At 31.9% G+C, this 251,840-nt stretch overlaps 3 protein-coding genes across 5 annotated transcripts; 2 read left to right on the top strand and 1 right to left on the bottom strand.

Annotated features, from left to right (window-relative positions):
* The first annotated feature begins 9,340 nt into the window (after nt 1-9,340).
* On the top strand, nt 9,341-13,409 carry LOC130897946 (uncharacterized). Its single transcript, XM_057806935.1, has 4 exons — nt 9,341-9,623; nt 11,974-12,060; nt 12,364-12,452; nt 13,156-13,409. The coding sequence occupies exons 1-4, from the start codon at nt 9,452-9,454 to the stop codon at nt 13,318-13,320; spliced, it is 513 nt and encodes a 170-aa protein (XP_057662918.1). The 5' UTR covers nt 9,341-9,451; the 3' UTR covers nt 13,321-13,409.
* Nucleotides 13,410-25,804: 12,395 nt separating this feature from the next.
* Nucleotides 25,805-249,866, top strand: LOC130897966 (cyclic nucleotide-gated cation channel subunit A). Of its 3 annotated transcripts, XM_057806963.1 has the most exons (11): nt 25,805-26,005; nt 153,573-153,782; nt 161,270-161,419; nt 173,762-174,007; nt 177,836-178,004; nt 198,247-198,783; nt 209,417-209,730; nt 228,908-228,988; nt 236,687-236,881; nt 240,330-240,556; nt 244,599-249,866. In XM_057806963.1, the coding sequence occupies exons 2-11, from the start codon at nt 153,606-153,608 to the stop codon at nt 244,732-244,734; spliced, it is 2,232 nt and encodes a 743-aa protein (XP_057662946.1). In that variant the 5' UTR covers nt 25,805-26,005; nt 153,573-153,605; the 3' UTR covers nt 244,735-249,866. The 3 variants fall into 3 exon arrangements, with proteins under 3 accessions (XP_057662946.1, XP_057662945.1, XP_057662947.1); XM_057806962.1 differs by lacking the exons at nt 25,805-26,005; nt 153,573-153,782 and adding an exon at nt 156,012-156,380; XM_057806964.1 differs by lacking the exons at nt 25,805-26,005; nt 153,573-153,782; nt 161,270-161,419 and adding an exon at nt 168,731-168,965.
* LOC130898146 (uncharacterized) lies at nt 70,954-103,430 on the bottom strand. Its single transcript, XM_057807215.1, has 3 exons — nt 102,840-103,430; nt 101,739-102,554; nt 70,954-71,148 (listed from the first exon to the last, which is right to left on the bottom strand). The coding sequence occupies exons 1-3, from the start codon at nt 103,428-103,430 to the stop codon at nt 70,954-70,956; spliced, it is 1,602 nt and encodes a 533-aa protein (XP_057663198.1).
* Nucleotides 249,867-251,840: the final 1,974 nt, after the last annotated feature.

Genomic DNA, 251,840 nt, shown 5'->3' with positions numbered 1-251,840 from the left:
GTAAATGCTGGGTCCGTCCAAATTTGAAGAAAAGGGAAGAATATGGTGGACAGGAATTATTATTGGATTTAAAGAAAGATGACGTTTTATTAGAACTTCGAACCGATGGGTGCTTTAAAAATTTTTTACGCATGAGTAGTTCAGATATGGAATTTTTGCTGCAAAAAATTGCACCAGTGATTAGAAAAGCAGATACAAACTGTAGAAAGGTTATACCTCCACAAGAACGATTAGCTGTAATATTGCTCTTTATGGCAACTGGAGATTCCTATAGCAGCTTGATGTATTTATTTAAGATTTCGAAACAAGCTATCTCAAAGATAGTACCAGAAGTATGTGCTGCGCTAGTAAACGCAATTAAAGACCAAATTAAGATAAGTAAACTTTATTGTACTTTTTTTATTGATAAATCTAGAACTTTTACATGTTACTGAATTTAAATGCCTCTGCGATAATGTTTGAAGAACCAAAAGTAGTAGAATGGGAAACAATTACTAATGGTTTCAGTGTTCTTTGGAATTTTCCAAAATGTGTTGGCGTCTTGGATGGCAAGCATATTGCAATACAAGCACCAAAAAACAGTGGAAGTGATTTCTTCAATTACAAATCGTTTTTTAGTATCGTTTTGTTCGGCGTAATGGATGCTAATTACCGATTTTTGTAGTTTCATGTAGACTCCCAAGGGAGAATATCTGATGGAGGAGTTTTCGAAATACATTATTCAAAAAACTATTAACTCGCTTTAAACTTAACCTTCCAGAATATAGCGCTTTAGCAGGACGTGAGAAATTAGTCCCTCACGACTTCCCATTATCACCAAATTTACTGAAACATTACCCTGGGGCTCAGTACAAAGGGTCTTCCAAAAGGATATCTAATTACCGCCTCAGTACAGCGAGAAGAATATCAGAAAATGTTCTTGGAATGCTATCTTCGATTTTTAGAATATTTAGAAAACCATTACTTTTAGAACCAAAAACTGCAGAAATTGTTGTGATGGCCTGCATTTCCTTACATAATTTTTTACGGAATAGTTCAGGATCTAAACATTCCTACAATCCCCCAGGTACATATTACGGTGAAGATAAAGATACAGGACGTGTTTTAGAAGGATCGTGGAGAAGAGAAACTCGGAGTAATACGTTTACTCCATACAAAAAAGTTGCACGCATTGCAGCAACTGAAGCAAAAATATTCGGCAAGAGTTTGCTGATTTTTTCGTTACACCTTTGGGGATGGTGCCGTGGCAGAATAATTTTTGAATTATAATTCATGTATAACTTGAAATTGCCTATTTATTTGTTTGAATAATTAATAATAGAAAAGTTAATATATAAATACATTGTGTGTTTACCTACCACGTTCTCTGCTTCACTTTCCTTGCATGGGCGGACTTTGTTTTTGTCTCGAAGAAATACTAATGCATCGTAGGCAAACCACTTGGAATGAAAGTGAGCGCCTGCTCCAGAATTTTCCATGCTACGATATTTTTTTCGCTCTCTATAAAACTGAGCCACCAAGTTACGGATTTATCTTTTTGCCTCTTCCTGAGATAAGCACCCTACAGCTGAACAAACTGCATTCCATGCATTATTTTTTGATTCTCTGCATTTATATTTAATATTTTTAGGATTCAAAATACATGGATATTGTCTATAATTCTCAATTAAATTTAAACAATTCTCCGAGGTCCACCTAAACGCCATCACGCGGTAGTCTGTCTACTGTCTACTTACTCAAATTGCAACAGGTCTCAAATCGCAACAATCCGTCCACATCGAAGTAATGTTGAAAATGTTTTACTTTGTTTCATATTATCCTTTGATCTTTACCGCTAAAAATGGATTTATGCAACATACTACAACTTACGTTGAATCGCAACATCAACTTTATGCAACGTAACACAACATATTGCAACAAATATAAACATTTTATGTTATAACAAGTTTTTGTTGTATTATGTTGGAAAATGTTGCTCCAGTGTGGGCGCGCCTTTAGGTGGAAGAGTATTCGAAGAATCGAGAGTTCACTGTATGCTTCAAATGGTTTAAAGCATGCCGTGTCGCGTATTTTGATATGCACAAGTTTTTCGGTTCAAATTTTGCAAAAATAATTCTAGTTGAAATATATTTAAAGTAAATATTGAAAATGAGAACACGGGATAAAAAACCTGATTCCGGGATAAATATTGCTTCTAGAAAAATTTGAGACGAATGGTGGAAATTCTCTATTTCTATTTTTCTTGTGTCAAATCTTCTGCAATTGAGTTTTATGAGATATTCAAGGCGCTTTATTTAGACTTTCTGAACTTTAATATACTGAATTTCTTACATTTTGATTTAATATAATCTAAAATATAACAAAAACTTTATTCATTGTATCCAGAATTAAAGGTGATATTATTTTGTTTGTTTATTTTTTTGGGGAATTGATACTTTCCAAATAGCCACTTTTTTCCTAATTTCCAAATTTTTCATTGCATAATTTATTATGTTCTGTTATTGTATTAGAAAAGGCAAATAAATTATCAAGTTCTCTAAGTTATTCATCAAGATGTCTAGTTTAATTCTTAAATACCTGGTTTAAAATTATAAACTATTAATTTGTTGAAATTACAATAATAAACATCTCACTGTGATAAGGATTAACCTCAAAGCATCAATAATCTTGACTTTATTGTACTTTTTACAATTTTGATTTAATCCCATTAATATAATATGGACAGTTATAATATTTTCACAAAATTCTCTAATGTTTGGATCAAATTTTTGACATTTTTGTTATGGATGTAAAATATTTTTGAAATGATATTTGCTATATAATAGATATAATCAATAAAAATGTGATCATTATTTTCTTATGGTTAGGATTTTATAATTATGGGTGATACATTTTAGATGAGTTTGAATCTTATTTTAATACTCATCCCATTATTGTTCTTATTATGGTATTAGTTTAAATGTATTGGTTTCTTAATTTTATACAGTACAGGGTAAATATATCACTGTTATAAGATTGGAGTTTTATTGACGTACTTAGCAGAACTTACCTAAAATTTAATATTTAATTTTCCTTGGATGGAAGGAAAATAGAAATCAATTTGGCAATAATTACAGGCAACTAAATATGTTCAGCTTAGTTAAGCATTAAGACAGCTTGACATAGTGTAAGGCAACGAGCAAGAAAGTGCATGTAATTTTTTCCAAAGTCAAACTATTTCAATATTGTACGTCTTTTGACATTAAGGCCGCTTGACATGATGCGAGACAACATGCAAGAAATTGCATGAAAAAAAGTCAGATTTTCCCGGCGAAGTAAGCAAAGATCCCGAAAATAGTGAAAGGATTTTTGGAAGATCTCGAACGTCTAGCATACAGGAGAAATTTCATGTAAGACTAAATTTAACTTTTTTTGAGAGAAATTAAAAAATTCGTGACACAGATGGGGCATCATAGCACACACGAATTTATAACTTTCTGCCTCGAAATGCAAAAGTTGTGTACTTTCGACAGAGGTATAAAGAAAAGTATTTTCTTGCATTTTTGTTGTTGTGCAGATTTTGTCTCTTCTCATACTTTCAACTGTATTCATTTTAGTCCAGATACAGTTATCCGTCTATTCAATTAACCTGATTTAGTACTGTTTAGTGTACGAGTCCCGTCTCATTTCAGTTGGCCCACTTAGAAAAATTCGCAATTATTAAACTTTATTTTAAAATGCCAAAAAGTAGCTGTTAGTAAAATGTTTTAAACTTTTAGTTTTACGTCTAAAATAGGTTTCGGATGAATATTGTCAAATATTTTGAATGATATTTAATACGGTGGAAATAGATAGGTCTTGTTGATAATAATTTTTTATTTATATACAAGGGTTCATTGTTTCCAAAATTGTGTTCAAAGTTTCATTAGGTCTAAAATACGCAAATAATAAAGTAGGCTGTGTAAGTCATATTTTCACAAAATGTTTTTTTTAAGTGAGTATAATTTTTAAAATGGGTAGAGGAAAAGTTATTGATGAAGAAATTCGATTAATCATAATAAACTTATTCAAAAATGGGGAAAAAGAACTCAGAAATCGGGAAAGTTGTAAACATGTCAAAATACGCTGTTCGAAATATAGTTCGCTTGTATAAAGTAAAGCAAATGGTTCGATTGACCCTAAACGCCGGTACGTAAGAAAATCGTAATTGTCAGTCAAAGATAAACGGGTGTTAAAAAGAATAATTCAACAAAACCGACGTGCTAACTATGGTCAACTAAGTGTACTTTGAAGTAATGCAGTGGGTATAGGCGGGTTTCAAGATCCACATGTCTCAGAGAGGCTCAAAAATTAGGATTTCGGACATACAAGGTGAATTTTGTAACACCTTAGTTTAATGCTTATTTTTCTAAATTTAAATTTTCTTTACATAGGCCAAGGAAAATCCATTATTGACTCAAATCCAAAAGAAAAATAGACTTAAATGGGCCAAAGAGCATAAAAATTGGAATTTTGAACAGTGGAGCTGTATACATTGGAGTGATGAGTCTTGTTTTGAAGTTTGCGTGGGTGACGATCGAAGTAGAGTCATTCGACCAAAAAATGAAGCTTTCATCCAGATTGTTTGAAGCGGAAAGTAAAATTTCCGGCATCTGGGATGGTGTGGGGCTCGATATCTGCAAGAGGAGTGGGAAAACTGCTTTTCATAAACGGAATTGTCAATACTGAAAAGTACCTGGAAATTTGGAGATGAAGCAGAATGCTATAAGTCAAAAATGGCCTTAAAATGGTTCTCAGACAAGAATATTCCACTTTTAGAGTGGGTTTCAAGTAGTCCAGATTTATCACCAAACACTTTGGCATGAAATGAAAAAGCAGTTGCGTGTAAATCCAGCTAGAAATGTCATGGAATTAAAAGAAAGACTACAAGAAATTTGGGATGATTTTACTCCCGAATACTGCCAGAATTTAATAAACACCATGCCTCAAAGAATTACGGCTGTTATTAAAAATAAATGTACGGGATGTTACGCAATGGTAACTGGTAGCTTTTCTGATTACATTTGGTTTTTGTTTCTTTTTTGATAATTATAACATATGTTAACACTTGTAACTCCTGTAAAAGTATCTAAAATGTTTATAGAAAATATAAAGTGATCAAAACGAAACAATTTGCCGGTTTTTAGTAGCTGAAAAAGCAATAATTAGTAATTTTTTTCAATTGGGCCAACTGAAATAGGACAGGAGTTGTAGTTAAACTAGCTAGTTGCGAAACTCTTAATATTGTATAAATGGGGGAATTACCACCAACCTAGAAATTATGACAGGTGACAAAGTGGAAAGGTTAACAATGGAACAGAGCTTAGCCAGAAAACGAGTGACCTCTTTACGAGGTTACTAGGATCCTTCTCGTAGAGCCAAAAATGTCGTTTGTAATTTGTAAATTTTAAAAAGCCATAAAAAACATGTGTCAAGTAAATTTATTGTTAGAAAATAGCAATCTGTATAAAAATAAAATAAATAGTGAAGACATAATTGTGAAACCTAATAGTAGATAGCGGTATAGACTTTAAACTCAAAACTAATGTTTTTGTAATGTTAAAAAAGATGTAGGTTTTTATCTCAAGATATACTGAGAGCAAGTTTTTAAAAGATATGTTTGAAGTTAAAGGTGAAATACCAATTTTCAATTATTGTTATTGGATTTATTCAATAAAAGTAAAGTAGTTTCTGTATACAAGTGCTGGTGATTTTATTTGGATGCTGACCTACATAAAATAAAATCTTAACATTTATTATTTATTGTTTACTGATTAAGCATATAGGTCGGCCATTACTGCTAGCACTACAGCACGGTTCAATAAGTCGCTAATACGAAACGGGTCAAACTCCTTTACTTTATTCATAGAAATATCCCTTTCGGTCTATTCTAAGAAAATAATATTTTTCTCTGTATTCCTAGAGATGCAAATAGATCTTTTCTAGTGGTACAAATGAAAATAAAGTCATATTGTTTTCTTATTATAATCTAATTTTTTTCAGTAAGGATTATAATCTTTTAGAATGTACTTTACTTTTGTTTTTTTCGCTTTACCTGACGGTGCAAATTAGTGCAAATGAAAACAAAGCGAATCGCTTGTAATTTTTTTTAAATTCAATTAATTTTCTGCTAGAATCAGGATTTCCTACCGTACATGCACAGAAGGTACGACCATTTGAGCAGCTGCTCGGCCTTTAAAAATACAGGGGTGCAAATATAAAATTTGACATATTTGCATGGTACAAATAGCACGGTATTTTCTTATTTTCTCCGCTTTGTTTGGGGTTACAAATTACTTAGTAGTAGCTAACCATGTGCGATTTTTCTGTGAAATAAATCATTAATCTGCCAGGGTCTTTCTGATGTCTATTAGTGTTGGAAGAATCTTATCATATGACTACAACCCTATTAACTCGATCAGTTTCCGAACACAAAGAACGTGATTCGAGATAGTTTACGAAAATTCAGTTCATAATCGGAATAACCCGATCATAGTTTCCGAAAAGTCCTTATGTGTCTAAATGTCCATTTGACAGTAGTCCTCGGCATCCAAATAAGATATAACGCTTTTGATTTACAATAATCGTTTTGGTTTAGTTTGAAAGACCGATTTTAGTTGAAGAAATTGAAATATTATTGATAAGTTTTTGCTATTATCTGTCCTGTTGACAAGTAAAGTTACTATCCAATACATTTATGTTTCTACTTAACTCTGCTTCGTTGAATAGAAATTTCCCCTCTGCTGTCTTGAGGAGAACAAAAGTCTTCACGGAAAGCAGCATATTCATTAGACAATTCCATTGTATTTAGTACCAATTTTTATACATGATGTGAACAATGAATTTTCATTAATAACGAGATTAATTGTACTGAATATAGTATGATATCTATTTTCCCTACTCCCATCGCATAAAGCAATCGAATAAGATCTTGAGACGTTTATAAGTTGCTAAATAGATTAACTTGACGTTACGGACGTAACCTTCATTATGGACTTGAGGCATGTCTCAACGTCCATCTCAGCATCTCAGAAAGTTTTCAGACTTGTAAACATACCTTGCTACAAGCTTAGTGAATGATTTGGATATTCAACCTTTACCGGCGTTCGTTTATATAAGATATATCAAAAACAAGGGATTGCATTGCTCTGCAGCCTTGATGTCTTCTGTATCTTCCTATTAGATCAGGGCTACCTTCAAGGAGATTACATCCTCATATCTAGTATGTATCATATTTTGGATATGTTTGTAATGACGAGGAATACTAGAACTAGGTGAACCGTAGTTTTATCCTCCTCCCCACGAAATCCATAGTCGTCAGTTTCTGCTGAATTTATTTTTAGCAGGTTCTTCTTGTAAGAACCCTAGTGGGGAAGTTTAACTTGTTTGTACCGAGAACTTATTCTCATCTTATTTTTGTACAGAAATCCAAGTATTTTTTGGATTTCATACTATTAAATTTCGGACGGTTTTCAAAGAAGGAAAGCATCAGCAGAGGACTTCTGTCGGTTTCTTTTGTAGCCTATATTACGGAAAAGCTAGAAAAAGCATTCATGTTTCTTTGGATTCCTCAAGTTGTCATGTTTGTTTTAAATATCCGGTTCAATTGTTTTGACTAAAGCATTCTTTTTATTTCTTTTCTGATAAAAACAGATATTTGCCATTGAAGAATTGATATCGTAATAATTACATATAGAGGTTTGTTTTCTTATCATAGATAATATCGTGTTTTACCAACCTCTACAGAAGACTCAAATTACTTTTGCGTTTTAAAACGTGATACAACGAACTTTTTCTTATATTATAAATATCATGCGTATCAATCTCAACTGACAATTTATCTTCAGTAGCAAAGCTTCAAAAATTTTCACAGTAATCGTATTATGTCCATCACTTCTCCGAATTAGTCACTCGAAAATAAATTATTTTATCTCAAATGCCGTTCCGGTTTATTAGACAATTTTATAACATAACATTTTTCATATGCCTTCACGCCTCTTTTGTTATGTTTAGTAACTTCGCGAATTGATTAATCAGTACATATAACACTCATATAGAACTGTCCTGTTGCAGTCGCGTTTTGCGAAGAATTATTCGAAGTTGGAATATGAAAAAATAGCGTCTACCTCAAGATCAGCCACGCCTACACTTAGACGTTTACCTACACCATGTTAAAGGGTATGGAAGACTTGGGGTTATACGTGATATAGGTTTTGGATGGCGCAAAATAGAAATTAACTATAAGCTACTGATAAAAAAAATTAAATAAGAAAACTGGGGATAATAGGAGGGGATAATGCGAGGAAGATCGATTCATAATTTGGGTGGTCGGAACATACTCCCCTCCCCTCGCCACACACCTTTCCATATGTTTTTTCCATTGATTGGAGCAGTGCTGGAAGTCTTCTTTGGTCAGTGCCTTTAGGAGCTCTGCCGTTTTTTGCTTTACAGGCTCCATCGACTTCGCACAGACTTTTGTCACGTGTAATTCCTTGTGTATAATTTTTCTATCTTTCGTTTCTTTATCGGTGTTTACAGCCTCGGCAATTATCCGGATATCTCATTCGACGATCTGCACGCAGAATTTGGTTGATTTTGGTCACTGTTTCTGGAGTTAAAACAATCACAGGGCGACCTGGGCATTGGTCATCTTCAGTGTTCTCTCGGTCTAAAAACTAAAACGCTTACACCATTCAAAAACACACACACGAGATAGATAATTGCCCCCATAGGCCTCTTGCAATAATTTATAACACTCAGTCGGAGTTTTTTTCAATTTAACTAGAAATTTGAGATTGATACGCTGCTCCTGTTTTTGGTCACACATGGTTTTCGACACGAGAAATGTGTTTCGGGACGTGTATAGACAAGATATCTAGATACCAAACGCACTACTCGTTTTTTACTCCATCCGTCTAGGGCGCCCTCTAGGCGCGCAGTCAATTTTCGAAATTGACAATTCGTGAGGTAGTAGCTCAATCCGTACATCGAAAGTGTTTCAAATTATGTTAAGTTTTGAAGGCGAAGCTTTAAAAAAATATTGATTTTTATAATCAGAAATATCGATTCTCCAGAATTAACATATCAACGTTATATATCGATTATTTTCCGATCTTTTGATATATCGTAATTTCAACCAATCCTAACCCAGGCAATAAATAGAGAATATACATTCCATTTGGAGTTCTGTGACAGCAAGATAAGGAATTAAAAAAATTAATTAGATAAAATTTGTTTTGGTGTGCAAAGTTTGCTTTCTGTTGAATGTTTTATTTAGTATTAGCGATAGTGAGAGTTTTGATTTGACAGCATAAACGACAAAATGATTTTAAAATTTGTCAAGTGTATCTGTTCATTATCTCTTCACCAGAAAATATATCAAGAAAATGTCTCGATTAGGTAAATCTTTTCGAGACTTTTGTATGAAATTTTAATGGATCGTAATTTAAAATGTCAACTTTGTGGTAAAAAACTTCGGGTTAGTCCCAATTGTCCATGTACACTGGGTGAACATCTTTTAGCCCAACATCCCGATGTCGACCTTACGTTTTATTCTAGTTTGGAAGACCTATCCTATTGGAAATCTTATCCACAGAAAAAAAGAGGTAAATAAATTTTATTATTTATTGCAATGGAATAGAACATATTTTTAAGATACAGCACAGTTTCCAATTTCCACTTTCCTACAAAATTAGATTAGTTGAAGGGTGGTTCAAACATAATACACTTTGTTAATTGTAGATGAAGCAAAAAATTTCTCTCTCTCAGAAATCTTAATCTTCATTTACGATAGAAAGATATGATTTAGTTATGTAGGAAACAAAATGTCGACCACATGTCCAGCTCCATAATATTAATGTCTAGCTACAAAACGTCCATTATCACCACCTCACGTTAAGAGTTTGACCGACTTATTATCAAAAATATATTAAGAAAGTCTAAACGTCAATACGTTAATAATTTTAAAACAGAAGAGACCTAAAATCAAGAACATTTAGATGCATTAACAAAGTCATTAACAACACCAAACAGTTACCCTTTGGATGCATCGGCTTTTCAACAATCACTCGTAGATTCTGATTTGGCCAAATGCTTTAAATCGCCGTCAATTCTGTCTATTCAACCAACCATTCGGCTTATTGACGACGACACTTGAATTGATCAGTAGCCTTCATTGATGTCCGTGAGTTGTTGTTGAGCACCACACTATAGTGAACAGCAGCCATGTTTTCCTCAGAATGAACTAGACCAGCATCCAAATCTATAGACTTTTATAAACTAACACTTTGCTTAATTGGATACATTTCCGTCGATGAATTTGTCAATGACTGAAACAAAAAACGTCAAATAATGTTGGGAAAAAAATGTTATTCTTAATTCCTCAAATAAGAATGATAACTGCCCATTATTTGTTAGTTGATTTGATAATGGATATCTTGGATTAAGTTCTAAGATGAAATCTTCTACGAGGATGGTCCCAAAAGTACCTGTGCTGACTTGGAGATGGCGGAAGTTGCTCGAAAAATACCACTGTATTAGAAAGTACACGATCTGTACAGCATATGTTTCAAGTTTGAAGACGCCACGTTGCAACGTGGCTGCCGAATAAATACTAAACAACTCGATGTTCGGCAGCCATCAATAGTGAACGTTATCACTGAATTTGTAAACATGAGAAAAATTGATTATGTATTACAATACTTTTATTTGAAAGGCATTAGCCCAACCAATATAAAAGCTGAACTAGATTCTATTCTGAGCGAGACTGCTCCTCCGTTATAAACGGTAAAATATTGGGGAGCAGGGTTTAAACGAGGTGAATTTCATAAAAAAGTGGATTTTTGCGATGATTATAAATCCATAAAATTCTTTTATGCCGCATCGCATTTCTCCTTTGATATGCCTATCGATATCGGACATTTGTTTGGGAGTGACTTTAGATACGAAGATTTCTTTCTGGTCCGACATACGGAAGGCAGCTCAAAAGGCGGCCGATAGGACAGCATCTTTGAGCCGCTTAATGGCAAATATTAATGGACCACGGCCGGAGAAACGAAGGCTGTTGATGGTGACGACTCACTCAATTCTTCTGTATGGGATAAAGATCTAGTTAGACACCCTGAGAATAAATAAATATTTCAAAGTGATGACGATACAAGGTGCACGTAGAATCGCCAGCTTCTACCGGACTGTTTGGTGTATAATACGCGTGGACCTTCTGGATTTCGAGCATAAGAAAATATACAGAAGCAGCTCAGCAATTGCACGACAGGATGCGGCAACCATCGAACACAATAGAATAATACAGATGTGGCAACAACGGTGAATAAAAGACAAATCAGGTAAATGAACGCGACGACTAATAAAAGACCCTGATTGTGGACCGAATAGAAATTGGGGGATGTGAACTTCTAAATTACACAGCTTCTGATGGAACACGGTTACTTGCGACGTTACGTTCATAAAAAGAAAGTATAAGCATACTACGTATTGTGAACACGATTCAGATGATATCGAACACATATTTTTCGTGTGTAACCACGAGAGAGGAAGTAGAGAAGACTGTCGGCAGCATAAACACTGATAATATCGTCCAGGTGATGCTGCACAAGGTAGAAGGGCGGCAGCTACCTACATAGAAAGAATTCTTATGCACAAGAATGTAGATGGCGGTCTGGTATGATGATATCATAGAAACGTAACATATGGAACAACATACACGGACAGACACACACCTAACCAGAAGTAATATCACAATAGTTCCTGGTTGGACGGAGATGACAGAAGATGGCGGTTTAGTGGGTATGCTACGGAAGTGTCACATATACATCAGCTCTCCTGGTAGAATCCGTGACTCCGTGTCTTCTATTTTTCTGTTTTCCCTGTATATTTGGAATATTTTTATTTCATCGTTATATATTTCCATAATTCGAATACTAAAATTAATTTTTTTAGATAGGGGAAGCAAAGTTTTAAGCTGCCGTAAAAAATCCTCGTTAAAGGTAACCAAGAATGCGAGTAATGGAATTTACAAAACAACAGGTACTAAAGTCTGTTTCCTAGATGAAATTCTCAAAATAAAATGAAATAATGAAATAATTTCTCTACAATTTATTGAATGGCACACTTGTCCAGTCAAACATAACAAAAACGTCTGATAAAGAACTGGAGCATATTATGTAGTATTTATTTTTTCCACTCAACTTTAATTTAAGTTTAACAATAAATTTATTTTTCATAATTTCAATTGTCTATTTTATTGCACATCGGTAGATCTAGCGGAACAGACTTTAAGATACATGTGTTATTTGTAACTGCAAGTATCACACTTTCTCTCTTTTCAAGTTGAAACATGGAATCCATCCCAAATGAAAATGGAGTGTCCAAGATGCCAAAAACAGGATAAACCATGTATAAGAAGCAACAAAAATAGGGTAAAACAATTTCTTCCTTATAAAACAACAATAAATTATCATTTTCAAATAATATTGATTAAAATTTGTCTGGACTTCAACTCAGAAATACCAAATTTGGTATATTGTATGATTTTGGGTATATTGAAGCTTTTAATGTAAAATGCGAAGTTTTTCATCTGTTAGTTGATTTAAGAAATTTGATTTTTAAACAATGAGTAATAAAACTTTTTTTACTCTTGGTAATTTTTCATAAAACTTTGTCATTTTCAAGGGAAATTTGAATAACCAAAGACATGTTTTTATAATACTATTTATAAAGTTACAAAAAGGTCAAGAGTTGGTTATGAATGTATATATCAATTTTGAAAATTTGCGATGCAGCTTTTGTGGTAATTATTAATTTTTTTCTCTTAGACATAAACTTATTCTTCGTCGAAAATTAAGTTCTACTTTAGTCAGTAGCTGATGGTCATTTATACAATTCTAAAATTCTTCTGAGCAATCAACTGGAGTAGAATAGACAGACTTTAATGCCATCTAAAGAAATGAATCACATATAATGAGGTCCGATGAGCGATGAAGCCTTTCTTGTTATATTGAACGCTTCCTGTTGTGGGGAATCTTTGAACCTTTATGGCTTCCTCTATTTATTTAATTTTTTGCTTGTTTATTGCAAAATTAATGGTTGAATATAAAACTTTTGAATTATGATTGATTCCAGGCATCAAGAAACTATTTGAAAGCATTATGTATGTTAAGTTGCTGGCCAGTATGTTTTCTTCCGTTTGCAGCGAAAAGAAACAATGTCGTTGAACTATATTGTAAATATTGTCGATGTGTTATTGCCGAATACAACAGAGCTACAGGTGCACTATTGTTTAAATGAAAACATTAAAATACTTATGACTAACATTTGTGACTTTGATGTGCTTTAGCCCTGTATGTAATTAATCTGTAATTAAAATGTATGATTCATTCTGTTGTTTGAAATACTACCAATATGAAAAAAATGGTTAATGTAAATACTTGTCTTGAATGCTTTTTTCGACGTTCAAGCGACTGAAAACGGTTCCCTTAATGTATATAATTGTGGCTTATTTAGCATTATTTTTAGTTCAGTTTAACCGCGAGGGGTTAACTCTAGCAATAAAAAGTTTTAATCACAATAACAAAGAAGAAATTTACTCAATTTAATCCATTGGCTGAAAACTGTTGCCTTATATGCATTTACTCTTGAGTTATTGACCAGACTAATTACTACTAATTAAAAGTAATTAGTTCTCTCCACAACCTTTCTCGGTGTACTCAATACAATTCCAAATGGATATTATATAAGTATTTTAACCCAGCATTTGCAATTGAAATCATACTTCAACTTCAAACCAATAATCAAATAAGAGAACCGTTTTTTTTTCAACCTCTGATCGCTCCGTGCAGAAGCTACGCGAGCATGCGCTGTAGGTGACTGCTAAGTTCTTGCACTACACACTCCGCCAATGTTGACATTCAGGCGTCAGTCGGCGTTGTGCTACAACTACATAAACATGTCAGCTATTATTGATGCTCCCGCCAAGTGTGAATTGCGAAGTATGATTCGTATTCTCATGCTGAAGGCAATACTGCAGCAGAAATCCATCGAAGAATAAGTCGTGTGTATGGGACAAGCTTCATGAGTGATGCTGTTGTGCGTGAATGGTGTCGAAAGTTTAAAGATGGCCGTAATGATGAAGAGAGCCAAGGACGCAAATCTGTTGTTTCAGACGATCTGGTTCAAAGAGTTCACAGAATCGTTAAAGAAAACCGCAGATTCATCATTACTGCTTTGTCTACGAAATTTCTAGAAGTTTCGAAATCTGTTTTGTATTCTACTTGAATGCATTGGCGGCAACTTTGTTTGAAGAGGGTATTGAGAAGCTTATCTCAATCTCTTTGATGATTATGTTAAAAAGTAACCAATCTTATGATAATAAAATAATTGTTTTATATGAACTTGTCTTTTATTCATAGCATATCGGAGGTTGAAAAAAAAAACGGCCCTCGTATTTACACTAATGCAAAAAATTAGAATACTAATTTAAATTATTCGAAACTAAATATTTCTAACTGTAATTCAAAGGCGCAAGTATCCAGTTCAAAATTTTCTACGAGTCGGTGAATTTTTCCATCAGAAAGCTGTGTCTAACTACAATATTTTGCTCTGCGAACGCCTGACTATCAGCAGTTAGGAATATTCTTTCTGTGAACGCCAAAAGACGAGTGCTCATGCGTTGAATAGTTTGTGATAGTTTCTGACTGCTCTGCGAACTAATCTAATAATAAATTTTATCTTAATGTGTCAAAAAATGCTAAACATTTTATTCTGATAGTGAAAAGTTAATATGTTAACTCCAATAAAAGTGAAAAATAATAGAAATGTTTGAACTACAGCTCATAAATATTAATACATGCCATCAATGATGATATCGTTATCAACTTTGTTACTGATGGTGCACTTTCAATACTATAACCAATCCTTCGTTTTATATAATTTCGAATATTTAAGCTTTGTTATATTTTATTTTACTTTGTTTATAGTTGAAAAAAGCCTCAAGTACGAGGATTCTTCATTTCTAGTATTTTCTTCAATAAAGTCAACATTACATTCATTCATTCATTATGCCGTACAATCTTTTGGATAATTGCTAGCGCTTTGTGCACCTTCAAATCCCTTATTAGGGTGGATTTCTCCCCTTGTTTATTTTGTTATAGTTTTTTGTTGGTTTTGGCTACGTTTATCAGCTTTCACCATTCTTTTCTGTTTTGTCCATTTTGCTTTCCAACCTACTATTTCTAGGATTAAAGTATCTTCTTCAATTTGGTGTCACCAGGTATTTCTGGGTCTACCTCTAGGGCATAGAGTTATCCATTGTGTTATCCTCCTCATCACTTCTGTAGGCTTCCTTCTCATGATGTATTCTGTCCAATTTAGTCTTTACGATTCATATATCTTATTATATGTTCAACCCCCAATGCATCGTCTATTTCTTTATTTGCCTTCAATATTCTCTCTCCATCTCATTCTAATATTTCTACAGTTCTCGGTGTTTTTCTCTCGATTATCAAATCGCCTTGTTTTACTCCTTTCCTTAGTTTAATTTTTTCTGTTAGTGTTCGCAGCTATCTTATTTTAGCTTTCGTATTTTGTAACATATCTTCTATTAATATCTTCACCTTTGTGGGTTCTAAATCTTCTTTCTACTTTTTCTTAATTATTTCTAAATTAATATCTTCTTTCTTTTTTACTTGTTGAGTCAAACGCGCTTTTAAAATTTATAAAGATTATGTGTAGGTCTCTATTGTATTTTTTGGTCTATTGTGTGGATTGCGTTGACTGTAGATCATTCTGGTTTGTACCCATTTTGGTAGTCTCCCAGTATGCTTTTTGGCGAATATTTTATATGTTATATTAAGAAGTAATATGGCTCTATAGGTTTTTCAGTCTTCTTTATCGCTTTTTTTGTGTATTGGCATATTCGTAATTTCATAAGTGTTCCACTCCTCTGGGATCTTGTTTTGTCTCAAAGAGTTGATGAATTTGTTTTTTCATATGTCCTCCTCCGAATATAACAGCTTAGCCTCTATTCCATCTTCTCCAGTGGCATTCCCATCACGCAGTCTTCTATTTCTCCTTCTATTTCAGTTTTCGTTGGGCAGTTTGCTTCTTTCTCTTCTCTATTTGTCATTTCTGAAATTTCCTCTGTTATGTTTTTGTCATCATTGTATAATTTATCTTCATAGTACTCTTTCCATTCGTTCTTTTTTCTTTCATATGTTATATTTGCTATATTTGTTGGCAGCTCATTATTGGTATGTTTTTTTGTTTTTTGGCTTTTTCACACTCTTCCTCATTCCAGTATTTGTTTGTATTCATGCATCACCACATAAATAAACTTTTAATGGTGGCTTAAAACTGTAATGTCGGAAAAGTGAGAATGTACTTATAAGAAGAGTTGCCGAAATTATGAAGCTGAATATGTCTAGTATTTACCGGGTTATCAAAGAAGTTGTAGATCATTATACGAAGAGAAAAGTTCAGTAAAAATAACAGAGAATTTGTGAGACAAATATTATCAATAGATAACCATATTATCAGCAAGGAATCGCCATTGAGGGATTAAGGAATTTCTTTTATCAAAATGATTTAGTTTGGAGCGATTAGTTTCAAAATTTATAGCTTCCGAACCCCATAAACAGACAATTTATTGAAATTATTAAATAATTCTGTATAGGATACTATAACTAAAAGTATAAACTAGCAAAAAACTTAAGTTATAACAAATACAAAATAAGACATCACTCTCAATATAGGAAAAAGAAAAGGAAAAGGAAAAGGAAAAGGAAAAGGAAAAGAAAAAGAAAAAGGAAAAGGAAAAGGAAAAGGAAAAGGAAAAGGAAAAGGAAAAGGAAAAGGAAAAGGAAAAGGAAAAGGAAAAGGAAAAGGAAAAGGAAAAGGAAAAGGAAGGAAAAGGAAAAGGAAAAAGGAAAAGGAAAAGGAAAAGGAAAAGGAAAAGGAAAAGGAAAAGGAAAAGGAAAAGGAAAAGGAAAAGGAAAAGGAAAAGGAAAAGGAAAAGGAAAAGGAAAAGGAAAAGGAAAAGGAAAAGGAAAAGGAAAAGGAAAAGGAAAAGGAAAAGGAAAAGGAAAAGGGAAAAGGAAAAGGAAAAGGAAAAGGAAAAAGGAAAAGGAAAAGGAAAAGGAAAAGGAAAAGGAAAAAGGAAAAGGAAAAGGAAAAGGAAAAAGGAAAAGGAAAAGGAAAAGGAAAAGGAAAAGGAAAAGGAAAAGGAAAAGGAAAAGGAAAACAAAATAGAACAAGCTGTATATCAAAATATATAATTTGTACTAGCCGTCTTTAAAATTATTTCTAGTTTTGAATAATTTGAAAACATGGTCTGTTACCCCTCAAAGGAGAAACACAACAATTTCTATTTACATCTACTCCGAAGAACGTCACGTCGATCGACCTTTCTGTCGATATCCCAAATGTCTCGCAACTGCAAGAAGAGAGACGTAACCGCTGATCGATTTCGATGTTATTGTGTCTCATTAGAGCACTGCAACAATTTCAGGTTCGGAGTCTATAATCAGAATTGAATGGAATGAATAAAAAAATAGTCATATCGGCTATTTGGTTCGTGAAGTTACATACTGTCCATCTGTTGTCATTTATTCCCAATTGCGAATCATCAGTTGAAATCTAGCCATAGTCACCGATAATATGGAATAAATTTGATGATGATATACGAGGTGCATACAATCATAATTCGAAATAGCTTCAGAGGTGACTAGTGGAAAATATATATTCTTATATATTGGACGTACCTCGGATCTTAAAGGTGATACTCACAAATTAATGGAGGAACAGAGATTAGATAAATTCTAGATATAAAATTGATAAGTAGAAAAAGGAATAAGTGGATGGGAAACAGAACAATAGTAAGATACGTTAAAGAAGACATAACAAAATTGAAATAGAAATTTGTTGGTCATAGTATCATCATAAAAGATGGAACAAAATAATTATAAATTGTGGCTCCTACGAATACAAAAGAGAGAGCCGAAAAACATTGAATTTAAAAAGCTGAGTGAGGCCTGTGTTCCATTTAACAAATTAAAAGGTAGGGATTATAATATGTATGATATATTTTTGAATAATAATAATAGTGAATAAAGGTAATTTATAAACCACATAATTTTCGTATGAAACTTATTGTTTCTATTTATTTTTTTATATCATGAATTTGTTACGGTATAGAGAATTTTCCCTGTGAAAAAGCAAAACATTGACCTGTTCGATCTGGTGGCTGAATTTAATGAGAAAGTTACAAAGTTCAAACCAACTGATAATGAGATGAAAATAGGAAAAGTGAAGTACTGTTGGTTCATCGCATAAATGCTTAGATAGTGAGTTAATAAAAGACGATTACTTTCAAAGTTTCGTTAGAGTTTGTAAAGTTCAATTTCAATTAATTCTCTTTGTTTGTTTGGTTATTATAGATAAGGACGTTGAACCCGATTTTACGCAACAATGAGATTCATTCTAACTATGAAAAATCACAAATTTAGCTATGGAAACTTCAAAGTTATCTTTTAATTTTTTGAATTGATAATGTAATGATAATGTAGACTGCGTAGATTTGTACCTTTTCGCAAGGGATGAAACATGTGAATTGGGGTACCGATCGACAGAAAAGAGGAACTAATATCAATAACGCTAGAACAAGTCACGAACAAAGCTACATTGAAAGTTCGCAATTTTATTACCGCCAGTTTACTTTTCAATGTCATTGTCGAAATCCTCTATCACTGTAATGATTGAACTAATATAAACATCTTTTGAAACTAATTATAAACATTTACTTTTATCTATTTTGAATTATTTGAATTATATCAATAATCTGTAACCGTTAAAACAAAATACAATTCTTCTTTGAAAATTATTAGTTTTCGATAAGTTAAAATTATATTATTTATATTCTAAACTCTGTGCTAGCACCTCTTATGAATACAGATCAATGAATGAATTTTGAAATTTACGTTGAACACAATTTCGTCTAAATTTTTTCAACCAGGTTGATTGAATAAGGAAATTTTCTCGTGGTATCACAAGTTCCAATAATTTTAATCGTAGTGTACCAACCAAACATAATTTGACAATTGACAGCTTCCGGATGGTAGAAATGGAACGACATGGTTTTGCATTACTTCTCCATCTACGAAAGCCATTTTGTGACTCCTCTAACTGGTTTACTGTTATTTGTTTCAGCTTTCTGAGATTCTATCGTATAATTTAGCATTATATTCAGTAATGTCACGATTCTTTAGATTTTACATTCTGTTTTGTATTTTTTTTAAATCTTTCTTAAAAGCTTTTGATTTCTTTTGACATCCTCATCAATATTTTTGCTAAATTCCTACCATGTTTCTTTTTTTGTTGGTGTGATTACTGTATATTAAAAATTCCCCTTCTTTTTTTGTGTAGATATTTTCTTAAATTTAGTTTATCCTTATATCTCTTTCGAAAACTTATTACCTTTAGCTGCCACAGGACCTGCGAACGCCTCATAGTCCTCTTACTCTTTCTTATATTATATGAAAACTTGATTTTATTTGATGAAACATAATAGTCATGATGAATAAATACATAAGTATCAAAACCAAAGTAAACACAAATTCATTCACTATAGTATTTATCATGTCCAAAATTGACATGAACTATATGATGAACGCGTTCGTATGAAATATTCAGTGCTTCAGATATCCGTTTTAGCCCAATTCGATGGTCTGATAAAAACATGTCATGCACTGCATCGATATTTTCGGGGACTGACACAGAAACTGACCTTCCCGATCGGTCATCATCTTCAATGGAAAATTTACCTCTTTTGAAGCTTGCAGTCCAATTTTTCACGGTCTCATACGAAGGTCATTCATCACCAAGTTTATTGCGTAGCTCTGGTTCACATTTTTGACGTGAAACTTCATACTAACACTTCTAATAAGTTATTGTTCGTTGCTATGGTTATGCAATATTTTGCTTATGCATGGAACTGATCTAAGCTAACTAGATATCAATACATCCTAGTAAGTCTATTTGTAGTTTATTCTAATTTCTTGCTAAAACTGTAATTGATGGTTTGATATCGATTTTTGTGCACAGGTGGTTTTAATCTCCGCTCAACAATAAACAACTCGCACCACTGTATAAATATTGATATATATATATATATATATATATATATATATATATATATATATATATATATATATATATATATATATATATATATATATATATATATATAATTTATATCCAAAATCAGTCGCACAATTTTCATGAATAATACATTAAATTCCGTATGTATGAGAATATATCACACAGAAGTGTCAAATGTCAATGCAGATAAATCTAGAAAAATATTTGTTTTCGTGAGGATTTTTTTTTGGCAAAGAGTAGACAGTTAATCACCAATATCTTGGGGTAAAATGTATTCGACTACAATACTGGTTCTTGGATCGATATTGGGTCTAAACAAAAAATACACATAGTTTAGTAATTCGCTGAAAATCAAATAAGATACGAGGTCTGGCTATTAAACAACGAGACGGCGAGCCTTGAGGGTGCCCTAGACGAGTTTCGAATGACTATTTTTTAAATGGGAAGGTAGTATAGGTTTGTTATATGTCGTTTCAAAGGTCTTATTCCTTCAGTCTTTGAAACGCGCGTCACAATGTGATTGTGGGTGTGTTCCGTTTGAATATCACCGACGGTTCCTGAAATTCCAACTTAATCCTAAATTAGAGTTGAAAATAGCAATCCCCATGCCAAAAAGAAAACTTAATATTGCCAATTTTCAAATAAAAATTGTGAAATAAAAAGTTTCCTGATTAAAAATACATATTAAAATTTTCCAACATTCGGTATTTCACAAACTTGTCTAAGGCAAATTTGGTGGAATTTACAGTATAGAAAATGGATATTCTTAATGGAAAATTTCATAAAAAAGAATTCTACCTTCTTCCTATTCCGAGTTGACAGAATGTTTAGTACAGGCTTGATGGTAATATCAGTTTACGGCTGAGATGTTACAAAAAATGCGTTTTAAGCTTAATGCTCTTAGAACGATATATTGACTCTTTATCTCTAAAATAAAATAAGATTAAGAACTAAAGTTTTCCATTTCCACGTTTATGGTTATACAGAAATCGTAAACATTTTTTGAATTAAATGAAAAGTAAGAAAGCAAGTTTTCTCTTATTGATCATTTCTGTTAAGAAATTCGAACTAAAATTTGCTGATTTCATTAATTATTGCTTTCCAATATTTGAGAAAATTCATAAACACTGCAAATTTGAAGAAATAGACAATTTTATTGCTGAAAATGTAGTATTAGAAATGAAAATAATTAACGAGCGTTTATAAAGGCGGTTTAGTTCAGTTGAGTAGTGTCAAATTAAACAATGTCAAGATAAATTAATTGAACCAACATTAGTTCAGCTCAAATAAGCTAAATGAGAAATATTTCACTTGATTTCACGAATCCCAGCTTATATTAGAAATATACAAATTATCCTGTGGAAATGCGTCATTTATTTTTATTTTCTAATCATATTCTAACTATTTATATAAAAAAAATTTCAATACATTCTAGATTTTTCCAGAAATACATACAAATACGTTATTTTCATTTATTAATATAATCTTAGGTATAGATCTTTCTTAAATATTGACATGCGTGATGTGCGTCCAAAAATATTTGACAGACTTCCACTTACTGTTGAAATATCGGTTATCTGGTGATAGGTGTGATAATAATTTCATTCACAAGAAGATATGAACGATAAGTACATGAGTACTTATTTCTATCTATAATAGGAATGTTCATTAAATACATGTAATCATAAATATGAATGTTAAAATAAAATAAAGCGTAAACAGATATACAAATATAAATATGAACATAAATGAAATATACCGATACTGATAAATGATCTACAATTCCAAAAAAAATGTACAATAATTTCCCGTGAAATGTGAACAGCAAGCTCGTTGATAAAACTTTGAAAATACTCTATATAGTGTGCTTCAAAGAATTTTTGGCTATTACAAAGAGCAGCATGAATATATTATTTTAAAATTTTTTGATCAAATTAGAATCGAATATTCCATGTTATGTAATTACACTTGTAGATAAAGGTAATTTCTTTTGTTTCTTTACAGGTTTTTATTACGTTGTGGATCGATTATAAATGTTTAATTGACGTAACAAAGATTTTTTTATTATTGCAATTTGTAGACAAAAGCTTGTAAAAACTAAAAAACAAACATAAAACTAAATAAAGATAAAGAAAATAAAATTTCAAAATACAGAAGAAAACTCCAATAAGTAACAAAATTATAGGTAATAGTAATACGTAATAATTAGTACATAGCAAAAATTAAACAAGTATGCAGCATGCTCGGAATGAAAATTATTGGTATAGAAGTCGTTTACAGAGTAGAAGGCAGTTTCCAGTAAATATGCCCTCAATTGCGGAATGCGGGAATAGATGATATCGATTTGATTTCAATTGGTAAGTGATTGTGCATTTTTTTGCATTGTAAAATATTGAACCGTCAACTAATTCTGAACGTGGAGTAGGTAGGTAAAGGTCATGCCCTAAGTGGATAGCAGTGTCCTTTCTGAAATTAGAGAAGCGTGCTTACGAATTATGCAAACAGATTCATCGAAAAAACCATCAGTTATCTGCCATGGCTGGAATATCTTGGCCCTCGGTACCGAATTTCCATTATTCTGATATCTTGAAAAAACATTTAACACTGCTCGTATCTGATAACTCCAAAATTTTCAGGAAAAACTCCTCTACATGTTCTTAGTTTGTATCAATATTGTTGACCAAAAATCCCTTCACTACACTTACGAATCAGTTCCAAGACGTAAATTCTTATATGGTACGCTTTTTTATAAAATTAGAATTTATTCATAGCATTTATAAAGTTTTTTATTAGACCAAGTTTAATGTAAAGTGGAATTAAAAGAAAATTTTTTTGGGAAGAGACACCTACTAAAAATTTTGAGATCCCGGTTGAAATACGGATCTTTCTAACCAAATTTGCTTCATATCGTGTTCATTCGCTGCACGATTGTCCTACAAATAAAAGTGAGACGTGAATCAAGAAGTTCTAATTGTTCCTTCGACAATCCCAAGTCACGCACTAAATTATTAAGCTTCTTTTGAACAATTAAATGTGGTTCGCCGGTATTGGTAAATCTGCATTGTGAGGAACAAATCTCATGGCAGATTGTAAATTTGAATAATTGATCAAACGTTTCTGTTTTTTTGGAATAATCTTGAGTCTTTGCAATCATCAAAATGATTGGTGTGCTCTCGCTCTACCATCGACACTGCAATTGAACTACTTACTGAACATACTGTTTACACTACCAAGGTAAAGAGTTGTTTACTTTCAGTCTTTAATCTTTAAAGACGATGATTTGGTTATGCAAACAAACCTATAGTTGTGAGTGTTGGTGTTGTGGTAGTGTAAACAGTTAGCGGCTATAAAATTCCAACTTAGGTATCCTACATCTCTTCTTTTTTATCCACTGAATCAATGACCCTACAGCTGACACAGCACACGTGGGGATCTCATTATTTGTCTTGATTTCCAATTATGAAACCAAAATACATAAGCCTTATTCAAATTTTTACAAAATGGTATTTGGTGACTTTACCATTAATTTTGCAGCTGTGGCGCGGCGCGCACGACTCTTTTTAACCATTTTTGTGATTTTTCTTAAGCACACTCACTTTAGAACTCAAATGTAAACTTAATAAAAAACTAAATAACCCACTCTACAAAATATCTCTACTAATAAATAGATGCAAATTTAATAACCCTTCATAGTAACAGCGAACAAAAGAAGGATCTTTTTTATATTATTATTTGGAAGGTGTTAGCATTATAAAAAAAGTGTTCGAACTGTGTTGTATAAGGTTGGCCACTAAGTACTTTGGTCTTTTACTGATAGAGAGCGTTGCTTTATTTTTTTAATAACTTATGTTAGTGCAGTACTTTGCCGTTTGTCACGTGATACTGGTCACATTGATGTAACTTTAGAATCAAGTAGTGATTGATTTTTATTAAAGCTATTAGTTGTGGATTGATTTTTAATAGAGTGCAAAAACCAACATTTTCAGCATATTTGACTTTTTTTTTCCCTCAAAGATGAGCAACGTTCTGGTCGATCTAATGAAGTTGATGATGACCAAATTAAAGTCATAATTGAAGAGGATGGATCCTGTACAGTAACATAGTTCGAAAACGATCGTGGATCAAACACGATGAACCAGCAAAAACCACATCGAAAGCTGAAAAGTTTTTGAGCTGCTTCCAAAGAACCAAACGATCAATTCTCATATTTACTGTCAACGATTAATGATGAACTGGATGAAGCAATGAAAGAAAAACGGCCAGAAATGTCAAATTGGAAAGGTTTAGTGTTCCAATAGTGCAAGACATCTTTGACAACTCGTGGGAAACTATTGGAGCTTGGCTGAGAAGAGATGCCACATCCCTCATACAGCCTGATCTGGCACTATCTGATTACCATTTATTTCAAAGTTTGTAGAATTCTTTGAATGATCAAACTTATACAATAAATAACGATGACCTTCAATTACACCTGTTTCACTTTTTTGCTGACGAGGATCAGAAATTTTATGCTTTATTTTATACCACAAAACTGAAACTAGTTTGTGGCCAACCATAATAATTTTTTCTCTTTTAATAACAACTACAGTGTTTTTTGATTCTTTTTATATTTTCTTCCTACATGTTTTTTACGTGGTTGGTTTATTTGGTTCATTTATGTAGTTCAATGTTAGTCGCTTTGTATACAAAATTGTATATTCTCTCTATTTAAAAAAAAAATAAAAAAATTTAACTGTCCTTGCAGGATGTATTAAAGATCAGGTCGAAGTTGGATCTATTATTCATACAAAAGGATCTTATAAGTGAACTTCCTAATTATTTTCATGATACACTTAACGTAATATGGAATTTGTGGTGTGTGATGCTATCAGAGGACGAAATCGCAATGAAATTGTGAAATTGAGCAAAAAAATATTTTCAGCAAAATAATTTTCTCATAGATAAATTTTCCAATTATCTTTGTCTATATTTTTAATAATAATAGAATCCTATGATCGAACTATTAAATGCGAATACCGAATTTGTATCTAATTCATTTATCTAATACAGGTAAGTGTTGAAGTTTGTTTCATATTTATGTTGTTCGGAGAAATTAATGAAAGAAGGTTATTTTTTCTAAATTGAGATATTCTAGCATTTACAATATTGTACTAAGCAATCTAAATGCAAAAAGTTGTCTAAAATCCAAAGCAGAAGCCTGTTTTCACGAAACTCTTTTCAGTTATACTGAAGTTTGGAAAATCATCAACGCATTCCCGAAAAGTTTGTTTGTCATTTCATATTTAAGGAAGGGAGAAAATGGGAAAATGCAACTGTCAAATATAGAATTTTACAAGGGGAAGTTGAATAGAAAGGGCTAGTGGCTGTCTACTTCATGAGAAAATTAAAGATTAATTAAATTTTTCTGTCACTTTTTCTTATATTTCTAATAGAATCATTCATGGTATTTTCTTTGACACCTAGTATATATTCACTTTTTAGAATGCTATAGAATCTGAATCTATTTTTTTAATATTAAATTTCACTTACATCATTAGTGACCCTTTCAAAATCATCCAAGTACGTTCTTTTGAGAAGTAGTGGGAACAGACGCTGGATTCGGACGCTGTACGAAGATATCAGTTGCGTCGTGTCGCTTTTAGAGTGCGTCGCATGTTTTTCGCTAATTAAACTCCGGTTTAGTACGCGGACAACAGGTTATTTGTAACGGCGATAGTTGAGGTTTGGTTAAACGAAAACATATGGTGATTAAAAGTTGTTTTTCCAAAAGTTTTGTATCACCAACAAGCAAAATTAGTTGGAAAAGGATTAAATCGATTCGGTAAGTTATTTAATCGGAATTTCTAAATGGGGATTTATAAATAAAACTGAATAAAAACTAACAATTTATCTCATAATGACGTAAGCCAATTGAGAAAAATATTCAACAGAAATTTTTTTATGAATAAAAATCGTGAAAAATATGTATATGAAAAAATTATTGGAAATAACTTTAATCTTTGTTTAATAAATATGGATGTGGATTGGTATAGCCTGTTCATTTGCCTTATACAGAAGAGTTTTCATATTTGTTCAAGCTTTTCATTGGGAAAAACGGTAAATGATCAAGTTATTATGAATAATATTAATGAAATTACCAAATTTGAATGCGATGATTATTTTTAGTAATTTCATATAATTTGCTCTGGATCTGAATATATTCTTCCAATTTAGTGTAATAAATGAATTTCTCACATAGCTACAATAGAAGAAATAGATTATGGAAAAGTTTTGCTTCTAAAATCGTTTGACATTAACAGAAGCACAAGTAGAAAATGCTTGGATAACTACTTTAATTTTTTGCTTTGTTTGATTGTTCTGATTCTGAAATACAAACTCTTTAACGAATGAAATACTAATTTCAGATTTTTACATACAGACAGAAGAAATTTAATTTTCTCATTACCCAAATTGAGGAAAGAACTGAAATTAAACAAAACCAATGTAGCTTATGAACGCTCTTCATTATTGTAGCCCTAACTAATCAATTGAATGTTCTTATTTAAATAAATGAGTAATATAGAATTAAATATTTGAGTCCAGAGTTACTTCAAAACAGGTGTGTGAAGTAATTATGATACAATTTAAATAAATTATAATTCAATATTGAACCCATTTGAGGTATTTTCACAAATTGTACATTTTCGTGAGCTCATAAATTATGTTTGTAACATTTTATCTAATCTTTATTATTTGGATCGACATTATGTAAATCACAAATAAGACGATTTCAAGTACAAAAATCCTTTCCTGTTTTGCTAATGCAATTCAAAGCTTTCTTGAAAAGTTCAACCACATCATACTATAAAACTGCTCGGCCTATGCTACGTTTTAATCACAACACTCTATTGTATAAAGTCCAAAATTCGTTAAGATGTGTGTAGTGTAACAGTTAACCATATTATTTCATTCCAGTGACAAATTATATAGTAAGCACTTTACGGATCATCAAGAATAAGTTGGTTTGGATTTGGTGTAGTTGCCTTAGCAAGAGGTATGCAGTGATGTTACCAATCTACGAATACGCTCTCGTTGATATAACTAGAATCGCTAAGACTACTATCTCATCAGCTTGCTTCGGACTTTGAAGTTAATACTGCATCTTTTTAAGATACAGTTAGTGCAAGAATTCAAAGAAAATCTTCGAGCGTTTTAACAACTTTAATGACATTTTGTTCTACAACGATGTCCACTTCCATTCCATTAAAAATCCAACAAACAAAAGTGCAGAAAACCCAACCAACGACTTTTATATTTTTCGAAGGGTATAATTGGCCTATACTTTTTTGAAAATGCACGTGGTAATTTAGAAACTGTTACCTCTGCAGAACAGATCTTGCATAGGGGAGATTTTTCCATTGCCTCTCTGAAACCAAATTATTTCTTTTAAGCGAGTTTTTTTAAAAGTTGAGTCTGCGTGAACCAAGACCAATTCTAATAAAATTAGAACATTTGTCAAGAAATGGGTAACATATCGGGCTCTATATGTTTTCGAAAATTTAAGTTTCACGTATAAAGCGGCGAAATTTTTAAAGAAATCATAAAAAATAAATTTTTTATATGTCAATTTCAAAAGTGCAAAGCTTTATGGCCCCTATATGATGAAGTGAATTTGTCGAAATCAATACAACTGGGATTCCTTTTTGTTAGCTATTAGAAGGGTGTTTGATTTCTTTCAGATCCTTTATTTTTCCGTATATAAAGGTAGGAATGAAGATAATACGATTCCATCGTCAATATACGTCTGAACACCATAAAGCTGTGAATGTGCCGTATAAAATGGCATTCAATTGAATTCTAAAAATTTATGTAGGATTTGTCATACAGTTCTTATGTATACGTTTGTTAGTGGTAAGAACAAGAGGCACTGAATTTCATCGCACTAAACAATTACCCTGGGTGGTTTGAAATAAGATGAAACTGTCTAAGACCCAGTGACAGATTTACATGACAAAATATTTGGACTGAGTATAGCTGACTATATATATATATATATGGTATTATAGGTACGATAGATTGTTTCTCAAATATGGAAAAAAAACAAGTTTTCTAGACACATTTGTTTAAGCTTTACAATAAGACCTCAAATAGCAATGAGAATATTTACTCCATAACTGCTGCGGAAGAGATCATAAATCAAAGAGTATTGAGACAGAAAATGAATCTGATGAAACCAATATACCAATATCATGAACTTGTAAAATATTTCAACAACCAAGCATAAAAGTAAAGAACGAGGAACGCAGACACGCATGATAAATTTCATAATATAATTGCTAGTAGTGAAGGATAAAGTGGAAGAGGGAAGATCCAGTTGAATTCTGGTATTAACCATCAACAGCCTCATTCAATTAAAGAATTACTACAAAACTACTACAGAACACCTAGAAAATGAGATAGTGTGAAATATAATGTAATTTCCGGACCATAAGAGGCTCTTTGTAACCAATGGTTTGACTATGCGTGAGAAAATTTCAAAAATTGACAATGGATTGTTCGTTTCTATGAGAACACACATTTTGAGCTTTCACCGAGGAACTTTTAATCACATTCAATGACGTATTAAATACGTCTACAGTTATTCGCTTGTTCCTTCAACTTCGTAGTTATCATAACTATCTTTATATTATACATTTTCAGATAAAATTGCTTAGCGTGTACTGTTGCACCCAATGTGTTTACTTTTCGTACACAAATTTAGTCCATTGCTTTTCATTTAGAATCTTGTAGTTGCTTCAATCCACGTACTACTTCCCATCCCTACAATATCTCCAACTGTATTATTTTACTTGTCCTATTTGCTTGACCAGGTGGAATCGCGAAGTATGTAGAATGTTAGACCTAGATTTGAAAGGTCACATTGCCAATATAAACAGCGTAACGTTGTGAGAATTGATACTTTGGAACACTTCACTTCAGTTATTAGTTGTTAATATTAATTAGCTTAAGTGAGAATAAATACACAACTGTTTAAATAGAATTATAACATTATAATTCGATCCTTGAAAAAACGATGAGCGCACGACCAAGGAAGACTTAGCAATTCCGTGTCTTTATGAATTTCTCTCCTTTTAACTGAGAGCAACACAACTCTTATCAAAAGCTATAAGACTCTTGTCAACATTGGAATTATTGTGTTTGGCAGATATTGTTAGCAGGTTATCTCGTGAATTGGAGAAAAAATTTTGAACAAAAAAAATCATATATAAAAATAGGTTTAAGCTTGATAAAATTCTATTATCATTTTCAATCGAGTAGAAATTGTTTACTGAGTAAATTGCAGAATGTTCTGAACGCCGACATGTAAACTTAAAACATTTCAAATTATTACATGGTGTTTGAGGATCAAAGATTTATAGTGTAGGAGATTATGGAAGACATAGGCATCGCATATGTCTTAGAAGTTTCAGTTCGGAATGGGAAATTATTCGACACTTGTGTAATATATCTTCGGAGTTATCAATGATAGTTGACCATATTCGTTGTATTAAAACATCAAAACTACTTTTATAAAACAATAAGTAGTTGACCATATTCGAACGAACGCCAGAATATTAAGACATCTATCTGTTTAAAGACCTCTCTTAAATACTGAAAAATCCATTGTATAAAAGGTTATAATTATTTATAAGTATAGTCGTTAAGGCACATATATACAAAATAATGTATGTAATTTGATACCATGGAACTCAAGTGTTCAAGGGACACCCGGGAATCAATCATCTATGATAAAGGTCCCTATGAAGATCGTGTACCATGAATCTTAATGAATACAATAAACCTTGAGTTCAAGTAGCTAAATATATGATTCTTCACAGTCCTCATAGAAATTTGGTAATCCGAAAAGATACGTTAAAGGAGAGTAAAAATAAGGAACGTTATTGTATCCTTCAACTAAATGGGTAATAGATTTACACACAAGAGATTATATCTCTGTCTGGGTTACATTTCTGCAATGGATTTCAATTTAAATAATTTTAAATGGGAAATTATTATATCAAAACAGCTTGCTCACAATCGACCACGAGCACAATCATTGACAGGAGTTTTTGGTTTTGTTTAACTCAAGGAGGTCAAGTTTCTGCGTCATTTCGTAAGTAAAACGTGAATCCAATAGAGTACAACATAAACTAAACAACAACCAAAACAGTGGGAATCGGTGATAAAGGAATATGAAGTAGGTTTATTAGCCAATAAATTGATGGCGATAGTATAATTCACATTGGTACCTTAAAAAAGATGAAACAACTATTTTCAAAAATCATATCAACTCATTAGGTCGATTTTATGAGAATTTGAAAAAAAAGTATGCTCTTTTCTCCGGATTTAGCCCCGAGTAACTATTTTTTGTTTCCAAATTAATAATGAAACTTTGATGACGTCAATAAACTTTATTGTTTGGAAGTTATGAAAAGACTGTAATGATCACACGATGTTGGATATATACAGCTCGAAACACAATAATTTGATAAATAATATAATTATTTTTGTTTTAAAAAAGCATATTTAAAAAGTGACGGATTTATTGAATCGCCCCCTCGGGTTTATCAAGTTTTTTACATCGAAAGAGAAAAAGTTCCAATTTATTCCAAAACAAAATGCTCTTTTTGACGCTGAAGTATTCAAGTATTTGCATATACTAACCTGGTTTTCTGTAGGAATCATTTCAATATTTATTCTTTAGAAAAAATTCGTTTCGACTTTCGTTTAAGTTCAAAGTTCTGAAAGTGATAATTCTGATATCGTTATCCCCATTTCTCTCTAGATAATAAAAGGGAAGTAAAAATTCAAAGAATGTGAAATTTCAATTCAACAGTAACGTTAATTTCCTTTTTCTTTCGAGAAGTGAATATATTCAGTTGTATCAATTATATCTTTTTTTTTTCTTTGGTTCTTCTGAGAAATGTTTTACTAATAGTGTGAAAATTTAATAAATGCTATATTTACTTTGATATTAAAAATTGCACAAGGTTTTCCTTTGATTGAACTTCGATATAAAAAAATACAAAAAAAGCGGGAAAACAAATGATCGCATCATATCAATATAAGAAAACGAAAGAATTACAAAGTACCTGGATGGAATACGAGGACCACAATATATATTTTGAGATGCTCGAAACGAAACTAGAAGAGTTAGACCTGGGAGCACATTTTTTAAATACCACCAACCTTAAGTAGTAATTTCTAACTGCAGTTGAGTTGCTGTTAGTACAGAGTAAATAGTGGTACATACGATTTGCCATCTACTATGATTTCAAAGTCGGTTCAAGTGAACATATTCGGTACTGATAGTTCCTGTCCTTCAGCTGCTGTTTGCTAACATCGAGAAAGAAGATGCACCTATCAAACGATTTAGACAACTCGTGGTGTTGGATTTGTAACAGCAGAATCAGTTTCACCATCTTCAGGGGAAAAATTGTATTACTTATTGAGTGCCTCATACGCTAAATGATAGTCAAAAAGCAGCGAGAATAAGAATTTATCGATGTTCATTTGTATTTCTAAGAAGCAAAAACTGGTACCAATAATGAAAATTAGTGAATCTTAATAACTTTTTATTCTTCTTGTTAATTTTTTCATTTTTGATTGATTTGAAATAATAAAACGAAAACCGCTTATCATAAAAATCCAAACAAATTCACTTTTCAATATTATAATATTCGATAGATTCACATCAACAATCACGACCCCGCGCCGTGCCTGTTTACTCATTCCTAGAGTTGCGTACGTAGACAAACAGTAGTGAACAGATTAATAGTGCAGCAACGTATATAATTAAGGATAACGAACTGGAAATCCTCTTTTTAGAGCAATATATTTAAGAAATTGTATCTATAGTTCAAAGATGAAAATAAGATGTCTGAAAGCAGATTAGCATGCAGCTGAATAAGGAAATAAATGAACTAAAGAGTCAGGATTTGTTTAGAAAAAGCTCGATTCATTGGTATTTTTTATGTAATTATTAAATGTTGTCACAGCAAACAAACTTTTAATCTGAATGTTTGAAAACAATCTTTACAATTTTCAACGTTCAACAGGAAAAAATATTTTAAAAAATTTAACGCTTTTATTATCTTAGTGGTGATATGTTATTTTATTTACTCATCGTTGGCTTTTTGTCATATTATTTAACTCAAATGCGGGGTGTGGAAGTTGTGCCTAGTACCGGCGTAGTGGAGCTCCTTAAATTGAAATTGATCTTATTATTTGCTTGTAAAATATCATAGTTTTTTGTCTTTCCTTGCTTATTGTTGATTATACATATGTGCTACCAAATGAAAAGTATCTGTCACACTTTCCGAAAAGTGTTTGTTTCCCCATCCCAACGAAACTTTAAACTTTCTATCGCGTTAGCGTTTGTATCTTATGCACTATGTCCCTCAGGTATCTTCTTTGAGTTATGCTAAGGGTAATCGTTGATACAAAGCTGCGAAATATGGAAAAATAGTGTTGTTTATATACTTTTGTAAGGTGTCGGGATTCTTTGTCGATGCTACAGAACAACTGTCTTTAGCGTTACCTCGTTACCACAGCTGTTTTTTGGGGACGTAGATGTAACTTGTGTGGGAGAAGAGGGTATAACAAAGTTTAAAATATGTATTAATTCTTGTTATACTTTGAATGGGAAAGGAGCTCGTGTTCGCTTCATTGATTTTGATTGGGAAAATTCCTCTTTGTTTGTTCATATTAAACCCCTGAGCCGTAGCTTCTTGCATATTGATTGCGATTATAACTGATTTATTTTTGTCTCTGAAGCCTTCTCTTACTTAGCGGACTCTTTAATACTACCACCATTTCGACACACCAGCAATTATACTATCTTACACAAGCTATCAGCTTCAGAGTCATCTTTAATGACTTTAAATAATGTTTGTTATTTTATTCACTCATCGTTGGCTCCTCGTAGAAGTTATGCTTAGTACCGGCGTACTGGGGCTCTTTAAATTAAAATCGATCTTATTATTTGCTTGTATATCACTTTGTTTTTCGCTATGAAGTTTGCTATTTCCTTGTATGAGAGAATATAATCTGCACATTGTAATCTTAGCTTCCTGCACGTTTTGTAATTTGTGTTTTGATTTTGTAAAAATGTATAAACTGTTCGATTTGTGTACTATATTTAACTGCGTTTATTTTTGTCTCTGAAGCCTTCTTTTCCTGAACACAATCTTTACTCGTACCACTATTCCGACACACCAGCAATTATACTATCTGACACAAGTTGTCAGTTTCACAGTCAGAATTCCACTACGAAAATGCTCATGATCTACCTGGTAAAGACTTCGTTCCAAATCACTTATATGCAAGGTGTTTTTACATTCATGCAGCAAAATTTTGGAGATGATTGTTCGTATGAAATGAAGATGGGTTTTTCCTATGACAAAATTTCCTCAGCCCACCTCTTTCCGAGATGTCACCCTTAAAAGATGGTGAGTTATTTTTTTTTTAATTTCAGTAAAGTTAGAAACTTGAAATTCTGTAATTTTTTGTAAACTCATGAAGGACTAACCACGGGTCATTTCCAGCATTTTACATCTTTATTGCTTTCCACTCAATTCATTACAAGAATTATAAATTATGGTTTTTGTTTTGTTCCCTGCAGATATTAGTTTTGGGAAAAAATTCAAGAGTACAAAATATTTTTTAATAAAACAAATAATTTTATTTCATGAAGTTTGAAAAAACGTTTTGATATAAAATAGAGTAGGGGTATGGCCGTATAATGGAATAAGAATATTGGAAAAATACCCCTAGTTAGTCTTTTGCGAGTGCACGAAAATTACAGAATTCCATATTTTTTTAATTTCTTATTTCTTAGACCTTTTGATATGTTTATGCTTCTAAATGTTTTTGATTTCAGGTCTCTTTTGATTTCAAATCAGTTTCTTCTGTAATTGACATTTTGACTTTTAGTCTTTATCAAAATACGATATTGACACTGACAATATGCGTATTTATTTTAATCAATAATATATATCAAAATAAGAATAAAATCAAATTAGAAATTGGTTTTAACAAGAAAGATTAATTTCCCCTTAGGGTTTACATATCAAATACGTAGCAGTCGCCAATGAAATTATTTGTAGTGGTATTAGAATTTACAAAATAGTGATATAAATTTTTTTATCATTTATAGCTTTTTCGTTTTTTAAATATTCGTGTATTAGATTCCGTTTCCAGAATTTTTGAATCTTGAATTTATGTTTTTAGATATTTCGTGATTCGTTAATGCAGTTATGTTTTTTCTCGTATTGATTAAATATCAAAAAAAATATTCAAAATTCTTGGAACGTAGGTGATATAGGTGATATATTTAAGTAATATTGGAAAATATGAATTTTACACGAAAGATTGTTCCTTTATTAACAGGCTTTTATTATCTTCACTTTTCTTGTCGACTTTTAACGTCCGATTAATTTGAAATTTTTTTATGTTCATTTTTGAACCGATGACAAAACAATAATTTTTTAAACTTGCATCACAATCCTTGCCAAGATCACCAGAATAGCATAGCATGCTACAAACTCAAGTCAGGAATCAATAACGTTACACTAATCAAGCAAATTTGTCTTCCGTTAGTTTTATCAGATTAACGTCTTCTTTCTCAAAATTTCGCATGAAAAACCGACGTTACTATACCAGCAGAATGAAAAATCAGATCTTTTCCGTATACTACTATCAAAATTCAACTTATAATCCAGAGAGGCTCCTCCATGTATCCATTATTGTAACAAAAGAAAACTTTCACAAATCTCTACTGGTGTGTGTGTGGCTTTCCAATTTGAATAAGGTTGCGTTGTAGATTGTCCGCACATATTTCTTGCATATAGTTAGACCGATCGACAGTAGTGTTGTGATTGATTTCCACTTCATGTTCGCAAACTCTACTGTTGTTAGTTTCGTCAATTAACTTTAACGAAATTGAGAACCATATCGTGACCACGGATACATTTTTGAACATTATGTAAAATATTGTGACAGAACAGTCAACTGACGGCCGGCGCCGGTTATAAGTAAATATATCTAACTATTCTCTGTAGGAATAAAACAAATAAATAAGATAAACACTCTTCCAAAATTTCTCGTAATCAGTCCTCATCTGGTATGGTACTGAGTAAGTATTTTTGTATAAATACCGTATGCTTAAGAACGCTAATTTTGTAACAGACACGTACGAGACTTTTTCTAAATTGTGGCCTGAGAAATATTCTTTTTGTGTTTAATTGATTATAATAAATGAAACGTACAACAATTAGTAGAGCGTTTAATTTTTTAACACAAACACAGTATAGAGAAGAGGTGATTCACTAAGATACATGACGAGCGATAGAAGACAATCTGGGCAGTATAAAGTATAATAACAATTACGAAATTATTAATAGTGTTGTAATTAACGTGGTGATTGTAGTTTAATAAAGTGTTAATAAATTAACTTGTTCAATTTTATCGACAAACCTTAAGTCGAGAAAAATATTCGGACAGTTACTGTACTGAAAATTAGACTAAGATCTATTGGTTACAAAACAAAATAAAAAGTAACGACACACCAAGAAACCTGATGTATTGATGGTTAAATCTCGATTTTCGAAAACTGTTTTGTGTTCGGGTTGGTAGCGTCTGAAAAGTCAGTTATAAACATACCTACAAACTTACAAATGTACGGGTGATAGTGATAAAAACGCGTTAAAAATGTACGAAGCACCCTAAGCTGTATGATTGAGATTTCATCTTTTTAGTTTGTTAACTATAAAAGCGTGATATTAATTTTTTGTTAAACTGAATAACTCAAATCACCAAAAACGCCCTTTTAAAGCACACCAAACTAAAAAGTGGAAAATAACAACTATTTATTTTTCACTTCTTAGTTTCAAAGTTTATGAAAGCATATTTTTTTACACTATATTTATTTAATTGATATCAGCCTTGTATAATCGCTTCGCTGCTAGTATATTTACATTTGTTTGAAGCTTGTACCAAGCCGTAACGGTGTTGTTGGTAAGGTTGTCGAAGTGCTCAATTTTAAGCACGTATATCGGAGGCTCGAATCCTCTATCGAACGAAATGTTTATTATATAAACCATTTACTCTTCTTCCAAAAGAAAGTTTCAAACAAACACACCCACGTATAGGTGAAGGTAATATAAGCGTGTTAATACAAGCGATTCATATTTTCCCACAAACTTGCTATTTGTTGGTTGTATTTCAAGTTTCTGTCTGCCTGTGGGCAAATAAAGTATTCTTATACATCAAGTTTCAGTAATTTGAGAGTATACGACGAAAATATTTAATATTCATTGAAGCAAATTATAGACATGGTTTCAAATCATATGGAGTATAGAATCCTCCAGTAGTAAGTTCTGTCCCACATTGAAAATGATGGAATAGGTGCTTACTAGTCACTAAATTAAAAAGAAGAATGACTGACGTAAAGTACTACATCATCGTTTATATTACAACATTCTGAAAATTAATCTCGTATAAGTATATAAAAATTAGAATTTTTATGTTTTGAAAGTTTTCGCACCGAAAGAAATTATCGTTCGCAATCGAAACGGTAATATGAAAAATATTCTCCACGAATTCAGGCTGAAAGAATTGAATCCATATTTCATATTCAAATCGTCAGAGACCTTTTTTTTATTTGACTTTAAGTTCATTCTTTCATTCTACGCACCGTTAGAAATATATGTATTTATCGAAAAGTATAAATTTTACTACTATTGCATTTTCGCATGAACAAAAGGTCTGCTAATGTTATTACTTTTGCCAAATGGCTATTGACCCATATGAAGATATAACAAAATTTCACATTTGAATCTCTAAAATTTTTTCTCTCAGTTTTTATAGCATTTATTTTATTCTACCTGTTTTAACGCCAAAGCAACTACCTCCATGGCTATTTTTAAAAAAATTTATTAACAAAAAAACATTTTACAATTTTACAAATGTTGAATGAACTGAATCAATTTCACCGATTGAATTAACAAAATTCATTAAAATGGTACTTACAACATCCTATTTATATTGAAATAAATGCTGATTAAGTATTTATAAAATATCTTTTCACGTTTTCATTCAATTTATTTAATAATAAATTATTAACATATCGTGAATTGAGTCGTACTTTTGCAAACAGAAATATTTCAGCCTTTTGTAGAAAGATTTCATAAAAGAGGCTCCTTCGTAAAAATATCCGAATTTTTTACATGGTATCTTGTTAACTGTCTCATCAGCCAGTCTAAAAGCATAATGTACTTGATATTGACATTTTTGCGCACGCAGATCTTAACATTGAATATGTAGTCCACAATGTCTACGCCTTTATAGTTATTTACGTTATAAGTCCGGGAAGTGAATTAGTACGGTACGAGATAGATGTTTATGGACGAGGCGACGAAGGAGCCGAGTCAAGAATATCTAATCGAGTACCGTAATAATAATTTCACGGACGTATATCGTAATATGTTTTTTCTTCATACTGTTTTCGGTTTTAAATAAAAAACAAAATTATATTGAAATATGAAATGTCAGATTTGATAATTTTACTGAAATAAAGCTCCTTTGATTATTCTCTTATTATTTGAAAAAATAAAAATTAACATTGTCACTAAGTTACTAAGTCACTAAGGTAACATTGTAAAAAAAAGCAGACATATTGAATTGGGGTTGGAAGAATTTAAGAGTACTGATAAGTTTTTACTTGATTTTTCAGGTATTAAACTACCAACTGCAGCATTTGCAGACTTCTAATGGAATGTCTGATTTGCTATGTAAAGACATTTTAAGTAATTACTTCCGACTTGTTTTGACTTATTTTGAATAATCGTTCTAATTCTAATTCTAATTCTAACACCATTTGATTCCACATTAATATTTTCATTACAATTGAAGATTCTATTAAATATTATAAATGCGCGGAATTAGATAAAACGTTGTACGTAACCACGTTATGAAAAGTTATAAAGTTCAACACGCTGGAGCTCGTTTTGGAAAATATTATGCTTGCTGAACAATACCGCTCTTTTCATTAGAAATAACATATTTAACACGCTTCCACGTAAACAATAATTTTTAACACAGTTAACTGTCATTAAAAGTGGCAAAGTGGCCACCTCTAACTTTTATGCAACGGTATAGCCTGTTTTCAAATGCTTTTCTAATTTTTAGCAATCTCGTGATCTCCTGACACATTATTTATTTGAATTTTGAGGTACCGAAACAGCTCAAATCATATTGAAAAATAAAACAATTACTTGAAATGGATACAGGTTTTATTCCTATTATTTTATTTTTATTAAAAAGCGCACTTCAACCACAATAAATGGTTAGAATAATATAATTTCGATGTAAAAATGAATATTTTCTCACACTTTCCCATACTTTTGACGAATGAAATGAAGCCTTTCAAATTTGATGTACGCCAAATTAATTTCACTTACTTACAATCAATAAATATTTCGCAATAAACAATAATGGCAGACAATTGAGCTTTTTATATCTGACTGACAAAAAGGCTGTCAGCTTTTGCTGCTAATTCAAATAATCTCGGATAGCTATAAAACTTAAATCAGAAAAATTGGCCGATAGCTCAATAATATTTTGAAGCAAGCTGATTAAAAGTCTTCATGGGTTTGAAAGCCCCCAACTCCGTCAAAACTATCCCTAAAGTATCCGAAGTTACAATGGAAAGAAGGGAATTGGTTTTGATCAATTGTTTTGAAACTTGGCACAATCATAGATCAAGATGCAATTCCAGATTTTCCTAAAAAAGAGGAAATAATAATAGATGGGACCGAAATGTTCCAAAGAAGAGGAGAGCATTTCAAAGAAACATCAAACGCAGAAAACGAAGGGAGACAATGGAAGGAACTTACAATACAAAATTGGAATAATATATTGCTACCAACAAAGGAGGAAATACTAGAATGGTACCAATACACAAGAAATAAAAAAAATGAATGCAGAAACTACAGAGATATAGCGCTACTGTATACAGCCTACAACATTTTGAGTAAAGCCATAGATAAAAGTTTGATAGTATATGGAAAAAACTTGATCGGAGACTACCAATGCGGGTTTAGATCTGGAAGATCAGTCACAAACCACGTTTGCACTTTGAGGCAAACGCAAAGAATGGTGTATGAATACGATCTGCCAATTTAATCAGTCTTCTTAAAGTTACAAAAAACTTACGATACTATGGACAGAAACTATTTATACTTACAACATTATGTTATGAACAATCTTAGTACTCCAAAAAACTTATAAGTCTTACGAAAATGACACTCGAACATACAATAACGAAGATAAAGGCAAATCAAAGAATATCCAATTGTTTCCAGACCAACACAGGACTAAAACATCCAATACGCTGTTCAATATAGTATTAGAATGGATAGTACGTGGAATCGGTTTTAACAGAACAGGGACAATAAAAACAAGAACAGCGCAACTACTGGCATACGCAGACTCAACATCGGAAAACAAGCTTAAGAAAACTTGCAGAGCCTTCATAGAAATGGCAGAGACTGTGAATCTACGACTCAACGAAAATAACTAAAAGTTCATGATAATGACAACACCACAAATGAAAAGTTTGTCGATACAGCTGAACGAAAAGAACCCAATGAACTTAGAACAAGTTTAAAGTTGTATATCTTAGGGTGGTTATCAAGGACGAAGGTAACGAGGGAGAAAATCTGAAAGCGAGGATGACGAGGGGAAGTAAACAGTTGGGAGCACTGAACGCGATAATAAAATCCCAGAAAGGCGGAGCTACATCTATACAAAACAATAATGAGACCAACAGTTTATTTCTGTGAAATACTGCCAAACACTGAGAGGCGGAGCTACGGAGTGAAATACTGCCAAACACTGGACGGAAACATCATCACGACGATGATTTGTTCAATTGTAAGCAATCGCGGCACCCATCATCGCGCAAAGCTGTCTCATGTCTGAATTTTCAGCTAATATGTGATGCTCCGCACTCTTTGAAATGCCTGCTATGTCTGCTAGCTCGCGCATTTTCAGTCGATGATCATCCATTACCGCTTTATGGATTTTATTCAACATTTCTGGAGTCGTAACCTTATTTGGTCGATTCAGCTACTCACATTAGAAATCTTAGAGAACCTCACAGTTAAGGTGTATTAGTTAGGATTAGCCCATCATATGTTGAAGACAAGATTGCAAGAGATGAAGAAGACAGTTTTCAATTTAACCAAAGACTAATTGAACCAGATTCATACGAATGATCAGACGCTATTTGAGATTTTCAAGGAGTACTAAACATCAGCTATGTATAACTTATGCAGCAAAAGCTGAAGATGAAGAAATAGGTGTCAAAGATAAAAGGATATTAAGTTATTTCTATACGTGATTCATTCATCAACAACCCATCTTAGTTACATAAAAAAACGGGACTATTTAATTGCTTTAATTGACAGGACTCATGAATATTTATGAAGTTATTTTCGTAACTTATCTACTACATTGACAACCCAGTGAAATTTTTAATCAGCTTGCCTCAAAGTATTATTGTGCCAAGTTTCCGAAAAATTAGGCGAAAACCAGTTTCCCTAAGGATTGAACGGGGTCTTCTAGTTTCTGGTAAACAACAATCAAAACATTCCGGATGTAGTTCGAGCAAGCGTGATTATTACCCGATGTTTTAGTTTGCATAGAAGATTAATTCCTTTAGCAATAGTTCTGTTTAAACTACGATTAAAAGTATTCTGTTTAATAATACAGTATCATTAATAAACTTTCTAATAATGTAAAAGACGAATAGAATATTTATCTAACTGACGTATTGAAACAAATTTTTGAAAGTTAGTATTTACTAACTTCACAGATTGTAAATAACACCCGGAAACATAAAAAATGAAATAACGTTATATGTGTTTCAATAGGTAGAAGGTAGAAGAAAATTGATTTGTTGTGTGTTTCCCAACAAGTTCCTAACAATATCACGCTTCGCTGTGACTTATTACCCAAGTTTTAATTAAATTCTTGGCGACGATATACTAGAATTTTCTAATATCTTGTTCAAATATTGATGCAGTAAATAGGACATTATACAATAATTTGTATTTGATGAATGAATGATATGATGGGCGTACGTCGAATAAAATTTTAAAGTAGAGAGCACACATGCTATTTCCAACTATTCAATTGATTCAATTACTTTATATACTAAATACTGCGCCATAAGATTTCGAAATATTCCTATTAATCCACAAATATATTTATATAAATGCTAAAATATCTGAATTTCGTATTATTTTGAGAAAGTAATATAAATTAACTTTATATTATTCCATTAAGTAAGTTATAACTCTGTGTATAATTTCACGAAAACATAAAATTAATATGATCATAATATTTTATGCTTGAGCTATTGACATGTACGAGGTTGATATAATAATGGTATTTGTTAGGGTTGTTTTGGATAAGCAGCGTGAAAAGGATTCAAACACAATTTTCTTCAACATTCCAACAATTTTTGGTCTCTAATAATAGATATGCCCTAGAAAATATCCAAAAAGAAATGAGATTACACTGAAGACGACAAGATTTGTCTGCAATACAATACAAAGACTAAGAAATTGGTCCTTTAATGCGATTTCTGGGTGTAAGCTCCTGAATTTTTAGTATAAGTTACTTTGTTTTTCGCTATTCATGATATTTACAGGATGACTGAAGCTTGTGGGATGATATTTACGGCTTTAAAAAATCATTGCGGTTTTACCATAAAAAAATAAAAAATGTTCAAAAAAATATTGTTTTGAATTTAAGATAATTTTTTTTAATGTTTATTACAAATTTGTGTATAACTAAAATTTCGAAAATTCATTATCAACCCCACATTTCTCAATGCGGAAAAAATATTTTCACTATTTTCCGAATTATATTCTAGGGCATTTAATTTTTTGTTTCATTGAGCAATTGTTTGAAAATAGGTTTTTAAAACTCCAAATTGTCATAACTTGTAAAAATAATTAAAAAAAATTATTTAAATCAATAATGATTTTTCAACGAGTTCCAATTTTTGTCGTTCTTCCAAAATTCAGAAAAACAGTTTTTATCAATTTTTTTCAACCCTTTCCGGGAAATTACTCCAAAAATTTTTAGTGGGTCAATTTCGGTTACTTCAAAGTAACTTTTTAAAAGACAGGCTCCTATTTCTATGGACCAGCAAAAAAAGGGCCGCGATTTTTATTCAAAATAGACTACTTTATTATTTTAGTACTAAAGTCAAAAATTATTACTTAAGCAATAATAAAGAAAAACCTTGTGATCATAATAAAATCTATAAATAGCAAGCTAATCCTCGAACGAAATTTAAAAGTGTTTATTTTGTAAAAACCAAGAAAAGTCGTGACTGACATGATAAACTAATATAAAATATTATAAAATAATATCAGTATTCCTAGTTGATTTTATTTGATTGTATTTTCGAGGATGTATTGATTTCTAGTTAGCCTAGACCAGTTCCATGCATAAACAAAATATTTCGTTACCATAGCAACGAACAATAACTTATTAGAAGTGTCAGTGTAAAGTTTGACGTCAAAAAAGTGAACCAGAGTTACGCGATAAATTAAAAGAAAAAAGATGTCCACCGAAATTGTGAAAATCGAAAAATTGGAGTATCGAGCCATCATCAAGTACCTGTATTTAAAAGGGTTAAGAAGTAAGCAGATTTACGAAGATATGCTTAATACCCTTGGTGATCGATATCATTCGTATGCGACCTTGAAAAATTGGACTGCAAGCTTCAAAAGAGGTAAAGTTTCCATTGAAGATGATGACCGATCGGTAAGGTCAGTTTCTGTGTCAAATGTTGATCAAAAGCGTGCAAGGGTAAAAGCATCGCGTTCAATCTGTGCTCGATTTGAAGCCTATGTAGACTTCTTAAACCGAATTGTTACTATGGATGAGACTTGGGTACATTTCTACGATCCAGAAACAAAGCAACAATCGATGGAATGGCGACACTCTGGTTCTTCAAGATCTAAGAAGTTTCGTGTCCAAAAATCTGCTAGAAAAGTTCTTCAACCAGTTCTTTGGGCTTGCCATGGAGTAATCATGATTGATTTTTTGGATAAGGGTAGAACAATAACTGGAGATTACAATTCGACATTTTTGATCACTCTACGGGAAAAATTAAAGAGACAAGACGCGGAAAGCTATCCAAAGGTGTTTTGTTTTTGCAGGACAACGCCCCTGCACGCAAATATCATGTTGCCATACAAAAAATTTGTGATTTAGGGTTTGAGTTACTAGAACACCCCCCTTATTCACCAGATTTGGTTCCGTCCGACTATCATCTCTTTTCTCAATTGAAAAAAAGTTCAAAAGGTCGTAAATTTTCTTCCAACGAGGAGATAATAAAAGCTGTGTAGGTCTGGTTTGCAGAACAAGAAGAAACATTTTTTTTGAAAGGTTTAGAGACGTTGCAGGTTTTCTGTAATAAATGTATCCAATTAAGAGGAGAATATGTTGAGTAATAAAATATTTTGACATTTAAATTTTGTTTGCTTCTATAGTAGGCTAAGAATTTTTCAATATATCCTCGTATTTTTATATTTATATTATGTTTAAATTTTTATTTATATATGTATTTATGTTCAGATTTCTATCTACATATATACCAATATTTATGTTCTGTACTTATAGTGTGTACTTATTATTCTTTGCTTTATTATTCGCTTATTTCATTTCATAATAAATGTATCCATTATACTTACTCTTCTTTTTTGGCTGTAAATGATGATGCCGACTATTACTTTGAAAAAGTGATTTAATTATGATCGTTTATAATCAGTTATTCTTTTGGCAATTGCATTACCCTAATGTAATTGAATTATTCTATAATGTAACTAAATAACTACTATGAATTTGAATACGAATAAATACTCCTAGTCCAATTATATTTGGAATCTGAAAAACTAGAAATATCTGAGTAACTACCATACCAAGAGTATATATCAGTAATGACAATACAAAGAAAAAAGCATTCAAATTGAAGCAATTAGTTTTTAATATCACATCAATCACCACCTAAGCTGCTCAAAATGTTTGTCGACTGTAAATGCTTATTATTTCACTAAAAGTAAACAGGATTGTAGACATGTGTTTATAAAAAAGTCTCTCCAAAGAACATCTACGTAGCGATATCGTCTCCAAAGATAGATAGTTCGTCTAGTTTAGAATTTACAACCCGATTTTTTGTTTGTTTGTGTATTTTTATTTGTGCGCTTGGTATTTCGTTTATCATCTCCGGTGTTCAAAAAGTACCAGAAAATACCATAAAGAACAATTTCGGTGAACATGCAGTGCTATGTAACATTATACAAAACAAGTAGCTATGTGATTGTACTGCCGTAAATTCAAGTGATCAATTCGTTAATAGTATGGAGGGTAGAAGTGCTAAAACCCATCTCATAAATATTAGGATTGGTTCAATTGTGAACGACAAATTATAGTTGAAAGTTCTATCAAGATGACACTTAAGCTAGGGGCTTGGGGCCCGGGCCCCAGGTCCAAGAAGGTCCCATCATTTGGAAATCATTCTGTATTTTTTTCATATAATTTCACAACTCAAAGTGCAGAAAAAAATTCTAATGACTTTTTCATGTAGTACTCAAAAGAGCATAGAAATTTAAACTCGAATGTATACATTGTTACTGAGTTTCGAAAATATAGTTATAATATATACTTTTCATATAATATATGTAATAAATATTTGTACAAGAAATATGTGGTATAATTAATATATTGGAAATGCTTATAACTTTTATTAGTCTTGTTTTTTTGAGTTTCCGAATTCCTTAAGGGAGCCCCGTCATTACTTTAGCCCCGGGTCTTATAAATCTTAATCCGGCCCTGGCAGTGAGATATGAACTTAGCAATTATACACAATGTGGAGTATGCTGTGTTCGATTATTGGATATTTTCAAGGACTTGATTTGTTTGTGATACAGATACAGATTAAAAATGTAACTTCTACCACGTAATTTATGCTGGATGCTTTGTGAAGAACGTTTCTAGATCCACACGGAAGCCGATTATTTGGGACACGTGGTTGATCGACGGATTTGAACGCTACTCTGGACAGTGTATGGAGAGAGTCTCACACTTCGATGCACTAGGAAGAAATTTCGAATGAACTCGCATAATCGAATATAGAGCAAACATTTACTGTACCCTAATCTTCAAGTTCTGCCTCTACAAGTGTACCTTTATGTCAATATAGATATCATTTATACAATTTCGAGTCGTCTGATTGACCCATAAGCTAGATACGTTATTTGCATCATCAAATTAAGTTAATTAACTCACTCTCTGGAATACTATTTGGTACTTTTTCTCAAAATCTAAGAGGAAACCTCCATATCCCTCTTTTGGCCAACTGGTAACGGTCTATCAAAAACTTGCACAGCTGTACTCGCTCTTAGGAACCTCCACCTAGTCAATACACCTTGACACCTAACCTAACCCTGATAGTTCTTTGGTTCGTCAAGCTATTTTGTTTTGTAGTATTTTATTCTCTTTCCAAATTTAAGTGTGCGATAGATAGCGAACACTTAAACTAAGTACCACACCCAAAAAAATATCCCAACACCATGAAATAACTCCAGCCCTAGCCCCCTATCTTAGGTTCATTGCTAAAAAAAACCTTAACCTTACTAATGCTTTATGATAAATGTTAATAATTACAGTGAAAGTGATATGGGTGATTCCGTTCTAACTGTGATTTTTTGTATTCAAAATTTCAAGATTTTAAAATTTAACTTTTCTAACTTTTTTATGCATATTATTCATCTATTTTACTGTAAAAATAAAAGAGGAATTTACTACAACTTCAAAGTATCACGAGCAAGACACAAATGTCGGATTTTGAGTTCCACGGTACTGACTCATTTATCCACGGTACTGACATGGTAACTTAAGATATTAAACAACAAGTGCATCAATTTTCCTCAGTTTGATCATAAACATTAGAATTTATAAGGTAATTAGTTTAAATCATTTGTTACGACAAAAAAAATTAATAATTTATCGGTAAATTCTAGGAATGGACATGACACGGTACTGACATTCAAGTGATGTAGTATAAGTTTTCTTTAAGTGGCAAGTTATATTGTATAAAAATAATGTTTAAATATCTTAAGAATTATTCAATTAACACAAAATTTTTATTAATTGATTATTAATTAATGACTAGTACAAAAAAACAATACAGGACATTGAATATCACAGTTATAATGGAATCACCCATATGCCGTTAATTCCACCAGATATTACAGAGAAAGTTAATGAGCCTATGAGTATTTGAAATTTGTTAATATACAGTTTATGGAGAAAGATAAAATTTCCGAAAATGTTTCATTATTTATTTTAGCTTATAAAAGAAATACTGTAGGTAACTTGTATATAATGCCCCTCGTTACTCGTGCCTTAAAACCATCATTATGTTGCATAATGTATTATTATAATAGACCAATAACATTTGCACTTGAAAAATAACCTTGAGTATTTCTGATGATACCATTTTCATTTAATATCGTAATCAAAACATTTTATTGAGAGCATATTACAGATATTGCCGTTTGGAGCTTTTATTTCCGACAAGGAAGATCTTAAATTATTATGTAACCGTAACAGCTACAATAAACTTATATAGGTCAGTTGAAATCGTTTAATTTGTTGAAATTGACTAAATTAAATTGTAAGTGGATATTAGATTGATAAATTCAGAGTTATATTAAATATGATAGGATAAAATAGATGACATCCAATTATATAACTAAGTGAACAGCGAGAAAAAGGAACATATGCAGCCCTTTAGAATAATAATCTACTGAGTTACTCCGAGTCGAGTCTATTCCAGATGATATTGAGCAGTCAAGAAGAGAAACTTAACAAACATCCCAACTTAGAAGTGCCCTAGCTAGGCGATTAACACTAAATACGGAGGCTCAAACGAACTGAACCATTCAATCTTGTGTGGATGCTGGTGTTAATAAAAGTCAGTGTTGTTTTCTGTAGCTATGTAATCAAAGTTCGATATAGAAAGGTAATAAAATTAAAATAGGGAGGTCCAAAAAAGACTAAATCATTTAAATTGCGTGAGTAGTGTAAAGATTTATATGATTTCTTTCTTAAGTCAAATCCCAATATAAACTTCATTCCAATCTTTAACCAGGTTATTTTTAGAGAAATTTAGAAGTTCTCAACTTTTCAATCGAACATTTAAGTAGATTGTACGGTATTTCGATCAATATTGAAAAGGTAATTGAAAGTTCTCAGGCTCAGGCTAATGATATAAAATAATTAATTAAAACAAAAATTTTCAATTTACACTCTTAATTGGAAAAACTGTAACGATACCTATCCCCAGCTTAGATAGGGCCAAAGAAGAATCTTGAAATGTTTGGATATAGAGCTAGATAATACAAATAATAGTTTATACAAAGTAGGGATGAAATACGAGATAATAAACACAGTTGGAAATAAAATGGTAGAATACAAAGAAAATTTACTAAATTTCAAAGATATGCTCATACTTTAGTAATAAGATATATTATAATAAATAGAATTAAATGGAGCGTGGCATTTACTTGTTCTCTTGTTGCTTTCTTCTATCTATCTCTCCCTTCTGCATCACCCAATAAACGAAACACGCTTGCGCATCAAACCATAGCAGCATCCAATATATCATAAAGCTCTAAAAATAATGATCTAACGTAATATGTCTAATTGTCATAATGCCTCACCATGTGACAATAAAGACTAATTTTTTATTTTAATTATGATAATTCCAAAACAATAGACATTTAAATTATAAAAATGTAGTCTTATTATAATTAATCTTACAATTCTAATACCTAATTGAAGTTTGATGAAAAGTTTTTAGTCAAAGCCCGAACAACGTAATTGTGTTAGTGCCTTTTACTGAAACTAATAAAGTAATGTCAAAAACTAGAGGATGGACTAGAGGTTGTCAGTTGCAAAAATTGAGTTCGCCTTCTACATTATTGGGAAATTGTATTGCTAAACAGAATCATTCTGGTCTTAGTACAAACAGAATTACTACACGAAGGTAATCTCTTATGCAAACTAAAATGACAGGTAATATGTATGTAACTACATACAACTTAATTGCATATTCTATATGAAAATTATCAGTCTGCTTCGTTATTGACGTTTGCCGAAGCATCTAGAGAAAGTGCTTCGAATGGATCAGTACCTAGTTGGTTGGAGAATACGAAACTAAATATAAAAAAACAACCAAAATATTTGAATTGAAATCAAACACTGTCCAATATATTAGAGTTAGTACACTTAGGTGTTTTATTTTGACACAATCCCACCACGGAAATCTTATATATTTTGAAATGTAAAAAAATTATTATCGTATGTATTTGTGCAAAAAATATTCATTTTAACGTGTAAATTATAGTGCTTATTTCAATTAATATTTGTGTTTAAAGTGAGGTTTTTTAGTCAAATAGAATTTAGAAACAAAAAACATCCGTTTAAGCTGTTGTTTCAAAATTATTTGAGGTGATTAATTTCTCAGAATTGAAATCAAAATTGTGTTACGAGATTCCGGATTCATTTAGAAACAAAGAAATAGCGAAACCAGTGAAAATTATGGTGATAAATTTCTCTTTATTATATTTTCGAATAATTCGTTTTCTATTCTGCGCTTTCTAATTAACTAGAGCTTTTAGATCATCTATACCGAAGATGCTATATTGAGCTGATCAAAACAACTGTCTAAGTATGTTTGGAGTCATGAGCTATCTATTATAGGGACAATGGCAAGCGATCAGAGACTACAGATCTCTCATCTGTTCCAGAATAGACTATGGTAGCAGTCTTTACCTGGCCCATTGGATAAAGGAATTTACAAAAGCAATAGCAAAGCAAGAACTATTAACAGATGCCATAACTGAGATTTCGATGATCTACTTCAATAGATTATCGATAATGTTATTCTGAGCAAGAGAAGATAGTTGACGGAGTACATAAAAACACACAAGATATTGAGCAGAGAAAATTTTGTTACCTTTCAATGTTCAGAATTTTATTTAATCGTCTTATTAGACCAATACCAATACAGTTATCATTAAGAAACATAGAAAATATGGGCTTTAAAAAAATTCCACGAATTATTTCATGATTGACTTGTGTAACGAAAATTAATTTTGGATAATTAACATCGAGTAAATTCTGTAGTTGGCAGTTAACGTGCTAGCAATTGATACGAAAATATCCTGCAATTTATAATATCTGAAAATCCGTATAAAATTTCCCTTTTCACATGGTGTTCTCGTGAAAAGCTTTCCTTTCTCTTCTTTCACTTTTTTATATAACAAAAAACGGATAATCCAGAACGGCATTTAAATCAAGAGAGAAAAATCAACCTACAATTAAAAAAATTACCAAACTCGACCAAATGGTTTAGGAAAATATGAATTGCAAACGTACACATAACAAATGGCAAACTATATTTTTACTCCAAGGATTAATAAGCACGGATAAATACAATGTTAAAATAACAAACAATACCCTGTACGAAATTTAATTGAGTTACTTATAATATAAATCATTTCTGGGAGAGAACTATTAATCATCAATTATAAAGCATTGCTCCCAACTGCTTATTTGTCTGATTATTTGTGCTATATGCAGCAATTTCTCAAACATAACGCAGCCTTTAGAAATGGTCGATCGTGAATGAACAGAGTATTACTCATGAATAAAGTTTCATATGCATCCGACGTTTCTCTTTAATTAAACCTGTGTTCTTTTGGTTAAAGTATCTTTGGTATAATTGCAATCAGAATGGAAGTGCTATTGAATGTATATTTGAGCAGAAACGTTCAACTACTCGTGATAAAAGTTCTTATCGCTTTTTTTCTAGATAAACAAGGAAAATTGGTTGAAACTACTCCAGTGCTGATGTTGCAGTGAATTGCATCTATTTAACGAGAACGAGTTATGAATACAGATTAATGTAAATATTTAGTTCCAACGAGGAGTTCATTTTATTGTGTCTATGCGGAAATCTATTTGATATTTATTGGAAATTTAATGGCATCCCAGCATATTATTCAGTGTATAAGCGACTTTGACTTTTCGAATGTAATGTATTTTGTATTGATACTTGATTTGTGCCAAATCTTAAACTTGTGACTTCGGGTGAATATACTTTTCATAAAATACTTAATATTACTTAAGTTCGCAATATGTGAGAAACTTTTTTCATTATTAGAGAATTATTTCAGAGTATTTCAAACAGGTTAATAAAAAAAGATGGATGACGAATGAAATTTAATAAGAGACTTGAGTATGAAACTAAGAAACAAGATCATAAATATCCCTTGTGCATAGGCGTAAACTGTTTTCTAAATTAACATCTATAAACAGAGTATGATAATTATTAATTTTTACTACGGAACAGATGTTCACTTGTGCATGTGCTTCCAAATGTTGTAATTGTTTTTCGTGTGGAAGCTCTCAACTTTGGATAGTTTTCTTTGAAAAGGTATGTCCTGGAAAATTCACTTAATTACTTCACATTCACACTTGCTGAAGATCTATCCACTGCTTTTGTAGGTGAAACGAAGCATCTTCTACATTATACTCATGTGAATTTGCAAAAATATAGAAAGTGCTAGTAGTTCCATTTCTTCAGTACGAAAATATTTAATGTTTTCTCTTCTTTGGATAACTCTAAAAAATATAATGAAAACAGTTTTCACTTCTCATTTATGTTACCTACAAGTGAATTTTGTTTTGAAAAACTGATTCATCGAATGTTCTTGCTTTTGAAGCAATAAGTTCAGTTCAGCTCAAGTTCAGGCCGTTAAATTGTCCTGTGATGCTTACTAGGGATGTCAAGCCACAAAGCCACGCTAAATCACAAGGACATAAAATCTATTTAGCAACTTTATCTTTGCTTAGTCAACTTACTTCGTAATAATATATCACATCGTCGTGGTCTTAACAGAATTCAATCAAAAATACTTCAAATTGGCAATTGTTAAGACCGCGGAGTCTAATGGAATTGATGGTACTTATTATTGAGTACATAACATTTTTTAATCGAATAGATTTAGAGCATAAATTTTGTAGGTTAATGATTTTATGCAAGGTTATTAAATCTCATTTCTGCACATTCATAATAGTTGTTCTTTCTTTAAACATTCTGATAAAGCCTTTTCTTAAGTAGACCATTGGAGGCGCACCATCTCAGCAAACTTTTAGTAATTTAAATTACTGCAAACCATATTGCTCAAACGTACTTTGCTTCTCTGTAAAATATCTTCTTTGTCAGTAGTGGCCCCTTGTAGCGGCCGTAATGTCAATAACTCCTCTGTCACTTCAAATTCTGTATCAACATCGCATATAAAAGCGAATCTATCGGACAGACATCATATCTTGCTCAGATTATTACTTCTTTCTGGACACACAAATTATGCAACATCTTTTAGGTAATTTTTAATAAAATCGCCATTTTCAAACTAATTTAAGAACTAGTATTAACAATACTTTTTGCTGTTTCCCCAACAGGGTACTGAGTTTTAAATTTTATCCTTTTTTCAACTGGACCCACATGAAATTATGTTAAACTAAATAGTTGCTGGAATGCCATGTCATATTGGATTTTTATAAAACAGAATTTGTGTAAGAAAAAAAGTATTTATCAGTCCTAGAATTCACGACTTTCAATGCCCTCTTTCCACTTTTTAAACATATTTTTGCTTGAATATTTCCCGCGTCGTAGTCTTCGGTGATATGTGAATATGCGATGCCAACTTCATCGGTTGTTAAGAAGTAAAAAGGTGACGCAAGACAGGGACTGGTTGACTTGTTTTTAAGAGGGATAGGGACATATTTATGTAGGATAAAATAAATTTTATGAATTGTCCTGATATAGAACAACTTTTCCTCTGCAGGGACTGTGGTGTGGTGATTTTAATAAGTGGCTGCGTTAAGGGTGGTTTTTTTGTGTTTAGATTAATGAGGTGCAGGGGGGAACCTTCAAAAGGTACTCGCTTGGATGAACCTTCTACCTGTCAGGCGAGTTATGTGGGATTCTTACCGCACTAAACCTTCCCTAACACCTCTGACTCTTTGTAAATACTACTTCGCCGGGGCGTTCTTATATGATGTTACTGTTACTCTTCGTACGTGGTGCGGAGGTCCTTGATGATGGTCTCCGCCTACTCCGCTACCTTGTTCCATGCTGCTTGACTCTTCAGCATGTGCTCCACTATATTTTCTGGACTGATAGTGTGGTCCAGGTACCTCTCTAGTTCCTCCCGTGTCTCTTCATAGGAGGGGCACTGAAAGAACACGCATCGCCGCAATGATGACAGTTTGGGGAGTCACTTCTCTTGAATCTGTGTAGGTATGCCCGGAAGCATCCATGTCCAGTCAAGAGCTGGGTGATGTAGTACCCGACTTCCCCGTGCTGGCGATTGACCCATTTGATGATATCTGGGATAAGTCGATGTGTCCACCGACCTTTCGTTGAGCAGTCCCATCTCTCTTGCCAGGGACGAAGACTCTCAGTCCTCTCCTCGTCGCGTCGTGTGATACCGTTCGGTATGCTGACGCCACTCTGATCGCTGAGAGCCGCTGCGTTAAGGGTGGTATAAACTCGTGTGTGTATTCACCCACTTCTGTTGAGGGATAAAATTCAAATATTTTTTGACCAGGTAGTTCGCCAGATTTAACGCCTGCTAGATTATATATTTTGAAGTCGCTTGAGAAAGAATATATACAAACGAAATTTCACATTTGAAAGGAATTAACACGGTAACAGAATACAACTTCCAGTATTAATAGAGTTGCGCTGTGAAAACAGAGACTTGTATTGAAAGAGGAAGTACTTTGAGGCGGTAGTAATTAAATTGAATAGCGATTATGTGCTAGATATCGTTAAAAACAAATTCCATAATCTTTAAATAAGCTTTATTCATGTGAAATTGTGAATATTGTGTTTATTAATTATTCTAAAACATAAAAGTAAAATTTCTGAAACAACTTTCAATGACCGAGTTTTCGAGACCAAAGATAAACTAAAAATTACTTTTCCTCCAATGAATCTCTTCACGCGAGAAAAAATTCCAACGGAAAACCTTATTCAGTGGGAAATTTTCACCTTAAATTCCTTTCCAATAAACACAAAGATGGACTGTAAGGAATAAGTCCCTTTCATTTTTAAATTATTCTCACATCTAGCAATCCGAATATTTTCATATCGAAATATTTATCCAAAAATCCGTAATTAATAACAATACACAGAACGCTTTATGCTCGCAAATTTGGAAAATTAACCGGAAATTAAATAAATTGGTTGGCTGTCATATAATTTCCTTTTCCAATTCTAATATTTTTGGTAAAGGCGTTAACTCATGGTTTGAACAAATTATTATTAAAACTGGGTAGGAGCCTTGAAAAATAATTAAAAGTGGGAAAGAATTATAGTAGGATGACACCTGTTGAACAAGGAAGAGAATATAATAAAAAAGAAAGGAAAAATAATTTATGGGTGATCTGAGGTCAGGAGGGGGGTGAATTTATAAGGGTAAAAAACGATTTATCTCTATTGCCGGTAAAAGTACAAGCTTCATGGAAAAAGTCAAATAGCAAAGTTAAAGGTAACAAAAAGATCTACAACTTTTGTATTTTAATTTTTATCACACAACCTGAAAGTTTATGTGGAAAATAAAAAAAACCAAGCTGTTGGTTTTCATTTACACTATCTACAATTTACACTAAAATATTTATTTTTTCATGTGACATAATATCGAAAAAGCACCTTAATTTTCAATTGAAAATTCTCTCGTCAAAAATCAGCTCTTTTTAAAAAGTCATTGATACTTTAGTTTATTGAAATCTCTACTTCTTGATGGTGTAAAAAATATTATCATGGTTATGGCAAACTTCTTCAGAAAAGGCAAAAAAACGAGAAAAAACCTATCCAAAAATTTTGTTTAGTGATTATGTACAAGTTTTAGATATTCACTGAAATTTTATCAATGTAACATAGAATCTTATGTTTTTCGTATAATTAGAGTGAAAAATTTTAATACATTAATAAAAAATGAAAATAATGATTGAAAAAAACATTTCTGGATGCGATTTTTTCGTTAGTTTTTTTGCCTTATCTGAGAAAATGAGGGTGGTGGTTATATTTGTCACACACACAAATAGTAGAGATTTCAACGAAGAAAAATCTAACTGATTTTTTAAGAAAAGCTGTTATTTTGACGGAAGAATTATCGTTTGAAAATTAAGGTGCTTTTTCGATATCATGAACTTTTAGTATTGCTAAACTGTTTCTTACCCTTAAATACTCACCTTCTTTCTCTTCCCAACCTCAGATCTCCCGTAAATGAATTATCCTATTATTTTGGTTTCAAATATGATCGACCCTCTTCTTAATATCCTGTATAGTCTTTCCTGTGAGACAAATTTACATCTTACCAAAGTTTGAGTACCTTTATCAGCAAAATCTTAAGTGAAAAAGCAAATTTATGCATCTGTTTTAGTCGAAAGTAAATCATCGATTGATAGAATCTGATGGAGTACTGGAACGGTAGAGAAAACCATAATTTAGTTTTTTCTGTATACCAATCATTTTATGTAGTTACTTTCCTCTATGTCAGCACCATAACAATAAAAAGTTTCGAATAAATATTAATCATATCGAAAAGAAAAAAATATTAGAAATATTATCTGAAGCTTTTTTTAATTAGAAAGTGTAACTTAGATCTTGTTATTTCTCCAATTCAATTTAACAGTTGTTGACCTCAGATAACAGCGCAAATCGTAAAATGCTTCATATTCTTTAGACTGAGGTCAAAATGTTGCATTAATGCAAAGAACAATTTTGTCAAGAGATTAGAGAGAAAGCTTTATCAAATTATTCCTCGCCAAAATTAATTAGATAATACTATTATCCGACAATGATCTGCTTGTCGGGTAGAACTGCAACCGCATTTGTGGAATTTTAGAATTCTCAATCTTCTTTGAATATTGGTTTGGTTTTCTAATGGATATTTATTATCCTTTATTATCTATTACCCTGTTTTCCGCAATTACCGTTGCTGTTGCTAATACTGACTAGAGTGATAGATATTAGTTGAAATGAAATAACCTGAAATAATGCAAAAGATTCGTGGATAAAATCGAAAATTTATTCGCCGTTACCATGGGAATTTCCAATTTGTTCAAATTATAGAAAAAATAAGTTTCGTAAAATACTAGTATATCTCAAATCAATATCAACAAATTGTAATGCAATTTGACTGATGTTTCGGCATTAATAGCAGGCGAATGGAAAGAGGCATTGTCATGATGATGCTTTTTTCAAAAAAATGCAGTAGTTTCGTCTCAAATTCCATTTTTGGAATCCTAACTGTAGCCATAACATTAATGGCAAAAGCCCCCTGAGCTAAAGTCTGCGGCTGTGAAATAAAAAACTTACATGAAATGAGATTCAAATATCCCTATCACATTTTCTGTATTCTTCACTCTGCTAATAGTTTCCAAACAATTCTTGACTGAGAAACTATCTAGTTTAATGTTCAATACCCTTTGACAACCATTTTTGAATGTAATAACTAGGTGAACAGTAAGTCTCACTGCCATGCTTGGGTTGCGAATTTCTAGAAGATACTAGAGCTTCTACATTGTTAGATTACTAACATTTAACTCAAGTTAAACAGTGACAGGATTGTTCCAATTTCAAAATGTTTCTTCTACATTTGTGATCTAGATATCTTGGTTAATTATAACAATCTTATTTCATTTTATCTGCTATTTACATGCCATTCGGCTTGTTACGTTTTATTTAAAAAAATTTGGATATTCCTTCCTATTGTGGTACTGTAGTTACTTCTGATTTATTTATTCTATCATTCGAGTTTCTGAAGAAATTAATTTATCTATTCGATAAATTGCATAAATCCTCGGAATGTATTTGAAATCGTCCTCCAATCAAGTGTTTAAATCAAAGTAAATTTTAGTAAATTTGTGGTGATATTATTCTTTATATTCGCTGTTCTATATCTGCCAGGATGGAAGTTCAATAAGGGATTGAACCGGTGCACCATCACAAGAAACAATTACTCCAACGTCTGGGAATCCAGTTAAGGGCTGCAACCATCCCGGATTTCCATAGATAAGTTCCAATCTTATCCTAAATATATATAAATAATGTTTGTTTTTGATCTATAACTGTTTTTTATTCGTTGTGCTCTTGGATGCAGGATATTGGAATTTATGATATTTTAGAAAAATTTATTTGTTGCTGAAACTTTTTTTATTGTTCACTACAATTAATAATAATTTGGAAACTTGTGTACGGTGATAGTTTTGTTTAATTTTTATTATTGATTTAATTCATTCAAGGTTTTTCCAGCTTTTCCACCTTCACTTTTAATATCGTTAGTTGAAAAGCTAGTGGCGTTCAAATTAATATTAATTGTTCACCCCAACTAATTACCAGTTACTTCAACCAAGACCGAATACCACTTCCTGAGGAAGAGTCTTTTGCCGGGAAAGTGGGGTTATAGCTTTTAAACATAAACCATTTTTCTTCTTCAAACCTTTAACAATATTCTAATTATTTTTTTTCAGTGATATATTTTCATGCCCACATCTTTTGAGACCTGCCTACAGTATGCCTTACAAACAAACCATTATTTCCAATATGCCCAATCAATTCCACAAGTTCGCCAATAATTTTTACAATTCTTTATAGAATGAAATTCGTTCTTACTTAAAACAGACCTCTTCTTCATGAATTTAATATCATTAACCGTGAATATATTATTTCCAAACTCAACAGTTCCTAGATTTGAAATTGGTTAATTCATGTGTTTCTTGTGAAATCCATAGGCTTCTACTTCGTTTACTGATTTCTTGCTCTAACCTTTTTTAATTTTTTCGCGAAAGAAAATTTTTATCAAAAATCGAGGTAACTATGAAAGATATGAGAAAATTAAGACTTTGTGGTTAGATTATATTGCGGCCTGTAAATATATTATACACTGCAGTTATTGTAATTGAAATTCATATTCTGAAATATAATAAAATTTCAAAAGAAAACAATTACCCGTTATAAAAAGAAAACTAATAAAAAATAGATTGAAATGGGAAATAGACCATAGGAGATGAGACTTGAACAATGGAACAAAGTATATCGGGGTGATGACTCTCGTTTTGAAGTCTGTATAGGTGACAGCCAGAGTAGATTTCTATGTAAAAGAAACGAGACATTTCATCCAGATTATCTGGAACGAAAAGTTAAATTTCCGGCATCCGTTGAATGTTGGGGATCGAAGTTTACCAAAGGTGGCGGGCGATTAAAGATGTCAATATCGATAAACATTTAATCTATCTTGAGGAATATTACTTGCGGTGGAGGAGCATTTTATATTTCAGTATGACGGAATTGTGCGACATACGTTAACAACTGTATTACAATGGTTAATTGACAATAATATTTCATTATTAAAATGATTCTCAAGCAGCTTTGAGCTTTTGGAACATATAAACTAAATGACATAAAATGAATAAGAATGTAGGCGCATTTCCTTCGAAATCAGTGGACTAGTTGAGAGCAAAGCTTCGAGAAATATGGCATGGATTTACTGCACAAGATTATAAAGAACTTGTAAATCCATGCCGATATCAAAGGTGATGATACAACGTAATGTTAAAATTTCATTAAAGTTTTTGACAGGTTTTTTGTCGTGAGTTTATTTATAATAAATAATCTTTGTTTTTGAAAAAACTTGTAAACTAGTATGATTGTAACATTTAACATATTTACGAACATAAATTGTTCCTGTAAAATTCCACTCTTTAAAAATTTTAGAGGGGTGGCCACATTCTACAAGATACTTTGGTACAAAGATTCACATCTTGAATTTCAGCTACATATAGAAAATTTATTTTTTTTTTCATATAACTTGTTATTCTCTTAATTCATCATTATTTTCGCACATCTATAGGTGAATATTGACTGTAGCAAAAAAGCTACAACTCTGTGTATGAAATGAAACGAAGCATATTGCATGGGAAACTAAATTTATAATATTACTACATTCCAAAATCGACATGTTATTTATTACGATTTATTTTATCGTTTGTTAGGAAAACCTGAACTTTTTTGTAGAAAACTACAGACAAATAAACGTCACCATTTCGCAGTGAGATAAAACAAATAGTTTTTTAAAAAAATTCAGGCTACTCTACGGTTTCCACTTTTAACCTATAAATCCTCTATAATAACCGACCAAAGACTGTATGTTCAATACATTGTCTCGATAAAGGAGCCTTGGGACAGATAAATTATTTGGGATTAAATACCTGTCTATGGTAGAATTTTTATGCGGATCGCGCAAAAAACTAAGGAAATATTTTATTACTGAAGCATAAGGTTGCTTTGGTTACTTAATGATCTTTACCTGAATATACAGGATGAGAAGTAAGGTTCCATATTTGTTACATAGCGTATATAATGAAGAACATGACGGAAATTGATTAATCGAATCAGATTTCAGAGAATTCACGAAATCTACAGCAAGCAGAATAATGGTTATGACTGAGAAATATAATAGCTTATAAATTTTTTTATTGAACTCGTTTCATCAAAAATTTACTCAAGTTAGTTCCGTTGGAGATAAGATTCCATTTTAGATATAGTTTTATGAGAGTGCAGCATAAATCAGAAATAAGTTTGTAATTTCAGAAAGGCGCTTTTAAACTGCTTTGGAATAAAAAAAAGTTGATCAATAGTTGAACGTTGAATAGTTGACAAATCACTAAAAGCATAACTTAGATAATATAATGCATTATGTACCAGAAATAATCAGAGATGTGAGAAACCTATTAGATTATATGGAAATTGGTAACTTCGTGGCGACCGAAGTACGGATAAAAGGTTACATATATCTGACTTATCAAAAACTTTTTCCGGTCTCCATATTATGTTGAAGATATAATTGGTCTGTGCATTAAAGAATTAAGAGTGGGAGTGGAAAAAATATAAAAGTTGCACATTTTCCATAGATAAAGAACAAATTTAAATTATGCACAGAGGTATGAAATTTTACTAACAAAAAGTTTATTAACAAGTATAAGTGGCTGGATTTTGTCAATTGTCAACTGGATGTAACTTCCTAAATTGAAATTGTGAGGTAGTCTAGTCTTATATTTTTCTAAAATTATATATTATCCTAATTTTTGATCTCCGTGCCGACTTGGAGCTAGCTCTCAAGTGTACCTACTATGGGATTAAGACTTGAATTGAAAGTAGCCGTCACATCGAAATGACCCATGTCCGATTACACTTAGTAACAGTGACAATCATTATCATTTCTGACATCATATATTTGGCCAAGTCAGTCTATTCAAAGAATAAAGAATTATAAGATTTATAGGTTAGTTAATTATATAATAACTTAAGACATAAGGACCCTTAAGTAGAGACTAAATAAATTGACTGACATGGATTTCAAAACATTCTACGATAGAACTGAGTTGTCAGACTTATTTTTCAAAAGTTTTTGATAGCTGCATCTATTTTCTTATTGGAATTAGATTGCCAAAAATTTCACTAACCAGATAGAAATTTCGAATTATGTATACAAATTAACATGTAATGTGAATATGTATCTTTATTCAGTTATTTTTATGTTTGTTTTTCAGTTTTTACAAGATTTTGTCTACAAATTGTAACAATTTTCTGACAATAAAGCATTTCTCTCTCCCTCTCTCTTCTGTAATCATTGTGTAAAAAGGTGAATTGTTGAATTTTTTTTAATATGCACATAAGAGGAGGTGAAGAAGTGTTGATTTATTTGTCAAAATAGTTTCATTCTAGCTCTATACATTTAACCCAACGATACTCCAGCTTCTTTAACCCTCCTTGAAAATACTTTTTCTCGAGGTCTGCGAAGTAAGCATCCATGGCAGCGATACCTTCCCATTCGCATCAATTTTCTTCCGGCGAGTGAGTTTGGAACCAAAAAAGTCACCTGTGTCAAATCTGGAGAATATGGTGAATAGGAAAGCAGTTAGTAGCGTAGTTTGGCTGTAAAAGTGTGAGTCGATGAGTTAACGTAGTAGAAGATATTTTTCTTCGACAAATAGGGCTGCTTTTTCTTCGCTTCGTTTCAGAATTGGCCCAATAATTCACCATTGTACAGCATTGCGACTGTTCTTCCCCAAGTAGTCCATGAAGATAAAATGATTCCCAGAAAATGGTGACTATCACCTTTCTGGTAGATAGTGACTATTTTCTTGGAATCACAAGGTAAATCGCCTTCTTTGGAGCAAGTTTTCACTTTCACTTTTTTATCTAATCATTGGTCCCTGGTGAGTATTAGTGCTCTCGTTCAGATTGTGCTTAAACAGCAACAGCTTTCTAATACCTAAAATTTTATGTATGATAAGACCCACGCGATCTTTTGAAATAACTACCGTCTCAGCTATTTCTTGTGCCTTCAATCGGCAGTCTGCTAATACGAGATCGTCGATATTTGTCACGTTGTTGTTCGTGGTATCCGTTTTTCTTGCTTTTTAATGTGACTCATCAAAAAAATACATGCAACTATTTTGTAACTCATTATACCAATTTATGGAGGTCACCATAGAAATGAAAAGCGACACAATACATAACATTCAAACTCCCTTTGATTTTGACTTACAATTTTCCTTCCAGCAATATCACTGATCAAAATAGCTCCTTTTCCACTTTTCCAAAATCTACGCAACACGTCCGCTTCCACACGTGGTCAAACAAAAGAATCAGATCTGACTGACATTTTAGCAGTAGCTTTTTACGAGTATGTACTACACTATAGTAAATTGTTCTTGAGACACTGACGCCATCGGGATGTGAGATTGCCCTCAGTACTAAGTGGAGTAATTCGAGGCACGGTACTTTTCAGGATAGCTTTGTTTTACGTTGTCATATTAATAAATAGTTATTTATGCAACAAGTTAGTGAAGTAATACTTTTTTTCACGAGTAGGACGGTTGTGGCAATTCCTACGAGTGAAAAAAGTTACTTTACTCACGAGTTTCATACAAATTTCTTTCTATGTGCCTAGACTTAAAAAAATTCGACAAAACTTTTAGGAATTTTTATTTTGTAATAGTAATAATGAAAGTACAACTGTGAGCATTATTAATTTGAAGTGAGGAAGAAGTTACATTACTATTTGTACTTGAATTGGCAACACTTAACGAGTTCAAAGAAATAATATCGTGTATTAGTACTTATAGGATTGTTGGTAGGATGGTGAATATTTACAATGTCGTTTGAAGTATTTTATGAAAGAATATCAAGAAATAAAAGTGTGACAGTTTATCGGAGAAAAGAATTAATATGAGAAAGAAAGGTTTCACAGCCCACTATTTTGATAAAATAATTTTCTAATTGCGTTAAAAATGACACGTTACGGCACTTTTTTTAACGCAAAAGCGTGAAAAAATGAACCGCTACGGTACTTTTTTTCACGCTTTTTGACCGATTCAGAAATTACATTCTTTATGAATGCAAATGAATGAAAAAAACGTGAATATTATTATAATGGACGTAGGTAGCAAAAATTTATTCATTCGATTTCTTTCCATTCAAACCATTACATATAACCTTCCTATTATATTGAAGGTATCTATCTATATTCAGCTGAATACGAGTACGAATACCAGTATATGATTTGTGTATAATTGTGTTTTCGACGCTTCGACAACAAATTATGACTAATTAATTTTATTTGAATATCAGGGCAATTTCATTAAATTATTATGGTCTATTATATTTTGGATACAATGGAGTTCGTTTTATCGATAAAGTGAATAAAACCAATTCAAGAACGATGAAGTGTGATTTACTATGTTAGTTCAAGTGTGAATTTTCCAATGAATTATCGTTTTAGAGTCGAATAAATATCAAATTTATAAAAATTTAATGTGATTTTCTCTGTTTAGTTTAGTATCTTGCACTATTTGTGTAAAAGGTGAAATTTTTTATCTCCATTTTTATTTTATTACGTATCTGTTCGTACATTGTTTTAATGTACTGGATGTTCATGTTTCAAATATGCTGTATGTATATAGGTATGTACATGAAATAATATTTTAGTTCTATATTTAAATGCTCATAATGAAATTAGAAATGTTGGAGAGTATTTTGAAGGTATGAGAAACAAGTTTTAGGTTCGAATGGCGGTTGCTTCAAATATAATTGTAATTTGTTTTTATCGACAAGCTTTCTACCAATTGTTAAGAGTTCTTTCTAAGTTGTTCTTTCCTAAAAGAATAATAACTCTTTATTTGGATATTGCAGGAGAAATGCAGCAAAATTTCTCCAAAAACTAGGAGCTTATATGATAATCAAAACGCAATATGAATTTCTTAGTAACCTAGAAGATAACATTGAGGAACATTTCTACTAAAATATCAGAATAATGGAGTCAAAAATATCAACATCAATGAGCTGTATTTTCTGCGAAAAATATAATAAATAATCAATTTGGAATATAAAGTAAACCACCATGTATTATTGTGAAATTATTTGAAAATAGTTACAATCATTGAAGTTGGATTATAGGGTCCTTCCTATCGACCTCTAATCCGTGGGAACGTAATAAAACCATATTTTCAAAATCACTGGTGTATTCTTAACTTACACATTTTATAACAACTAATAGTATCTAACACGAGTACTGATTTCATCAAAATGTCGGTGACCGTAGTACACGTATTCTTTGCAATGATAACAACTGACTGTATACTGTATACTGAATCGGATACACATACAAAATATGATGTACTTTGACATTATTTAATCAAATTTCACAAGGTTTGTTATTTATTATCGTCGCGTTTTTAACGGAAAGTGGCTTTTAATTGTCTCTAATTACACATTTTTGATTAATCGTGAATTACAATTAACCTTGTTAGTTTTTAACAGCCTTCTGGTTTAGCAACCGTCATAAGAGAAAGGAGGAAAAGATGGACAAATCTGGGCCTTGTGATATTTTCTCTTCCTACTTCATAGTCAAGTATGTATCATTCAAGCGGTTGCAAGTATCTATTGCTTATTAAAAACCAAGAAGAAGCAAATGTTCCTTGAATAACGTCAGTACGCATTAAAAACAATTTTGAGAAATTGTGGTTGTAGCGTTTTGAAACTCACAGTTATATTTTCATAAACTCATTCAGTATTTATTGTAGACCTATGTACAGGGTCCTTCACGACGAGCTGAATCGATATGTATATGGGAAGGTACTGCGACTAGTATTCTGAAAATTTGCTTGCATGGGTTTTCCGAAATGCTCGTTTCACCTAAAATAATTTCAGTTTCTGAAAATTCCGGTTATACCGAAAGTAGACCCAAACTTCGTTATTTTAAGCGGAATGCTATGGTTTTTATTAAATTTTTGGAATCTACGCAAAATTTCAATATAACTTTATCAAAGGCATAGTATACCTAACACCACTATTTTTTAATTATTTCACATTTTCGAAATTTTTGGACACATACAGCCCACTACTAAAAAATTATATTTCTAAGTTTAAGTGAGTCAAGTCTAATATTTTTGAGATTTTGACAAATAACACTTACAGCTTTCAAAATCTGTGAAAACCTTGACAAAAATTTATATAGGGTGTCCAGAAAATCCTAAATGGGACATGATGAACACTTTTGCAACGCTTAAACGTCAAGCTGCTTGCATTGTTTGTTGATATGTCACTCCAGATTACCGACAATTCAAAACCATGAAAATTTTAGTTTTTTCAAGTTTCTACGAAAACCGTTAATTTGAGATATATGAATTTACTAACTAAGCCCCCTTAATTTATAGCGTAGAATCCAATGGTATAAAGAAATGGAGGTTGCCATTTGAAAAAATTAAGTTTTTGAAGCACCATTTTCTGACACCCTATATAAATTTTTGTCAAGGTTTTCACAAATTTTGAAAGCTGTGAGTGTTATTTGTCTAAATCCCAAAAATGTTAGACCTAACTCATTTAAACCTAGAAATATGATTTTTTTAGTGGATGGCGGCATGTGTCCAAAAATTTCGAAAATGTGGAATAATTTGAAAATGGTGGACTTTAGACATACTATGCCTAGCATAAAGTTATATTGAAATTTTGCGTAGATTCCAAAAATTTCATAAAAACCATAGCAATCCGGTTAAAATAACGAAGTTTGGGTCCACTTCCTGTATAATCGGAAATTTTCAGAACACTAGTAGCAGTACTTTCCCATATACATATCGATTCAGCTCATCGTGAAGGACCCTGTACACATAAACCAATGTTTATGTCATTATCTCTGAAGATTATAAAAAATTGCAAAAAATTGCAAAAAATTTCAAAAAATTGGCCTTCATCTAGTTGTGAATAAAATCTGAACTTTTGAATGTAGTTATAATGTATACTATTTGTGATGTATAGAAGTATGAATTTAAAAATTTCATTCATTTTGTTAATATTTTACTAATTCAATAGAAGAACTAGTTCTTGAGTAAATTATGTTGAGTAACTTCTTTTTGCTATTATATAATGGTGAATATTGAAGCCGAGGCAATTAAGAAAGTAATTTATAGGTATAGAATTTCAGTATCTATTGAAAGTATCTATGAATCCTTAGACCACAAACAAGGAAGTTTATTTGTTTGGCATGTGTAATATATTCACAAAAGTACCTGATTCCCGACAAAAATCACAATTATTTTCATTTCTCTCTTTCTTGTGAAGCAGATATCTACATTGAAATAACATTGAGATGACAATATTTCTAGTAGTCCCAGTATACTTGTATCATAATCAATAAGCTATTTGAATTATCAGGATTACCATGCTAATAAAAGTATGAAGCTCTTTACGATGCCTTTCTGATCTGGGTATCATTTTTGTTTGGTGGAATTGTCAAAAGTTATTTATTGGCGAATGAAGGAAAACTGTTGGTGTATTTTTAACCTTTCAACGAATACGCCTGATTAAGTCGAATGGTGTTCTTGAATCTTCAAATTAAGTTTGTTAATATAGGACAGAACATGGAAATTTTTATCTTATAACATTCTTATCGATTGTTTACTTCAGGGATTCTTAAACTGTGGGTCGCGACCCCCAGGGGGATCGCGAGACTACTGAAAAAGGGTCGCAAAGATCTGATACTTTTCAATCATTATAAATAAAATTTTAAAATTAGTATACACACTACGTACAAATATAAATACAAATAAAAATCATACAAAATACTATTTTAGTTTTATTATAACTATTTTTTGAAAAAAGTGGCAATGCAAAACTGTTATGTAGGGCCTATAAATGAAAATATGGAAGTAGCATTTAAAATAATAAATACAACGCGCTCCTCGATTTTCAACTGAACGTTTATATGGAGGAGGGGGTCGTTTAAAATTTCCTAAGCTTGAAGGGGGTCGCTATATAAAAAAGTTTAAGAAGCCCTGGTTTACTTTATTTCATTTCATTCTATCCGGTTTGATATTCTTTGACTGTGATTTTTGGAATTAATCAAAAATTTTTCTTCTTGATTTTTTATAGTAGACGTCCAATTTCCTTATAAAGTGGAGAAAATGATAAAGGCAAAGAGGTAATCGTCAGAATTAATGACATGAGGACCCGATTTATCTCATTGTCCATCATTTCCGGAAATAATTGCTCGCTTTCCTTATATAATTATATATCATTCAATGCGAACATCTTTCATTAGGTATTGAACGACTTGAACATCTATTTTATGTATTTTTCTAAAAATTCTACGCCGTAATATTTCTTCGTTTCCGGCTTTCCATCCTCTATTATACACTTTGCGAAAAATAAGTGTCCAAAAATATTCTATTGGGACGGTCATGAGGTAAATTAGAATGTTTATCTTGTTTTGGGACAAAAGTTGTGTTATTTTGATGTAGCCAATTTTGAGTTGCCTTTCCATTAGTGCAGGAATCAACTAATTTATTGAGGCAATTTTTAATACACATTTCAGAATATACATTTTTCCTCCTTACTCGGCGAAAATGAAGTCTGGAAATCCCTCTTGTCGAAATCGCACACTAGACCAAAACTTCACCAGCGAAATTTGCTTTTTATTTATATTTTAAATTATTAGGACCCTTTTCTATATTGTTCGTATAAAACTAACGTTTCCCTTGGTTTCCGAATTGGCAAATGTGAGCTATTTTTCATCGTCCATAACAATTATTCTCTCATTCGCAAAAGTATCCGCCTTAATTGACAACGTCTTGATATCCGTGCCAACTAATTCAGGGTATATGAAGATGAAGAAAATTTCGTCTTCTTTTATATTTTGACAATTTCTTGCTAGTACCCACGATTCGGTACTTTTTTGTAGTTTGGTAATCACGCGTTAAATTTCTCACGGAAACCTGCTCTTTTTCTTGTGAAAATTTTTGTATTTTTCTATTTTTATGAGGTTCAAACAAGGTTTTATTTCTTCGCAACCGGCCATAGCACGGTAAATGCTTGTTTGTGAAATATTTTGGTTTTGTAAAATGCGAACTATATCAGGCTTAGGGATATGTCCTACCAAATCATAAATGCTTCCTTTTATTGCCAACTCATAAGATATTCTAGTACAACTGTATTGTTACAACCTATTTTTAAACACCTAAATTTTGTGCCAAAACTATTGCGACATACGTTACGAGTATATGCCTCTGCTTCACCCAATGGGATCCATGGGTTCTCCGGTTTAAATTACTCCATTTGAGAGGGAAAAACTCGTCGTCTATAGCTTTATCCACCCACAGAAATCGTTTGGCCTGCGGTATTTATGAAAAGATAAGACTAGACAACGTCACCAGCATAAAAAATACACTACATCGTACATTTGGACGAGTGTAATGGCTATACGAAGATTTGCGTTGGGTAAAGTTGGTAATTCTACTTAATCAAGTTTCTACAGAGATGAAATTGGCCGTTGTCGCTCATTATCCAGGATGATTTGAACGTATATGCAGGGCCTGTCTTTCGTAATGAAAAATCTTCAAAACTCGCATGAAAAATTATTCTTCAAGATCACCGATTGATGCTCATTTGAAAATTATTCATATAGTTCTTTCTTAGGCCAACAGCTAAACCCTCCTTTTTGTTTTCCTAGTTGAAGTCAAAAAGTACCAGAATATTTACGCTTATTATTGACATAAATTTCTTATGTCAAAGCAGAACTAACATATACCATCATTGACACTAATTATTGCATAAGGATAAGGTGATAACTTTTGCCCCATTCAGTTTTCGTTAAATAGACATAATACGAGACACAATAAAGTGATTACTATCTATAAACTGTTTTGATATTATCCTTAATTTTATGTTTCTGGTGTTGAGGTTATTATTTTCACAAGCTAACTTGCAAGATATATTAAATTACAACCTCTTAAGAGGGTAATGAAGCCGTAAAATGGAATATAAGATTAGATTAATGAAACTGTTAGCCAGCTGAATACTTTCGACCATCAATTTATTTTTTCCTTTGCGTTCTCAAAAGGCTGTTATGTCATAAATATTAGGGCGCGAAAGAGTTTTTACAGTGAAAATATATTTGTAGAATAGAAAGGAAGGGTGAAATCTAGGGCAATTACTCTTCTATACAACGAACATCGAAAATAATATGTTTACAGAACACTGTTCAACACTTTCGAAAAATGTGAAAGAATTGCTTGTCAGAGCGTTTTTATGTTTATATTATATACTAGTGAATTTGGGGAAACAAACAGAATCTAATCGCAGTAGTATCATTTTTGGGGAATACGCCTATAACAGATGAATTTTTTTGTTTGTATTTTCATGTACTCATTTTTTTAATTATGTTTTAGCAATGTATGAGCATATTAGAGTTCAAGAAACAAAAGACTGTATGTATTGAGAATCATGCATTTTTAATCAGATTATGGTTACAGAAAAATAATGGTTTTCTTCTGAATGAAAACAAATATTATTTCGAATCAATCGACTAAAAGATGCTTTTTTGCTTATTTTCATCTGAAATACATCTATTAATTTCGGATGCTCGTTTATCATTTATAGAACAACAATCAATAATGTGAAAAGAATCGTCAATATTTACTTTGTTTAGAGGTCGATCTTCGCGAACAAAGCATACCCTTTTTCATTTAATTTCCAAAAAGAAAAAGCAAAGTTACGAGGTCGCGTTATGTTAACAGATGTTATAATCTTTCTATAAAACGTAGAAATATCTCTAATCGAATAATTATCACGTAAAATATATTTTTATATGTAGTTATTGGACAGCTTTGGTATCAGCTACAGAACAATGGAAAAAGTACTGGAAAAGAAGGTAGACAGGAGCAAAACCAATTAATTGAGACAACCCTAAGAAACTGAGACAGGCGAAGAGTATAACCAGAGTAGATCTGCTGAATTTATCATCCTAACAAGAACAATCCACGTATACTAACAGGAGTTCTATCGAGGCACTTTCGCCTCAACAAACACTTGAAGACGCTAGACCTAGCAGATAATTCGGCGTGCAGATTTTGTTGCACAGAGGATGAAATCTCTATCCACTTGGGTGCGTATGAAATAGAAGACGAAGACTGGGCTCTCCAGTATTGCAGCAAGAAGGGGGAACACAATAGATCCTTGGATCGCAGTATATACGAAACCCCAATTCCATACATACATATACATTGGACATTATTTATACATACATTATTTATTATAATAAAAATATTTTTTAAAAATAAATTATAGATTTCAACTTTATAATTATTCCCTTCAGGAAAATTTTCAATTATAGTAGATAATTAATCACTGAATAATTAGTTTTTATAAGGAGCAATTGAAAATCAACTTTGTTAACATGAGCCTATATTCGAATGAACGGAACGAAAAATGTGGACGTTTGTGAAAATACAAATCTATGTGTGTTCAAACAATCAAAACAATAAATCGTAAGTTTCACCGAATTTCATCGACCCTTCATTCTGTCAGGCCTAAATCGTATTTTTATGCTTGATTACTTTTAACGCCACAAAGAGTGGCGTTGAAATTTTAGAATCAAATTACAAAAGCCCTTGTGACAGAAGCAGTTGTCCTTCTAAATTAGGGGCAATAAGTTCGAAATTGAGTATTTGACTCGCCCATATATTACAATTGCAGAAATTGTTTTAATAAGAAGCGTATAGAGATATGAGATTGTTCATATAGACTTGTATGTCAAAATGAACTATTGTGTTGAAACGGTGAATCGTAAGGTTAAACTCAGTATATTGATCGAGCGGCATATCAAGTATTATAAACAAATTTTTATCGTTGCAAACTTCCAGGACAACAGTAGCGTATATTCCGAACACACTGTGCACATATGCTGAATACACTTTTTTTCACTACCAATATATCAACACTCATTACGTAAATATTCTTGCGGAAGGTCGACGATTCGACATGATTCCGAAATAACGTGTTGTCAAGGCTTTTTATGTTTAAAATCACACGGAATGTCTCCGGGACCTACTCAGTTTGTCCTGAATCATGTCGAATATTAGCAATGAACTGACTTTATAAAAGTTATACATTATTCCCGGAATCGGTTTTGGTTGAATATTGAACTTTTATCAGTTTTCGGTTTACTGTATGGATAGTGTAGTTTAGTGTCGAATTTGAAATAAAAGTTAATCACCAATTCGCGTAATACTTGCATATTCTGACTTGTCTTCATGCTCTTCTAATTTAACCTTTTTACATTGTTGAAGTGATTATTTATCTGAACTGTCGACTTATATCCTTATCAACACTTTTATCACTATTCGACTCTATATCAGCTTGATTAGATCGTAAAATTGTTCTCTTGATGAATTTAAATAGTTAATAATAATAAAAAAACACTAAAATAATTATAGCATGTATTAAATACTACAAACCGTCAATATTAACTATCTAAACCAAGCGAAATAATTCATTTAATACAATGAATGGGATGGCTTCTTTAAAATTATTAGCGCGCTTTTTGATATACACATGCGCGCACGCCTTAAGAAAACTCGTCCTTTAAGGCAAACAGCCCCGATGAAAGTCCACGGTCAAATGCTAAACAGGATATTTTCTACCCCCCTCAGTTTTTCCACCGAGTTCTATGATAGATTCTGGAAGGCTTCTCGTCTTGTTAAGAGTTAGCTCCGATGGCTATGCAATCTTCTCGTGGCAGTTGTTCAGTCGTTATAATTTGTGTGTGTTTTTTTGCTGCCACTGGAAAAATCTTTCCAATCTACTTTGGCAAGAAAAGATCTAGTCCGAGTGGCATTTCGCTTTCTCTATAGCTGACCTCAATGTATAACTCGGCTCTTGCTTATGAAATACGGAGTTATCGGGGGTATCCTCGAGGCCTAGGATCTCTTTTTCAGTTTTTCCTATTTCTTTTGCTCTGTTTTTTATATTTTAAGTGTTTTTTATTTTGCTTGGTGTGTGGTTTTTTGTTTGTTTTTGTATTTTTAAAGAAAATTTTCACGAACATAACTTCACCTATTAATCAATTTGTCTCCTTGATCCCTCGTATTTACAGTAAGTAGTCTTCCTGGTTCCTAGTTTAGATGTGTTTCCAGCGCCTCGAATAGCTTTTTTGCCCTAGCGTCCATTATGTCCAATAATTTTTCCGGTCATGTTTCTGCAGATAGTTTCTTGCTTCTTGTTGTCAGGGGACATTTAACCCTTGTTTCAACCTTATGTTCTTTGGGATCTGCAGTTTCTTCTTTTTCATTTGCTACTTTGCTACCAAGACGTACGTAATAATCGGTATTATTATACTTCTTATAAACCGATGAATGTTTGTGACCGTCTGCAGCTTGCTTTTTCTACAGATTAATCAGCATAGTCTTGTTCTAGCTTGTGTCACTTTGTCGAACGTGTTCGTTGAAAGTAAACGCTCAGGAATTTGGTCTTGTTTATCCACTGGATTTCTTCGTCGTTGATTTTTTTGTTCTGCTTGGGTAGGTGTACCGTTCATAAACGACGGCTTGGTTTTTCTCGCCGTTAAATTATATTTTATATTATCCATGTCTTACACCATTCCAGTATCTCGTTTGCGAGTATTTTCGTGATATTTTTCACTTTTACACACCTCGTTGCATTTCGCATAATCATCATATTCTCCGTTTTGAGGATGTTTACTGTGTATATATAATACAACATCGGAGATAAAACCGGTTCATGTGGTACTCCCGCCTGCTGTTCTCCAACTTCCGATTTCTAATTTGTCACGTTCACCTGAAACTTCTTCTCTTTGAGATAGGAGCTTGGGAGTTGTAAGAGGTTTCATTTATCCTGCTTCTTTCATCTTGTAAAACAAACCTTCGGGCTAAACTCGATCGAAGGCTTCGCTTATGTCGAGAAAGATTACTTCTGGTTCTTTCTGTTTGAAGCCTGGAGTAGTATAGTCCATTAGTCTCAAGATTTATTGTTTGATGCTGTGGTTTTTTCTGAAGGTGAATTGCTCTATAAGCAGTGTATTCAGAACTCTTGTTTCTTCGTTCAGAATCCTCAGTATCAGCCTCTCGGTGATTTTACTCAAGGCAGGTAGATCGTTTCCAGATTTTCTTAGCATGAACCTAAGTAGCTCTTCAACTTTCATTGGTGATGCGATTCTCAGGGTTTCTCGATCCTCTTCGTCTTAGTATTTATTTATGTTTTCTTCTACCACCTCTGAGAAATCCATATCTTCGTTGGGATGTTTATTCGAAGTGAACTGGTGGTGTTTTTAAGCGCTTAGGTCTTCTCTTTTGCTGTGTATGCTGTCCCGTTGGGTCCGTGTATCGGCATTAGTTTCGTATTCTCTCTAAGGACAGTTCCTGTAGTTTCTCTTGTTTTATTTCATTTAGTTTCCTTTTTTGATTCAGGGTTTTGTGTCTTTGGGCTCTTATAGCTATTGGTTTTTCCCCTATTAATTTTTTTCAGTTCTTCTTTTGTGTTTTTGTATTCGTATGTGGTATTCAATTGCTACGGTTGACGTGGTACTTCGCTTCTGATAGTGCTTCTTCGAAGAAGCGGATTTACCCTTCTAGATTGGATTTGAAAGCTAGGAGCACGTAGGAGTGCTTCCGTAAATCTCTCCTTGGATAAAAAATAGACAAAATATAATAGATAAGGCTTTTAAAGAAGCCAAACTCTGTAACGAAAATAATGGTGGACCTTTGTTTGATCTTTCAAATATAATTCCAATGAAACATTCACCTCTTATTCAGCCCATCTTGTATAACTCCTGAAAAAACTCACTTTTACATTACATTTTATATTTACCTTAATGGTAGAGATTGATTTACCAACTTCTAGAAATATGACTCTCTCTGGAAATTACGTAAAAAGACTTCTATTTGTGAATTGAAAAAACGGAGATAAGAGACAACGAAATTTACAGTTAGTTATCTGTGTAAAGAAAAAGTTGATTCGCAGAAAAAAGATTGCGAATCCTAAATTAAGTTAATTGAATAATATGAAAATTAAGACAAAATTAAAGATAAAGAATTCAATGGATTTGTATTGTGTTCTCGGTAAATTTCTATGGCAACCACTTTCATGAATAATTGAAAGTTATTCACCAAAAATGAGAGAGATGGATATTTCTGATAAGTGATTATAAGTTTGAAGAAAAATATTCAATTTAATTTGTCGTTTTTCGTGAAATATACGACTCCAGGTTAAAAAATTTCATTTTTAAAGCCTTCAAGTGAAGTAATTGTTAATAACTTCACTTGAATTATTTAAACTCGAGTACTTACTCAAAAATGTCCAAAATTTGACATTTTATACTTACTAAGTAAGTAAGTAAGTAAGTTGTTAAATTTAGGTATAAAAATAATGTATCGAAAGAATTTCTATCATTCCATTATTTACCTAGTTAATATACTTTATAGAACCATTTTAGTTGAGCAAGTAAAAAGAATTATGTGGGTAGTTCCCAGGTTTCATAGATAATTAATTATGGGATTTACAATCTTACTAATGGATGTCGATTTGTCTGAGTCAGATTCTCCAGTATTAATTATCTCGCGTTCCATATCGTTTATAATCCCAACCGATTATCTTATTATTTTTCTTCTTTTTTATATACTCAATTGCTTTTGTCCAAGTTTCCTCCAAAAAACGTTGGATGGCGTCCATTACATCAGGCATTTGTAATAAATATTATCTCTAGCTACCGCAAACTTAATTTGAGCCCAAATTAATTATATTGAGTTTAATTCACTATGATAAGGTGGCAAACGTAATTCTGTGCGTTTTGTAAGTTCAGTCATTTCATCTATAACATATTTCTCTTTTACCTCGTTGGACATTTATTCAATCACCTACCATGTCCATCACAATGTAAACCTTTTCCTCCATTCGGCTTAATACTTTTTTCAAAGTTTTGATTCGAAAAGCCATCATCGAAAAAAAACCGTCTTTTGGTCTTATAAGTAAATTGATAAAACTTTCTGAGTCGGCTGCTGAGTATCGCAGTGTGTGACCAGAAATCTCTTTTGGTATGAAATCAAAGAGAGCTTATTTTTTGCTTCAGTTTCTTACACACACACAATAACCTTATGATTTTTAATAGTGGAATCTACAAGTAGAAACTCTGGAACAAATCTGGGCATTGAACTTCTGTTCTCACACTTTTCCCAGCAAATGTCAATTCAATCGAATTTAATTGGTTATAATTAAGCTCTCCGTGAGCAAGCCTAGATATATGAGCACGAAGTTTAGCCAACGGGTGGCTTCAAAAACTTTATAATAGTGAACAGATATAAACCATCGAAGGAGTTTCGACCGGTTGAATGTTCGCTCGAACACAAATTTTATGATACCGCTCCTAGTTGCTAGTAGGTCTCCGTCTGACCACGCAATTATCCATATTTTGAGCCTGTTCCTATCTTTTACATATAGCATACTGAGAGTAGATAATTATGTGATATCTACTTTTAGTGGACAGGAATAATATAGATAATAAAAAAACAGATAATGAGAAAATAAAGTATATACACAGAAAGAGGAATGATTTACATAGTGATAGAGTAGTAGCAAAATAAACACTCCAAAAAGCCCCTAAAAAGGAACTCTCGCAACAAATTGAGCCAAAAGAGAAAGTAGATAGAAGCAAATATGTGATTTCTTCGTAGAAAATACACATTGGTTGTTGACTTGATCATAGCATTAATAATAAATAAAATGTTGAGATCCAAGGTTAGAAAAAAATAAGCTTCAAGCTTTAAATGAGTATACCCAACATCGTATAAATTAACTATTCTCGAATGAAGTCGAGGTTCAGTGTGTGATGATGTGTAAATAATACTTTTCAATATTTATAGATATCCAAATTCCAACACACCCTCGAGCCTTGCGCTATCATCACAACACTGTATCAAAGTATCAAATTGTATCAATTAATCTGATTAACATATAAATTACTCATTGATCAATTTGTTAATACCTTTATTGATTTCTGTATCTTGTGTTCGTTCGATAAAATAGTATGGTCAGTCTGTTTTACTTACCAAGCTGAAACATCAGTTGGTTGAATGTATTGATAATTCTCCCGAGAAACCCTTATTGACAAACCGTATGACGTAAGTATAGGTTTTCAAAACGAAATAGCAGTATTTGCTGAAATTAAAATCGTATTATACTAGCAGAATTAAAATCGATAACAATTACAAATATTGAAATTTAATCCATGATAAAGTTACGAGGTTTTATGGAAAAATATAGTAAATTATTTTGATGATAACCAAGTCAAATTCATAACTTTGCTTCCACAAGTCCGCGAAGAAAAGCATATCTGAAAAGCACCATTTTGTCCTGTATGTACATCAATTGCATAAAATGTTTTTTTAATAACTTTCTCATTTTCGCCAAGGACCAGGAGTCGCTGGCTGCTAAATCTGGTGGTTAATACGGATGTGGTCAGACAGGAAGATTTTCAACGATCAAAAATCGTGAATCAAAAGTTATTATTATGGAAAAGTCAGAGGTAGGCTTTCAGGTGTCTCTCTTCATCTTTCCACTTGTTAAAATTTTAGTTAACTGTTGTGATCCTTGCAACAAACTCTTTACACATTTTCATCTAATTCTGCCATAAAAGGTATTTATGATGATATTATAAGAACTAAGGATTCGCATTTCTAGGTTATGTTTTGAATGTTATTGCATGTCTTTATTAACTTCACAGTGTCACAGCTCTTTTAGTGGTTTCTGTTGTCCTTGCTGTTTATTGTGTGTATAAAGACAAATAACTACAAATAACTAAACCGAAGATGCTCTTTTTAAATGGTTCTCATGCTGAAATGGTTTTTTTCAAAAGCTAATGTTTATTAAAAAATGTAGAAAACAAATTAAGGAAAATAGTCGATTAGTCGAATAATACTCGACGTTAATAGAGGCTGATTTTGAAATTGTTATTGTCAACTTCTTCTATTCGAAATGACACGAGGTAAAGTTGTTTCTGACTTTATAACAAACATAATTATTCATTAGCATGTGAAAGGTCTGAGAGAAGCACCATTTTGTAAAATCGGTGATTTCTTTTACGAGAGCCACTGCCTTTCGCGTTTTCGATAATCTCATATGGCCCAACTTTTGTCTGTAATGATCAATTGATCAAATAACGGTTCCGTCATTGAAGCAATACGTTACACGTGATAGATCGGTTGGATTTTTCCCTTCTTATATATTATGGGATACCTAATGCTGCTTAATTGTCTAGTCTATCGCAAATATTCTTGGATAGTGGACTAGGATTGGTTAAGGTATATCAATTTTTGCCCGTTGTCTGATAATGTTGGTCTTACTGATTGATAGAAGTCAGAGATTCGTCTTTAGTATTTATCAACATCTAATGTTTTTTGTATAAACATCGTAAATATTATTTTCTCACAGCTGTTGCATTCCCATCTGGTAAATTATACAATGCCGAAAACGGGAACAAGCCGCCATAACCTCAAAATGTTTTCTAAATACACAAATCACAATCAACTATCGATATTCACAGCAATGACATTACTTTCTGGTCTCCGTGATTATGATGAATTACAATTAACTTTTGTTACTAGATAAATTCATTCGAAAGACAAAGCTCTTATAGTTGGCTTCACCGAGGCTCTTGTTCCTTTCTTATTCATTTTTTGTATAATTTTGATAACTTTCTCATTAACAAACATATTAGAACATCTATTTTCATTTAAGAGTTTATTTGAATAAAAACAATTGATGTCGGTTCAAAATATTTTACAGCAACAATTATTGCATTCTAGGTCATGTTTCAGACACAAATAAACGATGTCTGGCTATTAAATAACGAAACTGGTTACGAAAAAGGGTTTTATTAAAAAAATTATTCTTCATTCGAATGCTTCCCTTCAATATACTCCCATCCCCTCGCCACACACCTTCCCCATACGTTTTTTCTATTGATCGAAGCAGTGCTGGAAGACTTCTTTGGTGAGTGCCTTTAGGAGATCTGCCGTTTTTTGCTTCACCGCTTCCATCGATTCAAATCGGGTTACTTTCGAAGCAGATTTTGTTATTTTTCTAGCCTTTCAAGGAAATTTGAGCAGACCCGTTTGACGCAAGAGCTTTTGGTCAGGAGTCAGATTTTTTGACATGTAATTCCTCGTGTAAAATCCGGATGCTCGTTCCACGATCTGCATGTACAATTTTGTGTCACTGTTTCCGGAGTTAAAACAGGACGACCTGGGCGCTGGTCATCTTCAGTGCTCTCTCTGCCTTCACTAAAGCCCTTACACCACTACAACACGCGTATGAGATAAATGATTGTCCCCATAGGCCTCTAGCAACAATTTATAGCACTCAGTCGGAGTTTATTTCAATTTAACTAGAAATTTGAGATTGATACGTTGCTCATGTTTTTCGTCACACATTGTTTTCATTGTTCATTTTCATTCACACATTGTGAAACGTGTTTTGGGACGTGCATAGACAAGATATCCAGATACCCAACGCACTACTCGTTTTTTACCTCATCCGTCTAGGGCGCCCTTTAGGTGCCCAGTCTCGATATTCAATAGCCAGACCTCGTATTGAGTCGTGATCGATCGTTAATGTGGAGAGGCATATCCATAGCACTAACATAGAACTTAATGCTTCACTAGAATGTGAATTACATAATAATAGTACTAGTTTTGTTAATATTATTTCGCCATCTTGAATTTTTTATTAGATTTTATAAAGGCTGGCCAAAAATATTAATTTTCTGACGTTTTGCCGCTAAAAAACCAATATTAACGTCAGGATCAGTTTTCAACTGTCATAAACATAAACGCATTAAAAATATATAGTACATTGTACTACTTTCACTTACAAAACACGATTTTTCGATCTTGAAAAGTAAATTATTGTTAAGAGAAGATAAATAAATTTGCACGGAAACTCGAACACGTGTAATACCTACTGGTAATGTACCTCAATTAAATTGTCGCACATTTAACAATTTAAGTAATCCGTTCTAAAGTGAATAATTGGAATTTATACTACTTTTAAATTAAAAACACGTGCTCTTATACCATCTTATAGAATCAAAGAGTTTCTTTGAGATAATTGAATAGCTAAACTAGTTATTTAAAAAGAGGAAGACTTTTTACGATAAATACGAAAAATATTTCAGTTTTGAAACACCTATGTTCTATTTCACATATCCTAGGAATTACGTAACTGGTCATTGTTTGATGTGATAATGAATATTTGTTGCACAAATACATACTTTTGAGGCTTTATAATTAATCTTTTTACATTTCTGATTTATTTTAATTTTTTCCTTGCTGCGACGAAAAAACAGCTGATTGACAATTTTTATACAGAAGTTGTGTGTAGTTACATACTTTTATCTAATATTTTAATTTGGATAGGAGATTGATACCTTGACAGTGATTCTATTTGTACTAGGACCAAAGGTATTCTGTTAAATAATAAAGAACTATCAATCAATTTTCCAACAGTGTAATAGTAGAATTAAATTCTACTATAATAAAATTTGATCTTTAAAATGTTTTTAATTCTATGAAAACATGGATGCTTTTCGATAACCCTTTTTGGTTCTTCATTTATAAAACATTTATTGAACATACTATTGCAAAGATCTCGTAGATATCTACAAATTGATGATTTGAATTTTTGTTTTTCTAATAAGTTCGGAAATTATGATAGCCAAGGGCTTTTTCAATATATTATTGAAAATGCCTTTTTCTCATTCAATAACAAAGCCATTTTCATCAGAAACCCTGCCTGAAGGTTTTCTTAATATTTTTTTGTGTCATTTGAGAGCTACTTCAATTATTGATCTTTATGACAACTTTTGAATTCTGAAGAAATGAAATTTGAAAATTCAATTTTTCCATTGCATATTTGATTTATGTAGATATGATACATTCCGCATAACAACATTTCTCTCTTTCTTTACCGGTTTTCAAAGCCGAGCAGAAACTAGTTTTATTAAAAATTTCCATAAAAAGCAAGAAACATGAAATCAGTAAAATTATAATAATATTAAAATAGGCTATTTGGGAATTAAATATAAATATTACACAAGAATATTCTTCTTTTTTTACAAAGATAAAAAAATACCATTTGGATCTTATTAGATACCATAAACTAATAAATCGCCCAATTTAAAAAAAAATAGTTATACGGGGTGTGATAAAAAATACGATTTTTAAAGCAAAAATTATATTGTCATCCATATATACTATGCAAATTTTATTTTGAAGTTCCTCTAAAACTTTATTTATTACCCTTTGGAAGGTGGATGGTGATTTTTTTAGACCGAAAGGCATACGAAGAAATTCGTAGTGACCATTGTCGCCGCTGAAGACTGTTTCCTTGGTCGATTCTAGAGGCATTTGTATTTGATGATATCCGCTAGCTAAATTTAAATTACTACCATTACGTTGCATCTATTCCAATTCGTATTTCTCTTATTCTTAGCCACTATATTGAGATATAGTGCTAAAGATAAAGATATAATATTAACATTGAAGACTGTTTATATATGGTATAAGCGATTTAAAAGTGAGGTTAGAACTATAACCTAGAAATGCGGGAATTCTCACTATGTACTTATTGAGCAGTATATAGTTAATTCTTTCAATATTCTTCAATATTTTTGTGAATTACTAGCTGTAGTATATAAAACTAACATAGAGATAAAAGCTAATTATATACCAATATACCAAAAAACTAAACTCCCGTTACATGACAATGTTAATGGAGAAGCAAGACGAAGTGAATATTGGATAAAGTGGATAAAATATGAAGAAAAAAGATAGTATATTGTTATGAAACATAAATTCACCCCATACATCTATTGTGTCCCCTTTTATGATGTGGAACACAGCACTCGTTTTGGGAAGCTACAAATGTGGGATAGCTTTAGCTGCCAAAGATCTGGAGTTCTGTAGTCTCTCACATAGAGAGAAAATCTTTTTAAGTAGTTTATGATTGCATTCAGGTCCTATGAAAGGTTTATCAAATCATATTTTCGCCTGTTTCTCAGCTATTTCATTTTTCTTCACTATCCCGGAACTCATTGGAAAGTAACTTTATTTTTCTTACATTGGTCATTCATCTTATCTAGCTGTTTCCAAACTAGCTGGATCTTATCACATTGAAGCTTAGAGCTTTCATAGCTGTTTGCAATTGGACAAGATCATAATCTCCTGTTCACGATAACTCTTATCCAGGTTTAATAGTACACATTTATGTTGCATATATTTCTGCTTGAAAAATACTTTTTTTGAGTAAAAAGCAAGTACAATAGGGGTAAATCCTATTGCACTCGAGTAGTTCGAGTGTGTCCGCCGTGGGGAGGTGCCTGTGGATTTTGACCTTAAAGATCTGTAGTGTTCAGAAAAACGTGCCTTGGTAGTTGAACTCTCAGACTTGCACTTCTCTAGAGAGAGGAGTTCCGATAAATTTACGTTTTGGACATCTGCTGATATAATCAGTGCTCATGAGCCACATCCTTCTGTCGAATAGATCTTGCAAGTATTGCTCTAGGTGGTATAATGTTGGACAGCTCGAAAGAGTCAGGTCGACGGCCTTTTTTCTCCAATCTCACTAAATTTCTGGTCAACTCTGGGTCGCCTATAATTCGAATTGCTCTCTTTTGTATTGAGTCGAGCATCCTTAGGGTATGCTTGGAAGTCTAGCTCCAAAGATGGATGAATCTGGGCTTGGTAGAGGATTAGAATCTTTTGCGGAGTATATAGATTCTTGGTTTTAAAAAGTTTTTGTGTAGCTACCATAGCGGTTGCCGTGACTATGTATGTGGAAAAGAATATTTATGATGGGCGCAGCAGTTGTGAAGTTTATTTTTGTGCAGAAAAAAGACAAGCGGCCAAACTCTCTAAAGGCAGCGATTCGCAGGCAGCTATATCTCTTAAAACCCTTAAACAAACAGTGACATTTGACAGAACATTTCATTCTACATCAGTACATCTAGTGACAGATTCAAATATGGTATAGTTCAAGGTCAAGTTCAAGTTCAAGTAGTCCTAAAGAGCTAGACAGTATGGAAAGTTCCTGAAAAACGCTTTTTACTTGGAATCTAACCACTATATTACGAGTTGCGCTGGAGTGCTTCAGACCACTGGGACTATAATGTAGGTCATGGAAAGAGCGCACATAACACGTTCGTTTATCCTTGTTGAATGATAATACTGCAGCAGAGTGAATTGGAAGGTAGCTGAATTATTCAAATCGACATTTTTGAACGCCGTTCGCTAGCAATTAGATTAAAGTTCATGGAGGTACTACAAAGCTACTCCAAATTATTAAAATTTTTTTTTGCATAAATAATAGAAAATGTTGTGTTAGCTCAGATTATTTAGTATGAGAAACAAGATTTCAGTTTAGCTCAATGTAACAACATTTTTTCTTTAATCGGATTTAACAGTGATGCATGATCCATGGAAATTTTATTGGGATTAAATCCAAACGATGTAAAAATAGTAAAAAAACGGTGTGACAATTCTCGCAATTAAATGAGGCATTATTAAACGTTTTTCGTACCAATCAGGCTATAAAATATCCCGATCCATCGGGATTAAATACTTTTTGTATGTGTTAGTTAAATGCAACATTCGTGCGTGATTGAACTATTATTAGGCAAAATAAAAAATCAACGACAAATGCAGTTAGTGAAAAACGATTTATATTAAACCTAATCTAGTCTTGAATATGAATGGAAAATGAACATTTTATATTAAGTCCCATTTATGAACTAAAAACATCATTGTGAATTGGCAATTTGTATCAGCTATAGCTCTATCCGCGATAATTAATTTTAACACATTCCGAATAAATCCTGCATATCTTCTGAACGTTTCATGCTTTGCTCAGAATATTCGATATCCTTCATGAGCAATACAATCATTGCAACGCTTCTCTAACTGCTTGCCCTGCTTGTATAAGGATTTGTCTTTTGCATCAAAATAGGCTTCACTGTCAGCATTTTCTTCTTCATTTGAGTAAAATTTCTTACCGGTGAGTATTTTTTTGTGATCAGTGAATAGTCATTAGTCAATGGGAGCCAGATCTCGACTGTACGGTGGATAAGGAAGCAATTAGAACTGTAATTCGTTTAATATAACCATCGTTGCCATCGACTTGTGAATTTGTGCATTGCCTTTGTGAAACAGTGGTTTTTTCTTCGACATATGAGGCCGTTTTATCTTAATTTTTGCATTTAAACGATCCAAAAACTCTATGTAGTATTTGTTATTGATTGTCTCTCCCTTTTGGAGATACTCGATGGAAAATATTCTATGCGCATTGCAAAATAATGAATCCATAATCTTCCTAGCTGACTGTTGTGCCTTAGAACACTTTGAACATGGTTCACCGGCTGTAGTCCATTCAAATGATAATCGATTTATTCCGGAGTGAAGTGATGTATCCATGTTCCATCCATTATCATATATCAATGCAAAAAATCTGATTTATTATGTATAAGTATGGCCAAACACTGCTTTGAATCATCAACACGTTATTGTTTTTGATGACACTTTGAAAAAGCTTTCTCATGGTTAAATTTTCATGGATAATTGTAAACACACTGCCTTCTGATAACATTACGGCGTCAGCATCTCACGCAATTTCAATTTACGATTAGATATAACTAATTTGTGGACTTTTTTTATGTTTTCTGGAGTCACCACCACAATTTGACAACCAGAACGTTTACCATCATCGGTGTCTCTATGACCACGTTTAAATTCAGCAAACCAAGAATAATGGTTCTTTTTGATAGAACAGAGTCTTTTGAAGCAATTGCTGAGATTTTACAGTATTTTTTCATTAAGACGCAATGATAAGTTAACACACAAAATTGTTTTGCATCTATTGTTATGAAAATAACAAAAGTAGATCCACTTAAATGATTGTCACTTTTTTCTAACTGATCGAGTCGTCATGAAATTTTACACATAGTATTTTGAAGGTTGGTACTTCATAAACGTCATATGGATTTGACAATGCCAGCGCCATCTGTGTGGCAGTAACACGAATCATTGAGTGATGTAATAGCTAGGAATGTAGTAAACTACCACGATTTTTATTTATAACTATGTAGAAAAGCATATAGGTTAGGGGTTAGGTAAATATCATAAAATTGTAAAGTAGCACGAATGTTTACGCGATGGATTGAAAGTCCTTATCCAGGTCCGAAGATACATAAGAAGTATCCAGAACCCATTCGGAATTAGTTATCTCTGCTTCACTAACACAGAATTTAAAATCCCGAATGTGCTTTATTCGCATTGAGAGCGCACAATTTGAATTGCGCATGAATCTTATGACAGAGCATGTTCTCTACCGCCAACAAAGCTATATTTATTATTAAAATTGAAACTCTCAAGCCATCATTTTGAACAGATGTTTGCTTTGCACGCGCTTTGCATGCCTGCTTGATGCCCAATGCCCAATTTCTGTTGTTTCTTATTTTATAAACAGCATGAAATCTTGTATAGATAGTTCTATTATCACTGGTAGGCATAAAATCATGAAATCGAGAGATTAGGTAGAAAATATTCGAAAACCATAGACGTTACATTCTACACCAAAATATGAGTCATATATTTATGGTATTCATTACAAATTCAACTCAATACCTACAAAATTACAATATGATACCACTTCTAATTATGAAGATGTCGAACTAAATATTTCCGCACAACAATTTATAGGTCTTAAAACTAGAGAAATAGTAGAGGCATCAGCGAACCACAATGAAATTCAATAATTAATCAGAAGACGTTATAGAGAGATACCAGCTTAATCAGTTCTACAATACGAGTGCTCATCACTTTAACCTCTTTATCAATCAATTATTTACTATGAAACCTAGAAACTGACAAGCCTAAGTCTGTTGAAGCGTGTCTACAGTAGAAGCCCGAATTCGAGAAAATACCATCTCAATATAAAAATAGATCGTGTCGAATAATGCGTGGCGATTAGATACTTGCGTTTAGAGATTCGACCCCAATGCAATTTACAAATATTTGGTGTAATAGTAACATAGTAAAAAAGTGTTGTAATGGGTCTAAATGTGGTAAACAGTCGTGCAGGTCAGGCACTCACAATCACCAGTAAAGTATTAAAAAGGTCCATGATTTCGTGTTTTTATACAATACGGTATTTAATGTATTTACCACCGAACTTAACATGATAAAATTAATTGCACTATGAATACTACTAGAAATTCATTATTACGATATAGAGACCACTATGCAAAGGCAAGAGTGGAATCATCGAGGTTCAATACACCGACTAAATTAAAGAGGTAATCTTCAGCAAAAAAACATGTCAATCACATTTTGAGATGCTGATAGATAAATTTTGATATATTATCTGCAAAAGGTTAGTTACAAGAGCTTATTATGCCCAGTTAGTGAAAAAATTACGTGAGGCGATAAAAGAAAAACGCCGGAGGAAATTGCACATTCTCTATTACAGGATTTGGAATCAGCCACATATCTGTCATTGGATTAGCCGCAATGACTCGAATTAATTGATTATCCACCATATTGTATAGATTTGACTTCCAGTGATTTACCGGCTGCTTCACAAACTGAGAGGACACAAGATAACGAACTGTATGAATTATATATTAAGAGAAGAAGAGAAGATGTGAAATCTTCACATATATTTATTTCTATCCTCATTTGCGACTAAAACTTTTTAGGCGATCTTGCGAGCTTCCAAAGCTGCGCATGCGTCAAATAATCGATTAATTGGAAATCTTTACTCCAAATTTCGTATAGTAATGAACATCTATTGTTTCTTGGGAAGTTTTATACATAAATATTAATAGATGATTTATCAAATCCTTCCTCACTGGTCAAAACAGATAAAACAAAGTGAAGTTAGAAAGCGAACTCAAAACTTGTGGATGTCTATAAAAAAATGTTTGTTACATTGTAATATATTTAAGCCCATTGTATACAACTTGTAGCATAAAGGTTTTTGGCTGGAGAATTTTCCTAAGGAAGTGGTATTTAACATCAGTTAAGGAATATGACTATAACTGGTACTACCGTGGCAGATGAAGAGAATTTTCTGAAATCGAGACTTTTTTACTTATTAATAAACAGAGAAGCGACTACTACGCTATAATTGAATTGATGGACAGCGTAATAGGCCAATATACATGTTACAAACATTTCAAAGATATGTATTTGTATGTATTTTAGATGCAAGTGAAATAAGGGCAGTTTTGGGGGTACTTCTCGTGCTTCAACGTACCTTCTCACTTATTTCTTCCTCTCTCATCCAACGAAATTTTATTTAGTTTGGCTGTTTATTTTGGATTTTTTCTCACAATTTTTATAGAATTGCCTTTATATCATTTTATATCAAGCTTTAATTCTACTTCGATCATTCTTTAGCAATTAAATCGCATATAATATTGTAATTATTTTATTGCGATGAGCTTAAATTGGTTCAATTTTTGTTAGAACGAAATTGCACTTACTACAAATCTCGGGATTACGAACAATTTGTGCTTTTCTCATTTAAAAGAAAATATTAAGATGGAGAAAATGTAATTGCGAGGCTTTTTGTTTCAAAATAAAAAAGAGCATGCTGAAAACTGAGACGAACAAAGATATACGGCAATTCGCTTAAAAACTTACAAGCTTTTTTCTTAAGCGTCACATTCGGAAAATAAGCAACAGGACATTCAATTTTGTGGAAAGAGATGGAACAAGATAAGAAAATGGACAATCGCTTCTTTAATAATGTGAATCATTATGGCTTTGTAATATACTTAACTTTCATCTACTTCTTCCAGAAATTGTTCATTAAAAAAAAATCAAGGTTCATAATTTTCTATTTGGAATTGACAATTATTTAAAAATGGTGTATTAACTTGAGCTCCTCTCTTTTCCTGAAGCCATTGTTATAAATTTTTTAGAGTAATTTCAAAATATTCAATGACTACGACATAATATGGACAAAGGCCAAGTTATAGAGAAAAAAAAATGATAAAAGAATCTAATTTTTTTTTATTTTATTCAACTAATAATCAATTTCAGTAATTTCGTCACCGGACTCGTTTGCAGCCAACAAAAAAATCCATTGCGTCTCATGTCTTTACCAGTGTCCTAAGAAAGTCAAGACCTTAGTAGGTATATTATCTGAGGATATCTCTAGTTTCATATTTATTAAGATCGCTTACAAACACCAATTCTTTAGGAGCTTTGTCTCACTACCAAATAGTATATTAATAGCTTCTGCTTAAAGATCTCTACAGCCGTATCTTCACCAGGCTTGCTTGCATCCCAAGACCAAGTATCCTCATCTCACTAGCGTACAGAACTTTCATCGATGTTTAATCTTAGGCATGTTCAGATTCATTTAAACTGGACTTGTTCATACTAGGAACTTTGTTTCATTAGGCGCTCAAAGGAACGTTGATACAATTAGTCCTCTTGGGCTAGGTAACCGTCACTGCCAAACTACTCGATATCATCGATATACCTTAGAGAATTTCCACCGTGGGCAATTGAGCGATGAATATTTGAATGGCAAACTCGTTGTAACAACCACCCCTCCTAGACTTATTACTACTACTTATTGTAGTTCATTGAACTGTATGGCTAAGCCTCCTGAAACTTTAGTTTCTAATAGCCTTCATGGAGCCATCGCCGCTTCCCTATTGTCTCCACTATCCGTATTGGATCTAGTGTCTTTCCTTTACCTGAAAACGCCACGCCGTAGCCACCTGCTAATTCCAAAATCTTTCTAGAACTGTCGTCACCGTTACCTTCCTTGAATCGTCGAGAAAGACTAGCTTTAACACAGTAAACCTACATCGAACTGGACATGGCATGAAGATCGGAGAAAAGGATGGAAACTAATTGTGAGGGAGAATCACTAAGAAAAATTTGAGGTAGCTTTCGATTATAATAATAAATTATTTTCTTATGTATTTTTGAGCAATTTCGAAACTTGTATTTGAATAAAATAAATTAAATTGTGACTTTATTGGAAGAATTTGGGAACAACGCAAATACCAAAATAATGATTTGAGGGTTGAACCGATTTCCAAATTTTTTCTGCAGCTATCGGCGATATAAATGAAAGGTGTTTATTCGATTAGAAAATTGTGTAGTGAAATATATGCACAATACGACCCAATAATTATTTTCTCTATTTTTTGTAAAAGAAACCAACAAATGATTAGGTTATACGAATATAATTTAAAATTATCATATTCCATTGATAATTTAGAGGTGTATTGAAGATATTCATTTCATGGAATAAACATTTAATTATCGCTGTTGGTCACAATCTGAAGTGACAATTATTTTCGGTTCTTTCCAAGTATTTGTTACATCGATTGGTTAAGTAACATGGATTCAATGAGAAGAAAATACGACCACGTTTTATTTTGCAGAAAACTAATAAAAATTCTGATCAACTTTCTGAATCAAGTAATAATCCCACAGTGTGACGAAGTGTGGGTTTTTATAGTTTATGCTGCTCTTTGTTGTTTACTTATCTGGATTTGACCAAATTAATTAAGCAGGATTGAAAGAGAGCTTGTACTAAAATCAATTAAACCGTGTTTGGAGATTTATTTGTCGAATACGTACAGCTTATTCAATTTTAGAATTTAATTTAACTAATAATATTGTAAGCAATGACATTATACCAGGACATTTAAGATAAATGGTATCTTAACACACTTTCAACGAAAAATAGGAAAACTATGGCAATTATAATCATAATTAATACGTAGCTAATTTGATCGGCATAATTACAGTTATATGGTAAGATATTAAGACCAAAAGAAACGTTATAATGTAAGAGTCATCCCAAGATCGATTCTCAACTCATTTTATGAGCAAAAGGTCAGTGCGAAACAACTTTTAGCTTTTCAGTTGACATAGGAAAGATGTCACTTTCACTAAAGCTTTGTATCATGCTAATAGGCTAGCCACAACACAAATAAAAACTGGAAAACTGTGAATAATGTGTTTTATGCTCATTTTTTGTATCACTTTAGTTCTTTGGTGAATAAATCAATAAATCTCTCAAATAGTATGTGTATATTGAACGGTTTGCAAATCTAATCAATGTATTTAGCTTCGAAACTATATTGCATGATTTAATATTCAAATAACAGAAAAATGTTATACAAAATTATATATACCAAATACCAAATATACCAAATAGTTTACAATATTTTTGATAACATCGTATTTATAAGAGTCTTAGTAAGAGAGATGCTAGAAAACTAACTCTGGTTCAATAAACAATTATCTTTTTAGAAAAATGGGATATATAGAAAAAAACATTTATTACAAGATTTGAAAATATTACTCGTCAATTTTACAGTTTGAATCAAGATAATATTTCAAATCTATTTGAATTTCACAATTTCCAGTACCTGTTTTAAAAAACGTTGGATACTGACATATATGAGGATTAACAACACAGATACTCGAGATTCTCACAAAAAGGAAATTGTTTCAAAGTATGGAAATTTTGAATTTGAATAACGACTATGTATTAATAGCATTTACAAGACTCATGGACATACCCAGCGCTAGATTTAGGGAGGGTCATTTGATCATCTATTTTAGAAGCAATATTGAATATACAGCAAAATTTTTATTTATTTATTCTTTCCAAAAATTGCTGGGAAATTTAAATGAAATGAATGAATTAGTGTAATTTATCCAGACACTAATTTTTTACTCTATATAATAATTTTATTCTCTAAATAATAATAAATTCTTTATTCCATGCATTCAAAATGTAAATGATGAATTAGAAGTGCGAGTAAAATCTCTAGTAGAATTATATTTGGATTATTTTGTGAATTACAGCAATTCATTCCTCTTATCAAACTTCAACCCGAATTGATTTATAATACAAATAATTTATTAATACCATTGAAAATGCTTAATTGGATCGTTGAATCAGATATGATCGAAACTTTTCCGAATGTATATATAGCCTACCGATTACTTGTGATGAAGAATTCTGGAGCAAAAAGGTCGTTTTCAATTTTGGAAGAAATAAAAAAAATCGCTCTACAATGTTAGATAAGCGAATGTCGTCATTAACAAGGCTGTGCATTGAAAATGAGTCGTTACAGAATATGAATTTTAATGAGATAATTTAAAATTTAGCCAGAACTAATTCGTGAAAGAAGTTTATCAAACAAAAATTTTATATAGTCAATGAAATAAGATTTGAATTCATTTTTACTTAAAATTTATATTTAATTTGAAAGTAATATATTACATTTAAAAGAGTTACCACTTCTTAATCCGACACTGGACATTCCTTATTAAGGTCGCCTCTGTATTACTTATTGTAACCTTACTTCCTCAGGGAGTAGTATTCGGCCTAAGGTATATAAACAACTAGTAATCGGAAAGGGTGAAGAATCAATATTAAATTGAACGTCATTGGCTTTTTAACGAACGACGTTACAATTAATAAAAAAAAGGCGGAAAAGTTGGAAACAACTTATGAATTAAATCAAAAATTGAAATAAACAATACTAGCTTTTACCCGCGGCTTCGCTCGCATCGAATCCATTAAATAAGTATCAGAAATCATTATAATAGAAAAGAACGAACTTTGTAGCTATATTAGAATCTGAGATATAGATCTTTGAATGTAGAAAAATTGCCAAAAACCTACAAAAATCCATAACTCCACATTGAATGTCCGCGTCTAGCTCCTCTCCAACTCAACCGATTTAAGTGTTCAAAAACTCAAAAGAAAGAAGGTGTTTCAGCGAGTGTTCTTAAACCAAAACTAAGTCTCTATCTTGAATAGAACCTGATATATTGAGGATAGAACGTGTGTATGTGAAAAACTCCCATAAGTAATGTACAGGGGGAAATCGCATTTGAGTATAACTTGAGAATGGTGAAAATTAGATGAAATCCGATGGTTGATGGCTGATCGGTGCATCAATACCTCTCATTGAAAAAAAAATTAAGCAAATCGGTTGGGTAGAACGCCTGAACGGATAAAACTATCCCCGGACACGATTATCCAAATTAATATCTATTACTAAGAATAATAAAAAAAGTTTTAGCAGCACATAAATTTATTGAAAAAATTACTAAATTCGCATTAACTGTGTATCCAATAGAGCACAACAAATAAAGGCAGTTTTAAATTAAAAAAAAAAAACATCTCAACTGGGTTTCCAGAATATATTAGAGTTGTTTGTTCAATTTGTAGTCCGGTGCTCGTGGTTTAAACTCCCACCTGGCAGCTGTGAAGCTGCGAGAAAAAATGAAATGAGGAAGGAAACGGGAACACAGACAAAAATTACTGAAGAAAGAAAGACTGGAAATAATAGATTTGAATTAAACTAGCTTATGCCCTAGCCTATAAAAAATTGGATTAACATTTTTTAACATAAAACAAAAGAAATCCATAGAAATTTTTTTGAGCACAATAAAAAAAGCAAAGAAGAACGTACCAGTGAATATAAAGAATAAAATCACCACAAATTAACTAAAATTTACTTTGATTGGTGTAGATAGGTAGAGGAAGAATTTCGAGGTTTTATTGAATTTCTCGAATGGAATGGGAACTTGATAATAAATTAATTTCTTCAAAAACTCGAATGTTGGAATAAATAAATCTGAAATGACTACTGTGCCACAATACGTGAACAAAGAAATATTCAAAAGGTTTAAAGAATAACGTAACAAGCAAAATGGCATATTACAAAATGTTTAATACATTAGAAATGGTTAGGAGTATATAAGTATAAGTATATAAGCATAACTAAACATATATACTTGCCTTGTGATTGAAAACATCCGTCAAGTAATATCGAAATTTGACAATGATGTTAAAAAATGTATTGAACAGGTAAAGGAAGGGAATCTTCTATCTCAGCACACGTATTTTGTGTTTAATTATGTAGAAACGGATTGATTGAGTATTTTATTTTACCATTCGTGACGCCAATAAAGATTCATCTTGACGATTCCAGTCTATAAAAGTCATGCTTCTCAGAATAATACGTTAATAAGTGTTTTTTCAATTCAGTTGAAGGATTTGAAGGAATGAAGTGATAATCTACAGTTGCTTCATTTATTCTATATAATGAAGCAAAAAAGGGTATGCCAATAATTTAAATTTCTTATTTCTCTTATAACGTTATGACCAAAGCGAATTATGAGCAAATAGGAACAATTATTTTTTTCGTAAAGTAATTTTTGAAAAGCTTTGATTATCTATTTTCATAGTATTCTAGCATAAAAATAATACAACTCAGTTCTGTTAACATGGGACATCAATGAGGATAGCAGAATCCTTTGTTATTTTCTTTCCTGTACCGAATTACTTCTCCAAGTAAGAACAGGACACTATACCTGAACGGAACTGAACGACGCTTTCACTATTTTCTTCTTTGGTAATAATCCAATATTAGATTTTCTCAATAATCCATCTACTATCCAATTATTTTGTAAGAACAACTCTCTCTAAACAGTTTAAACCAATAAAAATGCCACAAATAATAATAAAAATTATCGCAGTTGATCGACGAAAACAATTCATTCTTGCGCATATATGGCATATTTCAGGCATTTTATTCAACCAAAATATTGAATATTTGAACCGATAACTTTCAAAACACTTTGGAGAACGTACATAAAATTTTGTGATACTTCGTTGTTACAACAGTGAAGAAACAATTATTGTGAAGAAAATTATTCCATAGGAAATATGATGGTTATTAAAAATTTCTATATATTCTCTTCAAAGGCCAAATAAAAATTGAATAGTATACAACTTATTTATGTAGGAAAAGTTGACCTACATGTTTTTTGATTACAGGAATATTCTAGCGATTTATTAGTATTCAGGATTCATACAAAATTTTCCAGAGTAATTATTTTACGACCAAAAAATTGGATGAGCGTGGAAATAAAATTACGTGAGAAGTGAATTAAACAAAGGTCCTTATTCAAACTCAATTCCACTCAAGATAACCATATAAATATTTTTAATTTGAGTTGAATTATGAAAATGATAGGATTATTGCTTTCATACACACGTTTAAATATATAGAAAAATACGTCCAGACCGACTAACTGACTGATTTGTCAGCCGAAACTACTAGAGCTACAATAGTTATTTGTATGCTGAGGACTGAACGTGCTACTTTGTTGGACGAGTCTGGAAAAACAGTCAGCCGTGGCGTAGACAACATTTTTTAGACGACGCATAAGAATGTACAGTGTATCCTTTGCTTTGTTTCTTCGGGAAATTGATGAGTTTTGGATATTTGTTGTTGTGAACATCTTGTTTTATTGCAAGAGTACTTTTAATCATCGAGAATGTAGACTTCATAAAGAGCTCGTACTGTTTTTCGTACCTTGCACGAGATTTATCCGACGAATTAAGAACGGCCGCATTGCTTTCTTCGGTGAGGTCAGGTGGCGTGGATTCAACTAACTCTTCATCGTTGATGTTTACTTTTTCATCATCATTCATTGTTATTCATTAATTTAAACAAAACTTCGGATAAAACAAATAATTTCAGAAAATTAAAAATTTAAGGTTATGCAAAATCATCGATGTGAAACTGTCAACTGTCAACATTGAACTGTCTAGAGTCACATTTGAGGAAGTTAAAGTTGTCTACTCCAGAGCGCCCCTAAAGTGTTTTACAGTACGGAACTGTCACTTTCACTTCATGGAACACACAAAACGCAACTTTCGGTATCTAAATGAATACAGAACGAACAACTTTTAGATGGCGTCGTCTAAAAAGTAATTTTTATTGTCTATCTATAAATGGAGTTATAAAACTGATGGAAATTTGTACGTAAGTCCGTCAATTTTCCAAATTTGTTTTTATGCTGAAAATATAATATTTCAGTCTTCGAAAAAATTTAACCTCCTAAGGAATGAGAAAGTGGTAAAACGTATAAAAAGTACTCAATTTCAATTTAAAAATCACTCAATTTTTAAATTGGGCTCATGATTGATACTAACTCATTCTTCCGAGGTATATATAAGGTATTTCTGAGTTCATGCGACAAAATTGAGGAGCTGATTAATGGTGTGAAATTAAGATGGGTCTTTCCTATAACAAAATTTCCTCAGTCCACCCCTTTCCGAGATATCGACTAAAATTGAGTTTGTATTTTTTTTCTAAAATTTTAGTAATGCTAGAAACTTCAAATGCGTCAATAAACGTTATTTTGATATTAGAATAATCAAACTTATTATAATCCTTATTGATACTACACGTATGTTATGCAAGCTAAAATGCTCCAGATGTGAACCTTACTTGAAGGGTTAATATTAAAGGAGTTGTCTACTTGTTCAAAAACTAATATCTGAAAATGGAACATAACTCTTTCTAAGACGTTTTCGATCTATTATTATCGTTTATGAAACCAAGAAACACTACTAGTCGACGATATAAATGGAGACTAAAAGTTCATATGCGAGTGTATCATGTATGCGTAGTAATCAGTTTATTTTTCTCTCCAAAGACGTAGAAGGAAAATAAACCTCAATTTCGGGGAGTATACATGTTACTGTTGCATAAACTAAGAACTCCATTGGCAGTATAGCTAATCACCGCATGACACTATAATTAATTACTTTGCTAATCGTATCCTGAGGTGCGTTAATCGACTATCACTACCAAAAAATAACGTTTATCTTCAATTTAACGCTGTTCAAAGTTTCAGTAGAACTTCGCAGCTTTCGAATTCACTTTAATTGCTTTCACGTCAATTGATGTCTCGTTTCAGAGACTATATAAACAAATATGTAATAGACACGACAATCATTTATGAAAATCATGATGACACTTATTATCCAATGAAGCGATAAGAAACAAGCAGATGAAGATTCAAACAAAATTTTATTATCGAAAAAAGCTTCCTGTCACAAGCTAGACATCTAGTTTTGTAAAACGTTACCCACACATTTATACGCCCTTCTGAATTGGTTTCAAGGAGTTTTTAATCAAAGCTAATATAAGTCATAACACCAATGAAAAGACAAAAAACAAATAAAAAATGCTAGATAGATATGGAACACTGACAAAGTGTTAACAATTTCTGAATTATAACGAAACTTCGGGAAACTAATTGCCACATATATTTTAACATCAGATCATTTTTCTGTACCTAATTTTGGTTTCAAGAAGTTTTTAATCAAAGCTAATATAAGTCATAACACCAATGAAAAGACAAAAAACAAATAAAAAATGCTAGATAGATATGGAACACTGACAAAGTGTTAACAATTTCTGAATTATAACGAAACTTCGGGAAACTAATTGCCACATATATTTTAACACCAGATCATTTTTCTGTACCTAATTTTGGTTTCAAGGAGTTTTTAATCAAAGCTAATATAAGTCATAACACCAATGAAAAGACAAAAAACAAATAAAAAATGCTAGATAGATATGGAACACTGACAAAGTGTTAACAATTTCTGAATTATAACGAAACTTCGGGAAACTAATTGCCACATATATTTTAACATCAGATCATTTTTCTGTACCTAATTTTGGTTTCAAGAAGTTTTTAATCAAAGCTAATATAAGTCATAACACCAATGAAAAGACAAAAAACAAATAAAAAATGCTAGATAGATATGGAACACTGACAAAGTGTTAACAATTTCTGAATTATAACGAAACTTCGGGAAACTAATTGCCACATATATTTTAACATCAGATCATTTTTCTGTACCTAATTTTGGTTTCAAGAAGTTTTTAATCAAAGCTAATATAAGTCATAACACCAATGAAAAGACAAAAAACAAATAAAAAATGCTAGATAGATATGGAACACTGACAAAGTGTTAACAATTTCTGAATTATAACGAAACTTCGGGAAACTAATTGCCACATATATTTTAACACCAGATCATTTTTCTGTACCTAATTTTGGTTTCAAGGAGTTTTTAATCAAAGCTAATATAAGTCATAACACCAATGAAAAGACAAAAAACAAATAAAAAATGCTAGATAGATATGGAACACTGACAAAGTGTTAACAATTCTGAATTATAACGAAACTTCGGGAAACTAATTGCCACATATATTTTAACATCAGATCATTTTTCTGTACCTAATTTTGGTTTCAAGGAGTTTTTAATCAAAGCTAATATAAGTCATAACACCAATGAAAAGACAAAAAACAAATAAAAAATGCTAGATAGATATGGAACACTGACAAAGTGTTAACAATTCTGAATTATAACGAAACTTCGGGAAACTAATTGCCACATATATTTTAACATCAGATCATTTTTCTGTACCTAATTTTGGTTTCAAGAAGTTTTTAATCAAAGCTAATATAAGTCATAACACCAATGAAAAGACAAAAAACAAATAAAAAATGCTAGATAGATATGGAACACTGACAAAGTGTTAACAATTTCTGAATTATAACGAAACTTCGGGAAACTAATTGCCACATATATTTTAACACCAGATCATTTTTCTGTACCTAATTTTGGTTTCAAGGAGTTTTTAATCAAAGCTAATATAAGTCATAACACCAATGAAAAGACAAAAAACAAATAAAAAATGCTAGATAGATATGGAACACTGACAAAGTGTTAACAATTCTGAATTATAACGAAACTTCGGGAAACTAATTGCCACATATATTTTAACATCAGATCATTTTTCTGTACCTAATTTTGGTTTCAAGGAGTTTTTAATCAAAGCTAATATAAGTCATAACACCAATGAAAAGACAAAAAACAAATAAAAAATGCTAGATAGATATGGAACACTGACAAAGTGTTAACAATTCTGAATTATAACGAAACTTCGGGAAACTAATTGCCACATATATTTTAACATCAGATCATTTTTCTGTACCTAATTTTGGTTTCAAGGAGTTTTTAATCAAAGCTAATATAAGTCATAACACCAATGAAAAGACAAAAAACAAATAAAAAATGCTAGATAGATATGGAACACTGACAAAGTGTTAACAATTTCTGAATTATAACGAAACTTCGGGAAACTAATTGCCACATATATTTTAACATCAGATCATTTTTCTGTACCTAATTTTGGTTTCAAGGAGTTTTTAATCAAAGCTAATATAAGTCATAACACCAATGAAAAGACAAAAAACAAATAAAAAATGTTAGATAGATATGGAACACTGACAAAGTGTTAACAATTCTGAATTATAACGAAACTTCGGGAAACTAATTGCCACATATATTTTAACATCAGATCATTTTTCTGTACCTAATTTTGGTTTCAAGGAGTTTTTAATCAAAGCTAATATAAGTCATAACACCAATGAAAAGACAAAAAACAAATAAAAAATGCTAGATAGATATGGAACACTGACAAAGTGTTAACAATTTCTGAATTATAACGAAACTTCGGGAAACTAATTGCCACATATATTTTAACATCAGATCATTTTTCTGTACCTAATTTTGGTTTCAAGGAGTTTTTAATCAAAGCTAATATAAGTCATAACACCAATGAAAAGACAAAAAACAAATAAAAAATGCTAGATAGATATGGAACACTGACAAAGTGTTAACAATTTCTGAATTATAACGAAACTTCGGGAAACTAATTGCCACATATATTTTAACATCAGATCATTTTTCTGTACCTAATTTTGGTTTGGAGTTATTGCAGAACCACGAATACTGTTTTCCGTTGCCGATTTTACAAAAATAACTGTATAGTCGACTTTTCGAGTCACCATAAGAAGTCTTCAAAACTAAAGAGGCATATTCGGTTTATTCTAAAATGATTTTGATTTTCTATATAGATAAAAATCACAATCAGGTTTCATACAATTATATTGAGTGGCTTATTTACAATAATCGTCGACAAAAATTATCAATAACATTCTCAATATCACATTTCCAATGTTTACATACCGCTCTAGGGGACATTAGAAAATCATATCAGTACAAGTAACAAATGTAGTTAATATCTGGCTTATAAAAAACATTTAGTTTTTGGAATTATTCACATACAATTTAACAGTTCACTTAGAAGAGATATGCAAATTACATTTTCATACAAATAAGGATCAAAATATCATAAATATATTCCCATATTTATTTACTGTTATTTGCAGCTTGTGTGAAGCCTAAATAGAAAAGGAAATATTTCCGTTTCTCTCAAAAGGTCAAGGTATTATATATAGCTCACAATTGTAGAGAATAATTTCTCTGCCGGGCTTAGTCCTTTAGGGCATTGATCCTGTGAAACTAAATTGAAATAATTTAAATCAAGAACACAAATTTGGTTGCCAAAATTACTTGTATTCATCGACAAATCGCTACAAACCTCTAAATTTTGTTATGTTAATATGAATTAAGGGAAGTGAATAATATGTATGTATATGTATTATGTAAGCTGTTCATGCTAAAATCAACCGGAGGGGATGCTTGTACAGGTTTGCTTCCGCAAAGTCAACCGAACGTACAAGAGAGAGTAACTAAAGCTTATGGATCTCATATAAAAAAAACTAATTGCTTTACTTACAACCTTACAACTTCAATTTAACAAATCTTCAAGCTTCAACAGAACAATTAAGGAGGAAGAAGGATTGAGGAAGATTCGTGAAAAAAGGATGTCAGTTCCATACATATATTTAAAAAGGCGATATGCTTAGTTGGACAAATACAATTTTTTATGTAAAAAGCAAGCACGATAGGGTAAACCCTATTAAACTCGAATAGTTCGAGTGGTGCTTGTCGTATGGAGATGCCTGTGGATATAGATCTTGAACTTCTATAGGTTATAGTGCTCGAAAAAGACGTGCCTTTGTAGCTGACTCCACAGACATGCGCACGTTTTTCTTTTTATTTATTCACTCATGCAATGCAGTGTTCAATATTAATGACTATTCATCAATTTTTGACTTCTTAGACCTTTTTATGTTTTTCTTTTTTGTGTTGATTTACAAATTGACGTTCCGACCTACTTCGGTGTTTATCAAAAAATGACTTCACATTGACAATTTGCGTGATTATATTAATCAATGGATCCCCTACATCTAAAATATTTAAATAAAATCGAAATAGGAGTCTGTTTTAACAAGAAAAGTTGATTTTCCTTAGATTTTACTCAAAAGTATGTAGCACTCATCACTCAAATTATTCGTAGTTGCATAGAAATTTTTGAAAAAAACTATTGTTTAGACCATTTTTATCATTTATAGCTTTTGCGTTCTTATAGAGGCTATTTCTAAAAATTCTCTTTTTCGTCTATTTTATTCAATTGTTTTTTTGTTATAATTTTATTTTTTTATTGTATTGATGACCTTTCAATCTATTTTATAAATACTGAGATGTTTGTTCCATGTGGAAAGCGTCTCAATCATTATAAAGTACACAATATATAATATTAATACTTTTGCTTTCGGTGTATTAGGTGATACTTCAGTAAAATATTTGGATAATGTATTATGTCTTTTATGACATAATTATTGGTACTTATTACTTACTTACATCATGTTGATTGACATAATTCGATAGTTCTTGGGAAAGTCTTTGCGCACATTCGTGAGGAAAAACGTTTTATGCTTTGATCAACATTAGCATATACAAAAATTGGATCGAAGGTGTAGCCAGTTTATGAACGTATGGGATTGAGGCAAAATTAAACACCTTTGTGTATTTTGTTTAACATATATTTAATTGGAGCTTTCGAATATTATGTATTCATTAAAGAGAAATTCATTAATTGAGATTGATTTTGATTTTTTCCTTGAAAAAATTATTAAATTCATATTATTCAAAAATCAATTTTAAAGTTTGGCGCTTGAGATAAATATTGCGATATTCCAACTACGAAATAAGTTCATAAACTTTGCAAAAACTCCAGTTTACTTACAAATATGGGATACTTGCAAAACATCTCATAATCAATAAACTTGATATTTATCTCAAGGGTCAAATTTGAATATTGATAAATAAATTTAAATATTGATTTTCAAATTTCATAAATTCAATTATTTTGTTTAAAAAAATAAAAAAATTTAAGACACGCTAATTCCGAACTAATATATTCTCTGATGATGAATTCATAAGTATTCGAAAGCTACGAAATATATTAGAAATAGTACACTTTTGTGTTGAATTGTGCCACAATCACAATACGAAAACGCTCATAGAGCGTCAAATTGAATATTGATTTTTGAATTTGATTTTTTCAAAAATAATAAAATTAAAAACACCTCACTTCTAAACTAATTATTTCTCTGATTATGAATACATAAGTATTCGAAAGCTAGAAACTATATATAAACGCATATTTCAAATTGTTTATCAAACTTCCTTAACTTTTGTGTAAATGTCCATCAAAACTCTATCAATAATTAGAGAGAATCCCAGAAGTTCGCAGCTCACTTGCTGCGCTCTTAATTCCGTAAGAATTAGAGAAATCCATTTACAAAATATTCGTCCCCAAAGCTATAAACCACTGTTACCAGAAGGGCTTTCAAAATTAGTTATTGGTTCTAATAACATTAAGTATTAATGTTGGTGAAGTTAAAGTGCAAACATTTGTGAATCACTTAATTACAACACTCTATCCTTTCGGGAAGAGGTAGAGATAAAAGAGAATAGAGTTTAGATATAGATTCAAGGTTGATTCAGGAATTTGACGTCCGTCGTTCATCATCTGTAGATATAATTAATATTCCACCCATCTAATCTTGATGTCGGAAGCGGGGCCGCTGGCACATGAATAAATATGGCTCAAACAATTCATTCAAAATTGATATTTCGTAATTATAAGTATTTCGTTCGTTTCATAAACGAATGAGGAATTCGAATATTTTACTCGTATTAAACTTTTTTTTGTGAGCTATTCTATTTTGAAATTTGAAAAAAGCAGTTAGTTATACTACAGAGATAAACAGGAATCGAAAAGTGTCTGGATATTACCAATATTTTAAGGACTTTTTAGAAACTAATAACCCGTGTTCTGGTAGATCGCTGTTTGTGGATCCTAGCCCATAACGAGATTTTGAACACAGTTTCCGAACGTCGCGTTCAGTTTTTGGTGAAAAAGATATTCAAGAATTTTTGATTTTTATTACTTTCTTGTCTGTTTATTCTTTCAAGATATTGATATGTTTTTTAAGAGATTCTAGATGTTTAATAATTGTTATTTACTCCATCCTCCACAAGGATTTTCTCACTAAAGTACAATACTAATAAGCTATTTTTATGCTAAATTACCGAAAAGTATAAAAACTGCAAACCTCAGTAGCCTATCAATTACACTGCTCATAAGAATCGATAGTAGACAGTCATTTAAATGGAATTAATAACATTTAAAGTTCAAAAAACCATAGACAAATGAAACAACCCATCAGCTGATCGCATTTACTCACCGGTCTACCAGGGTAGAAAGGATTATAACATATGACAACGACCTGATTAACTCGATCAGTTTCCGAACAACAACGAACGTGATCCGGGTTAGTTTCCGAACATTCAAATGATGATTGGATCAACCAATCAATTATTAAGTATCAAGGCACTAAACTCATACTTTTTGTCACGAGGCTGGAGAGGCGTTTAGCCGAGGCAACTAACCAAACGCGTGAAAAAGATTTTGGTGCAGATTTCTATAGACCCACAATGTTTATGTAGTGGAAAAGTTACTACACAATGTTAAATTTTAAATGCAAGAGCTATATAGATCAAAAGCTATAACATCGTTTGAAAGATTAGTTATTACTTCACAGCAGAAATTAATTTAATTATTATTATATTAATCGGGTTAAAACGTTCTTAGCCGTCTTCCGATTCTCAGTTTCCATTTTTCTCGATCTTCCCAAAGATCTTCTTCCAATCCTCTCTCTCGAATATCCTTCTCGATACCTTCTCTCCAGTTTAATCTTGGTCTTCCTCTCTTTCTTCTTCCTTGTGGTGCCCAATTTAAAATTTGTTTGGGTATGCGGTCTTCAGGCATTCTTTGGACATGTCCGTACCATCTTAACTGATTTACCCTAATGTCTTCCGTAATCGTATGTTGCACTTTCATGATCTCCCTGATTCTGTCGTTTCTTATTTTTTCCAGTCTTGATATTCCTGCCGCGCGTCTCCAATAATCCATTTCTGTGGCTCCAAGCATTTTGACTGTTTTTTCTTTTAGAGGCCAGATTTCGCTACTATATGTTGTTATACTTTTTATTATGCTATTGTATATTCGATGTTTGTTTTCCTTGGATATTTGTTTGTCCCACAATACACTATTTAGTTGTCTTATTGCTTGTCTTCCTTGGTTATTTCTTTGTGTTATTGCTTCATCTAATCTTCCATCATTAGTGATGATCATGCCTAAGTATTTGTATTTTGTACAATGACTTATTTTTTGTTGTGTTTCTTCAAGTATTAAATTTTGTTGCTCTCCTCCAATACACATTTATTCCGTTTTACTAAAATTTACTTCTAGACCCCATTTCCTGTATTCCTCTACTAGCTTTCTTGTCATATATTCTAAGTCTTCGTTGTCCTGTGCCAAGATTATTTGGTCATCTGCAAAACACAGGGTATATAGTGTGGAATCGATTAGTGGGATGCCCATGTTCTTACATTTCCTTTTCCAGTGTGCTAGTGCGTGTTCCAGGTATATCTTGAAGAGTGTGGGCGACAGACAGCATCCTTGTTTTAACCCCTTATTGATGGAGAATCCTTTTGAGACCTTCTTTCCTATTTTTACTTGTGATTTACTGTTTTCATAAAGCTTTTGTACTGCTTTTATTAGGGCCGCATTTATATTTGTTCTTTCCAAGGCATCCCATAGTTTTGTTTGCGGTACGCTGTCATATGCTTTTTTAAGGTCAACATACAAAAGGTGGAGTTCTTGATTTTTGGCGGTTTTCTTATCAATTATTTGCGAAATCGCTCTGAAGCCTGCCTGTTCTTCTGCCTCCATGTTGCAATATTCCTGTTCGATTTTATTTTTTATGATTTTTCCATAAATTCTGGATATTGTACACAGCACTGTAAGTCCTCGGTAGTTGTCGCAATTTTCTCTGCCCCCTTTTTTATATACGGTAGTCATATAAGATGTTTTCCACTCTTGGGGTAGTGCTTCACCATTTATACACTTCTGGAAAAGCATTTGCAGATGAGAAAAAAGTTTTTCAGTGCCATTTTTAATTAACTCTGGTGCTATTTGACCCGCGCCTGGAGATTTTCGATTCTTTAGTGACTGACAAACGTCTTTTACTTCTTTAATTGTAATTCTAAGCGGAGATGTGATGATGTTTATATTGTCCTGTCTTTGATTTTTGAACTCTGGTCTTGTTTCTGTAAACAATATAGAGAAGTACTCATCCCATTTTTCTAATGTTATTGGCGATATAAGATTATTTGATCTATCTTCTCGAAGAGATTTTAAGGTTTTCCAACTTTCTGTGTTTCTGCTGCCTCCTAGGTATGTGTTTATTTGAGTGCAGGTCTTTTCCCATGTCTCGTTTTTCTTTTTTGTTATAGCTTTTCTTACTTTTGTCTGTGCTTCTTTAAAATTTCTTTTATCATTATCATTTTTCGTGCATAGAAACTTGGAGAACTTTACTTTCTTATCGTTTATGAGATCCTCAATTTCCTTGTCCCACCAGTACGTTCTTGGTCTTCTAGTATTATCGGATCTTCCAAAGGCTTCTTCCGCTGCAGCAATCATGCTTTTTTTGATAAAGCTGTAGTGTTGTTCCGGATTGTCAAAATTTTCCTGTACCAGTTTTCCATCTAGACGTTTTTGATATAAGTTCTTTACACTTTCCTCTTGTAAGCTATTTAGATTGAATCTATTAATTTTTATTTCAAATGCTTTTTCTTGTTGCTGTTTTTCTATTTTATTCATCTGCATGAAAGGTAAAATTTTTGTTCTAAGTAAGAAGTGGTCGCTGCCACAGTTTGCCCCTCTTTGTACTTTAACATCCTGTATTCTAATTTTTGTGTTTTGTCTCATTATTATATAGTCTATAATAGATCTTAAGTCCCGTGTATGCTGTACCCATGTGTATTTATGTATCATTTTGTGTTGGAAGAAGCCATTCAGTATTTTTAATGTATTTTGTTGGCATAATGTAATAAGTCTGTTTCCATTATCATTTGTTACTTCTTCCCCGAATCTTCCTACTATCATCTGATCGTCTATTTTCTTGCCTGTTCTTGCATTTAGGTCTCCTAGGATAATTACCTCTCTTGAGGTGCCTACTTTAGAAATTTCTTCGGACAAACATTCAAAATAGTCATCTTTGTTATTTACTGTGTCGTCTTCATTAATCCCATATGTTCCTATGACTGTCGTTTTGTTTCCGCATATAGCTATATTTATTTTGATAATTCGTTGATTGACTGCTTCCCACGATGACACGTATTTTCTTAAACTTTTCTTAATTAATATAGATACTCCTTTCTGAGCTCGTTTGTCCTTAGATATTCCCGAATAGAAGTGATCATAATGACCCAAATTTTCTGAATCTTGTCCTTTCTTCTTTGTTTCCGTTAGCACCACTATATCCATATTTAGTTGTCTTATTTCTCGTAGAACTTCATTGATTTTGGTGGAGAGGCCTTGTACGTTCCATGTTCCTAAATTCATTTTCCGTTTCCGTTGCTTTGGTCGTCTTAATTTTTTACTTTTCCTATTCCGAGGCTTTTGACTGGGATTTTTAACCTTTATTCGTTTTTACGAGTATCGAGGGGTTGGCCCGACGCCTCAACCCCCAACCTGGAGGACCAGGGTTTTAGATCGGAGTGCCTTCTCCTAGATAAATTGCTTTCTCTGCAGCTAATGAGTTTTATCTACCCACTTTCCTCTTTTAGTAACCATGGAAGCAAGGGTTGCCACTTGCGCCGGATCCGCCGAGCTGAAGTTCTTCTTCTTCGCCTTCTCCGCCGGTGTGGTCTTCACCCGTATCCCTGGGTAGGGGATTGCGTTATACCCCGCAACATTGGGTCCCCAGTAGAACTTAGCCACCGACTCTTTTGAGTCGGGCCCACCCCCGCAACTTGGACGCGCCTGCTGAGATTTGCCTAAGTGAGGTCAGAGACGACAGCTCTGGGTCTCCTTAAGCCGGGTTAATGCTCATATATGGTACTATGAACAAAACACAAATTAATTTAATACCAATTAAAATTGGTTTCTTTTAGCACTGTTCAGAAGTTCTAATGCATTTCAATAATTTAAATTTGGGAAAAACTGTGAGCGAGACGCTAATTTGCAGTAGGCAGTTATACAGATTGGCGCGATAGAACGCGCAAGGAATAAATTCAATAGGTATCGTTAAAATAGGAGGAATTGCAAAGTAATAGCTGAAGTTTATATTTTTAAATTAAACTGACGACCTCCTCCTCAACGGCATTCCTCTAACTGCGAACAGTAATTATAGAAAACATTCTTCAGTAACGCTGATATAATTGCTACCATTTCACCATGGATATTATCCTTCAGTTGATTGATGTTTCTCGGATTATTACTGAAGCCTTTGTCTTTGAGGTATCTACCCAAAAAAAGTCAAGATATGTTAAATTTGGACTACGAAAGGGCCATAGAATATCACCACTATTCGAAATCAATCTGCCTCACAACCACCATGAGTCATTTGATGTGTGCTTGGTAGTTCCGTCTAATTGAAAACACTATTTATTCTTGTTTCAAGCTCTGGAGCGAAAAAGCTTCCAACATTGCAACATAGCTTTTGGTATTAACAGTGACGTTTTGTTCCGGCGCATTTCTAAAGAAAAAGAACCATTTATTCCGAGATTGCTGCCTATACTGTCACTTTCAGACTGTTCAATGGTTTTTGGTGCTTGACTTTGGGATTCTCTCTGTTTCATTTAAGACAGTTTGGACGGTTTACAAACCCATTATTATGGACTTATTTCTTGTGTTAATTGCATTAAATTCTTTGCAAACGCAAACGATCGATCTCTCTCGAGTAGATAATCGTGAATTTTCTCGAAGAGACTCATAACACCTCAATAACCTAGACATTCTAGAACGACCTTTTGCTTGTAGTTTGAACCAGTCTCTTCAAAACACTTAATTAAAGTAGGACTGAGGACAATTCTCGTAAAATGCGCAACGCTGACTACTTATGGTTAAAACTCCCATGATCGTACACACCCAACGGTAGTAACTCCTACCCGCGCGCTTTCTACACCTCAAAAAAGATGATATGACCGTTCTGTTGCGGCACCCCATACTTAAAGTAGAAGATATGTTGATGAAATTATAGGTGTAACTAGCGTAATCCAAAGTGCATTCTGTAAATCTTTCCAATATCGTTATAAAATCGATAAACTCAATCAAAATTATAATTAACAACTAATTTGCCTTAATATTCCCAACTATATTAACGAATCGGAAAAGCGTATTTGCCTTGAGGATGACTAGTATAAGGTCGAAGTTGTTGAGTTATTGAAAGTTAAACATCTATCAACTTTCTTATTGCTAAACTCTAATTAAACGGAGTGTTGGTAGATTCCGAATTCCCTTCTCGATGATTCATTGGGAATAATTGTATTACTATTTTATATTGATTTGTAATTAGTTTTGTAGGTATCACGAGTATTTATCTCATTTACTTATTAAGGAATATTTCATGAGATATCCTTATTTTAGATGATCATTTATCATGAACCAAAGCTTGTCTCAATTCCAAAATATTTGGTAATACCTCAGGTTTGCGACGTGGTGTTGGTGAGATAGAAATTGTTTTTAGGATTAGTTTCTTCGTCGATTCCCCCTCGTTTTTGAATATTTTTAATTCTATTTTTATTTATACGTATTTGAGCTAGACACAACTTTCATTACTTTGAAGAATTGAGACTTAAATGTAATCAATTTGAAATTAATACATGATCCATTGCGAGTGAATTGATCAAATTCTCGATATTTAGCTTCGCGTCAGAGATAACGAAAATAATTATAGGGTAAAATGTGTAGAATACCATTTAAGCATATTTACCAATTTCAATGACAAAATTGTTCATCTGTATTTTCTCTAAAACTAACGAGAAAAGAATAATTTTTTCTAATAAGATCCTTAAATTTGAGAGAAAGTATGAAAGTAGTCAAAAACTCGATCTCTTTTCAACTATTTGAACGAATTTTCCTTTTTTTATCATTTATTTCACTTCATATTATTCTGTTAGTTTATCTTTTCAGACGATTGAAAAAAAATTATTATATTAATAGCCTCAATTTGAATTTTCATTGACTGCCGAATGTTATTATTCAAATTAACCATGCCTTCATCTATTAATTTTTTCGCTCAACGATTTATAATAAAAATGCGTTGATAGTCGCATGGTTAGACTTTAACTTGCAGTTAAATGGTCGCGGGTTCAATTCTAATTGGAAGATGTGCAATTTGGCATTTCTCTAATAATGTTTTGAAATAAATTAATTCGATTTCTCGAATGTTTTAACGATTTCTGGTTAGGTTAGATATCAAAAGTTAAATAGCTTCGAAATCTTAGTCGTTAGTTAAAGCAATGCTAAATGTCTGTATTTTTAATCTTATATAACTAACATACCACACATTATTTAAAAATTTTTGCGTGAATCTTAATACAATAGATCTTTAAGAATGATTCAAATTATAGATGTTGATGATAACGAGCTGGAATGTAAAGGACAGTTGGTCATATAGGAAATAATACTTTCTAATGTGGTTTTTTACATTGACTATCAGTCATAAGACTAATTATTTTTCAATATTTCTTACCATTTAATTGTAACCATTTTGTTCCGAAGAACGAGAACGATCAAAAAATCATTAATTTCGGAAATTATCAGCTAAAGCACATCTACAAAACGTAGATACATCCATTAATCAACACATACTCCGACAAAACGAGCATCTAATCTTCCACTCTGTCTTCTTAATTCTCCAATTGACTTCCATTTAGAGATATTAATGTATCTCCTGATAAAATAGAAATAACGGTCAGAGGATCTAAACTAATCGGGCGTCGATTGAGTCAATAATCAAAAAACGGTTAACATTGTTTTGAAATTTGATACAGAAATGTCTAATGTTACGTATTTATTAATATTACGCACTCTATTATAATCTTATAATCTTACAGAATTAAAAATATAGTTGTTCAAAGTGAATTAATTAAAGGCGCATAAAATATGGTAAAAGTAGAAACTAACAAACGATTCTGCCGCATTCAGGGGTGTGCTATTGTTAAGATAACTAAGTTGTACTATAATAGACAGTATTGTCATAATAGCATTGATATTAGAATTCTATGTAGCTATCCAAGAGTTCTCTATTACCTATCCATCCCATTTTTGATATGCATTATTGTCTAATGTCGATATAAGTTGACATACATTTTCAAACAGTATCGCACTTGAAGTAGTCGAACGATTATATCTGCTTTTTTTGGTTCTAGCGTAATCGGAATCATTTCTTAAATTAAACAGACAATAATACGAGGTATGTCTATGAGTCAGTATTTTAACTAGTTATTGGGGCGATTGAATGAGTTTGAATTTGAAAACAGCGACTGCATTTGGTAAAGAATAAATTTCTTCTGTACCGAGATAAGTCAAGGGTGCATACATGTGCAGCTTCTTTCTAATATCATTCCATAAACAAATAACTATTTTTAGGAAATTTACAAATAATTTTCAGAAGGGATAAAATCATTTGAAGGAACTAAGAATAAAATGTATACAACTCAGAGGAGATGAAAGAAATCAAATGATACTAAAGTCACTTTACCCACAAAGTGGTTAGGGGCTACGAATAGTGATTACATGTTGCTAGTTCTCCTGGTGAGCCTAGTTGCACGCGCATCGAGTTGCAAGACTAGCCGCGGTACAGGATCCCATATAACCAGATGTTAAGCAATTCCACAGCGCGGAGCAGCCACGGCCCTGGTGGCAAGCCACCGTTTAGTTGAGAACAGCCTTCGTGTGCATGGCTGTTCTTACCACCAGAGTAGCTCATTTTCTGGCACACCGCCAAACCACCGTAGTGTAACAGGGTTCTTTTTGATTCAGTATAAGCACTTGCACCTGTAGCAACAGTATTTGCGACCGTGAAATTTTGGGCAACTGAATTCAAACGTGACTTTATCAGCATATCATAAGTACGCATTTGCTATATACTGACTGAGGAAGTATGCATTCGTAAGATAGACGCGCGTCGGGTGCCGGATTTGCTCGCTTTAGACCAAAAGTGCATTTGTATAAACATTTCCCAGGTCTTGACGTGTTTTAAGCGAAATGATTGCGTCATTTTATAACGGTAGATGAAATCTGGATCTACCACTACCCTTCTGGAATGAGAAAACTGTCAAGGCAGTGGATTGCTTCTCCTTCTTCTTCTTCTTCCTGCTGTGTACAGGCATCATTGCCTGTTTTTCTTCACATCATTGCCTCTGCTCCGTCACCTGGGAGGTTGTCACTCCATCTTTTCCTAGGTCTTCCAAGGCTTCTTTGTCCTGCTGGTGATTTAGGTATGCTGCTGCTCTTGAGGCTCTTGTAGCTTGATTTCTTACTCTCCATCGTCCCCGTGTCCAGATATTTCGATTCCCAGATATGTAAATTTCATTTCCTGGTATATTATTTTGTTATCCACCACAAGCTTACATCTGATCGGTGTCTTGGAAGTAACCATTGATTTTGTCTTTACCGCTGATATTATCATATTGAACATTTTTGCTGTTTTGTTAAATTGGTACAGTAGCCTTTGCAGATCGTCCTCGTTCTTCGCCAACAGTCCTTTGCAGTGGATTGCAAAGGACGAAATTGATACGAAAAATGTAAAGTCGGTTTCATCGGCCGGAAACGTGATAGCGACTGTTTTAGGATTGTGTTTATCCACTATCTTCGGAACAAGAACAGAAGAGGATGATATATTATTGCTTGATAAGATTGAAAGGAATTGCAAAAAGAGTTCTCATTTGAGAAATAAAAAGTGTTTTTCCATCAAGACAATGCTTCTTCTCATATTTCGGTTATCGCCATTGATAACGCCATTGCACTTAGAATTGGTTGATCACCCACTGTTTTCACCAAACCCAGCAACTTTTTCCTATTTACCACTATTGAGGTTTCACTTGCAGGTGAGAGATTTTTATCAGGCGAGGACGTTATCACATACGTAAAGGCCTATTTCGAGGAGAAATATAGCAAAATTTAGAATTTAAAATATATTTCAATTTATATCAATGATATAATTCCATCTTTTAGACATTCCCAAATAAAATTTGCCCTCTCTCATACCACAATTCAGTTCAAGCAACAAGCTTTAAAAACACAATGCGAATGATCATTTGTTCCAATTATTTGTTTACATGTTGCGGATGAGTCAACCTATTATTGACCTTAGTAGATTGTTGGCATTGTTCAAGGTCCTTACACTAACCAATTCAACTTCACCTTTCTTAAGACTCCACAAACAGTAATTGGATTCATCAGTGCGATAGTTAATAGAGATGTCCTATTAAGTGATTAATTTTATTTGAAGATGTCGTGTACGCTGGGAACAAGAAGTCATGCAACAGGCTTAATTACTTAGATTATAATCAATAGATTACTTACTATTTATGTTGTTAAAAGTAATTTTAATAACAGTTCAATGTCAATTATATTTGAAATATATATAGTTAGTTTCTAATTAATGTGTTTAGTGGGTCGCTTTTTGTCAATAATGTCAATTATAATAAGAAGGGATAGGAGTTGAACGCGAAAAGCTGACCTACAGATTTTGTAGGCAATATCACCCTAATAAAATTGAAATAACATTTGAGGTTATGTGTGGTCAGTTGGGAACTCAAATCAAATCTTTAACAGCTTCGCCGTTATATAATCGTGTAAGTACAAAGATGATAATGAATAGTCTCCACCCAGAATAAAGTGATAACTGTGACAAAAACTTGGTGGAAATTTTTGTGAATATATCATTGAAAGGTGTAAAAGTCCCACATGGAAAGAGGCAACACCTAATAATTATCCATATTTGTAGCGAATCGGGAATTATTTTAAATATATTCGAATGTTTAAAAAAGAGAAATATTCAGCAATCTGAATGTAAATAAAATTTCCATATATCGAGTAGTCAAAAAGGGGCTGCTGTGGATCATTCACAGAACCGAAAAGCATGTGAAGAAAAATTTGAAATTAGTTGATAAAGCTACTCAAGATTTTATACGTAGGACAATTAATAGTTTATATAAGGATAACAGAGTTGCGACATTAGAAATAATACACCCAAAGGTAGCAGATTATCCAGAATACGATTATACCAGTTTAGAAACATTGCGTTAAGTTTTGTCAGTCAGCATGTGGTTTTAAACACAAAAAACTGAATAAACGGAGGGCAATAACCGAATCGTCAAGGATAGTGCAATGGAGACAAGATTATTTGCGACTTCTGAAGTTCTAATGGACACATAATTTATCTAGATGAAACATGGTTTGACAGTCATGATATAGTAAATTTCGGTTGGCTTGACAGAGTAAAATTGCTGTTTGAATGGGCCATGTTATAATGAGAAACGCATTATAATAGTACACGTTGGAAGCAAAGACTGTTTTGTGCCTAATGCATCATTAATATCTGCTAAAAAAATTATAAACTGTGCAGCTGACTATCATGAAGATATGACAGCAGAATTATTTGAAAAGTGATTAATGAACAGCTTTTACCTAACATTCCACCACAGTCAGTAATCGTTATGGACAACGCATCCTACCACTCGCGGCAACTCCTTAAGATACCAACTAGTAGTAGTAACAAAGCTTAATTTTTAGCATTTATGTCTAAAAAAATATTTTTATTCCTATCAGCGATCGTAAAAAAGTCCCAAAAAAACAAAGGTTTTCTTAATGTTATTAAAGGTCTAAAGTTAGAGGTTGTAGAAGTCGCAAAGGAAGCTCTAACAGCAGACAACGAAGAGCTTTGGAAAAATTGTGTTGAATATGTTATCAAAGAAGAAGATGAGTAAGTGGGATCACCCTCTTTACAACCCTTCACAATTCAATCAAATGATGACTCTAGTTCAGACGATTTTGACTACCATGATTATTAATAAAGAAACTTTGGAATTGAAATGTTTTTTTTGTTTTATTTGCAATTAATTTATTTTCCTTCCTGGTTTTTGCTTTGAAATTTCGTTTTCTAAAAATCAAACGAATGGGGTATAAAAAGGGCTCAATTCTCGTTTGGTATCCTGTTTAAACCAAACCCCCTTAAAGGTAGGTAGATTTTACTCGTCTATTTATGTTTCATAATTCAACATTTAGTTGTAGCAAGTAAAATAATGATTTTTTCCTAAGTAGTCCAAGTAGGACTACTAATAGTGATTCGATGGCCTTTTAACGAATAGTTTCTCGGATAAGATATACCTATGCTTAAAAGTATTTATTAGAATAATAAATTTATAAAATGAGGTTTTATAGTTGTAGATTATTTACTATTTCAAATAGTCCCATGCATTGAAGTATTTTTTACACATCAAAAAGACATTTTAGAACCATTTGTTCTAAAATGCTAAAATTTATTTTTGTTAAAAACCACACGCCTATGACCCGTAGGTTTCTTTTTTAAAAAGTAAATATAGTAAGTCACTACCACCTAAACAAGACAACAAGGACGGTATCAGTATGAATTGTTTTATTTTAGAATGTTTTAATTGGCTTATGTTCATATATAACTTATGCATATTGTTATGATAGCATTGAACTGGTGTTTTTACCATATTCGGGCTTTTGAATTATGAAATAACGCTATAATTTTTGGTATTATCAAGTTTCTCGAAGTTTTAACAGTACAAACTTTCACAGCTTTACATCATCATACCATTTAGGCTATGCTTGAAGTTGTTAAGTACTGTTACTTAAAATTAAATATGAATTATGTATTAGGTATCTAGAAAATTTCAGATACAGACAACGTGTAGGTGGCCAGTACAATTTTTCTATTCGGTAGTGTATAGTTATGAAAAAAAAACTGTACAATCATTGATGATTAAAATAAAATTGTTCTAGAACTGACAATCTATTAATTTTTTAAAACTAATAATGATTTAATACTGAAACTAAAACTGCTATTTCTAAAATGAATTGTACTGTAGTACTAGTACAGGAGTGTAATTGGACTAATTGAATTAAGTAGTTTCTATGAAGATCAAACACATGTTATGTTATTACAATAACAGAATATTTAACATTTAATGTACACAAAAGCTCAAAATTTCTCAGGACTGTGTTTATCCTGAAATATATTTGAAATATTCAAAAATAGTCTAGAGATATTGTATACGTTTATACTTCTAAAAGTTCTTGATTTCAAGTCTATTCTGTTTCAAAATTAGTTTTTTCAAATAATTTTTAAAATATAGATAAAAATTGACGTTCCAACTAATTTTAAGTCTTTATCAAAATATTAAAATTAGTCGAAACGTCAATTTTTATCTATCTTTCAAAAATAATTGAAAAAAAATAATTTTGAAACAGAAGAGACCTGAAATCAAGATCTTTTAAAAACATAAACATATCAAAAGGTATACGAAATGAGAAATTAAAGAGATATTCTATACATTATCTGTTCTAATTTAAGGACTGGGAAATCGAAGACAGCAAAACTGATATACCGAGGAGAGGTATAAACAAGCGTTTATAACACTCATTTCCAAGACAAAAGCAAGATGATTATTTCAAAGAAGCCGTTCAATTATTTGCACATTGATAGGCAATATTTATTACTTTCCCACATTGTAGTCGCTATTAGATGTAAAGAAATACAATGTCCGTCGAAAGCTAACTTGAAATAGTCAATTCAAATCTAGTTAAATCGGGCATACCCAACCATTAAAAATAAAGTAGCTGCATACTGATGATTGGATTCAATTGAATCGTTTCAAGAAATGAATAAACGTTTTGATAACCAAATATATTATGGGGTGAGTTCATAAAGTAAAAAAATTATTCCTAATTACGTTGAATTATGATTTAGAGATTCAACAATATTTTTAAAGTGTTGATTATAAATTTAAATAGTGATTTTGGTACAAGTTCAGACACCGATAGCAGCAAAAATGATTAATATTTTAATTTATAAAGTATTGAAGAGCTTTCCGACGAAGAAGAATCATTCATAAATGAAGGAAAAATAAATTTGACTAAACTGAGGTTTCATTGAATTCATTGAATTTGTGAACCTGTGGATTTTGTTGGTGAATCAAACTTTTTAAATTCTAAAATTAGCAAGCAATTAATCATTATTCTTAACATTTTTGATTAGGATTTATTCTCAACTCCAATCAATCAGGCTTTTTTATCTTATATTTCTAATTTTTTTCTTCCAAAACCAACCTACAATTTTCCCTGAATTTTCCTCAGTTTCTCCATTTTTTTGATATTCTCTAATCATTTTACTGTTTTCTCAATTTTTTAGAAACTAAACTTCAATTTTTATCAAAAAAATATCAAATTTTGATTACGACTCATTTGTTTAATAGAAATAAAAATAAATTTAATCATGAACAATACTCAATGCTCAATGTTGAAAAGGGAATTAAAATTAAATGTCAAATAAAAGGAGAATGGAATCAGTCATTATTTTTACATTTTACGATTGTTTTAGTTTTGTTACTTTTTATAGATTTTATGTTTCAGAATAATAGTTTACCTTAACATTATATCAACAAAAAACTCATTAATATATTTGAAAAGTTACGAAATTGTTAGTAAAGTTCAAAATAGCAACTAAATCCTCCCTTATTTAAACAATAGTTTCTAACTTGTTTCACCGATTGTACTTATATACCAAAATAACAAGTTATTTTTATCCTTTCAAAAACTGAGTTCTACATATCTCTTCTGCGTATTTTTGGGCTCTTTTTCCGATTCCTAAACAGTAGTTGAGAATAGGGGTCTCTTTTATACGGTACACTGTATACTTACTGCCAAACTGAATAACCTAAATGATTTTCTTCGGATAATAATTGCATGTGCCATCGTTTCTTTTGAAACGAATTATAAAAGAAAGAACATTCGAAAAACACGTTAAACTCAATAGAGAAGATATTGCAAATTAAAAAAGATTTTTTCTCTAAATGAAACGTAACAAAGGGATGAGCCCTCGTATAATGTAAAATCCTGTATTTTTATACCTTCTAATTTGTTAATCTTATTGATATATACTCGTACTGGTATATTATTGAAATATAGTTATTGAAGATGTAGAAGATCAGCTTTAAGTTATCTATCACACATAAATAGAGAATTCAATTTGCTATATCTGTGATACGCATTAGTCAAAATAATTCATCAATTTAGTAAAAGCTCCTTGGTACAGTAATTAAGTTTTGAGATCGGATCGATCGGTTAAAGAGGCCTTGTAATTAATGAGCTATTCGTAGAATGCAGATGAGGTTAACCATTAATGGTATCAAATTATAAAGAAGAAAAAGGATTAAATACGGTTAGGAGACGATAAACTAGAACTTATAGAGCAGTTGTAAACATATATTCCTTGAAGACCGCTATAATTCCGTCATTCTAGGAAAATTTATAGATTTTTTGTAAAATTGTATGCGAGATTTTTTCCACTTGATTGGATTTAGAGACTAAATATCTAGGTCAATTTGAATTGTCAATTTCAGGGTACATACCCAAGTATATTGAGCTCTTGGTGTTAACTTCCGTCACACATCTGCTATTCCTCTCATTGTGTGTCCAATCTAACCCAATTCTAAATTTTCTGTGGCTATTTTGTTTTCGGTCACTGGCAATATCCACAAACTCCAAAATTGATGTTGTAGTCTCGAAGAGATTACTAAGGAAGGTCGACATTTCAGTGTTGGACTATCATTTTTATTCATCCAATTTGGTAACGTACGATTTCTATCTTAATATAAAGTCTATATTAAAAAAAAAGATTTAGGTCCGTTGATATCGTGAAATGGAACGTGGTATGTGTACTGAAGGAGCTGATGGAGGAAGACATTTCAATTATTAATGTTTCGGGTATAGTGGATAAGTTTATATGTATAGATTCAAAATGAAACATTCTACTGCTTCGATATGGTTATTTACTAACCACACCTCGTATATTTATATTCCTTTCTTAGAACTTGATGAGCCACAATGAACATATTCGTATCTTATATTATACCTGCTAAATACAGTTTTAACTTCCCCGACTCTGATTGATTTGTCAGCATAAATACTCATTCTAAATTTTAACGAGTAAGTAAAAAATAAATAAACGAAAACATTTTATTTAACCGAGACGCGTCGTATGGAAATTTCAATGATGATCGGATTTGGGGACAGATGTTGAGAACAAGCTAAAACCGCTCGTTTGTTTGCTGAATTTCATCCAGAATTGCTTCCAATTAATCGAAGCACTATTAGCAAAATTGAAATTCGATATCGGAAATTGGGCTACGTAAGGGATGTTTCTCGACAAGGTATTCAAAAATCAACAAAGGAGCTCGATCGAACAAGTTGGAGAAAATCCTGTTAGACCAGTTAGACAAATACGAGGATGCTCCCAGAAGTACCTTGCCTGACTTAGGACTTGTTTAGTATTTGTTTAGCAGCCATCAATAATGAACGTTTTCAATGAATCGTAAACATGGGAAAAATCGTCATCGTTATGTGATACAATAGTTTTATTTGAAAGACATTAGTCCAACTAATATAAAAGCTGAACTTTATTCTACTTTGGGTGAGCCTGCTCCTTCGTTATCAACAGTAAAATATTGGGTGCGCAAGATGGGTGCCGCGTTTGCTCAAAATGGAACAAAAACAGCGTCGTAAAGATTATTACATTGAGTGTTTGGCAATTTTCCACATTGTAGTGAAAAGGCAGAACCAGCTCCAAAGAAGGCGAAGACCGTTCCTTCAGCAGGAAAGGTCGTGGTGTTGGCTCCTGGGATGTGCGTGGGATAATTTTCATTGTCTATCTTCGAAAAGAAAAACAACAATGAAGAGATGATGTCGGCAGTTAATGGTTATTTTGAGGAGCTTATTCTTATTATAAAAAAAGTATTGCATTTATCGAATATCGCAGGGAAAAGTGTATGGAGCTAAAAGGAGATTACGTTGAAAAGTTTTTGTGTTTTTTAATTTCTGCAAATTATTTGTCGCTCAAAAAAAGGCAAATTCCTTTTTAAATGGGTGCTGCTTTGGACTGAATCCACGTCCATATTTTATGGGCACGTTAATGAGAACAACTACTATTATTAAGTTCATAAAAATCTGTTGCTTGAAACCCATACCCAAAGGCTTAAAAAACGTAATAATCTTATCTTATAGTAGAACCTTTTTCCATTGACAAAAATGTAATTGTACCAACATGTTCCTAGATTAAGTGGTTCCACAGGATTTTCTTTCCAAAAAATTTTGATTAAAACGTACATCTCGTTTCGCTTTAGAGGTATGGAGCAATCTCAAAGAAGTGTCTGCGAATATGGTAATTGGGAAAAGGGTCTAATTGAGTGACCAATAGGATAAACCGATCTCGCACCATTAGAATTTTTAAGGGGATATTTAAAGAACAAGCCTCATCAAACTAATGGCATGTGGGAGATACTACAAATAGCATTAGATAAGAAACGATGGAATGCTCCAATTGTTAGGAATAGATTTTATTTAATGATTAATAGATGATTCAGAATTCACGAGGAAAATATACGTAGAATTGTTTATCAAAAATATTCTATGTTATTGTGTGCTAGTTAACTATGACAATGAAGTGTATTTTTCTTTATATTGATAGCTACAAAAGCATATTGTGATTCAAAGAAAAAATTTGATCGTTATTAAGAGGATATAAGAAGAAAATTGAGTTTTTACAAATAATAGATCTTTTCACCAATTGATAATAAATCGGAAATCTATGATAAGTTTAGGAACAAATTATATGGTAATATTATATAACGACTCTATAAATCTGGATAAAATAGTGTCAAAACTAGAGTAGCTAGAATCAAAGTGTAAGAAAAGATAATGTATGTAACGATTTCTTTCATAAATTGATGCAAACAAAAGAAATGAATCCCAAATAATAAATGATGTTAACAATCATTGGGTTGTCAGTAGACGAGTAAAAGACAAATAAAACCTCGTTATTCAGTTATGTGCGATTCAATAGTTTTTTTAGGCTTAAATTTGTAAAATCCAGATTATATCAGAAAATAATACTGAATACTGAATGTACCAAACAGTAATAAAATCCAATTTCTAATTCAAAACTAAATGTTATTACAGAATAATCTAAATATTTCCATAAATTATCATAAATTTTCCTGTGCTAATCCTAAGTTTGAAGTCTTTTATTGGTCTTTGGTAAGCATAAACTGTAAAGCACAATAAAGAAAGGATTTTACAGGCCAAAAGCCCTGTGTATTGAAAATTACATAGCCGTATCAAACTTTTTTCAATAAGTAGGTACCTATGTGCTATTTTCCATTTAGTGAGGAGGTTCAAGTTGTGTATCCTTGTTTAGTTGTATCTTGCAGGGTGTAGTGTGAAGTCTATTGAAAATTCTTGTGTGATTATGCTAAATTTGGAAGGGTCGCGTGAAAACCGAAAAATCGTTCCTTCCATTTACAAATATTATAGTACGGTTTTTGTAATAGTTGTTTTTGGAGGATAATAAGAAGCCTGAAAACTGGGTAATAAGCAGTAAATCATACGATTAAAAAAGAGAAAATGTGGACAATATTACTGATAAAATATTTAAGCCATTCATTATAAAAACTATTTGCGACAGTTCTGATTCCGATTCTGGTTTGGATTATTGATACTTATAATATTGGAAACTAAATGAACGTAACGTTGCTTAAATATCAAAGTTTGAGCTCCCATACCTATATAACCTGTTGGACATATTGACATACTTTGTGGAAAAATGCCTTCAACTGTTTAGAAGTTATAGGCAGGTTACCTACTTAGGTGTAACTGGCTACTAAAATAGGTGTAGCTTACAAATGCTTCATTATTTCATTACTCTATCATACATAAAAATAGACTATAGAATAGTACATAGAAATACATAACTTTTCACATTCAATTCATCATTAAAATCATAAAGCGATCACCTACTTTCCAAATAGGGCAGGTACGCTGCATATAGGTACATTAAGTACGCTGCCGAATTGTAATTAACTTTTTTGAATAAAAATGAAAGAAATTAACGATGATAACAACGATATAAATATTCGAGTCCAGCATATTAAATTACATTGCAAAATTCCGTGTAGTCATTCTTATTTTACAATCTGTAGGTAGTACAATATTGCTTGTGGTTTGGGTTTGTTGATTCTTGAAATTTGTGTGTGTTGTCTATTTAAATTAATATCAAGAAAAGTTTTTAAACATATGGGTTGCTAGTACAAGTTTTACAAGAAATCACCTCTTATCCGTTCTTACTGTTTCATAGTTAAGTAAATTTGAGAGTATATCCTACCCATTGCTTTGTTGGTTAATCAGCGGCATATAAAAAAGTATGATTTATGTTTTAAGATAAATATAAGAATAAACAAAAATTCTTTTCCCTGTCTTTCTGCTGGGAATTCGTTTAAAACACTTAATTACATATTTTAGACACATGCAACTTCGTTTTACTTATATAGAACCAACATTTATATAAAAGCAATATAGAAACAATAATATTTTAGAAACTTCAAACGGCACAATTTAAAAAAATATTTCAAAATATTAAGACCTATACATTACATACAATAAAATCGTAAGATTTCTAAAAAATTGACCTTTTTGTTATATCATATGAATATTTATGTAAAAGCTAAAATATATGTATATTGAACATATTGAACAATCGTATGCAACTGCCTAGACACTCTCAGCTTTCAACAGCGTTGCCTTTATGGTTCATCGCTGTAAGAGAGAGAATATTTTCGAAGAATGTGTTAAATAGTCTAGCATTGAATATTGAAATACACGATATAACAACTACATCATTATTTGAGTTCGATGAGTGAAACATCTGCGTGTGACTTCAATTCGTTGTTTCCAACAACGCATAAATCACAAACTATTCGAAACTCTGTAATCTCTGCCAGTAATACCCTTTTCCATCCGTTTTTCGTTCTAGAATCAGATCAATCTTTAACGAGAATCTTTTGTGTGTCTGTGAGTGTATGGTTCTTTAGGGAATATTCCATCACATAAAATGAAATTACATCAATGTACTTCGTTATACTCCATATATTCAGTCTATTAGTCTGGTAATTTGATGATAAAAAATGAGTTCACTAAACTTTATCTCCGGTATACAATGAATTGACGTGGTTTTCGACAATTTTGTAGCATCATTATTTGTCGTTACAAATCAAACAACCAGCAATTTTTAGTTATTCCAAGTAATATATACATATATACAGAATTTCTACTATTCATCTCTAAAATTAAATCATTTCAAAATTCAAAATTTCGAAAATGAGTTCTGCCTTTCTTCAAAGGAGAAAACAACTACTTTCCTGGCTAATGCCTCGACGAATATTGAATTACAACTCATCTGAAAAGCGTGATGTCAATCGACCGTTTTGTCGATATTAACATCCCCAATGGCTCCCAATTGCAAGGAGAGGCTATAACTACAAACTTCGATGTCATTACGTCTTATCAGAGCAGTTTAATACCCCTCGTTCAGGCTTCAGACCGAAGACAACGTCAAAAAGCGTCGCTATTGAGTACGTGTAGTTAAACATTTCTCAGCGAACATATTGACGTTGTCTTTAGTTCGGCTCCCAAGTCCGAGCGAGGATTGTTAAACTGCTCTGATGGGACGTACTTCGAAAGTGGTCAGTAGTTAAAATCTCCCCTTGCAATTGCGAGTCATTCGGGATGTTAATATAGACAAAAGGGTCGATTGACATTACGCTCCTCAGAGGAGTTGTATTTCAATATTCGTCGAGGCATTAGCCAGGAAAGTAGTTGTTTTCTCCTTCGAAGAAGAACAGCAGAATTTTCGAAATATTGAATTTGGACCTGATTCCATAGATGAATGGTAGAAATTCTGTATTTTGATACATTTTACACACATCATATATATATATATATATATATATATATATATATATATATATATACGGGGGGTCTCACAGCATTCTTTGTCTCTGTCTTCCATGTTTTATTCAATTCCTTCCTTCCAGACTCGTGTATACTCGACCTGTTCTTCGTGATATATCTTCATTCCGTGTATTCTCTGTTCTGGATGTCCTCTTGGATCTTCTTAAGTGGTCCATTTCCAAGTAATATACAATTCTCAAAACTGAGTAATGACCCATTGATGTCACTCAATTCTTAATGTTAATCTTTCTGTTATCATTGGGGACTGATTATAATACTTTACTTGATACTTGCACGGGGCTATATTTTCCAAAGAAACCAGTTTTTACATATATATATATATATATATATATATATATATATATATATATATATATATATATATATATATATATATATATATATACGTAAATCAGTTTAGATATTGATAATATGGAAACCACTATTTAATAAGAGAGCACAATAAAAATATGTAACAGTTGGAATAATAGGCTTCAATACGATTAGTCTCTTGTTCATTGTATGAAAATTAACATAAATAGTTATACATGAGTTGTTGTGCTGATTCCCAAATTTCAAGTAAAAATTTTAATTTTCTTCCACACTTTTGAAAAATGACAATATCTCAAGCAACAATATTTGTCTTAAACTAGATGATTCTCCAGATTACTATTCATGAGGCAATTCTTAATCCAGAAGATGAAAATTGGAAGTAGTGCTTTTATAGACTATATACATGAATATTTCGTACTATTTACTGTGGAACCATTTAAAAAACATAGTTTATCTAAGAAAACCTGCCAATATCCAGGAAGATGAAATTATCATAGAGATAATGAGAATTGTTCAATTGGGGATGCAACAAATTGTAATGAAAAGATTTTTTAATTGCATTACTTGTTTTATTCAAGTCTGTCTCGTCAAAATTAGCATTGACGTGTGCGAAATCGTCTTCGTCTGATGAAAATCCTCCTGCAACAGAAACTTTGAGGCTTGGAAGCAGGAAAACGTCCCTGTCGGCTAGATCTGGTGAATGTAGTGGATAGTAAACGAGTTCAAAGTGAAATTCGTCACTTTTTACTATGACGATCGCAAAAGTGTAAGAAAGTACGTTGTCCGAATGGACCACCACTTTATTTTCCCGAGTTATTAATTATATAAAGTTGGTACAGAACTATTTTGAACCAAAATAAAGTTGACCCTAAGTATTAAAATACAAATAAAGACAAATTTTCATCAATAACATTATTATGGGTCGTCTACTTTGTTGAATGAGTTGAAATTCATTGCTGTAGCGGACATCAACAAAAGAGGAAAATTAAACAAAATGTCAACCCTCATCAAAGTCAAATATGAATATGAGATCTAGCAACAACCGTGAATTTTATTTAGAGTGAAAAAACTGATGAATGTACGATTTGGAACTGAAAATTATATTTCACAATTTTAGATGATGCTGATTGAGATCACAATGAGGGGCGCTAATTCTAATAACATATGGTAAACTGATAATGTGAGATACGCAACTTAAGTCTCTGTTATAAAAATTATTTTGTTAGATTAAGTGAATGCCAGGAAGAAATAGAACTATTGGAAGAAGCGTGCAGGAAGATATTCCAACTGAACTGAAATACACCATATAGACGATCATATCTTTATTACTGATTAGAGACTAAAAGTAAATAGAAACTACAAGACTTTTCGGAAACTATGATCTGGTTAACCCGATCATGATCTGAATGTTTGTAAACTAATCCGGAACACGTTTATTGTTGTTCTATTCTGGTGGACCAGCGGTAAATGCGATCAGATGTCGGATTGATTTATTTGTCTATAGTTTTTTGAATTCAGCAATCAGCAAATAGGTAAATTACCTCAACCCTGGCTGTAGTTTATGTTCTTATAATATTGTGATTCATGAAACGAAATGGAGGTATAAGAGATATAAGAAAACTTGAGATTCGAAGTAATGGAGATTGAGACGCATGTTCTAAGGAAAAACAAAAGTCTAGAATGAATTTGATGGACAAAATATTATAAAAATATTAGAAATCTTGAAGGTGATAATTTTGAATTTATCCCCTACTGGATAACTTATATGATAACCTCTGTATACCATATAGAGATTTTATAAATTTTTCTTTTGATAACAGATTTGGTTACTTTTAACAGAATACTTCAAGAAGTATGCACCATTTATGTGGGAATGGTAGATAAATCGAAAATCTTTGTAGTTGATTAAATTTTCCGTTTTGTATACAAAGGCAACGGAAACGGGAATTTTTCATTCTCATTCTTGCTATGTAACTGCAATTTTTGTTAATCATTCTTAAGAAATAATAAATTTCATCGAAATAAAGATGATTATCGGTAACATCAACACAATTCTGTAATCTACACTGAACTAAGTTGGAAATTCTGGAACCGTTGCTTTATCTTTAGTCTCTGAAAACGATAACTTGGTTATCGAAACGCGCGTCAGACAGTGTAATTGTGAGTGTTGGTGTAGTGGTAGTGTGAACAGTGTATTCAGTATGAAAGTTTTCAGCATATTAATGATAATAGATCTAAATCTTATTTTCGGTGAAGCTCTGAAAAAAGAAATAAATTCAAATAAATACAGGCTTCGTATCATGCAAACACCATATTTGTTACCAAGTGTTGAGTGGAAATCTTGTAGCAAAACTGGAGAGTAATTCTGAACAAAAATTTGTATGGACCGAAATATGATCACCTAAATATTCACCTCAATCATTTTCTGACCACTTCCATTGGCGATTACGGGTTGAAACGATATTTGGATTAGAATTAATATAATAATGAAGATAATGTCTATTTGCACATTCATTTTCATGAACATATGGTTCATCTACAAAATATGACAATCAATTTCAAATTGAGTAATTCTCAAAATATCACTTTTCTTCTTCTTTCGTGTATTAGGCGTAATCGCTATCTGGTAGCTCCTTAGCTTTCTTACTTTCTTGATTATTTCGTCCAAAATGATATTGAAAAGCAAAGGGATTAAGGAGTCTCCCTTTGTGTATTGCTATTTGCTCCGTTAGCACTCCGTTCACTTTGGCTTGATTTTGTTGTCCATGTATATACCAGTAATTTCAATGGTTTTTTATCAAGTTATAAGGGATTTGTTTATCGTAAATCAATTGTACTTCGTCTTTTAGTTGTACTCGATCGAAGATCGCATCTGTGCACGACCTTCTCGATCTAAATCCCTATTGCTCATCTGTTAACGTGATAAGACGGTTTATTTTGTTTGTGATGACTTTTGTTGTAAGTTTCAGATTGCTACCCAGCAAATTTATTCCTCTATAATTAGATGGTACATTACTCTTAATTGAAAATTATGGTGAATTAACTCTTGATGGAGTTGGATAAGATAGGACTGCATTTTATGTTTTTGAAGATTCAATGACCAATGTTGTGGGTCTCACACTTGAATACAGGTTCTTTGCACCACTTAGTAATACTTGAATTTAATGTTAGTTGACTCGAGCCATTTTTGCTACGCCTTATTTTCGTATTTCACTTTACCAGTGCCATTGAAACGATCTTTGGACAGATGTCTTACGGTCTGGAAATTTCTGACAATAAATTTTAGATGCAAGCAAATCACATTCATCTAGTACCAACATTATATCCACATTTCCTTGAGTAGACAAATGTACACTGTTTATTTCAAATACTCATCACTTTATTGGAGAAATCTGTGAAATATTGTTATAAATATATATAAACTTTCAATGGTCCTATTTATTCTATAAAATAAAAGCTGTTATATTTGACAGAAATAATAAAAGGTTCTAGTTTAGGCACAAAAAATTTCTTACATCTATATGCTTTTTGCATAAACATGTCCATGCCTCTTGAAGAACTCTATATAACGCAACAAAATCCTCAAATAAATCCCAGCAATCCTAAAATTGCAAATTATATGTTTGATATGTAACGGAGTTATGTAACACTCTATACAGTTAAAGATACTATTTTTCTCAAAATCAGTTTTTAATACTTCTATCCTTATAATGAACTTTGTCGAAGATTGGTACACTCTGTATATTTATCGATATCAAAGCTAGATATCAACAGACAATATGAGCTGAACCGGCGCAATGTCTTGGTGAAGAACTTATGGCTTGTCATTCCTCAGTTCGGCTCCCTCTTATTTCCTGGTTGCTTCATGAAGCTCAGCAAGAACGTGATTGTACGTAATGTTGATCAATACTTCTACTTTTAAGAATCTAGTAACAGAAATCGAAAAAGAAATCAGTATACCTCTTTTGCCTCTAAGGTACAAATGGGCTCTTCGATTGCATGGATTGATTCTTCATTTGATGATCATTATTAAAAACCACAATTCGTCTCATGTTATTATCCTTTCTAATGAAATTGGGTCACTTTAGATGGCTCACAAAGTATCGATATAAATATCTTTGTGAGCTTCTCGTTGTTTAAACATGAACCTTTTGGCAGACACTTTTTGCATGCTAGATATTATTATGTAAAATTTGTCGTGTTACTTTTTACAGTTTCTGAACGAAAACACCGGTCAGATCAATGATTTTTTCGGTAATATCTTCGGTTTTTGACGTGGAAAGGCGATCAGGGAAGGAGTAATCTAGAAAATCTTTTTAGCCCCATTGAAAAGGCTTAAACTACCCCAAACTATGTGTATGCCATTAACATTCACTGCAATATTCGTATCCCAATAAAATATACAGATACAGATACTGTTTTTCGAATATTCAAGTTAAATTTTACAGTAATAGATTTTCTGTTACATTTAACATTTAACATAAAATAAAACATTCTGACGTGAAAGAATACAACGGCTATACTGATTTGTCTATATTTGTAACCCAATAAAATATACAGATATAGATACGGCTATACTGATTTATCTATGAAAGCGGGAGATACGGTTAGGATACTGTCAGCATCAAGATAGAGAACATTTTGTTACATTGAAATAGGTAGTTAAAATCTACATTGCTTCATTTTTTTGTCCCAACACATCGGTTACAAGGAAACCAAGATAGAAAATAACAATTGATGGTAATTTTGTCACAAAAGTTTAGAATATGCTAAGTTAGTTGGGGTTTTCCACTCTATATTATCATTCCGTTTGTAAATCCTATTAGCTCTATCAATTTCACTTAAACTATTCTATATCTATTTTAATTCTTTTATTGGAGCAACTTGCTTGAACAACTGCCTTTCCTTTTCTGTTTCAAAAATCCTCCCTCTACTTCTATCTTTTTCACCGGTTGGAGTACTTGAAAGGCACAAAATAATCAATATTTTCCTTTCCTACTTATTTTCCGATTTGCTATTTATTTTTTACTACTCTCCAAAATGTAAATAAATAGTATGGATTTCCTGTTCGCACTGTTATATTTAGAACTTACCACTAGAGATTTCCATTCATATTGCATCATGTATAAGGTCTTTAATTGATTTTTATGTATTTAATTTTCGAAACAATGTACATATATAGTGAAAAATGAACAAAAGTTGTGACTAACAGACTAACAACTTAACGATCTGCTCTATTTACATCAGATATATGCCACAGCTATAACTTTATTTTGAAGTGGTTGGTCTGAGTAAATAATGAACTTTCCTTTCTATCAATTTATTCGAGACGATACAATCATGTAGATATGGAATAGGAAATCATAAATAATAGGTACAATTATTTTTTACATGTCTACACTTTTTAAAAAATAACGCGTTGCTTAAACTGAATTAAGAGACATTTATTTCTAGAATTATTAGAATTCGTCTGGCAGTTTCTGTTATATTTTTGGAAATATCGTGCGTTGAAGCAGCTCCTTAATATTACATTACTTTATAAAAAAATATATGTAACGGATTTTGCAAACTTTTTATTGTCTTTCAAAATGGTTTAAGGACAAGAAAAAGCTTTCCTAAACATACTCATGATTCTTACTTTTATTGGTGAAATATAAAAGGGTATATTATATAATTTATCACCCCAATCTGTAATCAACTATTCGTCTTATTCCTCATGGAACAAAGATACCAGTGCCAAAGTCTTACTACCCTGGTCGAGATTTCAAGTTCTAAAGAAAATGGTGTTGGACTTGAACAAATCAAGTTTTGAATTTGGAAATAACAACATTCCGAAATAGTTTGTCCAGGGCGAACTAAGATCTCATTCATATAAGATCATCACTCACCACAAAAGACTTAAAACAGTGTGCAGCGATTTAATAATGTTGAGTATGCAGCTTGGATAACAAACTGGGGTTACCAAATTCACTGGGTTTTTGTGTCTATGGTATGGTAGACACCGAGCGAATCACTTGACTAAAAAGTATCTGCTTTCAATGGAATTTGAAGTTTGAAAAAATAATTTTTGCGATAAAACTTTGATGACTGCTTTTTCTACCACCGCTTCAAACAAATGTGGAATTCCCAAAGTCATTATCATTATATATATAGTGAGTAGATGACGTGAAAATAATCCTGTGGAATAAAAAAAAATTTTCCATATGACTCTTTGTTTCATAGGCGTTTAAAGTTGAGAAATCAGTACTTATAGTTAAGTATATTTTCTGAATTGTACATTCGAACATTATAGATTTTTAATAGATGATGTATGTAGTCTGTTTGACAGATAAACAGCCTGTACAATCTAAAGATAGCAAAAATAAATTATTCAATCGATTTTTCAACAAAAAAAATACTTGTTTGACTCAATAAAAATTTATGGTTTAGGAGTTACATAGATTTTTAGCTCATTGTACATGCCAAAGAAACCGTTTGCCATAAAGAGATATTCTGAAAAAAATTATTATAAATTGTAATTATTTTTTGAACATACATACAGGTGATATTAATCTTAAAAATTGGACAGATAGGTCGGTTCTAGAATGTAGACAGATCACGTAACAGTTTCTTAGTGGACCTATTAAAGGTGTAAATGATCAAATGATTAGATGGATATCAGTTGTCAGGTTTTGTATCCGATTTGGTCTAATATCCATCAGGTAATTCAATGGAACACAATAAAATACCCCTTAGTGTTAATAGAGTTATACTTAACATTATGTAAAAATAAAACAAAATTTTCTTTAATATGGCGGTATAAAAAATCATATCGCCAAATAATACTGGACAATTGTCGGATTAATGTTAAAAAGATAGAAAAAGTAAGGACATAATAAAAGAACGCATCTAAGTTGGAATTTCTGGAACCGCTGATGATATTCATACTGAATATTCTTGTCCAAAAAAGGCAAAGACGGTTTTACCGACCAGCAAGGTGATGGCGATTTGTTTTTAAGATAAACAGTGTAATTGTGAGTGTTGGTGTCGTGGTAGTGTAAACAGTGTATTCAGAATAAAAAAACGTATGTGCCATATGAAGTTCATTTTGTATTTGTTGTTGTTGTTGTAAAAAAATCTCCAGGGTTTACTGAGGCAATATGAGTCAGATTTCTTGCATCGTTTCATAGCTGTAAATGAAACCTGGATCCATCACTACACTCATGAAATAAAAAAACAGTCAAGGCAGTGGTTTCCAAAGGGCAAAATTGTCTAAAAAAGTCAAGTATGGAGTATACATCATTTCTTGATAAGATAAAGGGTGGAATTGCATAAAAGAGAGGGTTTTTCCATCAGGACACCGCACGCTCTCACATTTCGTTGTTTGCCGAGGCTAAAATTAACGAATTCATTATCACCAGATTTGGCTCCTGGCGTATTTTTCTCTTTTTTTTTACTTGAAGTTTCACTTGCTGGAGAGAGATTTTCGTGTTTATTTTGAGAGACATGAAACTGTTGAAAAGTTGGAGCATCGTTGGATCAAGTATATAGACTTAAAAGGAAACTATCTTGGAAAATAGAAATGATTATAAAAAAACGTCTTGTCTCTTTGTTAAGTCGAAAACTATTCAGACAACTTGGTATTATGTGGTCTGTCCGCAAGTCAAACCCGTATTTTTTAAAAATTTTCCAAACCTCAAAATTCTATGAAATATAGCTTGAACTGGAATACTTATCTGCTATTAAATTTTTCTATAAAAAAATTTATAAATTTAAAGATCTAATAGGTAAACAAACAAAGATCACATTGCGAGAGTCAGTATATATATTTCTGCGGAGCACTGTTTTTTAGAATATTAGGTAGTTTCAAAATAATAGGATTAATTCTGCAAAATCATCTTTACCTGTCATAAAAACTCAAAATATTGAAAATAATCTTCTTGAATTACATATTCATGGATCTCAGTGTTGCCACTCCACTGTTGGTGTTTTATACGGCAGAAATTGATACATAGATACATAAGGAACCATCTATGGTTTGTTTTTCAAGCTAACCAACTCTAATTACTATAGTATACGGGTTAGTTATAACTAACATACAGGGTAATAAAAGAAAATGATAATCAGGATTGTTAATAATAAATGAAAATATTCGGTTGTTATGGTTAGAAATGTGTAAATTTGGTATTTAATAAACAACTACCTCAAATACTATACACGGATAATTTTAAATTATTAATATGGAAATATTTGAATTAATATATTACCGCATCCCACTGAACTGTTTAATTTGAAAATATGTATGAGGATGTCGATAGATTCTGTGGTGGCTGGGTGTGAGTGTGGGATTTATTAGTTAATAAACATAGAATGTTTACCTAGTAGATATCATTACAATACTACTTTGTACTTGCGATGAATTGTACTTTCATAAATAGTATAATGTATAATTCTGTTTAATAAAATATATTACAGTGCTTTCTTTGAAGATGTGATTTCACATGATCATAAAAGGGACGCATATCAAAATTTGACGTATTTTATAGGACAGCAATACAATAGTGTTGAGAATGATATTCTTTTGAGTTATCCAAAAATTCAAACAGCACCTATCTTCAAATTCAAATTTTGCTTCACCTTCACTTTCAAACTTCGTTAGAAATCATACAACATCTATAAGAGGATTATTTGTAATGATGACCAATCATGAAAGATATCACATCTGTCATATAATCAAAATGCTATAGCTGCAATGATCCTGATGCTGATCCTAACCACATTTATTTGATGCCTCTATGACATTTACTTAAGACAGTTTACTACAGTAACTACTCCCAACCTTAAAACCTCACTCAACTTTTAAGCTCAAATTACCGTCATGATATGGTGTCGCCTCAGAATAGATTATCTATTGAGTAATATTATCTTTAATATTGTATGCGGAGTAACTAGTATTTGTGTCTGTTGCTGGAACGCCATGTAAATTCGATTTTTCTAATTTCATCTATCTGACTATTTGTCACAACCAATTCAACTTTTGTTGTTGTTTTTTCTCCTATTATTAATTCTTCTTTCGTTACATTTCTAATATTTTAGTTCTATTCTCACTGAGTCAATACAGAACAATTTTTTTGAGAATAATCTACCAGAATGAACAAGGAATACCCACATAAAAAACAAAATTGGGACTTTATTCACTGAAAATGTCAAAAACCTATTTTAAAAATCTCCTATCCATTCTTCTACAGAGCTTGTATGGGACAAGCTCAATACATCCCCATGAATCTATACAAGAGATTTGTGACATCTAATTCAAAATTCAACACAAGCTCTTAATAATAAGCAATCTCAAATACAAAATTTAACTGTAAGTCATAACTTAATATTCACTTAACAGGAATTTTCAGAAAAAGACATATTTTGAACTAATAGTAAGCTTTTTCTTCATCTATTGTTGTGTTTCTTAAATAAAATACATTTTATAATGTACACACCAACAGCCAATGATGTATAAAAGAATATTCTAGATTCTAGATATTATAATAATATATCTAAATAAGAGATGTAACATCAATATCATGCAACGCGGTATCATCGACCTGATAACTATAATGGTAAGGACCCTAAAGCAACATCTCCGATCGAGTTGATGACTTTTATAACCTTATATTTATATTTCTAGCAACAAGATGCACTACTCAGAATCCACCTAGACCACATAAAGTATGGCATTATAGATTGACCAAATGGAAGCATCTAAAAAATCACCAGTGTGCACAAACGAGTCTTGGGAAGTACTATTGGTAAATAGAAGAGCCTACATTCGTCAGTCCTTCAAGAGTTTTGCAGATAACAACCTAAGGTAAAAACTGCACTGGAACAGTCATGAAGAAAAGTGTTGCTCATCGCCAATAGCGCACAAATATTAGTACCAAAAATCATACAAACTTTGTTGTCTTCAGTAATACCTACACATAATTCCTCGATTACCCAAATGGAGCAATGACTTTCTGGTCTGTAACAGAAACGGTAAAGTCAAAAATTCAATCATTGGCTAGAGAAGATGGAACTTAAATTTTTATTCGCATTAAAAATTACCACTTAACCTGTCTAGAGCTGGTCCATCTATGCAAAGAAATAGATTTCCGATACTGCGAGTAGCAAAATTTCTCAAAGGCTTAGACGTCGATAAAGCTACTGGTATCTATGGAATATCACCAATGGTGTTAAAAAGATATGGAGCTGAATTAACAAGTCCGCTATGTAAAGTCTTTTCCCTATCATACAAAAGAGTTTTCTTGTCTGTGGATTGGACACTTGCTTCAGTTTAACCCTTACCACAAAAGAAAAAAAAAGCAACTACCATTCGGTTGCTTTAGTCCCAGCGATTGCCAAGGTCATGGAGAAAGTCATTAAGCAGCTAATCTTGAGTTATCTTGGATCCGCTAACATTATCAATGACCTTCAATGTTGCGTTCGGAAACATAGATCAACCGGGAATCTGCTGGCTTATGTCAGAAATGCATCGACTGAAGCTATAGAAAAATACAGGAGATTTCGAGAAAACACTCTGGACATATCGAAGGCTTTAGATAGGATCTTGCGATCGTCCTCACTTATCGATGGGCTTAGTAAAATTCTCAAAGAAAGATCCATCCACGTCGCCATCGACACACTTCAGAAGAGTTTAAAGTCAACGCTAGTGTTCCCCAGCGACGTATTTTGTCACGTATCCTCTTTCTTCTGTAAATCAACGATCTGATTTGTTTTAACGCAATTCAGAAAAGAGCAATTCGACTTATAGGTGATTTAGAGTTGACCAGAAGCTTAAAGAGCTTACAGCATAAAAGAAAAGTCCTAGGACCATATTTGCAAGATCTACTAGGCAGACGTGGTACAGGTACCCAGCAGACGCTCAGTACGACAAATCAGGAATCCTTCTTTTATGGTGCAAGCCTGTGGAATTATCCACCCAGCTACCCGAACACTACTACCTACAAAAATTCAAGACAACTATCCACAGGGATCTCTTGCAGGCACCATTCGAGCTACTCGAGTGTAATAGGGCTTACCTCTTGTGTTATTTAATAATTTTTTTCACGTTTTTTTCCTCATAGTCGTTTGCTCCATTCGATCATCTTTTGAAAGGAATTGTGAATGCATTCACAAAAATATTGCTGTATTCAATTGAAGCTTAAAAGCTGAACGTTATGACTTAATTCAGTTAGAATTGGATTTTTCAATATAGTGATTGTATAATTTTTAGCGGGTAGTATAACATACATAACTATGTTCATAGCGAAGTAAACAAGATCGAATGATTTTGAAATTCAATAGAAGAAAAAATAATGTAGATCAATATGTTATTTATATCGATATTGTACGATGTCTAGTTATTTGCGAAAATCCAAGAGTTTCCACCCCTGAAACAATGATTGATGAGCGTAATATAGAGATGTACGTGAAATGTACGAGGGCGGTATGACGAAAGAGTACCTTGTGATCGTGATCGTCGAATAAAAGTGCTGATTAAGAGCTCTATCTTATTAAACAATCAAACAAATGTTTGGATATCTTTAAACGTAATAATCACATTGAATTTTTCGTAAATTAGTTACAATAGAGAATACTTGGGTACACTACTATTTTCATTATTTCATCTGAGGAATTTTTTTGCCTAATAATGGCAAAGGTGTTTTGAGATTCCAATATTTTTTGATTATTTAGAAATTTTGTGTTATTAATACATTACTCCCGATTCGTCTATAAGTCTAACTGTGTTACGATTTATTGCCAAATCCCCATATGTAACCAATCTGCCTCCCTCCGATTACTTTCTGTTCCAAAACTTAAAAAAATAAGAGGGTGGAAAGCGATTTCATAGAAATAAAGAGGTAATGAAAGAAATTGGAAACTGTCTGAACTAAATATGATGAGTTCAATACATTTCACAATCTATCTGAAATAGCAGCATAAATATTACTCCCCACTATTTCGGTTATGCTTGATATCACTTTATTAAGTTGTTGAATAGTTGCATGAAAATTGTAACTGTTTAACACCAATGTACATAAATCAAAAAATTGGTATTTATACTAATCAATTATCAAAACTTTTAGCACCAATAAAACAAGATGATAACAAAAATTACAAATTACGTAGATTCGGCTCTGTACTTTATATCAATAACGAATTTCTTCAAGGGATTTTTAATTTGCTTAAGTTAATCACAGCTCAGACTTTCGAACTTCTTTTTTGACACCAGCATTGTGTTTGAAGGGCTAAATCATTATCATCACTCTCTGTGTAGGGATTAGACAGATTTAATTATTTTCCACAGTTTTTCACACCTGCAAATATTTTTTGCAATACTACTCTAATTGGAAGAGGGAAAACTACCAAACGAGAAATTGAAACTTTCGGAATATCGGAATGAAATAAAAAACTATCGAACTCGTAACATATATTTTAGAATACAATTTGTAACAATACCAAATTCTTTTTTGATTGTTGAAAACAGCGAAAATTCCTCTTTTTTATATTATAAATTATAACTTATCGTTAAAACAAAGTTTTCTTTAAGTAAAATCCAGTTACCAGATTGTATCCTTGGAAAAGCTTAACGTTTCATAATTTCTTGAAATACAGATAAGATAAATAAAAAAAAAGTGTACTTGTAACCAAATTAATCTTCTTACATAGTGTTACTATAGGATAGTTCACAGCTGTAGTATTATTAGCTTTGCTCGCAGGTCTGATTTCGAATCAGTTCACATACGAACTTTAATTAACAAATTGTCGTTAGCTAAGTTCTAAAATTTAGTACTAGATCTTCAATTATTGATTTTTGACTACGAATCAGTTGTAGAGGTCTCATATTTTTTTATAGGGCTAAAAAACAGGTTCGGCAAATCTACATCCTGAATAAGTTCGTACTTGAGCATGAGCATTAAAGCGATCCTAAATTGATTACCAACTGATTAGAAATCGATTCTATATTTGACCCGGGTACAAATTTATTACTACATCTATTTTGATATAGTTTTAGTAGTTATAAATTAAAGTCAATTAGCTCTTTTTTGACTCATTAAGATTCTTTTCCTGAACAAGTTTGGAGGATACAACTCGTAAATGATAAAAAAATATAACAAATTTAAATCTGACCAGAGAATAGAGCCTTATACCTTATACGCACAAAACTACTTGCAAATTCTCGGAATCAGCTTTGAGAAGTGTGTCAAAAGAAAACAACTTGTTGAAAAAGCATTGACGATTTTAAAAGACTTGTTCAGAGAGATGGATATTCCTTTATTCAAACATATCCAATAGAGGAAATTAATTCCAGGAGAACAGGCAGCAGATGAACTACCGCTGTCTTTGAAACAAGAACTTCAAAGTCAATGCTGAATGGTATTGACAGGTTACAACAAATAATTGACTCACTTTGCGAACAAATGGAAACCATATCACGGTTTTCGGTGTTAGATCCAAATAATTTGATCACAACGGCAGAATCTGAACTCCCGATACTTGTAAACCATCTCGTTGAAAAGTACGACGACATTTATCAAGAAGACATGGTCAAAGAAATCCTACGTTTGAGAAAGTTTCTTCAGACAGCCAACGTTCCTGACGAAAAGTTTCTGGATTGGAGTTCTTGAAATTGTTGAAGTTTACCGTGATACTTGAATTTTCAGACTCTTTCCCAAATCTCACTTTAGCGTTAAGTTTTTTTTGACATTATTTGTATTAGTAGCTTCTTGTGAAAGGAGTTTTTCGAAACTCAAACTAATAAAAAACTAGATCAACATTGAGCCAAGCTCGTCTATCCAGCTAAGCTTTTTTATCCATTGAAATTAGTATCGCTGAAGAAATAAATTTTGATGAGGTTATTTCCCAATTTGCTGAATTCAAAGTTATAAAAAAGAAGTTTTAAGTTCAACAATGACAAAGTGACAGATATCAAGTTGATAGCACTGCTACTAGAGAACGAGTTTTGATTTAACCAGAGTTTTGATTAACATCATTATCAATAGTCTGTGTTTATTTTTTTTGTTAAGTCATTGTTATTTTATATGTACGATTAGTCCTATAGTGTTTGTAAAAAACGTAATAAATAAGTTTTTTTCTTCAGGAAGGGACGGCAATTTATCTTAATTTTTACTAGACCTATAAAAGTGAAATGAAAATAAAAATATTTATACACAAATCAAGTTCTTTATAGAATATAAAACCTATATATAAAAATGATTTTTTTCATCCACTTATGTTGTTCAATTAGCGGCAGCAGTCCACTAGAACTGAATATCCAGTTAATTTTTAGTTTATTCAAAAATTTTATTCAAGCAGTCTGAAATAGACCATTTATTTATGAATGAATTATAAACACCCTAACACCGTGTTTTAACAGTGACAAGACCGTAATTTCAATTTTTTTATGGGAGGATTTTGAACTTTTTTTAATAGGAAAATATACTCAAATTCATTTCGGAGTGTGTGAAAGATAATATCCTGTCCAGGGTGCCACAAGACCTTGACACGCCACTGAACGTATCCTCATAAATTGCAAAAAATCATATTTTAGAAACCAGAAACTACTGTCAAATTAGTTATTTGCATAACAAATAAGACACTGTATATATGTAGGGGCTTAGGACCCGAGCGTTATAGGTAAAATGGAATAAAATTGGATTGTGGTGATAGTTTTTACGCGGATTCCCGTAGCGTTAATTGGCGAGGAAAGAAAAAATACGCTTTTGAAATAAGTAAAAGCTAGATTTTATTTAAACGTGTTATACCATTTACAACTATGCTTCTGTTTATGTCATGAGAAGTATGATAATCGAGCCTATTTTATTAAAAAAGTGTGATATTTTATTAGTGAAAAGACGAGACACCCTTGGAAAATTCATATAACAAAATAAACTGGTTTTTTTATTTTTTATACGCAAAAAAATCTCAAGATTGTTTTTAGGTCTCTAATTTATTGCATTCTGTAGTAATTTGATAAGTATATACTTTTTTCATTTCCACAGAAAATAATCCGGATGCATCACCTTTTATAAACTTTTCTGATATACGAGGGTTGTCTGAGAAGTTTCAGTCCTACAAATAAAAGACATTTTTTCATAATCATATTTTTTATTCGATACAGATTCCTATAAAAAGTGCATTTCGTGTATTTTAGCCAAGGCAGCAACACAGAGTGTGATAAGGTGCGTTGTACTGATAAAACACCACTTTCTTTTCCTTCAAAAGTAATAGCTCCTTCTCCCTTTAAACTAGCATGCTGAGATGCATAATACTCCCCTTCTGTTCTACTTTTTAGTAGTTGGATAGTCGTTAGACACAGTCCCATGACTATTCACGGTCGCCATTACCAATGGAACCGTGTTTATCTTTTTCGGGGCAGGTATGCCCTTTGCAATCCGCTGTCTTGACTGTTTTTCGTTGCAAATGATGCAAAAAATCTGAGTAATTTTGCTTCAACTATGTCAATAAGGCCTGGGAAATGTTTATTTGAATGCGCTTGTGGTTCAAATCAAAGTACCCAACGAGGGGATAGCTTACGAATGCATAATTCTTCAGACAGTATAAGCAAATGCGACTTTTTGATATAACGATAACCTCCTCTATCTTTCTAACCTCAATCCGATAATCATCCAGTGTCATTTGGTGACGCAGTGTTTGACCGTCCGAACGATAGTCGTCAGTCAAGCTGATAAGCCCACGTTTGAATTCAGCAGCTCATAATTTCACGGTCCGTACAAACTGCTCCTCATTCATTTGCCTTTCATTTGCTCATTAACCAAAAACAAATATTAAATATCAGCTTGATACTCATGAATAACTAAACGTATGCGAGAATATATTTTTCAACTCATATTGATAATTCAGGTTCAGGTCGGAAGCCCTTGTACTTGCTACCTCATGTTAAAATATTTTGAAGTAAATTTTAATGTTTTTGGAAATTCTAAAAGTATTAGATAGTGCATCAATACATCAATTTTCATCAAATTTTGGCACGGCGTATTCTACTATATATTGATTGACGCATTCATGGATTTGTTGTAATCAATCACGCACATTGGCTTCGAAATCCTTTATTTTGTCGCATAATCATTATTATTACTTTCTATAATATTTGCTGAATTTATTGTTGTTATTACGCAGACGGGTTTTGATTGCATATATTGTAATGAAATGTTCTGCTGGTGAAGAAATATAGATTTAGTATTTTGTAAGCTTTTTGCGACTAGTATCATATCGAAATGTTTTTAAATTAGTTGACCAGTGTCAATATACTATTTTGAAATAGCCAATTCTTATATTTTTTTATTTTCCGGAGTATGTAGCAGACTTAAAATCACCAAGGCTGCAGCTTTCAACATTTTTTTCATATTAATAAAATTTGAGAGGGCAACGCATATAATTGTGTGATCTAGTGACTAGTAACGTTTAATATATAAATTTAATATACAATATAATATACAAAAACGTAACAAAGTGTTTTACTTTAGTGTTGTTCATTAATATGGGTAGATTACGATTTTTCTGTCGAAAAACAATGAAAATCGAACGAAATACATACTTAATATTCTACTAGAAAAAATAATAAAAGTTCTTATTAAAGTGAATAAAATTCATGAAAATTAGTATTTGCAACTCATACCAAATTAAGAAATAAAAAATGTTTATTCCCCGTATAAAATTCGGTAAACATGTAGCAAACCGTCAGTCCCCTGGACTCATCATCTCCACTTTTTAGCAATGAAAACATCGAATCGTAAACATAAATGCATTTTTATTGGCTGAAGCTGTCGGAAGACGTATGTACTCAATTTCTTTGAAATTTTCCTGCCAAACAGTCTGCGATATGCAGTGGGGTCGTTAGGCGAGATTCATTAAATTCATAAATTTCTTTAAATAAATAGAAATATGCCGTTGTTTAGACCATAAGCGAATGAAGACAAAGAAATTGCATAGGGTAGTGAGAATAAAGACAATTATTAATTTGATAATAAAGATTTAGATATACAAACACATCAAGTTATTTTAAATATATTCGAATGTTTAAGAAAGGAAAATATTCAGCAATCTGATTATGCAATCATAATAAGAATTGCTGAATTAACTAGAGTAAATAAACTTGCTGTTGTAAAGAAAAACTGAAATCAGTTGACAAAGCTACTCAAGATTTTATACGTAAGACAATTTATTGTTTATATGAGAACAGAGTTGCAGCGTTAGAAGTAATACAGCAAAAGGTAGCAGATTATGCAGAATACTATTATACGAGTTTAACAACATTACGTCAAGTTTCATCAGTCAGCATGTGGTTTTAAACACAAAAACTCGTCAAGACGTTCGATGGCAACAAGATTATTTGGGTCAGATAAAAGACTACCGAAGTTCTAATAGACACATGATTTATCTAGATGAAAAATGGTTTGACAGTCACGATGTAGTAAATTTTGGTTTGAAACAAAGACGGTTTCGTGCCTAATGCTTTATTAATATCTGCTTATAAAATTTTATTAATATCTGCTTATAAAATTAAAAACTGTCCAGCTGATTATCATGAAGGAGTGACAGCAGAATTATTTGAAAAGTGGTGTAATGAACTTAACTATTATTCCACCATAGTCATTAATCGTTATGGACAACGCATCCTACCATTCGCGGCAACTCCTTAAGATACCAAATAGTAGTAGTAACAAAGCTCAAATTTTAGCATTAATGTCTGAAAAAAAAATACGTATTTCTGTCAGAGATCGTAAAAAAGGCCCAACAAACAAAGCTCACTGTTATTAAAGGTCTAAAGTTAGAGGAAATTTATTATATTCACAAGTGCAAAGAACAGGTTCATACTCTTCTCAGACTACTGAATAAACGGATGGCAATAACCGAATCGTCAAGGATAGTTCGATGGAGACAAGATTATTTGCGTCAGTTCCGTCACTACCGAAGTTTTAATAGACGAATGAGGTACAAAAAGGGCTCAGTTCACGTCTGTTTAAACCAAACTCTATATCAGGCAGATACATTTTACTCGTCTATTCACGTTTTATAATTTAATATTCAGTTGTAGCAAGTTGTAGACGAGGTATTATTATGATTTTTTTCCAAGTTCCTAGTAGGACTACAATTAAGGGCATATGTCTAAATAACGGCGTATAATGCCTTCCAATTAATAATGATTCTATTCCCTCTTAACGAATATTTTCTCTCATAAGATTTCAAAAATATTTATAAAAATAATAAATTTATAAAATGAGTTATCTACGCCCATGGTAGATCGAACAAAATTGTCGGTAAGGGGTTTTATAATCTGTTATTGATATTGAAAGAAATATAGATAAACAGGGTGAAAGTTTTGTTGGTTTGTTTCTAAAAAAATAGCTCAATTAATGCGAATTTGATTATAATATTAATACTGTGATACTTCTGGAATGACAAAAATGTTTCCGAAATAATTATATTGATGTCATAAGAAATAAGTGAGGAAATATTTAAATTATGAACAACCGTTTAAATAACAGTTATTTATTCATATTCCTATATCAATTTCACTTAACTTTCTGACGTTACTTATATTTTGCAGTAGACTATTATTTTAGGTCAAAAGAATCAAATTTAGAAAACTCTTCAAGCCTTCAACTGTTATTAGGGTAAATTATGAAGATGAGCTTACTTATTCATAAAAAAAAATTCATTATTATTGAGAGTGATTGTCCTTAATAATAAATTCTGTCCTGAACGACAAGTCCACCGAAAAAAATATTTAAGATACAAACCAAAATTTATTATTTTCCTAAATCCCCAATATCATTATCAAAATAAAAATATTGTCGAATGATCCTTTGGATCCAGTTGGAATTTCCAAATATTGTCACGCATCAACATTCTTGATACTACTCAAGACAGTTTTCATTTTTGCTTCTCTTCTTTGGATTTGCTTTTCCTTTAAATACTGAAGTTTCTTCTCCATTTGGAGTATATTTTCTTCCTACATTGCCATTTATCGGTATACTTATCCTTTCGAACAGTGTCACTGACTACCTGTTCTCCCGATTGTAGTAGAGTATTAGATTTTCTAAACCTTTTAACTTTTCTCTGTATTTTTTCTCTGCTTTCGCTTTTCTATTTCGGTCATATCACTACTTCTCTCCACTTCAATATCAGCCTTATTCTTTACATAATCTTTCCTGTTTTTCATTTGTAACCTTCGTATTAAATGATACTCCATTTTAAATAATTACTTATCTAATTACATCAAAAAATCGGTAGTATGATCCAATCTGACCATTAGTTAACTCTTGTATGATTGCTGGAACTGTAGGAATTGATAAAGAATTTTATATGACATTTTTAACGTTCGAAAAGTGTGTTCCAATCTAGTACCTATAATTCTCACTTTTGAACAAGAAGAAACTTGCAAGAATGTTTGTAATGACACTTTGAATGTTACTTAACATACTATGTTCCAAAAACGTGACAAATCATGGTTTATTATGATAGAGTCAACATTTAAGTCCGTTGAAGCTGTTTTTACACTCGAGTAGTTCGAGTGTGCCTGCCGTTTGGAGGTGCCTGTGGATATTGATCTTGAACTTGAGATTGTAGTGCTCGGGAAAGATGTACCTTAGTAGCAGATTCCAAAGGCTTGCACTTCTCCAAAGAAATGAGTTCCGATAAATTGAAGTTCTGGGCATCTGCAGACGAGCTCCGTGTTCATAAGCCACGTCTGCCTGTCGAGTAGGTCTTGCGAAAACTGCTTTAGATGGGATTATGTAAGATAGCCCGGAAGAGCATTAGCCGTGATAGTATCGGTAAAACAGAGTCAGGGGGAAAAATGCAGTACTCGTTCAGGAAGACCTTATAGAAGACGATTTTCAGCAAATGTTTTAGGGATAAAATAGGAGAATATTTCTTTATATTTTCTTTCTTGGTAGCTTGTAATCTCTGTGATACTGATATACACAATAACTATAGTTTTTCATTGTTATTCAAGATTATTTTCTATAGTTTTTCATTGTTATTCAAGATTATTTTCTTCCATAACTTTTTTAATAAATATATCGCAATTAGTCACTTTGACTACTAACTTTTCTATTATGATTCGTATACCTAGAAAGAACTGGCGGCTTAGGCGCTTTCCAGTTTTCGTAGACTCGATATTTTTCCGTTGATTCTATAAAGTAAAAAAAACTGTTTTGAAGAATGTTGAGTACAAAGCGGTTTACAGTAATAGGCAGTGTTTAGCTCAATGACGTTTGAAATATACCAACTATGCAATATTTACCCTTGCCACACCCATGTCCTAGTTTATATCCCGATTATTCTCTTTCCATAAGTGGTCAGTAAACAATTCGATCTCTTATTTATACATTAAAATAACAACCTATTCTTGCTTTCAATTGGAAAGTAGTGAATACGTTTCAGTTTTATCGCCAAACTTCAATTTATCAGTTGGAGATTTCCACAAACAAAAATGTACTTTATTATGATAGCAATATCCTCGCAACAGGAAATTAGCGTCTACATTGTTTGGCATAACAACGAAGGAGACTGGGAGAAAAATACTCATTCGCATGTATGCATACATTTCAGATTTTTTTTTTTTTTTTGAATAATAATCATTTAATCCAATTGCTTTTGCTACTTTCTGTTTTTGAATAGCTTAACGCCTTCGGTGAGTTATAGTAAACGAAAGTAAACGATATAGAAAGATTCCTGAGGTTGAGTACCTATGTTATATCAAAGGAATTGTTGGAATAGTAAAGAAAATCCATTTTAGCAATATACTTCATGTGAGTAAGAGAGATAATTCTAAAAGAAAACGCAGGAGTGCTAAGAAGAAAATTATGACATTTTAAGAGATAAATCAAAAATTTTTCAGTTTTTTCGAAATTTGCTTATTGTGAACACAGCCAAGCACTCGAATAGAAGTCTTCATCTGATTTAGATGGAAACGACGACCGCGAAAGGTGTAATAAATACATGCACCTAAACAGGCCGAATCTTCGTATTCTCATGGGGTTTCTGACTGTTACTTAAATGAGTACATTGAGAGAAAAAAATTTGAAAACACAAACTAAAAATTTTGTGGAGTAGAGGGAAATCCCGAAGTACATAATTAACTTCCTTGAATCCGCCTCAAATAGTAGCATTCATGCTCTGAACTGTTCCAAGAGCTGTAGCATACATATCTCTAGAAAAGAGTCATAAGAGATCTTTCTCAAGTCGAACAATTTCCTTATGTCTCAGTCCAGGTCTACTATGAACTAAAATAACATACGTTAGAAATTCAACCACCCAGAGTTTCGGGAAAATCTTGGATAAAATAATTATTGTTCAATCAGTATTAACATAAATACTTGAATTCATTCTATGTTGGACGTATTTGCTACCAATAAAATTTTCTACAACACTTTTTTATAAGATAAAGGTATGCCGTTTGCTTGGTTATTTTGATTTTTGAAAAACATATTATCTTTTCTCAATAACCGTATGTATGAAGCAAAAAAAGGATATGATGAATTTCATTTTCCAAAATAATCTATTTAAAATACACATCGAATTCAGTTATTTGTGTTTCATCAGAGATAACGTTCTCTCACTTGATTTACGTTTAAACCCAATAATTATGTTTGCCTAGTATCAAAGCATAAAGCTCTAAGTTACCCAAATACTGGTGATTACAAAGTTTGATTAAAGACTTGAGTCTATTTACAACAACGTGGCAAGGAATATAAATAATTAGTAAAGTCATCAATGTCGTTATTATCACTTAATATCTTAAGAGTAGACAACAATGAGTAATTAAAAAGAATAGATGAATGAATTTTCAACGATAGGTATTCTCACCAATATTACAGGATGCTAAGTCAACGAGAAAATGAATTCAAAACATCAGTATCAGTTATTCAGCAAAGGTGAATATAATTAAACAAAAATCTTCAAAGCTGAATTATATTAATAGTTAGCTAAGCCACCATGCCGATTCTTGGACAAGGAAGGCGGTAATCAAATAGCCTCTAAATTTTATTTAGTAATATCAAGAACTAATGATAAATAACTAATCTACGGTATTCACTAATCAAAGCAAAGGTGGATAGTAGTTCTATCGATTTCAACTGTTTTTATTGATTTTATTTGGTATCTTTAGAAGTATTCGATGATATTTCTTCATTTGAAGCCTTAATATCTTCGTAATCTTCATCATGTCGATCTTTTTTAGCGTTTTCTCCAACATTTTTAATCCTCGGATCTACATATTCTTCTTCTTCGTAATCGTCGCTATAATTTTCTTCATCGCAGTCTTCATCTTCGTATTCGTCTTCGTCAGCAGCGTCTGCAAACAAAATATCACCAGCCGGCGGACAATCTTCTTGATCGCATTCGTTTATATCTGAAAATAGACCTGATTTAGTCTCTTATGATCAACAGGATTAGAAATATTGGATTTATGAAACGTACCGATGCAGCGTGTTCCTTTTTTTCGAAATCCCGAAGGACATTCTACTACCAGTTTCTGTATCGGGTGGTCCGATATTCGTACAAGGTGCGTCTGGAGTTGTGTTAAGATGTTTTGGAAGAATCCTCGTAGTATATTTACTTTCTAGAATAGAATACAAACTCATAGGTTATGTTTTGAATATTAGAAAACGTATCTAGAAAGTTAGAATCTGAAAGAATTTTTTCTTCGATAAGTATTGAGATTTTTTATAGTATTCGGTATTTTTAACTGAAATGTCTATTTATCAAATTTACTATATTTCCACCGTTTTTTCCTTTGAACATATTCTTACAGTTAACTTTCTAATTCTATCAGACCAATCATTATGTATGACGTTACTCCATAACTTTCTGACCAGGGTTATATTTGCCTTTAAACCGAGATGGGCTGAGAAAGTTTCAGATTTTGAAGAAGTTTCCATATTACATTCAGATATTGATTTATTCTTCTTATCAGTTTTGAAACTTTCTATTGAACTGATTGTATTTATTTAAACTGATTCCTGAATTATATATCAAAGTCATGCTAATAATTTGTATATACAGTATAAAAAATTTCATTTCATTTTGTCAATATATTTTTCTAAAACTCTACACGCTTGTTCATTCAATAATGTCATGACCAAAAATTTCTGACCAGTACTATTTTGAAATTGATTGAATGTCCTCTCCATAGGCTATCATTGCTTCATTTCGCTATTAAATATTTGACCATGTAGGGTTTCAATTAAAAAAGCCTATCTGGCGAATAAAATTATCGATAGTTCTTACAGCAGTGTGACCAGGAGCATTTTATCTGTTTTTGGACGCAGGTGTATAATGTAATCGACAAATTCTGATGATACATTAGTCAGCAGTCGTTACCTTTCTAATTTTCTAATGCATTAGCTTTTCGAGAAGAGCCCAGTCATCATCTCTTTAATAATATGTGAATATCGAATTTTTGTAAGATGTAGCTATGCTAACGAAATGGTGTACTGGCCAAAATGTTTTACCAAATATTGATGGCATTCCTCGAAGTGCGCTACAAAATCTGACTATTTTATATCAGGAATGTGTAAAAGAACTTCTTTCCATTATTCTTCCTTCATGATTCCGAAATTGTTTATATGATGGCTCATATTCACTAATTTCCATATTCTAAGGTCACAAATCAAATTCAGAAGTAATCTCAAAACAAAATTCTTTAAATCAGAAAGACCACTAGTGAACTTAGAGATGTAAATTCCTTTTTCTTACGTTGAAGTCTATCTATTGAATTATGTTGCCCATGTCTGTCATAAATAATATAAATTTTTATAATCTATCATGTTATTAGAATAAAATAAAGCCCACACAACATTTCACACAAATCAAATATGTAGCAAGTAGTAAATAAATTATTTTAATGCAATAAAAAACTAAACTACAGTTTAATATTTGCCTGAAGCATGCCTATAATAAATGATATATTATATAAATACATTTAATAATATAATTTTACTGCTATAAGAGTGGTACCAGAAGTAACCGACCCAACAAAGGAACCACGAAAAGTTTGAGGAATAAAAATTGAAATTCCTTATTTATTTACACTCTTTCTATTCGTAGGGTGAATTTAAACACACTGTCTCTTACCTTCTTGATTTATTCAAACACTTCACACTGCACTTAACTAACTTATAATAATTAACTTATCCCTATCACTTAACTAGCTTAAGTAATTTATTTAAATTTTTCGATTAATTTTCTATTTCGTTCTGTTCACTATGACTATTTATTATGAACTAACTAACCTGCGCTAAACGCTAAACTCGCTTATGTATCCATAGCGAAGTTTCCAAAAATTCTAGAAAATAAAGAAATAAAACAAATAAATAAATAGACCTTACTAGAAATTAGTTTAAAAGATACAATGTAAACGAAACACTTGCTATGATATAAACTTATATAAAAACGAATTCCGTGCCCCGCCGAATTTTGCTGACTTGTTCGTAACAATATATTCAGTCGAAAAGGATGCAATATGCAGCAATTAAAGCTTTAATTCATCATTATTGGCTACTGGAATAACAGAATTTTTGCTAAAACATTTTTACATGATTTCTTCGTAACGTATATAGTTAGTTTTCAACGAGCACTCCATAAAAATGAAACCACAACCTTGTCTGCTTATGAAATGGTTTTCACCACCTTTAAGTCTGCCTTTTCAATCTATCGTTTGGATTATTTTTTTGCTTCCAGTGTGAATTGATGTATCACATAGCGATGACGAATTCTTTAACTATGAGGGCTGTCATACAAATGCTTAACAACGAGGTATTTTCAAACTTATAATAACGCTAATAACAAATTGAGTACGCTCAAATATACTATTTTTATGACCACCCAGGTATAAATAGTGGGATAGTATTGTTTTGCTTGTTGAAGTGTAATTGAGTTTTAACTTCTTCTGGAAACATCGCCTGTTTTCCGAACTCAGTGAATGAAAAAACGTTCGAAGAAGGTCACATCAAATACCACAAGAATAGAACGCTCTGATAAGTCTAACAACTTTTGTGTTAACTCTTGGAAAGCGGAAATAGAGAAATGAACAAGCAGCTTAATCTTGAAATAAATTGAGAGTTTAGTTTTTGTTTGACTAATATAAGCTTTCAATCACAAAGCCCAGTGTATATTAGAGTAATTGCACATAAACTAAAAATGAATAACAAAACATATATCAACAGAGTATAAAGGACAAAGATTTATCACACAAAATATTTCCTCTAATTAAGCCTTCTTGTTAAATCGCTATTACGTTCCTTCAACTCATTATCTATTCAATATCCACTTTGTCGTAAAATTAATGTCACTGGTGCTGTGATTCCCAACTTAAATATTTCACGAGTAAAGTAGCTTATTGAGACTTAAGGCACTAACGAACTGGGCTTTTCGTCACGGCTTTTCACTTTTAGGATTATAGCAAATCACAATAATAATATTTCCATAGTGCTGATTCGTAGTAGAAAGCTTGTTCGTCGAAATACTGGAATACCCAAATCCACTATCACAATTCCAAAGAAATGTGATTCAATATTGATAGCAGCTTAGAGACAGGCGCTTTTAAAAACGGTTGAAATTTTTAAATTCATAGAGGTGTATGTAGTAATCACTATCGTCCTTCCTTTTCATTTTGTATGACGTACTATTGTTTCATATTCATATTTATTTAAACTATTTCTAACGGTGGGGTGAATTTATACACATTTAATTAATTTAATTTATTTACACAGTTATACTAGAAATTATAATAATTAACTTATCACTACTTATGTAATTAAATATTTTTTCTATTATAAACTGACTCTAGCTGCTGAACATAGTTTAGTATTTATAACCAGAAAGAATTTCTTAATAATTCTAGAAAGTAAACAAAACATAAATAGAAAGACCTTCCTAGAAATTCGTTTAAAAAAATAATATAAACAACAGGTCACTGTGATAAAAACATGTAAACAAAGCAATATCAAAGACGTCGTTGCATTTACCAAACTTTAGACTCTAGACATTATAACGGCCCGTGTTGTGGACGAGTTCGTAACACTATTTAATACTATGATGCATTCAAATTCGATTATTCTTATTTCCAGACCAGGTCATCAGATTCGTATCGGCAGTTAAGGAATAATTTTCGTACCCCTTCTAATTTCATTTGTGAAAAGTAACAGAAAAACATTTGTGATGAAATTGTTAAAATCAATAAATTTATTAATATCTTCCTTCTTATCATACAGAAACGACTAGTAATTTGAAATAATGATATATCGATATGATATTAGCAAAAACATTGATAAAATAAAATAAAAAACATGCAAAGGGATACAATATTATTGCATGATACAAATTTCTAATTAAACAAAAATCCCAGTGAGTATTTTTTTAAACTCATCCATGACCTCCACAACTTTCAAATTATTTTTAGTGTTCATTAAAATATCTGTTTGTTCAAAAACATTTCTTAATGTTGAAGCTTTTTTCTGACACTCACTCACTCTTCAGTAGTTTATTATTTGATAAAGAATAAAAAACACAATGTTACGTTTATTTTTAGGTAGTTTGACAAAATTTTGGTATGATTAAGATCCATCATAATTTTATGCGGAGAATCTTTTTTTTATAGAATTATAGATCATTTGGTTCCCCAATGTCTTTACGGAACTATTTGAAAGATAACTCCATATCCAATATATGTTTGCTTGTTAATGACGTGACACCAAATACTAGGGAAGTTGTCTGCTGTTTATCCAATTATTTTTTCATTCGGTTATCACCTTTTCTCAGAGGTTCAGTCTATAACCATCTTTGATTAATGCCAGATTATTTACAACTGAAAACATCATACAAAAATGGATTCAACTTTGGTATGCTGTTATTTAAATTAACTTGTTGATAAGTTATGTAGAAAGCTCTAGGTATATGTAACTTGATAGATGCTGAAGTAGAAGATAATTCAGTGACCCAATAACGAAGCTGGTCAAAACTTTCACATACGGTATTTTTTTAGAAGTACTTTAGTGAAGTACTGTTCAGTCAATTATATACTACAATTTATACCTGTCTCTGAGATACCTAAAATAAATGAATTGAAGATTTAATAATAAAGAGTATGAAATACAGAAACTGAGAATTATAAACATTTTATACTATGACACCAGTACTCCATTTTTTGAAGAAAGCTATTACATTTCGTTTAAATGCGTTCAGTTACAATAATTCAGGTTGTAATTTATTTTATCGTGTAATTAGAGAGCTTATGTAATGGAATGATATTGTTGATTTTAATGTCAAAGTTTTGTTGTTAATCTTTTTTTACGGTAGATATAGTAAACCAGCAAACTAAAATGCGCCCCAGAGCCATCAGCGTTCGGCGCGCGGCGATCGACGCTTGTCGCTATGCGCTGCAACGTTGAGAAAGCGCTTAATTGTCAATAGCGATAAGTGCCAAACGCCGGAACTGCACTTATATCGAATTATACCAATTTGTAAAGTAAGGTTCAAAGAACAAGGACGATTTTTAAATTTCAAAAAATGTTCAGTTGTTCAAAAGTTATTAACATCGATTTTGGGCCATATTTGCATAAAACAAATTCTTCGAACCTAAAAAACTATTTGTTCATAATATGTTTAAGCAATTGCGATTTAAACAAAACGCACCAGTTTTTCGCAAGAGCGTTGGAAATATTTGGATTCAGCGGCTCAAAATACATAAGGTCCTTGGCTCTAAATTCTCTTTATCTTTGTATTCTGATAACTGTTATACATTCTTGAGAAATCACATTTGATATGATAATTACTTATCCTAAAACAGATGGTGAAATTATTTAATCATTTAATCAAATCAGTTTTTATTTACATTACCACTAATGTCGGCCACTATATCCGCAACATATTGGGAAATGATGAGTAGGTATGATTAAAAACAGACAAAAATAAAAATACAGGTTACGTATACAAAATATTCAGAATTATATTTATCACAATATTTATTTTTATTATCGGTGAGAGGATATGGAAAAATTACTCTGAAAAATAGATATACGATTCAATACAGTTTAATTAGATTATTTATTTTTTAAATCATACATACCACTAGTTATAAAAACTAAAATAATGTTTTTATCAGTGTCTTCTTCGATTGGATTGTGTAATGTACATCGATTAATTAATTTATTCCAACCAAAAATACCTATACTTTCAATGTCTCATTATTAGAAGTCTAGTAAAAATGTTTTGCTTGAATTTTTTTCTCTATTCAAGATGGGTAAATCCACCAAGATACGCCACATATTCATGGTTTTCGAACAAAGAGAAGATAAAGCGAAAGTTACATACTTTGCATAAAACAAATAACACAGAAGGCAATATCAAGAGAAATAAAAAGTATTTTTATTTTATATAGACCTATGAAAAGCATTCGAGAGGATCCCAAGTGAGAAAGAAAGTATGGAATGTCTTGAAAGGAAGAGTTGTTAGAGATAAAACAGGTTATAGAAGTTTTAAAAAACAATACACAAAAATAACATAAACATTTGAAGCAGCAAAACGACTAAAACTAAGAGCAAACTTAAACGCGCCTTTTTTTATTAATAACATGGATGTATATTTTTCAAAAAATGTAATAGTAATCAAAGAAGAAACACAATAATAATAGAAGATGAACGGATAACCACGAAAATAGAAATAGACCTCGAAATAATAGGAAACGTTGGTAATATTCATACTGAATACTCAAATGTTTAGACCATCACTACACCAACACTCACAAATACAGCGTCTGATAAGTAAACAAGGTATACAGTTTATCTTCAGTCTCTGAAGACGATAACTTGGTTATCGAAACGCGCGTCATACAGTGTAATCGTGAGAGTTGGTGTAGTGGTGGTGTAAACAGTGTATTTAGTATTAAAACATTCAAATACTTAGGAGTAAAAATCAACGAGATAGAAATGTAAGAAGCTGCAATAAACCAAAAAAGAGAGCACAACAGTGAAACTGCATTATAGCATTGAAAATAATTCAATAACATTGAAAAGTTGTGGGCTGTGAATTTTGGATGATAAACAAAAGAGAACTGGGTAAGATAGAGACCATAAAGATGAAGCATTTCAAAGATGTATATAGTGTAATCTAGTTAGGTAGAAGAGGCAAGCAAAAAACTCGTACCTAATTGGTATTGAAGAGTCTCTTATTCAAGTTCAGGCAGGAAATTATATTCTTTGTAAACAACATGCAGCTTTAAGAACGTGGATTTTAACTGATAAATTCAATATAATACATAGATTTTTAAATCAAAATAAAACTTTATAACAGGTATACAGTATATATTATACTCCACATTTTGATTCCAACGTGACGTCATATTGTGCAAGAGAGATGGTGCGTGCCTGCGCATAAGCATACCTTGCTTATGTGTATCATGCTTCAAAGCACGCTTTCGAAAAACTTACTGCGCATATCCTAGTGAAATGATCAATTTGACATTATTACTAACATTATTTCGCAAACAATTTTTATGAGTAACGGTATAAGTTAAATAAAAAGTAAAAATAATCATAAAAGAGTATGTGCTATCCACATTTACGATAAAAGCTACTTCAATAACATCAAAAGTGAAATCTTCAAACGGTTAAATGATTGTAACATATTGACGTATCGATAAAAACGTTATTGTCCCCAATTTCAATTGTAATAAATGATTTAAACCATCCAGCATTCCGATTTTAATTCCCTTCAATACAATTCTGGTCGTTTTTATTCTTTCAAAATTAAACAAAAATTCAGATCAGAATCCATAGGAAAAAAGTGTTTAATGTGCTTAAACGAATATTCGAACATTTTTCATAAATATACAATTCCCTGAGTACTAATGCAGGCTAATGGAGCTGACGCATAATTCGTTACTCGAGAAATTTAAAAGGTTTCCAATGTTAAAAAACGCAGCTTGAATCAATATCTAACATGCCAATGAAATATCTTATCGCTATACCAAAGCTTGACTTCTAGGCACAAATATCATTAATTTTAAAATATTTTAGAAATATTGGGAAGGAAGGTCAGACTTGATGACTTAATGCCGTAACATAACAATATAAAAATTATGAATAATAATATTGTCAATAAATATAATTATATTTATATATATAATATAATATAATATTTATATTTTTCCTATGGATTCTGAGACTGATTTTTTTTATTATAAAAGAAAAAAACGACCAGAATTGTATTGGGGGGAATTGAAACTGGAATTCTAAACGGTCTAAATCATTTATTACAATATGTTACAATCATTTAACCGTTCAAACATTTTACTTTTGATGTTATTGAAGTATTTTATCGTAAATATGGGTAGCACATACTCTTTTGTGATTATTTTCACTTTTTGTTTGACTTATACGGTTACTCATAAAAACTGTTTGCGAAATATTTTTGGGACTTACTTTGATCAAATTTTTTCATCTTATTCACATATAATTCTAAAACTTACCTTGAAAATTGAACAGGGCTCCAGAAATATAGTCCCAATTTGTAAATGTAAGTGTTTGAATTCAGATACAAAGTAGACTAAATAAACATATTTATTATATAGAAATGTGAATAAGAAATTGAAAAAATTACAACCTTCAAAGTAACTTGAGTCTAAAAAATTAAAAAAAAAATTAATTCCGCCACAGTTTGTCACATTCTCGTACGATATACAAGTCACGTTTTGTCATCTGCTTCGGTGGGTCTATTGAATCAAGTATTTGAAGGACACTTCCAAAATGTTAATGCTCTAACCATGGCATTAATCATCTTTGTCCAACGAAGTTATTTCTCCAGGATACCCGTCGTTTTCGTAAAGAAACAGAACATAATCACCAACTACTCTTTCATCATTTCTAAGTCCAGATTCTTCAATTAATTTTTTGAGCAGGTTTTACTGTAGTAGTCATAGTTTAGTTTTTTACCTCATCTATGTCGTCATCAGACTCTCCGAATGTCAGAAATGGACCACAAAGCGGCACGTCTTTCTATCAGATAACTTACATCACAAGGTACAATGCCACTTTTTCTAGATCCAGAAATTAAATTATAGGCAGCATTTTCAGAGATTCTTTCCATTAACTCCTTTAGAAGTGTAGGAGAATGTTGTTATTCCAACACATTTGATCTATGTCCTACGTGTGTTTCTTTGTAATGGAACAAGATTTCTCGTCATGCTTTTTTCATTGGAGCAAAAAATTAAACATCTAAAGTTGGGTTACGTGTACGCTGTTGGGAGGGAGACACACAAAATGAATATAATTATCCCTGCACATTTCTAAAACGTATACGTTTATATGTGATGAGGGATTGTCGCCAATTATAACTTTTTTTCTTCAATCCTCTTTAATCTAGGCAGTAAGAGTTGAGAAAACTAATCAGCAAATGTCTGGACTTCAAACCACCCTGATGCGGTATTGCTATAGCGAGTACCAGCTGGCCCATTTTCGGCTCAAGTATCCCACAAATGCTTGGTTAGGTGTTCGCCAGCAGCGTTTCCTGCTAACATTAACGAAATACAACTTTTTGAAGAATTGATTATTCGCTCTGAGTATTTTATACCGCGCTTAGTTAAAACTTTTTTTGACCTGAGTTGTCGGTCAAATTAGTTCTTCTGCCTTTTTCATTCAAATATCTCAAATATGAGAGCTTATTATTTCTGGACGTGAGAAGTCAGAACCTGAGCAGGATTTGATTCAGCTTCACAGGCTCAAGTGTATCCACCGTTGGTCGATGTGGGGCTTCTCGGGACAATGAGGATTCAACGGACCATTTCAATGATACTCCAGTTGGCAACATATTTATTGATTGAATGTGTTTTAAAATTTCTCATTGTAAATCCTCGAAGGAAGAGGCTGATTTTTGATTTAAGCGTTTAGATCCCTATTAATCATTGTCTGACCCACAGCTGTAGTATAATAACGAGATAACGAATATTAAGAAACACACAGCAATTGTTGATTGTACAGATGGACCCAAATGTCAGTCTCAGAGTCTTTGGTTCAAAAATCAACAGCATATTTTCATCAGCTCTTCTCAGTCTCAGGTTTCTGATTAGTGTTTATAAATGAACAACTTAGTTTTATGTAAAAGTTGTCTGTTTTTTAATTGAAGCTGCATTCTATTTGGACCCAATATTCTTCTTTTCTATTACTTCTATGTATATTAGGACTTTATACTTTTGTTAAATAGATTGCCTCTCGGCAATAAGATCGGCATAAGTCAGGCAACGCTCTCGTAGGTCCGTACTCTTTTGAGGTTCATGTTAAGGGCCAAAGTTATCTGAAAATGCTCGAAGACTCACGTGAGCAGATGGAATGATCCAACGCTCGCGAATACCAATTATTTATGCAGGATGGAGCCTCGCTACACTACGATTTATGTGTTCGGGAGTACCTTAATGTTTATTTTGAAGAATGAATAGGCGGACGAGGATTTGTTGAGTGGCCCACACGGTCATGTGACCTGACACCCTGTGATTTTTTCCTCCGGGGCCTTCTCAAAGATCAATTTAAACATTTACAGTGCAACTTTTTCGAATTCTTCTTAATTTTCTTTTAATAAATTTTCCTTATAATAAATTCATTTTGACGCTGCATTTTTTTCTTTTAATACAAATTTGTTGTCTGACTTATGTATTCACTTGCATTTATCGACTTATTCATAGTAAATAATGTCTACATGGAAAATTCTTTGGAACGGGGATATTTAATTTTCTTGAAGAATTATTTTTTACTTTGATTACATTCCATTAATTTGAATCTTTCACTCACTGGCTGACCTAAATTTGAACTAAAATAACAGAAAACATCAATTTGAAATATGGGTTTCAGCTGTTAATACTCATACAATTTTAAAAACAAACAACAGAGCGTACTGGAGTAGATAGAGAAATTTATAGCGAAAAACAATTTCTTTATGGGATTAAGTCGATTTCATAACTTCAAGAAAAGTAATTGCGACCTAAAATAGTAAATGGATTGGTACGCTATGGAATAATTTTTTCTTTTGTAAGGACAATAATCTGTCAACCAAATTTGTGTCAGAAAATATTTTCTTCAAAATAAATAGTACTCGTGCTATAACAAAATATATTGTTGCGATATTCAACAAATATCATGTTAATATCGATGATAACACAATACAAATTTTACAAAAGTTATCCAAGCGTAGTTCGGAGTCATAACCAAATCTGTAATACATTAAGTGCCTATAATTGAAAATATTGCAAAAATTCTCCTCTATCTTATATCACTGATAAATAACTATATATTTTATCATTTTCAGAGATCCCCTTCATACCTGCCATGAACTGCTGCGATGTGGAGTTATGTAATGGCAGCGGCTCGAGGTGACCCACGCAGGCGCCCCGGGTCGGTTTTTACTGTACAACCTGTATCTAGCGGATCAGGACCTGGTCCTTGCAGAGACGGACTTTCAGCTAATTCTGGAAAGTACTCTTCCAACTATCTGGCAGGTTACACCAAAGTGACAAGGGTTAGTAAATTAAAAGGGAAAAACACCGCTACGTGCAGATACATCCCGGCTGATTCTTTCCAATTTTTCCATCGTAAGATGGCCAGTCTCCATTTCCTGGTACATCGTTCAATTCACTTCCCACTTAACATCTAAAGATACGACAGGCAAAGGACCTTTATTGAGGATGTAGCTGCACTCAACGGCTATGATAAGAGAATTGTAAATATGTTAACAGTCATAGCTTTAAGAAATCCCTATATAAAACCACTTTTTCCAAACTCAAAACGAAAAACAAGAAAAATTTGCTTTGGTACCTTTCAATCCGATGTATACAAATTGGATTGGAAGGAATATTCAAAAGAGTGGGTTTCAAATTGATTTATAAATCCAACAATACATTAAATCAATTGTTTTAAGGATAAAATTCCAAATTTGGAAAATTTTCAAATATGAAATTAGCTGTGGTGACTGTGATGGGAATTATATTGGGCAGACTAAGAGATCCGTTGATGTCCGTTTTAAAGAGCTCATTTAAAACATGGACGGACTGAATTTGAGAAAAGCTTAAATAGGGACAAGGCCAAGACAATAAAGGGTTTTATTTTACATGCAGTCTCTGAAGACGATAACCTGGTTATCAAAAAGCGCGTCTTACAGCGTAACTGAGTATTGATGTAGTGGTAGTGTGTTAAGTTAAAATTAAAATTTGGCTCTCCACAAAAACAGCAATCTAGGAAATTATTTCGCAAAATAAGTATATTGTCCCACTATCAAACCAATATTTATGTCTTTAGGAATGTATGTAAAGTATCAAATTACCGCGATTATTCAAAGTTGTGGTCGTTTTCTGCGTCACCCAATATTTTCAGAACTCAGTGGATGTTCGACATTTCGGACCCTTATCATGCTGCACAACACCTCAAAATTGTAAAATAATTCAGCATTAATTTTGACATTCAGTTTTGGTTTTGGTAATTGAGAATAGAAAGTTTCACAGTCAAAAGTATCGCTTTGTTTCTGTGTCACAGCTTAAACTCATGATTAATCTTCAAGGATAATTCAGTTGGTTTTTTCCAAGATTGTAGCAAACTTTTATGCAAATTCGTTGATCTGATATTTTTAACAAAAATAAAATGCAACAAACGTCAGAAACAATGTAAGCAAAGTATCTGCGCATATGAATGACTTATTTTTGGGACAAACCTCGTATATCATTTATGAACTTCATCAATGGAGAATATTTGAATTTGACTTCAATAGTTCCAAAGTTTGAAAGCTCGAATATTCACGACATATTCTACATGTAGTTGTAGTTACTGAATCGGTCATATTTTCAAAATAGGTGACGGAATCTTTTTAATTTCAAAGAATATGAAGCAAATACCCATTTTTGTTTAGAAGTATAATAATATTTCCTATCACAAAACTCTATATCAGTGAAAAATTGAGAAAAATGACATGTTTATCGAGTATAACACCGTGTCTCATCTTTCTACCGATTAATGCGGATTGTAACTGTAAAATACGAGGACTGCTTTCCAAGGAAGGATATGTGGAAAGAAAAACCTACCGCCCGGGATGTTCACGTGATGATCATGCACTGATCATTTTTTTTATTTACTATTTTTCTTCGATAAATAGACTTTAGTACCAGTTGTTTTATGTTTTGAAACAAGAACATTGTTTTAAATGCGGATTATTCTTATTATTTTATATTTTGTGCATTTTGAAAGTTGTGTGTATAAAAAATGTTTTTCTATAGATGTTTTTCTGACAGCATTTTGGTCTCCCTCCACCGTACAGATTCAATTAAGACCGTAAAATCTCAAATTTTTAGTTTTTTGGTTGTTCAAATTTGACAATCAATTTTTTTACTTTCATAGCACTGTTTCAATATCAAAATTTGTGTTTATTTTGTATACTCTTATTTCAGTATTTATTATTATAGTCGTAGATAAAGAAATGTATTTATCTTGCGGTTATAACTCACTAAATCAATTACAACAAACTACATATGTGAGTTACAATATTCATTATAGTTATTATATTCTTAGAGGGTAGTTTTTGGAGGAAGTAAATATCCCGTCAATCCAACAATCACATATTATAAGAGAATCAATAAACTATGTAGTACTAATTTAGTATTATTCAATTAAATATATTTGCCATCCGGTGTTTTATCTTGAACTAATACCGCCGGTGTCATTTGGTAACTGATAAAAGACAATTATTGAAGTTTATTTACTCAGTATAGTATTCGTCAATGCTTGAATACTAAGCATAACATTTTTGTTGAATCCACCAATAAGTATTAGAATATATATAACATTGTCATTATAAATTTATTTTAAGGATCTTAATAATACCGCCGATAAAAATATTATTTATTGTATTTTATTGGGGGTAAAAAATCCTAATCGAGATTCTAGTGTATTAAAACTTTCACAAATGAGCTGCTCAAAGTGTCTTATCCAACGCTCTAAAATTAGATGTGATAATTGCAAATGTCGTGTTTGTGAAAAATGTTCAAAACTCTCTGAAATTGAATTTTATCCTCTAAGGAACCGTTTTGGAAAATTTTATTGTGATGATTGCACCAATCCCGGAAATAAAGACGTGAGTAATGATTCTTATTCATATCATATCTGGAAACAATCCAATCCATAATTATTATGGAAATGGTAACTTGGGTCAAGTTTCATACTAGAACAAATATCTCCTGTTGTAAGCTTTCGAGTATTTTACAGTTAATAATTAGTTAAGTCGACGATCAGGGATCGATTTACTACCAACAAGACGGAGCTCCACCGCATTATGCACGTGCAGATAGAAATTATTTAAACGAGGTTTTTCCCAATAGGTGGATTTGAAGACGAATGGCTGGCTAGATCTCCCCATTTGACTCCTATCGATTACTCCTTAAGGGGTAATTTAAAACCTAAAGTATATTGATGATTTGAAAGTTAGGATAACGGAAGATATTATCAAAATAACCCCAGAGGTCATACAAAATGGTTTACGAGAATTCCAAAATCGCCTCGGATATTGTCAAGAAGTGAAGGGTGATAATTTTGAACATTCAATTTGACTGTAAAGTTTTGTGATAGAGACATTATCAAAATTTTACATCTCATTCATAGATAACACTGCACCAAATTTAAAAAACTATATTTATGCATAAGAATAAAATTCCTTTCATATTTTCATTTCATTTCATTTTCATACTGTACATTATCATTATATATATATATATATATATATACAGGGTGATTCATTAAGAATGAAATGAATTTATAAAAGCTATACACTTACAACAACATATTTCAAATATGAAAATGAATAGGATACTACAATAAATTTAAAAACAAAACTGAAACGAAACATCAAAACATAAAACATTTTTCCTTACCATATGTACAAGGACTTTCCCAACAATTATCGAATTATCACAATAAATATGATATTAGTATAAGTCATAGAGGACATAAAACATTCTCCAAATATTTCACTAAATTGAAATCTAAAACACCAAAAAACAAAAGAAATAATATTATATATCAAGTGCCTTGTACTAATTGTGACGCTGTCTACATAGGGAAAACATCTCAGTATTTAGAAAATAGACTAAGAGGTCATCAATACGATAAAAAAATAGAACTGCATTAACGAACCATGAAATATCAAAAAAACATAAATTCAATTATAAATATTCAAAAATTCTTGAAACGGAATCTAATATACGTAAAAGAGAATTTTTAGAAATGGTTCACATTCATAAGAACGAAAAAGCTATAAATGATAAAAAAGATCTAAATAATTTAAGTAAAATTTATAGCTCTTTTTTGTAAATTCTAATAAATTCAATATATTTGAAATGTGCAAACCAAAGAAAAATTAATTTTTCTTATTGGAACAAAGTTCTAAGTTGATTTTATCCTTATTTTGATATTCATGATGAAGGTGAACTACTAGTGTCCCACTACAAGTTGAAGCTATCTGTATATGGCAAAATACTTATAGTAAAATCATAAAAATTTCTATGTTTGGGTTTTCGGATACAATCTTTTTAACTAAAATATGGCCGAATTCCGGTTCTGCCGAAATTTAACTGTAACTTTGTTATTTTAAAATCTACGTAAAATTTTAGAATACTTTTGTCTAAAAACTTTTCGAAAAATGCATATTTTCTGAGTTATTGATTTTTTTGTAAAAAATTTGAAAATACAAAAAAATACAAAGCCTACTAAAAGTATACATAAAAAATTAAAACTTGTTAAAAAATACAATAATAATTTAAAACCTTAAATATCTCGGAAGCGACTAAAAGATGGAATAGGATTAGTAAATACAATTTGATTTGATATTTTTTACAGACCCCGACAAGATGAAGAAAAATACTTTTTCATTTCTTAGTGCTTGTATCAAAGGGTCAAAATAAAATTTAGACCACACCTGCATCTGCATCTCTAAAAATTTACAGAAAACATTTAATATCTGTATAACGGTAAGGCTTAGGTATAGGAGAGTATACATGAATTTGCCTTATTTTGTACCCGTAAATGCATCAAAATAGAAAAATCTGGGTGGTTCTATTTAAAAAAATAAAGAAATTTGCAACGGTCAAATTTTTTACAAAAAAATCAATAACTCAGAAAGTATGCATTTTTCAAAAAAAGTTCTCAGTCAAAAGTATACTAAGATTTTATAAATACTAAAATTTTAAAAATGTATTAATATATAGGGTGTTTTATTTAAAAAAACAAAGTTATAGTCGACTTCTGGTAGAACTAGAGGTCGGCCATTTTTAAAAATATTTTAGTTAAAAAGATTGTATCCGAAAACCTAAACGTAGACATTGTCATGATTTTTTTATAAGTATTTTGCCATATACAGATAGTTTTAACTCGTCGTGAGACACCCTGTATATATATATATATATATATATATATATATATATATATATATATATATATATATATATATAGTACTCCAATAATTTCAGTCATATTTAACAATTTCTTTTTAATTTGAGCAAAATTTTGTGTAATAATATCCGTGTAAATTTGGCTCGAAAATTCAATAAAGCATCCGTCTTAATTGTCAAACATCCTCTTCATCTATAACGCCTACAAGAAAAATGAGCTTTTTAATCAAAATCAAATATTATGTACAAAAAATACAATCATTTTAAGTGTTTTGAGTTTGAACAGGTTTTGAGATATTTAAATATTTCAAATCGAACAAACAACGAAGCAAAACTGTAATAACAATGCTAACATTTACACAATTTAGGTGGCATTGTTAACTTTGTGTAGGCTTGTCTACGAGGGCTGCTACTTAAGTTTTGAAATATGGCAGCACTGATATGAATATGTCAAATCTGAGATTGCCATCATAAAGTTTGACATTTTTATTGGTGAACATACTTAGAACGTGTTGTCATATGAGTGTATTTGAGTTGTTTCCAGATACTTGAAACTTTCATTTTGTATAAAAAATTAATTTAAATCGCCAAATTTTTCTTGCAATGATTTCTACATAGACCAACAGAAACCACCAAACAGAAATTTGGTGATGGAGCACCATCTCAAACAACCGGGTTTCGCTGGTTTTCGCTATAGGATGAATTTCGTGAAGGTCGTCCGAAATCGGCTGCAGTACAAGAAAAAATCGATGCTGTGCGAAACTGATATTGGAAGATTGTCATGTGACATACCGTGAGAATGAGACAAACTTGAGCATTAGTTCCATACATTTTGCATGCACATTTGGCTGTCAGAAAGTTTATTCGCGTTGGATACTACATCATTTGATAATTGCTCAAAAAGTTGGGGCGATTGGTGCAAAGAAATGCTGAAAAATCTCAATCGTGGTGTTTCAAAAGACTTCTATCATTTCGGGATGGTGATGAATCATGAATCTGTGCAAATGAACCTGAAACTAAACAACAATCGACTGTATAGGTCTTCCAAGTCGAGCCAAATCCAACAAAAGTTGTTCAAAAAAATCAGGGACACCAATCGCAGAAGAAGAATCATTATCCACCAAAACAATGCCAATCCTCACACATCAGTTCAAACTAAGATGTTTTTGAACAATGAAAACACCGAAATAATCGGTCATCCGTCATACAGTCCTTGTTTGACACCCTTATTCTCTCAGATAAAAAATAAATTGCGAGGTCAACGTTTTTCTACACTATCTCAAAGCTTCAGTAGCAGCCCTCATAGCAGGCTATTTCAACGTATTTTGTAAGTTCCCAGACCAATCTGTACTTGATGCATTTAAATCACATGTTCTAGAGTCACCTCAATCAGAATGGAAATAAGGCTTCGACAATTAGTTCAAACACATGCAAAAGTGTGTTAATCTTAATGGAGGATAGTTTGAAAAACAATAAAGCCATATCCAATTATAAATATTTGTTTTATTTTTCTATTTCAAAACTTCTAGGACTTCCCTTCCTAGGAGAAAATATATGGATGATTTTGTGAATCAACCATTTTTAAATCGATACATTTTTCAATTCCATACATCAAAACATGTATAATAATAAATATATTGAATAAATAAACTTATCGAATTTCATGATCCCTTTAAAAGAATTATATTATTACATAACTGTCTCGTTGTTTCATCAAAATTGGTTTGTTTTGTAATAAAATCGGTTCTAATATCTATAATTTTTTCAGATATAGCTCTTATTAGATCCGACGTGTGATATGTATCAAGAAAGTTCAATCAATCCTTGAAATCGATCTTTTTTGGAAACATTAAAACGCATATTATAAACTAGGAGGCTTGACGAATCTTCATACATTTTTCTTTGGGTATATTGAATTATTTATCATGGTTAATTTGACGCAATCTATATGGGACACAAAAATCGGAGAGTCGCACTTGGTTCTGCGATTAAGAAAAAAATAATTATAATTTTCATGGTATATTTGGAACGTATTCACCTGCATCTTCTTTATTTGAAACTTGAGAAAATTAAAGTTTATCAGATAATACTTTTATTTAATTAAATAATACAATTATTATCATAGCAATCCATGTAAGCATAACACAGCTTATTAAACAGCAATTTGAAGTGAATTGTATAAAATAATTGAAAATTTCATAATTTTGAACGAGTGCGGCTCATATACTAAGTAACATAGGAAAAATTGAGCTATTTGTTAACTTACCTATAAAATGTTATATTACACTTGATCAAGCCTAATACGTTCTGTTACGTCTCACCATAAGTTGACCATACTTTAGGCTTTTTTCTACGGTTTAAGTATTTGTTCTCTCCTTTCATACTTCATTGTATAACCAAAATTCTGCATTTTATGGAATATATTCTCACAATTTAATGAATCTTCTGAATGAAGAATTGCATGTTAAAAATAAATTCTAATTACCATTAGTTCTCTGTGGTCCAGAGTAGTTGAAAACAGTACTTTGAAATTCTTTTCTCCAGAGGAAACATCAATAATAATAAAAATTTTGTTTTTCAGAAAGATCGCATCTTTAAAGGGTTTTCTCGAGACGAACTTACAACCAGCAACTCAACACTTTCTAGAGATGGGTCAAGGGATGTATTGGCAGAAGTACAAGTACATACACCCCTATCCAAGAGAGGTCAATCGGGAACTGAAAAACCGCAGGTATTTTTCATTAATTCTAAGAGAATATTTCAATCTTTTTCTTCGAGGAGGTCGGGCGCATTAGATTACTACGTCGTATATATTTAATACATTATCTCGTTTCTCTATTATATGTCTCCAAAATTTGTTTTCATTTTTCGCAAGTGTTTGTTTATGTTGAAAGTGTTAACATAGCCAAAGAAAAACATGAATGAATATATACTAGGACAGAAAAGGCTTTCCCTTATCATGAGCTATCCAAAATATACTATACTATTGGTTTTGAAAAACGTTATTTAGGAGGTATATAGAGCTACGTGGTTCAGAAATTTTTTCTCGTCCACCTTTAATCGGTGGTCTGTCAATACAAGATCGTGGATTTTTGTCATGTTATCTTCCGCGGTGCCGCCTGCACTTGGCTCATAAAAAATCGACGTGTAAGCATATTACAGCTTATTAAATCAATTTTAACGGCTGAAAGGAATGAGAGTCATCATCCACAACACCCAAACGCTTTTTAGTTTCGCTATCGGCGGCATTTGACTACGATATTAAGCACTTATCGGATTACCCTCGTAATGTAACATGATTATATTTTGATGTTGCTTTCGCATAGACCAATCTTCTCCTTTTTCAGAATAGATTCTTGCATTTGTAATATCTTGATATGGTAATAAAATTTCAGTGATATTGTCAATTCTGCATTCTTCATCATGTTTCTGATTCTGAAGATGAAGGATAAATGACGTTTTGGACATAATAACTTTATATTGCCTCAAAAAGATGGAATAATTTGGAACAGTTTCAATTCTCACTGTTTTATGTATGTCAATAAAAGTGTAATATGAATGAAATTTTCATTCAAAAAGGATTAATTAGATTTTGATTCTCAAAGTAGTTTTATGTTATCATTAATCTTAGATCTAAAAAGTAAACTACCTGTTTTATGTATTCTTTAAATTCCATCATGGGAAACAGATCTTATTATGAAACATACCTTGAATTTAAATGTACACAATCCTGGAGATCTATTTTCAAAGGTAAATATATCGAAAAATCTTGCTCAAATGAGCACAGAGCAAGAGTATATTATTTATATTGAAAGTCTTTCAAAAGCAACAAATTCTACTAAGACGAGAATTCTACTAGAAATCTACGAAATAAAAAATTATCTTTTCTCTTTGGTACTCGTAGCCTTATAGACGACAACAAACATCATAACAAGTTTCTATGTTTTATTACTAAATAATAATTCTTAACATACTAATTTGTTTATTCCGATGTGTTCACTTCGACATCAGATTATTTACTGATTATACAGCTCATTTTATATACATTATCTTCACGTTCTAGAATCTTCTTTTTAGATTGACTATAAACAATTATACCAAACAATGTAAAGGATCCTTCCGGAATTGTACCCGGTACATCCGCAAAAATTTAGATTCTATTCACATAATCTAACAGTATCTGCTTTGTGGTCTATTTTAATAGACGAGCTCGTACTTTCAATACCTACTTTGAGCATAAACTCCAGAAAAACATTGAATGGATGATTTATTATAATCTTCGCTGATATCAAACCAGATTCTATATCAAATCTTTTCAAAATCGAGCAAACTCTTGGTTTTTGTGAACTTTAATATACATTTTCATTATGTGAACCGTCAGAATTGAAGTGAACTTTTTCAAAGTAAACCAATATTAGTTCCAACGGTTGAACGTGAGACTATTATGTCCCAACTAAGCAAAACGTGACTTTAAAGTCAATGATATACACAATAAAAATAATTCCCAATTAACTAGATTTTTTTGAGGAAAATGTTTTCCCAAAAGAAATTTCCTGAGGTTCTTTCTTGAACTAATAATATTTTAGAAAATAATTGAACGACAAAAAGGAATTTAAATCAATTCAAATTTAATTTGTGTATTTGAATAAAGGAAGAAGTTAATGTATGCCAAAAATAGAATATATCAAAAAGTTATGAACAAAGTTATTGAAACATCATCAGTACAATTGAAAATAAAATAACATTAACTGAACAACAAACAGCAAAAACAGAATCTGTTTTATATACATACTATAATTTGAGCGAAATTAAATATTTAATTTTATAAGTTCTGTATTTATATCTATTTTGTATTTATATGTATCTAAATTGAACTGTTAATTGCATCTGCTTTGGAATCTATAACTCATAGTTTAACAATTGAAGACAAAAGTTTTTCATATAATTGAAATAGATTTTGATAATCGCGTAGTATTCTATTCATAAGACGAAAATGTGAAATAATATTTTGAATAGAGCCGTACACACATACTGTTACGAACTCGTCCCCGACATAAAGCCAGCCCTGTACGGTTGTAATGGGATTCTAGAATTTGGCGAAGTCGCCGCCCGTTAGATGTTTGTTGTTATAAATGTTTTTTTTTATGGCAGGCGATTTATTTACAATGTTTGTTTTGAACTTATTTCTAGGAAGGTCTTGTGATTCATTTCTGCTATATAAATCAAGCATGTTTAGCGGAGTGAGTTAGTTTATAACAAATAGTCATAGTGAACAGAATGAAATAGAAAAATAACCGCAGAATTTAAATAAATTATATAAGTTAGTATTAGTAATAAGTTAATTATTATATAAATTAGTTAAGTGTAGAAAAAAGCGTTTAAATAAATTAAGTCCATAAATTCACCCTACCGATAATAATAGTGTATAAATAAATAAAACAATATTACAATACTATACAATACAATATCTTTAGAAACTGACTCTAGAATGTTATTCAAACACGAGAATGAAATCTAATTGAAGGTCATACTATTGAGGTATCAATATCAAGTGTTACAGCAAAATTAATAATGGAAGATTTGGAGGAAACGCTCTAAAACAAAGTTCACATGTATATTCAATTTTATTTAGTATCATACTGTTTCACAAAATAAATTGAAAATATCAACCAAATATTGAATTTTTTATTATAAATAAACTCTTATTTCCCAATCAAGACTGAACGAAATAATAAAAAAATTGAATCAAGTGAATTAGAATCAATCATAAAGAATATAGACAGTAGTCTAAGATTTAAAACACAAAAAATTAAACGAATTAATATTATCTACGAGGTGCTTTGTCGTAACGATGCTGTTTATGTGGAACCGACATCTGATTACTCACAAAATAGATTAAGAAATAATCTATACGATATAAAACTGAGAAAAAAAACCAATTGAATAATAAAATTTCAACTAACCTCAAAATCAAGTCAAATATAGAATTTTTAGAAATGGTTCGCATACATAGGAATGAGAAAGCAATCAATGATAGAGAAAGATTTAAACAATTGAGCAATTGAGCTGAGTTACCCAGACTTCAACCAGGCCTGGGCCATGATTTCCGGGTTTCCCAGCCTTGGCCCAAGCTAACACAGTCGTTCAAGTTTGAGGGCTCCTACATGGGTATTTATCTGAACTAATTGATTCATATCAGGTAACATGTTGATGAAGACCTAAGTGAGATTGATAATCTATAAAATAGACTTAAGATCCAAATCATGAAAATATTGAAAATTAGATTACTTTTTAGGTATAAAACTCATTAATATTCAACTTTTATGAAATAATACGCCTTAAGATAAAGTTCATCGTCTTATCAGAATTAAATCTAGTTTACAAGGTCATGACCAAATGTTTTAGGCTTTACTCATTGACACTGAGTGTTACACCCGAAAGAATAATTCATCTAAATTAAACAGTCTTTCCCATCATATCCAACGCATTTTCGATGGTATTATCTTTGTGAAAAAGTGGACGATGAATATGACAGAGGTTTTCAAGTCCATCACGATTATAGAACAATTACTAGAGCCCTATGCACAAACTTTTAACAGTCCCAATATGACGTCGTTTCCCATCCCAATGCTATTATGCGCACCTATTAAGAAGAGACTCACGATTTGTCACTGAATACAATATTACACAATATTGTGAATAACAACAAATGGCAGACACAATAAAGTGAAAGCTTATATTACTGTTTATTCATTGAATATTTTTCTTATGGGAGTGCTTAACTAATTAACATTTAAGTAGAATCAATATGTCTAGTAAAATATTTTGTGGTGCGTCACAGAAAGTACTAATAATAGATTATCTTCCAATCTTTGTTGCTTTGAGATTTGAAAATTCCGCTAATTCTGTCAACACTAACTTTCACCCACCTCTTGATATGAGTCGACGTGAGCATTAGTCATGTCGTCATTAGTGATGGCTTCGCTGCGACCACAGCGACCGTAATCGCCATGAAAAACGGCCAAAACAATATTTCAGGTGCAGTGAACGCTTCGTGGAATGCACTAAGTACGAAAAAGGACAGAAGGCTCGAATGTGACGTATCTCATGTGTACGCATATTAACAGATTTATCATCAAATATTTGATCACAAATTTGACTCGTAGAAGCAAAATTTTCTCGAATAAGGCCACTTGGTATGATGTAATGCAATGCAAGGCGCAATATTTCTTGATAGAAAGCACGCGCAGACGAAGTTCAGGTGATTGTTTCATGCAGATCTCGAACTTACAATATCATCGGTTCTGGTACCAATTTTATTACCTGCAAGCTGCAATTCTAAGTAGAAATCTAGTTACTTTCTACTAGGTATTTGTTTAATTCTCTAATATTTGTTAGTGGCAGCAATGATGTGATTGGAAGAGACTTGCAGTATTCATCTATACAATATTTTGCCTTGCAAGAAATTGCATGCAATTGCTTGTCATGCAGCCTATAGTTAGTGGCGCATACCTTGACGCTCGGTGAAGTACTCCTCGGTTGATAAATCTTCTTGGTGTCCTAACTTTTCCTGTATATACACACATGACCGCCAATAGTGTTCAAAATGATGGATAATTTCATGATAGGATAGTAGGGTACCGATGTCGATATAGCTAATCTGAGCATAACTTAACATTACTTAACGTCCTCGAGCTTTATAAAATGTACATGAATCTTTTTGATCGGTTTTCGTGAAGAAGAAGAATTATTTTTTGTAAATACGACTATAGATAAAATATTGATATTGGTTTAAATAATAAAACTAAGTATATAAGCACGATACAATCTATCTATGAGGGTTGACTTATATTCGTTTTAGTGAACTTTCCGGTCAATTTTGTAGCCAGTTCAAAGATATATGAGATATATAATTTTTATAAGATATAAAAGTCAAGTGAAATATGAGTTTCAATCAATCTTAGATTAATGTTTTTTTCGTGGGAAGTATATGAAAAATAATATTTGTGCAATTAATATCAATCTCTCTAAATTCTCTCTCGAACGAAAAACAATGAAAATTCTTGTTTGCCTTGTTTACACAGATTCTTTGCTTTGAAGCCATGAAATGGAAAATACTGATGAGATTTTCCATTTTAAATATAATTTGCTCTATAGAAAAGGAAATACTCTCTTTATGAACTAGTAAATGAAGTAATACAGAGGCTTCTCAAAAATAATGACTACATAAAGATCCTCGCTAAATAATAAAATATAGATGTTTGAAAATAAGACGCAAATTACTGATTGATAGAATCGATTTTGGCCGTGGTATTTAGCAGCAAGATCAAGGTCATATATCTTGTATACTAAAAATACTGAATAAGAACAAACAAAACCTAGAACGAAGATGCAGAGCAAACGTGCCAGGCTTAACTTGCATAACTTTTCTTGCAACAAATAATCTATGCGTTCCAAAATTAGAAGGATAGGTATTCAAATAGTTACGATGATCGTTACTGTGTTACTGAAATACAAAATGTGCAGGAACAAGACCCAATCCTGTATTAAAGAAAACTACAAAAGCCTAGAGAGATTATCATTTAGATTAGAATAATTTATATCACTTATTACTATTTGATACTAAAAATTAACAGATGATTTTAACAATTAAATAAACATTTATTCCTAGCCTAAAATATCAACACAGTCGTGGTCAATTCTATCAACGGTAATAGAATGAAGTATCGAGAAAAGTCCATGTTGAAGCTTCTCATCATTGCTTAGTAAGTTTTTTTAGAGTAAAAATTCGAGTATTTGACTAAATAATCACATTGTTATATCACGAGTACTATATTCGTCATTCCAGTAGTTATTTTATTACAATTGTGGTAGAGAATGGACTAAAATCTAGGGAAATATGTTTAAGCTACCAAGACACGACTTTCTCGAACACTACAACCTACAGAAGTTCAAGATCAATATCCACAGGCATCTCCACATGGCAGTAACCACTCGAACTATTCGATTGTTGAAGGGATTACCCTCTTGGACATGAAAAATAATTCCCTCGCAAAATTTTAACACCTATTTACCGTTGTCACAAAACCGTAACTTTCATTAGTATGAAACACTAGCAAAGAGAAGAGTAACTTAGAGTAGATTTTCTATACTAGAGATATTCACAGATAAACAAGAAACTAACTAGTAGAAAAATCTATTCTACACCCAAACGCTAGAAACGAGACAACAAAAAAGAACTGGAGAAGTCGTGATATGATAGAAGGTTCTAAGAATTAAAAAAGTTATTAGGAATCTATTGATTGCTCTAATATCCACGCATATACATTTAGAATGAAGGAAAGCAAAAAGAATAATCGATTTTATAATATTTATCAGAAAATTGTGATGAGGGACACAAGGAAGTACTAACTAAGAAATATTCAAGTATTTTTAAACAGTAGAAGAAACTTGTTACTAAAAGTATTTAGAAACGCTTGGACTATTTCTGATTATCCAAAACATTGACAAATTGTTTCATAAGATCAAGCTCCATCTGCAAATATATAAGTGAAATGTTTTTTTCTCCTAATTGTACCCATAAATATTCTACTTTCCTGGCTATTAATTAATTCGGGCAGTACTTTCTTCACCTAGAAACTGTACAATTCGAGCCGCTCATGAAAACTCATAAATCACACGTCATAAGAATTTAATGATCGCACATATCCCTTACGAATAAAAGATTTTGAAGCACAATCATTAGTTTTATTAGACGTACCCTTCTTTATAAAGGTAGAAGAGTTACGTGGTAGATTTCCTTAATAATAATAATAATAATAATCAATAAGGAATACTTGTTATCAATCTCCGCGAAAATACAAATTTTTGCTTTGAGAGCATGGGATTTACTACCAGTGTGGATAGTTATTGAAGGAACAATCAATATGAAAAAGTCAACTTTACAGCCGACTGGCATGCGAAATTAGTATGATCATCCCGTATATACTTTTATAAATGAATGAACAATCTATAAAAGGATCGATTGACACTTATATCCTTCATAATTATTGCCATTATCGACGTAGCTCTATTCGCAGTATCATGTTCGATTTCACGCATTCAGTTGATCGGTAGCCATCATGGCAAAAGATTTGTTGTTCGACTGTCAGTGATTAATCCACACGTGCCTTCCATTTGTTCGATTAAATTGACATTTAGGATTATGACACTACATACCGATATCTGAGATGGTAACTGTGAGGTTGAATATAACACCGACAGATGGATCATATGGGGTAGGTAGGTAAATAGGTGTATGTGTATTATAATTATAATATACGGAGTGTTCCAGAATCGGGCAATCGGTTTCCAAGTTGTAAGCACACAATTTTTTGCCCGTTGAAATCATTTATTTCGTTGGATACTAAATACAATTTTCAACTTTAACATACGTCAAACAAATATATCTATCTATTTATGAGTACTTGATCAAAAAGTTATCTACTTGCAACGTATTTTTTATATTCTCGTTAAAATTAAAATTCAATTGAAGCTTATTTTTCAAATACCATATCAAAATGAATTTTTTGAACATTCTTTGATTTCAATATGACAGTTCGCATTCAACATTCTTAGTAAATTTATTGGTGATTCTGTATTATTAAGCAAATTATAGTCATGGTACAAACGAAATGACTGTTCAAGAAATAAATCCCCTGTGCAAGCTACAATATCAGGTAATAAGTTACCGTTACGTACCTCCTAATTGCATTTTCTATTTAAAAAAATGTTTTTTGTGATGAATTATCATGATTTTAGGTTTGTTTTAATAGAAAGTTACTTTTCACCTGTGTTTTGAAATTAATTTTCGATCCTAACAAACCAAAAATGAGGTCGATTTATCAAGAAAAACATACATAAAGGTCTAAAAATAGCAAAAAATGGAGGAAATTCTAAAAATGTTGAGATTAATGTTTATTAGAAACAACTTTTAATGGTCATGCGATAATATTTGAATTAATAGAATTTTTGACAGTTAGACATGAAAACGAGAGAAAAAAAATATCCAAGTAAAATTTATCCTAAACATATATTATATTCAGTTTCAAGGGTGAAAGAGGCTCAATATCTTGCCTCAAAAAAATAATAATTTTGATATGGAAATCATAATGTTCATTCTAATTAATTATTGTGGATGAAGGCTTTCCAATCAAAATAGAATATTAAGAGCAAAAAACACACATAATTTGAGTCTGAAAATTTGATTACAAATATGAATAAAATGTATAAGTTAATAACATAATGCTCTCCAATCTTCGCTCTTATGTTCATGCTAAGGTATTAAAATATTTTGATCTGCTTTATTTATAATTTTTTTTATTTTATCCTATCTTCTTCTTTCCGCTTATTATCATCGTCTGTCTTGTGTTCGTTTATTATCATATTCATTACCTGTATAGTATTATTACTATATCATCTGCATTTAGTTTTTTGTTATTTTTATGTCTTCCATTTTCCAATATTCAAATTTATTATATGGCTCTTACTTCGTCTATTATCTTTTCTTATATTCCTCTGTATTCTAGGATTTTCTATGTTATTTCTATTGACTCGCCGTTTTCTCTTATTGCTTTTTCAGGTACTTGTCAAGTTATGAAATTTGCATCGTTCAATCCTCATTATGAAGCTTTCTTTTCCGTTCGCCACCTCTATATAGTTTATATCCTGTTTACTTTAGTAATCCCCTATTATAGTTGCTGATTTTTTGTGTCACCTTCCTTGTATATTGATGTGATTAATCCCACTTACCAATATTCTGGAGCTTCTCCCGTGTCAAATATTTTGTTTATTATAATTTTTAGTACTTTTCTTATTTTCACTTCTACCGCTTTTATCGTATCTATTGGTATAAGTTATATTACTAGTACCTTTTCTTATTTGAGATTCTGTAATGATTCTTGCAATTCTTTTGTACTAATTTCATTTTTTATTATCTGGGTTTCTGCTTGTCCCTCCTAACAAACTATTCGCCCTAATCTAGATTTTCACTCCCCTATTTTTGAAAAACTTTCATATTACAACAAATAATCATCATCATTCAAGGTTAATTCAATCAAAAAGCTTCTAAACTAAAATCTATGTCTCATTTATATTGTGATTGTATCAAACGTGACATTCAGGAGCAATGCTAGATATTGAATACATCGTGCTAAATATATTCGCTAGGCAATGTTATCAATTAAAAATATAATTTATATTCATAAGCACACGAAGATTGATTTTCGTTACTTTATTACTTACTATCAATTATCATTGTGTTATTGTTCAGCATATTTAGGTATAATTATCAATAAAAATGTATGGTACTTGTTTGTGATTGCTTCTAGTTGCATATTTTAAAATATTATCACGTTAATAACATATAAAATCGATTGTTCGTAACATTGCTAATTCCTTTAAAATTATGAATAGATATTAGTATGTTAAACAAAGTTTTTATGTTAACTCTTCACTAGACTATATTTAATTTAAAAGTTTCAATATTTTTTTCTGGGATATTCGTACGGCAGTAGCCCATATAGACTTTATTAACATGAGTCAAAATGCAGAATTTTTGATGTTTAATCAATCAAAACGGTAAATTGTGAAGTTAGCAACAGGGTATTTGTACGAGCGGCGTAACGAGTTTGCAAAATAAGAATCATCTTTTAATTGGGCAAAACTTCTAATGCCACAGACAGTGGCGTGTGCTCTATAGAGTTTTTGGTGAAATTGTAAAGATAGAAAGAGTAGAATTGTGTCACAACCCACCTTAACGCAATGTGGACAATGTTTCCAACCATTATCCAAAAAGCTAAATGAACAAGACATATTTAACCATCACGCAATAGTGACATCAAATATTCCATTGTCAAAGCTTTGGAATCAAAGCTTCACATCTTGTCTCCAAATGTATTGCAAATTAAACGTACCAGGAGAATCAACACTACGAGAAAACGACATTAGTTCCTTATATTCGGTGGTAATTGAGAAAATTAAAACAAATATTAGGAATGACTCATTTACATACGTAATGATGAAACCACTAATCTTATATATTAAAAAAATTGGTGATTTCCATTCCCAGTCCATTCCGGCGTTCTACCCAACCGATTTGCTTAATATTTTTTTTCAATTTCAGGTATTGATGCACAGATCAGCCATCTAATTTTCACCATTCTCAAGTTATACTCAAATACGATTTCCCCCTGTACATTACTTATGAGAGTTTTTCACATACACACGTTCTATCCTCAATATCTCAGGTTCTATTCAAGATAGAGACTTCGTTTCGGTTTAAGAACACTCGCTGAAACACCTTCTTTCTTTTGAGTTTTTGAACACTTAAATCGGTTGAGTTGGAGAGAAGCTAGGCGCGGACATTCAATGTGGAGTTATGGATTTTTGTAGGTTTTTGGCAATTTTTCTACATTCAAAGATCTATATCTAAGGTTCTAATATAACTACAGAGTTCGTTCTTTTCTATTATAATGATTTCTGATACTTATTTAATGGATTCGATGCGAGCGAAGCCGCGGGTAAAAGCTAGTTCTGTTCTTAACGAAGACATCCTGCCAAAATCTTACCTCATTGCTTCTAAAGAGCTAGAAAACACTAATACCCTGACAGTGACCAGATTTGTACAAGAGACTCTTTCAACATTTTTTCTTCCTACGCCTATTCCTTAAGATAATTTTCTTCTCTTTTTGTTAGATGCAGCACTTTACATGGCAGCATATGGAAATCTCTCAACTTAATACATGTAACATGTGTTGCCGCCTATGATTGAAATAGGGTTGCTGAAGAGGTTAGAAACATTTTAATGTTGTGAATAATTTTTCCTTAAAGTTGCTATAGAGAAAAGTTACCAAACACCCCTCATTCACCTCAATTTATTGTTTCGAACAAGTCCGCGATATGGCCAGTGAAGCCGGTCCCGTCCAGTTGTAATATTGTAGAATTGATATAGCACGGAATTCGTTTGATGTTTATCGTTATATATGAATAAATAAGAAAGTTGGTATCGGCCACTGTCACATAACACACCCTGTATTATATATCAATTTCCCAACATGTTCTCATTTATTTATTAACGAATTTACTCCACTTGACTGTTCCATACTCTATAAAATGGAGGTAATTTTATACTTTCGCAGTCCCCTTGTTTTTTGGCTCTAGAAAATCGAAAAATCATCCGATTTCAATGAATTTTTTCCAAAATTTTCATTTTTACCGCGGATCTGCGAGAAAATTTATGGGAATAAAAAAAATTGAGAGTTATATTGGTTTCAGGGCTTTAAATGTTCATTAAAATGCACTCAATCACGTATAATTGTTGATAACTTTTTCCAAAGAATCAAATGGATTTGATATATATTTTTTTCATAATCTACACAAAAAAAAACAAACAAATTAAAAAACAAAATTATACAAAAATGATTTTTCATGTTTTCACAATTAAAAATAATAACAATTTCTCTTAAAACAAAATATCAAATTTTGAGGTAATTCAAGAATCATTAGTTGTACATAATTTTTTTGTAAATAATCATTTTTTTATGTAGACTAAAGAAATAAGTATAATTTGACTATATAATTAATAAATAAACATTATTATGTGATTATTATTTTTCAAAATATTCGATTTTTTGTAGATTGACAAAAAAATATATAAACTTCATTTGATACTTGGCACAAAAGTTATGAACGATTATATCTCAATAAGTGCATTTATGACCACATTTAAAGTCATATATAAAATCTTCAAGTGAGATATTTCGTATATTTTTTCTCCGTAAAAACGAAGATTTAAAAAAAATTAATCGAAATCGGATGATTTTTCGATTTTCTAGAGCGAAATTATAAAATTACCAAAATGAATCATAAAACGAGAATGTTAATGTTTAACGGATATTTCGTCGTGAACTATTTTCTCTTATACGAAAAGATCAGTCCATGTCTAACGCAATTTCAATAATTGTATAAGTACAAAGATACTTATCTCATTTCATATGTTGTGATAAAATCTATAAGCATTTTGTTTGCCTTTCAGGAAAATTCCCAACAGAATCGTTTACTTTCAACTGTTCGAAATCGGCTAAGCCAAATAGCATCGACACTCCAGGCAGCCGTTAGATTTCGAAGATTTTCTAGAAAAGGATCGAGCGCCGCACCGGATTGGTTCGTGGATAAAAGTCATCTCGAAGAAAATACCGCCGGCGATAAGGACAATGGAAACGGACCCACTTGTTATGGACACCGTATTGTTGTTGATCCCACGAACCTGTCACATTATGTGGTAAGTTCATTGTATACAGTGAATAATAATAGTTCATATTCTAATAAATGTGAACAAGATCCCAATCTTTTTTTTTTTCTCCACGACTGTGTAATAATTAGGAAATGCACTGCGTTGAAAATTTTCGATACAGTATTACGGTATTTTTGCTTTTAGAACCGGAAAATAGTACAAATATATGTCAAACATAACTAAACAATAAAACATTTATTTTTAAGAATAATTTAACAAAAGCTTTTTCAATATATATTGCATTAATTCGTACAAGTAATTATTATTTTTGATGCAAATTGCATATATGATCCAAAGTACCGTCGTCTAACCTAATTTTTGTAGTTATATGTTGAGCAGCCGAAAATGCTCGTTCTGACTCCTTACTTGCTGGTGGTATTGTTAACAAGTATTCATAAACAAGCTTTAGATGCACCCCCCTAAGTCCATGCTTTTCAAAAATTGTAATTCTTTTTCAAGTTTATGTTCTATTTCTAATTTTTCGTTTTGTTTGTTAATTACATTCTCTAATTTGTTTTTTAATGAAACTGTTGCAGTATTAATAGCGGGAAGAGATGTAACTGGTGTATATTTAACTTCAAGATCAAAATCTTAACTGTCTGTTTCAACACTTTTAACTCGTAGGCGTTTTATATTTTTTTGATAGAACCTTTTTTAAGCTTAGTACATAAATCTGTATTCGTTTAGATTTCGTTTTGTGATGCATTGACTAATATTGCAAAACTTGAAATAGAGAATTTATCAATCCAATACTTATTTTACTTTTTTGTGCAGCAAGCGTGTCAATCATAAATTTAAACGTCGCGTCTACAACAAGATGATTAGAATCTCTTCTGCTTGGTGCTTTGACTGCTAATTTAATTGGTAAAAATTCATTAATAATTTCAAAAATTAATAGAAACTCCTCTTCGGAGAAGACTGGGTTTGTTTCTAAATCAATTAATGCTTTTTGGGTACAATACCGTGATTAGTAAAACTTTTCCAACATAATAAGTAAACTATTCCTTCGTGTTATAACATCCAATTGCAAATGCAATTTTTTTCAAAAATGTAGTTTTACATATTTTTGTAAATATTGATCATTTTTTGTTGGAGATCCTTTGAAAATTTTTATGACACTCCCAATTATTGTTACCAGCAGGGATAAATTTATTTTAGTGTCAACAGATCCAAACTGTAGGAAAACACAAGCATCTGTAATCTTTTTATCTTCATCATTGTCAGTTTCTATGTCATTTTCATCATCTACATCATTATCACAATCGCTAGATTGGTTAGGTTCAATTTCAGCATCAACATTCACTAAACTGGAGTTGCTTTTGTAAAGGACATCTCTAACAACTAGGTAGGTGTCATGATTTTCGACTTTAATCAAATGTCCGACTTTTACCATAACTGACGCATCATCTGTCGATATTCAAACTATGTAATTTCCACTTTGTAATCCACTGCCTGTCGGTCAATCATATACACCGTATTTTCGGAATCAAATAATCTTACAAATAGAAACTCGTCGTCGCATCGTATAGCAACCGCTAAACAAGTCACAATTTAGAACGCCAAAATTATTCCTAATTTCTCGCATTACAAGCTACAAGCGATTCCAATGAAAACAGAAGTCAAATACCTCGGACTATACTTGGACCAAAAGTTAACTTGGAAGAAACACATAGAAGCTAAAGAAACACAAAGCTAAAACTCCAAAATATGAAGTGGCTATTAGGCAGACGATCGCAGTTAACAAAGGAAAATAAGATACTTAAGTACAAAATCCTCCTAAAACCAATATGGACTTATGACATGGAGCTATGTGGTTGCAGTAAACCATCGAACATCAAGATACTGCAAACTTTTTAATCTAAAATACTAGCATAATAGCTAATGCTCCATAGTTTATAACCTAACCACACATTATACACAGACAGGCCTTCGTATTTCAACCATCAATGAAATTATTCAGACATCAGCGATAAGAAATAAAAACCGTAACGAAAACCATCAAAATCCACTAATATCCAAGCTTTACACTAATCCAACGGAGCAGAGAAGATTGCGCTGGCCAGAAGACCTCATAGAGTGATCTACGGAGACCCATCAATGGATGGTGCCTGCCTCAATTCATTTAGCAAGAAACCATATCAATTACTAATTACTCTGCTTTTTTTGAGGAGATTGTAAATTTGCAATTAAATTAAAAAAACAAGCTTGTTCAGCTTCTTATTAAAATTATTATATTATCATTCAAATGAAAAATATTCAAGGAAACAGTGCAATCAGACATATAAAGTATTTTCTTTTTCTGGAAACATCCTCTTGGCCTATTTTCCAAAACTTTCCGAAAACTATAAATCTTCGTCCTTGAGGACAATATACTCAATGATAAGCAACAAGCTACAATTAAAAAATTAAATAGATAATGTAGGAGAATATTAAAACTGCGTACTTTTCTCCAACGAATGGTTATCAACCAAAAGCTCGAGATGATTTATACCTTGCAACAACGGTAAAGAGTAGAAATTACGTAAAAATTCTTGAATTTTGCGCTACACTGAAGAATTGTTTTAAGGTTGCATGTCGCAGTAACGAAATAAAAAGACATACAAGACCTTGAATCAGCCCTACCAATTGCCATGCCCAAAACTAAAATATAAACTAATAAAATTAATGGAAATTTCTCAAAATATTCAAGAAATGTACTGACCATCGTTCTAATGTGATAACAATTTAACTTCCTTACATTATTATGACGACAAGTGCATGATTCAGAAAATTGATCAATAAATTTACAATATCGACTACCTCAAGCTACCGAATGCAAATCTATACACCGGATATAGCTTTCGTAGATCCTCTGCCATCTGGCTGGTTAAAAGAGTTGGAGATGCAGTTGATCGTAAGCGACAAGGAAGTTGGAAGTGCACGTCGGTAGCAGAAGCTTACGTGGATGATTCTATGACATACAAAATGAAAACGGCAAATAAAATACTCAAGTCGGTAGAAAAGATTCCAAGAACTCTCAATAATACTTAACAAACATCAACAAATACTAATGAATGCAGTAAATTTTGTCAACAAGTAAATTTAAACTATCATGATCCACCACGACAATGCGAGCTCTCACATATCAGTTCGAACAAAAGCGTTTTTGAATAGTCAAAACATCGATATGATGGGTAATCCGCCGTATACTCCTTGTTTGGTACCCAATGATTTCTTCTTATTCCCGCAAATATAAAATAAATTTGCGAGGTCAACGTTTTTCTACACCATCTCAAAACTTCAGTAGCGACCTTCATAGCAGGCTATTTTAACATATTTTGTAAGTTGGCAGACCAATCTTAGGAGCCAAACATCATCCGTAAAGCCTGCTTAGTGGAACTTAGTATTAGATCAATTCGATTAAGCACTATTAGTGAAACTATTCATATTAATAGAAAATCATTCGCTAAGAATCCAGTAGTGTAAAAAAATCATCAAACTTCAAATGTTGCGGATACATATACATCATGTTTGTCGGAACCAAAACAAGGCAAAGACTTTTACTCTTTGTAAATTTTATATAAGGAGCAGTATCTTTCGATGAGTTGCATTTTTAATATGACGATTCTTACAAAAGGAACAACTAACTACCCAATTGAAGCTAAGTATATTAATGTACTAAAAAAAAGTTAAATTGATAAGTTGGATTCATCACAAATCTATCCTAGATTATGATCTATTATGATTATGAGTTAAAGAATTTTATTTATAATGATTTTTTATCTTATACTGTGAATATGTTATAATGAATCGGTAATAGGAAATTTTTTGTTTCAGTGGCTCATGGTGGTATCATTGGCAGTTCTTTACAACGTAATATTTGTTTTGGGCAGAGCAGTTTTCTGGGAATTGAATAACAAACTACAAATCAGACCTCTATGGTGGACATTAGATTATCTCTGTGATGTTATTTATATTATTGACGCCTTTGTACACGCACATGAAGGTGAGTGTATGTTAATTAGAAAAGCAATTCAATTAGAGAGTAAAATTGATAGAGAGATTAATTGTTGATCAAGTTGAACACAGTTTACTAATAAATAACTTGACGAAATAATATTATTGCGGTATAATAGTTTTACAACACCACAAAATAATAAAGGTACATATTTAATGGAATAGATCGTATTTTGGAATATTATCTCGAATATAACAGTTTTCAAGTGGAAAGAGAAATGTGAATGCAAACATGATAGGATTCAAAAATATCAAATATAATTTTCTCTTTCAAAATCTTTCTCTAGAAATGGAAAATCCAAATAGACACTGATAAAGTGAACTCAATCCAATTTACCATCTTATCTAATCACCTCAACTGTCATCTCACTATATATTCGACTTAAAAGTCACTCTTCTTGTGACTTTTCTTCTTCTTGCTAACACTTTCGGTACGTGGGTTATATTAGCAGTTTCCGTAATTTTTCTTTTGTCATCTGCCAAAAAATCTATTTATGTGAAAAAATAATTTCGAGTGTTGATTAAACATAATTTTTAGATGGAAAAATAATCAAAGAAACAGAGGAAAACTTATATAAATATTACCCCAAAAGTTCTTTCATTTGTAGAGTTGGTGAATGTCCGGGACCGTCATTTACTATAACTGACGTTTGGTCAAAGGCTCAATTAAAATATGATTGTTAGAGGTTTAGTCGGAAATTAAAATGTCTAAGTCTAGTAGGTAGAAGATTTTGACTGGATCCGTAGGCTAGTATGTTAGCTTTCCAGTGGAATGACTAGACTAGACGCTGGTTTATAACTTCCGTTGCAGTTAGCATTTAACCCCATATTGTAATTTTTAATGTTATAGATGCGATTTATAATATCATTATTATCATAATTTAGCTCCCAGTGGAGCAAACAGCTGCTGATGTGGAATAACAATGAGGTCGTTAATCTCATGCATCTTTTTATTGCTTTTGGTCAATTTTGGTTTAAAAGGCTCTCCATATTAAGCTTATGGGTTGAAGTTATTTGTCAATAGTCCCCATATTCTTATAGGTTTTCTTTTTTAACTTACTTTTCCTTGTTTTATTATAATCAAATACTTTTCTGATTATGTTTGTTGTTGGTATCCTTGAAACATCACCTATCCATCTCCATTTTCTCTTCGTAATCGCTATGTCTTTTTTCTCTTTTCCAATTGTTTCATAAATATTCATTACTTATGCTGTCGGCCCAAAAAATTTCGCAGATAATTCATAGGCTTCTCTTTTTTTGTGTCATAATATCGTTAGTTTTTTTGCTGTTTATGTTTAGTCCAGCTGGTGATGAGTTATGTAGTCTACTTGTTTTCTCTTGCATGTTTTTGATGAAAAAGATTTTTTCGGATGACATCAAAAAATTGTGAATTGTGAAAAGTTAAAAAAAGTGAAATCCGGAAAATAGTTGCCGAAATTCCGTTCATTTAAACGGGGAGAGGTTAATAATAACATTCAATTATCCCTAGCCCTCTGAGGCCGAGAGCCATATTATTACGCTTCGGGAAATGTATATAAGAAAAAAAAATGAAAATGAAATAAAATAAAAAGATAACACTGATTATTTCGGAAAAAGTCGTTTTTTTGAAAAAGTAACCACGTGATCAAGAGTTAAAAAATACATAAACATCATGAGTCACACGTTGTAAGTCAAAAAAATGCCAAGTAATAAATTTTTGGGGCTCGAAAATTGTAGAGTATTTTCGGCACGTGCTTGACATCATGCATTTTCTTCAAATTTGTAAATTTGTACCATACCACAGATGAGGGTTTCCGCGGTCAGGATTATGAACATCCGGACTAGGTTCACGGGTTGAACCGCGTTGGAATTTTGAAAATTCTCGATGTTTGGGCTCTCACTTTGAAGCCATTATCAAGAGAAGGGTGGGAATAGGGTGGTTATTCGTTCATTGGTAAGAAGGGATCTGATTCAGTGGTCTCAATCTGCCTACTCCACACAATGAATCACCCCTTTTTTTGGTTGATTCCAACGCCTCAATCTGCCTACTTCTTGGAATTTTAACGATGAAATGAAAAGCGGAAACAAAAAATATAAAATGATTGAAATAGAAAATGAAAATGATATGCTTACCATCAAGAACACTGTTGAAACTAACACACTCACTATCGGTCTTGACCTAACCCCACCCTTCTCTTCATAATGAAGCCGAAACGTCGAGAATTTTCAAAATTCCAACGCGGTTCAGCCCGTGAACCTAGTCCTGTTGTTTTTAATGGTAAAAACATCTGGATTTTAACCCTGTGATAGAATGAAATCATAAAATTTATGATTTTCCAAAAAAAATTATCCAGGTCCTGGAGCCTCAATTTGGTTTCTAGTATCCAGGGCTGAAAGGATTTAATTACTTTTTTCGACTAGAACAACTGTTTCCATCCACGCTTATTCATCAATAAAATGAATTAACCGCGTGAAAGCGGCATTTCTGAACACTTATAGCGAAAAGTATTGAGAGAGGAGTTTCGGAAAACCGCAATCCCAATACTTCTCTTCTTCAAACTACGAATGATGCAGTTTAGATGCCTATATTCTCCAATCGATCCTATATTCTTTTCCAATACAATTTAAAATTTTTTTTCCTTAAGCAAATAATAACAATCAGTTGTTAAAAACTACAGATTAGATTTACGAAAAGTTTTTTGTTCTCAATTTTAATTCGGTTTTAAATAGAAAACAATTTAATAATGTTCAATGCTTCAATGTGAGTAAGATTATTTCCAGTTTTTTTATTCTCCTTGAACATTAAGTATAGCTATACACGCTACGGTATACCGAAGATGTTGCCTGTCCATGGTCTCCTATGCAGGTCAACCAAACTTAAACAGGTGCAGGTACAAAAAACTGCACAGGTGTATTCCAACAATCAGAGTTAGACCTCTCTGGTGAACCATAACGTGTATGGTAATACTTTTTTTCACGAATAGGACGGCAATTCCTACGAGTGAAAAAAAGTTAGTTTACTCACGAGTTTCATGCAAAATCATTTCTACGTCCGTAGACTTAAAAAAATTCGACAATACTCTTATCAATTTTTATTTTGTGATAGTAATATTAAAAGTACAACTGTGACCATTATTAATTTGAAGCGAGGGAGAAGTTACATTACTATTGGTACTTGAATTGGCATCAGAAAGAAAGCGTTCACAGCCCATTATTTTGATAAAACAATTTCATAATTGCGTTAAAAAATGACACGTTACTGCACTTTTTTATACGCAAAAAAGTGAAAAAATGAACCGCTACAGTACTTTGTTTCACGCTTTTTGACCGATTCAGAAATTACATTCTTTATGAATGCAAATGAATGAAAAAAAAAAAACGTGAATATTTTAACGGACGTAGAAAAATAGTATCATAGAACCATATTTAAAGTGTATTAAATGGGGTAGGACTCGTATATCCAAACAATTATTTAGTTAAACAAAACTCTTCGAAATTATAATCTGTTTCCTTTGGTACGCCTCATTAATAAGCTATGATTAACTCTCAGATTAGTGTAATTAATCCAATATACATCTCTAATTTCTATCTCTCGCATCGGGCTTAATATTCTAGATATCATGCCTTCTTAGTATCCGTATACATCCTGAATATGATGTTCGTAAAATTTGTGGATTATGCAATTATGGTTTAAGATTCAATAACAACAGTATTCAAATATTCTTCAGGAATAATATCAACTACACAAACTTTTTTTTTACTATTGCTCTTAAATGGGAAAATATTTTTTTATATAGAAACATTTGTACAATAACACTGGCCGACAAGATTTTCGTAACACAGGCGAGACCTTTATTTTCATAATGGAAATACCCGTCCAATAATAGAAAAAATGTTTATTAAGCCGTAACACGTACCACTTTTCAATAGCTTAATTATGTCTGTTCACATTAAGTAGGTAATCTTATAAAGAGGCGGTTAATATCGGTGAATTTTATGTCCGAAAAAATACCTGAACTGTAGTATTCAGAAGAATAAACATAAAAATAACATTAAAAATTAGTATTCTGTTCTGTGAAATCGCAAGCCAGGTCATTTTCCGAAAATGTGAAAAAGCCTATTTAAAATATTTCGGTACATTAATTGGGGACCAAGACAAGCAGTGGGCCACCCACGCGTGCTGTGTTAGTTGTAGTGTGTCATTGGTGCAGAGGATGAATTGGAAGAAAAGGAATTAGAGCATGGAAGGCAGTTGTTAGTGTAGTAAGGGTATAAGGGCAACAATATGGATCCAAACTACCAACGGTTAGTTGATGAACTTCTACAAATCCCTTGATGCTGGAATGTCATTGAAAATTTATTTCCTCCATTCCCATCTGACATTTTTTCCCAAAAATTTGGAAGCTCTCAGTGATGAGCAGAGTGCAAGGTTCCACCAAGATATTAAGAACAATGGAAATTCGGTATCAAGGACGATGGGATTCCGCCCTGATGGGTGATTACTGTTGGATTTTAAAAAGAGAACGTGCAACCCCTCATAAAAGGAAAATGTAGAACTAATTGATATTTAAAGTGATTTTTTTGTTTTTGTTTTTAATAGATGTGAGGAATGTTTATTACGTGTTACAATTATTTTTTCCATATTTTCATATTTGTATAGATTAATTTTATCCCAATATGCTATTCATTCTTCTGCTACTACAAAATTTTTTTGTCGACCAGTGTAACACAACTATGGAATTGTTAAAAATGTGTACTTTCCTTTGCACTTTAAACAACCTTCTGGATAATTCTGCTTTGGGGCACATATATTTTCCTCACCTTTACAAATTTATTATCTAAAGCCTTTTTAGCGGTAAACAGGTACTTCATTCGCATTCGTCAGTTTCTGCTAAACATTATCTCACCAGTTACTTCTGAGGCTGCTGTAACTCCTAAGGAAACCAATGAGGAGGTGTAGTTTGCTGTGGTTGAGATTCAATTAATTTTATTCATTCTTACAAATCTCTCAATCGTTAGTTTAGTTACTGTACACCGAGAATAACGTTGTTTACGAGGGTCACTATCAATATTCTGTAATTAGGTGAATGGAATTTACAATATTTTTAACATTTGGAAATAATGAGTAAACAGTATTGTTTTGACTACATGAATATATTTTTAATTAAACCTAATCAAAAAGTCTGTCAATTTAACGGATTTTAGACGATTATATTTTCAAGTTCAATATTTTTGACAGGGTATGTTATCAATCGAAATCAACTGCTATCGATAGAGTAGCTGGAAAAACTATGGTAGATTCCAGTAATTTAATTCAAATATGACGTTAACGTATTATTATGTTCAACATGGTATTCGGCAGCTATATACAACTTTCACTCAGTGGAGTGATTATTATATAATACAATGAGTATTCTCTTATTTTTTTTATTCTTTGATCTTATACAAATTTTTAAATAATGAAACTACACCTGATTCTCACTGTACATTATAACCTATACATTTCCATAATATTAAATAATTATAATCACAAGAATTAGAACTATTCTGCAACTCTCTCCATATTTTGACCTTGTCTCGACTTCATTATATTTATTTCCCTTGTATGCTTTCCCTAATTCACTTTTTGTTTAACCGTATGTCGAATGTTGATGTCTTTCCTTCTCTTAAAAGTTTATATGCGTACAATTATCTGATCAAGAAGAGAAGCAAGTGTTCAAAGACATTCGAGTGTCATAAACTTGAAAAGACTGAAAATGCCTATAATTTAGCCAAGTTTAGAGCCACTCAATCGCTGACACTGAAGTAGAAATCTGTTACTCGCATAATAACTTAAGCTGTGGTGAAAAAAAAAATAGAGAGATAAGTATCCAGTGATATGGCTGAAGACAAATCGAAATTTTCAAAAATAATACTGAGTGGTGGAAATTCAGCAGCTATGTAAAAAAATAGAAAGACTTTCGTAGACTGATCCGCATTACGAATTCTGTGGAGAATATAAGAGGAAAGATATACATCCTCTGAAACTGGCAAGAATATTAAAAAACAAAGTCAAATCCTAGTATTTTACCTTCTGTAATAGCCTTGCTAGAAGCCATTGACACCTGGAAGATTCTCTTGTAAAACCTTCATGAGCTAAGGCAAGGGCGCCCAAGAAGCTTAAAAAAGATTACCCATGCAATTAGAACCGACAAGGCTTCCTTATTGTTAGTGAGTGGGTGTTCAACCAGATAAGTACACAACTATAAACGAATAGTGGCTGAAGTGATTCCTTAGGTCGTGATAATATCGATTGAGATTTAAGAAAAAAATATGATGTACACCTCGTAATAAAAGCATATTCACGAACTTATTGGCTACGTCTAATTACTCAGGCAATAATTTACATCGGCAATGTGATTATCAGGTTGAAAAAAATATCGACTAACTATTTACTATTTGAACAAAGCTATCATAAAGTTATGTGTCTGACGTCGCAGTTTGTCATGAACCATAATTGCATACCGTTCGTTTTAATTAAAGAAGCACTTCATTTACTATGTTGTAACCTTAACATGACGTTGTCATATTGTTGGTATATTTCATATCATAGCAGAAACAGTAATGGTTTCTTGTTTACTTCTATTCAGAAATAACATACCCCTTAAAAAATAATTACTTTGGTGAGTTGCGTCGCATCTACGATATAAGAGAAAAAATTTAATTTAACCGACAGAAAACTGACTAAAAGTCTTAGAACTTGTAGAAAAATGTTTTGTTTGTCGAAGAGTTGTATCAGCATATAAGTCACCATTGGTAGGTATGTTTCAATATTAGGACAGCAATTGGGGACGAGAAAATTTTGTGAGCTTCCCAAATATTGAGAATTAATAATAAACATTACGAAAGGAGATTCTAGAAGATAAGAACTGAAAATTGTTAAAGAGCTCTAAATTCCAGGGTCAGTAGGTTCAAACAAACAGTTAGCTGTGGTATAAGTTTAAAAAAACAAGTTTTTATCTTTCAATAACTGTAATACTTAGCACTCTAATCATTTAGAGCCCATTCAAAGCTGCATCAATTCGTTGACCAAAATCTGGTACAGGAGGCTTGAACAATTGATAAGCTATTAAACAAAAATCAATTTTCTGATCACGTTTATAAAGAAACAAAATATTTTATTAAGAAGATACCATCATTTAAGGTTGATAAGGTTACTATGATGATGTTTACATAGGCAATATAGTTGTTAAACAGGAGAAACAAAATAGGTCCTAGTATTGAGTCTTGAAGCACTCCACATTCTATTGGCTTGCAAGGATACATTGTTGTATCAACCCTTTCAAGCTGACTTCTTATGGTAAGGTATAACTTAAACCATGTGAGAGGTGTTCCCCTGAAACCGTAGTACTGCAATTTGTTGATAAAAATATTATGCCTTAGATAAATAATAAAAAGATGTTGCAGTGGAGTGATGGTTATTTAGGCTGGAGTAAACATTAAATTAGGATGGAGAATATATGTGAACATCATATGTGCATTTGTTACTTAAATATCTATATTGATAGTATTTTCTATTTAAACAGAATTGATAAAAGCCTTTTGACCAATATTTCAATGTTCTTAGATAACGTGGGAAAGATTGCAATTGGGTGTTATGAAAAATTGTCGGAGAAATCAAACTGTCTGGGAGCTTTTATCGAAAACTCTCGTCGAAATATTTTTACTAATTCACGTAAAGCAAATTTTATACAAAAACCTTTCTCATCAATCAATCATTAATTAATGAAATCGCATAAGAACCCATTCGGTAGCTTTGTGTTTATCGCGAACAGACAGAATGACGTGGCAGAAAACTATTAGTTTTTTATAATATGTAGGTAATAATTAATTATAAGCATATTTCTTCAATTTCTTGGACCTTTTGACATATTAATGCTTCTAAATGTTTTTGATTTTAGGTTTATTCTGTTTCGAAATTAGTTTTTTTAAAGAAAGATAAAATTGACGTTTCGACTTTTCTTATAGTCATTATCAAAATATGATATTGACACTGACAATTTGTCTATTTATATTAATCAATAGATCACCTACATCATGAACATCAAACTAACAATAAAATCTAAATAGAAATTTGTTCTAATAAATAATTTAAGTAAAATTTATATTTCTATTTTGTAAATTCTAAAAAAAACTACAAATAATTCAATTCATTAAGTACTGCTACATATTAGAGATGTAAGGAATGAGGAAAAATCAATTTGTCCTATTAGAACAAATTTATGTCTTGATTTTATTCTTATCTATTGATTAATATAAATGCGCAAATTGTCAGTGCCAATATCATATTTTGATAAAGACTTAAAGAAAATTTGAAACGTCAATTTTATCTTTCTTTCAAAAATTATTGAAAAAAAACTAATTTTAAGACAGAGAGACCTAAAATCAAGAACATTTAGAAGCATTAATAATTTATTTATAGATTTTCCAGTAATTTAGTTTCACTCAAGAAATAATTCACGCCAATATTATCATGGAATCATATTCAATCACCGTAATTCCATTACTTAGTTAATATTAATCTTTTCAAAAGAATAAACGAGTCACTCGTTATCAAGTTAAGTTGGATTTTCTGGAACCGTTGATGATATTCACGCTGAACACACCGTTTACACTACCTCTACACCAACACTCACAATTACACTGTTTGACGCAAAATCATTAAATTATCTGAAGACGGCAACTTGGTTATCGAAACGCACATCAGACAGTATAATTGTGCTGGTCTAGTAGTAGTGTAAACAGTGTGTTCAGTACAACTGGTTATTAAATTTTATTGTCTAAAAGTCCTCTTTTGATATTTTGAAATTTTGAATATCTCTAAGTATATATTTGAGATGATGCTACAAACCATTAATTTCCAATGAAGTTTTCAATTTATGTCAATATTGATACGAATTGATCACAAATAATTGTAATTATAAACATCCAATTATCTAATTACGTAAAATTAAATATCCTGAAGAGCCATAGAACCAAATGGTAGATGGAAATTGATTAAATTTTATCTATAACACTAGTTTAATCATTTTCACTTTTCATTTTATACTTCAAAACAAATGTTTATAAATGTATCAACCCACCTTCGTTAAACCTGGAAGTGTTAGCAGAAATATTCTATCACATCATATTTTTTTCTTCAACCAAATAATTTTTTTCACTTACCCTTACCATGGTTAACTTATGTTCAATATTCGTTAATTCTTAATCATTGTCCAATGTTTTACTTCAAATATAAATAAAGTGTCGAAAATAAAATGCAAACAAAGTTCTATTTTTTTTTGTTATGTTTGTGGACAGTTAATATTTTCCAAAAAGAGAAGACCTATCGTAAAAAGTGCACATCTTCATTATTTTGGATTTCCTAATATGCACCATGATAAAAAGTCTTTTATGAAAACTGTACTTGAATTTTACATTGGAAATATCTTCTGTTCCCAATACGTCACGTTAATTCCAGTCAAAATATATTAGAAGATGACAATAGAAGTGATGTTGAAGTTGAAGATAATCAAGTTGAATTATCAAGATCCAAAGCAGTACTTCTTTCTAACTGTTACAAAAATGAAATTTCCAACATCAGATTCGAAAAGTACCTTGTCATAAAACAAAAGTTAGTTTTACTCAGAATTTTTGAAAAGAGAAGTACAAAAGAACTTCTATGGAGAGCGCGCAGCGTTCTCAGAGTCATCGGTTTGTTATTAACTGCTAAAGGTGGATATATCAAATACTCCCAGGAGGAGCGTTTTGATTAAAATTCAAAAATTTTTAAATAACATCGCTCAGGAGTTAATGTTGATCTGTAACCATCTTCTTAATTCTTTTTCTGTTGGTCTGTTATCGACATAAACAATAATCAATAACTTAAAGTTGAGATATAGAAAATAAACTAGTGTAAGTATTAAGTGCTTTGTTAGTATTTTCTATTGGTTTAGAAAAATTCTCAAGGAGACATTTGTTAGTTATACGATTGGAGCTATAAAAATGAGTTATGGAAATTGCCATATGGTCTATAAACAGTGAAAGTAAATATTTAAGGAATCGATACCAACTTCTAAAACAATTCATCAAGAAGAATTATGATTCTTAATTTTGCAAATTGTTTTCTTACGCAAACTTCCAACATCGCCAATAATGTTTGCCAAACAACACTCCCTGTTTGAAGTCATTTTTTCTATATGACAAAGTAAATTGAAGGTAACTGTTTTATCACCGGCTTTATACATTATATTGACTTTTATCACAAATATTGAGTCTAGAAGGTAATTCATGTTTACGTAAATTTAGAAGCTCATTTCTGATAATATCTAAATTTACATAAAACACTATACAGTTGATTATATTGTCGATCACATTAGCAAAAAAAATAATTACTATTTTATTCCCTCCATATATCAATATCCCTTTATGAAAGCATATTATTTTGATCTTCAACCGATTCACCTCGCTCTTGAGTAGTTTGAAATTAATCGACAAAAAGGTGATATAAAGTTGATTATTGAAAATGAATTTTCATATTGCGAATAGATTTTCGTACGCAGAAGTGCTAAAAATGTTTAGTCCAGCGAAATCTAAAGCGGTCAAAGGTTTACTTTAGCCATTTGTCAACAATATGAGTGATCATCACAACGGATAAGGAAGCGGAATGAAAGAAAATCAATTTAGTTTATCTTTAAATTGATTTGTCGACTGTTGAAATTTTTGTGTTGAATGAAACAAGCTGTAACACTTTGAATAATTACTTGGGTATGAAATGAGATATCGCATCTAAGTGTCGAAAGAACATTGACTAATAGCAATTACTAACAACGTATCCGTTACGGGGCCTAGTTGCTGAAATATAGGGTGTTCAAAATTTTAAATCAAAATCAAAAATTTGCCATAAATCAAGAACGCCTATAAATTTTTGTTGCAAATTTGCTGAAAAATAGAGAGATAAAAATGACAACTAACCCTGACAGCGCGCCTATGGTAAAATTTTTCAAAAGTTTGTTCATGTCAAATATTACTTTATTAAGAAGCATATTGGTCACCAAATTTGAAAAAAAAGCGTTCTTGATTTATGGCAAATTTTTGCTTTTAACACCCTTTATGTCAGCAACTATAAGGGTTCGTATTCCTATATCAAAATGAATCATTTATTGAAATCTCTCTATGGGAGAGCGTTGTCGGTCGAATATAGAAACACCCTGTATAACTAATGAATCCAGATTCAATATTCATAAAATTTATTTTATATAGTGATGAAACATGTATTCATGAAAAACTGAGCTACTTAATGGGCCAAATCCGAGAAAAAACTATTTACTATTGCTTTAAACAAAAGATAGGGTTCACAGCTTTTGGTTTGATCATCATAAATTTTGAAAAAATAGATCACACAAAGGTACCTTACAACGTTGTAATTGCATCATATCGTTCAATACTTGATGTATAGAATTTGCAACGATTCTTGAAGATGTTCTTAAAAGTGTTTTGACCCGTCTATTGGGGAAAGTGGTACTGCAAAATATTTGAATTTTAATTTAACTTATTACAAATTTTACTGTTCGACATTTAAAATATCACATTTAAGAAATAAATTCCTAAACAGTCTCACAAAATATCGCATAATATAGAAAATCAATGTGGTCATCAATGATCGCCAATAATGGATCAATAAAGCTTGCAATCCATTACTATAGTATACAGATGGTTCCAAGCTAGCACAAAGATTTGTATTGGGCATTTTTAGATCAAAATGAACTAATTTTCAGTTAGATTTGCTAGAAAACATATTTATATGAAAGGTACTAAATACATGTCCAAGTTAGTGTGAGAGTATCAATATCTGAAAACATTAGCTGATAGAAACAAAATAATACTTAATAAGACTACTAGGCCACCAAGGTATACCAGGCAATGAGGAAGCCAACAACCTTGTCAAAAATTTTTTGAACCAGAGCCAACTGTAACCTTTGGAGATGTTACCTGAACAACGAACTGATTGGATGGCTAAAAAATCTGATAGAGTCTCAATAGAAAAACAATCCAGGACTAAGAAAAACCATAACACCATATCAGCTAAAAAGTCTAAGAAGCTTCTCGAAATATCCAGAAACGTTGAATTCCATTTTAAGACGATAGGTAGGCAGAAGACGACAACTATAGATTCTGTAAACAATTCATAGAGACAGAAAAGCATCAACTCTGCGAATGTCCAGCCTATTTTAGCAATAGACTTGACTTGAGCAAATTCAAGATATTTTAATGAAATCAGACGTTGTTCAGTTGTTCAATTCTCATTGAGAAAGTAGTTGTTAAACTTAAGTGTGATTTCTTAACTTTGCTTCAGAATTTCACCTATTTTGAAGGCATAATCTCGAGTCTTATAGCTGCAGGAGCTCTGAATGAGATGGATAAAGTCGATCATTTATTGTTGACGGTACCAAAGTCACATGAGGGTGTTATTACTGCTTTTAAAAGCAGAAAATCAAATGATCCTCACTTTAAAACCAAATTATTGGACCATAAAGTTAAAAATTAATCACGCCAAGCTGCTAGTTGCTAAAAGACCAGTTCCACTTTGTTAACTAAGGAACCTAGTGGAATATGGATTTAGCAACCTCTTTTGGTGCTGAAATTACATTCTGACAACGATTTAAGCAATATCCTAAGCAAAAATAATTCCACACATTTTAGTTTTGAGACCCATTTCATAATGTTAACAACTGAGCTCTCATTCTTTTTACATAAAAAGAGTAATAGCATATTTTCGCCCCTCACTAGTAACTTTTTGTTAAAAATCCCAATATATTACTCACAGCCTTATTAATAATATAGAGTGCCGACAACTATAAATCACAGAAAATTGAAACAGCGAAGCGTAGCGTCAACACTTTCAACTCCAAAATGAGTGAACGGAAACAAATTGTTATCTAACTTATAATAAATATTCGTGGTCATTCCCTTATGAAAATTTTACTTGCAGAATACATCCTTGAATTTAAATAAGTATAGAATATTAATTTGTGAGTAGTAAAACATCATCTTTTATCGCATGTTTTGCTCCAAATAACATGTCAATAGAAATAGCTTAAATAGCTTAAAAAAATAATCAGAGTAGCTTTTCTCCATAAATAATCTTAATCAAGGTTCGATTATTCAATATAAAAGTAGAGTTGTTCTCATTTGACACGAAATCTTTCATGGGACTGATTTAATATTAATAAAGTCATCAACGTTATTATAACTTAGGACTATGAAGTTTGGTTTGTAAAAAATATTTCATATAAAAATAATAAATTGATTAATTAATAAATTAAGAACAAAGTCTGAGCATAGGTAAGACATGACTAAATATACAACAGAGAGAGAGGAAGAGGTTCTTAGGTTTTTTATGGTTAGGATGAGGATGTTCTTCATGTGAATTACAGAATTTGTTATATTTGGCCCTCTGTAGGGCTGGAGTTGTTATGATGCTACATATAATAGGACAAGAGACAAAATTTAGTAAAAGACAACATAATAAAAGATATTTGTACAACAAAATATTGATTTAAGTAGTATTTTTCAACAACGTCGCCTTTATTCTTGGCTCTATAACCGTAAAATTGAAGTATAAGGAATCCTCAACAAATGCCAAAGAGTGGTGTGTGAATAGTTTTTGATGAACTTCCAAAGCTACCCTCTATTCAGGGTATTTCAAAAAAGGTAATTTCATCTGTAGGATAGTTACAGAAAACATTTCAAATTTTTTACGATTTTGCCGCCACTACTGGCAACATTGTATTTAAATTTTATACGAATATGTTTCCAAAACTGATACATTCAATGAAATAGTTCTTATGTCTGGCTTTTATTGAGTACCCTGTAACTAGGTTCTTACCAAGTAGCATTGACCATAACTTATTCAATATTTATTAAGCAAAATTTCAAGTCCAAAAGGCTTGTACTCTTGATATAACTCAATACTGTGTACCGTTTTTGGAATATTTTTATTTGACAATTATGAAGTTTTTTTTTCGTTTTCGTTTTTTGCAAGGTTTCACAAAATTCCAGTCTTATCAGTATGGGATTCAAACTGTTGTTTGTTTAATACTAAGGCCCTCAATAGCTGAGTACCCATAATTATTTAACTTTGAATTTCACACGGCAATAGCATTTTCTCTGAGTTTTCCATGGAAAACTGTCATTCATTGCTAGTTATGACGTTGAGTTAATGATAATTACATTTCTGAAACCTTGTTATTTGTTAAATTAGATGTTGTTAATCAAAATGTACCCAATTTTTGAATATAATGCCATGTTATTAACCTTAGGCAAGTGTTTACGAAACAGTGCAGCTGTTACGCGTTATACAGAAAAGAAATTCTGGTAGAAGAACAAGAACCATTAATAAGGAAAATATGGTTTTAAATTTTGTTGTTAAAATCCAATAGTTAGCGTAAGTGATATGGCAAGACAAACAATTACGTTTTCAAGTACTTCGAGGATACTTGAAGAGCAACAGCTACATTCTTGTCATTACAGACAAGTCCAAGAGCTTTTGCCAGACGATCTACCGGTTGTTAAATATTCCAAGAAAGGGCAACACTCAATCCAAATGTATTCTTTTTACGGACGAGACCACTATTTGTGTGTTGAGAATCCACGTGTCTAAAGGGTATAACTTTACCAACACTTATTTAAAGTTGATGTTTGGGCAGCAGCTTTAGATCACAAATTAATAGGTTATCACATTCTACTTGGATATTTAAATGGTGATTTGTACCTGGATTTTTTAAACAATCACTTATCCGAGTTATTAGAAGATTTAACGCTAAACGAGCGAAGATCTCTATTTTTTATGCACAATGGAGCTCCACCGCACTTTGATAGAAGGTGTCGTGATTGGTTGAGTGACCATTTTCCGAATCCATGGATTGGTAGAGGTGCAGAAACTCCGATTCATTGCCCTCCTCGGTCATGCGATTTTAATCCTTTGGATTACACAGTTTGGTCGCATTTTTAATGCCACAGAGATCGCTATGTGATTCGAACCATCGAATCAAGTAATTCCGCTGCGAAAGAGACCCTCCTCATCCCCTGGACCAACAATATGCAGCCACTAGGCTCAAAACAAAACAAAAAAAAAATTTTTTCCCTTATCCGCCACTTCGACTGCTAGCAACAGCATACGAAGATCTCCCGGAAACCTACCTTAATTTCCTCGATAGTTCCCCCATATCAATCAGATAAATTCCGATCCCCCACACCCACCCTCACTGTTATTCGATCATCGGAGTTGCAGGTTTTCTGCGGTTTCCCTGCAACCTGGAGAACCGATTCTCCAGACAAATGACCGACGATAGGGAATAATACAGCCGCACCTGTACCCGCCCACCCCAAATTAGATTAAGAAAAAACACAAAATAAACAAAAAAATATATAAAAATAATCCAAAAAAAATAAATAAAAAAAAATGGATAAAAAATAACAACCCCGCTAGAAGCAGCCGAGCAAGCAATCCCCAACAAAACAGCCACAAACCCAGCCCTGCAGAGGAAAAAAAATTCCTATAACAGGGCCTAAGCAAAAATACTCAAATTACCAAAAAAAAAACCTTCCTTCCAAATTCTACCCAACGAATCTCTTTCTTTTTTGCCACAGAGATAAACTCACCTCAAGAATTGAAAAACTGAGCTCCACGTCACTTTAATGAAGTCATAGCTGACTTCCAACCGTTTAGAAGATTAATGGATTCTTTAGAAAAATGGATTGACTTGTGAAACCGGAGGACATTATAAACACCTACTCTGATTGAATTCTATTTCATGTTATTAGGCTTTTTTAAATTCTCATCTTCTGATTTTTCATTTAATTAGTACATTTATCATTACTTCATACCAGCATCGGTTATTACTTTACAATTTTCAAATCAAAATATTCCAAAAACGGTACAGTTTCGAGTTTTATCAAGACTAAATTTTTGGTGTAAACTCAAAAAAATTATATTTTAGTTCACTTGAAATTAAATTTTGCCCAATAAATCTAATATTGAAAAAGTTATACTCAATACCTCTTTGTACGAACCGTGTAACTAGTGCCATCTATGAGAGCGCCATGTTTCTTTAAACATAACATAAAGAAAATGGTTTTCGATTTTGGATAAATTTGGAGGAACAAAAACTTTGAACGTTAATTAAAGGTTATTTTCCTACAATTGCATATTAAAAAACTATCTACAATGTGGGTATCGCGATTGCTTAAGGGTGAAAGAAGGTTGGTTCGCATTAAAAACATAATACACAATCCGTCGATATGTCACAGCATATGAAACTTGGCTACGTCATTATAATCCAGATACAAAAATAACAGTCGTGCTCCCAAGAGAGCAAAAACCGTCTTTTCGACAAATAACGTCTTGACCATATTGTTTTGTGATTTCAAAAGAGTAATCTCCATAATTTAGATAAAAGGGTTGAAAAATGATAAACCAATGCTGATTTACCAAATCTTTCTGGTACCGAGCTTAAGAGAAAATGACTGCGGTTATTGAAAAAGTAGTTGTATTCTATTACGACAATACTTATACTCATTCGTCCACAATTTTTGCAAAAAAATTAGGAGAATTGCGTTACGATTTACTACCTCATCCGCTATATTGATCTAGGTCTCTTCGATAAGTTTAAAGATAAAGACTTGGAATCGCACTAGACTAAGTGGATAGAGTTGAAATTGAATTTAAGTTCATTATAACTATTTCATTGAAAATTTACTTTTCATTCAAATTGCCCAGGTATATTTAATTCGTGGTTAGGAAGCGTCTTTCGAATATCTCGTTCGTAAAACGTAGAAAAGATCTAAGTAAACACAGACACCATTTGCGACAATGTATTGCTAAGAAACAAGTGTAAAATTACGATTCTTTATAGTCTAATAAACTCCAATTCTAGTTTAATTGCAGAATAAGAATAGAGAATTTTACAGTAATTTCATTTCCCTAGTAACCACATCAAACTAAGATATTGTCACTCTTTAAACTTTTGAACAAACACTCTTTGTAATAATACACTGGGATAATTAGTGACAGGAAGCATAAATGGCTTATATTTGTGTTGATATGTATTCTATAGTGCTATTAAGGTTGTCTTGTCTTGATTGGTGAAATTTTGCGCAGTCAGTTATTAGGTGTTTTACACATAGATCACATTGTGGGGATCCACTTTTGGTAATTGATTAAGTATGTGTAAGCTTCGTGTGGCCTATTCGTAACCTAGTTAATTCAATTTTCGCTGATTGACTGCGGCCAGGATTTCACTTCCGTAGTTTCACATCGCGTAGTTTCGATTCCGATGTTTACTACTCGTTTTGCACTTGTGTTTTAAGTAGTGATTTTGTTGTAAACCACCGTTTGCACCTCACTCGCGGTTTCACTAATTACTGCTTGTCGACCATTGTGGTCGGCTTCTTCGTTTCCTCATAGGCCAGTATGAGAAGGAATCCAAAGTATTTTCACACAATTTTTCATTTGTTGTAACTGTGATAATTCGACTTTAATTTAGAGTGCTATTGGGTGTGTGGTATGAAGACTTGTTAAATGGATTGAGTTAAGACAGTCTGTTATTATGAAGGAACTTTAAATATTTTTTGTTTTTACGTGAATGAGTGTTTACAGAATAGCTCTCCAATACAGACACATGGGTGCATCTTTATTTTCGAAGTAAAATCTACAGATGCATGCAAAACCGCCGACGGCGTAGGCACACTTCAATTTGTGCTACCTAAAACAAGCAACGTCTGTACTATCCATATAATTAGTCAACTTAATCTTACACACCCCATAGCATTCCAAATTAAAGTCGTCAAATCACAGTTACCACAAATAAATAATTGGATTTTGGATTCCTGCTCATACTGGCAAATAATAAAGCTATGGTCTCTTATAAACGCCGTCGGCCGCCTACAGCGTCACGCCGTACCCCCGCGTCTTGATGCTTATTACAGAAATGTACTGTTATCGTCTTTTTCCCACTCTGACGTTAGCATGTGGACACTGAGGCGCCATTAAAACACTTTACGCAGCGTCGATAGTTATTTCGAACCATTGCAGCATAAACGTCGTATCTGGCGTCGGTATAAAATGTGTAAATTCAATATTGATCATTAAAAATTCGAATTATGGTTGAATAATTCCAATATTATTGTGCATTATCCAAGCAACTTTTTCTTCAGGTTATATGAGCTTAGTATGCCTTTTGGATGGTAGTTTTATTAAATAATCCCGCACAAGTTCTACGGTATGTTTGAATTGTTCTTATTTGACATGAAAATATCAAATTTAGTATTGTTGTCTTTCAAGTATTTCATTTACAAAATTTGGAAGCATTATTCTTTCTGCGTCTTCATAAATAATCGGTACCTTGTTGCTATGAGTTTTCTCATGCGGTCGTCTTGTGTCTCCTCTTCAAGTAACACAAGCATCGCCAAAAGTGTCGACTGCTAACACTGTTTGTCGACTACTGTTGTGAACAAGACGTCTTCGTTCGCGTATGAGATGTATTGATCGCTGGCGTTCAGACGTCGATCGGAACGTTCACGTTCAAGTCAGACGCCGCATACAGCATTTAATAGGAGACCGAGACCGAGGAAACGAAGAAGCCAACCACAAGGCTCGACAAACAGTGATTTGTGAAACGTCGAGTGAATTGTAAACGGTAATATACAACGATATGAAATCAAATAGTTAGAGTACGTTTGATAATAACTGTCAATGATTTGATATCGGTTAATTCATCGGTTCCCAAACAGTGCGTGATGCTCCGCTCGGTGCTGGCTCAGCGAGGAAACTACTTATCAGTGTTGCCAATGTAGTTTGGCAATTTTAGCCACTTATCAAGAAAAAATTATCCACCATTATCGAACTTATTACTTTATTACCGATAGTCAGCCATTGGAGGCTGGTATTCAAAATTGCGAATGGCGAAATGCGATTAAAGGAATCTCTTTCAAATTTATATTTACAATTTCTTATATTTACACTGTTTTAAAATTTTTTTATAAAAGAGAGTTGGGATTTTTCTAATGTTTGTTTCAAATAGATTTTTTGGCAGTAAATCATGTATTATTACAACTCTTGTATGTAGTTAAATGTTATTCCTTGACCTCTGTAAGAACAAGGGAAACCTAGTAAACTCTATCAGCAACTAAATAATCTATGAGAAAAGTGATTATTCTAAGCGCGCCGCCAAGCCATGTGGCTCTGAAAGGGAGCTGAGGGTTAAAAATATTTGGAACCTCTGGGTTAGTTAATTGTGATCGTGTCAAAATTTTGATATTATTTATCTGCTGTAGCTTTCAAAAATACCCAATTAACAGATGAGAAACATATTTATTTGAGTATAGTGGATCTGTTCAAAATATTATAATGAGTTATTTGTAGAGAAATGAAAAGGCATAATTTAGTTTGATAAATCACTTTGAGAAAACTGATAGGGACAAAACTAGATTCTTTTCAAAAATACATGTTGAAATTCAATAAAAACTTGCTGGCACTAAAAAACTGATCTCATATACCAAGTCTCCTCCCCTTAGTCTTGAAATGGTTATCCTCTACTCTAGCACTAGTCAAACAACACACATCTGCCGAACTTTTACTTTCGGGTGCTCAGGGCCGGATTAAGATTTTTGAGGCCCGGGGCTAAAATAGTGACGGGGCCCCCTTAAGGAATTCGGAAGCCCGGAAAAACAAGAGTAATAAAAGTAATAGGCATTTTCAATAAATTAATTATACCACATATTTTCTGTACAAATAATTATTGCATACATTATCTCAAAATTTTAAAAATAATATCAATACGTTAGATTTGTGGTATCGAAACATCAAAAATACAGAATGTTTTCCAAATGATGGGGCCCTCTTGGACCTGGGGCCCGGGGCTATAGCCCCCCCAAGCCCCTAGCTTAATCCGGCCCTGCGGGTGCTTCATCTTATTTAAAATATCTTGATAAGAAAGTCTAGAAGCAAATTTGCTTTGATCTACTTGATTGACTAACGCTGAAAGTGGAACTCAATCCTTCAAAAAGGTATATTTAGCTGCTAAAACTGGGTACCTACAAAATGAGTATTTTCCCTTGTTATGTCAAAAAAAATTCGATCTACTAGTAAAAATGATACAGTCTTGATTGGGAATCTTCGAAATATAACCACTTTTGTATATAATCATCTCATTGTTTTTTTTTTGATATTTCAGGTTATTTGGAACAAGGCCTTCTAGTAACCAATCCGCAGAAACTCAGGGCGCACTATCTCCAATCAAAATCTTGGCGAACAGACATTTTGTGCGTCATTCCTACAGATTTAACTTATTTTTGGTGGGCCCCTAATGAGTGTGATCTAAAAGTGCCGTGCCCGGTAATAGTGCGACTCAACAGACTGTTTAAATTACCAAGATTATGGGAATGGTTTGAAAGAACAGAAACAGATACAAACTACCCGAACGTTTTCAGAATTTGCAAAGTGGTACTCGCTATCCTAGTGTTGATACATTGGAACGCATGTTTATACTTTGCCATTAGTTATTTTATAGGCTTTGGGTCAGACAATTGGGTCTATAATTTAAATGGACCGCAGAATGCTTCTTTGACTAGACAATATATTTATAGTTTTTATTGGTCAACTTTGACTCTGACTACTATCGGTGAAACCCCAGTGCCTGAAAACGATGCCGAGTACTTGTTCGTTGTCGCGGATTTCTTGGCAGGAGTCTTGATTTTTGCTACTATTGTCGGTAAGTAATATTTGATATAACTTATGTGTAAACTTGAGTTTTATAACAAAGAAGTATATATTTACGAAATTTAGAAAATATGTACTAAAATCTTGAAACATACAACAATATACACAAATGTATGCTTCTGTGTATATCTGTACCCTTAAAGAAGCTCTTATAAATACTTTTGTCATGTTGTTAATTAAATTATTAACCAGTGGGAAATTATTTCTTCTCCTCGGGTCAGTGAATTTAAATTGGAATAAAATACTTTTGAATGTGTTACCGCTTTTACCATGTATGTAGCAGCGTAGGTAAACATTAACACAACTTAAACGGTACAGCATTCGGTAAAACCATGTTTGCTGAATAAATCTACAAAGCGGGTCTCATAAGTAATGTCGGTTTTCATATGTGAAAATTTCGTCGAAACTTGTTGATACTAGTCTATATATCTATTGAGAGTACCTTACTTTCTTTTGATCATTCTCTCTTTGATTATTCACAATAAGAAGGACCAGGATGAATCTGTAATTCATGTATTGTTAAGTCAATCGTTTTAATAGTGAAGATTTGAAGCTATTTAAAATCATTAGGTAAGATGTAGGAAAGTTGTCGAATAGTGCTACATGCATTAATAGAAACAAGTAGAGGTGTGTAAACAGCTCCTTGTCCTGCCAAAAAATGATCCTTCCCATCGCAAGAAACACTGCGTCTACATTGTTATAGTTCTTCCAATATCAATTGCAGAAGATAGTTATGCGAGGAAAAATAAATAGTTCATAAATACGCACGGCACTCATACCAAATTACCAAATGAAAAAATTCGGTAAACATCTAACAAACCGGCAGTCCACGTGGACTCTATTTACCAATGAAAACATCGAATCGTAAAGATAAATGCATTTCTATTGGCCGAAGCTGTATGTACACAATTTCTTCGAAATATTCCATCCAAAAAGTCTGCGATAAGCAGTGGAGTGGCTTGGTGAGATTAATTAAATTCATAAATTTCTTTTAATAAATAGAAATATATTCTTTAGACCATTGGCGAATAAAGACAATGCACAGTGTAGTCACAATAAAGACAGGTATGAATTTAATAATGAAAATTTAGATATACAAACACAGCAAGTTATTTTAAATTTATTCTAATGTTTAAAAAGGAAAATATTCAGTAATCTGATAACGTAATCATAATAAGAATTGCTGAATTAACTAGAGTAAATAAATTTTCCATATATCGAGTAGCCACGAAGGGGTTGCTGTGGATCATTCACAGAACCGAAAAATTAAAATCAGTTGACAAAGCTTCTCAAGATTTTATACGTAGGACAATAATTTATAGTTTATATAATGAGAACAGTGCTGCGACATTAGAAGTAATACAGCAAAAGGTAGCAGATTATCCAGAATACAATTATACCAGTTTAGAAACATTGCCTCAAGTTTTATCAGTATGTGGTTTTAAACACAAAAAACTCAATAAACGGATGCCAATAACCGAATCGTCAAGGATCGTTTGATGGTGACAATATTATTTGCGACAGATAAAAGAATACCGAAGTTCTAAATTTCGATTGGGTTGACAATAGTAAAAATTGATGTTTGAATGTGCCATGTTCTAAATTCTCATTATAATAATACACGATGGAAGCAATGCTTTATTAATATATGCTAAAAAAATTTATAAAAATAATAAATTTATAAAATGCGGTATCTATAGTAGATCAAACAAAATTGTCTAAACTAAAATCTGTGGTTAGACAAACGACATTTACCAGAGCCCATCCCAAAAAGTAGTCAATTCGATCGGAAAGTCTTGTTGTGTGTCTGATCGAATTATGAAACTTTAGTGTACTTTCATATCATTCCAGATGGTCGAGTAATCAATGCCGAGGTATATAGTGAATATTTGATGCGAATGTATGAGGTTTTATCGGAGAAATATCTAGGTTGAGTTAACCGAAAGCGAGCTCTCTTACAAGACAATACTAAACCACATTCTGAAAAACTTACATGGAATCAGAATCAGAACCTGGTGATACTAAACTCCTACCACAACCAGCATCTAGTCCGGACATTGCACCGTTAGATCACTATTTATTCAAAATCTTGGCGAAATTCTTACGTAGGAGAAAATTCTAGCCCAAAGGAAATGTTAAAAATGCAATGTGACTATTTTTTGTATTCATGCCAAAAGAATGGTTTCACCAACTTCTCGAAGAGCTTGCTAAACGTTGGAATACAACCATAGAATATGATGGGATTTGACCTCGCATATTAAGGCTTTATATTTTTATGACTAACTAATAAACAATATATCTAACTCTTTCACGGCAACAAAGAAGGGTTTCGTTGAGAAATGCCCAATCTGAGTATCTAGTACTTCTGTGAATTCCAGATCTTCAACAAAATTAGATAAATGTTAGTTACTAGGGCCTATATCAATTAATTTTTTATTTTATGAAAAAATTCCGAAAACAATATATTTTGTATTTGTTGAAAAATATTTACCACTACCACAAGGCTTACAAAAAAAAATGTTCACCATGAAACTATAGTTAGTGTTGAAGTTTTTGATCATGTTTAGATAAATTACATGCGGGAAGTTTTCCAAGTAGTTGTTTCATCTCTATCCACGATGTTTTATTGGTGGAAAATCAGGATTACTAGCAGTCCGTTCCAAAAGTGGAACACCGAATTCTTCTATCCATTTTAAGGCTCTTTTAGACCTGTTGAAATTCCCAACTGTCAAATTTAATCCCATAGACTGTGGAAGTAAGTAATTTGAATAGGAATTTTCATTTGTATTTGAAATTTCTTCAATAATATGTCTTCTACAAAACCATCCAATCGGACCTCTTCACTCCATTTTATTACATCCAACTGATGAGAACTATAACTCATATGTGCTTTTTTCCATTTCAATGATTTTCTCTATTTCATAGTTTGTATTCAATTTTATGCAAAAACGTATGATTATTTTAAGGGTTTAAATAAACTCTTTATTATTTGTGATATTATGAACTTTCAATAACCTCGATGCTCATTTATTAATATTTGTAAATATATTCACGATTTCCCTGCAAAATTTTCCAGAATTGCAACGTTTTAAAACGATAAAAACAATTTTTGCATCAATAAATCATATTAACAGATGTTGAATTACTTTTGTGATAGTTATCTCTATAATTATTTGTAATTTTCAAAAGCTGCCATAATTAAATAAATAAATGAACAAGCATGTAAGCTTGGCTATTTCCTAATTGTGAGAAGAGCCAATTCAAATGGGAAGTGGCTCATATATATATTGCTGTGTACAAATGTCGTGCGGGTGTATTTACACACAATCGGCTCTTAACAACAAAACGACTCTATTCAAAAGACAGGGTACACGATAAAGGCTGAAAATGAGTTGTTTAAACCGTAATTATATGAGCGCTGTTCCTGCATTGTTTACTTCAATTCAATGGACAAAACTAAAAAAATTGGTTTTAGTGACAGCTTAAAATATAAAACAGCCAATTTATAGTACCATTTCTACTTTTGTTCAATTTATAATGATGTCAGCATTAGCCTACTCAGGTCTAACAAATAAAAAATGAAATTAGTCATATTTGTTGGTGTTTTCCGAATGAAATAGATATAAGGACAATAATTATATTGTCATTTTGATATCGAATTATTAATCGTTGATTATATTAATTTTTGAGTGAAATAGAAATTGATGTTTCAATAACATGTCTCCATAATAATAGCTATAGAACATAAATTATGTAGATGAAGTTAACCCTCACTGTAATTCTTGAAATGCATCGTTAAACCAATAATAAGAGTTATTAGAGTAGAAACAAGTATATAATGACTCATGAATAGCAGAGTATGAGACAATTTGTATGACGATAGTAGTTGACTAGTGCTTAATGTTATATTTTTCTTACTTTCACTTTAACTATAGCATATTGCCAAACTAAAACCAGAATCACACCACTAACTACAAAAAAGTTGCCTAATTGGCAACGATAATAACAAGTACTAGCAATAACAAAATTTTAAAACGTACCACCGTCTATAAGGTGTCCACTTTCTCTTGATGAATATAAGTATTTTCCACGTCAGTCTTTTATCTATAGGTTATTTCAGAAAGGTGTAGAGTAATAAAACCTCATTAGGTATGCAAATGGAGTACAGGGTGACCCAACGAATATTTAAGCCACTTTCATAGTTTGGCATTGATTTCATTGTGAAATTCGTTCTTTTTATCAAGTGCAGGTAGTACCACCCGGTTTGGGGTCAATTCATGAGTTTAGCCTATTGTTATCCATTCACAAACACTGAAAATATTGTGCCAAAGGCGTGCCAGTAGGATACTCGTAAAAAGGAAAGCTGAATTAAGCAGAGGCACTAATAGAAGGTTAAACGGTACCTATTAAACGCAAAACGAAACTATATAATCTACTACCTAAATAATCCCTACACAATATTTTGATATTGACACTTCAAGCCAGAACATATACTTTTCCTAATTCTCTTACGCAATTACTTGTAATTTTAATATTACAAACAATACTATTTCAACACCTACACCTATGACCGACACCGAAATTGAGCCGAACTGGACGAAATTCCCCATTTTATTACTCTATACCTTTCTGAAATAGACTATAGATATTTTTCATACTCTCTACTTGTGTGAACTGGCAGTTAAATCAGTTTACTGGACTGCACTGTTTTTCGCCGTATAAATATAATATGTCGAGAGTTTACTTCGTTGACTTTTCTTTCCTTTTCTCAACCATGCTTCTATTTCGAATGATATCTATAAAGGCGGCAGAGCAATACCTTTTATTTCTAAGTCATCGCTTATCTGCTTGACAATTCAATTCAATTCAACTACACTGTGCCATTAATGTTTCGACAGTCGATTTTGACGTTGATTTTGAAAACTCTAATAGGAAACCTGTAGTACCTAAATCGATTATTACACTTTTTATTTATTTATTATTATTATATTTTTTTCAGTGTAGCTGGTGAGCATGAAATAAATTTTTTTGCACAAAGAATAATACAGTTTTTTGTATATGTGGACACATATTTCTTTTTATAATTGGGTGTGTTCATATATTCATTGTCACTTTCAATATATACTCCTCCTCTATCCCTATATCTCTCCATTATTTGAGACATTGCAGTATTTTTCTATCAATTCAATTTTAATAATGCACAAATGGATTCCGCAAAGGTACATGATCGTATTTACCATCTAACAAATTATAGATAAAGCTGGTCGTCGAAATACAAATGCATTATGTGGATTTATTGATCTGGAGAAAGCTTTCTACAGAGTACCGAGGTAAAAAGATGGGAAAGTTTAGAAAGCAGAGAGAGATGTGGACTTACAAAATGCAATCATGAGCTTATATGAAAGAAATGTGAACGATGTTATTAGTAAAAACCTAATTTCTGAGGCTTTCCTAACCACAGAAGGAGTAAGACAAGGAGGGAGATTAAGTCCATTACTTTTCAACATATTTCTAGATGATATATTGAAGATGTATTTAGCGAATTCAATAAAAATTGGCATTGGAGCAGATGCTGATGACATATTGCAGAAAACAACCAAGATCACAGAAAAACTATGAGATTTGGAACAACTCACTGAAGCAGTTTGGCATGAGAATAAATGTAGAAAAGACTATGGCAGTCACAAAAAAAGATAAACACAGAAATAGAAGGATATTGGATTAAAACGGTGAGAACATTTAACACCTTGGAACAGAAATAGAAAATACAGACAATGAAGAAATTACCAAAATAAATGCCATAAACACATATTACACCATAAACAACGGCCCAATAAATAAAAGAGAAGTCTCAAGAAGTAGAAATTTACCAACCAATATTAACCTACCGCTGCGAAACATGGTCTCTCACTAATAGGCAAAAAAGTACATTTCAAGCAGCAGAGATGGAATATTTGAGGCACGTGAAAGTTTTAACAATAAAGGATAAATTAATAAATGACCAAAAATGACAAGATCTTGAAATTACGTCTCTTATGGAATTCATTGAGCAAAGACATGAGGTATTGAGCGGGGACATTTACAAACAATTGAGTCAAGACCAGTGAAGAAAAAATGGGACGCAAAATTAGGCAAAAGCAAAAAAGTAGTTCTAAAGCAACATGGGACAAAGTTATAGGTGATATACTAAAATGAAAAGAAGCAAAAATACCTTAGACCTTTTATATATGTTTATTCTTCTAAATGTTTCTTGATTTTATGTCTCTTCTGTTTTAAAATTAGTCGAAAAGTCAATTTTTATCTTTCTTTTAAAAAAACTAAGAGGTAAACTGTTTACCTTCAGTCTCTGAAGACGAAAACTTGGTTATCGAAACGCGCGTCAAACAGTGTAATTGTTAGCGTTGGTGTAGTGATGGTGTAAACAGTGTATTCAATATGAATATCGCGAACGATTCCAGAAATTCAAACTTAGTCTCCGTTTTATCGATGGGCTTTCATTTACGCAACAAAAAATGTTCAATTCACATGATGCTTACTAATTAATAATAATGATAATTAATAACTTTATCAATACTTTATACCAGTAGGTTATTACTTCGTAATTTTCAAATCAAAATATTCCGAAAACTGTACACATTATCGAGTTTTATAAATAGTACCTTTTTGGTGTGAAATTAAATTATGTTTAAATTCATTTTTGGCTTAATAAAACTAATATTGAGAGTCAGACATAAAAACAAATTCATTGGATGTATCAGCATCAAAAACATATTCGTATAAAATTTAAATATACAATGTTGCAAATCGTTGCGGCAAAATCGAAAAAAATGTGTATAATTTTTTATATGTACATAATTATTCAAAATTATATACTATTTTGAACGAGAGAGATGTAGCTAAAACAGCGAAAAATCATTATGAGAAATATCTAATGACAAAGTTTGTAGATCTCACACTAATCCATTTTTATCTTGCAGTCAATTATATAATTTATTTTTGGTTACTTTAATAATGAGCATTATAATGTCTTTGAGCAGAATTGCACTCTCTGCAAATTAAAAATTTAGATCACATACCTAGTTTTATGATCAATGTACCAAATATAAAATAAGATATTGTCGGAAAATTCAATATTATAGAAAATTTTTATACCACAGTTAATTGTACCTTTATATCTCTGACGATAATGTTGCTTGAATTTGAGAATCGAAAATATCACTAACAAATAATTGGCATTAATACATATTTAAAATTACCAGACTGTAATTTATAAACAGGGCACTGTTTTCCTCGCTAATCAGTAACTTAATTATCAATAAACTAATTATTTAGTGGATGCTGAAAAGGATATAACTGCACTGAAACACAGTTGGCGATCAACTACTGGGGCTGAGAGAGAAGTTATTGATTCCGAAAATAATAAGAAAGATACTGAAAATAAACTATACAGCTATAAAACAACTGAATCAGTTAATACATCAACAACATATATGCAGGAATCACAAAAAAAATAACTTCGCGTAATTCAATTCCACATATTCATTTTACTTCTTGTTCAAACTTTACTTATAATTTTGTTAATAAACAAAATTAGTTAATACAACAGAAATTTTCTTAGCATTGTTATAAGTAACTCATTGTAGTTTATTTCTGTATATTGAAATTTCATTTCACTTCTATCTTTATTTAGTTATTTTTATGTTAAATTTTTAGTTTTTATAAGCTTTTGTCTACAAATTATAATAATTTTTTGAGAATGAAGAATTTCTCTCTCAATTATCAAAATTTGTAAATGTCTGGTATCTTCGTCTTTATTATTAAAGTCATAGATGAAAAATTCAAATTGCGATAATGGTCATAACCCAAGTCACTCATTAAATAATATACTATCGAAATATACCGTCATGTAATAGAAAAGGCTTTATTTATTTTCACCAAGTGTTTTTGAAACATTAAAATTAACAGTTCTTCTAAATATTTCACGTGAATGCTGAAAAGTCAGATATCGCAATTATTTAAGGTAGCCTTATGAATTTTATATACGGAATTAACAAAAAAGGACGTCAAAGTCTGTTTTTAAAAATAGAGTTATTTATTTTTAAAGAAAACTTATAAAAGAATTGAAAAAGGATCCCAATCTTTGCAATAACAATGTATTCTGAGGCAGCAGTGCTGAAATATAGAGGTATAATTTCAAATCAACACCTTGTATATATATTCCGGACCAATACATGTCAAAATAAAAGTATTTCATTTACCAAAAATTGTAAAATAGTTTGTATATGTTTACTTAAATATAAATTAATTCATGTGAATGATTGAGGAAAGTAAAAACATAACCTAAGTATTTCTAGTCGCGATATGAATCTGTCTCGACATTTCTCAAAAGCATCAAACCATAAATTTTCTGTATGATCGAAAACTAGATGTCAAAGACCCTTACAATAACCCCCGATAACATAAGATATCTACTGGGGTGTGTTTATTAGAAATATATATTGGCATTCATATTTTCACCCAGAAGAAAAAATACGTTGAAGGATTCTTCTTCATTCTGAGGTTTCTCTAACGTTATAGGGCGAAAGAGAAAGAGAGAGAGGCTCCAAAATAATATTAATCAAACACATGTAATTCGTGCAACAAAATGAAATTTTCAATATTTGAAAATTTGATTATGCATATTAATGATACTAAATTAGAAAACACTCCTTTAGGCATTAAATTGATGTGTTGACATATTTTCTTACAATTGTCTTACTATTGTCTTCTAATAACAGCAAAATAACAAACCGTAACCAGCCATCATTAAAATTTCTATCATTTCTCTTTCAGGAATCATAAGAATGAAATTGGTATGACGCTAATTGTAAGAATGAAATTAGAAACTGTTACTTAATTAAATAAATTGGAAGAAAGCAGATATTCTAACTAGGTGACTGTGTTCTAATCTTTTGAATTATATGATTTTTCAGTTTTTTCTCACCTGACGTTTTTTTGCATTATTTTCAAAAATAAACATTGTATGTTTTATGAATTTCGTGCATTACTTTATCATAACTGTATACAGCATATGTTTAGTTTTAATTTCATTTACATACCTTTTTGCTACTAAATTTGTTCAATTTTCTTTTTACAACGGATATGAAACGAAACAGAGTGATAATTTTTGAATAGAATGTTCAATTAATTTTTTATGTAATATATGTAAGGATTTTAATTTCTTGAACACTAATTCTATTTAAACTATAACCAAATTTATTTATATACTAGCTGACCCAGCAGACTTCTTACCGCCTCAATCAATAAATGAAAGAGTTTTGTATAAAATAAACATACAACATACAAATAAAAAAAAATACTCGGTATGAATGAAGATTTATTATTATTTTCGATTAATTACACATGATATTGCTTAATTACAAAACGGAGTTTTATTGAAATTCTGGCTATTTATAAGGTTTCAATTTGATATTGACAGACACACATGATACAGGCTGTTATTCAAATTAAAATTTTCTGATAAACTGTATTTTTTGTTTTGTGGTGCGACAATAAACAAAGATGAAGGTATTGCAACGCGCGAACCGATATATAATTTTCCATGCGCGAAAAGGGAAACTCCAAATTGATTCCGCAAACTTCCAACGACTGGCCTTGCGATTTATTTATGGTCATCGCAAAGGCCAGTACCGAAAATTGTAAACGTTTAAAATCGAATGGTAAACCCGTTGGAATCATCGGTATACGCGGAATCAAGACATCCTCTCCTTTGTTTTTTCCTTTTATGATTGTTCGCAATTGTGACATAGCAATACGACTATTTTTTAAATCTGCCTCTCTCTGGTCATCAGTGCGGTTAGCACGTGAGGTAACTTTTCGCATATTTAATTGACAGCGATGATCTAAGTCAGGTCGTCTTCTCCTCGGCATCGTAAATTGTAATTGATCAAAGTGAGAAAAGTTCTAGCACACTTAGCAGTAAAGTGTCACTATCACAAAAGATCAATAAAAAAAGCACACTACTTGAAATGTCACTATCACAAAGGATCATTAAAGTGAAGAAAGTTTTCGCGCACATAGCGATAATCGTCACTCACAAAGATAGTAAGATGCACTCTTTGTCAGAGGTATCGATCGACATATTAGTTGGTTGTCAAATGTCAAATATTATAGTTCCATTCAGAAATTTAATTTGTGACAAAATATCAAGGATAAACAAAATTGTTATTTTGTTTAATTCCGAGCATTTTCATAGTTATTATTTATATTATATTTAAACTTTCTCGGGACTTTCACAAATAATTCAAAACCAAAATTAGCGAAATCAGTCCAGTCGTTCTCGAGTTTCAGCGAGGCTGACGAACAGCATTTCATTATATATAAATAAATAAATAAATAAATAAATAAATAAATAAATAAATAAATATATATATGCTTGTATAAATTTTAGTTTTCAAACTCATAGAATTCAAAATTCAATATTCAAATTGACGTTGATAGAAATATTGAATAATTGAAATATATATCGTCAATAAATTTTAAGAATGTAAAAATCGAATTTAATTTATACAACCGACGTATTGAAAGAAATGATTTTTTAAATGGTATAATTTTCTCATTTTCAGGTAACATCGGTTCCATGATATCAAATATGAACGTGGCTCGAGTAGATTTTCAGAATCGGATGGACGGCGTCAAACAGTACATGGCATTTCGGAAAGTCGGAAGAGAATTGGAGGCTCGCGTGATACGATGGTTTGCTTATACGTGGGCAGAAAGCGGCGCTTTAGATGAGGAAAGGGTTTTGTCGGCTCTGCCAGATAAATTAAAAGCGGAAATTGCCATCAGGGTACATCTGGATACTCTTAGGAAAGTCCGAATTTTTCAGGATTGCGAGCCAGGTCTACTGGAAGCTTTAGTCCTTAAATTGAGATTACAGGTAAATTATTCAGAAGATTTTTCGATTTAGCTCATTCGAGATAGTTTTATACAATGAGTGTTTTATCGAGTAATAATATATATTATACGAGTACTATAATAAGAATAAGACAAAAAATTGCGGAAAGATCATAAGAGAAAGTACTAACCGAAGTAGCATTGACACTATTTAAACGCCATTTAATATGCCATTTAATATGGCGAAAATATGATGAAATGAAACACTGCTTATGGCCATTTTCTTCAAACTTACTTATGTATCTCGGCAAATAAATATATGGTTTTCATTATCTATTATCTGGAGAATAACGTAAACCGAAGGATAATTACGAGTGAAGAAAACAGTTATTAGACTTCATTGGACAGTCATACTTCAATCACTCTGAAGATGGTAGGCATAATATGTAGACATTTGCCTATCAGTTAAAATTATCAAAACTTAAGTTATGTAATGACCATTAACTACTATATGAATAGTAAAAAACTGCATAACAAACCTTACACTTTGGTCTAAAGTTCCATCAACATAAATCGTGGACCAAGAACATAAATATGTCATAGTCCACTAATAATAAAAAATGATAATACTAGATATATAGTTATCTAAAACCTTTTATATGTCCATTGCCTACCGTTGTAATCAATTTCCAAAGTTCTGTATTAAGGGGGAAATGTTAATATGTATAAAATTTGTAAGAATATTATTTGCATCCACCAAGAATGGAAACAAAAAGGAGACGAAGAATAGGACTATCCGGGAATCTACGTTAAAGAAACGTCATCCCATACGTCGCTTGGAAAAGTGAGAATATTATAAAGATCAAAACTTCAACTCTTAGAATTGTTGGTGATAACTTCTTGTAGAATTGAGCTATTAGAAACTTTGGCAAATTTAACTATATAACTTTCAAAATCATTATTTCTCAGAATCAGTGGTTTTTAGGCAAAAAAATTATTCAACTTTTTTCTATAAACAAATACATGATCCATAACTTTTGTCAGACCTTATTTCATTATTAAACTCATCGTTTTCTGTTTTAACTGTTGCGGAAATCTTTATTTGCTTCGTATTGTTATCTTTTGTATTTATACTATTATTTTACTTTGCAGGTATCTTTTGTGCATAGAGAAAGATCAATTTCTAAAGTATGGTCGTTATTTCCTTTTCCAATTTCATTATTATGCTTGCCTTTGTAACATGCCAATCTGCTTTTTCATAATTAGATTCTTTAGAGAAAGTAGCTTTCCAAGCACGACATATAAAATGTGAAGTTGGCAAAGTATTACAAAAATTTACAGCGAGTATGTTAGTGCAGGGCATTCGTTTGCAAAATTATTTTTAATTCATAATTTTATTTAAAAAGTCCGGGAGGTGTTTCTGATTACAAAAATATAAGATGACACTTGATATCTTTTGACGTTATTGTTCAAACAACGAAAAACTAAATAAACCAGAAAAAAATGCTTTTTGCAAACAATTAATTCTTTTATATTCTTCACAATATTTCGAATAAGAAAAGTCCTTACAATCCCTATTGTATCTCCAACTCATTAATTGATATGAATTTTTTAAAATTGAAAATCGCCGAAAATCCTAATTTAATTCGTAAAGAAGTATATACGACAGGATGCCTAGAGTTAAATGTTTGAATTTCTGTTCTACAGATGACATAAAACAGATCTCACCAAAAAGAAAAACTCTAAAGAGTTAGATAATACGAAAGAATTAGTTGAACTTCAACAGATAATTATAGAGCTGTAGAGAGAAATTATAATTTGGAATGGCTTGCAACTTTTACCATACCCAAAAGCACTGTCTAATAATAATGGTTTCTTCAAAAAAGTGTTAAGTCTAAACTACTCCATAAAATAGAAAAAATAAGCAATTGTACTACAAATATAAAACAATTTTTATCTAATCAACATTGCCAAATACATATTTGGCAAATAATATAAAACATTTGGTGACTTTGCTGAAAAAATTTGAAATTACATAACTTCTTAGTTCCAGAAATGTAATGTAACTCGCATTGATATAGTTTTTTATAGAAACGATGACGTCTCTATCAAAAGTGTTGAATATAAAATACTATCAGAAATTTACTAGTCCTTGTCTCCGGTAAACGTTATAGGTAAAGAGGATGTTTTGAAATCGAGACTGATATTTCATTAAACTTTTCAAATAGAATGAGTTGACAACACATTAGTTTCTTTTTGAACTTTAAATTAGGTATAAAACAAAAAAGACAACTGCGCCACTATGATTTATTAACGAAATATGTAAAATATTTGAAGAAAAATCATTGGCGATTGGAATGTCACAAATCGATTGGATACCATATGTATGTATATAATATTTAATTACAAGTTAAAAAACGATATCAAAATATTTGATCGAAAATTGCAAAAATTTGAAATTTTCAACTATATAAGAAAACGATTCTCATTGGTTTTCATTTGTGACGTCATAAGTTTTAATATATAAAATTAATCAATATAAAATAATAAAATACATTAAATTTGAATCTAACTTACATTGAAATGATCCTGGCAACAAAAATAATTACTCGCAGGATCGTCAAAACGACCAAAACTTTCAAATCATTTTTGTTGTTGTATTTTCGAATTTATTGGCATCGTAAAAAAACTTTATCAGGTATTTTAGTCTTGGTATTTTTACATCCTGACACAAAACACGATTTTATCATTTTCCAGATTAATCAAAGTTTAATATTAATGAGTATTTTAGAATAACCAAGAGAATAACTGTCGTATTTACTTTGTATCATATGTGCACTGTTCATTTTAAACCTATGACGTCAAGAAATGTGGCAGCCTTACTGAAATGTTTAAACTACTGAAAAATGTTTCTCTATAAATATTGGTCAAAGAATTGAGAAAAAATATAATGAAAGTTGTACATAAACTATCCAAAACTATTTTTTTCTCAAACCATGCAAGTACACTATTATATAATTTGAAAATATGTAAATAGAATATAGTTGGTATAGAGAAAATAAATGCTCGTACTACTACTGAAACGAGGGATAATTGTTCAAGCTAACAAATTGCTGAACAAGTTATGTGAATGATAAAACTGCTCGAAATATTCTGAAACGAAATAGTTAACGTTGCTTTAAAGTACAAATAACTTAGAAAATATTTCCCGATAACAATATCAAAGAGATGGAATTTTGTAAAATTATGATAAAAAATAAAAAGATTTCACAAATCATAACCGTCCAACATTAGATGATGGTCTCTGAGAATAATTCTTTTATGTAGAAATATGCCCATAAAAATCAAAGTTTGAATTAATAAAATGTTCAAAGGATTTGTATGACAGTTTCCTCCACGATTTCACAGAATAGTTTTCGAATCCTCTCCCTGCCTGTATTGTAAACCTACCAGAGTCGTTACCTCCCCTGTTTTTTGCTGCAGTGGCTTAGGGGCTCGTTTCACCCATGATGGTTTTCACCTGTCAATAGCCTTTTTTTCATTCTCACATCTTAAGATATTCTTTGAGATGCAACAACTTCTCCGCTACTGTATAATCACCCAGGAGTACAATATAATTGTCTGCAAAAAGTAATAGCTTTGGTAAATTATAAAATCTGTCTCATCACTTTTATCGCACATTTCTTTTGTTATATTAAATAGACATTCGCATTTACAATGTGGAAATATACAAAATAATAAATAAATTGTTATGAATTATAAAGAATACTTTATTGAAACATACTATAAACAAATAGTTTCTTGAGTGAATAATTATATAGAAACTTATTTTCAAAAGTAATCACAAAACAAAACAAGCCAACTAGTCCAAAGATGCACACAAAGATAAAGCATTCGAAAAAGTTCATGGCCACTTTCCAGAGTGTAGCAAATTTATCTCAAATTGAAAGCTATCATGTTCTTAAAAAATCAGGTTAATTTCCACTGACTTGGAAAAGAATTTCGAGCTAACGCCATGCCGCTATGAGGAAAAATAGGGCATAGGGCATATCGAAGCTGAGCCTCACACTGAACATTGTTTTCTTGTACTGCATCATTTCCGATAAGAGTAAGAGATTTTTTTTAATATCCGTTTTGTTACCTTGAAAGCCGACGTAAGACGGGGCCTACAGAAAACTCCATTACCAAATTCGCTTTGCTAGAAGTAGGATATTCAGAGATGTTTCATCCACTTTAGAGTTATCTTTTTCGATAAATTTATTTTCACTTCAAAAATTATATTTAGTGAATCTGCAAGGAAAGAGGATTATCAATGAGAATATATTATTTATATACCAATATGAGAGTTATTATAATAACTAATGGACTAAAATAGAAATTATTAACTAAAATATGAACATTTTCTCACTTTTCAACATACATTAACATTTGGACATTTGTTAAGTCAAGGCATCAGCTTTTGGTTCCTATTATTGAAAATTCCTCCTGACCGTTAAACTAATCAGTAACAATTTCTATTTAGTTGTCATTATGACAGATGAAAGTGTACTAAGTCAGAACCGTATGCGAATTTCCTCATCAACTTTTTAAGATATGTCGTCTTCCATGATCAAATCTTTTTCACATTTAAAACCCGAATAATTGAACGAATTTCATAGTCGGGAAACTTCTGATTGGCATGGCGATACACGAAGAAATTTCACAGCTAGACCAACAAAGACGTGAAAGATTGACAAAAAGTTGCTTACCTTAAATTGACGACACTTGACGTAGTACGCAATCGGTTCTTATTTTAAAAATGTCCCTCATTCTTGTATATAATGTTGTGGAAAATGATGTTATCGAAATAGATTGAAATCATTACATCGTATTTAATCAATTATCAAATGTAATTCTTCCCATACTTTCAGAACCAGTATAAAGAATCTACTACACAAAAATTACTATACTACTCCTGTATATCTTAGATGATTTTATCGAAATTTTCTTAGTTACGCAGTTAATTGTCAATTTTCCAGAATCATTTTTCACGAGTTTCTACTTGAGGTAAGTACGTCCATATCATTTTTTTATTAACTAAAGTTGACGTTGGCGTATTATTGGTACGAGAGAAGTGAAACTTGATTCAAATAGTACGATGAAGACATTCAAATACGTCGTCTTATATTTGGACATTCCCCGAGGATTACAGAACATGAAAAACGTCTTTGGATACGTAATTTTTGCCACAAGAGACAGATTTTCCCAATCAGTTGCAAATGAGATCTATAAAAACACAATAAAACTCGAAATACTAATTAATTTAGTCAAACGCGTGTATTGTTCAATGTAATTCAGTTTTTATATTAAATGCTAGCATTTCCATTGACTTTACTACGCAGCTTTGTAAAATTTATGGACTTTCATACAAACCTACATCCCCTTCTGTCACCTCTATCCAAATTTAATTTTTAAAAACGCTAAAATACTTATTACTTCTCATTTTTCCACCTAAACACAAAATTGGAAAAGCGTAACATTAAAATTGACGTACTTCTATACACATTTCAACCTCCTTAGGAGTAGCTCAACCAGAAATCCTTTTTTAGTGGTGTGATTCATCCGAATTATTCGTGTGGAGTTCAGGAACAGTTTTAGAAATATAACAATTAGTTTCCCTATAGAAACCAACTTATTTATCACAAGTTTTTGTATGGTGCTTTTACCATCTTAATATAATCTAAGAAGATTTTGATTTTGATGTGATAAAGAAAGGTATTGTCTACAGCCCCGCTAGAATCTTCTAAATCTTCAATTTTCTTGGAATATAACTCGCACGTGTTACAGACTCGCATTTAACACATTATTAATGCAGTACAAAGATGTATTAAGATTCTTCCACCTTTTTGGTCGGTTCCCTTGAGACTGGAACGTTTGCTACTTTTACAGATAGATGTCATATTCGAAGTATTTCTTACCTTCGACTAGAAAGTCCAGAGTGTGGATAACTTGTACTTCTTGTTAAATTCAGCAAAATAAACGAGTTACAGAAAAGAAAGAATGTGGTTGTTTGCGTTGATGGTAATCCTTAAAATTACTGTAAGCATTATGCTTTTCTTTGATTTCGTAAATATCAGATTATATGTTTTGCTTACTGTTAATTGTAATAAGTTCGGAAATATACTGCTACACATGTAGCTGGAGTATTAATTTCATACGCGAAATAAACAGAGCTTAAGATAAAGATTCACAAAATGGTACAATTACTGTTTGTAAAAACAGACATTCCTAGAATAAATAAATAACAAGACCATCCTAGAAATTAGTTCAAACATAACAATGTAAACAAATCGCATATAAAAACAATCATTAAACGAATTCCGCTGTATATCAAACGGGTCGCCACGTCGTGACAGACCGGCTTCACGGCCTATGTCTTGGACTTGTTCGTAAAAATATCTTTGTTTCTTCAATATATAAATATTTGCAACATCGCTCAACGGATGAGTCAAACATAGCTACGCATCACATAAAACAATTCATATAAATACTTTCAACTAATTTTTTTAACTGTTATTTTGGTTAAAGACGTTCTTTAGAGTGTATCAAATATAATTTCTACGATTTATAATCTTTGTTCTTTACTACATAAACATCTTAATGTCGTTAATGTATAAGCTAGAAAACGACATAATATTTAGATAAATATCATGTATTTCAAACAGAGTATTCCATATAAAAACTTTGAACTCAATTTTCTGGGACATCAATACTCGCAAAAAAAAGGGACCAAAATAGAAATGCTTCTTTTCAAGTATACAGTATCATACTGTAATTACAGAAATGGGCCGATCACCAGGATTCCATATATTCAGTGGAATTACTTTCTAACATTTGCAAATAGAAGTTAATTTGGTGACCGTGTATATGTCAGTATTACATAGAGTAAGGTCCGAAGAAATCTTAAATCCAAGCAGTTAATAGTCGAAAATCAATTCGCTCTAAACTTTAAACATCCATAAAAGCATGCTAAAATCTAATTAAAAGCTTGGCCTAAATTGTAATTACAAAGTTATCCACTGTACGAATTACATTCAGGGAGCTTTCCGAACATTCTTATAAAAGTTTCCCCTTGATAAAGAACCAGAACTTTATTTAAATTTGATCAAAAGTTGTTTCAATTTTTATCAACCTATAGGAATATTCTACACTGCGTGGAAAAAAATGAAACAAATTGATTATTTTGGCTACCATACATAAATATAAAAACTCTCGAATGACCTCTTTAATTTCAACCCTACTTTCAATCCTTTGACAAGTAAAATCTCGCTAGTGTCTAAATAAAAAGTAAGGGGTGGATAACTTACAGAATAACTTACAAATCTAACCTAACCATTACTAGACTACGCGGAAAATGCTTCTGGCGAGAAAATTATAGCAGCGGAGATGTCATCTTCTTGAAGCTATCCTAGATAATAGTTCACAAGGACTCTGGGACTGGAGGGTTGATGGAAATACTCTTCGAGAAAATCAGCTTTGAATGAGGACACGAAAATATTTATAGATGCAACGTCACGGTTCTCCCTGTACAATCTATAAGGGAAGAGCTTGTCTTCAATCATTAACACATAAAAAGAAAACCGTATAATTACCAAAATTCGTATCAACATCCTAAAAATTTGCCTCCAAGCCGCCTCTATCTAATAGAACATTTAAGAGAGTCGGGAGAGAATTAGAGCATTTAAACCGTATAACATTAACCTGCCCGGCAGGAGACCCCTCCTCAGGAAGATGTTAAAAATTAATAAAAAGACTGAAAAACAGGAAACACCTCATTAATTGAATTAAATATAAAAATCAATTTAACTAAAACTATTCTCGGACAAGATTATCCAAATTAATATTTATTGCTAAGAACAATAAAAAAAGTTCCAGCAACAAATAAATTTATTAAAAAAATAACAAATTCGCATTACCTGCGTATACAAAAGGGCACAACGAATAAAAGCAGTTATAAATTAAAAACAACTCAGATTTATATATGTTGAAGATAAGACTGGGACTTATCTATGGAAATCCGGGATGTTTGCATTCCTCAACTGGATTCCCAGATATTGGAGTTGACTTGAATTTGTTTCTTGTGGTGAACCGGCTGAGTCCTTATGGTGTGGTTAAAACTCCAACCTGGCAGCTGCTGGAAAAACATAAAGTGAGGAAGGAAACCGGAACGCAGATAGAAACTACTGAGGAAGGAACGAATAGAAACAACAAATTTGAATAAACCGAGCTTATGAAGTACTGAATTTATATTTTTTAAAATATAACCCAACAGGAATTGGTTCGATTCGTTCTGCTCCTCAAATTAATAGAAAATACGAATTTATATGAAAACTATCATCTTCATCATATAATCCATAGAAATAACCAGAATTTTTGTGGGCACAATTGAAAATGCAAGAAAAGAGAAGAGTAGGGAAAAATCCCCACAAATTTACTAAAATTCACTTTAATAGGTGTAGTGTAGATAGATAGATGAAGAATTCGAATCTATTTCGAGGTTTTATTGAATTTCTCGAATGGAGTGGGAGGTCGACAACAAAGTAATTTCTTTAAAAACTTGAATTATAGAATAAATAAATCTGAAGTGACTACTGGGCCACAATACGTGAACAAAGGAATATTCAAAATGTTTGAAGAATAACGTAACAAGCCGAATGGTATGTTATACCCGACAATAAAAACGGAATCAAAAATATCAAATAGTGTGTAAATAAATAAGAGGTAATAATTATTTCTTTTACATGGTTAAATAAAAAAAAGATGACATAATGTAAAGCTTAGGTTTGATAACAAAAAGTGAAAAAAAACTGTAACAGCTTCCATTTAATTCCAATTCTCACGGGATGGGATAAGTATATAACTATACCTGTAATATCTTCAATATGTTAATGTTTGAGCAAGGATTGTTATAAAACATAAGTAGCCTTTTTTTGTTTGAGGGTAATTGTGTTGTAATTAACATACACGGCTACGGAAAACATTCCTACAAGAGCGGTTATACTATATTAAGGTTCATCAATTAAATATGAACACACATTTGTTCAGCAAAATTGCACATCTTTGAAGAACTGAAGTAGACTAGTTAACAATATCCTATATCGTTGTAGTTCGATTTGAACTGAAATTGTTCGGATAATGGAGGTATTTATCAGAAGTTCCAATTTTGCTTCCACGATAAAATTAAAGTGACGCTGCACATATTAAACGAGATAAAGATAATTTCGTAGTTACAAATAGTTATGTCATTGAAAAAAATTTTTGGTAAGTGATTTGAATGTAGCGTGTTTGAAAGGATTGTATATACGATTAAATATAGAAAGGTTGATATTCTATGCTGGAGTAGAGGGAATCTGAAATTCCGTCAATGCCGTCAAACGTCTGTGGTGGAATCAATGGAATTGGTTCTGTTATTGGTAAGAAGTCATGTGGATTGTTGATATAATTAATAGGTAGATGCAGAACTTGTTGTAGTTTGATCTAAACTAGAGGTTGATAAACAATTTTCACTTTAACCTTGAATAAATTTTTCTTTATTCATATTGGTGTACTGAAGGTATCTAAGAAAATATAGATCTGTAGGAATTTTTGTAGTTTCGAATAATACGTCCGACGGAAACATTTTCTGAATAACCCTCGTATAAGATTTGCAGTAATTATGGAACTGTTTGTTGATTTATGTCAATTTCTTAAAAAGAGATCGCTTATGATTGGTATATGTCGATCATATTCATTCAAAAAAAAATATAAGGTAGATAATAGAATTTGCAATGAAAAATGTTCTTCAATATCAAATTTACTTTGCTACATGAGACAAACTAAACATGTACCCCGTCTTCCAGACGCTATCGATTAATTCACAGTTCAGAAACTTCACAAATTCCTGGTGACATGAATAATGTTTTAAGTTTAAAGATTTTCGTTAAATTAATGATTCTTCCAGAGACGATACCTATTATCCCACAAGAAAAACAAGCAAGATCAAAGTTTTATTCGTGCTTTTGGTTGGCAATAGTCTACATCAAATTTTGTCATTTATATACAGAGGTCGACATAAGTCAAGCACCGCTCTCGAAAAATCAGTATAAATCTGGTAACGCTCATAAGTCTGTCAATGCTGTGGAAAAAGGTTAAAACGAAACATGTTAGTGCTTAAGACAGTCCTGTCTGTGTCATGAAAATACGTATCAGAAATTTTGCCAATCTGCAGAACTTCAAATATCTTACGACGCATTTCACGCGGTCAATTTCGATAGCCAATTGAAGTTTTGCGAGTGGTACTTCGGATGCAGTCAGAAATATCCGCAGTTCCAGCATTCCATTTTGTGGTCGGATGAAACAACGTTCAAGCTGAACGGTATAACTGCACGCCAGAATCCTCACGACTTAATTGAAAAAGAATTAAGCCTGTCTGAGGTGTGTGTGTGTGTGTGTGTGTGTGTGTGTGTGTGTGTGGGCAGGTATCCATGTGGGGGTCTTGTGGGTCCCTTCTTTTTTGAGGGTCACGTTTCTTGTCAAAGTTATTTGGAAATACTCGAAGATTTAAGTGAGCAAATGGACAACGATTCAATACTTGCGAACATCCGTCATTTCATGCAGGATGGAGCATCGCCACACTACGCGTTATGTGTGCTGGAGACCTTAATGCTCATTTTGGAGAATGGATAGGAAGACTATGATTCGTTGAGTGGCGAACACGGTCATGTGACTTGACACCCTGAGATTTCTTCCTGTGGGTCTTCTCAAGGACCGCGTTTTTGCAAGAGGATCAGGCACCCTTCTCGACCTCCGAACTGCAATTGAAGAAGAATTTGAAACATACAATACTAAGATATACAAGACGTTATCATTGATTTTATAAAATAGTAGTACTGCCATTTTTAAGGCTATTTTTATAAGGCTTGTAGATTTGTTTATTTCTTTTTGATATCAATGTTCAATTTCCTATCATCAAGACAATGAAAATTAACAAAGTTATTTGAAACAAGTGATAAAATAACTGGGCTGAGATTAATCCAAACTCATTTCCTATTCGTGTTTTCAGTTTCTCAAAATTTGTGGGCTCTGTCCTAAAAACTTTGCTCGCAATATACTTTTTCAACTTTGTCATCATCAGCGTCTATCATTTACGTTGTACGAAGATTTACGCCAAAAGTTTATTTTTCAATTTCTGATATTTTTTCAATAAAGTATGATTTTTTAAAAGAATTCAGTTCTGTGAGACTAAAAATAGTTTCAAATTAAAACTTCACAAGGTTTTTATGAACAATTGACTATTTCTTTCACGTTCCTAACGAGATTCGACGTACCAGCTATTGGATTGTAAGCGGCGTTCGCGTCACATTGAGTTATAGAAGCTATTTTACATTTGAAACCTCTTTTAGCATAAAGCTCATATAAATGATTTATTTTACAAAAAATTTCTTAGTCAAAGTTGGCTCCAAGGCGACAACCCAACCACTCGGCCGTCAGCACTTATTATATACACTGCGACCCAAAGGATCTATTGTGTCTCCCTTTCTTGGTGCGATACTAGGGAATCCCCTGCTTACAGCTTATCTGTTAATCCCTCTTATCCAGAATGTAGGATGACTGTCATTGCCCTAGATCTTCGTCTTCTATCTCATACGCTCCCAAGTGTAGTGCTCTTGAGTTCCGTAGTGTGTCACACTACAAATTTTTATATAAAATCATATTTAATTCAATACTATTCGATGGTCTATAAAAATGAGTTCTTCTTTGTTATTCGTGGTGCTAGTGAAATTTTGGAGTTTCTTTAAAAATTTGCATAACAATCTGCTTCAAATGAAAATTAAATTAATTCTCGCAATATTATTGAATAGCTCAAACTCTCATCAGACTAACATATAGTTGAATAATATGTGGTAAAGAAACTATCGATGGATTTCATTAAAACCATTAAACCATTGATAAAATAGATCATATTAATATTTTGAGTATTTTCGCTTCAATTTCAAGTCGATTTACGTTTCTTATGACGATTAAGTCATTTTATTGATATAAATTTTGTGTATTTTGCGAAGATGTCTCATTGTTATCATCTAATATATGACATTATTCTATATTGCTTCGGATTGTTGCCTTAATTTAATTTTCAAATTGTATTATCTATTATTTACAACGCTTGAAAACGGAGGAAAGTATATTTTGACTATTCTGAAAGTTTTATATGTCACATTTGAAAACTAAGAGACATGACTGGTACAACGCAATATCCTCAAAGTTAATGCAAAACGAAAGCGTTGAAATCTAGCTAGGTTCGGTTTCGCCTTCAATCTGCTACAGTTCATTTAAATGCATTATTCAGGAAGAATAACAAGCCGAAGTTATGTTACTTTGTAATTCGTATGACGACCAAGACATCTGCCAAGAGCAATAAATTTGCAAATGTGAAAGTTGTTAAATGGTCTTCAATTGTTCATAAAATGAAACTGGATAATAGAGAATGATTATCAATGGATGTTGAATTGGAAATACTAGTAATTATTGTTTTGAAAATCGCATTAATTATCTTTAGAGACAGAACTTAATTTTCGATTATACAATATTTCCATTTAAATTAGCAGCACAAGGGAAACTGTTTTCATAAAACACTCTGCATAGTTTGAAGTACAAATTGCAACAACCAAATATTAAACTTTTCAGTGGTATACCAGTTATGTTGATAAATTTTAAGTTGAAAATCTTTTCAAGTTAAGAATTATTATTAAAAAAAATTATATAAAATTGTCATTGATGTCAACTATTAATATCTACTACTAAAATCGATGATTTTGCACATTATATTTTAATAATGCTTAATTTAGCACTTTATTCATGTCAAACTTCAATAAATTTTTTTTATACTTTTATATTTAAAAACTTTCAATATTATGAATTTTTAAAAATAACTCGCATACAACTGAAAATTTTTACCTCTGATAACTGCATTATAGATTTCAAACCATGTGGAACTTTATGTGATAAATAACTCTGTCTCGAGATATAAATAATGCGAAATAAAATGGATATTCTAAACATTTGTAAACAAAAAAATTTTTTAAATCACACTCCATCTAGGCCTTAGGCCTAGACCGCACTACGGTTAAACCGCTGTGGTTTTTAATCGCGTGAATTTGTGCCCCTAGAAAACTAATACAAGCGGCCGCACCTGCGGTTTTTTCCTGCGACTGATTTTAAAACCGTGATTTGCTACAAAATGCTCGCGGGTAAAAACCGGGCGGTTTTTTGGTCAGTATTCGGTAGACCGTAACAGACAGGCGCTCCTCTGGTGAAATACATTTGCGAAATTTTGTATCCATGAAGGTGATGTACAGACGCACAATTTGTAAAATCTTATCGAAGCTGGCTACTGACATCCTATAGTAATTAAAAAATTTATCAGGATGGTCTCTTAAGCTTTGATACTTCTTATGAAAGAAACCTTTCTCAAATCTACGCCCAGTAAGTGGATGGATCCAATATTTTCGAAATTTGCGTTGACGTCTTCTTTTTCTATTTCTTATTATCAGAGCAACAACACATCCTGCTACCTTGAAATCCATCTTCAAACCGCGGGTCGTTTCGCGATTTTTTATCGTGGTGTGTGTGTCTCAAGCGTTTTGCGGTTGTAGCGATTAACCGCTTGCTGGAAAAAATCGTAGTGCGGCCTCAGCCTAAAATATACTAAAAAATTTGTAGTGTGAATCTTGGTATAATTGGAACTATGTAATAATATGGAAAAGTATCGTGTGAACATATGGGTGCAGAAATGTAAAAGAGTTAGTCATATTATAAATTTAATCTTTACTCAGTAGCAGATTTTTCAACCTATTATTAGAAAGAAATAGTTCCTATAAGACCAAGTTTTCTTCATAATTCTGTTGCTATATTTTCACAATATACTTTGTCGTCACCACATCTATTAGTTAAATAATTAACTTAAATAGTGTCGTTCCTCACTTAACTTTATCGTTTTTGTTTTATAAAACCAAAAATAGTTGCAAGCAATAATTTACAAATTTTTTCAAGACAAATAAACTTTTCCATTTACGTCCCTAATGAGATTTTATCTTAAGATTGGGAACCGCGTTCACGGACCATTGAACGTTTGAAGCTATTTTACATTTGAAACATCATTTAGCTGAAGGCTCGTATAATTGATTTATTATACAAAAAATTGATGAGGAAAGTGTAAAATTAAGTTTTTTAGAGTGAAAATACCACTATTATATAATCCTGAATATTAAATTGCTCATTTTCCAGGCAGATTCGAACAATCTGACTCCAAGGCGACGACCTAATCAGACGGCCATTAACGCATTTTTGCTATAAATCATTAAGCAACAAAATTGATTGATGAAATTCTAGTTAATTCCATCCAAAATACTTAACAGGCAATAAATATTCAAATCGAGCCAATACTAATTTTTTTACTCGTTTTGATTCTCTTAGTAAATATCACTTTGAAATTAGTATCTCCATCTTTTGATTTCTTTCTTGTGGCGTCATCTATTAATGAATTTTAAGGTTTGGTTTAAAAGTCCTATTACTTTCAGTTTTATATAAAAATTGATTCAATTGATTCACGCAATATTATTAAACATTTCACTTTTTTATTGAATATTGTCAGCAAGAAACAAAAAATAACTGAGTATCAATAGGTTGATTAAAATTTAGTGAAAATTTGATTAAAACACAGTAAATTAAATAAAGTATGGTGAAAATCTATATTACTACTCAGTGAATTTTTACTTTACTCTAACAACTTCGAAAGAATAACTTCAGTTTCATGAGCACGGTGTTTTTTCAAAAATACAGCACATAGGATGAAGCTGAATTTGAACTGACCAGAATGTCCCATCTAGTTACACAAAACTTTTCAAAAAGAGATTAACATTCTTAATCACTCAATAAGTTGTATGACTAACTAAGAAAAACACATTTTTTTGCCAGAGTCCTATTTTATTCATGAATTTATTCTCATTCAAGAGCAATACAATCATTCCAACTCTTCTCTAGCAGTGTTTTTTCATCCTTGATTTTTGCATTCAAGCTATCCAATATATCCAAGTAGTATTTGCTATTGATTGTCTCTTCCTTTTGGAATTTTTTCCTCAAGAAGCAATGATAAATTAACACAGGAAATCCAAATCCATTGAATCCACTGTTTATATAACAAAAGTACCTTCACTTTCTTCTGACTCATCGAAATGTCTTCAAAAATTACACATAGTATTTTGAAAGCTGGTAGTTCATAAACGTCATATGAATTTGACAATGGCGGTGCCATCTGTGGGTCAGTCACACGACTTATAGAGTGATGATATATGACATTTTTATATCAAAAATTTCTTTAACTATTTTTATAGGTTATCTTTGCCCCTTGATTACAATATTTACTTTTATTGTTTCATTGGTTAAAACTGCTGCAGTTATTTGTTAACTTATTTCAGTTTACGATTAATTCAAGTCCACATGTTAGAACAGGATTTTAAAGAAGCTTTCGACTGAAAGAAGCAGTATTGAAACTATTATGTTCATTAATGTTGTCTGTAGTATACGAAATGTGCAAAAGCTATGTAAATAATTTGTATCTACATCTGTAATGCATTCAGATTGTGTATTTATTCTCTAACCTACGGTAAGCAGAAGACAGAGAAATCACAGAGAATCAGTAGATCAAAAGATTGTTCCAGAGAGCAGATTTAATCAAAATATTCAACAATATGATATTGTGTATATCTAGTAATTAAAGCACTGAATCCGGGGATGTATTTCTTTGACAATCACTATTTGTTTTGTTATAACAAAGTAAGATATTCTCTAATTATTTGGCATCAATACCTAGTCATCCTCAATAGTAGTTTATGCAACGATCTAGCGATAGATTCACAAGACATCGTATTATTGAAAATAATCAAAGGAAATTCAACAAAACTCGCTATGAATTATTTATTGAAAATTTGTTTTTTGCGGATTACCTACCGATGGTAGTTGAATTAGAGTGCATACTAATGTTTCTTTTATTCCTATTTTCAATTGAATTGCAAATAATTTAGTCAGAATATGCACAAAAAAGCTGAAAACATGCAGAAAAAATTCTCGTACAATGAATCATTTTAAAATAAACAAACATTAAAATTTTTTTACAATGTTACTAAACTAAACCTGAATATGCTTTTATTACACAAAAGGAATTGTCGTTAGTTATAAAAACAATAAACTACTAAATGTTTTCCAAATTTTTCAATTACAAAATTTTGTCTCCTCTCTAAATTTAAAAATGGAAAAACTTTTTACAACATCAACTGCTGTACTTGATGCGTTTTTTAATTTCTGATTATTGCAGGGTCCATTTCAATGGATTCAGTAAAATTTCCCTCTAAAATATCAGCTGCTTGGCTAAGAAATTGAAATCCACATTTGTTTTATCAAGCACATTTTTGAATTTTTGAAAAATTTTGCCTCCCATTTTGCCTGTAATCAAAACTATAGTTGGTTTCTATAAACGAAATTTGATTATCTATTTCTGTGTTTTTAAATAATTGCTTAACATCAGTAAGGGATTGGAAAGATCCGTCAGACAATTCTGAAAATAAATCTTTTAGCTGACCAAGATTCTCGAAATAAAAAAGCAGCTTCCAACCATTTGCCCATCTTGTAATAATAAGATGGAAGGAAGAGGTGTCTTCGATAATTTTTTTTTAGAACTGAACCCTTAAAAGCCGTTTAAGGAAGACTTTTTTCATGTATAAATTAAATTCTTTAAGCAGGGACAAGACATGGTACAGGTATAAAATTGGGTTAAAAGATTTTTAAATTTTACCCAGTCTTTTTCATGTACGGTGCTGTATCCGACGAAATAAGCAAAAAATTATATCTAAGAACAGGCGTATTTGTTCACAATTAAGGAATATAATGAATTGTAAAAATCAACTGACTCATATGCCGCTGTGGAGTAAACAAATGCTTTTGTCGGAAGTTTTTGAGGTCTGTTAATTTATTTGATCGATTTTAAAACCTTATTATTACCAGTTTTATTGCGAAATTGCTCCTTAAAGAGTTGCTATGAAAGGAAGTACCCTGGAAAGTAGCTTTATTGGCTTTTTCCACTGGGCACTGTTGTGCCTGATGTAGGCAAACACAAGTATATTGAAAACTTGTAGAAAATGAGTAGTATTCTGACTAAAGCTCTTTACTTCTGCTGAGAATGGGTTAACTCCACGTAAAGCTTAAGTTTGACCTTGTATCTTTCAGCTGCCACCGGGTTATCACTTTGAAACCAACCCATGTTTGAGTCCATCATCTTCACGCTTCTAATGAACCGATCACAAGCCAACATCACTTCATTGCCTTTGATGGTTTCCACAATTTTCCAAACAATACGTTCACCCAACGTCCATTCAAGTTGGGTATTTTCCTTCCCTGAATTAATATTTAAATCATACACGTACCCCGTTTTTGCATCCGACCTCTCCCAACTTTTAATTCCCCGCTTGAAATGTATGCTTCCAACAAGTCACTTGGCTACATTTTCAGGCTTTTCCCGTCGATTGAAGTTTTGACAACAGTGTCAAACAACGATTTCGGGACATCGCTTTCATAATGGCATCATTACCCTATGATTGATTTAGAGATCAATAGTGTGCCAAGGCAGGCACTTTGTTGTAACACATGACCAGTGTCTCCTAGCAGCATGTAATTTCTGAAACGTCCGTCAAAGAAACGACTTCCTTTCTCCCAACATTGATCTTTTACAACCTCGTGTTCGTGTGTTGCGTTATGGTCAGCAATAGGCTATCAGGAAACATTTTCTTGAAAACATCCAACTCTGTTGAGCCATAAAACTTTGATATGGCAAAGTATTAACACGTAAAGTCCAATAATGACTATAATTCCTCAAATTTTCAAATTGTCATATCAAAGAACGAAGGAGGCACTGAACATCACACGAATAAATCACCCTGTATATATATATATATATATATATATATATATATATATATATATATATATATATATATATATATATTTAAAAATAACTGTTTCAGCTGTATTAGATCCACTGAAATATATATAAAATCTAGAGTCCTCTCAATACCATGAAACAATAAAACAATACAAAACTCGCCCTAGCCGGAAAACCAAGAAAAAGTAACCCGAGTACACACGAGAATTGTCGTACGGCCGCGAGTTTGATTGCCTAATGCCACCTTTAGTTAATTCATTCTTGAAATCTTTTTGGTTTGACAGATATTATAGGATTTTATAGAATTTTTATGCCTTATAAATAAATAAATTTCATTTGGAACGATAGTTTGGACATTATAACGAACAACTTCAGATATTTTGTAACAAATATCTGTAAATCCCAATGGAGATTCACCATTTCGGACTTTAACTTGTCTCTTGTCTAAACTCAAATTCTAAACTCAAATTACCATTCAAAGCTTTCATTAGATGGAACGCATTGAATATATTTTTGGTAGGTTCGTATTCCATCTAAATAAATGATAAACTTCAATAGAGTTATGATATATTTTTAAAGATTAATACATATTTTCCGTGTCTTGATTCCTAGCCATTTTTGAAATATTTGGTTTTTTACTCACGTAAAAGCACTTAAATATAAAAGTCTCGTGTCGTGACAGATTGTACTGCCCCGAAGCTACCGAAAACCTCTTGATATTCAGTGAAGTGTAGAATTCAAAACAGTTTCAAGTTTTCAGGAGATTACATAACTAGCTAGGGAACTATTATTATTTCAATTCACTAATTTCTAAATGTATTTGTGTTGTAATTATTATATAGAAATTTGGAGTTGGAAAAAATTATATATTAAGAATCTGTAAATCTTGCAATTTTATAGGGATCCAATTTATGCGCTTTAAGAATTCATGTTACTGATGACTGGCTAATTTCAATATCATTAGATATCTACTGATAAAAATTTTGGGTTTTTCTTGAACATACAATGTTATATCTTCACTAAGGGCAGTTTGTTGATAATTACTTGTTTTCCTATCTACTTGTTTTCCCTATTTTACTTACAGTACTCTGCGATATAACTAAGAATATTTTTTCTGAATAGGTGTAATCTTGTAATATCACTATATCGAATTAATTCAAAAAAACTGACATTGTTTCTCTTATGCTAATGAACTCTTGATACATTTTTTCAGGTATTTTCACCTGGGGACTATATATGCAGGAAGGGTGACGTAGGAAAAGAAATGTACATCGTCAAAAGAGGAAGACTTCAGGTGAGAATTTTACGTACTTCCTTACTTAATCCTTATATCTATCTGCTGTAAGACAAAACATCATTACTAATATTATAAATGTGAAAGCGTGGATGTTTGTTACGCATTCGTACGAGTATAACGTTTTATCTAATTGAAATGTCTTCAGATAACGAATCAGACATTCCAGAGAGAGTCTGTAAATACTGCAGTAGGTAGTTTAATACCTGAAAAATCGTGTAAAAAATTTAGAGACATTAAAGGCGTGGACTTTGTGGACTACATATTCAATATTGAGATCTGAGCTCACCGTGCGCAAAAATGTCGATAACAAGAAGCTTTTGGTTGGCTGAAGAGACGGTCAGCAAGATATCATGCAAAAAAATCGGAGATTTTGACGAAGGAGAATGTAGAAAGATTTATAAAAAAGGCTCAAGACGAAATATTCCTATTTGCAGAAATACAACTTAATTTACGATATGTTTATAATTTATTATTGAATAAATCTGTTCCCTAGGTCGCAATGATAATAGGTATTGCGAGAAGCTACAAGAAGGCACCTTTTTGAAAATATCAATTCTAGAAAGCAAAACGCACGTTATTCGCGAAATTGTATCACATCTTCAAATGAAATTAATACTAGACAAAAAGTTCAAGAGAATATTCACTAGAAAATGGACTTAATTCAAATAACTGTGTCTTTAATAATGTTGTTTTCAAAATTTATAAATCTTGAAATACTATTCAATTAAAGTAATGAGTTAATTGTCAGTTTATGCAATGAATTAATTGATAAATTATTCTTTGTAACTTACGTAAACAGTTACGAAACAGTTACGTAACTACTTTTCATAACTGATATATGAAGATTATGAAAAATGTGACAGTTTCTAATGTCAAGCAGTGACAGATGATAGATGATTGTGTTACTAGGAGTAGAAGACAATCATTATTGTTGAGTCCAGATTCTGTGACCGACAAACATCAAATTGAATAAAAATTAAATGACAGTTCCTGTCTACTTGATTACAACACCCATAATAATAGGTTGCCTATTATTATTTTGTTACTAGTACAATAATAAGCGTTCATTATTTTACTAGAAATAGAATTGTTTGTCATTTTTTCTTTTTGAATGAATATGTTATTTTAATGCAATAAGTTTAATTTTGGTTCTTAGGACTTGAGCTAATGAATACACTCGCTTCCCTCGTGCCTCTATCTCGTGAGCAATCGATACCTTATCACCCTAGTTGCTCAATATACTAATCTACTGCCCATCGTAGCAATGCTTGTTAATACAAAATAGCCTTTTTTATTTTACATATTAGTTGAGTTGTTGATAAAAACATGGCCGTACCAGGTAAGGTCAACAAAACCGGAGTAGAAATTAGAATACTTTGATTTAAGAGCATGCTCCTAGGGAGTCAGTGCAAAATGAAATATTAAAGATAAAGGATCTATTGTGTCCCCGTTTTTGTCCATAAATCCCTTCTTCTTCTTATTAATTTTCAAGATCTCATGATCTGGTAGTTTTGCAGGCTCCTCTGTATCAGTTCCTGGGAGGTGGACTGCCTGTATGATTGTTGGGTGGACTGAGTAGCTCATTGGTCATGCAGCGCGGGTAAAAGGACTGCAGGAACAGCCTCGGAAACCGATCGGAACCATCAATCTCACTCCTTTTAAAAAGTCTAGAATAAAGGATGGCTTTAATTGCCAGAGATCTTCGTCTTCTATTTTAAGCACTTCAAGGTGTAGTGCACTGCACACCTTCGCGTTTCCCAATTCGAGAGAATGTGGATAGAGGTTCTCTGTGCAACAAAATCTGTACACCGCATTGTCTGCTATGTCTACCTTCTTTTCCAGTGCTTTTTCCATTATTCTGTGACTGATACCCTAAAAGGGTTTGGGTCCTATTGAGAGCTTGTTTGTCCCCGCTGATGCGAGCTTGTCAGCTATTTCATTCTCCTTCGCTTCGGTGTGTCCTGGAATCCATTGTAGGGTAATTTTTCTAGGCAATTCCAAACGAGTTTGAGTTTTATGATATTGGAGCTTAGAGTTCTAATGGCCTCCTTACTATCGGACAGGTTGTTGATCTCTTGCCTGCGATAGTTCCTCTCTAGATTGAACTGAACTCATTTGCATAGATTTCTGCTTGAAAAATGTTTGATGCGCTGCCCAGGCTTTCAGAGTGTTTGATTCTGGGCCCGTACACTTCTTTTCCAATTCCGTCTGCTGTTTTTCATCCGTCCGTTTACCATTTAATGGCATTTCTATTCATTTCTTGTATGGTGTTTTGGTACCACTTACTTTTACAGTTTATTATTGAGGTGAAGTTTTTCCCAAAGCTAAACTTATTCGATGCAATGTTCCGAGGCATGTCCGAGGGTTGATCATTATTTAGATTCCGTCTCTGAACATTCTAAGTGATATTTTCTCTCCCACACTTTCCATTGTGGAGAGGTAGTAGATTTAGAATCACTTCTGGTATAGCTGTTAGGCAAGATTTCATGGCTCCAGTTGCACATAAGTAAGCCAGTCTTTGTACCTTTGAGAGATTTTTCCTCGTGGTATTCAGACTAATTCTAGTACCCCAAACCACTGCCCCATATGTGGTGATTTGTCTAACAATTCCTCCCTGCAGAGTTTCTGCACATTATTAGAGCTTTTGTGCCCCTGAGCTTTATTATAATACGGTGTATTAGGTGCGGGTACGACGCGTTTCCTGTCTGCACCTTAATAAAAACAAGCAGATGAAGAAGTGTTGTTGTTTTTATTGAAGTTATAAATCAGTTTAGGTGTCGAAAAATTGATAAGCTACCTAAAGCAATGATGTCGCAACGCAGTTTATCCATAGCAAAAATTCAAAACTAATCAATAAGTTTTTGTGGCTTATAACACGTAGTACCAAGCAAATTGGTCGCTCAACCAGAATCTGTGTACCGTAGTACGGTCAGTCTCCTCCTCATAATATCTCACCCACATATTGGATGGAATTTAAATGTGATGTCCAGGATGACTACGGTAAAACATTAACGCCTGCTTATGAGATGAAGATCTTACAACTAAGTAAATATCATTTTAATATTGGTCATTTTACAAAAATCTTACCAAACCGAAATGTATGAAAATCGTTTAAGCCCTGAGTTAATTGAAGCGTTATCAGAGTGTATAAACCTCAAGAAATTCATTATATTTGACATTAACTCGATAGCTACGAATCTTCGAGTCGAAATTATACGTAACTTTTTAACAAGGTAATTCGAATATCTATTAATTCAATCCATTTCAGCAACGCATCAATCGTATCTTCTTAAGCATTTTAGTTACATCTTAAAGTTTTGCCGAAGTTGTAGAAGTTTCTAAAACTTCTTGATAATGAGAAAGGTTCCTTCGAGTTTTTTAATCTACAAAATTTACGAGCCAATAAAATAAAAAAATTAGAAACGTCCAATAAGTAGAGATTAATTTTTTTAATTTACAGAAACCTTCGATTATCTGTACTGCCACATTCATATAATTGAAAAAATCAATAAAAAGTTTTTCAAAAATGGAATGAATGTAATTTATGAGATTTTAAATTACAATTTACTCAAACACAAATATATCACAATTTTAATTAATTTTCTGAGGATTTTTTCTTTGTTTACTCTTTGATTAGTAATAATTTGATAATAATGAGCACATTATTCTTCACAGTGTAGAAGAAATTATAAAAAATTGAAATTTTAGAAACTCTATTTGTAAAGGGTAGCAGAAAAATCGCGACAAAATATGAAAAACAAATAATACGAGTAAAGCTAGTTAAACAGTTCATGGGAGGAATTTGGACGGAAAATGAAGGAAGATGCAAAAGCAAATCAAAAGCTATATCATCAAAAAGAACCTAAGGAAAGAAATATGAATGAAACGAAGGAGAAATAATACGAAATAATAACAGATTACTAGAAAATAATGCAACGATAGAAGTACTTCACTCATCAATACATACAGGAAAGTAGAGAAGAAGAGGAATACACGGAGCATGATAAAAGACAAAAACCAATAACAATGGAGTAGATCGATGAAAGCTAATAAGAGAAAAACAGAATATCAGCTGAAATGATAATAAATCTAGGTAATTGAAGAAATGAACTGCTACTGAAAATATTCATTGAAGCTGACGATATCCAAATTATAGAGGTATTACTTTATTGAGTATTGTTTCCAAAGTATACAGAAACATACTTAAAAAAAGCTGAGAACACTAATTGAGTATCAACCATACGAAGCCTAAGTGGTTTAAAGCATGAGTACAGTGTACAAGATCGTGTATTCACAATTAAACAATGAATAAGGGAAAACAGAACAAATAAAGAACAAATAGCTGTTGATAGTGTAAAATAAACATAAGTTCGGGATAATCTGAAACTGAGAGACCTACCCAAAAGACAGATATCAGAATACAAAGTCTATTTGTCAGCAGCAACAGTTACGACAGAAAAAATAATTTGGAATTCTCAAATCTGAAATCAGGCAGGGAGGGCTAGTGATTATAATAGTTATTCTGACTGAAACCGAATCCAAAAAAGTAAGAATAGGATATATCATAGGTTAAATTTAATATCATAATGAGCCTTTGCAGATGACCTTATGAGATGTGCATCTACCGAAATGGATTTAATAAACAACACCAAGATTTGGGAAAGGGAGCTGCAGAAGTGAAATATGAAAATTAATGATGCAAAGTCAAAAGTAGTATACATAGGAGAAAAAAATAGATAGATAAACATAAAGATATAGGGAGAAAATATCGAAATGATCAAATATTAAGGCGTGATAATACACAGACAAGTAACAAAAGATGCGGAAATATATGAAAGAATTTTCTGTTGCCTTGAAATGCACTTCCATCAGTATTAAAAACAGTGTACCCGTCAATACTAACATATATTGATGTGAAAGCTGGATATTGACAAACAGAATAAAATACAGAATACATAAAATTGTCGATGAAATATTGAAGAAAAATGACAGTAAAAATAAAACGAAAGTACAAAACAGTAACAAAAGAATTGAATATTGAATCGATTACCTAATTTCAATTTGTGTACGGAAATTGAAAAATGTTCGAAAAACTTTAACGATGACTTGAGAAAACAACCAAACCATTTTGTTGTTACCTTAGGTAGCATAACTGAATTCAAACTATTTTCACATCACATACCCTAATGCAATACGGAAGCTATTTAATTTTAAATGTATCGGAATATATTTTTTTATAAAATAATCAATCATTATGGCATACAACATGTTATCAGAATCGCTTGACGTCTCGTCGGATAAAACTCACGGCTGCTACCTAAAAAAATCTACTTTCTGTCTATATGCTTCTAATAACTTTTTTCCTTCCGACATCCAAGCTTTCCGATAAAAGTAAATACCGATATATGATATAAAACTCCATCACCTCCTACTTATATCGGAGAATCTGAATAAGATTATAAAGGTATACTTGTACTAGGGACTATTAGCGAACCTAAGTTGTGCGATTGAAACGCTACGAATATTTTATACAAAAATTATATAGAGCGCGGATAAATTGTGGAAAAATAATTATTTTTCAAAAAATTTTGACAAAAATCCTGAAGTAAGTACATATCAAATTCCTATTTGGGATAATATACTTAGTCACCAGTTTTGACGTAGGGACATAAATGTCTCAATGGTTGTTAAGTATTCTGAAAGAAGAAGAAAGGTACCGCACAAAATTCTATTACATCAAAAATTCAACGAGGATAATCCTGATCGCCGTATACAGTTTTGTGACATTTTTCAGGACTATGTAACCGCAATCCAAGTTTAATTGAACAAATTATGAGGCTAAATGTTCCCTAAATAATTCAGTCAATCAAATTGCAGATACTGGAATAAGGATAATCTTCACTGGAGTATATATTCCCCACTGTCAAAATAATTAATGACATAATTTTTACGGGAGAATGCAATTTCTGCGAACAAAAGCTATATCATTCCTTGCGATTATATTTCCAAATGCTAACTATTCTAATTTACCAGATGATAGTATTTTGTACATTCCTGCATTATGCGAATTTGTAAGTCTGTCTTTCCTGGGGTAGATTTGTAGAAGAGGATCAATAGAGTGGGCTCCAAAATCTCAATCTTTTTTTAATGGAGTTATTTAACATCATTTGTTTATATAGATAAACCGCAAAATTCACAGCAAAAAGGTTTACGGAAAAAAAACTGTTTTAATCGATAAACTTAATGTCAAGAGGCCAGTGGATAGCATTTTAAGCATTTAATTTTTCTGGAAAATATGCATAAATAAATTTAATACTGCAATTCTTCTATTGTAAATTTATTTTCTCAATAAATTTAATTCCTTGTTGTTTCCCTGTATAAGCATCAGTCAGATAAGTTATTATTACCTAGATACAATTTGAAAACTTATCTATTTGTCAACTTTCTCATCAATGATATTTGAAATATTTTCTCCTACTTCTTCAAAATAATTCGATTTTAAAAAGAATTTTCTTCTTCAACCAATTTTAGTATATTCAATTGCAAGGTTTGTGTCTAGTTGATTGTATTATATTTTTTTAATCTATTAATTAAGACGTAGCTTCTTAAGTTTTGAGATATGGCAACACTGATTTGAATATGTCAAATCTGACATTGCCATCATTAAGTTTGACATTTTTATCGGTGAATTTACTCAGAATCTGTTGTCATACGAGTGCTATTTGAGTTGTTTACATATACTTGAAACAATCATCTTGATCAAAAATGAAATTGATCCGCGAATATTTTCGCGAGATAATCGTCTGTTGTGCCAGAAAACGTCGATGAACTGATATTGCAAGATCCTTATATACCGTTAGATCGAGGCATACTTGGGCATTATTTCCACTCGCATACATTCAATATTGTGTGGATATTTGACTATCAAATAGATTTGTTAACGTTGGATACCGCAAAATTTGACAATCGTTCAATAAAATCTCGTGTCGATTGGTGCAAAGAAGTACTGAAAAAAAATTCGATTGCGATTCTTCATAAGAGATTTATGAGATCATGAAAGGTGACGAATGCAATGCATGTGAACCCGAATCCAAACAACAATCGAAGATATTAGTTATTCAAAACGAGCCCGATTCACCAAAAGTTGTTCGCGCACAAAGCACTTCTAAGCAAATGGTCGCCTCATTTTGTAGAGCAACGTAGAACGGTTAATTCTGATTTAGCATTTGTTTGCCAAAAGTGTTGGAAAAAATCGGGGAAACCAATCTCAGAAGACGAATCATTTATCAGGACAATGCGAGCTATCACACATTAGTTCATACAAAAACGTTTTTGATCAGTCAAAGCATCGAATTGATGGGTCATCCGCCGTGTGTTTGGCACCCAATTATTTCTTCTTATTCCCGCAGATTGAAAATAATTTGAAAGGTCAACGTTTTTCTATACCTGAAAAAGCGGTTGATGCATTCAAATCACATTATTGGAGGTATCTCAATCAGAATGGAAAAAATGCTTCGCCAATTGATTTCAATGCGAGCAAAACTGTATTGACCTTAATGAAGAATATTTTGTAAAACAATAAAATCATATTCAATTATAAACATTTCTTTTTATTTTTCTATCTCAAAACTCGTATTATCTACTAGAAACGGACCGATACAGTTATTATTCATTACTCTATGTAATAACTTTTAGGTTGTGGCAGACGATGGTTACATCGTTTTAGCGACACTAGGAGCTGGTTCAGTTTTCGGTGAAGTGAGTGTGTTGGACATAGCAGGAAATCGAACAGGGAACAGAAGAACTGCCAACGTCCGGTCTTTGGGATATTCGGACCTTTTTTGTCTAGCTAAAGATGATCTTTTAGTCGCTTTAGCTGATTATCCAGAGGTAAGTTGTTATTAATATAAATTTCGTGATTACAATCTATAATTTTTAGTTCTTGTAGTTCTTTACTTCTGTTAAATATAAGTAGGTATTACTATTTTTCTAACTGATACTTTCAACAGTTCATTCTCTCCTCCTATTTTCACCAGAGCAATATATACCTTTCAATGAATAGGAACTAAAATACAGTAACCATCGTTTATACCGTCACTAGTTGTATTGTCGCTTGTATTGATTCAATTTTCAAAAACAGATATGAATAGTATTGGAAGCTCGATCAACGCCTGCGGATAAAATACACAGGAGTTTCATTATTTCTTACGAAGTTGCTACTATCCTCTTTCTAACGAATTCTTGAAAACAGATGGATAAGGGTTAACGCATTGACTACAATCTTTGCTCTTGACTATTTTCCTTCCTCCCAATCCCCCAGTTCTTTCTTCATCTGCTGTCTTCAGTCAGCTACTTTCTTGTTTCTTTTTTTGCTGTCTGCGAAATGATATTCTTGTAATGGCAAAAAGAGAGTTCTAGGCCATAGTAACCCATGACATGCATGTCAGGGTGGCGCGCCTGGCAATTCAAAATAGCAGGCAGAACTAAGATTGGTTGGGTTAGGAGTTTACTTATTGCAATTCAAAATAATATAAGAAACTGTAAAAGTTGGAAACGTAGCTAAGTTATGGCAGGTTAGGATAGAACGATGGGACGTTTCTAGAAAAGAAAAGACGAGAGTAGGTGATTTTTAACTTTTCAAACGCCCATTGCCACGGTTAAACAGGAAATTTCTAGTTAGTTTAGTTTAGTACGAACTACGTATTATGAATATAATAATAAAAATAATAATCAAAGTTCAGTGATAAAAGTTGTTATTACGATTAACTATCTTGGGTATGTCTATTTTTTATCGTTTTGTAACTTAAGCTACGCGTGTAACGTTAAGTACTGTTGTAAATAAAAAGCAGAAATTGGACGCTCGGTCCTTTCAAAATACTTGAACAAGTGATTATACTTTAGCACGGCAGAGAAATTGAGCCATATATGCAGTATATCCGAAAAGCGAATGCTGATAGAAAAGAGACAATCCGACGAGCAGTTTTTTTGGTATGCGAAACAAGCCAGATTCTTTACAATAATAAGGCAAGGAAAAAATCAAGTAAGATATACCAGCATAAGCGTGGACTACAGAGATGCGAGCTACTTAAATGGTAGAACGAAAACAACAGATCGACGCCTTTAAATGGAATATGGTATTCAGTATTCCGTTGGCTGAAAGTGTAGGAGTTAACATTTTCCGATTGGCAATCGTTGCGAATACTTTGACAATAACCGTATATATGAAGAATTGATCTCAAAGATTTTTTTTAACTGCAGATAGGGCTCCCGCTGTGATCGGGACACGTAAAGTATTTGGATTTCGTCTTAATGCACGATTGGTAAACTTCTGAATTCCATTATTGTCCACTACATCGCTGCTCGTTCCTCATTAACTCACAGACAATTCAAGTCATTTAAAAAAAATGAAAAGTGCATATTTAGATGTTCCATTATACAGCTCTCTAAATTTGTGTAATATTTGGAAAGAATTAGCTATTTTTGTTGCCAAAAAATCAAGGTCAAGTCTTTACTGAACTAGATAATGAAAAATGAAATTGTAAGTTGTTCTCACTGATATCAAAAATCATCTCGGCGACTCAAATCTCAAGTTATCTCAAGGATCGGATCAAACTCATCTAGAATTGTATGATTCCTGGAAATGTTTTGAAATCAAAATATCCGCGTTATACGATATAACTTCACTGGAAGAGAAATTTGCACAAAAAGGTCAAGATTTTATGATTCTCTCTTTGCTTAGATTTTGAGGTTCAGTATTGGATTTAAGAATAAGAACCACGAGTTCTGGAAGAAAAATTTGTGGAAATAATAAGAATTTTAGAAGGTGATTCTCAAGATAAATCAAAGAATATATTATATTGTTGGACTAGTTTGCCAGAGAAATCTATTTGACTGAAAAAGGCACTTGTAGCATTCGGGTTGTCCTCTATGTGTGAGCAAGTTTTGTCCCATATGAAAATCATTTTGAATACATATCGGAGTCGGCTGACAACAGAAAATTCACAAAAGTGTATGGTATTGAAAGTAACTAGACATAAACCAGAAGTAGAAAAGAGAACAAGGATTGCATTGAAAATGGTTTAAATTTATTGCCCCTGCTCTAGAGTGACGATAGAAAATCGATATTTTGAATAATTTTCATTCAATCAAAAATACTTTCAAAAGAAGGCTGTCGAGAAGCTCTGTATCCCGCAATCGACTTTATGTAGATTGTTAAAGTAAAGAAATGCAATTTCCTATGATACCTCTTTTAAATCTAAACCGTAAACTTGATAGAGTTTGAGAAGCGAAAGATATGGTTTCAATCTATAAGGTTATGAAGTAAAAATAAAACAATTGGCAAAACAGATTAACACTGACATGTTACCAGTTGAAAAATTATTCGGCAAAGAATATTTTCATACACTAATGTTCAAAAACGACACTTTTGGCGGTGCAAAACAATTTCAAGCAGATAACCTGCTAGCAACTCGATCGGCATATTAAAGAGGACTCCATTAATTATTGGAAAAAGTAAAAAACTCCGTGTCTGAATCAATTTTCTTTAACGTACTCAACAAAGCAACAGCTTGGATAACGAAAAATAGTTTTCTAAAATACCTGAGAAAGTGGAATGACTATTTGTCACGATAAGAAAAAATTGCTTGCTATTATATAGCTGTCAAATGTTAATAATTCGAAACATATAAAGTTCTCCTTGCTTGCAAATACAACATTGATTGTTCAACCAGACTCTACAAAACCATCTACAACTTCAGTCTTCTTAAAAGGGAAATTATACCTACCTATCGACGGTAGCATAGAAAGAGTGACTGTGAAAAAGCAAGACATAAAAACTGAAGAAAACTGGAATTACGGGTTTGGCTTATCCAAAATTTAGTTACTGAAATTGGCAAATCTGTACAAAATGATGAAGACCACAATCTTGTTCTCGATGATCTTCAAGCTATGCAAGTTATCCAGAGGAACTGAAAACAGGAAGGTGCAACAACGAAAGTGAACAGCCAATATTTGATCATTTTTTGTGAATAAGGTGTTAATTATTTTTTATTTGATTTCATTTGTAGTATCTCGTTTTTTATATAACCAGAATTCTTATAATTATTATTTTGTTTTTTGTTATTTTCGTGTAGTGTAATAAAGTCTGTGATAAAACCATTCATAAAATGGCAAAAACCGGCGGTTTTAGTAGTCCCATATCATTATATGATTGTAGTAACAGTTAAATAAATATTTATACACCTGTCATTAAAAAGAACAGGTTACTATATTTTCAAACGTATATTATTTTAAACTACGTTTTCTGTAAGCATCGAGTTGACAATATGAATGTTTTCAGGCCAGAGCAACGTTAACTGAGCGTGGCTGCCAACTTTTGAGAAAGGATGGTCTCTTGGACGAAGAACAATTCCGAAATGCAAAAGATACCCAAGAATCGATGGCAGATAGTATTAAGAAATTGGAAGCTACGGTGCAAACTTTGCAAATTCGACTGGCTAGACTTTTGGCAGAATATACCGCTAGCCAAGCAAAAATCAAACAAAGACTTACCAGAGTGGAAAATAAGTATGTAATTTGTTTTTTGATTGTCGCAGTTTACAAAACTTTTTAACTAAAACTACGATATAATAGATTACGTTTACTTTTAACAAACAGAATAAAGAACCAATTAATAAAATATTACATATATTGGGTGTACGTAACATTTGATTTCCTATTGTTTCAAAACATTCGAATTTTTTCAACAGAAACATGTGTTCTATATGTTTTACGATGAATTGATTTTTTTAAATTTGTAAGAGTTTTAATTTTCCGTAAAATTATAATGTTATCCACCGGTGTAAAAATTGACTAAAATTAAACCGTTTTAGTTAAAGTCTAACAAACTAAAAATTAAATTAGTCAGTCATAATTAGTAATATTTCATCAAGACGCTTAATTCTAGACATTAGGTACTACTAATTAATCAAGATAATTAATGTCATACATTTCGAATTGTATTCAACTTGAGATAACAATGAAATAGTACCTAAATTTTTTCCACGGCAGCACTGCAAGCCATTTGGAAGTGGGCAATAAAAGACATACAAGCACCAGAACATGCAGCCCGGTAACATGACTGGGCATCTCATCATTCTAAATAAATGTAAGGTTCCCATAGATATGATTACGGATGCTAAGTCTACCAAACTATGTTTTATCAAAAACTATAAAATCATGTTACCATGTCGAATTAATGGATGCCGATGCTCGCTATACCGATAGGTTCAGATTCTTTCATTTTTCAGGCTGAAACAAACGCTATTCTTGCATGTGCAATTCCTTGCGCACAACTAAACTTCCGGAATGCGAAAATAATTAACCTCTCAGATGGTAGAGCAGCACTTGACTCTTAAAATTGAGTCAAAGCTAGTATGGGACTGTAACCAATCTTTGAAGTCACTGAAAGCACACAACAAAGTTACTCTATTTTCGGTAACTGACCACAGTGGATTACACGGTAATGAACAAGCTGATTCCCTGGCGAAGAACGGCAGGACTCTCCTTTTATAGGACCTATACCTTTTATGGACTTTTCAAAAAGCCATGTCAAATCATGGTTATAAAAAAGTGGGAAGAAGGAATTAGAAACATGGAATAAGACTCCAGATCTGAAGCAATCAGAGAGATTTCTTTCTTATTGTATCAACTAGACCCTTTTCATTGAGCAAAGATGAGCTGAGTAAAGTTACTAGTCTGCTCACTGGACACTGTTCCGGAAACTACCAACTGAAGAGCATTGGAGAAACTCTTTAACAGCACATGTCGTTTCTGTAAAGAGCTAAAGAAAGCGCTGAACACCTCCTTTATGAGTGCAAAACTATCTTCCATAGACAAAGGCTATGTTACTTACATAGAAATCGTTGCTACCTGAGTGGTAAACAATTCGGGTTACATAATATTTTTTATAGTATACAGAGTAACCTTACGCTCTACTCGAATTTATATACCATCGGAAGTAGTCGGTGATGTACTATAACCAATATTTTTCACATGTTTCCATGGAAGAAATCCATCAAAGTTAGATCTGGTGATCTGGATAGCTAACTCCATAGTAGCTGACTGCTTCTCTTTCTATCAATCTATTAGGAAATCTTCTTAGATCTAATTAAAAATGCGCCGAAGCTTCATCAAACTCCTCTGATATTTCAAGAAATATACTTCAAGAGATCCCAAAACAACGTTCGCAATAATCTAAGGAAGTTGCGTCAATTATTGGAAACTATTGGAAAAATAGGGACCTATTGCGTGATTCTCCAAACGTTTCATTTTCGAAAATGCTATGATAAAATGGCGTTAGAATGACAATAAAAAAAATCTAAAATTATCTAGCTAAACTGAACAATATTATAACAAAAATGAGAGGCTCCGATAAAACACTGTTTCTGTTTATTACATGTAGCAAATCGGTCAAGAAATGACACCAGGCGACTTAGTAAAACATTATTATGAAAAAAAATATTTTTGGTGAAGCATTTACAACTTCAGGTATGATATAAGACTAAGGGTGTTATTCAATACTTTGAAAATAAGTCATTTGAAGAAAAAAGTCAATTATGTATAAATTTAGCTAAAGTGACTCTATTATGAAATAATAGAATATCCCGATTGATATATCAAGAAAACCTAAATCACTGTTGAAAACTACACTTACCTTAATTACATGGATTAATCGGGAATGAAATTAAAATTTTGGAAAATATCACTGTTTGGACACTAGAGATAGTATAAATACAAGTTACACACCCTGTACATAAGCAAAACACGTGCTTACTTTCGAATTGTTTTTATGTACCGGGACCCAGAAGCAAAGAGAAATGATACAGCTGATAAAGCGGGAACAAACAAGCTCTTCATTGGACACGAACCCTTCTGTAGTATCAGCTATAGAACAATGGAAAAAGCAGTGGAACAGATAGGAGCAAAACTAATTATTGGGACAAGCTACAGGGGCTGAGACAGGCAAACACTCTTCTGGGAGAGAAATCAGAGTAGATCTGCTGAATGTATCAACCTTAGTGAGAACAATCTACAAATACTAACAGGAGTTCTATCGAGGTACTGTCGCCTCAACAAACAGTCGAAGACGCTAGACCTAGCGGATAATGCAGCGTGCAGATTTAGTTGCACAGAGTACGGAATCTCTATCCACATTCTCTCGAAGTGTGAAAGACAAAGGAACTCCAGAGCACTACAGCTGGGAGCGCATGAAATAGAAGACGAAGATCTCTGGCAATTAAAGCCACCCCACAATCTAGACTTTTCAAAAGGAGTGGGATTAATGGAAACACTGGGTTCTCCAGTATCGCAGCAAGAAAGGGGGACACAATAGATCCTTTGGGTCGCAGTATATACGAGACCCCAAATCCATACATACATACATGTATCGATAGTGTAGCTGATGTTTTTCGTTTGTTGTACAAAAACAATTTTCGCCTAATCATACAAAAATATAAAATAAAATTTGTACGTAAGATTTTATTACTTTCAGCCTTAATTTCTTTTTTCTCCTCCATATACAGTAAACAATACAATTTGACACTGTTTTGGAAGGACGTCTGTGGGTGTTTCTCTGTAAACTGGGCAACTCGTTCTAAGGAAACTGTCTAGGCAACTTTTTTGCTCATAATATAATAAATTTTATTTGAGGAACAAGTATCCGTCTATTTATTAATATAGGGCAGAGGAACCACAAATATTTCCATTACTTTCGAAAATATTAAGCATTTTCTGAAAAATGTATACAGGGAACTGTTGTCAAAGCCAGGGGACTGTGAACTTGAATAAAAAAATACTATTTGGTATTTGTTACATGTAAGAAGTCAATTTACCATTCTTGGTTGGTAACAATTAATGCCAAGTATCTTATCGACTAAAAAACACTCTTTATTCAGCTACAAACATAGGAAATCCTTTCAATTTTTGATCTCATCAACAAGGTCAAACTAGCAATGATTTATAAGAATTGAGTATCAAGTCATACGATTATAAGAATTATGACCATTCTATAACAGTTATCTCTAACTTTGGGATGAGTGTAAATATCTATTTTCACTTCTATGAAAAAGGTGAACCTGGAATATTCACAGTATAAGCTTAATGGAAACTATAATATAGCAGATTCTTCGTGAAAGTACGCCAAACGCACGGTTTCTGAAACTGCAGTAGAAGTCTTTGTTTCGCACTATTTCGTATTGTATTGATTCGATGTTTTATACCTGTTTCTTGATTTAACTCGCAGCAATGACAGATAAGCAATTTGCTGATTCTTCTATATTCATTTGGCTGTTATACAAATCAATATTTTCATGATAATAATGCCATTGATGCTACAGAAATCGGTTAAAGCTCTCCATAATTTCATGCGAGAAATATCGAATTGAATTACTAAAATTCCGATATAATTTGACGGAAAGAAGAAAAAATCTTCCCACTGCCCACTGCCCACTTCCCAATGTTACTTACATCCCTTCTATTTAATTAATTGAACGGGAATAAGACAATTTCTTCAACATACCAACATATATCTAATACGTATATTTTCACACCTTTCATTTTATATTCACAGGGAAAAAGAAAAGGAATTGGTATCGAATGAACCTCCAAATGAAAATATGCTTGTTCCACATGGCAGAAGAAGACTTCATTCGTACGAAGTAAGAAGAGAAACTACCAATTTAGGCACTAGACATAGAACTATATAGTGAAAGACCAAAATTAACACTATGTTGCTATTATTATAAATATGTGAATTATTCATGGCCGTTACGTTTTAATTTCAGAAACTCGAAGGCTCTTGAATGACAATATTTTTTGTACTAGAACTCACAATCATATTTACACCAAGTAAAATATTCCATATTCTTTTTGCACTTACTGTAATAAAGAGATACTTATATACGGTGGTAAATTTTTTTGTAATAACTTCTTGGAGACAGTAAGATTAACCATTTCGTTTAATTTTTAATATTTTTAACTCTCATACGCTCTCAAGCCAAATATGAAATGATCAAAATTCTTTTAATTCAAATAAAGATATGACCAAGAGGTAGAGGCAGATCAAGAAATACCTGGACAAACCAAGTTGAACAAGATACCATAATGCTAGAAATAGTAGACTGGAAAGCAAAATGCAGAAACAGAAAAGAATGGAAAAGCTAACAAACGAGGCCAGGGCTGTAACAAACTGTAACAAAAAGAACAGGACTTAATCCAAGAGATTGAACGGTATAATAATGAATGATGATGATATATTTATGTAAAATTTCCTGATCAACGCTGCAATAGTTCATAGGAAAGTAATCAAAAACATATAAACATACAAATAAAACAACAGTTATTGATGCTAGAAAAAAACCACATGAGACTGGTGACAATAATCACTAGATCTGAAACAAAATTATAAGACTATTGCTTATTGCTATAGACTTCAAGTTCGGCTTCCACACATCAGAAAATCTACAATTCTGATTGTAATATATAATATCTAACTGGACATTATGTATTTCAATTTCTCAATAAAAACAACATCAAAATTCAGGCTTCAGTTTGGCACATAATTTAAGAACTCTAATGTACGGTACCCGAAAAAATGTCAACATAAGAATTTTAATGTAGATACTTTAACCAACTTAGTTCCAATCTAACAGGATGAATTTCAATAAATCTTCATAAATTATAATAAACTGTTCTACTAGGTTCTCATTTCACTCTTTAAGTACTTGTTACAATCGAAATTTCTCTCTTTACAGTACCATAGGCAAGCTACGTGCTTTTCCTGAGTGTGCTTTGTCAAATTCAGACAAACCTTCAAAATAAATATTCATAATATTCACAAAGAAAATGAATGATCTCGATATCCAAAATCGAATAGAATTACCGTATTTCTTAAAAGGGTATATATTTGTTAACTTTTGAATACCAAAAACGAATCAGAAAATATTTTTTTCTAATCTTAGAATACTGAAAATTACATAATATAGAATAATGAAAAAAAAATTTCAAGGAATATAATAAAAAAGAATGTTGTAAACAGCAACTAATATTCTATGTAACACCCATTTGCACGTATCAAACCAGCACACTTTCAACAAGTTGTACAATAAATTTTGTGCGATATCTGCCCAATATTTTGGAAGAATATTTCTAAGCTCCTTTATGGTTTATGATAGCAAATTGTAGTCATCAATGGTTTTTGGAACTGGTCCCCACTATGGATTCAAATCAGGCGGTAATTGATGAAAATCCTGACTTTCTATTTCCTCCAAAACCACCGCAGCTCGATGTGGTCTTGCATTATCATCAATAAAAATTAAGTGCCTACAGCGACATAAAATTGTGGCAGTATTTTAGCTTCCTTATACCTGTTCTGTCATGTTCCTGGTCCAATTTCCTGACCAGACCATAATTTTGACCTCCTTGAAAATCGGAGAATGGTGTCAATGATACTTTCCTTAAAAATCACCTGGATCTTAAATTAATATCAAAGATTCTTCACCTCATTGTTGAAATCGATACAGAAATACATCTACTCTTAAAAATTCTTCATCATAAGATTCTGCTGGTTAGGCCAGATAACCATTAGCAATTAGCAATGGCAGTTGTTACTCTGGTCTTTCAGTTCTTCGTCTTTAAGCAACAGAATCGACTGAGCATCCTCAATTGATACTTTGGGATAGATTTAATCGATTAACACCCATAACCTAAACACACGTCAACTAATTTTCGGTAGCTAATTTTCTTCTTAGCATTATCAAAATTAACCAAACTTCTATACAGCAGTTTTATATTTTTATACAAATCATAATAAGCAATTCTGAATTCAGATTGCTAATCAAAGACCTCACAAATCTAGGAAAATAATTCCCAATGATCACGTTGGAATAAAATATAGCTTTTCTCTAATATCAATAAAAATCTGAAAATATCCTTAGCTTCTGAATAGGTACATTGCACTTTAAAATTATTAAACATATTAGACTTTTAAGAAATCAATTATCTTCATAAAATGAATGTTTTGAAATAAAATAAAAGCATTTTTAGCTTACAATAATATTTTATATTATCAAATAGTCAATTATGTCCAAAATCATTAATATAAAACACATTGAATGAATCATGTGAATTAGTATATTACAATACTAGGGCAGAAAGTTACAAATTTCTGCACTGCAGGCCATGAACACGGCGAACAGCTCAGAGCTCTAAAACTTCTACCCTTCTGCTGTATACTATTCTTCTTTATAGCCGGTGGAAACTAACTAAACCTTTAACGAGGCAGAAAGTTAAAGATGTTTGCATTGGTAAAGCTCTGAGCCGCGTACCATAATGTTCAAGGCGTAGCAAAAATTTAGATTCAAAATTAAAATTGAACTTCTTAAGGCCTTAAGGCCTAGGCCTGACCTCTCTTCTGGATTGGCCCTCGAGCTAATAGCTAAAATATTCTACCGCAGTCATCAACTATTAGTATTTGTTTATGCTGCACTTATATATTCACAACTTCTTCTCAATCATAAAATTAGACTCTTTCCATGAACAGGGAAAGTCTTTCTACTTTATTCCATGACACAATAATAGATGAAGGGATGTAAATAAATATTTCTGTATTTCAATAGTTGTATTAGTTTATATATTTGTTATTCAAGAGTATAACTTAATAGTTTCCGAAGTTTTAACATTTCTATCTCTATCCAATAAAAGTTAGCGATGACGGTATGTGGATAAAATTGATGTAGTTGTTCCTGGGGAAACAAAAACGCTTAAGACTCCCAAGAGTAAATTTTATCAAATATAATCGCTGTTACCATCGCTAACTTAAGAAATATCTGTCAATATTTGTACATCGATTAAATGGTGTCAAGATGTTTTATAATGTTTTCCATTCTAACTGGTGAAAATCACGATGAATACATTGCATATGTAGTTTACTTACCTTAATATTAATTCAAAAAACTACAATTTAATCTCAAAAGTTTTCATAACGTAAATACAATAGTTTCGACAAAGGACATACAATCATGACGTTGAAATTTTTGAAACCAGAGGTGATACTAATACTGAACTCACTATTTACTTCTTGCACTATATCAACACTTATAATTGCACTGTCTGGAAGCGCGTTTCGATAGCCAAGCTATCGTCTTCAGAGATCGATTAGATTTTTATAAAAATAATTTTAGTTATGTTCAAGATAACTTTTGTATCCGAAGCTTCTACAACTTAAGCCGGTGAACTTTTGAAATGTTTCAACTATCTCATCTTTCGTCAATGTTTCTTTAAACTAAAGAATAATCAGAGATCACATATAGCCAAATCAGATGAATAGGTGAGATATTCAATAACATTATTTTCACGTAAATATTCAACTGTCTACTGTGCAGTGTATGACGAAGCATTATCGTGATGCAAAGTTAACCCTACAGGCTAAGATTTTGAAAAGTACCAGTTTGCTGAAGCTCTGCATTGATCTTCAAGCTCAATTAATTTTACTAATCCTCTACTACTAAAGAAAACTGAGTACAAAACTGTCTTAATAGAACTTCTTTTTGCCAATGTTGGTGAACGTTCTTCAATATACACACGGCTGTCATGGCGGATAGGAAGATAATGTTACTATTTTAGAAAGATTGAGATGTCCACCATTATTTAACATTTCTTTTGTTTTTTGTACGACACTCACACGCTCTGCCTCAAGTTGATCGTGTAAAATTTAATTGGCTGCTGCAAATTCAACATCAAGGGTTGCCTCAATCACTTAATAAGTGCATGTTGGATCTTCTTCGATCATACGTCTCACTCTATCCAAGTTTCCTACAGTAACTGAAGAACAAGGCCTGCCCCCGCATGTCTCATTACAAAGCGATATCCTTCTTTTTAATTCGCTATATCTGCGAAGCACATTTATTTGTAAAGGTTTTTATATTTCGATGACAAATCGTATGTGCCATTATTAACTCTATGCTAACGGCGACCCAACTGCGGTCAGGGTTAAGAATGGAGGTATTGAAAAATGTTTCTAACTCCCCTAGTTTGGTGTCATCTCAAAATATACATAGTGATCCTCGTATTTCACTATAACAATTATAACTTTTACAATTCGCTAATATTTCGGTTTCTGTAGAGTACGAAATAAAACATTGATTTGTTTTCTAAAATAATAACGGCTATAAGCCTTAACTTAATGTTGTCGGTATGCTATTTGTCAGTTTATTCCGATGATCAAGTTTTGTGTACAAAATTTTTCAAGGATCTAAGAAAAAATTGTTCAAAAGCGATGAATCAGAAGATTTGGCTGACCTCTATATGGTATCGCTTTTTCCAATCCATCTATCTTGAAAAACTTCTTTTGCAATTTGGAACAGTAGCTACTAAATTGAGGCGATGTTCCGTCCTGCTAAAACTAAACGTCATTAAAATGGTTAGTAGCTGCATTTCTTATGAAAGGAACTATACGAATTCAAATACTTTAACCGTGTCCAACTGATTTCTTCAAATAATGATGGGACTCTAAATGTGATCATAAACGCACTTCTTCGCATATAATCGTTCATAACTTTTTTACAAAGCATCAAACGCAGCTCATATATTTTTTTGTAAATCTTCATAAAAAAACGAACATTTTGGAAAAAAAATTGAAAAATGTTTGTTTAATCATTTTTTATATCTAACAGTCAAGCTTATTAAGATACCATTTTTTTAATGGTGAAAATTTTTAATTTTTCAAAGTTTACTTTTAATATGGTACACTTGAGTACAATAAGTGATTTTAAGAATGTTTTTGCTCATATAACTTACTTAATAAAAAAGTTACAAACGATTATATGTGAGAACAGGTCAATTTTAAGAGATATTTTTATTATTTTCAATTGTAAAAACATAAAAATCAACATTTTTGTATAATTTTGTTTTTTAATTTGTTCGTTTTTTTGTGTAGATTATGAAAAAAAATATAACAACTCCATTTGATTATTTTGAAAAAAGTTATCAACATTTAAACCTGAATGAGTGCATTTTCATGAACATTTAAAGCCCAAAAACCAATATAAGTTATCATTTTTTCTATTCCCATCATTTTTTTTTCGTAAATCCGCCGTAAAAACGAAGATTTAAAAAAATCATCGAAATCGGATGATTTTTCGATTTTCTAGAGACATATCGCAGTTTCGGTGCATTGCGTAGACTCAAAACTCACTTACGAAGTACCATGAGTTAAAAAAGATTAAGTAATTTACCAATATGCGACGTTCATAAACACATATTTAGATTTCGTAGCACTAGTTCAAAAATTTATAAATGTAAATGATGAGAGAAAGACAGTTTTTGGTGAATTTGGAAAAAAGATAAATTAAAATAAAGTTGAATCAAAACAAACTTATTCAATTTTCTTACAACAATCGATTAAAAGGTAGCCAAAGTGGCTACCTTTTTTTAGTCGTTATAAAACCCCTTTTAAGATTTAGATTGTTGCGCCCCTGCAAACAATCATTTTCAAAGGTATTTCTACAATTGTGACTATTAACTTCACTTCATAACATAGGAAAAGACTATCTTACTTTTATTGGGTCTATATCCACCTTTTACAAAATTCCATGATAATTTTCAATTCTTGTACATACAAGTATTAATCCTATACATCCCGACCCATTATTTGAAAAAAATCTATTCTAAAAAAAAATCTAATAGAAATCATTTAATATCAATAATTTATTCGAGGTTTAAGAAACGTTTTTCTTATTAATTTATTCATTATTTCAATTCCTTTAAAATTTAAGTAGAAGGTTCATATTCCTCACTTCCTCCAAAAAAATTTTTTTAAGAATCATACGAACAATCGTCAGAATTTTATTTCAGATTAATGATCAATTATTTCTAATTATATTTTTGTTAAAATTTCATGTAATGACAACACCTTTTCAAAACTTCAAAAAAGTTCTTTGCAATAATCAGCATCTTCATTGAAATTGAATCCGACAGTAACAAGTAACATTGAATCTAACAATAATTAATTGAATGAAATTAAATTCCTCTTTTTCTATCCATTCCAGCATTTCAGTCTTTTTGGTGATGGATGGAGATGGTTTGTCAACATATTGACGAGACACATTATCCAACATTACCTGTAGGTTAATTTGGTAGTCCCTAGATTTACAATTTGGTTTCCAATTAATGTATATACTTGAAATAAATCCTGCGCCACTTCCTGCATGACTGACTCTATTTGAATTCGACGAACAGTCCTTTAAACAATGAACCTCCCTGATTAAATCAAAAAGGTAAAAATTACAAGATTATATTCAATTTAAATTAATATTAAGTTAACAAAAAAATAGGTATCGTGATTCTCGCCACAAGTTTAATATAAAAAAAATTAAAGTCTGTGAAGCTAAAATCTTCTGTAAAATATAAATATGAAACAATTTTTCACAGATTAGATAGTAATTATTATATAATATTACACTGGCAGAGTCCAATATGAATTGAATATTATTGTCGATGTAAAGTGGATCAGTGTTGAATATTCTTGGTTTTCATTCCAGCTCTGTTACACTATAATATCTGTATAGTTTGTGCAATAAAATGGCGCTTCCAATTCATAATCAGTAGCAATTTCTAAAACAATTTGCATGCTGTCTTAACAATTACAAAAAAGTGAATAAAATAAACCCAAGATCTCCATAGCTGAATATCGTTATATTAAATATGTTTACTGGTCCACTTTACCTTCTAAAACGGATGACTCTTTTAGAACAATACTTTAAGTCATATTTTATTTTATTCGTTGGTGGAATTATTTCTATCTCATCATATCTCA

The sequence above is a fragment of the Diorhabda carinulata genome, chromosome 9 (genome assembly GCF_026250575.1).
Source record: "Diorhabda carinulata isolate Delta chromosome 9, icDioCari1.1, whole genome shotgun sequence".
Classification (NCBI taxonomy): Eukaryota; Metazoa; Arthropoda; class Insecta; order Coleoptera; family Chrysomelidae; genus Diorhabda; species Diorhabda carinulata.
The sequence above is the reverse complement of the archived record's forward strand: the minus strand, read 5'-3'. Positions and strand labels throughout refer to the sequence as shown.

Excerpts from the sequence above, each read along its gene's own strand:
- LOC130897946 (XM_057806935.1), top strand. The coding sequence starts at position 9,452 with ATGGATCGTAATTTAAAATGTCAACTTTGTGGTAAAAAACTTCGGGTT. Across the intron at positions 9,624-11,973 it reads TTATCCACAGAAAAAAAGAG|ATAGGGGAAGCAAAGTTTTA; the intron begins GTAAATAAATTT and ends TAATTTTTTTAG. Across the intron at positions 12,061-12,363 it reads TGGAATTTACAAAACAACAG|TTGAAACATGGAATCCATCC; the intron begins GTACTAAAGTCT and ends TCTCTTTTCAAG.
- LOC130897966 (XM_057806963.1), top strand. The coding sequence starts at position 153,606 with ATGTGGAGTTATGTAATGGCAGCGGCTCGAGGTGACCCACGCAGGCGC. Across the intron at positions 174,008-177,835 it reads CGAACCTGTCACATTATGTG|TGGCTCATGGTGGTATCATT; the intron begins GTAAGTTCATTG and ends TTTTTGTTTCAG. Across the intron at positions 236,882-240,329 it reads CTTTAGCTGATTATCCAGAG|GCCAGAGCAACGTTAACTGA; the intron begins GTAAGTTGTTAT and ends GAATGTTTTCAG.
- LOC130898146 (XM_057807215.1), bottom strand. The coding sequence starts at position 103,430 with ATGAATTTAGGAACATGGAACGTACAAGGCCTCTCCACCAAAATCAAT. Across the intron at positions 102,555-102,839 it reads TGATACATAAATACACATGG|GAAAATTTTGACAATCCGGA; the intron begins GTACAGCATACA and ends AAACTGGTACAG. Across the intron at positions 71,149-101,738 it reads ACATGGAGGCAGAAGAACAG|AAAAAGCAAGCTGCAGACGG; the intron begins GCAGGCTTCAGA and ends ATTAATCTGTAG.